The 263,312-nt window shown below is 41.6% G+C and overlaps 1 protein-coding gene, 1 long non-coding RNA gene and 1 pseudogene across 4 annotated transcripts; all 3 read right to left on the minus strand.

Moving 5' to 3' along the window:
- Positions 1-962: 962 nt before the first annotated feature.
- On the minus strand, positions 963-6,568 carry LOC141573097 (uncharacterized). The gene is made up of 3 exons (XR_012498659.2): positions 6,466-6,568; positions 2,923-3,038; positions 963-1,363 (listed from the first exon to the last, which is right to left on the minus strand). It is a non-coding gene; the product is annotated as an uncharacterized LOC141573097 (long non-coding RNA).
- A 13,127-nt stretch (positions 6,569-19,695) lies between these two features.
- Positions 19,696-241,371, minus strand: BMPER (BMP binding endothelial regulator). 3 transcript variants are annotated; one of them, XM_019757327.3, is made up of 15 exons: positions 241,069-241,368; positions 239,901-239,986; positions 210,626-210,725; positions 188,744-188,826; positions 183,831-183,921; positions 179,904-179,986; positions 120,141-120,240; positions 116,148-116,257; positions 112,742-112,882; positions 110,811-110,915; positions 106,987-107,032; positions 91,173-91,502; positions 84,559-84,895; positions 30,095-30,225; positions 19,696-21,094 (listed from the first exon to the last, which is right to left on the minus strand). In XM_019757327.3, the coding sequence occupies exons 1-15, from the start codon at positions 241,199-241,201 to the stop codon at positions 20,913-20,915; spliced, it is 2,058 nt and encodes a 685-aa protein (XP_019612886.1). In that variant the 5' UTR covers positions 241,202-241,368; the 3' UTR covers positions 19,696-20,912. The 3 variants fall into 3 exon arrangements, with proteins under 3 accessions (XP_019612886.1, XP_074197087.1, XP_019612888.1); XM_074340986.2 differs by having other exon boundaries at positions 241,208-241,363; XM_019757329.3 differs by lacking the exon at positions 91,173-91,502 and having other exon boundaries at positions 241,069-241,371.
- Positions 184,968-185,595, minus strand: LOC109461237 (ragulator complex protein LAMTOR3 pseudogene; annotated as a pseudogene).
- Positions 241,372-263,312: the final 21,941 nt, after the last annotated feature.

The following is a 263,312-nucleotide window of genomic DNA, read 5'->3' on the forward strand; positions in this document are numbered from 1 at the left end:
TGGAAGACAATTGAAGCAAAAACACTTTATTTTCTGTGGGTGGCCATAATAGTAATGGTAGGATTTAGCGAGGGCTACAATGGGTGGGAACACATTATATGCCGAGCCAGCTGCCTCCAAATCCTCCTGTTCTCTGGGGGACTTTAATCTCCCAATAAAAAAGCTAAAGCCCTAAGCACCAAGGGGAGTTCAGTGACCCCCTTCATTCCACAACATAAACACAATCAAATCATAAAGATTTCAGAGAATTTCCCAGAGGGTTTTTGTTCACTCAGGGCCTGCTTGCTGTGAATTTGAGCTCTGACTAAACTCTCAACACCTCTTCACCCTCTGGACTCCTGTATCAGCAGTTCTCATTCTGCTAGATTAGTCCCAAGGGCAGCCTTTCCCCTTCAGGTCACCTATGCTTGTGTATTCCACAGTTTCATGAAGGCTTGAAGACCGTACAAAGGCTGCCACAAAGTTTTTCTCCCTGTTCACGTCCCACCTGAGGCACTGGCTTCTCGTCGTATCTTTGTGATTCCTCTTTTTAGGACTCATTTGATTCCCTTGAACTTCCAAGGCAAAACTCACAAGTTTCTGTATTTTTTATGTGGAATAAATTATATCTCTTTTCCCCCCTAATTTCTCTCCCATTTAAACCGAACCAAGGGTTTATCGTTTCACACTCAAAGTCCTTTAAGGGGTTTTCCTGAATAAAAAAGACCATCCTAGAGTACGAAAGACAACCATTTTTTTCCCTTTGTTATTACCCAGATTTCCTCTCCATTAGGTATGCAATCTAGTTATGCAATCTTGTATGATTCTTTTAGTTGTTACCCCAGAAACTGCAACATGTATTTTTAAGAAAGCCTAACAGAAATTTTTTTTTTTGGGGGGGGGGATTTAACAGTTTATTATGAGTTGTAAGTGTCTTAAAAACATCGGCCCATTAAACCATGTAGAAATAAGTATGCCAAAAGTCTGCAAAACAAAACAAACTTTAAACATGTTTAGGTAGACAGATTATCTGAAATTCCAGATTTTCCAGTCACTTCATTATTATGCGATGGCAGCCAAGTAATCCTTACCTTCAGTTGCAGTTAGCCTCCTAAACCCAGCTTCATTGCAGATTCCAACTTCTATGTTACCTTCTGTTATTTGCCCTTTTAAGCTTTCCTTCAGGGTTAATATGGCTGTATGAATGGCATCTTCAAGTTCTAGATCTTCGTTGTATGTTTTCTCAAGGAAAGTTTTCCCATTTACATAGTTCTTTCCCATTGCTGTGGCTTTCCAAATTTTTATGTTTTAAAGTTCCCTGAAATCCTTTAACTCCGTTTGCCTCTCCTCCCATGTTTTCTGTATTGCTGCTATGCATTTTTCTCTGTGTGTTTGTAAAATAAGATATTGTTATTATTGTTTCATATAGTCAGCATTTACTTACCCACCATTTTATTTACCCTTTCTATTGCTTTTCAATTCCTGACCGCATTTTCATGCTTCTCTCTAGGATCATTTTCCTCTGTCTGAAAACTCCCTTTCGTGTATGTTTTCTGGCAATAAACTCTCTCAGATTTTGTTTTTCTGAAAACATATTTTCAGAAACATATTTTGGTTTTACGTCTAAGGATGTTTTTTGCTGCGTGTAGATTTCTAGATTGGCACTTATTTTCTCTGAGTGCTTCAAAGCACTACAGTACTAAATGTACTAAAGTACTAAAACCCATTGTCTTCTGGATTTCTTTGTTTCCGTGGAGAAGTCAGGTTTTTTTTTCAAAGTAATGTGTTTTCTTTTCTTTGCCTTTGATTTTTAGAAATCTAATAATGAAGTGCCTAGGTATGTTCGCTGTTCAAAAAAAAAAAAAATCCTGTTAAGAGTTTACAATGATTCATAGATCTCTAAGTAATGTCTTTTACCGGTTTTAGAAACTCTCAACCCTTGTCTCTTCAAATATTGTTTCTACCTCATTGTCTCTTTACTCTCCTCAGGTGTACCAAGTCCATGCCCAAACCATGCCACTGAACTTGAAAACAGATTTTTCCCTGGTTGGGCTTCACTGAAGCCCCAAGACTGAGGCTTTGATTGCAGCTCCCGTGAGATGGTAAAAGCTGTTGTTTTAAGTCATTCAGTTTTGTAGTAAATTGGTACACAGCAGTAGATAACTAATTCACTCCCAGAAGATCACCTTTGCCTCTGAATGAATGGTTCAGGTGAAGGCTCTCTCCGTCTGTGCTGGACGACTCCGAGGACCCTGGACACGCAGCTGAGTGGCTGTGGCTACTGTGAGAGCGATCTTTTCGTCCAGCCATGGATGAATCCCATGCCACGGGCCCTCCTACCTGAGTCCTAGCCTCTTCCGTAGACCCAACTCCACGTCTCACAGCTCATGCACTTCTGCCTTTCTCCACTCAAATGCTAGCTGGATTGTTGTCTCACTGTTACATTTTCTTTGAAAATTATTTCCACAACTTCCACGAGTTGTGAGACATCACCTTACGCTCCCCACTTGCAAATTCCTCCTGCTTCAGCACATAGGGCAACAAAGATTAACACGTTCAGAAACACCTCAGTTTTGTTTTGCTTTTTGTTTTTTTTTCATTTAACCTATTCTTCAGATTCAATCATCTGCTTTGGAAAGGTGATTCTAAAAGGAGGGGTGAGTAGGGTCTTCACTTGGCAAAAAAAAAGGGGGGTGGGGCAGTGTTTTTCTTCTCCTTTGAACCACAACCATTTAAGGCAAACGTAATGCTTTGTAACAAAGAGAAAATTTTACTGTTCTCTGAGGTACTATTTAAAATGTCACTTTGCTTATAGTTCCGTGGTTTAAGTTGTCTATGCTTGCTCTTTCTTTCCTCCCGTGGGAAGAAAGTTCGAATGTAAAAAAAAAAAAAAAGTCATCGTAACAAATATATTACATTACAAATAAGATATTGAAGATATACCTCACTGAAGCATGTCCGCGTTCTTAGTGATAGCGATGAAGTAACAGTGCTTTGTTTATCTAATTTTGGCAGGTTGTAAACAACTCATAATCCTATGAGGAACATTTTTCTGGCTCCTGAACACATAAGGAAAGAAATATCGAGTATAAATCAGTAAACTTAAATTATGATCCAAACTCAGTTCCTGTCTAGCATGTGACCGTCAGCAAGGTAACTCATTTTCTTGTTGGTAAAATAAGAATATTATTGCACAGAGTTGTTGAGAGAACTAAATGAGATACTACACATAAAGCACTGGACACAGAGCCTAGGATACACATTAAAAAAAGGTATTTTTTAACATAAAGAAGCTGTTTGAATGAAAATTATGTTAGACCTTAGGGACAGTGAAAATGCATTGTATAGTCTTAGACTCAGTTTCCTCACTTACACAAATAAGGGTCAGTCTTCAAACAAATGTACAAAACTCAGTGTATTATAACTAACAGGCAATGGGATTTTTTATGGTTCTTCATAAGTTCACTTGACATTTGTCAAAATAGTGGTTCAGCAAATCTGTAAACTAGAATGGATTCCGTGTGGATTAAACATTAGAAAATTGAACTGTGAAAGTACTAGAAGAGCTGAACATCATATGTAAGACAAACAAGAAAGCTCAAAAATATGGAGTGAACAGTAGACTGGCAGGGTCTTTGCGGCCCAAGGCATGACACAGTGGTGAGTCCCCTGAGCTTTCTTTTTTGCCTAACACATCCTAAATTAGGAGCTGGAGAAAGCAGCAACCCAGAAACGCCAACCAGAACAGACAAAAGAGCATTAAGAAATGCTTGCTTTCTCTAGCCTGGATCAAAAAAGAGGCAGCTCCACAAGACAGAAAATGTTTAAGCACCAACTACGCTATTCTAGCAAAAGAACATGAAAAAAAACATGGCTGCACTTGCACCCCCATCAACACAGGCCAGCTGGGAAGCACAGCCCTCCACACTCACTAGGCTGTAAGGACTTTCCTGGCTCCCCTGCTGGGATGGTGACAGAAAACACTGAGTAGGGAACTAGGACTTTCCCATGTACCAGGTGATAATAAAGAGGTCCTCTTATTACAGAAGCCATGTGGGGACCAACAACAGGGGCCTTCCTCCCTCAGCCAGGATGGTGTCAGCAGAGGTCAGGTGGAAAGCCTTAATTTCCACTCCTGCCAGCGCTAGTTTGCATGTCCTGTTGGTCCAGGACTTCTTACTTGTACTTCAGCACACTGTAAGGGGATGGGTCACCCACCTGTCTTCAGGCACCAGGGCAATGACTGCTGATGGCTTCATCCTCTTCACCTGCCTCCTCCCTCAGGTAATAAGCAGGAGGCTTGAACTCAGCAGAATTCCCACTTCCTGTGGGTCATACTGTTCGGGCTTCAAGGTGGCTGGAGAAATGATGTGAATCAAATGGACTTTTGAATCCCTGGCTTTGTCATTTACTAGCTGCTTATAATTGAGCAAGTCAATTCACCTCTCTAACCCTCTGTAAAGCACCTCACGTGGTCCCAAGAATGCTAATATCCTATCAGAGATTTCCAGATTACAGTCCTAGCTTCACAGCTGAAAATGTTCCCTGGCAAACAAAAAAGGATTCATTCCTGTATCTGGAATTTTCAGTTGACTCTGATAGGGACTTCTGGCTTCTCTGTGATCCTCCTTCCAGAGAAAACACAATGGAGAGAAAGCCCAGGACATCTGTGGATTCCTGGCTAGCTGCTCCCTAATTGAATCGTCTTTCATCTGACTCCATGTGAGGCTCTTGTCCTTCTATGCTCTACGTCTGCACTGAAATACATTTCTGTTTTCAACATCCTCAGACCTGTGGGAGATTGTTCTAAAAGAAGTAAGGGATAAGCTCCCCCATATCATATATATATGTAAATTTACATATATATATATGTAAATCAGACAACAAGCCTGCCAGGATTCATCTCTTGGAAATAACAATAGGCTGCCCCAGACTTTAAAACATCTAATTTGTAAGTGATCTATTTTTATAAACACTGGGGGTGGGGGGGGGGAATGTACAATCTCATTAAAATTCTCATGACAATTTAATGAGAATGGATTGTATGCATTTTATAGTTGATGAAACAGGGGTTCAGAAAGATTAAGCACCTTTTTTAAGGTCACACTACCTGTTAATAGGGAACGTAAAGCTAGCTTTCTCTAGCAGTAAATCCCATGTTCTCGCTGCTGGCTTAGGAGCCCCACTGATATCCCTGGCCGGGAATAGGGAAGGGTACTTTGAGTATGAGAAACAACAACAACACCAAAAAAGCAAAAAACAAAAAAACACGAAGACTCTTTCAAATTTTAGATATAGAAAAGCATGGACATAGCTAAACAGCAACAAAAACATCATAAGAGACCAGACCCTGAGGACAGTCTTACAAGGAAGGCACTTGGGCTTCAGATGGTCGGTCCCTCCCACCTCGACCCCACTCCAATTTCAGTTTCCCCCCTGTTACATGTATGATTTGGAATCATTTGAAACTCTCCTCTTTTAAGCATGAAAAATATTCTAATGGGCGACTCTAAGCTCTCCCTCCATTTCCCAAGTCAGGGCGACTCTAAGCTCTCCTTCCATTTCCCAAGTCAGGGAAGGCCATTGCTTCTTTCCAGTGCCTGAGGGGAAGCTGGGGGCACACAGTAGACGTCCAGTCTGGGACTTAGCTTCGATGATCACTGGGAGAAGATTTTGGGTTTCAGGATTTTCCTAGTCCTTACTTCATTTGATTGTCACTATAACCTTGTGTAACTGACAGAGCCCAGACTATTCTCGCACAGTGTTTTAACTTATTTTTCTGTTGTTTAACCAATTTGTATTGAATACCTTCTGCAGGCTAGGAACTTTTAAATGAACTTACATTTATGTAAATTAAGGCAAATTACACCGTATAAAAGATTACAAAGCTGAGGGTCACTGAGGGTAGACCAGTTGCTCACATAAATGCTAAGTTACAGAGCAGTGACCAGGATCCTTATTAATCAGGTTCCAGCCTATGGCTCTTCCCAGTAGGTCAGAGGTTGGCAAAATTCTTCTGTAAATGTTCAGATAGTAAACATTTTAGTCTTTGTGGGACATGCAGTCTATGTCACACATACTCTATTCTGTCTTTGTAACATGAAAGCAGTTCTAGATAATTTGTAAGGAATAAACATAGCTGTGTTCTAATAAAACATTATTTACAAAAAATGGCAGTGGACCAGATTTGGCCCATGGCTTGATTTTGGCCCATGGACCATATTTGCTCCCCCGCCATAGGCCACCACCTTGGTTCATGCAGTATCAGCATCTTTCACCAGGTCCTTACATTTGTTGCGGGAGGGGAAGACAAAAGCAGAATAAATCTATAATGTTTAGGTAAGGAGAAAAATGAGGGAAAGGAAATGGATAGTGGGAGGAAAAGTTACTATTTTAGATAAGATGATTAGGAAGAAAACTTTGTGATGAGGTGATATTTTGTGCAGAGACTTGACTGAATGAGGCGAGGAAGTGAAACACACATACCTGAAGGAATCGCGTTCAGTAGCAAGTGCAAAAGCCGTGACGTGGGACCATGCCTGGCAATTTGGAGACAGCAAAGAGGCCAGTGGAGACCAGAGGTGTCCGGAACAGAGTGAGAGAGAGGGAGAGAATTGTAAGATGAGGTCAGAAAGGGAGTAAAAGACCAAAACATACAGACATTTGTAGATCTTAGAAAGAATTTGGGACTTATTCCAGCTGAGGTGAGCAGTCATGGGGTTTTGAAAGGGGGCAGGATATCTTATGATAATGGTTTTTTAAAGGTTTACTCTAGCTGCTGCCTGCTGTGTGTGGCTTGTGTGGTGTGTGGTGGGGGAGGATGAAGGGAAGCAAGAGTGAGAGCTCCGTCAGGAAACTATTACAATAGTTTAGGTCAGAGATGTTGATAGTTTTGACCAGGGTGATGGCTGTAGGGACGGTGAGAGATCATCAGATTTGGGATATATTTTTAAAGTAGAGTCTACAGAAATTACTGATGAATGTAAAATGAGATGGAGACAAAGTGTGGAGTCAAGGATGACTCCCAGATATTGTGTCCTCTCATAATCTCTACACCCACCTTTCTGTTCCAGCAGTTGTTATAGCAACGAGCTGCCTCAGGTGTAGCCTGGCAGCACCTTGGCCTCCCTGCCTGCACTTTGCATCCCTTGCCTTCTGCCCCAGGGCATTTCGATACCTGCGGAAGTCTGGAAGATCCAGAAAGATCACAGCGCATGGGTAACTTTTGACCCTGGTGGATGGTATGCACATCTCTTTAGAGAGTCCCGCTGGAGCCCTCAGCAGTAACCAGCTCAATCCAACTGCCTTGGATGGGATTTCCCTCTTTGCATTTTACCCTTCCCAGTCCCTCACTGTTATTCCCTGGGTTTCCTTCTCAAAATAAACTTTCTCCAGGCAAGCCCTTGCCGGAGGCTCTGCAACTAGAATCTTACTCCATTTACTGAAATGAGGAGAACTGAAGGAAGGGAGAATTTAGTGGAGAGGGCGGATATAAAGAGTTTAGCTCCTGGAGGACAGATGAACGTTGGAGTTTCCTGTTGACCTCCGAGAGGAAATGGCAAGGAGACAGTTGGATGACTTGAGTCTGGAATTCAGACCACAGAGTTCAGAAGAGACTAGGCTGTGTTGGGATGTGACAGGCGCCCCGACCTTCACAGACTCCACCAATACAATGAGTCTCCTTATCCCATCGTCTCCTTGGTGGATGACTCCTTTCCTGGACCCAAAGACTAGGATGCAATGACCAGTGGAAGGAATAAACAGAGCCATGTCCTATATTGTAATGACAGCTCTTCCATGCTCTCCTCATTTCATTCTAGCTCCAGCAGATACTGTGTCCTCACAGTCACATTCGAATGAAAGCTTCTCAGAGAAAGTCAGCATGGCCACCTCTGCAGAGGGACATTGTCTGGTGGGAGCCTTTTCCCTCCATGAAGATGCCCCATGATGTTTCAGGATAGGAGAAAAGTGCAATGAGAGGCAGTTAGGAGATGCAGAGACGATGAGCAGCTGGCTCCCCAGGGACTCCTCTGATAACCCCCACCCCTAACCTGAAGCTCCCTTACCAAGACCCTACAAACACAAGACATGGCTTTGTTTTCATTTCCTTTTAAGTTTGCCAAATGAACACTGCAATTACTGAACAGTTATGTATCTCCATGTGCTTCAGAGATACTGTTTTTTGGCACTTTTGCTATCCTCATTTGGAAAATTCACCCATAAAATCATCAGACTCACCTGCATTATATGTGGACATCAGCAGTGTCATCCTTTGTGCAAAGTATAAAAATTCACCTCGGGGTACCAACGTCAATAAGGTTTAATTAGACCAATTTATAGTGAGCTGAGGTTTCCACTGTGCAATTTATGTTTGAGAATTTCTGTTTCTCAAAGAAAAGGTCAAATGAAACATAAAATTCTATCCAAAAGACACCTAAAGAGTGAATTTCTGTTGTCCTTTGTGTGTGCCTATGTGTGTGCCTATGTGTGTGCATGGGTGTTGTGTCTTTTTAGAATGTCCTTATTGATGATAAAAAGGTGATGTTGGGTAGCCAGCTCATCCATCCCATCAGTAAGCACAGGAGGGCAGGTAACACTGGTCTCCTCTTGTGAAGACCTTGATAGTAGCTCATGGCCCTCTTCCCTACAGAATCAGAGAAAGACTTCACATAAACCAACACAGAACACGAACCATAACTAAAATTCACTTGGAGTTGGCTTGAGAGATAAGCCATCTTGCTTAGGGGTGGCAAATACATTTTATATATTATCATTGGATCAGAAAATTGTTTGAACTATATTACCTTTAAGATACGATTATGTAATGAAGTTGATTTTACTGAGTTGCACTTTGATGCCAGAGTTCTGGAAATTCATCCAGGACCCTCTGAAGGAAAAGCCTTGCAACATTCACTCACATTGTTCTACGGATGTAGTTGATTCCATGCTTCATGAGGAGGAGAATATGGGTCAGGACACAAGAGAGGAGAAAATTGAACAACACCTTTTTCTTCAATGACTTTTTGACCTTGGAAATTAGAGACATTCTACCCAAAGATGGAAAAAATGTTCTACAATCAAAAAAACATTTCAAAAATGATTTCAAAGGGCGTGTGACAGAACCAGTCGCGTATGTAGTCAGTGTTTACATTGCTGGGGACAACAGAACGCCCACCTTCCCTCTAAACAGTTTCCCTTCTGAACAGATACAGGGCCTTAAATGCCCACATTAGAACTAGATTACTGGTTAAAAATATTAAATGCCAGAAGACTCAAGATTAGAAAATGAAAATATGGTACCTAAAGCTGATAATGCATAGACCTCAGAGCAGCTCAAATATATTTTTGATAAATTGATTCTTGAGGGAGTAGGAACCAGGTCAGCTACATTTTTATGAAGTGCCAGGAAAAGAGCTGGAACATAAGATGCTATCAGGAGGGCAGGCCTGTTGGGAACGGAAATCAGGAAGATGGTAGAGAGAAACAGGGGGCATCTCCATTTAGAGAGAAGAGGAGAGAAATAAAAGAAAGGGACAAAACTGACCGGTGAAGGAAGGGAGCACACATAGAAGGGAGGGTGGCACAAATTAATAGCTGACCTTACAATTTGTTTTAATTCCTGGTGCAAAAGCTCGAGAAGCTACACTGGGATCTGTTCCTTCTAGCGGAAGAACTGTCGTTGGCCGTGCATGCACTAACTGAATGGCTGGGATCTTGGGCCAGAACTGCTGAGAATCTATGATCTGTGAGGGAAGCCTTTCCCTGCTCTCCCAGAGAAGGAGCATGAGCAGAAAGAGTGAGGCCACGCCTACAGGCTCACCAGACATCTGGCAGGAACGCCTCCACAGGCATGTACACACCCATGCCCATGACGTGTGCTGGCCTGTCTGAAACACCTACTCACACCCAGGATCTAAGCACCAAGTCAGACCAGGCCATACAATCCCCAGCATCCAGCCAGCTCATGCCACGAGAAGGCCAGTCCATCTGGACGTTGGCCTTTGTCCCCAACAGCCTAGACATCGGCATGACAGATCACAGTGTTGATGGAGTTCGGTGGCTGCTTTGAGACACGAGGACCCATTCCTACGATCATAAAAGGCACATTCTTGAAGACAATGTGGGCCAGGCCATGCAGTTCAGAGGATGAGCCTCTCAGAACTGGATTTTATTTCCATCCATTTACTTGAGGGCAGCATAGATAAAGCCACATCTGTATGACTCCTGCAGCCCCTTGTGGGTGGTGCTGAAAGAAGATACACATGGTTGTATCTGTTGCATCTCTGCTCTTTGCCTCACTGCCTCTCCCTGTCTCCTACTGGACCTCATCTTTCATCATAAAAAGGATCCTGTGCTTACCCTTCTCGAAGAGCACAAATGAAGTTGCATGCATTACTGATATAAAGATAATAAATGTTGTTATGTGAGAAAAGTAATATGCATATGCATTATTTAGGCAAACATTTCCATGCACTTGCTGTCACAAAATAGAGAGCCCAAATGGGTTAGCCATGTGAACAATAAATCATGGAACCAATTTCAGGGAAAACAAGTTTTACTTTGAAGATTGCATTCAAAATATACTCGTATGCACGTAAAATCAACTAGATGTGAAAACTTGAGCATTCAGTAAATTAGATAGAACTTGAATTCAATGAAATACAAAATTTGCAAAATTTAAAATCAATTTTTATTTTACCCAAGTTTTTTTAAGATAAAAAATTTAAAGGTAGTTAACACCACACTGTTCCTTGATATTTCCCTCCCAAATAAAGCCAAAGAAAATAAATAACACATTCACAAAGAATTCATATGAAAGAAACCTTCCTTAGCCCTTGGTGGCCTCTCCATTTCCACACAAAAAGAGGCTGGTGGATCCACTCTGACCCAGGTTTGCAAACACCTCCCAGCTCAGTTGGACATTTCAGTTCCTGTGAGATGCTCCTCTGGCCACCATCTTTATTTCCTTTAACCAAAGCAGCCCAATTATTCTGTGGTCTGAGCCAATGACAAAGCAAAGAAAGGGCAAGTCAATCATGCCACGAATTCCGGGTGTGTGTGTGAGGAGGGGTCTCCACAGGCAAACCAAAAGTAGTTAGGATCTAAATTCATCTATGACGAATTTAGGGCCTTTGAGTAGGGTGGTCTAGCCTATTAACAGACCATTGGAAGGATTATCCTCAATGCATGTCAGAGAATCACAGAATTAAGATAGCAGTATGGATCCACCATAGAAATGAAATTGCTCAGGGAGAGCTGCTCTGACTCTGAAAACAGATATTCCCCAAATGTCATCACATAAAACAGAGCGCAGAACGCTCTTCAGTGTGACCAAGCGGTCTGCCCCATGTCCTCCTGGACATTTTAAGAGTGGCAGGACTCGTAGATGCTTTGGGTAAACCTGGCTTTTCATCCTCTCTCTTCTTCCTTGCTTTAATTCTTGATCATAGCCAGTTAGCTGTGAGAACAAGTGAAGTGAGCAAGCACGTTTCCGAAGACCGAGTCCCCCTGGTCCCACTGTCTTCAACAAGGCAATGGGAATCCACACTAAGTGGTCAGGATCCTTTGAATCGCCTTCTGCACGGAAGCCTGCAGGGGACCCAGCAGGCACACAGCAGATCATATGTTCTCAGGCTGCCTGCTCAGTGTGGGACAGGCTCAGCCAGGCTTCCTGCTGTCTCCCTTCCCCTTCATGCCTGTCTAAGCACCCGAGCCAGAAGGAGCTGCTGGGGATCTGATTCTTTAAATTACATGCAGGAACATGGTGAAAATGACAATATAACTAATGGTATTTACATTTTCAGAGCCAGAGTGAAACTTTTTCATCACCACAAACATTTGCTAAAGCCCCAACTTTCAGTGCTGAAAGCACCCCTCAGAGGAATTACTTAGTAAGCCAAGTTCCAGTTGTAGGAAGCAGAGAAGTCGTTTATGTCCATTTTTAAGGCATCAGCTGGGTTATGACACCAAGTGGCTAAAACATGACAGAATTGCTCCAATCAGAAGTTGGGGTGAGCTTTTTTATCTGTAGGTATGACCAGAGCTGCTGACACTAGTAGGTTCAACTGTTTGGACCCAACGCATCCCCCAGCCCTGCCATCAGGCCACAGCCAGGTCAACAAAAGCAGTGATTAAATGTATTTACCTTGGACCAGTTTTGTTAAAGAAACCAATGTTCAGCGGGTCTGAAAGACCCCTCCTCATTATACAGTACCACACTGGAGGCCAGATAGAACAGTCTCGTTAGGAGCTTCTTCCTTCTCCCTTCCCTCCATAGAGTCTCAGAAGACACATCAAGGAATTCAAACTCACCCAAGTGCAAGAAGCAAAGAGAGCTGATAACAAAATGCCAACATTTTCCCAAACCCTGCTTGTGCCTTCCCCGCTAAAAACCAAGGGATGCTTGCAAAGATCTCTCAGGGCATGCGAGGTACATTGCTACAGCTCGGAAGCGTTCTGTGAATTCATTATACTGCAGCAGCACAAAAACCTGTGTTCTCCACACCCCCATACTGTCTGCTTGTCTTTCTCCTTATATGCAGCAGTGACTCGTGTCTTAAACTTCCAGACTACACCATTCCTTCACACACACACACACACACACACACACACACACACACACACACACACACACACTCTTTGCAAAGGTAGAGCCTATTTAGTCTAGTAAGGCTCATTTCGGGAGCCACCTTTTCTGAGAAGCCTCCTTCACATGCCCCCAAATTGGACTTCCTGAGACTCCACAGCCAGCTGTGTGTGCTCCTCTGGTTTACAAATCATTCATCCCAGACTGTAATTGTCTTAAGAAGGACCATGTCTTAACGCGAATGCTCAGGATATCTGTTGAACTGAACCAAATACAGCCTAAAGAAAATACTTTGATTTCCAATAGAAATTTCTGAGAATCTGCTTCCCGGCCAGCATTCCTTATGTGACAGACTGGCGCCACCACCACCCGTCACTCCAGCCAGAAAATTGCCTCACTGCCACCCATACATCACACAAAGTTCTCCCCTTTACCTCCTACCTCCTAGTTTAGGGACTCATCGTCTCTCACCTGGACTCCAGGGGCCTCCTGAAAATCCCATCTGCTCTCCACTCACTGAGATGATGCTCTGGTCACATCACCCCATTGCTTCACACCGACCCATAGTGGCATCTGCCCTGGAGCAGATCTTCTCCTCTAGTGCCACAGCCACTGGGACCTGTGTGGGAATGAGTAGCAGGGATCTTGGCAGCCCTTCTACTCTTGGAGCAATTGGGCAGAAACAAAGATGTCCCCAGATGTGCCAGCTTCAAGCAGCCCTGCCTATTTACCCGAGTCCCCAGACAAATGTTGTTTCTGAATGTACTATTTTACATAAAACACTTTGGGAAGTACTGTCCTAAAACATAAAACCCAGGGTTCTTAGCATGACCATGAGGCCCTCCACGCACCATGTTTTACCCTTCCCCTTCACGCCACATGGCTTATGGTACAGCCACAGGGGCAGAGCCCTTGGCTGCCGTGGTGCTTTCCTCTCCCCAACCTGGAACACCCCACCTGGAACACCCTACCTGGAACACCCTACCCACTCTGTGTAGCCAGGCTCACTGGGAACTATCCCTTGAGGCTCATCTCTATATGCAGATTTCCCATCCTTCTGCCCCACATTAATCTTTTCAAAGCTGGCTTGCTCAGAATGAATCTGAAAGGAAACCACAGTGAAGATGGATTTCATGCAAGTGTTTGTCATCCAGTTGGGTTCATTAAATCTAATACAGCAACATGGCTCTAAAGCCCAAAAGGTCCCCTTAAAGGACTAAATGTCTGGGATCTTAATTTAAGGTCGGCATAATTACCAGCATTGGTTTCTTGTCCCGGTTTATTCATTCTTGGCCATTTAAACAGTGTCATTTTTCAGAATGAAAATCCCGGGATCTGAAAAGGCTTGTACGTCAGAATTTAGAATCGGAGACAATTTGTTCCTGAGGGTTATGTTTGGAGGACATAGTTAATTGAAATATCTTGGCACCTGTCCCCTCAGGCACTCTCCTTCTTCCACATCAAGAGATTTCCAGTGCATGCTGAACTATCTTCTCTATTTTTCTGTGAAGCTATAAGAAATTTAGTATTAAAATTTTTTTAAATTATAAAAAAAAGGGATTTCCAGTGCACATCCCTGATACTTGTCAGATCCCGATGAATGTGACTAAAAGCAGCAAAGAACAGAAATGCAACAAGGAAAAGCTACACACACGGCTGTTGCAACCATGAGACTTGGTTTGATTTTATTTATGCAAGAAAAATATAAGGACTACCTATCTGGTTATTTTTCTTAATTAGGTGGATGTATTCATGGGTGTTTACACAATTCTCTATCCCTTTTTGTATGCCTGAAATATTTCAAAATAAGAAAGACTTTTTTCCCAGTCAGCATAGTTTATCCATGTTCAACAAAAGGTGAGGAAAGAGGCCTTCTGGGTCCTTCTCATTTCATCGAGAGGTGCCCTGTCACAGGCTGATGGTCAGATGCTCAGGAAACACTCAATAATTTAATAGGGGGAGAACTATCACCTGAAGAGTTAGCGAGACATGGGCTACCCTTTTAACAAGTAATTGTTGCTGTCAATGTCAAAGGTTTATTTTTCTTTCTAGTTCAGAACTTTTAGTTCAGAACCTTCAAACATTCCTATCTTCACATGGAGGGAAGAACTTACTTTTCCTGAGCATCATGTGCAATGAGAATCATAATAGTGCTTGTTCATCAACGATGTTTGTCCCTTATCAGATTCAATCTTCATAGTTAAAAGCATAATCAAAGTAGGGATTTTATACATGTAGATAGAGCAATATTAACCCATTTTTAATGTATACATATATATCAGAACCAACACAAGTTGCTAAACCATGTTATGTACATTAATGAGAGAAATGGGACATTTTCATTTCAAGTCATCTAAGTCTGCAGGAGTTTGGCTTTGAGAACCCATTGAAAATATCCCATGTGAATAAAGTGAGGTCACTATCATTGAAACACTTGATTAATCTCCATTATGATCAAATATTAGACAAAAAATCATTGCTCAACTATAGCCCATGGCCAAAAACAGAAAATGCAATCCAACTGTTCAGCTGATTTCCCCACTCTCTCTCTCATTCCTGTTTGGATTAGTAGGCCTGAGTAACCCTCTGACCACTCTGCCTTCTATTGCTTCTAGGGTTAGGAATGAAACAAAAATGTACAAAGAAAGATTAAACTAAACCCTGGAGAAGGTACATCACACAAACTATAACCAAGCCACCCAAATTCATGGAATTGGTTCATGAAGAAGAGCCTTCATCATTCACCCTCCATGGTTATCCATGATTAAAAATGTTCAGAAAGAGTCTGGTTAGCCTTATTGGGTGCAGCCATGACAAGTAAATAACCACTCACAATTTCCCCTTTTGCATCGTTTCCCTTCTGCATCCATCCCTCTTTCATAAAAGTGAACTGAAAAGGAATTTAAAGATAATCTAAAGGAATCAAAAAGAAATGAACCAGGGAGCTTTTGGTCAAGAGGGTAGAGTATCAAAACACTTCTCTCAAAACCCCATCAAAATTAGAACTAAACTACAAAACAACTGCCATTGAGAATCACCTGAAGTCTTGCTAAAATGAAGCCCTCCTACTAAAGACATACAGAAGAAGCCACTTTGAGACTGGTAGGAGGGGCAGAGATGTGGAACAGGCTGGTCCCATACCTGTGTGTAAACATTAAATTAGGGAGGCATCTCGGCTGTGGAGGTCTCCCCTGTAGAAGCAAGGGGTCTCAGTGCCACACCAGGCTCTCATCCTAGAGTTCCAGTGCCAGGGAGGGAAGGCCCCATAATTTCTTGCTGTGAAAACCAGCAGAGATTGTGGCTGAGTGAGACGGAGGGCAGCTCCTCTTTGTGGGACGGCACACAGACTTACCGATGGAATCACTGGCTCTGAGCTCTAGCGCTGGAGCAGCAGCAACTCAAAAGGAAAAAGGAACATTCGGGGAGGAACTGAGTTGTCTGGCTGCAGGGTGAGTGCTGGAAGGGCAGTTTTCTCCCAGATGGAGAAGCTGGCAGAAGCCATTATTCCTTTATTGAGCCCTCCCCTTTCCCAGCATGCAGACGCAGGTGGGAGCCATATATGAATCTCCATCAACCTGGTTAACGCCATTCATTTGCCCTGACCTGGTGATTCTGAGACCCCACCTGACCCAACTTTCAGGCACATACAAGCCTCTTCCAGTGGCTTTTTCTATAAACCGCCTGCATTGTCTCATGCTGCAGACTTTCCTAAAGTCTACCAAAGGTTCACAAAACCCAGACAAGCAGCATCTGGCTTCAGTATGTCCTGTACCTCTGGGTGAGCAGCCCTAATCCCGGCACTAGTGGCAGCTGGCCTTGGTTCGTGGCTTGGCCTCTCAAGGCACCTCCAAGCACAGTGTGGGTGGCAGCCACCTCCAGATTGCTTTGTGGCTCATGCCAGCTGTCTCCAGTTAGGACACAGGCTCTGGTTGAAATTGTCCTGCAGCGAGTCCCCTCCCAGGTGGCCCTGGGGCTGGCACACCCAGTGGCCAGCTTTGAACTGAGCTGGAGCATCACCTAGCCACCTCCAAGGATGACACACACAAAGGCCAGACTGGGCAAGCACCAGAGCCCTGCTAAAGTGAATCCTTTAGCTCCACAGGGTCAGCCTATCCACAATAGCCTCATCACTATAGTAATGGCCAGTCCTCACAACCAAGGAGCCCAACAGTCAATCCCTCTGATTGATGTGCAAACAGAAACCAAGGCTTAACTATAACATGAGGGCACACACAATCCACACAAGAGACACATCTGGAGTATGCAGCTCAGGTGACCAGGGGATTGTTTCACTGGGACCGACAGGACACCTACTACATAAGGCCACTCTACTAAGACAGAGAGCCATAGCAGCCCTACCTAATGCATAGAAACAAACACAGAGAGGCAGCCAAAATGATGAGACAAAGAAACATATCCCCCCAAAAGAGAATAGAACAAAGCTCCAGAAAAAGAACTAAACATTATGGACGCAAGCAATCTACCAGATGCAGAGTTCAAAACACTGATTGTAAGGATACTCAATGATCTCAGGGAGAATTCAACAAAGAGAATAGGAAACATAAAAATGGAGATAGAAAACATAAAAGAGAACCAGTCAGAAATAAAAAATAAAATAACTGAAATAAATAATACATTAGAGGGAATCAACAGATTAGATGAAGCCGAGGACAGAATCAGCAATTCAGAAGATAAAGTAGCAGCAAACACCCAAACGGAATAGCAAAAAGAATAAAGAATCCAATAACATGAGGGCAGTTTAAACTGGGACAACATCAAGCATACCAACATTTGCATCATAGGGGTACCAGAAGGAGAAGAGAAAGAGCAAGGAATTGAAAACCTATCTGAAGCAATAACGACAGAAAACTTCCCTAACCTGGTGAAGGAAATGGACATACAAGCCCAGGAAGCACTGAGAGTCCCGAACAAGATAAACCCAAAGAGGCCCACACCAAGACACATCATAATTAAAATGTCAAAGGTTAAATACAAAGAGGGACTCTTAAAAGCAGCAAGAGAAACGCAGTTAGTTACCCATAAGACTACCAGCTGATTTTGCAACAAAAACTTTGAAGCCCAGAAGGGATTGTCAGGAAATATTCAAAATGATGACAAGCAGGACCTACAACCAAGATTAATCTACCAGTAAAGCTACGATTTAGAATTGAAGGACAGATAAAGAGCTTCCCAGACAACAGAAAGCTAAAGGAGTTCATCACCACCAAACCAGTATTACAAGGAATCTTAGAGGAACTTAAGACCAAAAAAATAAATAAATAAAAAATATGAATAAGAAAATGGCAATAACTACATATGTATCAACAATTACATTAAATGTAAATGGATTAAATGCTCCAATTCAAAGAGATAGGGTGGCTGAATGGATAAGAAAACAATACCCTTACATATGCTGCCTGCAAATGAATCACTTCAGATCAAAAGACACAACACAGACTAAAAGCAAAGGAATGGAAAAAATTTTTTCATGGAAATGTGAAAAAAGAAAAAAAAAAAAGAAAGAAAGAAAAGAGCGGGGGCAGCGATACTTATATCAGACAAAACAGAGTTTAAAACAAAGGCTATAACAAGAGACAAAGAAGGTCCCAGTAATCCCACTTCTGGGTATTTATCTGAAGAAATCCAAACACTACTTCAAGGAGATGTGTGCATCTGTACCGTCATTGCAGTATTATTTACATTAGCCAAGATATGAAGGCAACCTGAGTGTCCCCGAATGGATGAATGGATAAAGAAGAGGTGCTACATGTGAGTATATACAACAGAATATTACTCAGCCATTAAAAAGAATAAAACTTTGCCATCTGTGACAACATGGATGGACCTAGAGGGTGTTGTGCTGAGTAGTAAGTCAGACAGTGAAAAATAAATGTCATATGATTTCACTTACAAGTTAAATCTGAAGAACAAAATAAACAAACAAAACAGAAACAGACTCATAGATACAGAGAACATTTTGATGGTTGCCAGATGGGAGTGGGGATGGGGTGAGGGTGAAAGAGGGGAAGGGATTAAGAAGTACAAATTGGTTGTTACACACTAGTCATGGGGGTGTAGGGTAGAGCATAAGGAATATAGTCAATAAAATAGTAATAACTACGTATGGTGTCAGATGGACATTAGATCTATCAGAGTGATAGATGGGAGAGGGATTGCGGGCAGGGTGAAAAAGTGAAGGGATTAAAAAATACAAATTGGAAGTTACAAAATGGTCAATGGGATATAAAGTAAAGCATAGGGAATATAGTCAATAATATGGTAACAACCATGTACAATGCCAGGTGGGTATTAGACTAGTCAGGGGGATCACTTCTTAAATTACATAAATGTCTGACTACGATGCTGTACACCTGAAATTAATATAAAATAATATTAAATGTCAAAAAAGAAAAAAAGAAGAAACCAATCAGGAAATGTCAACTGATTTGCCCTATTCCTCCTTTCAGTACAGTGTGGGGAATAAATGGGATTGCAAGTGTGAAAGTGTTTGCAAACTATGTCTCAGTATACTGTGCAAGTAATCTCACTAGCAGCAAGGTGTCTAGTCCTCTGATTCTTAATCCTGTCCATACACTACCCCTTTGTGTTATGGATAAGTAAAAGTGTGGCCCCAAATGCTTAAACAGTGTGGACAAGGTCACCAACTCCACCTGGAACCGTCTCCTAAATTAAAGCTTTCTTTCCAAGGGCAGCACTGAGGCTTCGGACTGGCTGCCTTGGGTCCCAGATACTCAGGTGTTTAAGACCTGAGCGCAGCAATAACCACCACACTCCCTGCTTCCCCAGCCAGTCACTATTACACTGTGCACTTATACAGTTCACTTACACAGCTAGAGATGTCCCAGTAAAAAATGAAAATTCATCTTTTAGCTGTCATGAGTATATGTTAAAGGAACACAAATGCCTTAAAAAGCAATGGCAATATGCTGACGGTCAACAATTTGGGAGTTTGCTATTGACTATTATTAATAATAAAACTCTTCATCAAAATAAAGTATTATAGGGTATATAAAATATATCTAAATAGAGCTGTCAAAACTTGATGAGCCTGAAGTTGGCATAGCTTATTTATAAAGTACAATACAGCGCATCTTGAAATAGAAAATGCATTGTTTTAAATCGTAAGCTTTTTATTTACTACAATGCAGAACATTTTATTTTTAGACATCAGTGGGTTTTGTTTTGTTGACATTTTCACTTGTTCAGCTGAAAATAAAAGTCAAGAGAATCACATGGTGACTAATAGTAACCTATCAGGATATTAGAGCAAGTATATAGACCATTTGGACTGATGTTAAATCGACTGGTCAGTAAAGGCTTTCTTTCTAATAATTATGACATAGTAACAGTCAAATAGCGTTGCACTAGGAATCCTCTAGAAATAATTAAAGGCTTTCATTTTATACATGGAATAGTCACAGAATGTAAATGGCTCACATCATCTCATCAGATTTGCCCAGCCTAAATTGCTCTGAGCTTCAGAGAAATGGATATTTTTATATGTTGTGCAACAGTTTCTCCAAACATCTCCTCACGCTCAATAAAACTAACATGTCACTCAGCCACTCCTTAATCTCAGTGTGTGATGTGTAAGCAGACACATCCATCATAAACACATATATAATTGGGAAATTCAAGGAATATGCAAAGATGGCAAGAAATCATTTGATTCTTTGGTTATGCTCTAGGAACAAATATATATTTCTTGGCAACTAGCCAATCAGTTTTGGAAATAATATCAGACCCTGACCCAATAAAGTCCAACAACCTATGCCTTGCTTTACATGCACCATTAGGGTCTGTCACCAATCAGCAACCATCTCTCTCACGCATACATTCTTTTCTTTGGAATCATGAAACACCCCTAGATAAATTTGCCCTTCTCCAGAGAAACACATTTCTCACTGAACTGCAAATCCCAATTCAACGCTAAAATTAACGCAGGCAGGCAATTTAGGTTCTTTAGAAAACTTCCTTAAAAATGACAAATGTATGTGATGGTAAAGCCATCCGCTATGTCTGCATGCTGCCTTATTAAATTAAAAACACTTGGTTTATTTATACAATCTATCCAATGGCTTACAGATTAGGATTCTACAAACAATACATGTCTTATAGCAAAAAATATACATATAATAATCCACCTATAGTTTATATAAATGATGAAATGTTTCTGAATATATCTATATATCTATATATGTACACATATATACTCTGTGTGTGTGAGTTTGCCGAATCAGCACACAAATACTGCAGTCCTTCACTGGCTCTTCCACTGCAGTGTCAGGGACACCCGGTTTCAAAGTCTTAAGCTGCTCAACAAAGGTCACCGCTGAGGACAAAGGACTGGCTTGATGCACCTTCCCTTGTGGAGGACCAAGTTTGCTGGACAATGACAACCTGCGACACAGGGCTTATTGCATGGACCAATCTCGTTCCAGTTGTCACAGGTCTTGGCACATCCTGGACCACAGGTATCATATACAGCACCATGCTTACACTGGGTGGCTGGAAAAAAAAAAAAAGGAGGCACAGGTGAGATGGAAAGAAATGGCCTCAGTAATTCGCCCTCAGCCTGATGCCATTCCACAGCCTCTGGTCACTCTGGTCACTCTGCATAGGCTTTTCCACAGCACTGGTTCACTTTCGCATTTTCACAAAGGAACCCCAAACACCCACCATTCCTCAAACATGCTGAGAATCACCTACACCTTAAAAAAAGAACATCAAAGATCCATCTGCTGGGTCAATGAACTTCAAAAGAAAAGAAAATGAGAAGCTTTTTATTCCCAGATAAGACAAACTGTAAATTAGTAAAGCTACAAGAAAATCTATCAGGTTATTTAGTTGTTTATAATAGTATGCAAAATTAACGCCAAAGAGTCCTTCAAGCAACTGCGCTGTGACGAATAGGAATATTTTGTGCAACCAATATTCAAATAGACAGAATTACACGTCCAGAAAAAAAATACCTACCAAAGATATTGGAAACGTGTTACATATTTTAATGGCAGGGTTTCTGTGTTGAATTAATCAAATTGAGGCAAGTTAGGGCAAGAGTAAAGCCAAACAGAGAAAATCGGATGTGTGACTGGGGAGAGGAAAATAGGTGGCGGGCTGGGCCAGAGAACTTAAAAATGCTGATGTAGACAAATCAATTTGCTATCTTTGTTAACTTAGAGCTAAAATAAGTTTGTCAATATTCTGAGAGTTCCTGAAAATGCATGAATAAATTTGTCTAAACAAATACAGTGAATATTCTGGACATTTTATGACACACAGACTTTCCCATCTGAGTTCTTTCCAGTGATAGTCAAACGGACCAACCCTCATTTTCATGAGCAAGAATGTTGTTGACACTAGGAATTTAGAGGAGGGACTCTGAGAGAACACCGGTGACAATCCAACCTTCACCTGAAGTGCTGCAAACAAAATGAACGACAGTGGAAGATTATCAATTTAAATGCCTCTATTGTTGGTTATGCCATATGCAGAATAATACCTGGGGAAGAATCATGTAATTGTAAAATGGAAAAACAGAACTGGTTTTCAAGCAAGTGAGCCTTATTTTGAGAATTTCAAATTACATATTTACAATTACCACAGAGCATGTATGTTTGACCATGTCCAACGAACAGTAAGAACCATAAAAGTAAATTCTATGAAGGCTCCTCAAATACCCACTACATTAGTTTAAAAACAACTGAGAAAAGAGGTGCCCTCTCCAGAGAGCAGTCAATGATCTCTCACAAGTTCTTACATATTATTAGAAAACTGAGCCATATGAACCATAGAGTTTTGAGAAATGTCTGAGTGGAACCAAGTTCATAATAGCTGGCTCTCTGATGATCGTTTTTCTGTATGGATTCAGTTCATTTCCAGGGCACTGGACTTTTCCTGGTTATTTCCCTACACTCTATTTATCCCTTTTAAACTATGACACATACCTCAATTAGTGAATTTGAGTATGCCATTTGTTTCATGCCTTGATCCTGACTGACAGAGTAAATAAGTCAAAAGGTTACTTACTACCCTTTAAGGTTGCAGGCCCTAACACTACCTCCACGATGGGACTTTATGAAGTTGCTTCAGCTTTTCATCAGTTAATTCTACTCCTGAGGCTACTAGGGACCTCGTGTAGCTGAGCCAATCCGGAAGGCCTGTCCTCTGCCTTCATCTAGGGCCATTGTCTAGCTTGGTGAATGTCACCAGAATTCACCCCATCTTCCTCTTTTCTAGACTCAGTTTCCAGTCTTTCCCCCCACCCCACCCCCTCTTGTCTGGAAAAGAGGCCCCTGGGCTGTGTACTCAGAGCTCCCACTGCTCACTTCTAGTCTTACATTTACAACATGAAATTATAACCATCGGTTATTTGCCCTCTCTCTCCCCACCCCACGAAGTCTAGGCTACTAGAAAAAGAGAGTTTTGCTTCTTTCTTTTCATCAGTAGTGTGGCATATAACGTGCACTAGCTGCTCAGAGGGTGAATGAATGTCTGGATATAGGAACGAGGCAGTGGGTGGATGAACACAACTCTCCCTTTAAATCTCTCGATTTAAACTTTTCTGATAATCTTTTGACTTTTCACTGATCCCTTCAAAGTTCTCTTTTTCTTTTTCAGGGACTAACAGAATGCCCTATACGTTGTGCATGCCGACAGTCTGGAAGCATCCTAGCTGAATATCATAGTGACACACAGCAATTGTATCCATGTGTTGTTAAGTTTCTATGGACCAATGGTGTTCACAGCTGGAAATTAGGATCACCGGGGAGCATCCGGATGCCTGGACCCCACCCCAGACCAACCAATTTAGAACTTTTAAAGGTGGAACCAGGTTATCAGTGGTTAAAAAAAAATGCCCTGTCAGCACAGGTAATTTTAACGTGCAGTTAAAGACTCGTCCTAACAACAGCCCTGATAGTCACGCTTCAGTCACTGCAGAAACTTAGGCCGTCGTAGCAAATGAGAAGGAAACTAATATTTCCAGGGTGAAAGCAGGTGCACACTGGGAGCTCCTCTGTCTCCCATCATCTTCCACCAAAACCTACTGGAGCTCTTCCCTAGTCCCAGAGCACTCGTCCTCACTCATTGATGGATTCAGGTCGTTTGGAAGAGAACCCTTCACTCATCTTTCATTGCCTCTGCTCATTTGCACGCATCCTTGATTTTCCATTCCTCTTTTCTGACCCACCTCCTCCAGGAACTCGCTTTATTATTTGTCTTCATTGCATATTAATCTTCTCCCCCTCTGTTGGCTCAATCCTCTAGATATGAGAAACATTTTCAGACCAACACTAAACTTTAACAAAAACTAGTCCTTAGTCTACCAGACTTAGTCTCTTCTTCCTTTTATCTCCAAACTTCATAGGAGAGAAAACTGTCATTTGATCCAATTCTTCTGCAAGTAATTGACACTGGGGACCTGTCCTCAGTTACCACTTTACTGGAGCAGTTCCCACCAAAATTTTCAATAATGACTATATCTGCTGACATACTAGCAATCCCCATTATTCTATGTCCTCTCCACAAAATATTACCTCTTTTTGTCCGTTTTATCTTATGACACTGAATTCTCCAGGTGCTTCCGCTAACACCTTGAGAACACCTCTCTTGAGCTTCTTTACCTACTCGCTGGCACTAAGTGTTCAAATTACCTCCAAGACTCTTCTCTCTTCCCTCTACATTGCTCTCTCTCTCTCTCTCTCTCTCTCATACACACACACACACACACACACACACACACACACACACACACACACACAGCAGTTACTACAGTTTAATCTCTAATTTCCAGAGAGCTCCGAAATATATTATCGTCAGTTCTGATTCTCTTCCCAGTCTCATCATTTTCCAAGTCTCAATTCAAACCGACCTCCTTCAAGCAGCTTCCTGGAGCTCCCCTAGGATACCTTCCCTCATCTGCATTCCACAGCACTTTTCATATTATAGTTATCTGTTTATGTTTTAATCCCACAATTCGAGTGCAGCTGTAGTTCTTAATCAGAGATGCTGATGAGCATCTCCGAGTATCTTTTTAAAAAGATATGTATTCCTAATCCTCATTCCCTAAAGACTTTTGCTCTGAGTCTGTAGAGGGGCCCAGGTAGCTGTAGATTTTAAAAACTCCAGGTGTCACTATGCAACCACTGCTGGTTGAAGCCAGTGAGCCACCGAGACCTGGGCTCTTGGGGGCAAAATCCTTGTTTCTATGACCCAAGGTTCTGGCACAGGGCCAAGCACAGAGGAGCAGCTTCATAAATGTCTGTGCCTGTTGGATGATGATTTAATCTTAATGACATTCAATCCATCATCCCAGTTCCCAGTGTGGATTACATTTGGCTGGCCTTGAGTTCATTTTCCACTCTGCTGCTTCCAGAACATCTCTTTCAACTCGCTTTACCCTCCAGATATCTACTTTGCTCCCCTTCCAATTTGCAAAGATCCCTTTAGTATGAAAACCGTGCAGCATTTCCTCCTTCCCACCAGTGTTCTTTCCTTTCCCCTCATTTTCTTATAGATAAGAACTCCCTGGTGTCTTTTCCTCTCTCTGACCTCTCAATTCTTTTCTTCTCTCTCTACCACTTAACTTACTAATGCTCTTCTGTGACATCTTACCTTTGACTATCAAACACTGATACTTCCCTCAATCTGTAGGTAGAAAGTAGAATGTAGAAAATTAAGAAGTGCTAGGGGAAGAAAAGATCTTACATCATATAATTACCATCTCCATTTCAATTCAAATTAAATCAATAAACGTCTACTAAGTATCTGCAATGTAGATGACATCCTCTTAGGCCAAGGAATCAAATGTGAATCAGATGTCATTTCTGACCTCCAGTTACAGGAGCCTGGGCTTGCAACCAGACAGGCGAAGACGACACATAAACAGATTCTTCATAAGATGTAAGATGCATCATATAAGACAAAGAAAGCAAAGTACCATGGAAGAGTAAGAGAGTAACATCAACTCAACTTTTTTGGGGGAGGGATCAAGGAAGGAAGACTTCAGAGAATTGATCCCACTTAAGTCTTAAACGGTGAGTCAAAATTGTCAGGCAGACAATGGCAGGAAGAGAGAACCAGCAGAGAGAACAGCAAGAGCAAAGGCAGGCGAGGCAACAACAAGCAGCTGGTGTTCCACCAGGGAAGGGCGGGTCCTTGGCTTGATGGAAGGAAGCCCGACATTTGAGGAGGGAGAGTAGGAGACAAAGGCAGAGAAGTAGAAACAGGTTGCAAGCCTTGGCAAAGGGGAGTTTTGGAAGGCTCTGACCTGGGGGATGACATGATTGAGTTCGCCTTCAAATTGGCACTTTTAGACAAACCTAGAAAGCTAACATTGGCTTGGACACTGTTTTACCTTTCTGTGAATCCAAATTTTTTCCAAACTTATAAAAGGCAAATGATAATTTTTTTAAAGCATAAATGTGATTCGATCTGCATACATGCATTTAAAAAGAATTCATTTGGTTTAAGATTTTTTTACAAAACCAGGATATTACCAAAGTGGTTCGAGTTGGTATGTATTTATTCTCAAAGGAGGCACACAAGCGGCTACTGCTAATGCACAAATAGCTTTATGTGTTACTTTATGTAGCAACACGTGTTGGCTTTATCAAGAAGTTCAGTAAACAAGTGCCCTCTGGAATCAGCTGTCTCCATGTCCCCTCACTGGGGGCTGAAGGTCACAGTTTGAACTTTAGCTCCTATACTTTTACAGGAGGCAGCAAGTCAGCCAAGAAAAAGCTCAGGGTGTTTGAGTAAGGCAGAGATGCCGCAGCAAAGGGGTTAGATATCACCTGGAGTTTGCAGAATAAAACAAGCTGAAACTGCTCCCAGAACCCAGCAGACATCTGAGGTGCTGCAGAAAGACACACACCATTCTGAGTATCCCAACACCTTTTCCACTTACACAATGTATCAGTGAAACTGCAGGGACAATTAGTGTCAGTTATAGGCAAGTGGCAGAAAGTCTCCTAAGAGCAGGATCATAACACAGTTACAAGGTCAGAAGGTACCAAGTAACAACTATCGATCATAAGGAACGAGTGAATAGAAATTGGAAATATCTAACAAATGTTTGAATAAACCAGTTGATGCTTGTGTAAGTATACAAATAAATACATATTCATATTTAAATATATTTTCCCACCGTGCTCTTGCTTGTCTGTGTTGTCATAAGCATTAAGAACAGAGGCTACAAAGCAAATTGACCTGGCTTCAATTCCCAACTTTCGCCTTTTTGAGCTCTGTGACTTTTAGCAAATTTCTTAAATAGTCTAAGCCTCAATGTCCTTATCAGTAAAACATGGATAAGAGAATGTTACCACATAGCTTACAATGTGAATTTAGCAAAATACAATGTAATAAAAATGCTAGTGGAGTCCTTGGGGCAAGGAGGTGCCTAGAAAATAGTAGCTATTAATGTATACCACCATTCTTAAACTTTTATAGATCTTGCATATTGTATTATATGCAGTAATTCACAGCCAGGCTGGAGGTCCAGCCTGTGGGCATGTACATTGTATCCGTCATCATGATACGGTTAAAATCCAGCCTAGACTTGGAAAGTCACTTGTTCATTCAGACTTTCAAGCCTGACTGGCCTCCTATTCATTCAACTTCCCAGCTTTCTACACTGGAAAATTTTTCTTCTCTGTATAAAGTGGCCTTAAGTTGTCATAAGACAAAAGATCTGGGAGCTAAAAATCAAGTAACAGGTATTTTCACGGTCTTCAGTATTCCAGATGAATCAGAAATGAATCTGAGAGATCCCGCACGTCTCTGCAAATTCCTCCTGTACCAGCTGTCAATCTGTGGAAGTTCACGGTGTGTGTGTGTGTGTGTGTGTGTGTGTGTGTGTGTGTGTAAAAGGCTCTCCTGCAACCACATATTGACAGAGTTGTACCTCACTCAGAGGCCCCACTAACCGTAAGTGGGAAACGGAACCTTTCAGGAGACATATTCCTTCTCCATTAGAAAAGTAATTTGAGCTCCTGAGTGCAGTCTCTGAAATCAGGATGCTGAGGTGAAACGTGTCATCTACAAATGCAATGTATGTGCTGAAATGCTGCTAAATATAGCTCTGGGCCGGGAAGAGAGAGCTCATATATTCTGTATCGAATACGATCCTTACCACAGCCCCACCGCAGATAATAAAATTAATGACGTTCTACTGAGCATTACATTACACCAGGATGGATGGACGGGGCTTGGCTTCATATAGCTTATTCATTTTCTGGTAGATTCGAGGGAAGGAGGACTCAGAATAGAGAATAGTCAAGATTTGCTGAAAGGACCCCGTCCCTCAAAAATATTGCCCGTACTGTGCTACACCACACTGATGCATTAGGTAAGAGAGAACCCATTTAGTCTCACCTTTCAGGAGCCTCAAGCAGACCTTAATGTGAGTTATTTTTATCAAATCAATATTCCTCTGAGCTTTGGTCAGCACTGACAGAGAGGTACTCTTGCTGCCGAAGGTGAACTCAGATGTAAAAATTGGACTTGGGTTTGCGGAGGAGAGAGCAAATCCAAACGGGAAGACAGAGGAGACAAAAAGGCTCTGGCGCTTTTCAAGGACACAGACTAGTTAGTGACTGTGCCAAGGGGCAGCTTGCGGAGGCTTGAGGAACCCCCAAATACCTGTCATCCTACTCCCCCAAAGCCCCCCAAATAAGCATTCAAATTACCTCAGTGGTTTCAGGTCAGGCTGCAGGTCAGAGTCACCTGAGAGGTTTTACAAGATACACAAGGCCAATTAAAGCAGGATATCTGGGCCCAGGCCCAGGCATAGGTTTCTGGTTTTGTTTTGTTTTTTTAGCTCCCAAACTGACTCCATTGCTCAGCTGGATTGAGACCCACTGGTCTAAGTAAATGAGATGTCCATGCACTGAAAACACAGCATCAGGACAATCCTTTGTGACCCTTCTTCCAACCAACCTGTGCGCTACCAACAGAGACATTCTCGAGTTAGCAAAGCCAGGAACTGCCTTCTTTTCTAATATCAGAGCTAAGGTTGTGAGCAGTCGTGTAATGTTGTAACCCCGAGTCTCTTCGTTGCGGGCAAATCTGGACCTTTACAGAAAACTGTTCACTGACCCTTGAAGAAAATGACGAACATTCAGTCACCTCGTCTTCCAATCTAAATAGCAGCAGCTATTATTGATTGAGCATCTCCTATGAGGGGACACTCTTCAGAGGTTTCACACGTGTATCACTAATGCCTTTAACTCTACATAGCCAATATTATTGTAAAATTCCCAAAGATCTCTAGACCCTCTTCTCTCCTCATGCACTGCCTCCATCTGAATCCAACCCATCTTTTTTAAACTTTTTTTCCACCACAACTACTGCAATAGCCTCCTGCCCGGTCATCTGCTTTCAATCGTGCCCCATCCAGTCTATTCTCTATACAGGGTGATCTTTGAAAAGCATAAAGGGGCTTGCCTAGAGCCCATTGGAGGCTTCCACTCCTGAAATAAAAGCCAGAATCCTTCCGAAGGCCCTCAAAGTCCTCCCTGATCCAGCTCCTGCTTCGGCTCCACCCTCATTGTGTGCCCCTCATTCCCATGCTCACCATGGTCAACCCCCTCTGCCTCCCATCCCGTTTGGGAGCATGCTGTTTTGTTGCTACGTATGGCCGCCCCGCCTTCTGCATGGAATGCCACCCCTGACCCGTGGCAGTCCTGCAGGCATACCACTTGCACAGAGAAAAGCTTTCCCTCTTCACCCCGTGAGCACTCGGTCACCCAATCCCTCTCCATTTGCGTTCTGCTGCTCTGCCCTGTGTGTTTCCTTCATCACACTTACCATACTTAGTATGTACTATAGAGTCACTATGTTTTGTCTGGTTCTCCCACTGGATTGGCAGCACCTCAGTGACAGGGGACCTCATCTCTCACAGTCACCAGTGTACCCACCATGCTTACCACAATGCCCAGTACGTAGCCAGTTTGTGAGAAATACTCCGGGATGGACACCGAAGTCCATTTCATAGTATTAAATAGGCTAATTAACTTGCCTGCGATCAAAGAGCTCTAACAACCATTACAGAAAGCAGAGGGAAAAGAACTCTCTGCTAGGGTTTGTATCACAATCTCTCTCTCTCAAAAAAAAAGAAAATAATAATAATAATCACACTTTTCCCAAAGACCTTAAATGACTGAATTGTCCCAAATCTCCTTTGCTCCACGTAACATACACTACAGCTGTGATGTTCCTGGGGCTAAGTACATCCAGCTGGTAGCTTGAGGTTGGTAGGATTTTGTAACAGTGGAAATCCATAAATTGTTCAAATATACTTGTCACCAAGTATTTCTCTGAAGTGCCTTCTACCCTGCCCAGTGGGAAGCGCCAGTGTTTTACCAAGTTGCATTCCAGTTGGGTCACTGATGTGATTTCCTTTTGGCCAAGGGGGGAATATGGCCACTCAAGTCAGCAGTCTCTGCCATTGCTGCCCTGGGCTTTGCGGTGAAACTTTGGTGGCTGGATCTGCCAGGAGTGTCTCACCTGCACAGTTCTGCTGAGGCTCCCAGTGGACGCTGATGCCCTCTCTCTGGCAGGCCCGGGTATATGCCAGGAATGACTCGCAGTAACAATTTTTATGGACTGGACATTCACACATGTCTGTCACGCAGGACCTGTGGGAACCAAGAGAAAGAAATGCACGTTTACACATATCAAACTATCAAACATCCCAACTGTGACTTGCAGAAAGTGGGTGGGAGGGTGAATGGGGAGCAATGACTGGCCATTAAAGGTTGCAGTATTGAGTGAGAAACCTACAAACGGTATAAAAACTTTGCACGGAACCTATGCTGGATACTGTTGAACAATGTCCAATAGCACTTTCTGCAATAATGGAAATGTTCAATAATCTCCACTATCCAAAGCAGTAGCCAGTACCTAAATCTGATTATTGAGCATTTGAAATGTATCTAGTGCGACTGAGGAACCAAGCTTTTTACTTGATTTAATTTTAATTAACTTAGATATAAACAGTCACCTGTGCCTTGTGGTTATTATGTTAGAAATACAGCTTTTAGAACACAGCCACCATCCAAGATTCTGTCCTTTTGTGAACAGCTGTGATACAGGAATAAAGGTTCTACTACAATATAATCAGTGACCACCAGAATGAAAGCATAAGACCCTATGGCAACATCTTGAATCTTCATCTTTTAAGGATCATTGGACCCCATTTTTTTAGAATATGGTGCGACAAATTCCAAATAAAGCAGAACTTTTAGGCCCCTGATTAGACTGAAAGATAAAGAGGATGACACCAGGGTCTTCTTAGCTTAACTTTAAATATGAAAATGATAGGCCAGGACATAAAGAGAACAGAAATGTGTTTAAATACAAACAAACAAATTGTGAAACATGTTGACCTCAAAGACATAATAATGACCTTACATTGGCATGTAATATTCTAATTTACAAAGCACTTGCACATGCAACCTGTCACTGAGTAGTAAACAGGACATCAGACAGTCTCTGAGAAATGAAGAAGTCACTTTCCAAGTAAATAGATGTTCCCAAAGTCACACTAATAAGTGGCAAAAGACTGAATGAAATTACGTCTCCTAACTCTTCCACTAGCGCCCTTTTTCTCATACCATACCCCTGGCCTCATCTTCAGCTTCTAGCAAATTCACTGCCCACCAATTTTGACTTAACATTTATGCAAGAGGCCCCCAAGATTAATAAAATTAAACTATCCTTTTTTTCCTTTTTTTTCCAGCAAAACCTCTTCTTTACAGAACCTAATTCAAGGCTGAAGGCAGAAAAAATAATATTCAGATTTGCAAATAGCACAGATGATCTGGAAAAGTGATCAAGACACGGTCCACCGTTTTCTCTTGGTGGGACATGTATGCACATTGGGTTAGAGAGAGTGAGCAGCTAGTGCTGTGTAGAAGCTGGCACACCACCTGCTTTAAACGAGAATGAACAGCAGAAACCATATTACAGGATCAACAGACCCACCATGTACCCCCAAAGTTGTTACAGCCCAACACTCAAGGGCAGAGCCTTGGGAACTAGAACTAACAGGGACAAAAGAGGAATACGCCTGAAACCCACAGAACCACTTTCATGTCATAAAGGGAGAGATTATCTGTGGACTAATACTTAAGACACATTGACCAGGACAGACAAACTGATCCTTCTCCTCTCCGTAATAATCAAGGCCGTTTTTCTTAATAGCTTCTCCCATTTGCATGACAGAAATCCTGTGAAGTCATGTTCACGAGCAAACCCTTTCAGGTAGGAGACACACGGTATCTGCCTTTAAATTTGTGTGCCGCCCCCAGGCCTCCAGGAAAGGGAAAGTAAAGCCTGTCCTGAAAACGGCCTCTAAACGCCTGAGTATGAACCCTCCTCAATTTTCATTTCAGACTAACCCCTCCCATCACATTCAGGCTAAGACTTCACAGCGACGTCTGCAGCTGCCCAGGTTCTACTCTCCACTTCCATTTCTATTTCACTCCCCCAGGAGACTTCCATCACCCACCCTCCTTCTGGCCCACGAGGTGTGGATCTCTTTTCTTTATACACAGCTCCCACTGAGGTGACATCAATGGCATGGCACCTACTGGGCCTGGGAAAATGACAGTATTTTATGGAAAAGAATTGGTCTTGATATGAGGAACTGCATTGTCTAATTTGAAAGAACCTCTAATGTAATTCTGTAAAATTGTGTGAACTGTAAACAAATAAAATTTAATTTGGATGAAAGGACTGTTGGTGAATGTTTTCCTTTCTTTTCTCTTTATTTCTAATGGTTGTCTGATGAAGCTATTTATACAATTTAAAATAAATTATGGACAGCTAAATCCAATTCATAGAGACTGTTGAGAGAAAAATGGTTTAAGCACACATTTAATAATTGCTATGTACAGGTACTCTGCCCCACCCACAGACCACCTGTGCCCTCAGACACAATCAGTAATATATCTACCCTCTAAAGCTAAAGAAGATTTCAGCTGATTCTATTACTTGACACTCATGAGGAAAAACATTTGAGACAAAAATGTTTGTCAAAGCCAGCCCTTCGCTTGAAATATTTCACATATTTTTGAAGGCTTGAAAGATGTGTTTTGTCACAGAAGTTAAAACTACAAGACATCCTTTTTTCACTTGTCACCTTGATGATTTTTACCACGAAGTTGTGCCCAGGGTTTGTAAGAGAAGGGAGTATACGGTCCATACTCCACTGGCAGAAGTGTATAATCGTTAGCTCGCATGTCAAGCATTTTGCTATATTTAGCTTTTACATGGGTTATCTCATTTGTCCCACGTGGCAAAGGATATGAGGGAGGTGTTACTACTAGCCCACTTCACAGATAGGAAAACTGAAGCTTGGAGATGCTAACGACTTGCCCAAGGTCACGTGGCTGATGACAAGTCCAGAACTGTTATACCAGGACTGCAACTGTGGTCTTTCTGATCTCAACACCCATTTTCATAACTACATTAGAACACCTTTGTACAGAGCAACTAGCAATACTTACAAAATAGCCCTAAGAAAGGTTCTTATCATTTGATAGGGAAATTCCACACCTAAGGAAATCGTAATGCATGTGGACAAAGACTTTATACACAGGGGTTTTCATCACAGTGCTGTTTAAAATGAAAAGAAAAATATAATTTGCCTACAATAGGGGACTAGTTAAAACAATTTAGGTGACCTCTACAATGAAATAGTCTATAGACATTACAACGATGTTTTGGAAACATATTTTAAAGTATGAGGAAATGTTCAGGAAGGAGTCATTGAAAAAGCAAAGCTGTGTTTCAATATGGTGTGGCCACCCACAGAAAACAAAAATCATGGAACGTAGACAGGCCCAAATGTCCACAACAGTGAACTCTGAGTGATAGAACTGTGGGTCTTTTATATTCTTCTTATCTGTGTTTTCTATAAGTAAGATCACAGTGTATTTTTAAAACAATGCTAAGAAGAACATGGAACATATGAATATTTAAGTCAGAATTCAGGAACTAGAGTGAGAAAATAAGAAATAAAGGATGGAAGAAAATTCGGGTATTTATTTGGAGGTCTTAATAAATATTTCTTGAGCTAAAATCTTCCCATCTGTGTATTGGAGGCTTCCTGACATAGGCTAGAATTCTCTTCACTGTATATTGTCCTCACACTTTACCTCCTTGGTCCACTGATGATGTGAATTTAGCATCCAGATGGATGGAACGGATAATGGCACAATTATGTCTGCATCTGCTGGTTACAGAGAAATTTATTAGGAGAAAAATAAAAACATCCTCAAAGACACTTTAAATTTCAGGGAGAAGAAAAACTGTTATTATTCAAATGTTCAATTTGTGTTTATCACACTTAATAATTCATTATGAGGAAAATCTAATTTATGGCACAGTAGAGTTGAATTTGTTATGTTAATGGAAGATTGCCCTTTCCTCAGTGTGTACCAACACTGTACATTTATATTCATTTTATAGAATAAGTAGCAGAATTGTATCACTTTTCGTAGTTACTGAGATTTATGGCTTTGGTTTCTCTCTGCTTTCATGGCATTATCCTGTCACGTTATGTTCTGTTTGATGGTGAATTCTTGGTCAGGAAACACAGCTGTTCATTGCTCCAACGGGAAAACACAGGTTGCATTGCAATTGGGTTTTTCCAGGAAAGCTCTACAGGTAAAGAACGCCTGCCTGTGCAATGCCTTTACAGCACACTTTCCATCACAGATCTAGAGTGATTTTCTGATTTATCCACCCTGCTCCTGGCATCTTTGCCAACAGCAGAGAAGTGCAGGCAGGACCCGTGTTCCGTGGGGTTCACACAGCTGCTCAGTGCAGTGATATGGAAAGAGGAGGGTGCCAGGAGCTATTGCAGGGCCCCAGCAAGCGGATGCCATGCTGGGCAGCAGTTTGTCACACACTGACTGCCTCCCTTCTCTAATTATTCTATGCATGTGTGTCATGTTTCAGTAAGACTCTTTGAAGGCCTGCCGTCATAGTACCCGGCCCAGCACTGGTATCAGAACCGACCTGTGGCCAGTTCCCTCCCTGAAATCCGACTTACCACAGTCTGTCTGCAGGGGAACCCTAATCATCCATTCCCCACCCCTCATCAAGTTATAACCATTGCCTCCTGTCAAGCTCTAAGACAGTAGCCACCAGCCACCCAGAGCTATTTAAATGGAAACTAAGTTAATTTCAACTAAATAAAATTTCAAACTCAGCCCCTTGGTTACACTTCGCCACATTTTACATATTCAGTAGCCACACCATTGGATAGTGCTGATTTACGCCAGGTCCATCACTGCAGAAAATTCGGCTGGATCTTGGTACACAGCGTGCAGCTCCATCTGTGCTGGGGAACCATCTCTGTCCTTCCCAGAGGAATTTACAGGTGTCGTGAGATTAAGGTCATGCTCACTCCTGCTTTCTTACTGGGCACCTACAGAAAAAGTTCCCATTTCCTGGCGACAGAGTCAAGGTCCCTCGCCATCTGGATTCCTCTTGCTTCCCCCCTCAGTCTACCACCCAGTCGTAGGACAAGCCTCATTCATTACCCCGCAGGCTTCCTTCCTGCCTTGTCGTTTCCACTGGAAAAACCTGAGGCCCATCCTTTAAGACTCAGCTTGAATTCCTCCACGGGGCTCCCTGACTGGCCCAAGGAAAGGTGGCCCCTTCTTTATGGGGTCATGTCCCCTCCAGACCTTCATTCTTGCACACACCCTGTGAATCCTAATGACCACTTTCCTTGTTTGTAGGGCCAGACTGTAGCTTGCTCGTCCAGCCAAGTACCTTGAACACACAGCTCAGGAAATATTCAGTGAATCAAAAGCGTGGATGAGAATGGCCTAATGACCTTTGCTCAGCTTTCTGGGTTGGAAGGTTGGACGCTGATGTATGAAGAGCATGAATCCCATCCTTGCCCCGACTCCTGACCATTGCTTAACATGACCATGGCCATGGGGGCTGCTGGCTATAGCAACCACTGAACTAAGCTACTTCTACAAGAACCTTTCCGCTGTCATTTTCATTGCGAACTCCTTGCACTCCTGTCCCGGATCCAAGGGGATATATATATTTATATAATTTAATGAATGGTAGAAAAAAGGATTTGGTGAGAGAATTCTGCTTTAATGACACATTTCCAGAAAAGCACATGCAATATTGTAAGAATAACCCATAGATCTTCCTGTTATTAAAAAGGCAAGCCTCCAATACTGCTCAAATCAAAAACAAAAAAAACAGAAAAAAAAACATCAAACATATCCTGGCTTCCTAGCAACGGCATACCAAACGGTTTTCCCTCTGCTTTTTCTGGCAGGAGGGTGACCTTGTCAGACAGAGGCAAATACTTATTCCTTTGCTGCCCAGACACAGTTTTAACCGCTGGGAACTCTCCACATTCCGTTCTTCTGGGAGAACAACCAGGCACGCCACGAGTGACAGCACCCAGCCCCATCTGGGAGGCAGAGTCGGAGCTGCCACTAGGAAGAGTCTTTGGCTGGACTACGTTGTTCAGTCTGGAGGTCAGCTTTCCTGAGAGCAATGACAGACCTGGGGCTGGGAGGTGACTAGGAAACCACATTAGGGTTATATGGCTTTCCTTGCTGCATGTATCTGGGAAGATCATAGAAGCCAGTGAAAGAGCCTCAGATCAGGCTTGTTGGTGCCTGGGTATCAATGGGAAAGGGGGAAGGGAGAGGATATGGAGACAGAGTCTTGTCTGGGTGGATACAAGTGTGCTTAACTGCCAACAGACTATTAAAAAATTCATTTATACTTTAATCCTTGAAATGTTGCTGGCCTCCGTAATCTGCATTTCATGGAAGAAACTAGAGGTAGTAGCCACAGTAAGAAGGCATATCCATGTCACATTCTACCTAAGAAAATAATTTTATCCGTAAATGCCCTTCTCCTCAATACTATGTGGGCATCCCCACACATTCCCCCAAACAGTGCTCTAACATTAAAAACAGGGCCAAAGAATTCAATCATGGGAAACAGGAGGTTGCTTTATTGAGCTGTGGATGAAGCGGGGAGAGGCAAACTCTAAGAGCCAGCCAGGAGGCAGTCCCTGCTGCTCACTCCAGGTCCTCCTGCGCCAGCCGCAGTCTGGCACCTCTGTGACTTAAATATTGGTGAGAATATCCAATATCAAATATTGGCTTAAATATTGGCTCTGCAGCTGTGGCTGCCTGGGGTTGCCCGGACAGACAGCGAGGCCAAGCGTCTTTGGACAAGGTTGTCGCTTTCACACACTCAATCTGAGGAGATGGGGCAGGAGCATGTGTGAGTCCAGCTGTTCCTCGGGATGAATACTGACCTTATCTGCAGCCCCGCCTCACCGAATGCCCCACACCGACACACACACACACACACACACACACACACACACACACACACACACACACACGGGAGTCCTTTAGCCCACTCCTAAGGGCGAGGAGCACACTCACTGAGCCCTGTTTGTTCCAGGCACTAAGGGAGGCTCCGAGATGCACAGAGATGGGCCCACCTAGAAGGGGAGATTGTGCAGATACTAAAAGCCAAAGTCCAAATGACGTGAGGGCTGTTATGGCCAGGAAGGAAGCGCACTGGGATACCAAGCGCTAATTCCAGGCAGGCGTGCGAGCGTGTCCAGAGGAATCACAGCGTAGGAGACACATGGGAGCTGGGTCTTGAAGGATCTGTGGAATTCTGCGTGGTTAGCGAATGAGGAAAAGGAAATTCCAGGCAGAGGAAGGAACCTGAGAATAAAAGAACAGAGCTTCCCCATCACCACATCTTAGATTTGATGGTCTTAGGGTCCAACCCCTAATATTACAAAACAAAACAAAAATGTCCCCGACAGAGCCTATTCCTGAAGCCCTCATTTCTCCCACAGAGCAGCGTGGTAGGTCTATGCTTAGGACATTTCTTTCTTCTAGGGATCAAAACCCTCATAATTTCCAACCTTCGCTCTTAGGTGTGACCCCTGGAGACATACAGAGCAGTCCACCCGCTCATGCCAGTGATGACGCTTCAGGTGTCTTCCTGAGCTGCCCACTCAGCCTCCTGTGCGTTCATCTTCCTACCTTTCATGTCCTTCCCTCTAATGGCTCTTCCTGCCTGAACAAGAATAAAAATCCAACTACCAAAGTAACAGGGAAAAACCCAGCAAACCATTCCGATAATTTTCACAATGAACCCCTTCTTGGATTGCCTGCACTCTGGTCCTGTCATGTACACACTGCCTACTTATATGTAGTTCCAACTTGAAGTCTAGGTGCTCCACATTTTTACCTAATTTAGACACGCTCTAGAAACTGAAAAATATCGATTGCTTTAATCCTTAGAACATTCCCCAGGAGGCAAATGCCATTACCTGCACAGCAAAAGCAAGCGTGGCACAGAGTTCCAGAAAGGGTCATTACTCTCAGACACCCTTTTAAAGTGAGAGATTATTATTTCTGTGTGTGGAATATGGAGGCATCTAAGGACGCACAGACCTCCTTTAAAGAGTAGCAATGCTTATGACTTTCCATAAATGCCTATTTTAGAAGAAGTTTCTCGCAATTGCTGTGAGCAGAGTCCTGCTTTGAGCTGAGACCAAACAACCTCATGCATTTTTAGGAACCTAAAGTGGTTTCTCCCTTGAAAAGTCCATCTATCAGAGTATATGTGGAGAATAGGATCTCCATGCCCATAGTTACGTGGGGGGAGGTGTGGGCATCATTCTGCTGTTTCCCTCTTGCCCAGGGACTATGATTTTTAAACGGCCAAATCTGTAGACTCTGTAGCCACTAACACACTGACAAATACTCCTCTTGGGAAAGATGAGATCTCTTTGGTAGAGTAGGAATCACTGGCTCCATGGAGGGAAAAGCTGGCCATAATGAACAGACATTTGCTGAGTTGTTACTGTTTGAGGGATAACTTATTTTTTAGTTTGGGCAAAGATGTCGCACCAGCCAGCAGGGAAGAGAGGAAGCCTGGTTACTACCCCCCTCTAGTGGCCAAGAATGAGAGTGCCGAGTAACCTTCATTCTTGCAGCATTTGCTTCTTACTGTTCACTTTTTTGTGGGGGAGGCTGGCTGATAAAAGAGATCATAAAAATGGCTGCTTGTCAGAAAACCAACCACCTTTTCTCTTAAACACGTTCAGTTAATCACTGTCATACTCACTGAGAAACAATGCAAGGCTGGTTGGCGCACTAAATGCTGGCGTAATGGTAAGAGCCTACCTGAGGCACACCCTCCGGGCAGGCCAGGGGGAGCATCAGTGGGAACAAGCCTAAGCTTTTCTATTTTCTGTAAAATCTCATTCTACTTATGCACTGCATCTAGTTTCACATACTTTTTTTTTTTTTTAAAGAATCTCAAGGACAAAAGAGTACCGGCCCCTTTACCTAACTAAGCAGGAGAGAAATAGTCTCTTCCACATCTGAGGTAGTAACATAATCAGAGGCTGAAGGTGCCCGCAGGTTGCCAGCATTCAGCCTTGTTCCTGTCCCCTAATTAATAAAACGACAAGGTCCCTACCATACTCGTGTTCTGTGACTCTATGTCTAAATGCGGACTGGCCCAGCACTCAGGTAGCCCTGAAACTACATGATATTCACCCTTGGAAAGACCTTCCAGCAATGAGAGGGGGCTCCTTACCCAGAAAAATCTCAATGCCCCTGCTCTGTGATGAGTCTGACTCGCATTTCTACTCCCGGCCTAGATAGATATGCACCACCTTTGAAACTATTCCACTCAACTCGACAAACACTAACGGAGTGTCTGCTGTGTGCAAGGCAATGGGTTGGGTCCTGTGGGGAAGGCAGAGGAAAGAAGAGCCTGCCTTCCACGTGGGGCGGTGTGTGAGGCGGGCAGGGCAAGACCGAGCCAGGCAGCAGGCAACACGCAGCACAATTAAGGGGGCCCAGTCAAGGGTACCTGTGAGTACAGGGGTGCACTGGAGGGGCAGCGCCTCCTGAAATTGTGCTCTGGGGTGCCCTGCCCATCTCTGGACACTAGGAGAGAAGAAAGTGTGCCCACACACATGCCTCCAAGCTTGTGGGAGTCAGCAAGGTGAGGCAAAGAGCATTGGGGAGATGCCACACCCAGTGACCCCCCAGCTGTGTCACTTTGGGTACATTCTTTCCCTTTTCTATGCTGGTCATCCTTGTGCAATCTCTTTTAGGGTTCTCATGAAAAGTAACTGAGAAAACAGACTGGCCCCCACTCCCACCACCACCAATCCCTAAGAAGAGAGAAAAATCCATCCATACGTGGACCTGAAGGCTAGAGGTCGAAGCAAGGGCAGAAACATGGTCTCCCGTCTTTGCCCAGATGGAATTCAGTGAGAGGCTGTCCTCGAGTGGCACTTTGCTTTCTGTTTTCTCTCATCCCCCTCGGTGATATTCTTGGGAACATCTTGCCCCAGCAGTGCCTCTATGAAGTCTGGCCATTGGTGGCCCATCCGTGCCAGCCAGGACGGGTCAGCCTGTCTGAATGGCCGCTGCCTGCTGAGAGGGCAGTGGTTGGGAGCGCACAATCACAGTGGCCGTGAGGAAAAGCCATGAGAGCGAAGGCATTTAGCATCTGGAGGCCACACCCCAGCCACACGCAGCAGCCACCACCAGCCCAGCTGCTTCAAAGGGGCCGATGCTTCCAGAGGCCTTTTTCACATTAGGCCCTGGATGGCTGCCAAGTCCCACAAACCCTCCACTATGTACGTTAATAAAAGGGCGGCAGGGGCAGCCGCGCCTGGAGGATGTGGTGTGGCAGGGAACTTTGTCAGATGCTGGTGCCTTTCATCGGGCGTCTGCCGTGCCTCCTGGCTCCGCAATAAACTGGCGTTCACATCCAATCACAGCACAGGGAAGGGGGTTTGCACTCCATGCTCCGTGCAGCGTGGCTGTGTAGGCAAAACTCAGTCCACTAGACCTAAAAGGAGATTTATCCTTCCCCAGAGACCCACCCCGCCCTGTCCCTGGGGGATGGCACACAGCCATTCTCAAATCACAGAAAAGAGGTTCAGGGAGCAGACATTCCCCAAATCCCAGTGATAATCACCATGGGCCAACCGCCTCCTTGCCAGCCTCCCACCCTCTGCCAGCGTGAGTGCGCCCTCGTGGAAGCCCCAGAGAGACGGGATGTGAGGCTGGTTTCCTAGAAGCCACAGAGGAGAATGTTGCCTTCAAGTCCCCAGCATGTTCACAGCCCAAGAGTGGAAGAGGTGGGTGTGAGCCAACACTTCCCGAGGACCCCACTGCATGCGAGGTACAGGCATAGATGAGCACCTAGAATTTTGATGACGAAATTTCTAACCAAAGACAGAACTAAGATCCAAAGAGGTCAAGAAGTTGTATTTTTTTTTAACATCACACTGTTAGTAAGTGGCAAAACAGAGTCCATGCTCTCTCCCCTCCCACACGCTGCCTTCTATATTCCACGCTATTCTTTCCACTGGAATGTTCTTCCACCCCCTTCTTCTGGTTAAAACCTACTCCCCCTTCAATACGCAGGCCAATAGCTTTCTCAGGGCCGGCTTCTGAGATCCCCAAGCCAGGTGAGGTTGCCATTACCGTAACATTCTCATGGCATCCTTGAATGGCTCAGTTACAGGCTGCAATGGTGTCCTAGTGTGAGCGACCCATCACCACGTCTACCCCACTACATTCCAGGGTGGGCATTTTTTGTTCGGCATATTTCACCAGCTCGGTGCAGTGCCTGGTCGAGTGTAGATCTCAAAACCTATTTTTCTGAATGAGTCATTTAGAGATGTTTGTGTAATCAAGTCCAGATGACGTGATTACTAAGATGACAATGAGAATCAGATGGTTAAAGGGCCTGAGAGAGTTTGAAGGAGGAGTGAGCATACCATGGATTTAAGTACTTCCAACAGCCAAGTGGAATAAAAGCTGAAAACTGGCCACTGGACTGGGCAACTAAGAAGTCAGTGGTGGCCTTAGCAGGAATAGTGTCACTGGAATGGTGGGGATAGAAGTCACCTGGATGTGTATTGAAGGTGAAAATGTGTGAGTTGTTGACTGAAGACCATCTTTCAGAAGGTTGGCAGTGAAGGGGGGGACATGGGGTGATAGTTTGAAGGACAGTGAGGTATGCACGTGTGCGTGTGTGCGCGTGTGCGTGTGTTAGGATCAAGAAGACTTGAAAATGTTTTGTACCAAGAATAAAGACGCCCAAGAGAAGATGTTGATGTTAAAGAGATGAGGGTGGTTAGGTTAATTACCTAACCCCTAGAGTGATGTCATGAAGAAAATAGGTGAGGGGGGTCAAGATTTAGGAGAAAAATTGCCCTTCTCTTCACTTACAGTTGTTAGTAAATTCCTAAAAAAAAGAAGAAAACCATAGAAGTCCCTATGCTTATACAAGGCACAATAAGGGAAGAGGTATAAATAAAGACTGCCTTCTAGATCAGCAGTTGGAAGAAGGAACACCAAACAACCCAATGCAAAAATCTAGCAAAGAAGGGGATAGAATTGAATGAAATGTGCAAAGGGTGTTTCCAGGTGAGGAAGGACTCCAGACAAGGTACAAGATGACCACCTCTGAAGAATGGGAGTTCCACTCTCTCAGTCTATGCCCTCGGGGACCAATGGTAAATGAACTGAAATAAAACTATGCCCGAGTTTTAATCTGGCAGAAATTTAGTACTAGAGAAATCTGCCTTTAGCTCCTGTGGAAAGAAAGATAATATGGCAGGTTTTTTAGACCTTAATTTTATGATCTAAGATTAGTGATGGAACATTTCCCTACAAATCAAAACCCTGAAATTTAGAAACCACTTTTTTGGGGGTTAGGGGGCGGGTATGTGGCCTTTTCAAGATGCTTCCTTCCCAAATGTTTTAATGCTCCCAACTATACAATAAAAGTCTTAATAGCAGTCATTGTGGCAACCCATCTTGGCTTAGGACAGTGAGTGCTCAAAACTCCTACCAATAGGTTGGATGAGTCATAAACAATCACAGAATCATAAAATTAAGAGTCTTAGAAGACCTTGGTGAACATCTTCTCCCGGCAGGAATTCCTTTTATAACGTCCCCGACAGATGGTCACGCATCTGCATCGTGTCTGTAATAAGAGCTCAGGAGCTTTTTAGGAATCTCATTCCTGTGATAGACAATTAAGGCTTCTATCTCTCAGGAAGTTTTCTTGTACATTAAATAAAAATGTGTTCTGAAAGTTTCCACCCATTTGTTCAGATTCTGCCTTCTGTTGTATTGTGCAATTATTCTGTTCTGTTCCAGCTTCCATATGATATCTTCTTCAAATACGTTACCAAAAAAATAGAACAGTTCCACTGAGAAGTTACCCTTGGGGGGACTCCCAGAAATATTCCTATCATATCATTTTTTTAATTCCTGTGCTTTTATTTCCTTTACACCTACCAGCTAAAGGATGTCAACCGAAGTATAAACCTTCTTTTCCTAGTGTTTGTTTTCTCAACAAATCTCTACTGAGCGGGGCCATTGTGTTTGCCTCCAAGTTAGGGGAAAAGATGAAAAAGATGGGGTTCCTTCTCCAAACTACACAACGTGCTAAAATAAATTGAAGTAAAACGAAGAAAATGATGAGTGCTATTTTTTTTTTTAAAAAGTACAGTATTACGAAGGGAGTTCAAGGAGAGAGAGATTATTTTGACATGGGCGATACGGAGTGAGGAGAAGTTAGGAAAGATTTTAAGGAGGAGGCTTCAATTGAGTTATATCTTAAAAGGAAGCGTAAGTTTTACCCAGGAAAAGAGGAAGGAAGGGCTTTCCAGAAAACTCATATTTTAGAAATACTTTTGTTTGAAATGCCATGTGTGTCATTTGGGGATCCAAGAGCATCAAGAAAAGAATAACAGAAGTCATAGGAATCAAATGGAAAGGTAGGTTGTGCTTATGCAATGGACTGCCTCGTATGCCACGCTGTAAAGCATGAATGTGTTTGGCGATCAAAAGGGTCACTGACAGATTTGAACAGAAAAGTGATAAAATCCAAAATGCACCTTAGGAAAGTAAGCTGATAATAGCGTGTTTGAGGGGCTGAAGGAAGTGGAGAGAAAGGATGAAATGCAGGAATTAGGCAGCTGTTACAGATGACCCAACTCAGGGTCATAAGAGAAAAAAAGACACGACCAGGGACTAATCTGAGGGAGAGCCAGTAGAAATTGTGAGATATGAAATGGATGAGATAGCAGAGGCACCATGTGCAGAGTCTGAGAAAGGATCTTACGTTAGGGCAAGAGGGAAAAGTAGGATCACAGACACCTCTGGAGGTTATAGACTGGGTTTAAACTCTGTCAACAAATCAGAGGGATGCAGGAGGAGGAGCAGATAGTGGAAGGAGAGATGATGGGTTTCTACTCAAACATGCTCAGTTTCTGGTGAAACATCCAGACAGGGATGTGGGTAAATGCTTAGCAACTGGTTCTTGAGGGGTTGGGGAGAAGAGAGAGAATACCTGATTTGTAGCCTCTGCCAATTTCTGTGGTTTAAATTTTCCTGCTATCACTGCTTTCAGGCTACCAACATGAGATCACTGATCATGGAACATGGGGCTGGGAAAAGATGCTAACAATTGGCTCTAGCCACTAAAGCCCACCCCAACACACACTGCATCCAGCAAAATGTTTAGGAGACATTGAGAGGGAAGACAGGAGTTGAGCCAAGAGCATTCCTTATTGTCCAGGAATCAAACTGTGATTCTTTGTGAGACAAAGTTAACACCATGGCTACAGACAGACTTGAGCATCCCTACTGATACGTTCCAATGTCAGCCAAAAGCCACAAACAAGTTTTCTCATTCTCTCTTACCGACGTTCATGTAAACATCATAAAAATGAGTGCTGACAGCAACCAATGAGTTTATGCTAGTTTTAATTTTCATAATGTCCTAGGAAGATTCCTCCTTTAAGATTTATTATTGTTTTGCCTACCATGAAATAGTAACTAAGTACATTGCTAAATCAATTTAAAGTTTGCTTTGTTTCATTGCCATCTTTGCAAGCACCTTTGGATTGCCTAATATTTTATAGTGGTTCCCAGTCACACGGCTAGTCAATCATAGAATGCAATTTGGCTTTAAAAAAAAAAAACACACCAAAAAACCTATAAGCTACTCTTTATCTCTTTTCAGGTGTATAACAAGCCAGCAACATGACTGATTAACATTCAATCAGTGATGTCATGAGGTTAGTAATGGGTACTATATGAAACAAGAAACTTAAAAGGTGAGAAAAGTGAATAGTGAATATAAAGATAATGGTTGGAAGTCATGCACTGGGGCAGAAAATAGGAAGAAAGAAGGGGGAAAAAATGATTGGTCGAGAAAGATTTTTCTCAGACTCAACAGTGAAATTTATCATTTCTCACTCATACCTTTCCAGTGACAGCGCAGATATCATCACACGCCTTCTTCCGGACGTGGCAGCCAGTTAAGTATTTTGTGCAACCACTTTTTATAATAATACTTAGGGGAACATAAGCTTTTCATTCCCCACATAGCAGCCAAATGTTCTCTTAAAAGTAGAAAACAAATCGTATCACTCCTCGAGTCAAAAGTTTCCAAAGATGTCTCATTAAATGACAACTACAATTTACCTAAACCCTAACCGTGGCTCACATATTCCTGATGATTTAAGCCCTTTCTGCTTTGCATCTTCATCTCTGTTTACCAGCCTTAGCTCACCACCTTACCAGACTGGACTTCCTGCTTGTCCTTAAATATACCAAACCCATTACTACCTCTGGCTGGAATAATCTTCCAGACTCACTGGAGGAGTGGCTTGCACATTCTCAACTTTCAGGCCAGTATTACCTCCTCAGACATTCCTTCTCTGACCACTAGTATCTAAAATAACTCCCTACCCCCATTCGACCACCCTCTGTAAAATCAAAACTTATTCTATGTGCAGGCTGACTTCAGAGATATTGAGGGTTCAGTCCCAGATCACTGCAATAAAGCAAATAATGCAATAGAACCACAAGAAGTTTTTGGTTCCCCAGTGCACATAAAAGATATGTTCAAACTACATTGTAGTCTATTAAGTGTGCAATGGCATTATGTCTAAAAAATCAACATATCTTCATTGAAAATTATTGCTAAAAAATGTTGCCGTCATCTGAGCTCTCAGCGAGTTGTAATCTTTTTGCTGGTGGAGGGTCTTACCTCCATGTTGATGGCTGCTGACCAATCAGGGTGGTGGTTGCTGAAGGCTGGGTGGCTGTGGCAGTTGCTTAAAATAAGACAACAGTGAAGTTTGCTGCTCTGATTGACTTGTCCTTTCATGAACAATTTCTCTGCAGCATGCGATGCTATTTGATAGCATTGTCCCCACAGTAGAACTTCTTTCAAAATTGGAGTCGATCCTCTCAAACCCCGCCACCGCTTTATCAACTAAATTATGTAACATTCTCCATCCTTTGTTGTCATTTCAACAGTCTTCACAGCTTCCTCACCAGCAGTAGATTTCGTCTCTAGAAACCACTTTCTTTGCTCATCCACGAGCAGCAACTCCTCATCCATTAAAGTTTTATCCTGAGATTGCAGCAAGTCAGTCACGGCTTCAGGCCCCGCTTCTAATTCTAGTTCTCTTGCTATTTCCACCACATCTGCAGTGACTTCCTCCCCTGAAGTCGTGAACCCCTCAAAGTCATCCATGAGGGTTGGGATCAACTTCTTACAAACTCCTGTTAATGTTTATATTTTGACCTCTTCCTATGAATCACAAATGTTCTTAGTGGCATCTAGAACGGTGAATACTTTTCAGAAGTTTTTCAATTTACTTCACCCAGATCAATCAGGGGAATCACTGTCTATGGCAGCTATAGTCTCAATAAATCTATTTCTTCAACAATAAGACTAGAAATTACCCAGAATTACTTCCTGATCCTTGAGCTGCAGAACGGATGTTGTTAGCAGGCATGAAAACAACATTTATCTCATTATCCATCTCCATCAGAGCTCTTGGGTGACCAGGTGTATTGTCAACGAGCAGTAATATTTTGAAAGGAATCCCTTTTTTTCTGAGCAGTAAGTCAATAGTGGGCTTAAAATATTCAGTAAACCATATTGTAAACATATGTGCTGTTGCATTTATAGGTTTAGCATAATTCATAAGGGTCCAAGGATTTTCCGAGTGGTAAATGGGCCTTGGCTTCCAGCTAAAGTCACCAGCTGCATTAGCCCCCAGTAAGAGGAGTCAGCCTGTCCTTTGAAGCTCTGAAGCCAGGCATTGACTTCTCTAGAGCTATGAAATTTCTAGAGGGCAACTTCTTCTAATACCCTGTTTCCCTGAAAATAAGACCTAGCCGGACAATCAACTCTAATGCGTCATTTGGAGCAAAAATTAATATAAGACCCAGTATTATATTATACTATATTATACTATATTATATCATATCATATCATCATATCATATCATATCATATCATATCATATCATATCATATCATATCATATCATATCATACCTGGTGTTATATTATAGTAAAATAAGACTGGGTCTTACATTAATTTTTGCTCCAAAAGATGCATTAGAGCTGATTGTCCAGCTAGGTCTTATTTTCGGGGAAACACGGTAGAAGGCTATGTGGGCTATATTGAAAATCTGTTGTTTAGTGGCGCCACCTGAATTAATTATTTTAACTAAATCTTCTGGATAGCTTGCTCCAGTTTCTCCATCAGCACTTTCTGCTTCGCCTTGCACTTTTATGTTATGGAGACAGCTTTTTTCCTTAAACCTTATGAACTGACATCTGCTGGCTTCCAACTTTTCTTCTGCAGCTTCCTCACCTCTCTCAGCCTTCATAGAATTGAAGAGAGTCAGGGCCTTGCTGTGGATTAAGCTTTGGCTTAAGGGAATATTGTGGCTGGTTTGAGCTTCTACCCAAACCATTAAAACTTTCCATATCAGCAATAACGCTGTTTTCCTTTCTTATCATTCGTGTGTTCACTAGAGTAGCACTTTTAATTTCCTTCAAGACCTTTTCCTTAAATTCACAGCTGGGCTAACTGTTTGGCATAAGAGGCCTATTGGGCCTATCCTGGCTTTGGCATGCCTTCCTCACTAAACTTAATCATTTATAAGTTTTGATTCAAAGTGAGACACATGTGACTCTCCCTTCCCCTTTAATACTGAGAGAACATCGTACGGTTCTTAATTGGCCTAATTTCAATATTGTGTGTCTCAGGGACTAGGGAGAGAAAAGGGGGACCAGCCAGTTAGTGGAGCAGTCAGAATACACACACAACATTTATCGATTATAGATAAGCGGTAAAAACCATGTTACTAAATACCAGCAATAACTTCTTAGGAAACACACCGTACAAAAAGATACAAGTAACACTACCAACCAGTTAATGTAATAGAAATAAGACTTAAAAAGTGCAGAATCTATATGAAGCAAACAACACATACTTGTGTAAATCAACAGAGATTTCCAGGGATAATATAATAGACTTTGTTTTTATATTTAAAAATATTTTAAAATTCTACATTATTTAAGAATTAATAATGTGATAAGAATCAAAATAATAAATTTGAAGAAAATCATTTAAAAAAATCTCTTTGGCTGTGCAGTGGAAGCTGGGGTACAGAGGCAGGGTTAGTGTCCAATGTGGGAGAAGAACCCAGAAGGGGAGGGAGAGACACTGGAAGCACAAAGAGCTCATGACGGCCCGCACCAAGGCAGCAGTGGTGGCTCATGCAACCAAGTCAATGGATTTTAGATGTGTCTAAGCGCTTACATCAACATCGTTCAGAAACTGACTGAATATTGAGCATGAGCGTTCAAGGAGAGAGAGGAATCAATGACGTTTACATTCAACAAATATTTGCTGAGTGCTTTCTATGTGCCAAGCATGAAATTAGGCGTCAGGAACCGTGGATGATTAAATGAAATCATACATGAATTCAGCATCTTCCTAGGAAAGAGAACGGGTGAAAAGACATAGTTTCAACCCACAAAACACCCACACGTATTTCTTTAACTACAAACAAAAATCTAATGTGCCTCATGATTAGCTGGAAACCAGGAAGAAATTATGCCTTCAAATTACAGAACAGCCAGAGGAGAACTGAAGTGTTTCACTCCTGGGGAAGAACACAGAACTGCAAGGAAGGGTGGAGGTAAAACCGATCTGTGCATTTGGCTCAGACTGAGCCAACGCAGAGGAAGCAGAACCATTCCAACGTGAAATTTAGAAATGAAAGAGGACCCAGTCCTCTGGACCATTGGTTCTCAGCCCCGATTACACTTTAGGGTCAGCAGGGAGCTTTGAACAACAGTGAGGCCAGGGGCCACGGCCTGCACAGATTCTGACTTAATAGGGGGTGGCCAGGGTGCCAGAAAACCCTCCGGGGACCCCCTCGTGCAGCCTGATGGAGAACCCCAGAAGTTGATTGTCATCACTAGCAGATATTGGTTCATGGTCCAGATATTTCCTGCAATGAAACACAGCTAAGAAGGCTCTATTCTTAGGGCTCAAAGACTGCCAGAGCCCCCAGTTCTCTACAGGAATCCTCAGAGTCCATAACTCACTTTTTTAGAACAGAGGAACTAAGATACACGTCTTTTGAATTTCTACCAGCTGAATAGCTTTTCCAACCTTAAAAGTGCTGAAAGCACATTATAGTCTGATGACTTTTCTCTACCTCTGCTGTAGAAATAAAATTGGGAGGTTCAAATATAAGCCTGCTCCCCCTACATGTGCATTAAAATAATCTTACATAATTTTAGAAATGCTGGTCAGCATTGAGCTCTTATAATTTTATCCTTCTGTGCAATATTCTATAAAGAAAGAATTGTTTATTAGAGAATGCAATCTAACAACTGATTGGAAGAGTTTCTATGAACTCTAAAAAGATCATAGGTGCCCATTTGCACAAGAATCAGGTAATTGCTGAGGCAAATGTTATTTCATATCTTTGATGAAAATCATCCCTGTGTATATATCATAAACTCGGAGAAAAATGAACAATCTTGGCCATTGTTAGAAACATTCCAAAGAACGAACTCATCTTCTCCCTCAAAGCTCTTTACTCACAATTGTCCGTCCACTAAAAACCATCACTGCAAACCCGAAATTCTCAAAGACAAGAAAGGAGCGAGGGGCAACTGACGTGACCAAAAGTGGTGACTTGCAATAAGGCGTCCTCTCCAATGAAAGCAGCGTGTCTCTCATGGCTTGTGCCGGCAAATTTACTGAGAGGCTGAAAGTCCAGCTGAGCTCTCCGTCCCTGGTCCTTCTACTCAAACCAGCAGCCTTGACCTCACCTAGGGCCTCACCTGGGATGTGTTAGAAATGCGGAACCTTAGCCCTACCCAAAATCTGTCAAATCACATTCTGTGTTTTAACAAGATCTGGAGGGATTTGAATGTGCTTTGAAGTCTGAGAAGCGCTGGTCTAGAATAGAGCCACTGGCACTGTGCTCAGGGAAACAGCAGCTTGAGCATCTCACCTGGGAGCCAGGGAGAAATGCAAATTATTGGGCTTTGTTCCAGACCGACTCTCAGACTCTGCAGGTGGGCCCTGGGACCCAGGAATCGGCTGGGTAGCTTTCTAGGTAATTCCAGTGCACAGCCTGGTTTGGGAAGCAGTCGTCTGAAGCAGGCTTTCCTCCCACTCTACCTCCAGAGCATTCTGATCATTGCTAGTTTGGGCTGAGACTAAAGGATGAGTAGGAGTTAGAGAGGAGAGAAGGGAGCCGTTACAGCTTCAGAACTAGATGGCACCTCCCCATCCTCTATGCCAGAGCCAGAGGTTAGCGTTAGCATCTGAGGATGACTCTTGAGTTCTCACTCTTTAGAAATTTCAGAATAAAATGATAAAACCAGTAGTTTGCAATCTCAGTCTTAATTTTTTACAGAGCATATTTTCCATCTTATTTTTTGTTAAATCGAAAGTTTGGGTCCTGGCCCACTTTCCCACCCCCATCTCCACTAAAGACGTCTGAGAGTATTCAAACCAAATCTTTCACAATGATGGAACTAGATCTCCAAAATCCTCGTGTTATCAGTGCTGTTGGTAACTCTAATTTTTGGCCTGTTTTCATGGTGATTTCATTGTATGGGAAATGCAGTCGAATGTCTCAGTTTACTACGTGCTTCATTTCCTCCCTCAGCAAACATGAATTGAGCACCTGCTACATTTAAGGCCAGGGGACAGGACACTGACTGAGCAAAGCTGATGGAGTCCCAACCCTCATGGAGCTAAGAGCTGGGCAGGGAGCACTGAGGAATCGGGCATTTAGCATGTTAAGGGATATGGGAAGAGCTACCAGGAATGTTGTAGGAAGAACCTCCTCTGAATCCCAGTCCTGAGCGAGAAAGCACTAAGGAGGGCCTAAACTCAGTCTGGGAACTCAGGCACGGAGGTTCTGAGGCTGGCTCTTGGTGGAGAAAGGTTTCCTTTTCTTTCAAAATGCTAATAATCAGGGCTTTGTTAGCTGCTTCCAGTTCTATTATTTCCTGGCTATGGGAAGGCGTTTCGCTTTTTACACACAAGCCAAAGTAGATTTTCCCCTCTTCTGAGTGCAGAAAAAAAATCCTTGCTTTCGATTTCTTTGGTCCTCCACAGTGCTCTAGATTTGACATACTGCATTGGGTGTGTCATAAATGCTCAATAAATTTGACTGTTACTTGATTAAAAAGGAAAAGAAAATTTTTTCTCTTCTGACATCCTGGATGATGTGCATTGAATTGCAATCCAGCTTAACTCAGCATTGATAAAGGCAGATTTGTATTTCATCCTTACACTAAATGATCTCCTAATAAAAACTGACTCAATAATTCTTTCTTGTTTAATATTTATAATCCAAACTCTTGGGGGTCAAGGAGAAAAGTGAGTAAGAATGCAAACAAAGAATAAACTTCAAGAGTGAAAGACTAAAAATCAAGTCACTTTTTAAGTATAAATAAACTCAGGAAAAAAATGGAAGGAATTCAGTTTGAAATTATAAACATTAAGAACTTTTGTACAACGAAAAATAAAGAAATTACAATATTGAAACTGAAATACCAAGTACTAGCTGTATATCCTTGGGCAAGTAACTCAAACCTTTGTTCCCAATGAGGTATTTCAAACAGAAAGGAACAGATAATATATAGCAAGTTGCTATGTATCCAGTACTCAAGATTAACAAATGTTAACATTTGGCTGTATTTGTTTTAGGTTTTTAAAAGAAAGAAAACATTAGAAGTATAGTATAAATTCTCTTTGATCCCTTCTATCCCTAATTTCATTCCCCAAAGGCAATAATTTCATATTTTTCCTATATATAATTGTATCCATGAACAATATGTGGTATTCTTTCATATTTTCAGTTTTACACAAGTGGTATCACACTGTGTGTATCTTTCTTGAACTTGATTTTTTCACGTAATACTATGTGTGCAAAATTTATGTGTGTTGATATTAGTACATTTAGTTCATTCACTTTAACCAACGTATATAATATTCTTTTTTCTTTTTTTGGAAGCCATTCACCTAAGCATGGACAATAAAGTGTTTGCAATTTGGGGTTACTATTAAAAATACTCCCAAATAAACATCTTTGCATATATATTGTTTCTATCTTTTTGAGAATTTTTAAAATGTAATTGTATTGTATGTTATGTCAATCTTTGGAACATGTTGAGACTTTCTGGAGCCTAATGGTCAATTTTCAACAACATTCCATGTATCGATGACTACTCTCTTTCTTGAATGCATTTCTATATCTATTAAATCATACTTAATTCTAATGGTTCAAATTTCCTATATTCTTACCAGTTTTTTAGCTTGACCTATCAATTTCTGAGGGTAGTACCTTAAAATCTTTCTTTATGACTAAGGAGTCACCGAATTCTACTTATAAGTTGGACAATTTTTGTTGTGTATGTGAAGGCAATGTGATTAGAAATCGCGTGTACATGATTGTGACATTTTAGCATATTGTTTCTAGTATCTCATTTTCACCTTTAATGTTATTTTACCTGATATTATTGCTACAACAGCTTTTTTTGGTTAGTATTAGGATATATTTGCTCCATTCCTTTACTTTAAATCTTTATCATTCTGTTAGATACTGCTGTTGCAAACCACATAGAACCATATATAACTACTAGTTTAGAAATGCAATTTGAGAGTCTATAGTTCTTAATAGGCCACTTTAATTCAATTTATTTTTTTTCCAATTATTAATCTGTTTGGATTTTTGTCTCCTATCTTTTTATATTTTCTATTTATAATGTGTGTTTTTTCTTTATTTCTCGACTTTCTATAGTCTATTTCCTTTAGGTCAACAAAATGTTGTTAACTGTCCTATCCAGAAATCCCATTACTGGTTGTTTACCCTACAGAATTAAGACATCAGAAAGTACGTGTACATGAAGATATTCCATGAAGCATGATCTACAATGTTGACCTAGAAATGGATAGCCAACAATAGAGAACATGATGAACTATTTTAGAACCAGTACAACTATTTTGGAAGCCTACGTAGTGTTCATGAGAAAATGTTGAATAATGTTCTAGTATTAGGAGGAAAAGCAGAATCCCAAATTCCATGTATACTATGTAGACCACTATTTCAACCATGTAGAGATATGTTGGCGTTTGGTTGAAAGATGCTGAACCCATATGGTCCCTTCAAGCAGCATTCCTCTTTTCTGCTGTGGGTGCTATGTGGGTACCCGGGCACATGCAATTTGAACCTTTGACTCAGCCTATGTCACACATCCCTTGCTGTTTTCCACTCTCAGCAGTCCTAGTCCATGTTTAGGATAGATAGATAGGCAGACAGATGGATAGATAGACATTGAGAGAGATTTATGATACTTATTTTAAAGAATTGGCTCACAAGATTGTGGAAGCTGGTAAATTCAAAATCTGCAAGGTAAGCTGGAGATGTAGGGAAGAAATGATACTGCGGTTCCCAAAGGCTGTCTGCTGGTAGAATTCCCTCTTCCTTGAGAGAGCTCAATCTTTTCCCATTAAGGCCTCCCGGTGGTAATTAGAGGAGACCCAATCACATTACAGAGGGTAATCTGCTTTAAAAGTCGACTGATTTCAATGTTAATCTCATCTAAAATATACCCTTAGAAGCACCTAGAATGTTTGACCAAATGTCTGGGCACCGTGGTCTAGCCAAACTGACACATAAAATGAACCTTCACACTTTCCTTGTTCATGTTATTCATTCTTCTACCCATCCATCCAGCAAATTTTCATTGAATAGCAAATATGTGCCAGACATTGTTGCCCCATCACTCACTCAAGGTAATACTCCCCCTTCGTGGCAAAAAATCCCAGATTAACTGGCCACCCTCCCACCCAGGGATTCTGGAAATTCTTCTTCCCTTTGAGCAGGGAGGCCCAATATTTAAAAAAGGAAAAAAAGAGTTGATACAAATATAAATAGGATTGTGCAGAGATAGTACAATAATTTCTTTTAAATTATCTTTTGTGACTCTGATTTTTATTATGTTTTGTTTTAATAAAATGGGGTAAATGAATTCAAGGCTTTCTTAAGAAAAGAGAAAGTAGAAAAACCTTAACAAAGAAATGCACTGAAGGTAGAAATTTAGTTCTCAGGAATTTTCAGAGGTTTATGTTTCAATCTCTAACACAAGGAATACAAGTTCTGGAAAATGCTTTTTCATCCCCTTAGGATGGCCTGCATTTATTACATTAGCAGAGTGTCCTTTTAACTGGTCTTGCAGCAACCTTTCTGATGCCAAATTGGCAGAACATCTTCTATCGCAACCTTCTGTTTTGGGGTGAAAAATGATTTTTGAAGCAAGTTTGGCTTGTGCGATGCAGATTTTTCAGAGACCTACAGCTTCCAAGGTATTAAATAACAGCAGAGAAAAATGAAAAACAAAAGGTAATAGTAAACAGGGCAATAATAACAACACGTTCGAACACCTTTCTTCTTGTTATCATAAAGGTCCTGAGGTTAATAGGATAATAATTTTATAGTTTCTCTTTAGAGAAACTGAATATCAAGAGGGATTGTCAGCTTTACAGCTTAGTTGCCTGTTTCCAATTACTTAGGATTTTTTTTGACCCCAAAGAGGCCTGAGAGAAGATATGGTCTCTTGATATTTCCTTTTGAGGAGCTAAGTTCAGTGCTCCTGACTTGAAGGACCCTTGAGAATGTGAATTTAGTATCTTTGACTCTGGTGGTGTTATAAAAATGGCTGTGACAAGCGAAAAGAGCACAGTTTTCCATTCAAAAAGACCTAAATTTCTGAGGTGGCCTCCTGTTGATGAATGAGGCAATTTGACCTGAAGCTCTGACATTTTACTGTATCATAAATCATTTCTAAAAAGCGTATGGGTTTTTAGAATAGATACGATTCTGCTTGGGAAGGTACGGATTTACATTTATTTTAAGAATCTGCCCCTACCGCTTTTAATCAGTGTTATTGTCTATGCACTTCAATAATAATACCCATTAAGGAAAAATAATGACTTAATTCAAATTGGTTTTTGAAAGTTTATTACTGCATGAGCGCTGGACCAGGATAATCTTTTGCTGTTGTTGTTTGATTTTGTTAAGAGTCATGCAAACAGATAAACATTTCAAAGGAGATGACAACAGTTTTTGGGAAAGTAAAAAGAATAAAACATTTAATTAACAAGCTGGACTTCTAAAGATTTCACAAGTCTTTCCTAATTTCCACAATTCTGGAATTCTGAAAAGTGAATAATTCAGAAAGACAAAGAAAATGAGCTACATTCATCTAAAACCTGACACATTTTCTTTCTTTGTACATATAGGAATGAGTCGGCAAACTGAATAAGGCAAGGGAAAAGGCAGATGGAAAAAACTGTATTCTGTCTTAGAAATCTTTAACTTCATCAGAAAGAAGAAGGCATCCATCCATCCATCCATCCATCCATCCATCCATCCATCCATTATTTTGCTATATATTACTGCTTTGCTATATACTACTATTGCCTACTACTATGTGATGGGATTGCACATATGAATACGACAGGAAGGTCTCTATCCTCATGGCGTTTATATTCTAAAAAATCTCATTTTTATCTTCATTCTTTCATCAATGCAAAAATGTATGTTAGTCACTATTTCTTTTTAACATAAGAACTAATGCCATCACATTAAAAGGTGCTGGACACCAATACTCATCAAGGAAATGCAAACCAAAACCATAAGGAGACATATTTCACACCCACTAGACTGGCTATCATCAAAAAGTGAGGTAATGACAAGTGTTGGCAAGGGTGTGGAGAAATCAGAACCTAAATACACTGCTGATGGGAATCAAAAATGGCAGCCACTTTAGAAAACAGTCTGGCAGTTCCTCTAATGATTAAACACAGAGTAACCATACAATTCTGCAATTTCACACTAAAGAACTGAAAACAGGTATTCAAATTAATACAAGTACGTGACTGTTCACAGCAGCACTAGTCGCAATAGCTAAAAGGTGGAGACAACTCAAATGTCCATCGACTAATGGATGGATAAACAAAATGTGGCATAGCCATGCAACAGAATATTATTTGACCATTAAAAGGATTGAAATACTCATGTAAGCTACAGCATGCATGAACCTTGAAACTATGATGCTAAGTGAAAGAAACTATTCCCAAAAGACCACATAATATATGATTCCATTCATTTAAATGTCCAGAACCATCAAATCTATAGAGACAGAAAGTATATTAGTGATTGCCTAGGGGCGGGGGCCTTGTAGGGTAACGGGAGGGGTGATAGCTAAAGCATACACTGTTTCTTTTTCAAGTGACGAAAATGTTCTAAAAATGACACGGCGATGGTTGTGCATTCCTGTGATTATAATAAAAACCATTGAATTGTACATTTTAAATGGGTGAGTTATATGTGTGTGAATTATATCTCAATGAAACTGTGGGGGGAAAAAAGAGTAGAAAAACGAATGTTATGGCTATTTTCTCAAGAGACTAGTCACCTTTCTCATAAGACAATCATCCTATTTCTAAACATTTGTACTTGTTTATTTGTACTGTTCTTACTTGTATTAAAGTTATTTGTGTACGTGGTTATTGTCCCCTGCTAGAATGCAAGCTCCTGGAAGACAGGGCTTAGATTTGTGCCATCTTTGTAACCCCTGAAGCACCTAGTATAAAGCCATTTACGTAGTAACCACTTTTGAGTGACTGAACCACTTACTGGTTCAAAACTAAACATTATTTGATTAATAGTAATTTATAATTGGATAAGTTTTAAAAAACACATAGTGAATGATAACCTTTCCGACTTATCACACTCTCTTGACTCCCTATTACATTGCTGTCTTTAGTATGACAGTATGACGACCCGAATCATTGCTGCGACCTATGCAATCTGGCCTGCACATACTTCTCCAGCCTCATCTCATCGATCCATCCACTGCCTCTTGTCTCCTTTCAGTTCCTGAAATATATCAGGTTGGTGCAAAGGGAATTACAGTTTAAAAGGTTGAAAATATTGCAAAAATCACAATTACTGTTGCACCAACCTAATACTTTGCTCATTTCTACCTCAGGGCCTTTGCACTGGAGTTCTCCTGCTCCACCCTCACCTTGATTCGTGCCCATACCTTTTCAGATGGCAACTGAAGGCTCCCTTCCTCAGGGCAGCTTCCCTAGGTCCTGAGACCACATCAGGTTTACATTATAGCTTCTTACTCCTCTCACTTGATCACACATGGCACTTATCACAGTTTGCAATAACATTCACTTGTGTGGTGACTTCATGTTTTTCTCCTTGCTAGATTGTCAGCTCAGTGAGGACAGAGAACCTGTCTTTTTCATTTGCATGTACATCCCCGAGCCTTTCACAATTCTTGGGACCTACTAGGCACTCTGAAAATACTTTGGAATGAATTCATGAATTGGGGTTTTAATGGTCAATAAAGAAAAAGCACAGAAAAATCTCACTGCTAATATAGCGAGATTTCATAAATTAACAATTCACGCGTGAAATCTGGTTTAAAAAGCAAAAGAACACATGAGAATCTATAAATAGCAAATGCTGGAGACAGGAACAAACAGACAAACAGTGCAGAGCCTGGTCTGGCTGAACCAGCAGCAGCGCAGTCTGAGAGGTAAATCCTGGGGGCTTGGGGCCCATGGGGATGGAGGTGAACTCCCAGAGATCCTGGAAAAACATGTGCAGATGTGGCTGCTTGTGGTGGAGTTTATAGGAGGAAGGGGATGAAACACATGGCCACATGAAGACAGCTGCCTAAAAATGGAAACCCAGGCTTATTATGCAGGAATCATCTCCCCTAGATTAAAAACAGAAAAGCAATAAAAATGCCAATTGTGTCAATAAATGCTGTCAGGAAGAGAGAAGACGCACCAAAACAAGCAGCTGCACTTACAAACCATTAGAAGAATCTAGCAGGAAAAGGAGAGACAGTGACACTGCCCAGACTGCATCCCAGAGGCAGGGGAAATGTGGACCGAAAGAGGGACCCAAGGAGAAACCAGGATTGTGGTTGGGGAATTACGCCCCTCACCCAGCAGTGTCCTGGGCCATTCTGGGAAGAGGACCAGTTACCATGATATCACCTTGATAACTACAGAACACTTCAAACTGAGCTTCTTGTTGGAAGTCCATGAAATAATACATGAAAAGCCTTTAGCATACTACCTGACACACAGCAAGAAATTAATAAATGTTAACTTTTAAAAAGTATAGGATTGATATTTCATTATACAACTTGCTCCAAAACCGTATGGACAACATTTGCTCCTGTGTACTGAAAGCATTCTAGATGGTTTAAAAAAATAAAAAATAAAAAGAAGTATGCTGACCAAAATAAATTCCAGATGGATTAGAGATTTAAAATAAAATAAATGAAACCATAAAAGAACTTGAATAAAATTTATGTATATTTTTATATATTCTAGGGGCAAATAAAACCCATATAAGCATAAATGCAAAGGGATAACACGTAAACCACAAAAAAGATATACTGACTAGCAAAAAAAGTAACACTTGCGTATAATAATAAGAATCACAGTAACAAAAATAATGACTCACATATTACAAAAGGTTAATATCTTTAATATCAAAAGAACTTGCAAAAATCAATAAGATAAAGATGAATGCCATTAAAAATGAGAACTCAATTTTTGCCTATCATTTCAGGAATTCTTTTTCTTTGCTTTTGAGTTTTCTAGATTGTTATTGTTTATTTTAGTGAAAATACTGTTAGCAAGGGTGCTTGTTCACATATTACTAGTTAAAACGTAAAATTGGCTTGGCCTTTCTGGTGGCTGTTTATATCTCCAAAGCCTTAAAATTTGCATGCCACTTGACCTAGACGTCCACTTCTGAAAATGTATCCTAAGGAAATGAGGATAAACACAACTATTGAGGTATATTCATTGCAATGATACTTAAAATCATTATAAAAACATTGGTGGAAGGGTAAAAATGAACTATGTTACCTCTATATTTATATGAAATGAGTTAATATTTGTAAAGTAACTAGAACTTTGGCACATGGTACACTCTATATAGGTATTTAATAAATGAAAAGAAAAATAAAACACTATATAGGCATTTACAATAATAGTATAGAAGAATATTTACTGATATATAAGGATGTGAATAACGTATTGTTAAAAAAAACAGCTTACAATGCTATGTACGATATGATCTGGCTGTTGTAAAATAATTGTATGTGTGTATACATACACATGTATACCTGAAAATAATAAAAGCCAGTTATCTTGGTGGAGTTAGTTTTCCTTTCTTCATTGTCTGTGTTTCCTAATTCATGATACGTGTGTAATACATTTTTGAAACATACTAAGTTTGAATTTTAACTTGCTGAAAGGAAGAATTTAATAAATCTTATAAACTTCTCCAGGAGTTTAAATGTAAAATTTATACTAACATTTCTAAATTCTATTAAAAAAATAGTCATATCCATCCTTTAGCAACCATTTAGATAATACAAGATATTTTTCTTCTAGGTTCATTGCAGAATTAACAGCAATCCCTACAGACCATAATTTTTCCTTAAATTGTTTTCTCTTCATAGGGCTAAAAAGAGTTTTAGCCTGTGAGATTCACACGGATTACCAAGGAAATATTTGTCATCATCCAATATCATCTGAGATCCAAACCAAAGTCTTGAATTCCGATATACCCTACCTTGTTATCCTCAGATGAGATTTATTTTCAGCAGACCACCCAACTGCCTCCAAATGATTGTAACATGCAGGCTTCAGCCAATCAACAAAATCTTTACCACCCAATTGGATCACCAGAGAAATCCATCTGATTGATTGTGCAGATTACCCATATTCATGAAAAGGTAACTGGGGAACAAATTCAATTTGAACACAAAGCATTGATGCCGGGCCATGACTAACTAAGACCTTTGGTATAGCTCACCAGGACAAAACCTCTGCTAATAATCTAGAACCGAAAGATTATGCTACAGAGTCTCTGGTTTCCCATTTGAAATTCTATGAAACAGCAGGAGATTCCATAAAAGCTTAATAAAAATAATAAAAAGCTGTCTCTCCTCAATAATTTTTCCAAGGAGTTGTTAACAGGACCGTGTCACTGAAAACTAATTTAAGCATCAATCTTTCTTATGGAAACCCCAGCATTTACACTCCCTGCCTCATTCTCAAAGCAGGTTCAGCCATTAGCCTCAAAAGAAAACCACTGAACCAGAAGGATTTTTTTTTCCCTTGGAAACATTTTAAGGGCAAAAGCAATTCGTCTTTCTACAGAGGTTCTTGAGTCCATGTTAAGTGTCTCCTGTACTTTAACCCAGAGTTTCGTTTCACGATCATCTCACTCTCCTGAGATTAACATCAGTTGTTCTACTCCTAGGTCTTGACCCTCCTTTCTGATCATTCAATCTGGGGATCTGGATGCATTTCTCACTTCAAATTACAAATTTTTCAATTAAAAAAAATACTCTGATCTGGATTAGAAAGAATAGCTTTAGAGTTTGAAGCCAGCACCTTTGGCTCCCATAGGAAACTCCCTTCCTGCAGCTCTTCCAGGGTCTCCATATGACAAAACTAAGCCTTTCCATCCTAGATCCATTTGTGCAGATTCTTCCAAATTTCACAGGAACACACAGTATATAAAGTCGGAAAGCACATACAACAGTGATGAGGAAAGTGACAAACATACTACTTCTGTGATTCCCAGACCAGCCGGCCAGCTGTGGTTCTCATCATTACATCCTTTTCTGAATCCTCCAGAGGCTTCGCGATCTGGCACTTACTTACCCTCAATGCTACGCTGATTACACTACACAGGAAGCTAATGCTGACCTGTGCATCCACTTTCCTTCTCTGCCTGCTGCCCTATATCCTCACCCCCGACAAATAGACAGTGAGGGGCCTGGGGGAGACAGGACAGGGAAGCTTTTTGAAACACGCTGGCCTGGGATTGGCAATTGGAGGTAAGAAGACCTTGGTGCTTATAAAGCCAGGTGTTCTTTGCCCGTGAAAAGATCAAAGATGATAAAAATGCAAACTACAGAGCAGAGCCAAGGGATAGACAGCCAGCAAAGTCCACTGCACACAAGAGCCAGCGGAAACCTTGATACACGGTTCAAAATCAGGTCACTGCTTCAAAATCTCATCAGGAGTGTGATTTCATTTGAAAGGCTTCTGGAGGAGTGGAGGGTTTTCCTTGGATGGCATTTTCCCTCTCACTGTATAGTGACTGTCATCAAGATTCTACATAACATTAAAACCCAGAAGGATAAAAAGCAACTCCATCATTCTGCAAAGATGGGGAAAAAAAGCTAGAGCAAGTGGAGAGGTTAAACTCAAGAAAGTCAAATTTTGAAAGAAATCTTCTAAGTGCTGACACGCTCCAGATCAATTAGATTAAAGAAAATGAATTTCTAAAACTAGGCTGGCAGCAGACATCTGGTATGGAGAAAGTTTTCATCTTGAGGCGGAAAGCACAACTAGTGCATCTCTGTCCCCCGCAGAGCCCAACCAGTCCCCACATGCAGTGGAATTCAGTAACCGCTCACTGAGCTAAAGCCTCTTGACCATATTATGTGTTATGCCAGTCAAGAAATTTGGATAACAAATTAATGGGATGGCTGCTGGATGATTTGGAGAACTGAATCAAAGTGAAGGTCCATTTTGTGATGCTTAATTTTATGTGTTGACTTGTCTGGGCCACAGGGCACCCATATATTTGGTCAAACATTTTTCTGGGTAGTTCTGTAAGGATGATTTTGGATGAGATTAACAGTTAAATCAATAGACTGAGTAAAGCGATTGCCCTCCCCAATGTGGTCCCATCCAATCGGTTGAAGGGCCAAATAGAACAAAAAGGCTGACTCTCCCTAGAGTAAGAGACAATTCTTCCTGACTGCCTTCCAACTGGGACATTGGTTTTTGGTTTGTTTTTTTCCTGCCGTTAGACTTCCTGGGTCCTGCGAGTCTGCTGGCCTTCAGCCTAGAACTATACCATCGGCTTCCTGAGTCTCCACCTTGCCAACTCACCCTGCAGATCTTAGGACTTGTCAGCCTTCTTCGTCACATGAGCCAATTCCTTATAATAAATCTCTGTATATATCCTATTGATTCTGTTTCCCTGGAGAACCCTGACTAATACACCAATCCATTTGAAAATCATAGTCTCACCTCTCCCAGGACTGCCCACTCTCTTGCAAGAAGTATTTTAGGCTTAATCTAAGACTAAAGCCATCTGGTTGTCCATATTGGGGTAAAAATTAGAACGATAGAATGCTCAAGGAGTAGCTAAGGAACATTAAAAAATCCAGGAGGATTGTCAGGGTCTTTTTCTTGTTCTAGCCCAAGAATTCGGCATCAGGTGGAAATAGCTCTAAACTTCATGTTTCCTGGGTAAATACTTCAAAAAATACAGAGAGAGACAACGTAGTCAGAAAAGTCCTCTTTTTCTCCACTTTCATCCCTACTAAAGGTTACAGAGACGCACTCAAGGGAAACAAGAATGTAGGGTAAGGCCGTCAGTAGCAAACACCCACTCTACGTATCACTCCTCCTAGCATGCTGAAGATCTGTGACTAAGAGAAGACAGTGAAAGAGAATGACGTGGAAACTGGGAGTTCTGGTGTGACCTCCCTGGGCAGGTCGGTGACTCCAGGGACAAGTTGAGGACACGTCCATGCAACTGTTCATGACAGTCTCCTCCACCAGTGCCACATCCTTGGCTTATGCAGGGTAATGATACAAGGCCATTTCCAATAAACCGGGCTCATTTCACAACCCTGGAAAAGCCAAAAATGTATACCCTCCATGTAGGTCTAATATGCCCGGGATCGATATATGGAAATATGAACATTTCTCATTTCCCTGTCAAAATCACCGTTCATCATTAGATTTATAGAATCGGCACAGACTTTTGATTGATATGTTTTAAATCTCTATAAAATCTTACAGATCCGCCATTGAAAAGGCTTTTGTTTGTTTCGTGTTATTCCTTATCACCACTACATTAGCACATGAATATATAGCGTTTTTTAAAATTACAAACATTTGTTGAGCATTTACTATATCGCAGACTTTGTATTAAGTACTTTAAATATATTATTCATATACCAGTCATGAAAATCTTATGAGGTAAATATCATTAGAGAGGAGGAGTTGGAGGCCTAGAAAGTTTGGCATTTTCCTTATGGCACACAGTAACGGTAAATCCGGGATCTGAGCCCAAATGGTCAGACAATAAGTCCTCATTTTTAGCCATTATACCAAAACTCAACATGCAGAAGAACCAAAAGTGTAAAACCTCATGTATTGAGCATCAAACCTCATTTATCACACAGCTTCTACCAGAAAAGGGGGCTGATGTGACATAAAATGAAAAGGAGTCCCATTGGAAAAACAATCCTAAAACATAGAGAGCTGCCTGAGATTCATTTTTGAAGACGAGAACACAGAGAAAAGGAGAAAAACACCTGGGCCTGCGTCGGTGTCATATTTCTATTTTACTTCCGAAAAAAAACCCTCAGTCTAAGTCCAAATTATATAATACTCCAAACAGCTTATTTAGTTAGTTGCCGCTGTTCCAGTTTAGTCTCTGGAGGCTGTCAGCCAGAGCCACGCTCAGAGGTTTGGCAAAAGTTACAAAGTCTGAGAGAATTAGCATTCTAATGTCCGGAATACACAGTGACAAATTAGTTTGAGAATGTGCGCAGTTAATAAGGTGATTCAAATTGGCATGTCCCTATCTGCATTGAGATGCTGTGCATTGAATTGCTACATCGACTGCTAAAAACAAAGAATCCTGTAAAGAAAAGATTTATTCTAATCATGATGAACCTCTCTCTCCTGCATCACATCAACTACCAGGGGCCTCCAATGCAAGGAACGTTATGCTAGGAGACGTGAAATATAAATAGGACATAGTCCTCAACTTGGTGACATTTACACCCTCTAGTTGAGGAGATGGGACGTGAGTGGCAGAAGGAATAAACAGTGAGAGAGGATTTAAATTCCAATTAATGGTCATTCCAAGAAGCTAGGCAGTTTGATTAACGGCCAAATCAATGAAGTGCTCAATTCATGTAAGAGTTCATGAAAAAAGAAAAGCATGCATCTTTGGTGGACAGGAAAGATTTACAAAAGCCATGAAACTTGAGCTGGATGTGGAAAGATGGGTAGGATTTGGAGAGATGGGAAAGCAGGTTCTAGGCAAAGGGCCAGACACAAAACAGGGCATGGCACACTCAGAGCCTGTCGGTCGGGCCGGGCCAGAGGGTTTGGAAAATGAAATGTTTACTTGAAAAGGTATGCAGGATAGAGATTGGAAGAAACCTGGGAGTCCAAGCTAAAGAGTTTAGACTTTGTCCTTCAAGTAGGGGGCTACTTAAGGTTTTTGAGGAGAGGGCCAGAAAGCTCAAAGCAGCACCTGAGTGTGGAAGTCGCCAGGCAGGGAGGTGCAGAGGAGAAAAAAGATTCTAGAGACGGAACAGGTTCAGAGTCTATGGCTGGAGTACAGGTGTGTGGGGATGAGGGCCTCAGACTCTCTCTGTGAGTGAGAAAGGCAGAGAGAGAAAGAGAGAGATGACGGCAAAGCCTATCGACACACAAGCGCTGGCCCAGATGCTTTCCACCCCTTGTCTCATTGGGTTCTAACAACCACCCTGAGCACAGCACTTTCGTCTCATTTCACAGAAAAGGAAAGCGCAGAGCAGTTACCCAATCAGGTGGCCAGTAATGGGAGAGTGCCATGTGCATAATTTCTTAGAAAGGATACATCAGGAGAGTTGGTAACTGGTTGAAGAGGATGTGACAGGCAGGATAGAGTCAATTATGCCTAATTATGACTATAACATTTCAAGCAGAAAAAGCTGACGATCTTTCCTAATAAAACTATGAACCAGGAAGAGCACATAGAAACATAGGGTTCTCTTTCTAGGGTAGCAGTTTTCCCTGTAAGTGTGTGGAGGGTGCCCCCAATAGAGCGACACATTCTGTTCGTTTTCACCCAGGCCTGAAATGAGCCCCCTGCTTGGCAGAAACTCTGTATATGTGGTCTTGTGGTCAGGTCTACATGGGTTACCATACTGATAAGAATCAACAACACCATCTGGAAAGTCGACTTTGGAAGCTGGGACACTGAAGGCCTGAGTAACAATCCAAAGCTGACTTACCTCGTAGACTGGCCTGCCTTGGGAAAACGGGTCTACAATCATCATTCCACACCCTTAATCCATTCAAAGGCAGCTGTGAAAATTATCCCAGCACTCCCTCAGCTCAGGAGCAATGTTTGAAGGAAATAGTGCCCCCAATTCACATAGAAAATAGTTCATCTACTCACTTCAAGGCAAATGGACACTTTGGAAAGGACATGACCACCTTTCTTAAATAAGACTATCAAGTAAATATGCACTTTGTGTATTAAATTATCTCATAGTCCATAAGTCAAAAAACGACTAATTTCATCCTCACTAAGTAATCTACATATCAAAAATTATTTCATCCTCCGCTGGAAATAATTTGACTCATGAGTTAGAAATCAAACTGCTCTCATCACTAGTGAGTCTAGACATCGCTGACTCTATGGCAAACTTGGTTTACAAGCACAGATATGATTGACTTGGACAGGTCCTCAGATGCTTTTAGTTTTCTTCCAATGTCATCTAGAGGGAAGAAGTACAAAACCCAAATTGAACCTGTCTTCTTAGACCTCTCTTAAGAAAGTCCACATGAGGACAAGATGGCATGTACTCTTCCAGGGGGCGCTCACAGTCTGTCGTCAGCCTCTGCAGATGTAGAGGAACGTTGTGTTCAGAATGCACACAACAATGGCCCTGACAGCTCAACTGTGCACAACATTCCTCAAACTGCAACTCGTCTGTGAGATGAGATTCACAGAGGACAAGCAGGTAGTAGCAACAGAACTTTCCTTAACACACTCACGAAGAGCCAAGAACGTACAGACACGAAGGCACATTCCATCACGCGCCTCCCTCGTCCCCTAGAAGACCACGTACCTCCAACCGTCACACAAAGGATGTGGTCCCAGCCAGTCACGTCTACACAGGAGGCAATTCCCAATTAAGATAAATCCAGAAGACAGATCGTTGAACAAAAGAAAGCAAATAAATCTATATGTATGTAGTAAGGGAGATCTCTGCAAATCCCACGGCCTTGGAAATGTGTGTGTCAGCTCTCTCTATTCCCCTCTCTGAGCGGAAATGTGTTTCTGAACACTCTCAACACTGATTTGTCAGGTCAAGAGATCCATGATGGTGACATCTCCTGTCCTTTCTTTTACCCAGGCAACAGGCCAACAGAGAGAAGATGAGTTTTCCACGGGAGGCCCGGGAGCTAAGCAACCTCCATGAGCAGAGTGTGCTGACCTCATCGCTGGCCCTCCCCAACCACACGGCACAGTCGTATTTCAACCCTAGAGGCAGACTGTTTGGTTAGGTCAAATCACAGTTCCCTTTCTCAGAGGTGGTTCTAGAAATTTCTAGAGAAAAAGGGAAAGTGGTGCCGACCTCAGGAAAGTATAATCCAGGTGTCCCAAAAGGAGAGGTTGTATAAAAATACCACCCCTCCCCCCCCAAAAAAAAGGAAATTGCTTGACAAATCCCAGGTGTGGGGTGGGAGATATGAACATGAACGACAAATGGCCTCTCCCATGAAGCGCTGACACCTGTTGCGGGAAGCTGACATATAGAGGAATAATGGTAATATATCCAAAGCCAAATGGAATTAGTGCATAAAACAAAACAACCAAACTGTGAGAGAGAAAGAGAGAGGGGGGTGGGAGCATCAATTTTAGTGGGAGCAAAGTCTTTTGGAAAGAAAAGATCCTTAAACTTCGCCAAAACAGAGAGAAGCAGAGGACAGTCTCAGCAAATGCCATCAACCAAAAGCAAGGGTGCATTCACGGGAAAGTGCCGAGGGCACTCAGGAGTTGCCGGATTGGGTGGAGTCGAATGTAGGTAAAAATGAGCAAATCTCAACACATAAGGTATCGCTTCATGGCATGGAACCTGACGGCCACACTCGGGAGTTGTGAATGGGATCCAATAAATGACAGGGTCACTAAAGCGCTTCTGAGCTCGGGAGGGATGTGCTGGGTGTCACCACTGGCCCCAGCACCAAGGCTCAGGATGGGGTGAGACACCCCCCCCCCACACCCCCCGTGAGCTTGCCCTGCGGGAGACTGTCCGGGGCTCCTTTTTCTTGTTTATTGCTGGAGTCAGGCTCGTGATTCTCTCTCTGGAAAATCCCAAGGGGCCTCCCCATTCCAGCAGCCCTGCAGACCTGGAAATATGTTCCCCTGCGGCTACACCTGTATTTTAATCAGACCTACTTTTTCATTTCTTCCTTTTCATTGAAAAGAAGTTATTTTTGAACAATCAATGTGCTTTCCCAAGCAAGAGTCAATAGCAATCCTTTTTCCTCTCTGCCTGGAGGAGGAATGGGAGAAATGGCTGAGCTTCAAGTTTATGTGGTGTTAGGGGATTTTCTCAGAGTTTAAATGCAGAAGAAAACAATCTTATATTAGAGTTAACTAGAAAGGAACCCAGACGTGGCATCAAGAGGCACAGACCAAAAGACAGACGAGAAGTATATTCCTATTCCTTCCTCTAAAGAATACTGAGTTTCAAAACATATGGTTTGGGAAACATTTAAGTCAGGAGCAAAAGTGCCAGGTCCACTTAAGGCCCAACGCTGGGTTTTCAGTGGTTGGACATTAACCAAATATCAGGGCACAGTACATTCTCCCTACATCCATGTTTATTCTATCATAGCTCGAGTCCCTGTTCCCAGATGTGCTGCTCACGTCTCATGGAAGGGCCTCTTCTTCCTCCCAGTAAAACCCAAGGTCCTTCCCACGGCCTGTAAAGCCCTGTTTCTGTGCTTCCCTCCCTCCCTCTCCCCTTTGCTCCTTCTGCCCCAGATGCACTAACCTTTTCTTTTTTCTCAAACTCTCCAAGTTCTTTGCACTCTGCATGGTAAGCATTTTTCCTACATTTGGGCTTGGCTCACTCCCTCACTCCCTCCACGTTTCACCTTATCCAAGAGGCCTTCCCAGATCCCAGCATCGTTCTCCACCTCCTTTCCTGCTCTGTGTTTCTTTGTAGCACCTGAAACCACCGCAAATACTCGGTATTATCTATGTATTTGCTGATTGTTGTCAGCCGTCCAGGTTATGAGAGTAAAACCTTGGTCTTGACCAAAGCTGTAGTCCCTCAGCTAAGAAAGTACCTGGTGTAGATGGCCCTCACTACACACTGGCAGGAGTTGTGATTAAACAGAGGCATAATGAGGATGCTAGAGAGGGGGAGATGGAAATATCCATCCACCCCTCTTCAGGTAAAAGAGCACCTCGAGTTACACTGGGGAGAACATCTGCCCCCCGCTTTCTATGTGATGAAACCTTGATTGGTCCAAAGCAGTGGTTCTCGAAGTGTGGTCCTCACACCAGCAGCATTGTCACCACCTGGGACCTTGTCAGAAATCCGCAGATGTCACCGGAGACCTGCTAAATTAGAAACTCTGGAAGTGGGGCCAGCAATCCATGTTTTGGCTGGTCCTCCAGATGAGTCAGATGTCTGCTGAAGTTTAAGAACCACTCGTCTAAAGGAATCAACTCATTTTATTTTCCCAACTAAGGGGATTGGTGTAGAGATGGGCACAACACCCGACTAGAGCCAGTGGGTACATGGACTTGCTGGGGTTTTGGAAAGAAAGACTCACCCCTGTCTGCACAATCTGTCTGAGGCTACCCCAGGATGAATTTGGGGAGGGGGGAACTGTGTTCCAATACAGAGGAATTGTGGCAGGAACTGGAGAGAGCACCAATCCCGGGAGCTCATTTAAACCTTGAATCATGCCATGAGTGACATGAAGGTTGCCACGACTTTTCTGTTACATGAGTCAATCAGCACTCATTTCTACCAGTTAAACCTATGACTATTTAAACTAGCTTAACTGGGATTTTCTTTATATGCAACTGAAAAAAATGATCTAATTAACACAAGGTGAACAAAAGCACACGTTGCTGCTAAACTTCATCTAACTGAGGAAATAGAAGATGCCAGCAAAGCACAAAGAAAAGATTGCCACACGAACACATGGGCTCTGTACTGTCCGCGACTTGTCACTCTCTACCACCCGAGGGGGGCCCTGGGACTGAGACTCAAGGGGGGAGGGCCTCTTACCCAATGCTGTGTGTGGATGGTGCTCTAACCAAGGGAAATGACAGAATATGGAACAAAATGAGTGCTTTGATGGCCCAGCAAGGCAGGGACTCAGTCATTGTTATCAAGAACTGAAGGGCAGAGTCTAGAAATCAGAGAACAGGGAGGAATGGGTCCAGGGAGAGTGAAGACACAGCGGGATAGGCCGGTGCCTGAGACCTGGGACTGCCCCTCCCTGGTGTCTTGGGGCCCAGTGTCTGTGAAGTTCCTTTTAAGGACCAAGGATGGCGCAAACACAAACAACCTTACGTATAACTCATCCATGTGAGTTATTTCACTAGTTAGTGGACAACTGCCTGGCCCTATTTCTTCAGAAACAAAACAAGCAAACAAACAAACTCATCTCAAAAAATTCTGTTACAAGACTTTCCATCTGATGTAAATAATGAACAATGCCAGCAATAATCAGGTGACCAACCCACGAACAGGTGAAAATGCCTTTTGCAGAAGAGTGATGGCATGCCTTCAGCCCCTGCAAGTACATACATCTGTTACACACTAGAGTAAATTGCAACTGTCCCACAAAACAGTGACCCGGACTCCTTTCCTTTGTATAGAAAATATATGGCAATGGTGCTACTAACATCTAATCAAAGCTTCAATGTGCTATCAAGCTTTAAGTGGGAGCATTCGGGCAAAATTATCCAACACACAACACAGAGTGGGCCAGAGCGGAAACAGAGAAGACCAAACCAGCACTGCTGAAACCTTACTGTGAACCCAAATCCAGGAGAACCTTAGGCATGTATCTTCAAGAGAAATAGGATTTGAGCCGTAATAGGAATGAATCACTGACAGGTGAGATTCTGTACAAGGGACATTGTTATGTTGAAAGGATAACACAGGAAGGACACAGAGCTCCGTGGCACAGGCACACAGACCGCTCAGAGCTGGCAGCATCCTCGTCTTGGAGGCCCAAGAATACACAACACTGCCAGGCTGGGCCCCTCTCTGCCAGCACCTTAGCCTGGCTCACTGCTATCCATCCTTTTGATCTCAGCTCAAATATCCTTGCGTGGGGAGACAGGGTGTCCTTCTCTGCTCCATCTACCGCCCCTTTTTCCCTACACCTACTTGGTCTGATTCCTATAACATGATCTTTTTATAAACTGTGAAGTTGTCCTTCACGGCACACACATATCATCCCAGGTATATTTGTGTGAGGATATTGGTTTACTCTCTTCCTCATTCACTAGCCTATAAACTCCATGAAGACAGGACCCATATCTAGTGCACTCACTGCTGGAATCCTAACCCACAGCACAGGGCCTGATATCTAACAGGATTCAAAATATACTGATCGAACAGCTGAAGGGAGAGAGGGAAAAAGGAAGAGGCAGGATTGCTTCACCCAGTGTCCACTGATTCCTATGCAGAGAATGTCCTGTTGTCTGCACAGGTATGTGCGCATTTTTCTGGAAAAAAAGGAGACTTAACTTTCATCAGATCTCAAAAAGAGTTGCAGCCTCCCCAAAGTTAAGAAGAACTGAGTTACCAGTATTACATCACTCGAAACATCTTAAGCAAGATGTGAAATAAAAATCGGTCTCTTTATTTAGAAATTGCTCCTAAACAGTCTTTTGAAGCAAAAAGAAGAAAAAGAAGATGAAAAAGGAGGAAATACTTTACAGGCACGCCGCATTAAAATCCGGGATGACTTTAGTCTTTCACAGCAGGGTCAGGCATTAGTGTGTCTTATCTGTAGAATTAATACCATGAACTAGAAAATGAGTAGAAAATGGGCATCATTTTGAAATTCATATATATTTCTCTTTAAAAGATCAGTCGGATGAAACCGGTTTATTTAAAATTCAGCCAACATAAACTACAGCATAATACTTCCAAAGCCTGAACAATTTTGCTTAAAAGAAAGTCTTTTAAAAAGAAAAATATATCCTTCAAAATGAAAATAAATTGTAGTACAGTTGAGCCTTGAATAACATGAAAGTTAGGGGGGGTCCGGCCCCCACACAGTTGAAAATTCACATATAACTTCAGTTGGTTCTTCGCATCTGTGGATCCCCAACCTTGGATCGAAAATACCATTTCAACTGGCGGTTAGTTGAACCATAGAGGTGAAACCCGCGGATACTGAGGGCTGACCGTTTTGAAAAAAAAAAATGTGCATATTAGTGGGCCTGCGCAGTTCAATCCCATGTTGTTCAGGGGTCAACTGCATATGAAACATTTGCAAAATCTGAGTGCTTTAGCTCAGTTTAGAAAACAGAAAATCTGGAATCAGGGATGGGTTACTAAGAGGAACTATTACCAGATTACAGTGGTAATGGTCAAAAGCACAAGCTCTAGGTCAAATAAATTTGGTTTCAAATCCTGGCTCTGCCTCTTTGTTCCCTGGTGACCTTGGGTGATATTCTTAAGTCCTTTAAGACTGGGTTCCTCACCCACACAAATGGAATAATATATGCAGGTAAAGCCCTTAGCTGCCGCCTGGCACGAGTGAGCACCCAAACATGGAAGCTCTTACTCCCCCTCTTATCATAGAATTGCCCATTATTATCAATGCTGTAATATATCACCGGGCTTCCCAGAATTTCAGGCACATAATACATGTCAATCAATGCTAGCCAACGTGGTTGTCATTACATTCTATTACCAAAGCCAATGACTCATTATCTGTAGTCAGACAGCTCTCTGTTTTCAGTCAACTTCTGAATCTGGATCTTTTTTACCCACGCCCAAAATACCAACCTCAGCTTTCCTGCAAACCTATTTGCTATTCAGGTCAATAAATCCTAACGGTGGCCACAAAACTACGGGTCAGTATCTGTTTAATATCTTTCCTCCCTGGCTTTGATCGCAGAGACAAAATGAAGATTCCAATTTCCTGGTTTCCTTTTCATATGGAAAAGCTTTCAGGGGTTCTGAAAGGTCTTCTGGCCCATATTCTTTGAGCAGCTCAACTGCATCCTACCTTCACGCTCACACATGGGCCATTGGCTGGGGATCCAATGAAGAAACCAGCTTGCCCTTTCTCTCTTTTTAAACTCCAAACACTAGGTAAGACAGTAAATAAAGATCATAGAGAACAGCTCTTTCATGTGAAAAGAATTATTAATTCCAGTATCATCACCAGATTTCCCCATTTCCTTGCAAATTTTTCTACTCTCTATGCCCATTGACCAGGCTCTTTAAAAGCCTGAAGTCAGTAGAAAGGAAGCAGGTTTTTATAGATACATCCTGTCAGCTGTTCTGGGCGCATGGTCCTGGCCGCTGGCTTGGGTCCGATTCATCTTGTGCGTATGGAGGAGAGGTGGTTTAGGCAGTCTGCCTGTACACAGGAACCGCCGACTCCGTTTGGGTCCAGCATCAAAGCTGCACTGTATCTTGCTGGGACCCTGGTCATTCATCTCAAAGTGACAAGGGTGGTTCCCTATACCGGACTCTCTGTGAAAAGTATTTCAGTGACCAGGAGAACTCTGATAATACTGTTTCCCTGAAAATAAGACCTAGCCAGACCATCAGCTCTAATGCGTCTTTTGAAGCAAAAATTAATATAAGACCCGGTCTTATTTTACTACAATATAAGACCGGGTCTTGCAATATGATATGATATGATATGATATGATATGATATGATATGATATGATATGATATGATATAATAATGTAATACCAGGTCTTATATTAATTTTTGCTCCAAAAGATGCATTAGAGCTGATGGTTCACCTAGGTCTTATTTGCGGGGAAACACAGTAGATCCTAATTCTGACTCATAAATGACCCAGTCAAATGAGTCCGGCACTTTGGCTGGGACTGGCCTTACGAGGAAGCAGTAAAACCAGTACCACCTTGCTTATAAAAGGACTTACTTTGCTGCTTGTACTTTAAACTACAAGCCAAGAAAATGCCACTAAGCTCCAATTGCCACTTTGGTCGAGGTGGGCATACACTTAGCTCCTAACCCCTTTCTCCAGAGACCCACTCTGTGTTCTCATCTCTAACATTTGGAAGTTGACTGTACAGGACACAAGAAATATCCCTTTTGCAAAGAAAAGGTCTTGGAATAGACAAAGTCTCAGAGACCTGATTCCCTGGGGGATCACAAACACCTGGAAGCAGTTCCTCTTGTAATTCCTTTACCTGGGGCTCTCCAGGTGTGGTCCCTGACCCCAGCACCACCTGGGAAATTGTTAGACATGCACAGTCTCAGGCCCCACCCTAGTTCCACTGAATCAGCTCTCTAAATGATTCTGATTCCTGCTAAAGTTTGAGAACCATGACATACAGAATAGATAATACATATGCAAAAATGGAGAAATATATGAATAAATGAAAAGTCTTCAGCTTTACTGAAGCACTGCCCAGTATGACCAGCTCCCAGTTAGTGGTTGGAACGGTGTCCTTTTCATGTCTGATGGATGCTGGGTCACAGACTGTAATGATCTGGGTGCAGCCTTTGCCTCCTGACTCACTGTCCACACCCCTCGCAGGGAACACCTTTCTGTTAGCTGCCTGCACCAGGCTCTAGCTGCGCTCCACAGCTTTGAGCGTACAGTCTTCTATGGCTGGCATCGTTCCCTTTGCTCTCTCCCCCAGCCCCCTACTCCTCTTTATATAGCTAAACCCTACATCTGCTTTTGGTTTCAGCTTAGCCAGTCACCTCCTCCAGGAGCCCTGGCAGTTCCCACAGCGCCTGGTACATCCTCTATCACAAGTGCATCCCTCCCTATCTACACTCCTGTTTACGTGTCTTTCTCACCCGCTTGCACGGACTGCAAGCTCTGAGTCAGAGAACTTGTTTATCTCATTCACAGCCATGTCTCTAGCACCTGGAAGACAGCACCTGGTTAATTATTTACTCAATCAATTTATCAATTGTGACTATAAAATAATCTATTTTTTATAATAGGTAACAACATAGACCTATTTTAATTTATTATTGATTGATTTCATTGACTCCTAGACATGAATAATTGACCATTAGCCTAGAAACGAGGCCTGTGAATATAAAAAAATAAGTCAGCATTTTTTTCCTTAACAAAACTGCTTCCCCCACGCCACCCCCAAGTCCTTTTTAAACATATACACACTCCTAAATGTTTGGTCTCTAGTTGAACTACTGCTCCCTCTGAAAGGCAGTGTGTGAAAGCCTCCTGCTCCTTTGACTTGCCAGGTAAGAAGAAAAATGAGATTGAACACTAGATTTCAATATGATGTAAATGAAGGACTTGAGAACACAAAAGCCTCATTTGCATAATCTCCATCGATTTTAATTTTTGCCCCCTTGATTGGAAACAGTCAGAGTCCTGAATGGCTGTCAGACCTGTTTAGCCCTCAGCTCCAGACTGAAGTCCTGTCGCTACTCCAAGCAGCACAGCGACCAAAGTGACACCTTTGAGAAGTACACGCCGCCGCCAGGACACCAGCTCATCTCACATGATGCTGTGCCTGTCCCTGGGGTTCCACTGACTCACAGTGCTGTTCGACACATCAATGTTGTGACCAGTATGTCTGTGGCCTGGGTGGAGCCAGACCACACAGGGTCATCTCTCAGCCCACAGTTCGTACCCTGAAGTGCTCTTCTTATGAGAACCTTGGGTGGTCTTTAGAACCTTTAACACTTAGTCTGTATACATTTTTAACTAACATTATTTTCTGTATTTAAAGCAAAAACAAATGAGGAGAAAATAGGGCAAGGGAACGCTTACAGCAAGAAGACATAAGCTACTGAAAAGATGAAAATCACAAACAGAGCTCAGAAGCCCCTCCCCTTTCCAAGGGTCTCCTAGAAATTGATGCTTCTAACTGCAACTGATACTCCAGTAATAACCTCGGATAATCACGTAAAGGTAAATTATGCTCAGACACTATTGAAAAATTCCAAGAATATCGACATGAAAAAAGTTAAAGTTTAGCATAGATTTCTGCTTTTCCTACACTCAGTATTCTTCTAAGAAAGACAAAATAAGACACATGAACGCCTTCTCTTAATCTCTACCCTTACTGGGAATGTCATTTTTCTTTTTAAGTTCAGACTGAAATACTCAAAGAATTAATTATCCCTTCCTCATCCCCCCATCTTGTTCAGTATTATCAATTGAAATTATTTGTGAGGAGCACACTGTGGAAATTTTAATTAATTCCAAAGTAGTGTTTGCTTTTTTTGCTTTGTTTGGCTTTAAGAAAAAGTATCAATTTCTGCACAAGATAGGAAGAAGTTCTTCCAGGTGGGTCTAGAAATGACCATGGTAAATAAAAGAGAAACACTCAGTACTGGCACCAGATGGAACAGGCCATATTGAAGGCAAACTACATACAAAATCGGTGTCTATTTCGGAGCAACAAAACCATGTCAACGATAAAACTTCCATTGACCGAGCATTTGCCATGCGCCAGCCCCTGGAGTCGATACCCTCATGGAGTGTCTCCTGCAAGCCTCACAGCATCCTCATAGCAATGTGAGGGTCCTCTCATCACTCCCTTTGACACATCCGGGGCTTCAATAGGTGAACTGACCTGCCGAAAGGCATACAACTTGGAAGTAGAAGGGCTCAGAGTTAACGCAGGTTTCTAGGTCTGCTTGAAAACTGTGCCACACTCATTTTGTGCCCTCTACCCATCACTTACTTTTTTTTTTTACTTTGTTTATTCATTTTCTCCCTATTTCATCATTTGACATGTATATTTTCAGTATAGAAATTTATATTTACATTTATCTTGCATGTATCGTCTTAGGTGCTGGGCATACAATAATAAAACTTCTGAGCTTCAAGGAGGCTAAATTTTGTGGTGACAAAGATTAAAAAACAGACATTTACAATCATTTTTAATGCCTGTAGTATAAGGGAAGTACAGAGTGCTAAGGGACCTCATAACAGAGACAGGTAACCCAGACTTGGTGGAATTATAGCAAACTATTCAGAATGAGCAAATCAATAATGGCTTAAAAAAAGGAAAGTGATCATATTTTACTTTTTGTCAATATTTAAAGGACAATAAATTCAAAGATAAGCCAAAATTGATTTCTGTGTATAGAAGTTTTCTGCTCATGGTCTCATAAGGCTGCCACCAAGGTGTTCACTGGGGCTGTGGTCTCATCTGAACTTCAACTGGGGAAGGATCTGCTTCAAAGCTCATATGGTTGTTGGCAGAATACCTCTCACTTTCTGAAAGCGTTCGTCATGGCGGCCGCCTTTCTGGTCTTCAAACAGGGCACGCCCTTTCCAGCCTTGGGCGGGGTCTGCCCTTCTGCGGGGCCATGACAGGCTTGCTTACCAGTCCTTCCCATGCACAGTGGGCTCCACTCCAAGGAGAGCTCCTCATGAAGGCTTTTTCTGTCCATCTAATTCAAAGTTGGCCGCACCAGCCCACCCTGCCCCACTACCTTATTTCTTCCATTACTCTTCTCACAATTGGCAATGACCTTGTTTCTTATTTGTAGTTGTCTGCTCACACTGGACTATGAGTTCTCTGAAAGAAGAGCTTTGGTGTCTTGTTCACTTCCAAATCAGCACACCTACAATGGTACCTGGCACATAGCAGGTGCTCAGTTGAAAGTTGTCAAAGGAATGAATTAAATAATGTTTAAACTCCTCCTCTGAAAGCTCATGACAGAAGCAGGATATTTAAAAACCTGAGTGGACAGTGATGGACTCTGAGATCAGCCCTGGCATTCTTGCCAAGTTCTCTGATGGAGACTCAAGACCAGGTGGGCTGTCAGGCTGGCTGCTCAGGTTCCACGCGTGGCCTGGAATGAGTCCTCTCACCTCTCGGTGCCCCAATTAGCTCAACAGTGAAACGTGGGGGAACACTACTCATGTCAACCTCACTCTCATGGGTGGAAAGGGCTTTACACTCATAAATAATGAAAATATAATGAAGCCACACCAGACTGTGTCCTGCTTAATAAGGAGTAATCAAGAAATCCCCTAAGCAGCCAAGAAACACGCTATAAAATAATTAGTGTTTTACCTGCTACAATGACACTCGTTCAAATCTATGTTCAAAAGCCTCATCTAATTGCATCCCAAGATGTAATTTTCTGAGGAGAAACACTGCAGGATTCTAGAAAGTTCATGCTGAAAATAAATTCAAAGCTAAAATTAAAATCCATCTTAAATGACATCTAATTCTGAGCCAGGCAGCTTGTGTAATGAAGAATTAATCTTGTCTAAAGAGAGGCTGGCCGTGGCCTTTGGCTCCTGGGGGGTGACCTGCAGCTCCCTGGAATATTCTGCCTGGCAGGAGTATTACTTATTTTTTGCCTGTGGCCTTTGGCCACCAGACACTCTAATAATGTGATTTATGATGGGGGCTTTGATAACAGTCCCAACATCCAGAGGAACTGGAGACTTAAGGCATTAACACTACCTTTAGGAGGGCCTGGAAACTAAAGGTCAGCCACGCCAACAATAGGCAATCAAGTTCCAATAAAACTCTGGGCACCAAAAGCTCAGGTGAACTTCCCTGATTTGAAATGCCCCACGAAAAGTATCACACGTTGTGACTGAGAGAAATGAACACCACTCCATGACTCCACAGGAGAATACAGCAGAAGCTCCGTGGTTGTATTTCTCCTGAATGACGTCCTATGCTTTACCCGTAGTAAAGCCTAACAATGAGTGTAACAGATTTCGGTGAGTTCTGTAAGTCCTTCTAGAAAAACCATTGCCCTGAGGGTGATTTTGGGAATGCCTCTAACTGGTGGCATCAGAAGTGAGGGCAGCTTGTGTGACTGTCCCCCCTCTAACTTTGTAGTTGGCTAACTACAGTTGACCTAAACTCTTCTCCAAGGTAAACCTACCTGTTAAGATAGGTACAGTTTTCTGTTTCTTCTTCTACAGTTTTCTGTTTCTTCTTTAAAAGATAGGGTTTGTCTCTTTTTGATATGAAAAAACTAAATATGAAAGGATTTTGGACTTGGATGAAGTGATATCCCAAGCATCCTCAGACCTTTCTAAATGTAATCATGTCTTTTTTTCTGCTTTGGCCCCAAGAAAATTAGAGTGACTAAGAGGGGCCCTTCTGAGCTGAGATCCAGGAAGCTGGAAGGCAATTTAAGGCTTTTCTCTTTTGTTGCTTTGATGAATCAAACAGAGAAGAATCTACCTTCTGAGGTAGCTGAGGTGGCTGAGGTGAAAGAAAATGAATGAAAGGTAGAGTGGAAACCACCATAAAGCTGTGTTTCCAACCTGGCAGAAGGCTCAGGGACAGTGACAAAGCAAGAGGTAGGTGACTCCATGGTGCCAAAGGACCAGTTAGCTTTGGCAAGATCACCTCGTCAGAGGTCAGTTGTGCTTCATGGGAGGAGGCTAATTTGAGGTGCTGAAATCAACTGCGAGAAGCCAGTGCAGAAACATCTATGGATCTGAATGCTGCATAAGAAGATGGCAAGGTCAAATAGAAAAGGAGCAAGGACGGCCAAGTGGCTTACAAGTGAATTGTGAGTAGGCAGAGGAAGATGCTGAGATTCAGAGCCTGACACTGGCAATCACAGCAGCAGCCTCATGCAGTGAGAATTGCTGATAGTTCTTGGAGCATCAAAGGTGGACCAGAGGCTCTGCTTGCTCTAACTAGTCTATTCTCTGAAAGGACAGAGATGGGTGCACATTCTGACTGTAAGTGTATAACTGAGTATGGGAATAAAGACCTAAGATGGACTTGGAATTGGGGGTAGCAAAAGTCACAAGTAGATCACAGACCATGAAGATGAGACAGAGGCTAGGAAGGGAGCTAGAAACATTTCCTGAGAGCCAACTTTTTAGGGGCATGCTGGGTGAAACACAAAAAGGTAGAAAAGACATTCGCCATTCCCCAGTGAACCTAAAATCCAATGCTGGAGAGAGACGATGGCAGTGCAAAATAGTATGCGTGTTAAATAACGATAAACACAATTAGCATTTCTAAGAAACTAAAGGAAGAACTTTTACGGAGGCCTGGGATGAAACTTGAGCTGTACCTTCAGCTTAAATCAATGTATAAAACCTGGGTACTTCAGGCAGGGGAATGACATGGACCCAGAGACAAAACTGTGCATCATATACTTAGATATAGTCAAAGGAGTAGCCTAGGGCAGAAGTTTAAAAAAAGGAGAGAGCTAATGTGTAAGAAGGGAAAACATTTTGAACTTTAAAGTTGGAATTGTAAGGGCTAGTCTGGTAAGTGGTACAACTGAGGTGTCTACTGCCACCTGGTGTCAGCATACCTTAATTACAAATTCAGAGTGACTACTCATCCTAAAAGCCCAATTTGCCAAAGGAAAAATAAAAAGGAAGGCCTATAAGGTCACACTTTAAAATAAATCTCACTTGATTTAGGACCCCAGCTTTAATGGCAATTTGAGGCAAGCATGAAAAGATGTAAACAGAAATGTTCCAAACGTGTTATTCTTTGAAGCAAGGAAAGACTGACTTGATTTTAATTACAGAATAGCAGTTATTGTTCTCTACTTGTCTCATACACAAACGCACACATAGGAAGTGTGGACTTGTTGCCGGCTCTCTCCTCTTGCTTTATAATCAATGGCTAGTTTCCTTTATAGGAAAACACAAAGTGGGTCATCCACAAAGTCTGTGATCTTTCCCTGGAAGGAAGCCACTGGGAGTCCCAGGGCGCCCGTCTATCCAACACCATTGAGCTGTCAGAGTTCCAATGTGCTCCTGCCTCCCACCTCCTACCTCCCAGTACCTCCGCGGAAAGGACACATCTGAATCCTCTGGCATCCCTTCAATTCCTTACAGCTGTAAAAACCACTGCATGGAAAGAAAAGAACATTTCCTAGACCGGGAATCCCCAGACACTTTCCAGAACTGAACAAGTGACTAGCATTTTCGCTCTGGTGAATTATGCTCCATTACAGAGAGTGGGGAGAGGAAAACAGCTCTGAGATGACTGTAGTCTGTCAACGTCGGGGCTGCACTGCAGTTCACTTCATTTTCCGGACTTCTCTGAAATCTGGGCCTGCCCTGACTTAAGTGTCCTGCTTTGCTGGCAGGTTCCACCGACGCACAACTATTTCATCTACAATTTGGGTCTGAGTTAGGGCAAAAGCCCATTGCCGGTGTTTCACAGACCAGCCCAAACCACATGAGGTCTTTTCTTTCTTCCAGTGTGTTCCACATAGCTCAGACCATCTCCTGCCTCTGTCCCCAAGCTGCCCAAAGCTGGTCTGCTCAGTGTGGCCCGAGTCAGCAGTGGGGAGTGGATTAGACATTGGCTGCTGAAATCTGGAGGGAGCCTGTGTGGTGGGGGTCTGCCTCTTCCTCCTGCATTTCTCAGTTGACATGACAGACACAAATGGAGAAAGCTATATGAGGCTAGGAGAGGGGCGTGAAAATGAGAAATGAGAAAAGAGACATGAACACACAGCACTTTCCCCTCAGGAGAACCTATATTTGAATCCAAATGCAATTCAAATGATTTCACATTAATTTTTCCAAAATATACTAGTACTCTATCTACCGGAAATGTCTCCATAACACATCAGCAAAGGAAAATGCAAAAATTATTAAAGAGGTCTAACTTAAGGACAAGTCAATTAGCAACTCCGGGACTTAACACCAGTTATCAATGCAGCCAGTTAAAATTTTCATTCATAATGAGATTATTTTGTACTCAAACATATTCAATTAGTTAATTAAACCAAATTATGCTGATCACAAAGACTTTAAATATTACATTTTTATGCCAAAAGAGGCCATGATAGGTGAAACTGATTTATGAAGAAAAAATTAGCAAAGCTTAGAAAGTTTCCCCAAAAAGAAAAAAAATAGCATTGGCTAACATATAGTCATTTCTTATTCATTTACAGTTTTTCCAGCTGTTAGACAACGGACAGTTTACTATTAAAAATGTTGAACTGTGTAAAAGATCAAAACAAAATAAGCATTGTAAGACCTAGACATCTCAAAAGGAAACTTTAATTCAGAGAAATCAGAATTATTATTTTGACCTTATAAGACGCGCTATCTCATATTTAGAATAGAATTTGCCCTGTGGATTTGTCAGATGATTAAGGAAGCCCAAAAGAGGTGACGTTTCCTCAGGGAATACCTTCTTTTCTCTCTCCCTTCTCTACGTTATAGACACAGCGGTGCTTAGAAAGTTGAATTTGCATGTTATGAGACTTTATTCTTTGTCCTTAAAGCAAAATGTAGATATGTCTTTGGAGGATGAGGGGAAACTGAAAGAATCAAATTCAGATACAATGTATGTCTATGACCATCCATGATATCAAGGCAAATCTGTTTAGGCCTGTAAGGACTCATACAAGGGTCACAGCCACGATCACAACTATGCTTTCAGGTTCATTTAGAATGAACCAGTGACATAAAATATACAGGCAAAAATTTACATGTGTGGAATGTCATGTGATTGCTATTTTCTTCTTTATTTTTTTGCATGTTACTTAAATGTTATACAATGAACATACATTATTCTTATAGAACAAAAACAACAAAAATTGTTAAAAGGATAGCAAAGTGGTCTTCCCTTATGCTTTCTCAGTGTCACAAAAGGGAAACGGTTCAGTTTTTAAATTGTTCCATGTATTTATCGGTGAGAATCTATCTAATCAGTTCTCCAAGATGGGAGCAGGAGAAAAGATCAACAACTGGAGAGATAAGTGGCTGAGCCAGGGGCCAGATTCTCCACAGGAAGGAAGGGACATAGGACAACAAAACACGGTGCCGGTACTGACCATCTATGATGTGCCAACATGGCACTGCCCATTGCCCTCAATCCTTGGAGGAGCAATCTCACCTACCAGGTAGTTCCTGTCATACCTATTCCATAGGTAAAGAATCTGAAACTCAGCTCGCTACCAGGACCCCACAGCTACAATGTGGCAGAGTTGAGAATAGGTCTAGCTTGGCATCACCCCACATGTTCTCTGCCCATTGTTTCCTAAAGACCCCCTAAGGTTTGGTCCTCACTGGAGAGCCACTGAGAACAGAATTACCTTTCCATGTTGGCCTGGTTTATTGTCTTTCTTTTGCCACATGTGTGCTTGAAAGAAAAGAAGAAATTCAGGGTTTACCCAACATTGGTCACCCTCACTTGGAAACGCATGAAGATGCACCTCTTCATTGGGGAGTGAGGTCATCAGCAAGGCACCTGACAGGCAGGATTGTCCAGCTCAACCCTCCTGAGAATTGTTTTCAGCACATTCCTGCCTTTTCCAGGAAGGAGTGGCTGACGGTGGAAGGGTACTCTGCCATTACACCATGCACGGCGGAACGTGAGCTCACTTCCCACCACGTCCCTTCCTCCAACCTCAGTGCATGAATAACCCAAGAGCATTTTCAGAAGCTCCCAAACTTGATGCACCAAGCCCCTTACACAAACAAGCGACCCTATTGTGCAGCTGTAGCTGCTGTTGCAACTTTCAAAGTCAGAAGGCCTGCATCTGCCTGGTCACCTAGCAATTCCAATTCTCTCTGTTTGTGTCAAAATTGTTTCTCACGATGTCTGCCAAGGTGCTCATCATATTCCTGCTTACAGTCCAGGGATCATGATACAAAATAAATCACCAAAGGGAAAAGAGAAAGAAATATGTAAAAAAAAAAAAGAAAGAAAGAAACAAGACTGATCTCTGCAGGCCTGTTCTCCAATTTTTGTTTTCAACACATTCCTTTGAAATGGGATAAAAACCAAAAGTGCAGAGTGCTGGGGTCCTGGGAGAAGCATAGCCTTTCCATGCTATTTTAGACAGAGAAGGGCCCAGTCAAAATCTGCAACTGGGGTAAGGGAGCTTCCAAAAGAGGCCTTAACACTTGTTAATCATTTACAGCAGAAGAAATGACAGCAGCCAACTACTATTGATCACTAAGTGTGGGCACTGGGTTGAGTCTATGCATATACATTCATAATCTCACTGAATGACAACTTTTCAAGGTAGCACATTTTATGATCCCCATTTTACAGATAAGAAAACCAAGGCTTAAGACTTCAACGATTGTTCGAGACTATAGAGTTAGGCTGGACTTTTTGTCCCGGAGACCACAAAGTTCTTACATGCTGTGCTCTATTGCTTCCCATCAGACCTTCAAGTGATGGGCATTTAGATTCCAAATGAAACCTGGTTTCCCTGCCCAAGCACTTACCCTCGTCTAAAGTCTTACATTAAGATCTTTCAATTCCCATAGACAAGGGGTGTGGTCGATTTAGGGGGTGGCACAGGGAGGAGAGAGAAGGGAACCCAGAGGTTTCAAATTATAACAGGAAAATGGATTGAAAGAGCTAAACGTATGTGTTTGAGCCAAATGGTTTGGCAGATACAGCCACGTTCAGGGATTTGTGATGACAGGGACAGTCCTTTTTCCACCCCACTTTGAGCTGCCTTTATATAACTTTATCTTTTATGTCCAAAGATCAAATAAAGAAAGATCACATTTAATGAGAACTAGGGGAAATATATTGGTGGCAGTTAAAGAGTAAAAATAACTTCTCTGTGGCTTCAGACCACAGGCGTTTACTCATTTTAAGAGGCACAGGCAAATCACTTACGGCCTTTTGGGCTGTGTTCGTCTCACGTTTCCTCCCACACCCATGGTGGTTAAAGTTATAGAGAATCATAGCTCTTTAACCCGTGGAATTGTGTAGTAAGTGGAAGTACAACCAGGCCAAACTCATCAACTCCCAAATGCAACCTCCTCTGTATGTCAAATCCAAGTCTCCTTTGTAACGAGTTGCTTTGTGTGCAAGGGGGTTAATCAGAATTAGAAGAGGTTACAGAATCTCTACTCTTAATAAGAGACCTCTTTCCTCCATCCTCAAGCTGTAATTCCACTCCCCTCTGACTCTGGACACAAAGTCTCATAGGTGGCCAAGATCCAAGGAATCCTCACATCACTGCCTTGTTTCCCACATGCAGACCTGTTGTGATCTAGACGTTGAGGGAGACCTGAACTCTTCCTCAGACCTGGAATAACCAATCTCACTCAAACACCAATGGGCAGCCAGAGTGATTTGAGATTCCCATGTCTACCCTGTACTACTGTGGCTTCAGCCAGAATTTGGGAAGTACTCATCGATCTCAGAGTCAAGCTCACACCTGGTAAAAACCTGGGTATCACCGGATTCCCAATGAATCTGCAGATACTCAAAAACAGACTCATTTATAGGATATCACTCTGAAATACCCCCTGAAATTTCTTAATTTGAGATTTAATGTGGGACTGACTTGAGGTCAGCTGCTGAACAGAAAGACATAGGAGTGTTTACACTAAGGTACTTCGGGAGCCCTTGTTTTGTATATCAAGCAATTTGATACACTGGGTTTCAAGGTTAAGTGTATCCTTGGTCTGTCACCCAATCCCATCCCCCAGAATACTGTACTTACCGGTAGAAAGTAGCGTAGTCCACAGTTGAGTGACAGGTCTGAAACTCCCAGGATTTGAGCTTCTGGCATTCTCGATGGGCTCGGAGCTTTACCTTCACTGTCCCTTGACACAGCTCAGGCACCGGTTTTCTCTGGGGTCTGTTGCAGAACTCATTGGACTCCACCCTCCAGGACTCAGCAAAGTCATCCACATCAAACTTGAAGTTTCCATCTCCACCAATTAAGTCATCACGCTTATGTCCGTTATAGTTGCCACAGAGACCACACAGTTTGCCCTTGAGATGGGGGGCAGCCATGACTTCAACAAAACTGTCTCCATCCCAGGATATTTCTAAACCTAGAGGGAAAAGAGAGGAAAAGGGGATCAACCACTCTTGAATCCACCCATAATTCACCAGTGCACACATCCTTACATAGCACATATGACAATCCTCTGACAAGGAACACTAAGAGCCTGTCCAAATTCTTGGTTACCTTTTGTTCTTGTCATATTGAATGTTGTGTGAAAATACATGAATCACTTTCTTTTGGGGACTTAGGATTTTTAAACTACACGGAATATGACCTTATAATGATATCTTATGAATCCTGGTTTGACTTATAAATAACTACTCATTGCCCATGTTACTCTAGTGTACATATTTGTGCCCTTTTCTAGAGTAATTGTGTTGGTCCAAGTCATGTTTTCATTTATTCAATGATTACTCTAATGAGGAAACGGAATGATGACAAAGATGATAGTTCTTAATGTAACTTTTTTCCTTTATCCAAACATTTCCCCATATGACGATACCAAACACCAAATGAAAATTTCCAAATTATTTTCTATAGTGAGTGTATTAAAGCAATAACTATATACCTGCTGAATATATCACCTTCAAAGAACAACACTCGTATAAATAAAGATGTCTGCTCCCTCATTATTTTACAGTCATCCCTGAGACATGGATGGCTGTTTAATCAATGTTTCCTAAGGTTGAGTTATTGTGAAACCCTTTCAACCTCCAGAGCTTCCATCCCTGGGCTGATCATAAGCTTCAGGGTTGGAGGCTAACAGGCCACGTGCAAAAATTCGTCCTGTGCTAAATAGAATCAGCAGGACAGAAGAGCCTTATTCACCAAGGAAACGATCTTCACTCAAGAAGTTAGAGAATATAGGCTTCTCTTGGTTTGCTGAATTGACCATCTAAAACACTGGTGTATTTTTCTGAGAACATTCATATTTCTCCAGAAATGCTGGCCCAAGACTTCCAAGAGGCACTTTAGTCAATTCCCTGGAATGGTAGAGTATCTGTGTCACATAGAACATCCAGATTATGCTGTCACAGCCAGGTTATCCTGTCACACACATAGATTAGTCTGACTAGATGGTCAAGAAAAGATGCTCTCATAACCCATCTTGATATTGTGTGTGAAGACAATGTCCACAAAAGAAAGGAAAGGCTTTAATGAAAAGCCTCTTGAGGTTCAATCCAAAGCAAATGACAAGTTCTTCTAGGTAGAGTTCTTCTTTGTCTCAATTACATGTTAGCAGTTTTTTCTTGCTTTTCTACTAGTAATACCCTGGAATTGTCTGAGCCCCCCAGTGAGTGGGTGAACTAGGAACCAGTGATTGCAAAACACCCACCTGGGACATGAACACCAAGGGACCATCTGCAAAGTCGTGTGCATGTCTGCCCTAGAATTTCTCCTTATTCTCTGTCACTGTATCCTAAGAGTGACGACACACAGGAAAAGGTTCTTTCTTAACAGAAAAAGAGAAAGTCTCCCCACATATGTTTTTTAATCTTACCCTCGGGTTTTTGACAAAAACTAGTCTTGTTTAGCCAGCTCTGAGTCACTGGAAAGAGCAACATGACTCTCCTGGAAGACTTTGAGTTTGTTCTTGAAGTATCAAGATTATCCTGATGAGCAAATGTTCAGAAGATGCTCAGAAGTTTGGGGGATAAGGCGGTGATAGGAAAGGATGGTGGGGGAAGAGGGAATGGATCTTGCTTGGATATAAAATCGACATAAGGCAAGATAAGAGTGAAGTAAGAAACACCCAGAAGTAAGAGTCTAAAGCCAGGATTCCCTAAGTTTGGACAGGGTCCAAGAGTAGAGAAGGTTGGCCACACAACTACCACAAGAAAGAGTTACAGATCGACTGTAAGGACAGTTATTGGTAGAATAAACCTGTGGTCTGAAACTGGATTTCTCAAGAAGTAAACAAAAAGGCCCATCTGAAAACCATGGTAAATGAAAGGAATGGAATCATTCTTTGTCCAAGGCAAATGGTAGAGAAGCTTTCTTGGTTGAGATAAGAAGCTGGGTTCAGAAAACAATTAAATGGAGTTAGATAAAGAAGCAAGAAGGAGGTCATACGAAAGTCTCTCTTGGGAGTAATTTGATAAAGAAAAATAGTGATGGGACTAGATTATTAGAAAAAGGACACAGAATATCCACATGCTGGGCTGACCTCCCATGTGGATCTCTGTGAGAAGAGGGTGTCACCTCAGATAACCACAACTATCATATACAATGATTTCTATTTCTTCATACCCCATCATTCACCACATTATCTGGCACATAGTACATACTTACTAAATGAATGAATTACCCTGCAAATTGATACATCGAATCTGTAAAGCCAAGGAAATTGAGAATTTCATGCTAGGTAAGACACTGAAATAACAATTTTGAAAAAAGGCAAGCAAACTATAATAAGATTTGTAATACACTCTCTATGATATAGAAGAAACTTGACCTCACAAGCTTGTATCCAGGCAGCTGCCCAGCAAGAGAAATGAAGGGAGAAAAATCAATTTCATCCAACACACTCACTTTTAGAGTATAATTCCAAAGATTATTTCCAAGTGGCAAAATTTTCCAAACTACAAGTCTCTTTCCTAGACAGCAGGCAAATACTATTCTTCCAAGTGCCACAAAGGTTGAGAATTTATATCCAAGAAAGCTCCAACATCATTACAGACAATGATAATGATAAATTTGAGACTTTAGGCAACTGAGTTTGTGGGAATTCAGCTCACAGTGAAGGAGCCAATCATTGTGTTCTTCCTTTGCAATGGACTGATGGTCCACGCATGCTTGGGAAGATACAGGCCCATGGTGTTCCTGGTAAAGTCTTCTTAAAACTCTGGACATCTCATTCATAAAAAAATGTTCCCCCGAAGTCAGAGAATCGTTTGTAATTCACTCCCTTCCCCCCCCCTTTTGTTATTATTACATTAAGAGGATTTTCATGGGCCGATGCTGGGCTTCATATTCTGGAGGGAAAAAGTATTCGACTCCAGATGAGTTTGTCTATTGCTGTATCATACACCTATGTGTTTTCATGGTTATTTTTACCCTTTACAAGAGTAAAATCCATGAAAAGCAGATTGTGCCAGTGACAGGCAAAAAAACTAATCAGTTATAACTGAAGAAATTGCTCTTCCAAAAGATATTTTAAATAGACATCTTATGAGATGGAAACATCATGGAAGTGTGGGCTGAGGTTAGCCCTTTCTGCAGCTGGGATGAGTTTCCCAATTCTCCACATGGGAAATTGGGTAGAAATAACTGGCAGAATCAGAAAGCTCAAGCTGGAGCACATGTCACATCTGGGGGTGTGAGCAGCAGCCACATTCCTTGTACTGTAGGAAGGACCTTCCAATTTTCCCTTCTCACCAGTGAATGTTTTACTGACTTGTTCTTCACCCTTCAAATGTGTGACCTAGCTCTAGACCACTAGTTTGGGGATTTTTCTTGGCGTGGGGAGAGGGAAGTTGTTATTCTTTTATTTTGTGTTCCTTGTTTGCTTGTTTTGTTTTTTGGTTGTTACTGTTGCTTTGGCTGTTGTCCACGTCTAGGGGAGAGGGGGTGCAAAATCAGTAGACATACCATAGTGATACATAAAAAAGGATGGTTTTCCTGTTCAGATTTTACACCAAAGGAAAAAAGAAGAAAATATATACTCTCCTGGTTCATCAAGTGTAGAACTCTACTGAAAGTAAAATAAAAGGCCATACTCCCAAGTGTTAACGCCTTCAGGTGGATCTGATGGGACTCTTTCAGGAGGAGCTGATGAAGTAAACAGATGGCAGAAAGGAAATATTTTTAAATTATTCGCTAAGTGCCGAGAGTTGGGTGGGGAGTGTGATGGGGGTGGGGGTGCTTTCTCAAATTACTAAGCTTTGCTCTGCGCCCTCTGTGCTACCCCAGTTGTTATTAGGTATGCAGCTACCACCTAATTCCCCCGCCAGGCGACATGGCCACCTGTGCTCTTCTGCCAGATGACCCCATGGTGAAGTGCCGAGTCAATAAACCACAGGGCAAAGTCACGCTTCCCCACTTCCCATCCTCCAGCCACAGGCTTGATTTAAGCTGTTATTTTGAAGAAAGTACTCTTTGATCATTTGAGTTTATGAAATTAAAAAAAAAAAAAAAAAACTATGGAAAAAGAACACTCGAAGGACATACTGTGGTATTTTAAATAGACAATCAATAGGTGATAAAAAGGAAATGTCCCTGAGGGGTAGTACGGAATGAGATTGGTAAACCAGAGAGGAAAAGATTAGTGGAAATGGGATTCTTCCATTCAAAGGATAATCTCAAAGCACGTTTGGTGCCCAGGGAACTACAATTCTTCCCTAGGGAGCAGGATGCTTGCGTACTTCAGGTGCTCCAGGAACTTATTCAGCTGACTATTAAGGGCACCATATAAATTACATGCGTCACAGTAAGAGAGAGAGAAAAATAAACGGAATCGCAAAACTAAGGTCAAGGCCTAGAAGGATTAAATTCACTAATTATGATACGGATGGTGTGTTATTCTTTTCTTCACAGCCTCATTCTTTTGTTCATTTTTACCATGTGGAATCCTAACAAGTATGGTATTGCCAGCTGTTCGAGGAACAGTATTAAACCTTTAGACTGTTGTTATAATCTTCGAGTATCGTGGATCCTGTTGAGAATTGGGCTGTGTGTGAGTAACAACTTCCGTATCAGTAGAACCCACTGTGTTCAGCTGGCTTGCAAACAGAGAGGCAAGGTGCTTCTAATTAGTGCTGTTTAATAATCTGTCATTCTTGCGCACATTATACAGGGAGCCACCCATTGTGGCCTAGAGCTGCGGAGTGGCCTGTCATTTGAATACAACAGGTGTCTGACTTTTCTGAGCAGGACTAATCCCGCCAAAGTTGAATGAACAGAGCTCTTCACATCTGCCACATTCAAAGTCAGGAATGGGACTCTTTCCACCTATATAGAATGTTGCAATGTATTAATATTTAACATTCTCTCACTGAAACCATGTTATACTCTGTAAATGAAAGCTCCCTGGCCTTCTCCTTGGCTTCCTGCCTTGTTTAGCTAAGCTGGCATTCCATAGGCTCAAATCAATTTATCAAATATATACGTGGCTTGAACTGAAACAATAAACAGGGCTCAGAAGGGAGAGCAGTAGAGCGATCTCTGTAGTCCCTCAGAAGTACCTGCTCTATCAAACGTTTCCCTTTTGGATCCATATTATCTAAAGGAACTGGAACCAAATTGATGCTTTTACACTGTTAAATTATCATCAATGCAGAAAGCAAGAAATACGCTGATTTCCTCAAGCATCGTGCTTAAAGAAACTGCCTAGGCCAGGAAATCATGCAGTGCAATGTCCAATTGACAAACAACATGTACTAAGCACGGAAGGAACCATATATGAGATAATAAAATGTGTAAATGAGCTGAATTCATTCTCTGGGAACAATACGGAAGAACTGAGTTCTGCTTCTAAGATGCCCTTCGTAGGTAGCACCTCAGGGACAAAAATTTGCGCCTCACTGAATCTGTAGCAACAACCTAGCAACCATGAAGAGTTTGTGGAACCGTGCAGTGAAAATACAGAGTCCAGTGGACCTCGGGCAACACGGGATGCTGGGGAAGGGCGTTGGGGGTCAGATCCATGCGCCCAAGGCCAGGGGAAGTGCTTTCAGTGCAAGCATCCTAAGTGTCCTCCAGCCGGAGCCAATGGTTCTAGCCATCGACTCAGAGAGCATCCTTCCCCTGGGTCAAGAGTTGACAGGACTGCTGGTCACACAGGCCGGCATCGGCACTCCCATCTGCACACCCACACACGTCTGTGGTTTACTTTTGAGGATTCCCCCCTTCTGGACAGATGGAAACAAGGAAACACGCTCACAGATGTAAAACTGCACATTACTGGCTGAGCTGGGAGAGACACTGATAATTCCAAGCTGGCCATCAGAGGCCTAAATTTAGCAACAAAACATGAGAAAGAGGTTATTTGGAGAGTACAACTGCTATTTTTGGAATAAGTATGGAAAGGCACTGGTTGTCCACAGATTGCAAGGCTGATGGGACTAGCGTCGGATTGCAAGGCTCCAGGATGTGCACATTTCTCCAGCTCTTTTGGGGCATCTTCAAGGTCTCCCTTCAAAGCCCGGGTGAACAGGGATGAGGCAACGCCTGCCTGCGGCTAGAACACTTCTCTGCCTCCGGGGTTTCCCATGCGGAGGAGGAAGAGCCGGGGCTCCAGAGCGCCCAGGTGGTGCTGCTGCGGGGCTTGGTGAGGTAGAGGGAAGAGCCAGACGCACAGACACCCCACGCTTCTGGAAGCCCACCTGCTTTGGTCGTCACTTTCAAGAGATAGCCATCCAGGTCGATGTGAAAGTGCGGCGCCTGGCAGGGCAGCGCGATGCGCGAGCCGTTCCAGCGCACGGTCAGGTGCTGCTGGAGGCTGATGGTGCTGGCGCCCAGCACCAGCTCCACCGACTTGGTCCAGGAGAAGGAGCGAGTCCTGCGCGCGTCGTTCTTCACCAGCACCTGGAAGGGCGAGGCAGGGGAGGAGCAGTCTTTTGTCAAAACGTACTGACACGTCCCCTGAAAGTTAAATGTCCGTCCGTCAAAAGTGTTGTAGTGGGGATCTCCGAATACCGTGCAAACGCCGGGCTCTGCGGATGAGTGAGAGACAAAAGCAGGGTCATACACTGAGCGAATGATACAAACAGAAGCAGGGGTCCCTGCAGTGAACATGGAAGGGACACCTTTCAGGTAAGGGAGGGACTTAGCACAGATGCAATAAACAAAATCAACTTTTCAAAAAACACAAAAAACTTGGTTGGTTGGTTGGTTGTTTTAAAAGTCTGTGCCAGGCTTCATCAGGCATGTAATATTTCTGGTGCTTTTATATTTAAAAGTGATTTATAATATGTCTGAATTTTTAAAGCATCTCTATTTGGGAGCCTTGATATGCTTCTGTGGTCTTGATGGAAGGGATACGAAAAGGGAACTAAGGTAATTTTGTACACAGAACTGGCCTAACTTCGTGTCCCATATTAACAAAAACAAAACATACATAAATAAGAGTCAGCAACAATAATTGACAATACATAATGTTATTTCCATTTTAACTAATTCAAAAAAATAGGAAATATGGTATCTTATACATTACTCACGGTTTTAAACAAAAGTATTACATTTGACACATGTATGTATTAAGGACGGATAAATAAAATTGCCAAACAGATACATGTTTAGGAACCAATAGTCTCTATGTTTTTTAGAAAAAAACAAGGTTCCTATATTTTGATCTGAGTATCAAAATCTAAAGTTGGATAAAAATACATTGTAATACCCATCATTTAGGAAATTTAAGAAATTCCAGTGAGTTTATTTCACAATACCATTAATTCAAACACTTATGAGACTCAAGGAGAGTTTCATACTTTGGGGTATCTCAAAGATTTTTATAGAAAATTAAGTGTTATTTCTTTTTGAAAACAAAATGTGGCATTGATTTGTTCTCCAAGTATTTTATCTGTTTTCAAGGAAGCATGAACAACCAGGAAGTGAGGAACTCAGTTAGAGAAACTAGCCCAGGCAATGAAAGAACTATAATAAAAAGAGCAATTTCCAGTCCGCATCAGAACAGGTCCAGAATAGGAGAATATCATGTAAGTCATTGCTCTGAATATCTAAGGGAAGGAGTAAGAGTCAAGACAAAGTGAAGATGTGCCAACAGATCTGATAGAACCAATGGGGCTCCAAGGCAAACGTTTGCTTTTAAAGTCTAAAGTGCTTGGAGAGTAATATTATTTTATGTTGTGATCTATTATGTCATTTTCACATGTCAATTTCATGTGACTCCATATAACTCATATATATTTGAAATTTAGCAAATTGATCACTTGTCCCAAGTTAGCTTTCCTTATCAATATTTGATAGAGACTCAAAAAAGCGAGCTTTGGCATACAGGATAATTTCAATGCACAAATACTTTGAAGGACATATAAAACGCACTGTTTAAGGGACGAGGACAAAAGAAGTGGGTGGGAAGATAAACTCCGAAAGATCAGTAGCAATGTTTGAATTCACCTTCCATTTCTGTTCCTTTCTTACGTTTTCCTCGGTTGTTTTCTCCATGTGACTCCAATTGCACTCAGTTTGTTGCTACACCATTACCCTACCCTACTTCTCTGATCCTATGTCCCCCAACTAGTGTCCTCCGCTCTCTGATCACCGCACACAGCATTTTTCAGTCGTGTCTCCGCGTGGTTACTTTCGAAATTGTCCTATCCCGTATTTTCCTCACATTCCGACAAACAGAATCTCTTGCTGGCAAAAAAGGGGTGCTTTTTCTTTGACAGGAATCAAGGCAGTTCTTTGGGACCCAACTGGCATCAGGAGAATCAGAGTTCAGAGTTGTGCCACAAAAGGACTAGATGTTAACCTGACCATCAGATGTACCAAATTCAAGAGAAGTTTTATTCAGAGTTCTTCACTCCATATACTCAGCAACAAACCTGGAACCCATCAAGGCTTTTGAGCTTTTGAGCTTGTAACAGATGAACCTCGGCTTGCAGAGGCCAACATACTACTGAAGGATTTGAAAGTATCCTCCATAAGAAATTCTCTCTCAGCTGTGAGCAGGCACAGGGAAAGCCCACGTCTCTGCCCAGAGGCTACAATGACAAGCTCCCTGAAGCAGGGACAACCCATGGCTTCTCCGGGTGTTCTGACAACTGTTGCATCAAAACTATCATTAACAAAAACAGGGATAGCTAACATTTACTGAGAATTCAGTCTATACCCTAGTACTGTTCTCTATGCTTACTGATCATGGCTACATTATAAGAAAATAGATATTTAGAGGGTCTCCTAACATGAAACAAACAACTAAGCACTTGGTAGTAAATGCATAAGATGAATTATTATCTAGTCATTGGAAAAGTTTGGGAGTGATGTTCATGATTGAGAAAATGCTTAGGACATGTTAAGTGAAAAATAGGAAACAAAATACTATCTACAAGATAATCTTCACTGTGTGAAAACAAATACAGAAACACACACACACACAAATTGTAAACTGTGGTTATTTCTTGGTGGCAGAATCATGAGTGATACGTCTTCTTCCTTACGCTTTTCTGCTTTTGTTTTTGGTGTTATTTATTTATTTTTTTTAATAAAGAGTCAAAATGTGATACTTGTAGATAAGGCCAATTATGTGACAAAGCAAATCCTCAAAGAAGCAACAGAAAATATACTGCCTAGAGCTGCCCCGGGGAAGCCTGAGCTTACTCGCAGTTGGGCGGAAAGCGCTGAGGGACAGCGAGGGAGACCGGGTAAGGGAAATCATGTGTGAACAGCGCTGTCAGGAGAGATATTTTTCAAGCGGCCCTAACTTGTGAAAGAGAAGGGTTTGGATATCAGGACGATTTTTCTGTGTAACAGGCATAGAGAAGAGGCCAACAAAATTTCATGACTAGGAAGATGCCTGAGAATTATGTGTTGCATTTGGGGACATTTGTATCACAAGCTAAAATAATTTTGAAACCTTGGCCCTTTTTCCTGGCACCTCAAGTTCCCCTTTGCCAGATCGTTCAGGAGCAGCAAACACATGCACAAAAGAGTGACTAAAAGTGAGAACCCCAGAGTTACAAGAATCTGCCTTGCTGGAAAGGAACAGGGAGAAAGAAACACTTAGGGGACATAAACGAACATTGTATTCTCATATAATTTTTGTCCAGTGGACACAGTGAAGTGAGCTGCAGTCCAAGATGTCCAGATGTCTGGTCACACTCTTCTGGAAAGCTTGGCGTGATAGTTGAAGCTAAAGAAACAGACCATTCTATAACTAACCTTGAATATGTGTAAGTCAAAGGATAGAGAGAAAAAAGGGGCATTTACCCTTGGTGGTACTTTTCTAATAGTCTCTAACTCAAATTATCAGATGTCATTTTTATTTTGGTTTGTTTTCAATATATGTATACAAATGTCTAGGCCTAGAAAAAAAATTAGAAGCACATAATATAAAAGTATTGTGTATGTGTGTGTGTGTGTGTGTGTTCTTTGTTTTTCCTCTTAAGTTATGGAATTATGAATGACATTTATTTTCCTTTCTTGTTTGTGTGCATTTACATTAATTTTTTACATTTACATTCATTATTTATAATAACTATGTATACTTTTGGAATAGACTATTTGCTTTAAAAAATTAAAAACATTGGATTAAAACATATTGTTTTGATGTTATGTACGTTTAATAAGATTGCTGTAAGAATTAAGAGAGTCAGGCAGCTTCTGGAAACATAATTCCAATGCTTTTCTCTTAATCGCATCAAGTGCATTTATTTCTGCCATGGGTATATTTATTCTAATGAAATGCCTTCCTTAGGAGAGCTGCAATTATTCTCAAAACAACCATCAAAGAAAATTAAGGGAACATTACACAACTCCATGTTGTAAAAAAAAAATAAGATAAATTGAATATACTCTAACCCCCTTTAACCCCCTTCTCCGAACACACACACACACACACACACACACACACACACACACACACAAGAAAAGCATAAGGAAAAAAAAGTATCATTCATAGTTCTGCCACCAAGAAATAACCACTGATTAAAATTTGTGTGTGTATGTGTGTACTGTAGCATAGTTAAGATTATCCTGTACATGAAATTATATTTCCTCTTCACTTAACATGTCACATGATTTCCCCACTCATTAAAATCTCTTTGAAAACATAGAAAGTGACTTTCCTCCTCCATCCATTACTTCTGAAAAGAAAGAGTTCTCTCCAACTCATCAGACCACACATCGCACAAATGAGTACCTTTTCAGAGAAAAGGTACTCTAAAAGGTACTCTAACCAGGAGAAAGTAACATGGCTTTTAACTTTTCCCAACACAAATTTCAGGGAAACGGGTTCTGTGGGACTCCAGGGTCACTGGATCACGCAGGGGTTCCAGGGGGAGGGGGCAAAAAGGTGTGATGGTGCCAAATTTGAGTCCAGTACCGGGAAAGGCTGGGGTTGGAAACACTGCCCTTAAGACAAGCCCCTGTGTTATTGATTTAGGCTCCTCCTGAAAGCGATGTCGGCCTCTGCCATAAAAAGACTGTGTGGGACCCAGCTGGAGCTGGGGACACAAGGGCCAACAGATGCTCCACCCAGGAGCACCTGAATTCCTATATGATTTTATATCCTCGGTTTCTTAAATGAAGAACTTAACCTAACTCTACTGTGTGAATGTGGGGAGAAGGGGATAGTGCATCTCTTTTCGCCAATCTGCAATCCACCAGATATACTTACAAATCTACATATAAAAATGGATTTTTTAAAAAGCTGAGCAGGCACCTGACACTAACATTGTTGTTGTTTTTTAAGTTAAGTAGGGATATTGTTAAGAATGCACATTTCTTTTCATGTATTTTCCATAACCCCATATACTCACCAACTTCTAACAGAAGAGCAAAGGAAGCAGTCGCTACCTTCAAAATCTAATCTAAAATAAATCTAAGCCCTAAAACCATGGCTGCCATTCTAGGCCTCCCCAGCTGAGCTCTGTGCTTCCCCACCGCTCACCTTCACTCCTGTAGTGGCCTGTGCTGCCCCACACCTCCCAGTTCACTGCACAGAGATCCTTCAGTTCCCAGGTTCAACACTAGCTCCCACAGTAACTTCCAGGAGGCCTCAGCCGAAGTCACTTTCCTTTCCTCTGAATTCCTAAAGCAAAACTGACCACACAGCTCAGGTTTTTCTGGGACAGCCTTAGTTTCAAATGCCTTACCCTATAGATATACTATGTTTTTCAGTTTGAGGATTAAAAATGTGGGCACCAAACCCATAGCAGGCTTATGATAAATCAATTTATATTCTAGTGCATAGTTATAACGTATCCTTAACTCCTAAACCAGGCCTTAAATTCCTTACACGCAAATTTTGTTTATACTTCTCAGTGCCTGGCACACGCCTTATAGATTGAAGTTTATCTACATATATAATCTATATCTGTCAATATATACCTATAGATATAGATATAGATAGATATATAGATATAGATACACACACGCAAACATTAAGGGTGGGACAATTAAGTTCACAGACTTTCTGTGTTCGTGTGTGTGTGTGTGTATTTTGTGTGTGTGTGTGTGTGTGTGTGTGTGTGTGTGTAGTGCATTTATCTTTGCATTACTCACAATAATGCCTGGTATAACACATATTAGTTATCAATAAATATTTGTTGAGTGAATGGGCTAATTAATTAAAGAAGACATTTTAGTGGAAAACAATAAACTATTCACACTGAACTTACTAAAGTAGTTAAGTGTAATTACTGGCATATGGCAGGTAATCAACAGAATTTTGCTTAATCAATTAATTAGTTGCATAATTAATCAGTGCTCTCAGAAAAGGGAACTAAGGCTGCAATTGGAATTAAGGGTACTCATCAGCTGATCTGGAGACGGAGAGATGATCCTGGATAATCCGAGCAGGACTAATGTTATCACAGGGGTCCTTACAAGTGAAAGAGGAAGGCAGGAGAGTGAGTGTCTCTGTGATGCAGCACGAGAAGGACTCAACTCACCGTTGAAGATGGAAGGAGGCCTCAAATCAAGAAATGTGAGCAGCCTCTAAAAGCATGGTTCTAGACTACAGTCCTGCCAGCACCTTGATTTGGCCCATTCCGATCCATTTCTGACTTCTCACCTCCAGAACTTGTAAGATAATAAATGTGTATCCTTTCAAGCAATGAAATTTGTAGTACTTTGGTACAGCAGCAAGAGGAAACTAATAAACTTAGCAAATGCCAAGGGGACTAGTCTAAAGTCATGAGTTTGTGTCAGGCCCCATGCCAGATGCTTTCTATATTTTCACTATCTCCTTCAGTCCTCACTACTTCTCCACACACTGGATGTTATTAACTTCTTAGCAATGAATTTGGAGAGGTTGCCATGTTGCCCATGGTCTCTCAGCCAATAACAGTAGAGACACAGTCCAGCTCAGTCTCTGCAGCTCTCAGGCCAGCGCCTCCCCCGGTGACCTGATGCTTCCACTTACACCTTGTACCACAGCATCCTGTGTGGTTTGGTTGTTAGCTAGGAGGGAGCACAGAGCTCTTTGGGGATCTGAAGAAATAAATGTGTAGACACTCTTCCCTCCAAATGCATGAGTATATCCACTGAAATGTAGAGGTTCATCCTGTCCCGAGACTGATGACTAACTTCCTAGGAGTCCATGAACTGCAGTTAAAGAACACCTATCTAGAAGTTAACGATACAGTATATTTATGTGGTTTTTTTTATTTACCATGTTCATATTGCATCCCCTTAACTACATCACAAGTTCCTAAACTCAGGATCTGTATGAGCTTTATATCCAGTTCCTCCAGAGCTGGAAACTCACCAAATGTTAATACAAACTTGTTATAGAAGGTGCATTTTTTTTTTTTTTTTGCACTCTTATCATCCAAGCTCAGACTTTAAAATGCCAGCTTTCTTTAAACTAGAAATAGTTATTTATCAATTAAAAGATCTGTGCACCTGAGCTGAAGAGATGAGTTTCACATCTCCAAGTTCACTGAGCTCTGGCTGGAAAACCACCTTAGCGCTCTCAAACATACTGAGTTTTGAAAAGAATCTTGGGTTTGAACCCCAGCATTGCCACTTAATGAATACAAAGCCACTCACTAACTACTACATGACCTCCGTTTTTTCACCTATGACATGGGTCTAAGAACAACTACCTTGAAGCGTGTTTATAAAGATAAAGGGATATTGCAAAAGTGCTGAGAACATAATAGAAGCTCAGAGACTAGTCATTATGGGTTTTATTATTACAAATGCTACACAAATCCAGCAAACAGATAACCACTGCTGACTAAAATAGGGCTTGATAAGACTGTAACATACATGCAAAACGCAGATTTGTTGAAATTTAAGTTTATCCATAAAACATAGATTCGGGACTAGCATGGAATAAGCCTTTGAGGCCAAAAGAAGAATGTCAATAAAGTCGTAGATACAGAAAAGAGCACAGCTTGCACAAGATCAAGAGACCAATCTGACGGGAGGGTAGGATTGCTTCAGGAGATGTGAGAACCCAAGCTGTCTAAACGGCCTGAGATTTATTGCCAGACTGAGAAGTTTAAATGTATTCCAAAGACCCTACATTTCTTAACATGTTTCCTATGAAACATCAATCCTGCTTGCAACTCTGCCAAAGTAAGTAGAAATAAAACAAAACTCTGCAGCTCAAATTAGTTTGAGAGGGTCTCTATATCCCGTCACACTCCTGAAAGTTTACCCTGCACATGGGCATCTAAAGGGCTCTGAGAATCCTGTAGTAAGGAAACCTACTTAAGTTTACTTGACCCGGCATTCCCTGAATGTATTTAATCATAGAACCTTGTTTTGAAGATAATACTCGGTACAACCATTTTATAAAACAAATGTTGGGCACCTTTGCAAGAGACCAGTGAAGGAAGCTGGTATAGGTTCTTGTGAAAGCCAAGCTTAGGTTCTGACAGCAGTATGCAGAAAAGGCGGAAGGGGAAAAGACAGAGGTTAGCTGCAAGCAATAGGATGAGGTCTGACTGCCGTGCAAAGGGGAAGAATATCATTTATTAGAAAAACGACACAAAGAGACAATAATCAGACTTGCTGACTGATCAGCAACATGAGAGAGAAATGCCAAAAGTACGAAAAATAACATTAAGGCTCAAAACCTGTGCAGCTGGGAAAAAGGGGGTGCCAGAATTCAGTCAACAGACAGGGGTTGTAAACAGCCATTAAACCCTCCCTCCAACTCCCAACACAGATAATTTGGGGAAGCAAAGGTAGCAACTGCTAATAAAATTCAAGCGTAGTACTCTGAAAGACGAATGTGGTCTCCAAAAAAATTAGAAGCTGACGTCTGCCATATTAGCATCTTATCAAGAAGTCATATGTTAGGGACCTCAAAGTTCCAACAAATCTAAAACCAGGATGAGAGAAGAACTACAGAAGGGGCACGGTGAAGGCAGAGCTGTGCACTCATAGGATGAAAAGGCGAAATATCAAAGCAGAAGAGATATGTGCACTAAGAAGGGATAAGAAAAGACAGAGCAGAGGAGTGGAGCAGTCGTTGGGAACAGAGAGCATTAACCAAGCAGAGGACCGTGAGAAGGAGAAAGAATGATAATACTGATGAATATGAACTTCACACCCAAGGGAGCTATGGAGCGCAGCTAACAAACCCTCTCTCCTAATGCCCAGGGAAGGTTAGAACCCAAGTATTACAACCCAAGAGTCTGAAGAGGTTAAGTGACCTCATAAACATAGGTAAGGTTTTAAAAGGTGAGCAAATACAGCTGCTTTCAAATAGAAGTCCCCAGTCATGTATAGAGAAATTGGCAAACTTCATATATAGTTGAAGGCAAACCTCCAAAATGAATAAAAAATGGAGTCAATACAGAACATAAAACAGTGCTTAAAAGTTTGGGCTTTAGAGTCTCATGGGCCCGGGTATTAGCTGACCGGGGTATTACCCTACGTAATTTCTCAGACCTTCAGGTCTCTCATGGATAACATGGGGATAACAATAGCTTCTGCTTCATGGATCACTGAGAGAATTAAAGGACAGAATGCATGGAGAGCATTTGTCACAATGCCTGATGTCGACTTACATTCAATAAATCATTGCTGGTAATAGGAGCAATTGTAGTGGCAGCAGAAGTAGCAATGGTTGTTCTTATTTTGCTCACGGGAGATGTGACCTCCAGAGAGGAATAAATCTGCCTCAGCTTGCCACACAGTAACATGTACTGTATTATGCAGTATTTCCCACAAAGTGCACGTTTCAGTTTCAGAGTTTGGGGTTTGTCACCCCTGTCTGTTTTCTCACTTAGCTGTATTTCAGTTGTACTCTTTGTAAAGGGTTGTGGTCACTAGCTCCTTCAGTCAAAACTGTGTTCCTGCATCTTTTTTAACATTCAAGATGACAGCCTTAGATGAAATGCACTAGATGTCTAATAATGAATTTATATATCTCTTTATATACAAAGCATATTTTCCAAAATTAGGCAAGAAAGTCATTTTTAATTGAATGATTCAAAAACGGAACATCTATATTAAAAATAATTTTCCCAAGCTAAGACCCAAGGTAGCCATATGATATTATAGAATAAATACTAGAGTAGGAGGTTGAAAAATAATAATAATAAATTTTTAGAAAGCAGGTTCTCATCTCAGTATTTCCAGTTACTGCTACTGAGAGCTCCACTTCCTCACCTAAGAATTGGAAGGTTTGACCTCACAGTTGAGGTCCATTCATTTAGGAAATTCCATGATGCTAAAATAGTGAAGAGCTTGACTGACAGAGTAACTTTACTTTTTCTTACTCCTTGTGGAAATTATACACAAGTAATTTAATTTTAAAAGGATACATATTTTAATATTGTAAGTAAGAAAATTTGGGGAGATCATCACTTACCATTGGAAATACCTCAACCCTGAGTTGCCGGGAGGAAAAAAAAAAAAACCTGGAAAAATGAGTAGACATGGAAAACCAAGAGAGTTTGAATTGTAGGTGAGTGCTGAGCATACCAGCTACCCCTGCTGTGTCTGAACAGCAAGGTGGAGGTGTCACCAGGTAGAGGGAAGCCTGGGCATTTCAGTCTACATTTCTTCCCGGGTGGAGTGGGGTGGAGGGAAATGCTATTAAATTGCAAGCTCTTCCTAACATCCTTCTCCAATCTCCAATCCCCACCAGTTGTAAAAGCCCCCCAGACCTTCTCTTCCCTTCCTAACTGCACTGGTTATCAAAGTGTACAAAGTGACAAAGAAGCCAGTGGGAGAAATTGCAGCCGGGGCAATGGGTCCAGACTTCCTTGAAGGACTCCAGGCTCCACTACTTACCTGAGGCATCCTCTTAACTGCTAAGAATGCTGTGAGGATCAAGTAAAAACGAAAGAGATACTTTCCCACCCACCCACCCCCAATGTCAGTGTTTAGACACATAGCAGGTGCCAAGTAAATATTAGCTGCTGCTGCTTCGGCTGTTGTTATTATTGCCATTATTGTTATTTGATGCTGATGATAATGATTGTTAACTAAAATAAACAGTCAGAACTTACAGAGTACTATCACCCTGTAAGAACCGACAATCAGGGGTGGATAAAAGACAACCCTTAATAACGTCAGTCTCCTCCTTCAACTTCATACCACTCCACAGCCAGAAAAAATTAAAGGAACAATATCCCTTAGGACAGACCAGCAAATAAAACAGAAAACAAACTGCTTTCCTCCTGCCTATGTGGGATTTTCCTAACCATCACGTGGGGGACACTTGGGTTGGATTTGCCACCCCTGTCTGCTGGTTGGGCCTCAGGAGAAGTGACGACCCCAACGCCAGATGCTGATGCAGAAAGTTCAGTGGCCACTCAGCTTAACACCTCCTTAGCAGGGCTAAAGTCAACACCACCAATTCTTATTCTGCAAGCATCTTCAGCACCGGTTTCAAATTTCCTTGCTTTCCTGAGTTAAGGACAGACTCTTGGTGTTAAGGGGCCTGGAGCTGCTCACAGTCTCGGAGGCCAGAAACCTTGCTCAAACACAGAATTACTCATTTGCAGAACCTCTGTCAGTGGAGAGCTCTCATACAATGGGCCCCAAGGTCACTGTTTTATGAAATTGTTGTTCTATTTCCCCCTCCCACAGCTACTCTTTCATTGGAGATAACCTGTAGGCACACCCAGAGACTAAACCACCCAGGGCAATTCCATAGTGCCTGGGGTGGGTACATGCGGTGGGCAGGGGCCTTCATGGAGAGCAGGCACAGCAGCGCCTCGCACAGCTGGAAACTCACCCTTGGGGGGTTAAAGAGGTCACCTGGCAACTGTGAGCCTCCTTGCACCCAGACCTGCCGGAATCTGATATTTCCTGTTACTTGTGGGACGTGTAGTTGAGGTTATTCCAATTAAATGCACATCTGTGCTCAGTATAGTCTACCCGCCTCTGTGTTATGTAATCGTGAACTTTCGTTTTGGGTTTGGATTCTGATGGTTAGGACTAATACAGCTACAGGCACAGCTTAATGAATCTGAGACCCGGGGTTGGGCATTCACAGCTGGGCTGCCTCTGGCTGGCTGTGGTCATGGAGATGGTTAAGAGATTAGATTCTTAGATTCTCTCTCATGGTGTCTCTCTCTCTCTCTCTCTGTCTCCCTCCCTCCCTCCCTATCTCTCTCTCTCTCTCTGTGTCTCTTTCTCTCACTCTCTCTCTACACACACACACACACACACACACACACACACACACACCCCTCTTATCCGTGAAAAGTTTGCCTCTAAGTATTATTTCCATGTCTGAAAACAGACATTCTTCCAGCAAAGAATTTATCTGATTCTAGTCTCTGTTGGGTGGTCAGGTCAAGATTCCACATCCTATTTGCCAGCACTCAGTAAAATAAGATTTCACATAAACCAAGTACTGCATACACGACAGATGGTGGCTTTCTTGGCACCTAACTTGTGGTCCCCTGACGCTCAGCCCAGGCACAGCAGGACTTACTCTAGGCTAGAGCTCACACTTTGGCAAGAAATAGCACCTGCACAAAAGCTTTATAAAGTTTGTTTAACTCACTTGCAACTTTTATTTTAAACAATTCACCCAAACCACATTTAATTCCTTTCAGTTGGAAAAGGAGAGAGAACATCCCATGTTATTGGAACCTAGCAATGCTTTTCATGCTTCCTTCAGATCGAATAATAAAAGGATTCTTTTTTTTTTCAATTTTGATAGAATCATCATTGCCTGTTCAGACCAACCCTATAAAGACGACCTTACTCCGGGGAAGACAATTTGATAGTGCCTCAATGACTGCTTCTTACCTACAGAATTATACATTAACCACTGTCCCTGACTATTACAAAGAGAGGCCTGTAAAATGGTCTACACATTGAATTTGTCTCCTCTTTACTCTTCCTTTTGAAGTCTGAGACAACCCCAAACACTACCAGGACAGACTAACCCAGTCAATAAGGCAGGGATGTTGTGGGATTTTAGAAACAGACGATGCAGTGTCACCACTGCTGACATAAGGTGACACTCATTTAACTACTACAGATAATCAAAGTAAGGTTTAGGGTATTACAGCTATGCAGTCAATCCATTTTACTTATGTATGCATGTATATATGGATTTAAGTATTTATTCCTGCCCTTTTCCATAAAAGGATCAGACGCAGGGCAAGGCAATGAAGGTACAGAACCACATTCAGTTGAATCCAGAGGCTTCTGGTCTGTCATTTTTATACCAGCAGAAGGGCAACCTTGCCTTACTCCCGTATTTCATCTCACCACTGTGTGTTGAGAGTAAGTTACTGCTACTAGTACCACAGGTGTTTATTTCTGTATTCACCTACGTCGTTAGGCCTGATTGGAGTACCAGAGGTTCTCAACCAGGAGTGATTTGGCTCCCTAGAGGACATTTGGCAATGTCTGGAGACATTGGTGATTGTCACAACCTTGGGGAGAGGAGTGCTACTGGCATCTAGTTGGTAGAGAGCAGAGATGCTGCTAAACGTCACACAGTGCACAGGACAGCCCCCATGACAGAGAATTATCTGGCCAAACGATCAGTAATACTGAGTTTGAAAACTCTGAAGTAATTAATAGGGTATGTATGTAGGTTTGTAATTTTTTTTTCCCAAAGATAGAAATCAGTCATTTTTCTGGTTTTAGAAACACTAGCTTTAGTTTGTACTTCAGCCTCCATTTGTCTGATCTAGAAACCCATATATCAGAAGAGCTTCCATAATTGATGGAGGAAGGAAAAATGAGCCTAAAGGTTTGTTCTGGATCCTGGTTATAATGACAAAGGAATTTCAAACGAGGAGGTCGTCTGGCCATAGCTAAAGGACACCAGAATAAGTCTACCTGAATGTGTTATGAAAATCTGGTCATGGCTTAAAAAAACTGGAAATCATCTCATCTCTGAACTCAATCGGAACAAATAAATTTCACCGAATAGAATGTGTTTTACAGCACTGATGGAAGAACCGCTGGAAAGAAAGAGAGAGTAAACAGATGGAAAGAACACCAAAGGAAATGGAGAAATAGCCATCTGATGATGTCATTGAGAATTGGACTGAGACCCACATGCCTGGGCTCTTCCCACACTGACCTGCTGGTCGCAGGTGCACTGAGTTCACGGCTCCCGGCTGCCCCTCCAGCTGGGTGGCTTTCTCCCTTGCCAATTGCTCTCTCGGTGACAGAAGTCATGGGCTCATCCATGTGCTTCACACAATAGAGTATTTCATATGACTAGTTAAAACCTTGGTTTAATTTTGTCATGCCTATCCTTCTAGTCTTTTCTTCGTTTTTTTTCCTGATAAGCCATGAGTATTCTAGATATGGAAAGGCTAGCCCATAATGGATGAAGGAATAATGAGAGGCAGCTTTCCTCTCAACTATCTCAATAATCACTATCTTGATTCTGATAATATAAAGTCAGGTAATTCAAGATTCAGGCTGTTTCCGTACAAGACTAGCCACACGTTTCTGTTCAGCTGATAAGCCGCGATCCTTCCCGACAGTGGTGTGATGGGCACACATAACCTATCTGTGCTCATGCGAATTGGAAGAATTAGCCAGAAAATCCGAGGGGTTCCTTTGAAGTCTGCCTCTGTTTCAACTAGAAGATACTTTCTAAGGAAATGCAAACAAATCCACTGCCATGGATACAAAAGAAAACCATCAATTTAGACTCGAGTCTGCTCATCCAGAAAGGACTTAAGCTGGAGGCGGCCTCCACACCATCTGTAAACAAAGTGTCCTCAGAGGGTCCCCGGGAGGATGATTAAATGTAATAGCTTACACACATGTTTTGAAATAAACTGATGTGTTAATCATAGCTAATTCTTCTTCCTGCATTAATTCCTGGGCTCTACTAAGTCATACTTTGTTGGCCCCCTGCAGTTATTTTAGGTACTGTATTATCTTTAAAGTTATTTTATTAAATCTATAACTTAATTTTCATTAATTCAATCAGTGCTTTTATCCAGTGTATAATGTATAATTGTTTCACAGCTTTCTATTTCAAAAATTAGTGAGACATACATATACATGTTACATAAAATAAGGGCATGTGTATATATACATATATCTATATATATCTATCTATCTACATATATGTGCGTGTGAGTATATATATAGTATATATATATATATATATATATATATATATAAAACCTTTGTATCTTTTGTCCAAAATATTTTAGACAAGTAGATTAAACAAACCTATTCCCATGTGAAAGCTGCTTTCAACCATCAGCAAAACCCACTTTTCTAAGCATGACTTGCTCATCAAATACTTTCTAATAGATTTCGTGTCTTTGTTAATCCGACTTATCACACATCGAAACTAATTTGGCAATGACATTACTAATACTCTCTTTCACTAAAACACTTCAGAAAGCTATCTCAACACCATACGAGTTGGGGAAGACACTCAGTTTGCTAATAGATCCAGGCATCTGTCTACACATTGGGAGGCCATTAAACCTTTTGCTGTGTTTTGTCTGTGTGATTAGCAGTACAATCTCAGGCACAGAATAGGCCATGTGAGAACCTTCAAGAACTCAGTTAAAAATAACAGGACGGCCAAACCATGGCGAGTCCAACGACCTCTTGTTTTATCTTTGCCAACAGCAAACATTGGATGTGCCCAGGTGAGATGGTGAAGAGGCGGAAGTGGGGGTGGGGGTGAGGGAGGAGGAAGTCAGTGCAGCTGTCTGGCTTTATAAGATGGAAGGAAAAAAATCCCTCCTCGATTATGCATAATGTTTGGCTTTACTGGCTATCATTACCTTAGCCACTATGACTGCAAATGCTATTAGAGTTAAAACGCACACTAGGTTATCTGGTCCTTCTTAAAAACTCATCAGACCATTTATCTTCCAAATTTCTCAGAGCAACAAGTTCCGATGGAAGCATCTACAATTGTGCTTCTGTGAGAGGAATATAATTGACTCAAAGTGTCTGTAGGGAAGTGGGATGATCCCACGCTATACCTACAGAAACACGTACAGAAAACTTACACCACTATTTTTCTTGTCACACTATATAATCAAAATAAGTATTAATAGCACATTTTCAAAGGAATACACTTACTTTCAGTGCAAATAGGACAGCATCCCTTTCTGTTGAGAATTTTACCCTAATCAAGAGAAAGAAAAACATAGGAGTTAATGTTAAGAAACAGGATCTGCTGAGGACAAAACTCTTTGTATTAAATCCAATACCAGATAAACCAATGAAATCAGCCCAAGCTGTACTGGAACTCAAGGCCCAGATGGTGATGATGATGGTGAAAGTGAAGTTTCAAGTATCAAGTTCAAAGCCCAGGCAAAGTCATTCAGAGAGCTTTCCTGTTTTCATCCTTTGAGAAATATAATATCTAGAGGACACATTGGTGTGATTTTTCTCCCATGGAGGGACGATGGAAACCTCTTCCCTGGATTGAGCCTTTTCACTGATATCCAAATCTAGCCCTCTAAAGACCAAGTACATACACACAAACATGGGAATTGTTTATTCGCTTATCAATTCACGTAAGCTCTTCGTTCTGTCTCTGCTTGTCGGAGGGACCCAAACAATAAATTGTAATCCAAGTTTGGGCCGATGGATATGGACAATATCTGTGTTACAGATCAAATTCAGTCAGATTTCTCCTTTCAGAAACTGTTATGCAATCACAGCCAATGAAGCTGAGAGTTTCAAAATGCTGAGTAATTTTCCATTACCTTTCTGCAAATACAGTTTAATCTCCTATTATGCATTTCTTCCCATTTTTTTAGTGCATGACATTTAAAGGAGGAAGCGTATTCTCAGGGCCCATAGCAGAGAATGGCATTGTCTTATCTCTGACTCAATGGGACTCACAGAGAAAAAGAAATGTGGAAAAAGATGAACATTTATGAAGAATTTGCTATGTAAAAAGCATCCTACTAGATATTTTGCTTACGTTACTGAACACCGGGTTAGTTGTAAGGATTTAATAAGTTAATACTTAGACTATATCAGGATTTAATTAATATTATGTGTTATTATAATAATTTTTATTAGGATTCACAAGAGCCTTATGAGCTTAGTATTTCTCTTTTTATAGGTGAAGAAATTGATGTCATTCAATACAAGGTGGTAGAACCCAAGTTTGTGTAACCTAAAGGCCATGTTCTTTCCACTCCAGATTGTTGTTCTCCTTCATCTTCCTCTCTAAGAGAATTTAACATTTACTGGGTATCTGCTATACACTAGAAAGAATGCTGTGCATTCTTCATACTTTATCTCATTTACACTTCACAACACCCTCCAAATGCATGTGTTCCTATCCCTATTTATAGGAAACTAGGAAACAGAGACACAGAGAGGTGGTCCAAGACAGATGTCCAGGCCACACAGTTAATATAATGTCCACTCACTCATTCACTATTGGTGAGTGGCGTCAAGAATAGATTTAGGTGCTCAAAAAAATCATACTGACTCAAAAAATGCTGGTTAATAATTGAAGAACTAGAACTATGTCTGATTCATTTTTATGTCAGCTAGACCTAAATGGCTATGACATGACAGGCTATGACAACTTTGAATAAGATAGAAAAGTCAGTCCCATTCAGCAGTCCCATGGTTTGGGGTATCACGACATATTTTCATTGTTTAGAACTCTCTTCTCAATTTCTATTTAGCTATAAGTCTCCTTTGGCTTCTTGGACTGAAAGCAGTTGAGGCCAAAACCAAACGAGCTTGGCTTAGACAAATGGAATGATAGCCCCAGGGGTTTGGGGTGAGGTGCTCTATCTGAAAGGAGAAGAGCTGTCTACAGCCAAGGCCCCAACAAAACACGACCACGTGACCCCCTGCCTCAGCACATTGGCAGGAACTACCATCAACTTCTTCAGAAAATGAAAGTGGGGCTGGTAATATTACTAAATTAGGTGGGGAATAAGTCCAGCATTGTCTCTGAAGTCAGGGTTCCTGGGTTACACATAACTAGCTGTGGAACTCTGGACATGTGGCCTTATGGTTAAGAAGGGTCTAGTAACAACACCCACCTCAGAGGTGTGGTCTCAGCATTAAATGGGGTTAGTCTTGTGACTATAGAGAAAGGCTCGGTACATGTCAGCATCCATAAGATGACAGTGTCATGACAACCCTGTCCCCAGTGGTGCCCTCATAGCCCTTCCCACAAAAGGCACTCCTTTGTCTCTGGGGGAGTTGCCAGGGCAGGTAGATAAGGAATCCAACCATAAGATCCTTCTTCAACAAAGCACAGACTTCTGGAAAGAGATGTGCAGTACCTGGGAAGAGAACATGCAGGGGTGTGCATCCTTGCTGGTGGGAAAAGAACAGAGCAGGGGATACAGGATGCTGCTTCAATTTTTTTTTTTTTTTTTTTTTCAAATTTCCCCAGGCAATGCAGGGGAGGGGAAGGAAGTGTTTAACAGGATTTCCATGGTAGAAATAAGCTATCTTCCAAAGTCTTGTGCTGGCCAAGGAGGAGGGAAATTGTGAACTGGAGGAATGGTTGGAAAGATGCCTAGAAACAGAAAGGTGGCCCCCAAGGAAGGAGCTTTGACACGACGAGGAGGGGGTTGGGCCAGGGGAAAGACCTGTGCCTGGAAGCATGGATGCTCCTGTCCCAGATGCGGTCTGCAAAGAAGAGATGCTAATGAGACATTGATGACATAAAGAGCACTGACCTCCTCACATCAAGACGACGATGAAAACCACCAACCCCGCCACAAGTGGCAGGACTCACGTAAAGCTGGACTCTCCACTGTGGCCTGCCAAGCTAGTTACTCAAGCCACCAGGTTGGCACAGTGTCCTGTTTTGTCTTGTAGAATAAGGAAGCCCATTATTACTAACATGTGCTGTGAGAGGTCATTAGCAGTGAGGGTTCCCCCAGGACTGGCAGAAATGATGTGATCCTATTTACCCCATTTTCCCAATGAATATTTATTAGCAGACCATGTTCGAGTCTACGTACTGTATCGCCTTTTTTTTTTTCTTTTCCTTTTTTATGGGAGGTTTTCAGTTTTATGTCTGAGGCTTTTTAAAGCAAGACTAATTAGCGCTTTTTTTTTTCTTCATTTTTTTCTCCCCCCTTTATTTAGTTGTGCAATAGCAACAGCTGTTGTTTTTTTGTGCCTCATTTGGCAGTCAAGCAAATACAGCAATGTTTTGTTTATAATAATAACAGATGTGAATAAAATTAAAGGCTGTGTATAACAGAGAAGGGAGGACATGTCCTGAATATAGGGATATATTTTTTCATTCACTGGAAGGTATTGAATAGGTTTGACATTTTCCCAAAACGCATAAAACTTTGAGAGGTTTCAAGTTGCTAAGGTGAATTCACTGAAGCTCATGCTCTAGAAGATAATGGCTGCTTTATTTGGTGCAATGGAACTGTGGGTTTCTGAAAAGAGATATTTCCATGAGGACACAAGTTCTATTTGGGGCTACAATGGAGGCCAGGGTTAGAGAGGGAAAACTTCAGAGAAGGGGTCAGGGGAGCTGCTAGGCAGGAGAAACCCCTTGGGAAATTTATTAATAAACAGCCACATATTACTTCGAATGGCTACAGGAAGAAAACTCTGATATGAGAGAGAGTGAGAGGAGGAAAATGCAAAGGATGCTTGTAATGTTCACCAGAAAACCCAGCAAAAGGTACAAGGGAGCAGACTGAACAGGAGTTAGCGACATTAAAACAAAGAACTGGGCAGAATCACTAAGAAATAGGAGAGTGGGGACAAGAAAAAGGCAGGAGCCATGTTCACACACGACTGGCATCTGGGTGGAGACTGCAGAGAAGAAGGAGCGAGCTTTGCAAAGGGCCTGTGGGTATTTGCAACTTGGATGTCTCCGGGGATCCAGATTCTGTGACCACGTGACCCAAGAGGCTGAGGTAAGTTAACCTCCATCCCACACGTACCTGAGGACAGCTGCTGATGGGAACGCACTGCTTCTTGCGACACTCTGTCTTGCCTTTCACACAAGCACAGATGGTGCAATTGACTGAGGACCACATCTCTCCATCCTAGTGAAGAAAGCACAGGGTTCTGCTATCAGCTGGAGGCTGATGCGAGCTCATCCAACAGGCTGGGATGTCTCTGTCACGGAAGGTATTTCTTATCCTGAGTAAGGGATGCCATCATGTGACGAAATTACTCTGAGGTATCCATCTACACCTATCCAGCAAGCCATGTGAAATATGGGGCCCAGACAGAAAACTCCAAGAACTAGTCACACCATGTCCCTGCCTGTCAGATTCTCGCCCCCACCAAAAGCTGGGCGGCACTATGGGACACATTTTCTACCCCAGAAAGGGCTGTCTGAAGAACTTCTTTGGCTCACTGGATTTATAATCTACAGCTGCCAAATGCTCAGCCACAAGAAGCCCCGTAGCTCTGGAGAACATGCAGGGATGTGCATTGCTGGTGGGAAAGGAGACTACAGGCAACAGAGTTGGGCCTGGGAACAAAACAACAATTTCTCCCTTGTGGATCTAAGCAGCAAATCGTGTAAAAAATCAGGAAACTAGCTCAGATCTTTGATGATGCCTCCTCCTCTTCCTCTTCCTTCTCACTTGTTGAAGCTGTTTTAAGGCCTACCTACTCTCCCGTGCCTGTTATTTCTCAGGAGAGGAAGACTTAACTGAATCTGTCTACAAGGGCACCTGACCATTCCAGATTCTCTGAGGGCACATGTCTAGGACTCAGTGTTTGAAGGATGACCCTCTGTAAACTGTCTCAGGCCTCATTCGTGTCAGGGAGCTTTTTAATGAGGAACCTGGGAGACGCGTCGCACACACCACCATCATGAGGGTGAGTCTATTGCATCTGAGTGTTCAGGAGGGGATGACATTATACAAAGAGGGCACAAGTGGCTCTGAGAGCCTGGTATAAGTACAACACACATGCAATCCCCTTCCCTTGGGCATGACACATCATGGCTTCCTACCGATTCCTTAAGAACTAAGAAAGACTCTCCCTCCAATTCAATAGCATAATAGGAAGCCTCGCTACATGCAGCCTGTCTGAGGAGCTTCCATATCTGACTTGCTTCTGAGGGTCTCCGTTCTCAGGGGTATCATGAGATGACACCTTCGGGTACAGAGAGACTCCCTCCACATCTGGGGAAAACAGACTAGATGGGAAGCACTTTGGACAAAGCCAACAATCTTCATCCTGACATGTAAATGGTCGCTGCACGGGCTCCCACTTGGCTCATCAGAAAACAATGTAAAACACACCTGAGATGGGTAGCAGGTGGCCAGCAGACAACTCTGCTGGCTCAGCTGGGGCAGGGCCCTCTCGCCTTTGCTCTGTCCGGGCCATGTACACCATAAACATCCTCACCTGAACGTGTCCCAAATGAGAAAATCTCTGGTTGAAAAAAGCAGCTTGGGGAAAAGTTCTCACACTATCAAGCTGTAGAACCATCAGGCTCTTGACAAGGAGCCCCGAGCATCTCCGACTGAATGAGACACTGCCTGACACTTGGGCACCGATATCTGTACCATCCGGGGGGCTGCTTCAGCCCAATCCCAATCACTGGCCAGCCACCTTCGGGACAGGCAATGATGTTTTACAAGTTTCAAATATGTTAAAAAGAAAAAATAAAGCACTTTGCAAAAGAAAAACTTCTCAAAGAAACACATTTTCAAACCATTGCCTCTTGGTCCCTGTGTCTACTTGATTCTAAATGTACATGCATATAGAATATTATAATATAAATAAGTACATTTATACACACATGTATTTGTATATACAAAACACGGAAGATTCCACTCTGCATTTTGTCTGGAGCTTTCTACAATTCCGTATAGCACAATAGTTCCCACGAGCTTGGCTCATGACATACCCGGAAGATCTTACTGCCAAACTTGCACACTTTGATGTCTTCTGGGGGCACTCGTAGGAGGCATTCCTCACAACACGTCCCCTCGCCTTTCCCACAGCCGCCAGGGCGGGAGCATTTCTTCTTACATACTACAGTAGAGTCCTGGGGGCCCAAAGGCAAACAAGAAATGAAAAATGATGTCCATCTCTACCAAATATCCTCCCTGGCCTTCCTTTGACAACCCACAACTAACTGCATTAAACCAGATTCCGAAGATACCACATTTTCATTTAGTGCAATAAATCTTTCATTCACTTTAAATTGTTATTTGTTGATTAAATATCTGGACTATGAAAGGTGTGACATATGCTCCCCGCCTTCCAAGGGTTTATAATTTAATGCTCTAGAGATTAATGATTCTGCTTCAGCCAGCATGTGGCAAGAAAGCCCAGCTCACGATGGGTCGACCAGTTTTTCTTCTGTGCTTTCCTTCTTTCACATCTTTCATTAACAGTGCTCTCTTGGGTCTCTTCCATGGCTTTATGCCATCTCCTAGGAGTTTAGTACAAAGTCAGGCTATCTTTGATCAAAGAGTAGAGATTAAGAGCTAATGTTCCACCCAAAGATGAAATTTCTTAGTGTATTCTATGTTCCCAAAGGAATGGAATGAGAAATTCCAAAACTGGACCTGGGTTCTAGGGCTCTTCCGGAAACTGTGTAACCCTAACCAGGCCACTTAACCTCCGAGTGTGACAAGTTGATATCTCATTCAAAGGGTATGACTTCATTTCTAAAGAAGCATATTCCATGAACAGAATAGCCAAGTTAATTGGCCTACTGATTCATTCAACAACACATTGAAGAAAAGTTCAGAGCAGCTTAAAAAAAAGTAAATTTTTCTAGTTCCCCAGCCAGCAAGATGCAATTTCACCTGGAGTAGATTATCGCTGGAAGGACTGTAAGAGCAAAACGTGTATGAAATTTAGCGGAAGACAGGGATGGAGAAAAGAAGTGTCCCAGGGTAGAAAAGCAGTCCCGTCAAAGTGTCCAGTTAGTGTGACAACAATGGCACAGAACTGAGACCAAATCCCTCTCCAAGAAATAGACCCTGTTAGTAAGCTTTGTGAGTGGACTAATTTCTGAGCATTACATACAAATAAGTTGTGTAAGTCACCTACTGTGTTCCCACTACTATACTCTTGATACCACCTACTATACTCCCACTGACTTATCCATGTAAGATTAATATGACAATGAGACAGTCCTTCCAAAATATGTCATTCGTTATCCTTTATATTTACAGTTCTACCCACATCGTACAGTGGATAGGATTTCGAGTTGAACAAGATCAGGGTAGAACGCCAGTTCATTTATTAGGTGTGCTACCTTGTACAAATCCATCTCCCTGAGTCTCCGAGTCCTTATCTTCAAAATGGAGATGATAATACTTACATCTCAGGTTTCTTGTGCAGTTTAATGAAGCATTGTACCCAGCACAGAGCCTGGGTCATAGAAATTACTATAAGTCAACTCATAAATTTTAAAAAAAAAATCATTTTTTTGAATTGCATGTCTTGATTTGTACTCACTAGCTTTCAAATAATGCATACTTTACAGCAGATTTCCCCACTTTCATTAAACACACACACACACACACACACACACACACACACACACACACACACACGAGTATCCATTAGATCATATGCCTGGCACTGGGTTAAGTAATGAGAATACAGAGATGGATGGAGGAACTTCTGTCTTCAAGGAGCTCAGAGAGTCAGAGGAGAGAAGTATGTGAACAAATAAATGGCAATATAATGGGGTAAACAGAACTAGTCAAACTGTAGAGGTAGCAGAGAAGAGTGAATAATTACCTATCTAGATAGGTCGGGAAAGCCTCACTAGAGGGGGTGACATCTGAGATGAGTTGCTATAGATGAAGAGGATTTTGCTAATCAAATTTAAAGAAGATAAGGACACTACAGGTAGAGAAATCATCAAATTTGAAGGCACGGAGACCTGAAAACATGTTATGTTCAGAGAACTACTAACAGTTTGCTCAGCTACCATGGCATTGAATGAGGATGCTGGAGAGAAAAGCTCTAAGCAAAGCAAAAACAATACTGATCATCCAGAATGACTGCAGCCTAATTTCCCAAAAATGACTGACTGCGAACACATACTCTGAAAAAATAACCTCTTGAAGGAACAGTATTAATTATACTTCTTTTGAGTACTAGGACATTTCCTAATCACCTCTCAAGGAATCCACGAGACCCAAGGCACTACAAGCACAACTAATTACGATTCATGGGTTGCCAGGTTTTCCTGCAATCAAGAGAATTGGGAATGTGATGGGTTCCATCAAAGGCTCAGCATCCCCAAGAGGAAGCTGTAATCTGTGAAATTCCTAGAAAGGCAGAGAAGTCCTGAGGACGGAGGCCAAGACCAACAGAAGGAGTGAGTGGCTATATGTTTAGCATAGGATAATACAAACCACAAAGAGAGGAAGGAACATCAGGAAAGTATTCTAGGGCTTAGGAGTGACTCAGTGTTCAGTGCCAGGGAACAACCAGGTCAACTCTTACTCAGCCACCTCCCTGAAGTAGTGCATGCTCCCTAACGAAGCATGCCTCAAGTAATCAGGAACTTCTGGTCCCTAATCCCGGCTACTGACTCATAGCTGACATTGAGCAAACCGCCTCTCTTTCCCTCTCTAGCCCTTTAGCCATTAAAAACAAAATAACAGCCATCACCACCAATGTGTATTATGCTACACTTGTGTCACACAGATGTTCATTCACTAATGAATGGATGATTCTAAAGTCCCCCATATCAATGACCCTCTTCTCGGTTTCAAAAACAAATCATGATATAAGCACAGTGTGGGAATGTGTAATGTGTGTCCCTTTAAAATCCGGGAGGGCTGGAATTCTTTACCAGTCATTAGACTTCTGGTGGCCTTTTGAGTAAAGTGAGCAATGCCCCAAGTGAACAAAACATAAATAGTCTCTTCCCAAACTACCAGGTTTCTCTTGTGATGAACTGTAAATCCATGCCTTTCTTTTCTCTTGAATGTGATTAAAACCATTTTTATTGCCAGGTGTGTTAGAGAATTCATCGTGGATAATTAGATCCAGAGAACATTGCCATGTGCATTTGTCTGATTTTAGAAAGTGCCTCTGACAGCCACTCAGAGTTGTCACCACCAGAAGTTAACTTGTTATTCCTGGGAAGATAACAGTGAGTTGTAATTTGGGTCCTATGTTTGAATTTCTGTGCAGTCTTGAGCGTGATTTCTCTCCTAAAATGGCATCAATAATGCCTCTTTCTGATAAAGAGCGCACCATGTTTGGCTTTAATGTTCACAGTAACCCCCCAAATGCTCTCATTGTTGTCCCACAGCCTCTCAGAACTGCCTTACCCTGCAGGTGCATACAGTGCAGTTGTCGTACAGAAATGAGGATCCATTGTCATAAACGTCACTGCGAAAGAGGCAGCTTCCAAACGGGAGGTCAAACACCTTCCTCTGACCTAAAGAGAAACAACAGCATAGTGTAAGCAAGATAGCAGCCAAGCACGTCCCACTTTGTCATCAGCAATTACATCACAGGGCAGTTAAACATTCTCAGAAGACAAGGTCACGGTCATGCACAAAAATAGAGTTTTGGGTCAGATGTTCCCAGTGGATCCTCGGAAGTCATTCATTTAGAGAGGTTTTGTTAAAAAGAGTTTGATTCCACACTGTAAGTTCAATAAATCTTTATATGTCCATGGGAGTGAACCAAGATGTCTAAGACATAGACCTGTCTTCATGGAGCTCACAGTCTGGTGGGGAAACAAACCCATAAAACATGATTTCAACACAACAATGCGGTGAGTTCTGGAAAGAAGCCAATCTGGGAACCATGGGGACAGGGACGACAGAGAACCTTCTTGGAGGATGTGAGGTCTGACCTACATCTTGAAGAATTAGTAAAATTATCCAGGAAGTGGGTATGGAAGGCGGGAGAAGTCAAGAAATCCCATGAAGGAAAAGAATGAGCAAAAAGAAGAACTGATTACATAGCATCTTAGTTGAAGAAATCACAAGTCCATTGGCATCAGGGGTGAAGCTAACGCAAAGAGCACATAGAATCCAACTCCACATGCCAAATGTCTAGCTTTTCATAGGCATCACATCTCTGTCAAATTAGGTTGTTTGGCCTTTTTCTTGTCAATTATCTACACGTCTTTCATGTATTTTGGAAGTGGACTTAAATCCTTTTGGGCAAAAGGCAGGATATAAATAAATATATAGATATAGTCAAGCTTTCTTCTCCAATCAAAATATATCTTCTAAGGAGGCCTGTCCCCTCTTAGAATGAATAGCCCCTTCCTGTTGCTTTCACAACAATCATAGTACTCAATATTGTTGCATAGATGGATGGATGGATCTACTGATTGATAGCTGTAGATATCAGTAGACATCAGTAGACGTTCAGTGGAACAAAATGACTTTTCAATGAGCTTACCACCCACCCCCACCCCCGAATAAACGTGACCAGTGGCTTAAGATATCCCCAATAAAATGTAAATTTTACCGAAAAATATCTTAGCACAGAGCCTTGTACTCATTAAATACTCCCAATAAGTGTGTGATAATAAGTACTATTAGTAGTAGTGGTATAATTCAAATATGATCCTGGACTGTATCTCTCTGAAAGGTGCATTGGGTGCTCTACGTATACAAACCTCTGACCAGGCTCTTCATTGAACATGAGAAAAGAGAGGAAGTGAACGTTGTAATGTAAAAGCAGAGGTAAGTCACGTGAATGAATACCGGTGAAGGGAGAATTGAACAGCAATTTATGTCCAACCAGGCAAAAGTCTAATTAGTCTCAAATATCAAACATCCAGAAAGTGCCCTAGTGTTTCCTTTTTCATTTTCTGTCTTTTGCTGTATGGGTATGTTTCTTTTTACCCCCAAAGAACATAAAATCTTACCTCATCCCCAAGTTATCAAGGCCCAAAACAAGATAAAACATTCAAAAAAGTGGTTCAGAGACTCTCTGTACAGCCTGAGTCGAGCCATTTCCACATTGTTCTGCTGGGGTTTAGCCCAACCAAAATAGGTCTCATTTGGGAGAATTACGATTTTCAAGTTTCCTAAGACTTTCTGTTCCTTTCGTAGTCTGTCTTATGACCACAAATGGACAGAAAAATCTGCATTCAATACAACAGCTATTACTCATATGATAAACTTCTGAGCTGACTCAGCGTATCTAGGGTACCGGCTTCAAAGCATTAATCATGCCTACTTATCTTCAAGGCGAGGCCCCAGACACCACCTCCTCTGTGATGAGTTTCCTGTACAGATGGAACGCTGCTTCCACCATGACCCACAGCATGATTTTTGACCACAGTAACTGGCTAATTCTATTCCAGGGGCACAAGCATGCATTGGCAACCCAAGAGGCACACATATCAGTGGCAATAGCTTTAGTCAGGCATGTCTAAACAATTATCCTTTGTTCCTATAATTATTTCATATTTACTTTAAGAGTGAGTGTGTGTGTGTGTGTGTGTGTGTGTGTGTGTGTGTGTGTGTGTACAAGAAGGCAAACATTGTTAGATGAAGAATTGGTAGTAGAATCCCTAAAAGGGGAGAAAACTGCCCGCGTTTAACAAGATACCTTTACTTGCCAATTCGGTTGTAGAAAGATAGACTTCAGGGTAGGGCTGTGATAAGCTGAGGATGAGAAAAATGAATCAACAGGACGTTTGGAATGGAGAAAAGCAAACTATGAAAGAAAGGAGAGAGGATTCAAGAAAAGGGTGTGGACAGTAACTGATAGGAGGCTGGAGCCCAAATAATACAAACAGCAAAATTTTCCTAAAGGCAAAATGGCTCAGACCTTTAAGAACAAAGGAAGCCTAATATTCCATTTTATGTTGTTCACTGTGCTTCTCTGTAAAGTAATCACCCTCGTGGACTGTAAACCTTCAGTAAAATCTGCTACACAAGCCATCACTCAATAGCACCATAAGATGTGAAAAGACTGGATGGGAGTATCTCTGAAAGGACAAAATGAAGGAGGAGGAGGAGGAGGAAGTAGAGGAGAAGGAGGAGGTGAAAACGAAGATGCAAAAGAAGGAGAAGAAGTAGGAGGAGGAGGGGGAGGGGGAAAGAAGGGAAGAAAGAAAGAAACAGCAAGAGCAGAAACCTGATGAAGCCAGCGATGACGAGGGAAAACATTGGCCCCCTCAAGGATTCCTGGAGATTCTGGTGAGGTTGCTGGATGTTCTATTGTGTCATATGATGGGTCAAGCTACTTTTACTTGAATTTTAAATAGTCTGACCTCAACTACCTCAAGAGCCTAAGGATCATATGGAAGAAGCTGACATGTGGTCTGTAAACCAACGCCAAAGAACCTCATGCTATAGAGACTCACCATCATGGATTATTTACTGCCCGCTGGCAACATGCATGCTGCCCTCCACGGCACCAGGAGAGTTAGGCTGCTATAGGTTACAGCACGGGCTTAGGAATCACAGAGACTTGTGGAGTGCAAACCTGGGTATCAACCCATCACTCACTCGCTGTGCCGCCTTCTAGAAATCTACTTTCCTCTCAGTACAATAAAACTATTATAATAATTGCACCTATATCACACATTGGATTATATAATATGTTTAGTACCTATATGCATATATCACAGCTTCTTAAGATTAAATGAGATGCATATAAAAACATTTCACCTGGTGCTTAGTACATACCGTGTTTCCCCAAAAATAAGACCTAGCCGGACAATCCGCTCTAATGCATCTTTTGGAGCAAAACTTCAGACCCGGTCTTATTTTACTATAATATAAGACTTGGTCTTATATTAAGTTTTGTTCCAAAAGACGCATTAGAGCGGATTGTCGGGCTAGGTCTTATTTTCAGGGAAACAGGGTAGTAAATGTGCAGTAAGAAATAGCTAGTACTCCCCTTTTCAGCTATTATTTATTTCCCTTCCAAACCTCTTACTTTTGGCATGTTATCTTCCTGCCTGCTTTTGCCTGTAAAAGTACCACTAGTCTATATTCCTCTGTGTGTGTACTTCACATGCCTTTGAAATCCATTCCAACTTATTGTCATGGGGCCAATTTAAGGTAATGTCTTCAATACTGTTCTCCCCACAAGAGGGTATAATCATGGGCTGTCTGGGGTCCCAGCTTTACAGACACAAGGGAAAACAAGCGAGAAGAAATCTCTATGGAGGCTTCAGAAGAGACCAACCCGATGCCCACCTTATGCTCATTTAATTAGAAACGGTTGCCCTGAAACAGGACAAGTTGAGAAACCCGAAGAAAACAATGTGGATAAACAGTCTCTGCAAAAAATGCCAAGAATAAGTTACACTTTTCTTTGACCTGAAAACAGTCACTCACCCAAACATTTGGGGCAGCACTGTCCTGGGGGAATATGGCGAAGGTGCTGAGGACAGGAGAGGATGGGACAGACTTCTCGCACACACTGTGTCCTGCCTCCCTGAAGAAGAGAGAGAGAGAGAAAGAAAAGCACATTTAGAAAAGTAAGTGCACGAATATTGGATAATCAAGATATCTGGACAAAACCAGGGCCTTCCCTGGTATTCTGTCCCTGGGGTGACTGCTTAGATCCGTGAAATTTCTCCCAAGTATCCTTTTATCTTCCCTGTAAGCTATACAAATTGTACCAGCAAAAAGACTACCCCTCAAGAGAGGATTCCAGCATCACCTCTCTCACCAGCCACCACCTTTGTTTACCATTTTCCTTCTCAAGACTAATCAGCTGCCTCAGTGGGCCTGAGGTTTGAGGCTTTCAAGACTAAAACCAGGAAGGTCTTGGGTATACCATGACAAGTTGGCCTGTGTGTCTAACTCCCAAGCAAGCTAAGGAACCCTTTGGGTTTTACAGAGACTTTCCCTCCTCTTTCAAACCTCCATCTCTCTGTAGGTTCCACATCAGGCTTCTCTTTCTGCCACAGCTTTTAGGTGTGGCTGGGATGGCTCGATGAGGTTGGGATTAGAGGAAGTAGCTGATCTGAAAATGGATACCCTGAAAGTCAATGTTCAGAAGAACAACTTCTCCAAGTTTACTAGCTAACTTCATCTGTTGTCACTAACTAAAGAGAAAGTATATGATGCTTGATAGAGGAAGAACTGGCAGAGCCCCAGTGTGCCATGGAAAAAAGTTCTAGAACCTTCAAATACTTTCCCTTGAGAAAGGCTCATTCTCAACCCTTTCTGTCCTCCAATGCCCACGACTTCTGACACCCATTCTTTCCTCCTTTATCTCAGCGTTGTCCCCTTTCTCTGCCCATCACTCTCTCCCCTCTCTAGAATGCAAAGATACAGAATGCCATCTACCCCTCCTCTATCCCTCAGCAGAGGCGGCTGTCTTTCTAGCCTCAGCAACTTGTGATTGAATCTTTAGAAAGCTGGAGCAGAGAAAAAACAAAAACGGCTTTCCAGTCAATTTACATCCAACAACTTTGCAAGGCTCACGTGAAAATTATCCTGTGCAAAATGAATTGCTATCAAATTTGTGAGTAATTAAGTTTTTTATGTCTTTTTTTTTTCCAGTAAATAAGTTAATTTGGTAAGCAAATGACTAGGCAAATGGAATTTCAATGGATTGACTTCTCTAGGATTTGAACTAGAAACCAAATTAAGAAACCCCCAGGTATCCGTTGTCTCAGGCCGATAATTCATAGCTCAAGAAGCCTCAGGAAATTAGGAACTCGCCTCCAAGACCCCTGGGCCTCGCATGGGAAAGACGCGCTCCTGGCATTTCCTCACACCTTCCCCACCACTTTCTGCACAAAAACCAGACATTAGCCGTCTGGATCCCATTCATCCCCATCCTACGTACTGCTGTCTCCTGTTATTTCTGCTTCCCCCACTTGCTCTTGCCATTCTTATTATTATGGTTTATTTTTTGGGAGGGATGGATGAAAGGGGTAGGGCACATTATGTCTTTTTAAATATTTATGATTTTTAAACCACTTTAAGGTTGGATTCTTCCCCAGACCAATAGAGAACATGTGAAAATACCACAAAAAGCTCTTCTGTTGTTTTTACATTATTTTCAGATCAGCAAGAATCACTAAGGAGCTCCTAAGAATCCCTAGTTGTTCTCTGTGAGTTTCCTCATTCAACTCCACATAATCCTAAATCCAGCCTTTCACCAGAATGAAGAGACGCATAACCTGAGTTTGGGTCGGACTCAGGTCTGCCCAGCTTATGCATCTATCACAAAAGTCAAACCTACAGGGAGGACGTGCTGTCCTGTGCTTTTAATTTCAAAGAAGTTTATCTGCAAACAACTTCCTAAAATCGAGAATTAGACCAGACGGGGTTGCCTGTGTGTTGACTTCTCTTAGGTGAACAGAGCACATACTCTTTTTATTGATATTCTCTGTTCTTGTTGGATCAGCATCTATTTTTCAGGCATATTTTAAACTTAAATTTTTTTTTTTAAATTGCATAATTGCATAGAAGTTAACTTGTCCAACACTTTGGAAAGCTGGCAAAAGATTATGTGTACTCCAGTAATTTTTCTTACAATAAGGTCAAAGAGCAAATTTTGCATACATAATACAACTGCAGTTTGTGTTTCCCCAGAGTCCATTAAAGTAACTTGAACTCCAAAGGGGGTTTGCTGGTTTGGTCAAGTTTTATTTTGTTTGGGTTGCAGTATTGTGTCACAGCTCTAGTCCCCAGGCTGTATTCCAACGAATGACTCCAAAGAAAGCCCCTGGCCTTTCAGCTCACAACCTGCTTCTATGATTTCAACTCAGCAGGGACTCTGGTTAAACCATAAGCTGAGGCTACGCTGTAAACTAACAAAGTTAAAATAGCAGAAGTAAACATTTCTCTTTCTAAAAATGTACTCTTCCTACTGCAACTGCACTAATTCGGGTTCTATCAAATTATCACAATCGCTTCCTCCTGGGCTTGCCTGACTCAACTCTCTCACTAATTCCTCCTGGAAGGGTCCATATATCCAGGACTCCTTTCCTGCATCCATCCATCATTTCATTATTTGATCAAATATTTGTCGAAGGCCTATCATATGCTGGGGACACAGCAGTGAATATAACATACAAAAATCACTCTCTTTATCGAGCTTATGTCACCACTGCACGCACTCCCAGGCTAAGGTGGAGGGTGACTTACCAATGCATTCGGGATAAAGTTCAAACCCCTCCAGCTAAAAGTCCATGTGGAGGCAATTGTGCTCACTCACATCTGTTTCTTTTTCTCCTAACCCAGAGCACTTCATTTCTCAGACTCTGTTGCAGTTAGGTGTCACCATGTGACTCAGTTCTGACCAATGGAAGGTGGAAATAATATAACACAGTTCTAGGCCTGACCCATAAAAATATCTCATGCACAATACTCTACTCTCTCACTTTCTCTCTCAAGTGGATGCATACACAGCTGAATGGAGGGGACACCAAGAACTTTGCAAAAGATGGAAAGAGCCTGCTTCCCTGAGTCACCATATAGAAATCTACCCACCAATCTACCCTCAATGAACCATTAAATGAGCAAGAAAAAATTATGTTGCATTAAAACACACAGACACATTAGTTCTTTGTTACCACAGTTAGCCTACTTTGTCAAGATACCCATAATCTTCTTCCCAACCTTCTTTCCTCCCAACTCCCACGTAGACGGGTCCAGTGTATCTTATTTCTTTATTGCCCTTAAGCACATCTTATGCGTTGAATATTTTTTATACATACCTCTTTCCCTCTCACCCCCCCATCATTGACCCTTATGGAAACCTGCTTCATTTAAGGTCCATCTCAAGCCTCTTCCTATCTGTGAAGGTTTCTAGACCTGTTCACTTCCCAGTAACTTCCTCCATCTTCCCATATCTCTTCTTTTCTCATCTGTTCTCCTGTATTTTTGACACATACATAAATTTTAACCCCACAAGACAGCACTGGTTTTGTCTTCAAGGTACACAATTGCCAGGGCAGGAAACAGTCCTTTGAGTCTAACATCCTTCAGGAGAGTGATGGGTTCAAGGAAACATCTCAGTAAAAATTTGTTGAGTGAAAGGAAGCACCACCACACAGGATGAGCTCTAGAAGCCAGCTGAATTCTGCAAATGTCTTTAACTATGGGATGCTGATGAGATGGCGTAGTTCAGGGCTGTCTATGTCTGCTTACCTTTGTATCTCCTTGGGTTTTGCACATTTTAGATAATAATTAAGTGTTTGTTGGTGCTGATACTTCAAAAAGCAACATTCAACCTCAACTTATAAAGCTAGTAGGATTCGTAGGATTCCATCTATTTTGTTAAATGTTTGAACATTTCTAAATGGTTAAAATATATAGGGACTAATGTCTACAGTTGACCCTTGAACCACATAGAGGTTAGGGGTACCAACTTTCCACAAAGTCCAAAATCCTCATGTAACTATTATGTTCTCATTTGGTCAACAAAGAAAGGAATGCTACTGGTACTGGTGAGTTAGGATTTTCACCATTTGTGTTTTATTGGAAAGGCAAGTTTGTTCTTTAAAGGTGGTCATTTGTTCTAATTGCATATCTGAGTGCTTCTCAAAAAGCAGCTATTTTTACAAGAAAGACTTGAAAATTGTCCTAGGCCTCTTTTTTTGCCCCCTTATTTTTTGTTTTAGCTTATTCTGTCAAGAACACAATGCTTTGTGTCAAAGTTTACCCTAGAATAGCAGTTTTGTTGCACAATAAAAATCTCTCTTCCTGAAAACAGTGATGAGTGCAAGATGATAAAACCACAGCCATGTGCCTGCAGGGTGCTTCTCCCACCCCTGAGGACTGCTGAGAAATGGGGGCTGGAAAGCATCCTGTAGCATGTGTCATGGCACTCATCCCTTGACCAGAATGCAGAGCCTGGCTATCTAACTGGAGGCAGGAAGCAGAGCGGTGCATTTCTAACCAGTTACAACCAATCAGCTATACTCAAGCACATTCTGGAGTGACAGTATTTCCCCAATGTTCTATTCTTTTAAGAGAATAGAGTTCTCCGTTGGTTTTATATGAACATGGAAACAAGGGTGGGGGGGGGACTGGAGGGGCTAGTGTAGGGGAGAAATACATCTTGAGTGCAAGACTTTATGTGTGACCCAGAATTCTTACTTCAAAACAGACGGTGGTGGAAAGCTGATTTGTCAGCAGAGCACCCACACTGAATTATAAACTGGGTCACAAAAAGAAATAGATGTCCTTATCCATGCCTCTCTTTGACGTGTTTATTTATTTTGGTAAAGTTTTGGAGCATTACAGTTACTTCCAGGGGTAAAGGTCTTGATACTTGGCTTCCTCTGTTCTTGGCCAGAGCAGAGAAGGAAATCAAAGCAGAGAAGGGGAACAGGTGAGATGTGGGGTTGAGGGTGCAGAAGCAGAGGGAACAAGGAGAGAGAGTACACCCCAAATTATAGTGGTTAATGAGCCCACTTAGAATGAGAGAGAGAGAGAGAGAGAGAGAGAGAGAGAGAGAGAGAGAGAGAGAGAGACTGAGACCACATTGTATATATATATACTCGTATGTATACACCACCATGGTATAAAAATTTGTGTGTGTGTTTATGAGACTTACCCACTAGACCAGGGTTTTATTAACTTTGGCACTATTTTAATTTTGGGTCAGGTAAGTCTTTGTATTAGTGGGCTTCTCGCGCTTTGCAGGATGTTTAGCAGCATCCCTGGCCTCCGTCCACTAGATGCCAGTATCAGCCTTCACCCCCAGGTTGTAACAAACAGAAAAGTCTCCAGACATTGCCAAATGTTTCTGGGGGACAAAAATCACACCCAGTTGAGAACCACTGCACTAGACCAAAGTTTTCTCAAGCCATAGTCCCAGAATCTGCATTTTTAATAACTTTCTCAGATGATTTGGAGTCTGCTATCCCAAGCACTGGATTTTGCAAAATGTCTCACTAACGTAAGCTTTCAGCAAGCGGGGATTAGTGCTTATTTACCTTGTTAGCTCCTCTAGCAGTTAGCACACACATCATAGTTTTAACATGTACTCAGGATATGTGTTTTGAATGATGGAGGATGTTTTCAGGTGGAGGAGTTCTCTCTGAGAGAAGAGCCAGGCCCCATTTGCCTTCTCTGGTGGCTAAAGGCCACTTTTATTCCAGCCTCTGAAGGAAGAGGTAGGAGGAGCAGGGGTGGGGATGGAGTTGTGATTGAGCTCGATGGGGTTGAACTGTACTTCACCAAGGCGTCTGTGCTGAGACCAGTGTAGGCTTTTTCATCACAGTCTGTGAGGGTCCGGGGAAATTTCTAACCCAAGAATCTGAACAGTATGCTATACATGGGTTTTTGTTTCCAAGTGATAAAAATAAAACTCAACTTTGGTTTTACAGAGAGTCAAGGACATGTCCTTAACGCTTGACCAAGATACTTATTTTGTCCCATAAAAATGTTAAGTAAAGAATACCTGTGAGAAGTACCTACTGGGCTGACAAAAGCAAAAACCCTTTTGTCCTTCTCTACCTAGTCAGAGAATCGCGACCTGATGCTCTGTCTTGGGAATCAAGCCTTATTTTTCCCATCAATTAACGTTTCCAAGTCCAATTGTATTGTTGTTCATAATATTGTTTTGGTTTCCTATTCCTGCTGCAACAAATTACCACATAGATTTAGTGGCTCTAAACCACACACATTTATTATCTTACAGTTGGGGAGGTCAGAAGTCTGAAATCAATCACCGGGCTAAAATCAAAATGTCAGCAGGGCTGCATTCCTTCGGGAGGCCCTAGGGGAGAATCCATTTCCTTGTCTTTTCCAGCTTCTAGAGGCTGCCTGCATTCTTTGGCTCATGGCCTCCTTTCTCTATCATCAAACCCATCAGTGTAGCATCTTTAAGTCTCTCTCCGCTCTGGCTCTGGAACTCAGCTTCTGTCATCAGATTTGCAGTGACTGTGACCCTCCTGCCTCCCTTTTATAAGGACTCTTGTAAAAGTCCAAATAATCCAGGATAATCTCCCATCTCAAAATCCTTAACTTAATCACATCTGTAAAGTCTCTTTTACCATGTAAAGTAACAGTCACAAGTTTGGGGGATTGGGACAAGGACATCTCAGGGGTCCAGGGGTACATTATTCTGCCTACCACAATTATTATTCCAGTAATGACATTTCATTTCACTGTGCAGTCTCCGATGTAATATTTCAGGCCTAAACTCACTATAATGCCCTATGATGACCTGTTCCATCAGCCTTTCCCTCACTGAAAAAGCTCGTTTTCCCTGTTTTTCAAAACGAGATAGTCAAGAATCTCAATTTCAACCCTGGCTGTACGGTGGCTGAACTGAACAAGCTATTTGTTCTTCCTCCCATGCTCATCTCCAGTTATGCCATTCTACCTTTTAGGAGGTGACATTCAAACCAGACCATCTGAGTTTCTATCTTATTCACTCTCTCCTTATTGTAATAGGCAAAACCATAGGCGACGATGGACAGCTTCAGGAGCAACGTTTTGGGTGTAAATGAGACACTGTTTGCCAACAGGCCTCTTCAGGGCACTGGGCCAGCCCTGTTGACGAGCAGTAACCCCCAAGCTAAAGCTCCCACCAAGCAGTACGATTGGCCAGTCACCCTCTGGCCCATGCTGAGTCCTGTAGGGACTTCAGTGTTCTCTGATGGCCAGACAGATGAGTCCCAAAGAGTTTGGCTGTGTTCATCATCATCAAAGATACTTGCAGAAGATTGTAGAAAAATGCCTGTCCTGGACTCAGTAAAGGGGTTGCAAGGCATCACACTGAGACTTTACCCTCTGACAGCACAGGTTGCCACTAGTTTTCAGCAGCTATGTAAGTAAGCAGGCCCAGCCTGGCTACGCAGAGACTTCAAGAGCACACAGAGGCAGAGCCTAAACAAAGGTCACAATTTTTGTGAAATAAATATTAGATTCATAGATAAATCAGTGATATACAAATGTTTACTACTGTTTCATTAGTACCATTTTAAAAGAGGGGTTCAGCATTGTATTTGCTTAAGCCTCATATTTAAAGGTAAAATCCATCTGTCTTCTTGGATCCTTGCTCTTTGTTCTTTCTTGCAACTTAGTTGAGTGGAAGGTTTTTGTGTTTGTTAGTTTGTTTGTTTGTTAATTTTTTTGCTTTGAAAAAGAAAATGTAGAAATTCTTCTTCCCCAAACACAGCTTTCCATACAGGCAGATACAAAAATCACTGATAAGATTGGGATACTGTTTAAGGCAAATTCCAGCTGGTTCTGGGTTTCCACAAATACTTTACCCCTTTCTTCCTCAACTTTAGAAGCAGGAACATAAGACCATCCTATGGGACCAAGCTCAGATGAGATCTCTGAACAAATGCCCTGGGAATGAAGAGACGAGGAAAGCCCTGGGAACGAGAACAGATTTGCCAGCCCTGGTTTGTTTGGTGTCTGAGCGACAGCTGAAACCCCAGTGATCTGACCTGATGAACAGGACATCTCTTTCCAGGGCTCAGTGAGCCGAGAGGTAGGGCTTGCTGAGAATCAGGCCCCACCATGCCAGTGAGCATGGGTGTTCCCGCTCTGAAACAATCGATAAACAAACAAATACATTCACAAGAGAACACCCTCCTAATATTTCAGATTCCCAGAGACCACCCGGTAGGATGTTTCTCAACTGCCATCCGAAAGAAAGAGCTAAAGAACGAAAACGAGCCCTTTTCCTTCTCTTGCCATTTTTATCAAAGTTCAACCTTTCATCATCATGTAAGAAGTCAAAGCTGTTACAAACCTACTGCTGACACATCAAACGCTTTATCTACAGTCTGGCCCACAGCCAGGGGGATGAAAGGCACAATCATTCAGAACTCACACCTTCTCTGAGTTATGAGCCATTCCTGAAAGGAAGGAAATAACACCATTGTGCAGGAGAAAGGGCATTTTTCACGTTCCCCAGGCTGTCTACACCACAGCAAAGCTGGATATGCCCTAAGGAGGAAGCCACATGAAGGCCTCTGATGGGGGCAAGAGACTCTGGAAATACTGAGCCGCAAACACAGAAACACAAGCATCTCTGATGAACTATTTCTCTAAAACCTTTCTGTTGACCATTATGTTTTGGCTACCAAAACCAGTCTAGGTATACCACACACTTTATATACTGCTTTATTTTGTTTCCATAATGTTCCATTTGGATTTATCATTTGCCCCAAAGTAGGCTGAGAGTTCACGGAGGGCAGAAGCCATGTTTATATAGTTTCTGTCTTCCACACGTGTCTCTGCCTTCCCAGCTCCACAGCCAAACTGTGGTAACATCAGAAGTGTTTAGTTTTCAGATGAACACCTACTTGTTGGGTTGTCAATTAAATCTGAAAATAACTCAAAAATGTTTGTCCTCCAGTGAGGTTTCCTGAAGTACAAAAATACCTGTTGTCTTCAAATGAATTAGTCTTAATTAAGATATGTCTGGATCCCCTCCCTATATTGACAAAATTATACTTTGAAGTTTTTGAGATATTTCCTAAAATAGTATGCCCGAACACACTCTTGAAAAATGAGATTACGTTTAAAGTGTATTTTAATTTCTGAATAGCAGTTGACTGGTGATAGCATTTTGGCTTTTGTTTGCCTATTCAGCAACTATGTGAGCTTCTATATGTTAGACACTGTGGTCTTTAAATAAAAATTTTCCAAATCTCCATTCAGTACATGTTACTATGTGCAGTTCTATTTTGTGTCAGATGCCAATTCTAAAAAAAAAAAAATCTAAAATATTGTAAGTAAAGCATCACAGAGTCCTATAAACACTCTGGCCTCCGTCAAGGGACAGTGTCCAGGTTGACTAGAAGTTTCTGGCACTATTCATTCAAACTGGTGATACCCCTGGGTATTGGTCTTGTCAACCAATTCTAAGTTTATGTTCTGAGATAATCAGGCTGCAATGCAACCTTGGCAAGCTCTTGGGGTGATTGTAATCTGGGCCAAACATGATCAAAGATAAGAAGTGTACAGGCTGTTGGAAACAGCTGGGGTGGGGGGTCCCAGTTTGAGCCAAAGCTAGCATTCTGACATGTCTGGGCAAGTCCAGTTCACCCATTTGGCTTCTCATGAGAAAAAAAGAAAAAGAAAAAAAATCCTTCCTGGGGTAAGAAGAGATGCAGCACAACAGAATCACCAGTTACTACTTATAGAAGGAAGGCATTATCTGAATATAACTTGGCATCTGTTACTCAAGTCACCTCAAGGCCAGTGCCATGGACGCCCGTGTTGGTCCAAGTGGAGGAAGATGCTGAAAGCAAAGCCTAAAAGGACTGTGTTACGAAAACCTCTGTGAAATATTCAAGTACGGGCCCCACTAATTTGGGATTCCTACAATGGAGTAAAACATACACAAAGGAAAGTAATACGGGTGCTCTCCACTTCCCCTCCACACTGCTTTGTCATGGGACGCCTCCAAGATATGAGTGCAATGCACAATCAAAGAGGGTGGAAGTAATAGTCATGCCAGGCTGAGAACCAAAGTGCCTGGAGAAAATGGTGGCAGTGCCAAACAGAGGAAACATAGCAGACTGACACGGCAGAAGAGGGAATCTTATCTTATCCAGCCCAGGAAAGTGATATTTCCTCTGTCACAAACTGTGACTTGTAAGAAGACTAGCCACCAGTGTCCAGCATTGGGCAGCATAAAATAGCAACTATAGACAAGGCATAGGTGTATTCTCTGACAAACACATTCATATATTGGCCAGACAGAAAGAGAAAGTGGTTGGTCTCTTGTAAAAACAATAAGTTATATTAAATTGAGCTTCTCCTAGAACAATATTAGGTGAGGTTCAGAAGCTTTGTCTTGCGATCATGGCTAGAACATGCTGCGAAAAGGCCAAAAGGGAGTAGGTACCTCAGTGAGGTAGCAGCTGAGTAGAAAGCTTGCCTGGACGTGTACAAGGCCTGAGAGGACAACAGCTCCGTAATGGTGACAACATGTTTAGCAACCCCACAGATTTTTTTCAAAAAATGTGGAGAACCATAGGCTTGAACAGGTTAACTTTATTAAAAGGAATGAACAAAAAGTTCTACCTGAGCAACACAATTAGTACCTATTTCAGAAAAATTATACAGAAAGGGCAGCAGTGCAGGACTGGTTTCCTTTTTTAGGCCATAGCTAGGACAGAAGTTCAAGTGCTTAACAGAATGAGTCTCAATGCTTCAATAAAAGCCAAGGACAGTCCCCAAGGACAGTCCCCCAAGAAGAACAAAAGACCACCTTTGGTTGGGAAATCAGGGGAAAGCCAATGTACTTAGAACAGCTATCCGGATTTCAGTGGACCGGAGACAAGCCACTCAGAAGATGCCCAGAGGCTCTCTTTAAAGACCACTGCTGAAGGGGAGTAGTTTGGGGGCAAATATCCAGGAGTCAGGAAGGCCACGGTCCAAAATCATCCACCATGTTATCATACCAGGCCAGCTGGAGGATGATGGCAATATCTTGAAAACAGACAGGTAAGTGAAAGTTTACTTACTGAAGATGGAACATCCAGCCCCCTTTTTTGAGCAAGAAATCCAGAAAAAATAAAAAAATCACTTTTTAAATTGATCTGTGTTATTTATAAAGAGCCTCATCAACCAGGAGTGCAGCTTGGTTGCCAAGCTCAGAGAACTGATATAAACAAGTGACTCAAAGTCCATAACCAGCTCACGGTCAGAACATTGCAAGTTCTGACTGGTTGAATATATTTGTGATATATACAACTGAAGACTGTCTGGCATATTCACAAATGTGTAGATTGTGGACATTGCCTTTGCAGTGAAGTAGTTCTCTTCATTTTCAGATGTGACATAAAATATTCCTTTGTTCTAAGTAGCTATCTGACAAGGTCTATTCAGAGACTCCGTGGACGAGATTCCAAAACAAAATGCCTCCATCTGTTCTCAAAAAAAAACTGCTAAGGTGGAAAACACACTTACATTTACGTTATAGATTTCACTTAAAATGCATTGAGTGGACATTCCTGTGCAATCACTGTTTTGTGTTTTTGTTCTAAGAAGGTATTTCCAGTGGTCTCTGACAAAGAGTATGATCTACTGAGCCCTTTAACAGTTCTCGCCTGAGAGAGCCTTTAGGCTCAATTCTTGCTCTCTCTTTTGCAAATTCTCCCAGGCAGACTAACTTTGTATTCCCCAGTGCCCCATTCTCTTGGATCAATCCGCCTGGAAAATGGTTGCTCTCCTTACAACAGTAATAAAACATGCCGTGGTAAGGAAACCTAAGTAACCTCAAGAGGATAAGGATTCAAAACCCACAGTTCTCAGAGGGTCTAATGGGTTTGACTTTAAAAAGCAGTAGAGTTCTTAAAACTTGGAAATGAAAGGAGCGGTACTAGGACCAAAATTGTTCACAGCAAAAATTTTAATGACCCTGTTCTCAAACATTCCCAGTTCCAAAGGGGACACAGGAAGGAACGGGGAGAAGCCCAGTTACACGTGGATCCAAATGACACGGGCAAAAAGCTGCACAACTTTATAAAGCGGCCATTCCCTTCAGCTCATACTTAGCTGTGAGGTATTTGCATTGACATCTTCTCAAAACTCCAAATTGGATCTATTACAGTTGTAGAAAGAGCAATAGCCATGAATGTGGACATGATACCAAAGTCCAGATCATGGATGATGAAGCAAAAATGTGAGTGAAAATAATGACTTTTTTAAATGTTTATGAACTCTTAGCCCATGACGTGAGCAGATCTGTGCCTTAAAGCTCAGTACAAACCAGGAAAGGTTCCAGATTCTAAATCAAGAAGGTAAACTGGAAACCCCCATGATGCAAAGGAACAAACTCCTGAGGTTAAGGGCTCCTTCCGACCCTAGTTTTATCCCTTACTAAGCTGCATCACAGTTACTTCACTTCTCTAAGCTTCAATTCCTTCAGCAATCAATTAAAGAAAACAACAGTGCCCAGTCTCACGGAGTTCATAGAAAGAGTAAGATGATGAAGGCAAAGCTTTTTGCTCATGCCTGGTGCCTAGTAAGTGCTCATTAAATGCTAGCTCTTACAAATATTTAGGGTCAAATTAATTTTGAAGCCTGGCTAGTTCCATAAACTAATAAATGAGTGACTTTGGGCAAATGATTTCATCTGAGGCGTGGTTATTTTATTACTAAACAATGCCATTTTCCTCACAAAGCTGTTGTGAAAATTTTATGAGCGAATGTTCTGAAAGTACTCAGCACAGTACTTGACCTATAAAAATTACCGATAAAATTGAACCTTCAGCACCCTCACTCCACCCTGCTCTCTTTAGGATCAGCCTTTCAAAGTATGTTTTGCTAGCCAAGAGAAAGGGCTGTGAATGGTACAGGGCTATGGTGACTTTCCCTCTGAATTAGCAGGAGAACGTTTGTGTTTTTCTTGGCACCAGGAACACAAGAAGTACTCTTTGGGGTGTACAGTAGTGTATACATTGCCCATGTATTTGCATAAAGTTTCAAAGCACTTTCTTGATAGATGTAGTATGACAGCCGCTGTCACAATATATTTATATAAGTTCTACGCAGATTTTATAAAACAAACTTGCAAATGTTTGTTTTCCTAAGGAGGGGTGTATTTGGGGGGTAGTGGGGATAATCATTTCATCTCACTATAGAAAGTAGCACATGCTGGCATGCTCCCTAGCTCCATGGCCACAAATAGGCTGGTGTTCCCCGTGAATACGTGAGGCAATCCCACAGATATAGTAGGTCACTGTATAACCATTTAAAAAAAAATCATTTCCTATAAGAAACAGCATTGATGGGAGCCGTAACCACAATCCATCTGAGGTCTAGAGGGAAGGATGAAATAGAGGGCTGTGATCTGTAGCACACAGAATCCCTCAGGCAAATTGTCACTGCCCTGGCTGACTGTCCCTCTTGCCACGTGAAGGAGTTTGCCAGATATGAAAGATAATGACAATTCCTTACCAGCATATGCCAACATTTACCTGTCTTTTTTCAGAGGCACTTGAAAAGTTATCTTCATTGGCCAAATCTTTCCATCAAAACTATCATGGTAATTTACATTCAATTATCTCCTATAGCATTTCCTAAACTAGTACTTTGTGGAATCCTAAGAGGTTAATAGGGGTTCCATGACACAAGAATCCTACAAAGAAATGAGTAAGATTGTGTTAAACAAAATTACACAGGTTTCTTTACCATAGGATTTTTCCTATCTATTAATACATATGGATAGTCCATGGGGAGAATATAGGATATGAGGCTTCTCAAACTTATTTGACCATAGAACCCTTTTGTCATGGCATATGAACATATTCTGGTACAATATAATAAGAAGCAAAATTTGAAAAATGCTACTTAACTTCAATATACTACTACTGCATGTCTCTCCTAAGTATCTACAACTATAGCGTCTTTTGTCATTGACACAAATTTCTTGGTGATAATTTCTAGTTAAACAAGTCCTTATATTGAGTAATCAATATTCTTGAAATGAACAATCAATTCTATCCCCCAAAGTCCCTCCTCCCCCTGTAAATGCTATATTAAATAAAATACTCTTCAAATTCAATTAAAGATTATATCTTTATACGTTTCAAAAGCCACTCTCACAGTGGTTTATTTGTTTGTTTGAAGAATATTGTCAATACAAGCGATCTCAGGATTCCCATTCACTTGACTTTCTTTCAGGATTATCTTGATTTTTTTCAGAACTTTTACTATAGAAAAAAAAAAAGAATTTTAAGCCCTTTTCCAATTCCATAAACCAGGTCACCCTAGCAATGTCTGGCATTTCTGGAATATTTCTAAATACCATAGTATGAAAACTCTACCTCCCACACCCTCTGAAAACATAGCTGGCTACAAATTCCCCAGGCTGACTATGTGGGCTATGTGGTTTCCATGTCTTTAAAAGGGGTATTTGTAGGCTATGCTGAGGAGCATTTCAGCCATGTCTTTCTCTTGTCCCTTTTTTGCCTAGCAAACTTGCCCCTTGATCTCTGCCTCTGGGTGGCCTTAAAAAAGTGGCACATTTTAAACAAATAGAACCCATATAGAATCCTCAGAAGGTGGTACCCTGTTTCCCCGAAAATAGGACTGAGCCGGATTATCAGCTCTAATGCGTCTTTTGGAGCAAAAATTAATATAAGACCCGGTATTACATTATATTATATTATACCCGGTCTAATATAATATAAATGGGCAATAAAGTGATGCTGTGACAGCCCTGGGCTAGGTTAGGTCAAGGAGCTGCATAAACAGTAAAACAGGCAAGAGCTTTGGGGATCATCCAGGACACCAGGCTGGGAGCAGCCAGAAGGAGCAATGCCCTTCCCAGGGCCCAGTGTCTTAAAGAGGCAGGGGTAAAAATAGCATAAGTTTCATATCCATCTCTAGGCTTTCATTTCTCTGACATTGAAAAAATATATTAATATAAAAAAAAGTGTTCCTTTTAAAAAGTGTGCGAGGTTTGAAGCAGCTTCCCCATTAATCTGTTTTCATTTTTACTCATGACCTTCAAATTTATCTCAGTGTGCATACATAATTTTATATCTGCAGTCAAGGCGTGTGTCTTTTGTTTACCAGTGTATCATGAGTGCCTAGCACATGTCGCTTTCCAGTAAATAATTACAGCTTTTGTTGAAAGACTGCAATACCATTGGGTAATCTACCTGCTTGAAATCCTAGCAAGCAGTTCTCATGGTTTTCCATAATTAACATTGTATTGCCTATTTAATATTCCATTATGCTGAGGACATTCTTTCTGATGAATTCATAAACATTCCTCCACATTCCAATCCTGCCCTTAGATAAGAAAGGCTTTACACAGAATTACTCAGGCTGGTCATCGTATCCCCAGCTAGCTGTCCACCTTTCCATACGAAGGAGTTAGCAGACATGAAAGACAACGACAGTGTGTCCATTACTGCACATGGGCTCCTCCCCTCCTTCAGGTGGGTGGAGCCCACAGTCGGGGCTTCCTCCCAGGTGGACGATGTGCATAGCCTTCAGCCTTTATCCAGCAAAGATGTCTTATGTGCCTTTCTGGATAAACACAGAGGAACCAAAGGATAATGGCAAAGCTAAGGAAACTAGGGAAAAAGTGAAAAATAATTTGCTTTATATTTAAATGAGATATGGCTTCCTAATCTGGGCCATATGTGGAAAACGGAGTTTCGACTAGTGGTTTTCAAACTTTTTGATCTCAGAGTCCCTTTTCACTCTTAAAAATTATCAAACCTACCAAAGAAGTTTTGTTTACATGGGCTATATCTATCTATCAATATTTATTGTATTAGAAATTAAAACTCAGAAATTTTTTAAATGTGTTCATTTTAAAATAAAAATCAATCGCATTAATATAAGTAGTACATTTTTTTGATAACTCTACTTTCCAAAACAAACAAAAAATTAGTGAGAAAGTGGCACTGTTCTACCTTTTTGCAGATCTCTTTGATGTCTGGCTTAACAGAAGATATGGGGTTTTCCTATTTGCGTCTTTCAATTTATTACAATGTATTGTTTTGGGTGTAGTACAGAAAGAAAATCCAGCTTTACACAGGTATGTACTTGGAAAATAGAGGCAGATTTAAGAGCCATTTCATATAATTATGGATGCTCTTCTATGATACTACACCAAAATTCAACAATCTTAAAGGTTGATTGGAACATGCAATTCAAAACCGTATCTTGCAGTTTGGGTGGACATTTTTCCCATGCAGGATCCTTGCAACAATATTCATTGGTCATTTAGAAAATATTGATTTATGCAGATCTTTCGAACGTTGATATATTTCATTATCAAATATCAAAAAAATGCATTTATTAATATCTCTTACCTCATCATAAAAACCTTTAATTATCAGCAATCTGTCAAGCTCACAGTGGCATATAAAAGTTTTTCAAAATTCTAATTTTCACATGAAAGCTCAAATTTTACCACTGGTGACTGAAACTGCCATTTATTTTCTTTAAAGTGACATGTTCACTTTTTATTTTTTTGAAAAGATGTCTACCAAATGCCCAAGTCTAAATAATTTGTCTGTCAGTCATTTCTTTCAAGTAAAACTGGAATTCCATTGAAAAGTGGTTGGTTCAGCTCACAACTCAAACAGACTCATAAATTATTTTCCTTTAGATATTCACTGTATTTCAATATTCAGCAGACTATTTTTTGCATTCTTCCTATGCTAAAACAATGTGTGTTCAAGGGTAAGGTTTAATAAGAACAAATACTTTTTAGTTTCATCAGGACACTTTCAAGTAACATGACTTTTTTTTTAACTGCGAGTACATGGTGATGACCAATACAGTGACCCCTTTGCAGCTATTGTCTTGACCATGCTCAGGCTCCAGCAATTTTACTCACTACCAGTGCGAATGTGAACATAGCAGAAAAGGCTAATAAGGTATTTGCATTATGATAAAAGTAGTTTTGAACTCGTGAATTCTCTAGAACAGTCTTGGGGACTCCCAGGGGTTTGTGGACTACACTTTGAGAACTGCTGACTCAGACACGTTGACTTTTTCATTCTTGAGGTCTACCGCCATGACGTAATTCTTATAACCACGAAAAACAAACTAAAGTATAGCAGCACATTTGGGTCACAGAAATGAACTCTATGGTCCCAGGGAAATGCTGTACATCATCACTTAAATTGGCAAGTTCACTTAGTGGACTGCAATGGCATATGGACTTTGGGGAGAAAAAGCATAATCAACACCGCCCACAGAGCCCGCCAGATATGGACAATCAAAGCTTGACAACACCAGTTTTGTTCCAGTGAAACTGTCAAGAATCCATATTAGTCATTTACACCCATATTTTCAGGTATTCAGTAGAAAAAAGACAGCCCTTTGTGTGGGTAAAAAATTAAGTATAAACCTAGAAGGCAAGACTGAGAAAGAGCAGATCCTTACGTCTCCAGGGTTTGTACTTCTTTCTCTGAAAACATATCTGTCATCAACTTCAACTTAGAGGGCCAACAAAGGACTTTTATAAATAAACACAGTGGCCATTTTTATTTTAGGGACGTTGTGTTCTTGGTAATCCATCTGATGGCCATGAAATGCCAACTAACCCTTCTCCGATACGCTTCAGGCAGGGTGTCCTCACAAGATAGTCATTGTCTTGCATAAAACAGGACCTACAAGAATCAGGCCTGGTGTGCTGAGGTCAACAACACGACATTTGTAGCTCTTGCTTAGAATTTTCATCTAAAGGAAGCAGAAGGAGAAGTTTGCATAGTCTCTGCATTTCAAAATCCAAGAAATCCTTGCATGAAGTTGACCCACAAAGAAGTAAAATCCAGTGGAGAGCCTGGGATTCATAACAATGATGGTAACGGAAATGTCTGATTACCTAATAGAGTCATCCTTTAACTATGCCTGGTCTTGTTCCCTCACCACTGCTCCACGTCTATCTGTCTACAGCTACGGCCCCATCCCCGTTCCCAGACCAATCAGGGCAAAAGAAAGTTAGGGATCAACTAGTCTCAAGCCCTCTACCTTCCCAATCCCACAAAGGTACTTGATACTGGATCACTTTCTTACTAGGCTGGGCCAGGAGGTCATATTCTTATGCTGAACCCAAAGTAGGGGATCTGGAATGGTTTCTGAAACTCCAGGAGTTCTTAAACCTTTATCCTGACACCTCCTGCTTATGGCATCCCCTGCCCTCCCAAACTCTCCAGAGCTAGACAAGCTAACTGATAAACACTGTTTCAGCTTCCAAACAAATGTAAAAGCCTAATAGATAGGTCAGAAGTATCTCCAGAGCTTTTCCCTTTAGGCACGAGCAGCACATGGACACACTCTAGGCTCCCCTGCTCTACCCCAAACCTGATTCACAAACATGCCTGGGACCAGAAATGGGTATGAGTCTTCCCATCTGCTCTCACTCAAACTGACTCATGCTTTCATGTTGGGCCTCTGCCTCAGCCCCCTTTCAAACCACTGAACACTGACTCTGCTTAGCATCCAGGACCTAGAATCACTTCTCTCTCTGCCGCTGAACCTCAGGCTGAGGGGTGGAAACCTCCTTCTTGTAGTAGAACTTCCTAAAGAGGATGTGACATTTGCCTCCCTGGATTTATGAGCACTGTGTCCTCCTGACTCCCGGAAGTTGCCGCTGTCCTCCTGGGATCCCTCTAGCTCATCTCAGGCCCCAGGCACTAACCACTTGCCGGAAGCGGGGCTGTGGAGGTTTCACTACTCTGTGCCAGCCCCTCTGCCTGGTTGCACCTTGACTTTGAGCATACCCTCTGCCTCCTCCCCCCAGCTGTCATGTTTGGGAGCCGCTGTGCCTCCTAGATAAATACAAACACATATTTAGAAATCAAATACAACAAATCAGCACATCATTTTAAAGTTTTAAGCTAAAGTTTATGTTTTCATTGCCAAACCATTTTGAGGGGTACATGTTTTATGTTTAGAGGCAACAAACCATTTTCAACCTTATTTATGAGCAGCAATTAGATAATTATATACAATTTGCATGAAACATACAGATTCATTTTATCTAGTCATTAAAGCAGAACCCCTGAGCTATTGCTTACAAATTACTATGCCTTTATATCCTCCACACTTCTGGAAATTCTGTATCACCCGACACCTAGAGATGAATCGAGATTCAACCCCTAGACCGGAATTTCTCCAAATATCTTCTTTGGATCCCAGCATCAGAATTTACCTGAGTCACTTGCTAAAAAAAATGCTTAATACGTAAAAATGACGCCACCTTGCACCTACTGTATCAGAATCTGAGTGCAGAGCCTGGGATTTTTATAAATGCTTTCACATTCAGGATTCATATTATTAGTAGTATTACTAGTAGTATGTCATATCTTGGGATAATAGGTCAGTAAAGAGAGGAACATGCAAAAAGAACTAAAATAATCCTTACAGCCACTACAGGAATTCTTTAGGTAATATCTTAAATTGATGAATCAAGAATAAGCAGTACATGTGTATTATTGAGTAATATGGGGAAAGACATCAGAGGAAATACTGAAAGTAGTAGAATTTGTCAGTTATGGAAAACAGAATACAGGGTGGGAGTGGAGAGGGTGGGGTACTATTGGATTTGTTATTAATCTTTAGTACTATTTGATTTTTTTCCATGCCCATCTATTAACTTAAATAAAAATAAAAATACATTAAAAATAAAAACATAAAATACTCTATTATTCAGATTTTTAATTTATTCAGATTAGTGTTTCCATTCCATTTCCTTTCATCTATGGTAGTAAAATGGCACTTCTTGAAAAAAAAAAATATGAATCAAGGATGCCTGGTTTTTCAATTTTGGTTTACTTTGACAAAAAACAAAATATATCAACATATTATTTTAACCCTTAGCGTGGCTGTCTACTTTATTAAATGAAGAAATTCACAGAACTGTTCCTCTCAACAAAATGTGCAAAAACACTACTAAATGCCAACAAGTGATCAAAAAACGGATTCTAACCGTAATAATTTGGACCACTTCAAATTTTCTGTGTGCTAGCTACATACTTCCTACTATAATGTAACAACATATGGCATAATTCAATGTTCTCTAGAAGGACCTGTAATTTTTCTCTACCCAATCTTTATGTCAAATTTGTATAATAGGAGTTAGAGTTCTTATGTTTAGGTCCTCAGGAGATTTGAGATTATTTAGAAGTTTGGCAAATGATGTTGGAAGTTGGGAAGGATGTGCTCAGGACAAAGACAGAAATATGAAAAGAGTCAGAGCATACAAGAAACACTGGAGGAGGACACCTAGCTAAAAGGAAGGCAGGTTCTAACACGAGTATCCTTCCCAGACACTGTAGCAGAGGTCCCCTCTACAAGAAAAAAAAAAAAAAAAACAGGAAGGTACACAACCCATTGATATCACATTTGTTTCCTACACTGAGTAAGCTAAGCTTTTTTCAGTGTGGGTGCATCACACTTCATCATTGCCCAGTCAGGGATTACAGTGAGAAGATGTCTTAACTGAAGAGTGGGTTCCCAAAGATGCATGACGACTAACCATAGGTGACAAACTGTGACAGCTATGGGTATTGGTACAAACAGGATAATTGATTTACCCATCACTAAGCTATAATTTCTTCTGTGTCACTTGTGAAAAATCTAAAGACCTGCAACATGGAGGGGATTAACTGGAACCTTCCAAAGTGAAGCCACTGTCTTGAGAAGACCTTCTTATATAAAGTGCCACCCAAGTTTCTTCAAGCTATACCTTTCCGTGGTGGTCCTCTCAAACAGTCTGAATGCACTTTACTGTTAGCTTCCAAGAGCATTCCAAGTTGGCTCAAAGCCCCTCAGATCACATACCAACCTCTATGACAAGAACTATATTGCCGTTCCCATTTGACTTCCAAAGGAAAGCCCAGAATGGTTATCAATCACGTTATCACCATAGACAGCATGAGACAACTACTGTATCAGAGACAAACTGTTGACCATTGCAGAGAAAAAGCAAGGGATGTTTGAGCATTTTGCCAAAATGATATAGCAACTTTCCACCTCTTCGCTTGCCATTTTTTTTTTTACTTTTGGCAAACGTTAAAGGGATTGGTCCACCCAGTCATAATCTTGTTAAGTGAAGCCAAATCTAAATTACCCTTGCAGGCTGAGCAGAACTCAGAAAGTTGGCTATAACAAGGGTCCATTATACGTCTTGCAAGAGCTTTAAAAAAGATTTGAATTAAATACGGAGCTGGAGTTTCCTGATTGAGAAAACTTTCATAAAGGAGTTCAGATTCTTCCTTCAGTGTTTTGAAGTCTCCATTGCCTTATGGAATTTAATAGTTTGTCTCCCCCAAGAGTCCGTGGAACTGGAGAAAGAGGTTGCCTGAGTAGTGCCCTTCACTGTGAACTCCCCAAAATCTAGCATAAGACAAAGAAAAGCAAAGTATGGAAAATTGTCCCCAGAACTTGCGCCTCTCTGAGCATGCGTAGAAAAACAAGACAAGAAGAGCGAGTCCTACTGAATGGGAAAATTTTCATTTGCAAGTCTTTAATATTTCCAAAATTAAAGCAGCTTCCTGAATCCTGTCATTTGGACATAATCCCTAAAAGGCCCATCATTTGATGACAGGGAGTTTCCATATAAGTTAGACAGCTGTCATGAATGCCAAGATGACTCTAGAAGCCATGACTGATAAGCACCATAGAGCAGAACAATCATTAATTTTTTTGAATTTGTTGTCCTACGTGTTGCACACTAGTGTCCCTTCACCGTCATCACATTTCAAGAGCAGCAGCATTCCACGAGAAAGTAAGTTCCCTGGTGTCCAGGACTCATCACTGCATTCACGTGTTTTAAACTTCTGCACAGTGTCTGGAACTCAATAAATATTCAATGAAGGAAGGAAGGAAGGAGTGCCCCAAACACAAAGGATGAATGCAGCTTAGATAACTTGGCATTTTCTTAGGATAATCATGTCTGCAAGAACCAAGTATTGATAAGAGAGCTGATAAATATCTTTTACTTTTTTACTCCATCGATACAAGCCCGTGGGTAAAGAACGCTAATCTGGTGCCTGTGGTGAAGCACTAGAAAACGAATGTTGGAATCACAATTCTCCAACAAATTCTTTGAAGATTTGCTTTGCAGCCAGACGGTGGTTCTAGTTCTAGCTGAGTCATCTAATTGTTAGTGAGCGTAGGTATGAGTGCATTATCTGGACGTGGCAATTCTGACCTCCAATGATTGCTGTGAAAACTGAGCAAAATATCTCACATAAACCTTTATTCACATTCCCTGGCATATATAAAACACCTTAGCGTCATGCCTGCATAAAATAAATATATATATATATATATATATATATATATATATATATATATATATATATTCATTTTGATTAGATTTCAGTTCATTGAGTCAGATTAAAATCTTTTAACTGAGGGAATATCTAGATTTTTTTTTTTAAGCATGCTATTCCAAAGTCACATAGGGCCGTTAGTCTCACTTCATTAGATAAAAGAAACCTTTATTATAATGGATCATTCAGTGATGTCCAAAAATTCAGAGATAATAAACATTAGTGGCTGGAACTCATGCTAAATGGCTAGTTATCCTAAAATATTTGTCCAAAAGTTTGAAACATTTTAAAAATTTTCTTCCCTTATTTCCACTAGCTTTGTCCGAATCAAGAGCCATTTCTCCCACAAGTTTGTGATTCTGGTGCTTCAAGGTTTGTGAAGCATCTCCCTCTACGGCTAACGTGAGTATTTATGAAGCAATTCACAAACTGGGACGGAAAGCTAGTTGAATTAACTCCTTATTTATCTTAAACCTCTCTCTTTACACATAGACACCTGTAACGTGTGTGTGTGTGTGTGTGTGTGTGTGTGTGTGTGTGCGCGTGTGTTGTTTTAAAACAAATGTGCTTCTCAGAGTGGAGGGGTGATTTGATTTTTGATTTTCCTGTTTGGGAAAATGCATTTATAAAAGGGAAAAATCCCACTGAAAGATCCATGTTGCTCGCAAAGAGCATTGACAATCGCTTTCTCTGTCCTCACTTTGCCCAGGACTGACTAGCAGTCTTTTCTGCTGGGACTCAGCAGACACTTCCCTAAGGGAAAAATTCTGGGTAACTCAGTCCAGTCATCCTGTCCCTCAAGTTCTCTCCGAGGACTTCTCGCTTTGCCCCCATGGTTTATTTTCTCCAAGTACGGCCCACAGACCACACGCATCAGAATAAGACAGAGAGTTTGGGTAAAATGCAGATTCCCATGGAGTGCCCAGATCTTCACAATCAAAAATCTCTGGGAAGGGGCTCAGGAACCTTCATTTTAACAAGTGCCCCGTGTGATTTTTAGACTACAGTTTGAGCATAGCTGACCTGCACATGCTTCCCAAGGTGACTGTCATGTAATCCCATGGCCCTGACCATGAGACAAGTTGGAGATCTCCCCAAACCTGTAAGCCCAGGCAAGACCCTGCTCCCATGCCCTAAAGCTAACTGCCAATTGATTTCTCTACCTGGATGTCCAGTAAACAAGAGAACCTGAACAACTTGCCTACGTGCCACTCCCAAGTCCATTGTGTACACTCCAGGGGGAAGTCTGATCAGGTTTTTTCACTGCGTAAATCTCTTAGAGGTCCCTCTGTGCTCTCAGGGTGTGAGTCGGCGAAGAAATCTCTAACACCTCATTCTCTCCACCTCATTCTCACTGCCCACTCCACTCACCTGAAGCCATTTTTAGGACGCTGCATGTTTTCTCTGGTCCCTGAGCCTGGCATGCTACTCTTTCTGCCTCCCTTCCAAATTCTTCTTTCTTCTGGCACAGCCACATTCATTTTCTAGATTTCAGGCTGGCTATTTATTACGTCTTCTGGAAAAAAACTTAAAGAATAGCTTCTCCCCTTTTCCCTGAACTAAGGTCGGTCGCCCTCCTGTGTAATCTCCCTGGCAACTTCTACAGTCTCTGAGCACCAATTACGCACGTGCAGAGCTTCTACGTACTTCATACCATCTTACAGTCCCCGTTATACTGGTCTGCAGTTGCTAGTTTATTGACTTTCGTTCTTCATCACAGCTCCACAAAGGAGGAAGCACGTGTGTCCGATGCACAACGGTGGCCCCAGGGTGAAGCACGAGGCCCAGCACAGAGTGGAGCTACACGTGTACTTCGAAATGCATCAATGAACAGATGAGTGTCCTTGCTGTCTCAATGCTCTCAAATATGAGAAAGGTGCTTTTGTACCTGTGACATCACTCCAAGGAGGAGACTAAACGCAAACATCAGGCAGCTTTCCAGGAAGGCTGTGTGAGCTCATCCTGCAAGGACTTTATTGAGATTGAGAGAAGACGTGATGCAGATCAGAGAGAGGAGAAACGTTTTTAATGCTTCTTGGCTCCCAAAAGTAAAATCTGAGTGGGAGATGCTGAGACAAGCATCACCCTTGGGTAACAGAGTCCTTGATCTTAGTTCTCTGATCAGAGAATGGCTCCTGGTCTGCTAACACATGCAATTTCTTCCTAACCCCAGCTGTCCACACCACGTGACTTAGGAAAGAATCCAAACCCAAGTCTCCACTGTAGACAAGCTCTTTGGAAGTTGAATGGGGGGGAGAGTGATGGTCTTTTTCAGTGATGCTCTTTTTCTCCAAAGTTATATTCTAGACACAATGATGCAATCCAGCAAGCAGCTCATTTCCAAAACAAGACTCATTCCCAGAAGATTGACATCATGTGGGGAGTAATTAAATCAGTTGTTGAACAGATCGCCCATCTGTGGGGTCATTGCTTCTCCGCCCTGTGGAAACTTGCCGTTTTCTCTTCTCATCCTGAACACTGACGAGGATTTTACAAGTGGCTCAGGCACTGGGGCCTTTCCCGCTGCAAACTCCTATTTTCACCCTCAGACCCGTTTCTGAGTCAGGAACAGCAGCATATTTCAATTCCAAGGTGAGGCAAGGCACGTGAAGCATGAAACCACACAATTTTTTTTAATTTTTTTTTTTTTTTCAGTTTTGTTTTGTGATTTTTACCTCCTGGGAATTGGTCTTTCATCTTCCAGATTTACAGGGGGTGGGGGGAAAGCAAGACAAGTTCCAAGAGAAAATTCCATGGCAACATGGTTTCTCTCCAGCACAGAACATCTCAGGAAGTATTTGTGATAAAGGCAAGGCAGACCTGCACCAGAAGGGTCAGAAACTTGAAGCATTCAACAAGTGTAAGCCACATTTAGTTTGCAAATGAAACAAGCAACTCGATTCGGTGTCTGGTTTCATCTCAAAGCTTTTGCAAGGCATGCAGCATTTTGCCAGGGCCTTCCCAAGGTGACGGTTAAGATTTGTACACAGGCTTTTTAAATGAGGATCTGAGGCTTATAAAACCGAGCCCACCTCTAATACGAAATCTCTGCTTGCTCATGCTAACGTTAAATGATTAGAACCATCTAAAACTTCTCCATCTGTGCTGAAGGTGAGACTTCCCTTTATGTTTTAGGGCAGCGGGGGTGGGGAGGGACGGAAGGAGCAGATTTCCATTTGGTTGCTAAGAGAGGAAATGTTCCCTTATATTCCCAGGTCTCTTCTTTGAAGTCGACCTATTTTTCTACAGCCCATAACGAGAGCCTTCAAACCAATATGTTCTTTGTTTTCTCCTAGCAAGGAAGGTTGAATGGCAAACTGCATGTCTGCTGATGACTTCAATCCCAGTAAATGCAGCTCAGATTATAGACTGGGGCTCTGGGTACCAGCATTGACAAGGTAAGTAGTGGATTTTAAGCCAAACTGAAATAAATGTACCCTTCGCCCAACACTCATTCATAAAACTCAACTACTGGCTTTTGTTGACAAGCGTTAAGTGTCTTTGGTAGAGGCACCCAGCAGAAGAGCCTGGATCTCCCAGGAGAGAGCAACGCAGGTGACAGTGAGGTCAAAATGTCAAAAATAACAAGAAAACAGTGAGACCCGCAGGCTTCCATGCCAATCAACAGTTGGTAGCCCTTTTGCGCAGTGGCTCACAGGGCCTACTCAGCAGCCTCAGCATCACCTGGGAATGCAATGAAATGCACATTCTCAGGCCCGCCCCAGACCTGCCGAATCTAAGCCTCTGAGGGTGAGGCGCAGCTCTCTGTGCCTTAACCAGCACTTCAGGGGGTTCAAGTGTGAAAATCCCTGCTTCACTTGATGGTTTCCAAGTCTGGCTAATCATCAGCATCACAAGGCAGCATTTAAAAACTTTCTGATTCTAACAGCTGAGCCAGAGTTTCCCCAAGTTCAAATGATCAGCCTTCAAGGAGAGATGACTAACTCACAGGACTCAACCAGCACAGTGAACAAAACCCTCCCTGGAGTGCCTGCCTGGTCCCCCAGGGATGCTGACAATTTTCCAATTCCTGTGTCACCTAGTCTCAGTCAAGTCTCTCGAATCCCTTCTGGGTTTACTATCAAGTCGATCTCTGCTTTAAAATTAAGTTGATCTCTGTCGTTGCTAAAAAAAAAACAAAAAACAAAAAACAAAAAAAAAAAACACTGATATTAACTAACACCAACATTTTATGTGAAAAATCTAAATTTGCAAGAAATAAATACTAAGTAATAAACTGCCTATTGCTCCCTCCCCACCCCTCCCTCTGAAATAAGGGCTTTTCCTTTGTCCTGAAAGCGTGCATTTAGCAGGAGACTTGAACAAAGGTTTCTTATGAGGAGAAAGTTACGCGGACAATACTAGAAAACTGGGATCTCAACATCCACTATAGGTGAGGTGATAAAGACAATCCAAATTCTTTAAAGAAATTCAAGTCTCAGTTCAGATCTCCATTAATTATACCCCCAGGAACTGAAAGAAAATGCGAAGATGAGCTTAAAATGCAGTGAGTAATCAGAGAAATTATGGAGTGCTGAAAAAATGCCAGAGATGGGACAAGAGCAAATAGGGCCCCATTTGAAAGAAAAGGGAAAGGGGACTTTTGCAAATTTCAGACCAAGGAGTTTTAACAATTCACTTTAGAGATTTTTTAGGCATTGCATTAAACAGGTAGGTTTGAACATTCAAGAAAGAAAGTAAAGTGATTATGGTCACGTGCCGTGATTATTCAAGAACCAAGCACAGCGAAAAACCCTTTCAGATCTGTTTTATATACGTAGTCACTGAGGATCAAAGGATATTTGAGCCATGCTGTCTCTTTTTTTCGGTAAGGTAATTGGCAAACATCCCATTATTTTCCTGGGGCGAGGATAAAAAAAAATGTGTGAGATGAATGATAAATGTCACCCCAAACAAAAGTTTTCATCAGGGCAATAAACATGATTAGGGAATAGATTATGGTCCTGATTGAGTTTTCTTTAAAAGCCTTAAAATTTTACAGTGTTCTCATTTTCCTTTTTTTCTTTCTTTCTTTTTCTTTTTCTTTGGAGGGGAGGGGCGGCTACTTTTCTTATGTCATATCTGAAACTCCCAAGCCGTTATTCCCAAGATGCTACTGTGCTCATAAAAACATGCATTATTTTCAAGGAGCACTGTTCCCGAGATGGGATATACCCTCAGATCTCCCTGCTTCTGTGTCATTGCTCGGAGCAGGGCCTAAGGGATCTAGAGTCAGAAAAAAAAATCTGTTGTTCAGCCCCACAGGTTTAGAACACTCCATCTTCAGCAGAAGCCCTTTCTGGTCAGAATTAGCAGACAATACGAAACAAAAAACAAAAAACGACATTATTCCAATTGATCAAATTTTTCATGTGCTCAACTGTGAAGGGAATGTGTATTTCCCCTTTTATGATGAGAGGAATTTTTTTGTGATTCTGCTCTTTGCATCTCACTCAAGGCAAGTTGGAAGAGCTGTCACAGCAACAACTGTTGAGGAGCTTGTATCTACAAGTACCTACAGGCTATTAAGTACTTCGAGCATTCTGCCCACCCCTCACATTCCCCACATGTAAATTTCTCATAGGTATGGATCGTTAAGAACAACATCACTCGTAATAGGATTCACTTTCATACCTCTTAATATGTACTAGGCACTCTTCTAAGCACTTTTAACAAGTCATTTCATCTTTGCCCAATGCTGCAAAGTATTATTGTTGTCCTGTTTTACAGATGAGGACAGGAAGGCACATAGCAGTTCAGGAACTTGTCTAAGGTCACACAGCGAACTGCTGGTGAAATCTGAATTCAAACCCAGGTATTCTGACTCCAGCGTCCAGTTTCTCTGTGCTGTATGCCCTTTACCTTTACTTCTGTATATGTGTCCCTGAGCCCGAGAGAATTGCAGTGCATATTTAGATGGACCTTCAGAGTCCACCCACTCATGACATACAGTGTGAAATGAAAGGCTCTTCAGTGTGAAATCACAGGGCACTCAACGTCACAGAGGATAGAAACACAACTTCTTAATATGCTTATTACTGGTAAAAAGCAAAACAAATTTGGAAGCATCCTTTAAAAATGAGGGAAATACTGAACATACGGCAATAAGCTAAAATTACTGATAAGTGAAAATCATTTGACACTTATTCTTGCTAATGTGAGATGTGTAAAAAAGCAGATATTCTCTCTATTGTGCTGACTTGACTGTGTTAGTAGTAACCACAGAAACGATTTATAAAGGCTATGGAGGTTTACTTACAACCTTAATTCCCCAATACCGTTTTCCTACAAGACTTTAAGTTGCCCAACCACAAATTCTTATACTAGGTGCTTTCAGGGCCTGAGTCTCCCCAGATGGGAGGAAATTCCATACTCCACGCTACTGGCCTGGCACAGTGCTGTACAGTACGGTGGGGAGACTCCACAGAGACACAAGATGAATGGGCTGCTTTGACTGGCCCGAATGCATCGCATCACAATGACGCCTTCAAGGGCCATTGAAATGGGACACAGGGCTGCCTCACACACATTCACAGAGCACTGCATGTCTTGTTTCAGGGATACCCCTCCTCACTCTGCCCCCTCAACATGAATGTCATCCTGGGCATTCTAGGGAGCTGCCCATCTGCGGCCTCGTCTCTGTAAACAGTGAGCGAAGCTTCACATCTCTGACCACACTGTCACCACCGTCAGAATCACTGGGACGCTTCCAAAACTGTCTCCTCTTGGCTTTGCTCTCTCTTGTTTCTTTAATCTCTACTTGCCGTTCCCATTTCTCCACATTATGGAGAGAGAGAAAAGAAAAAAAACCCACACAACGTGCCTTTCTTATAGATACTGTAATCCTCCTTTGGTTTAACTCATTAGTTTATTCATTCATTTCATCCATTCAATAAGTGTTCAATGAGCACTAGTATTTGTCAGACACTAGGAGTCCTTCAATGACAAGGGACAACAGACACGGTCTGTATCCTCATGGGGCTTGTAAAGTAACCAGACAACAGACAATGACATAATCCCAGCAGACTATAATTAGATTCAGTGGTATGCGCAATGAGGGAATGGAGACGAGCTATGGGAAACCTTTAAGGGATTTAGGCAGAAGAAAGAAATGATCAGATTTTCATGTTTCGAAGTTCATTGTGTAAAACAAAGTTCATGGCGGCTGCAGTTTGGCTGTAGGCAATGATTATCAACGGCTGCTATAAATCTCAGAGGAAAGGTTGATGAGAAACTTTAACATGGATGGATCAGACTAACAACCCACAGATTAAACCACAAATCAAACTTCCCTCACAAAAATAGGTACGACCAGACCATAGGTGCCCCCTGATGGAAGTTTATGACATCGACTGTGACGTGTTTTTTCTAGAAAATCAAACCTCTGTCTTATCAACCCTATAAATATAACTACCAGTTTCCAGAGGACAGAGGAACATGTTAAATGATACTGTCAGAAAACCTAGAACTTGGGAAATTTTAGTATACAAACCATGTGATTTCTTCAACAGTAAATTATAATGACAAAAACAAGATGGAAATTTAGGATTAAGAGAAACTTAAGAAACTAAATCAACTGTAATGATTGAACCTGGTCTGAATTCAAAAAACCAATCATACCAAATAAATAAAATGAGAAATTTAAATGCTGACTGAACATTTAGTGATGTTAGGGAATTATTGGTAGCTTTTTAAAGATGTGATCATGTATTCACGGTTATGTTTCTTTAAAGTGTCTTTATATTTCAAAAATACATACTGAAATATTTACAGATGAAATGCTCTTAAGTCTGGAATGTATTCAGAATAACCCAGGGTACATGAGGAAAGTCGGTGAAGGTATGGATTAAACAAGGTAAGCTGTGTTGATGGTTATTGACGGCACATAGCGGCTTATTATACTATTCTCTCTACTTTTGTGTATGTTAATTTTGCATAATAAAAGTTTTGAAAAAAAGAATATAGGATTTTAGTAAAGGTTGCACAACTCTAAATTTAATAAAAAAATTATAGAATTGTAGACTGAAACAAGTGAATTCTTTGGGATGTAAATTATATTTCTATGGAGTTGTTTTTTAAAAAAGTGCAAAATAAGAGATCTGTTACACTTTAAACCTACTTAAAACCTATTAAAAGTTTAAACCTATTAAAACTTTAAGGGCAAAAGAATAAAAATAATAAAAGATAAGGAGACTATTAGGAAGCCTTTACTAGAGATCAACAAAGAGATGATAATTGCTTAAACCGGGATGGAAGCCATGAAGATGGAGAGAAACAGATTCAAGGAATATTGATGCCACAAGCTCTACAAGACGTAGTGGAAGGTGGGACACAGGCAGAAGAAGGAGGTGTAGAGTTCCTGGGTGTCTGGTTTTCAAGTGGATGAAGAGCTGTGTACTTGCTAAGATGGGGATGGTAGAGAAGCAGGACTGGGGGAGGTGGTCATCAGTTCTGTTATGGTACCTGCAGTACAACCAGCAGAGGCGAGCACGCACAGCTGGGGCCCAGGATAGAGAGTCCAACGCAGTGTTCTGCATGCACTTCTTAGGTCTTGGGTTATTTTTAGGACTGTCTGCCTGCTGTTGAGCCAGGGCTCCTGGGCTGAGACATCTGGGGATTCCAGACATCTGACAACCCCCAAAATGGCAACAGAAGATGCTGCCCTTTCAAAAAGTTGGAGCTAGACATTTTTTTTAAAATGAAGTTTAAAAACAATAGCCTGCTCACTGTTTAATTAAGATCATCTTTATCCTAATTGAGATCATCTTTAAGAGAGAGTGTAACCCAATTAGGTCTATTACGATGATCAAGATTTGTGATTTTCCTTCTAGCAGTCTTTTGTAAGCTTGGTGTTCATGCTTCTTTGATCATTTTATTTAGTGGTGATTGTTGTTATATGAATAGTTTATTGGTATAATTTGGTAGTGGTATATTTTATTAGTATATTATCAGCATTTTTTTTTTATTTTTTTTTCTCCAGGGTTTGAAACGGTGATTCCTTCACATCGCACATGAGAGTACCCTAGAGAACGGATGTAGAAAGAAATGGTGTCTGCTTTCACTATACGTGGTGTGTAGGGTAGTGGAATGGGGAACAAGAATTAGAGAACATCTGCTCTTTTTCTGGCAGACGGTTTAAACAAAGGAAAATTAAATACGTAGCAAACTGAAAATAAGTCAATTTCCTTAACTAAGACCTATTTGCTTTATGATTAATGCCAGTTCCCTCCAGATGCCAGCGTTAGGTTTCTGCCTATCTCAGTTTTCAGAGTTCTTGAGAGCATGTTCTTTGATATTTTGGGGGGTTCTTTTTGTGAGAAATTGTAAGAAGCTGCATTGAGGACTACCATTTAAATGAGATTTTGAAGCTAAAATCTCTCAGAGGAAATCAAACTAAAATGAGAGGCATCCAGTCTCCTCTGAACTTTCAGCTTTTTACAATCTTTTTAGCTTACAGAAGTTTCTTGTTCCCAGTCTTCCTTTGTATAATATCTCAGTACAGAGTTTGTATTGGAAAACTGATTTCCCTCACTTCCCACTTATTTAGTTTCTATGCCCCTTACCAATTTCATCTTAATAATTTGCAGATTTCATTTGGCTTCATTTATTCCCATTGTTGCTATTTCGAGGCCCTCCCAATTGCTGCATGACATTCAACTCTGGATGCATTCTTGGGGGTTTTCCTTTCAATTAAATGCTTCCAGAAACAAAATTTCGGAAAATGGGTTCACCCTGGCTGATTCAGATCTGAAAGCTTTTCCAAAGAAATTTTGCAAGGAAAATATTGCTGGCTTTAAACCTCAAACACTGGGTTCTGGGCTGCAATTTGGATTTGGCTTTCAATTTTTGTATCCCCAAGCAGTGTAAAAATCCCAGTGAAGTAATAGTCTTTTCTAAGAAGGTCCCGGACCTCTGGAATGTGCTTGTTTTCCTTATCCAAAGGAATTTCAAGGTACAGTGTGGACTTGCTTTTTTTGCCCTGACCAACTGAAAGCAGCAAAGCCCTTACTTATAGTCTAGTTCAAAAGGCTTTCCTTTAATGGAAATTTTTACTCCTCTTCCACAGAGAGTGGTATGAGGGTGAGTGAGCTCAGTTGTGTTGTGAAACTTTGCATATGCAAAGCATGCTTTTTATTTCCTTTCAGTGCTTCCTTCAGAGGCAGCCCAACAAGTTTAATAAATTCTTAAAGGTACAGCATCATTTGCTGTCCCTTCTCCTCGAAGTGCAGTCTATGGACCAAAAGCATCAATAGGCCTGGGAGCTTGTTACAAGTGCAGAGTCGTGGGCTTCACCACTGACCTACTGAATCAGAATCTGCGTTCTAACAAGATCCTCAGAGGACTCACATGTATTTGAAAGTCTGAGAAGCACTACAACAAGATCTAGGTGTTGCTACTCTGCTGATCCAAGGACTAGACTCTGAGATGCCAGGATCTAGAGAATAGCAGTCCCGCGGTATTGTGGGAAAGCGCCGGGCACAGTGTGTCTCCAAAGGCAGGACATGAACAAGCAGTCTTGGGCCCCATCAGGTAGAGAATTGGGGGAAAGGTGCTTTGGATATCAGTAGAAGAAAAAGAAGTTCCTGGAGGAAAAGAATAGTAGTGAGGGCCTTTCATACACACGCACACGCACAAGCATCCATGTATGTATGTACGTGTATGTATGTGTATATTATAATTTCTAAAGTTTATAACAATCCTGTAAGGTGTATACTTACAGCATTTTTATACTGGAGAAAACGGAGACTCATTGAGTTTAAGTAGCTTACCTAAAAACCATACAAGAAGTCAATGGTGTGCGTGAATTCAAAGCTAGATTTAGCCAATTCCAAAGCAATCCTCAGAAAAAAGTTGCTCTCATTTAATCATCTTCCCATCATCTAAGACCGACATGTTAACATTGGTTAAATTAATGTCTTTAATTTCTAACAGATAATGTTATTAGAATCAGTACCTGAATAAAAAGAAACATAAAATCATATTCTCAAAGAAAACACTACAGAGTCCCACTAAAAGTTGAAGAGGCTTGCTTTTTTTGTTCTGTTTTGTTTTTACGAAAAATAATACTTCAGAAAAACAAATTCTTCTTAAATTCAAATATTCACAAATCTCTCATATTAAAAAGGCATTTTCTAAATTGCTTTATTCTGAACACCAAGTGACTATTTAAGTAAGATCCATTAGCCCAAACATACAAGGTATGATCAAACAATATAGTGAATGTTTAAATTAAAAAAATTATTACAGTAAGATATATTATAGTAATTGCCATTAATCCCCCTCAAAATACTACCCCTCAATTTAAACACTTTTATCACATCATTCTTGCCACTTTCTGAAGCAGTTCTGGAAATCCTCTTTCGTGAGTGTCTTTAGTTGCACTGTTGTGGCTGCCTTGATGTCCTGAATCATTTTGACTTTGGAGAAGAGCCAGAAGTTGCACAGTGCCAGATCTGGTGAATAAGGTGGATGAATGCACACTGAAATGTTTTTATTTGACAGAAATTGCCATATACCAGAAGCAATGTGTGACATGGAGTGTTGTCATGATGGAGGATGATTTACTTTAAACATACCTTCTCTCAACCATAGCTCACACCTGACTGACGGCACTGAACAAGTTGAAATTTGCCACACACTGTTAGTAAGGTCCCACATGTCGTGTCCCGTATTGAAGATCACTGCCTTTCCATTGGATGGCACTCGGCATTAGCATTCACTGTATTTGTTGACCACAAAAGAAAGGCTCCATGTCACACATCGCTTCTAGTACGGCAATTTCTGTCAAATAAAAACATTACAGTGTGTCCTCATCCACTTTATTCACCAGATCTGGCCCCATGTGACTTCTGGCTCTTCCCCAAAGTCAAAATAACCATAAAAGGTTAACATTTTGAATTGATTCAGGACATCGAGGCAGCCACAACAGCACAACTAAAGACATTCACAAAAGAGGACTTCCAGAACTGCTTCAGAAAGTGGCAAGAACAATGGGGTGTGTTCGAAGTGAGGGGGAGTATTTTGAGGGGATTAATGGCAAATGTGTTTTTTACTGCAATAAATATTTTTTGTTTAAACATTCACTGTTGTTTTTGATCACACCTCATATGCCAATTAATACTAGCTGACAAGGGTCACCTAGTAGAATTGGTATTAACAGAAAGAAAAGAAAAGAAAAAAGAAAAGAAAAGAAAAGAAAAGAAAAGAAAAGAAAAGAAAAGAAAAGAAAAGAATTTAACAAGGATATGAAAATTATTCCTGGAGCAAAAATTCACATTTAATAAGCATACAATATCATCCTAAACAAAACGTTAAAATATCACATTAAAAAGTAGTATAGCGTGTGGTTACATGATGAAAATCAACTCACGAATACAATCCTAGACATGAATAAAACAAAACAATATCCCTAATGCTTTATCAGTGGGTATTTGTGATAACATCATGCATCCATTTAATATGTACTGGGTATCAAACAATTTAAATGGAGATGAATACAGTTTACTCTGGATGATTGATGACTCAAAGAGTAGTCCTAGTGATAGCAACGGTCCATGATTAAGATGCATATAATTAATTTGAATAAAATCGTTTTATGCAAAGTGATAACAGAACAGCTATGTTCCTTAAATAGCATTTCATACAACAAGTGATTTGGATATATGTATAACTAAATTAATTAATTAAACATCAAAAGTAGACTTTTGACCCCATCTAAAGCACCAAAAATATATTTATACAACTTGACCAAAATAATTTTCTGTTGAATTTTCTCAATGCAAAAATGGATGATAGCCTTCCTAATACCATGAAATATATGAGTATTCCTAATACTCAAGAAAAACAGACACAAAATTACACACCTATGTGATAGTTGTTAACAGTGAACTCTGCACAAAATGCATACAGAAGACGAACCAAATAACGGGGGTGATCAGGTACAGACTTCCCAGGAGATGACATCTGAGCTAAATTTCAAAGGTGAGTAAAAGAAGAATCGAAGGAAAAGACAACAAACATAAAACACCACATGTCTTGAGTCACAGAGGTGAGAAACATGGCATGCTTAAAGAAACATGTGGTTTACATATAAGATGTGTGAGGGAGGGTGGATGTGCAAAAATATTTGCAGCTGGAAATAATTGTTTAACCTGCTGACCTGGGGGGAGGAAGAAACATGGTATCTTATCAGAATTACCTGAAAAGTCACCTTCCTTCTAAGATTGCCTTATTTCAACAAAAAAACACTTGTCAGTCATTTTCCGCCTCTCATATAAAAGCAACCAGTCAACACAGAACAGCAGTATAAGCCTAGAGATACAGGCAAAGTAATGTTCTTGAAGAAAAATGTTTTGGAAATTTTGAATTTTCTGGAAACACAGCCTGAAACTAGCTGAACAGGACAAAAGAGGAGACTTGGAAATCTAAGACTTAGTTTAGAGTAACTTTTCCTATCGCATCTCTCTCCTGAATCCTAGGATACCTCCTCTCTCCCTAAAGGACACTCAAAGAAAACTACCTATCTTTCACATTTATAAACTTTGTGTAGCAATGTACACCTTTCAGCCACAGAACACACTCTTACATTATTATATTTATCTTTTAAATTTCACTATATTAAGCACTACATGTTATTATATAGATAGTAATGATATTATTAAACAACCAAGTCTGCTACTCACATTGGGGGCGGACAATAAGGTCAAAACACTTGTGTGCAGTGACTAAGGTGGCACTTACTAAAACAAATGGAGAGTCTTTCCCCAAAGCAAGCCTCCCCTTTCACTCATGGAGCACCCTCATGAAGCACAGTTTGGGTCGTTTTAGAAGAGCTATTTCATCTCCTATTCCAGTCATTAAGAGCTCAGAAAGAACAAAGGCTATTCCTAGAACATTTGATAACATGCACATTCAAGAATTCTGCTGCAATATGTTAAATTTACTCCTAATAAAATTGGGTTGGATGGATATTTCCTTAACATGATGCTGTATCAACCCAAAAAATAGCCCCATGGGCGACAGAAATACTGGGATATTGTCATTCAAGTTAGGACCAAGACAAAGACAACCACTATCACCAGTATCATTTAACATTGTTCCCAAGGTTCCGGTCAGCAATTGTACAAGAGAAGAATTAAAACACATACACACTTTACAGAGGAAGTAAAATTATTATTGTCAGATGATATGTCGATTTATATGGAAAGTCCAAGCAGGACTCCAATAAATGTATCAACTGGAAGTTATTTAGAACTAAACAGATTATTTTAAAAATTGGTATAATAAAAATAAAATTATAGAAAATTATGAAATGATAAGTGACATACTATTAAGGTAAAACAATCAGAATAATAAGAGAAAACCTGGGGAAAATCAATTTTTTTAATCTCAGAGTGGAAAAGGCCTCCTCATAGTTATACAAAATCTGGAAGCTGCCAAAGAAAGCTGGATGAATTTAGCTACATAAAAATAAAAGTATTTTTCATGAAAAAATACTACAGAATCAACAGCGAAAACTTGGAAACTATATTACATGTCAAAGACAGAACCAGTTTCTTTAATTTATAAAAGCTCTTGGAAATCAATACAAAAGACCAATAAGCCACTAGAGAAATAAACAAAAGACAGTTCACAAAAATGGAAATATGTGACTCAAGTATCATATTTCATCAATTCTAAGTTTGTTACATTTTAACATTTCTGAAATCGGGATGGGTCTTATAATTAATGGTTTCTTAAATTTGACGAATTGCAATACATAAAAAGATATTCAATTGCATTCATAGTAAGAGAAATCAAATTAAAACTATAATAATATTTTTCACCAATCATATTGACAAAATAAAACAATAAAAATACTGTATTAACAAGGTACGAACCAACAGGCATTCCCACATAGTGTTAGTGGAGGTGAAAATCACTATTTTCATGGAGAGCAGTTTGGCAGTACCCAAAAACAATTAAAGCACATGGACTCTTTAATCCAATAACTCTAGTTCTAGGAATTTATCCTAAAGAAATATTTTCACATGTGTGAAATAAAATAGGTATAAATATATATTAATTACATCATTGTTTATTAAAGCAAAATATTGGAGGGAATATATACATACCTTCATAAATAAATTACCTATACCCATGAGTAAATTATCGTATATCTATAAATGGAATAACGTGCAGCCATTAAAATAATGAGGCAGCTCTTAAATACATTGATTTGGAAAAAAACATGAGATATATTTTTTTAAGTGAAAAAAAGCAACATAGAATGGAGTATATAAAATACTACCATTCATAAGGATAATAGGCATATGTAAATGAAAATAAATGTGTCTATGTAAATACATAGACATTTGTGAAGAATACATAAAAACCCAGTAACTGTGGTTACCTCCAGAGAAAACTATGCTACTGACTAATACGGGTGGGTGGGAAAATTCATTTTCACCATTTATCATCTTGTAGCTTAGAAATTCTCAGAAAATCATATCAGGAAGGTTCCTTGGCGGAGAAGGGCTGGTCTACTCTGAAATAGGTAGATGAGCTTGTGTGCTCCTCAAACCTTCCTCATTCTGGCCTGTTTTCCATTTTTAGAACAAAGGACCAATCACATTGAAATGTAGATCGGTTGCTTTGTTGTCTGTGCCAATTTGCACTAGAGGGCAAACTATGGCCACCAAAGTCATGTACATCTCTCCAACTGCATCCCAGAGAGAAATTATAACATACATATGTCTAAAAACTGAAACATGGCTATTTCCAAGTAATACACCAACATCAGCAACACATCTCCTGGGGACTCCTGGGGATTTAAGTGACACCTACCTGTCACATCTACCCTACTGCTAGTTAAGCATACATGTCAGTGACCTTCCCAAAAAAATGCCTCATGTTCCCAGCAGCGGTAGCTTCATCCAGAGAGAATATCACAGATGAGTGATTTTGATTTCTGGAGTACTCATCAAATTTAGCTCTGGCTGTTTGCATATGCTCTGCTTTCTGGTTTTATTATTATTTCTCCTCTTTTGCTTGGCAAATAACAGAGTTTAGTTAGGTGTCTCCTTTCCACTGAAACCTAGCCAAAAGTACATGATGATTTTAGGGAATCACTCACACACTGTAAAACCTAATCCTTAATTAAGCAGACATAAACCAAAGTCTCTCTCAGAATTTAAAAACTCATCATATTTACCTGTATTTTTCTAAGGCTTTTAAAGTGAAATTAGCATTGTGTATATATTTTTAAATAGAGTAGAATACACTGATTACTTTAGAAAAATCCTAATTGTTTTTATTTAGAACATATTTTTGGCCATTATCTTAGTTTGTTACAGTAGCTTATCTAAATGAGAAAAAAGTTGGCATTAGAACTCTGTATTTTTTAACTTAATAATAGAAAAATAATATAACAATATGCATAGTTGCTAAGCATGCAGGAAAACACACCTTTATATGTGCTAGTGGCTAAAGTGTGAATTGAGAGAGTCTTTCTGGAATACGAATTGGCAAAGTATAACAAAAAATAGTAAGAACAGTAATATCTTTTGACTCAGCAATCATAATTCTAAAAATTTATTATCTTAGGGAAACACTTAAGGACACAGGAAAGATTTGACCTCAAGGATGTTCCAAGTGCTTAAATAAAATGAGTTGATAAAATGAAATGCAAAAGTAACATACAATGATATGGAGAGCTTACAAATTCCAGAATACCTACTTAGAGTAAGAACTTCTAAAAATCCACTCCTCCATAAAGCATATGGAAATTAAACAGCACACTCCTAAAACCAATAAGTCAAAGAAGAAACAATAAGAAACATTTAGAAAATGCTTTGAGGTCAATGAAAATAAAAACAGAACACACCAGAACTTATGGGATATAAGTAAAGCAGTGTTCGAAGAAAATTTTTTGGCTATAAATACCTGTATCAAAAAAAAGATAAAAAATCTCAAATTAATAATCTAACCCTCAACCTTAAGAAATTAGGGAAAGAACAACAATTAAATCCAAAGCAATTAGGGGGGAAAAAAGAAAATAACAAATACTAGAATGGAAATAAATGAAATAAAGAACAGAAAAATTGAAAAATTCAATAAAGCCAAAAGTAGGATCTTTAAGAAGCGCAACAAAATTGACAAACCATTAGCTAGACTGAACAGGAGAATTACTAAAATCAAGAATGAAAGTGCAGACATTGCTACTGATCTTACATAAAGGAGAAAGATTATAAGAGGATACTCTGAACAATTAACTGCATGCCAACAAACTAGATGACCTGCATGAAATGGAAATTCCTAGACACTCACAAACTACTGAATCTGACTCAAGAAGAAATAAAAAAAAATCTGAATAGACCTATAACAAATAAAGAAATTGAATTAGTAATAAAAAACCTCCCACAGAGAAAAGCCCAGGCCCAGATGGCTTGACTGTTGAATTTTACCAAATGTTTAAAGAAGAATTAACACAAATCCTTCACAAAGTTTTCCAAAAAATAGAAGAGGGAACACTTCCAAACTCAGTCTATGAAGCTACTTTCTCGATTGAAAACCAAAGCCATCATGAAAAAACTACAGACCAATATCTCTTATGAATACAGACACAAAAATCTTTGACAAAATGCTAGCAATTTGAATCCAGCCACATATTTGAAAGAAAACATTATACACCAATGACCAAGTGAGATTTATCCCAGGAATGCAAGATTGATTAATGTGAAAACCAATCAATATACTACTCCAAATTAATACAAAAAAGGACAAAAACTAAATGATCATTTCAGATGCAGAAAATGCATTTGACAAAATCCAATACCTATTCATGTTAAAAGACTCAATGAACTAGAAACGTGGTGCATGCACTAAACTACATTATGCAGTCTAGACAAATCTCTGGGGATTTCTTAGTTTTGAGTTATTTCATTTAGCAGATATGTGATCATCTATTAGTCACAAACACAGTGGAGTTTGGGGTCCAATGCTCCCAAATACACTAGGAGGCAACAGATCGTCTTATTTAAAATCACTGCCCATCCCATCCCAAACACTGTCTCTGCCCCTACTCTGCTTTGTTTTTCTCCTTAGCACTTTTCACTCTCTGACATACATATATTTTACCTGTTTATTTCTTACCTCCCCACTAGAGTGTAAGCTTCATGAGGGTGAGCATTTTCACTGTTGTACTCCCTGAACTTAGAACAAAGCCATGCCCTCGGTTCTAGTGGGTCTGCAGTAAAAATCTGTCAATACATGAATGAATGAATGAATGAATGAATGAATGAATGAATGCTTTTATCTCCCACATTAACATGTGCCAGAGTCACAAGGGTACTTGAGATTTGGGGTATTTGAGTCACACAGCTCCTTTTCCAATTTAACTTGATCAAACTGTCCCTAAACCTCCTTTCCACTTTCTCTCCTCCAAGCTGGGTGCTCAATGTGTGGCTATTAGGGGTTCCATGGGTTTGTTTCATAAAAGGATTACAGATGGGCCATTTAGATGAGAAAAATGAACACAGTTGTTAACCAGTTTTTGACAAACACATAACTCTTGCAGATCTTGACCATGACACTCTGGTGACACCCTCCACTAGCGGGATTATGAAGGTCTCCAATTTACTTCCAACCATGGTTACCTTTGAAGTTCTGAGGAGGTGGGAAAAAAACCAAAGAGGTATTCAGAAGAAGGAAATAGAGGGAAAGTTAAAAAAAAAAAAAAAAAAAAAGACTGGAGGATAAAATGGTTTTCCTCTCCCCATTGTGTCTTTTCATCAATCCCAGGCCCCAGGTTTATGCATAGCTGGACATCAGCCTTTGAAAAGCATTTGGCCTCTTTCAGTGAGGATTGTTGGAAAGTCAGAAACTGAGCAGCCAACAGACAGAACATTTAACTTCTCATCTAGATGATAAGGTCTGAAATGAGGGTCCCAGAAGGAAAGGCTCTTTAAGAGAAAGGGGAAACTGATTTCAAGCAAAAATATCCTTTCTCTGAATGAATTCAGAAGTTCTTGTCAAACTGTATCTTTTGTAAGTGCTCCACTGGTATAAACTGGTAAGTACAGTAAAGCCTTTTTCACATTATTAAAATTTGAAAGTATAAAAATTATTACCTAATAAAAATGAGGTTCAAAAACCAAACTTCCTATATTTGATTCCTTTTATGGGAAGAAGACATACTTTTTTAAAGTTTAGGTTGTTGGTTTTAATCCAAAACTATCTTACCAAACTTTTAAAAAGCCACAGACCTTTTTGACTTAGAATTCTAAGGTCTCATTCACCAGATTGCATGTTCTCAGCACACAAAAACCACCACGTTCCCAGTGCTGTGAAGCAGAGTCAAAATGGAACTCATCGCCTAAAAACTTCCATCTTGAGTTTTGATTCCTAAGCCGCTGACAAAGGCTTGATTTCCTCTCTGGGAACATGTAAGAGAATGGTAAGAGGCTGCTCCACTGCCAGAAAGAAGGACTTAGTGTGAAACATATTTACCTCCATTGCCAATTTTATGTTCAGGGACTGAGAGCAGGCGGGGAGAGAGGAAAGAGATGGCGAGAACTCTTTGCTAACCTCATACTACAAGTCACAAAGTCCAGAGAGAGCCCCTCGGACACAGGAGACTTCCCTCCTGCTGAGGCCGTCGAAACTTTGCCTTTTTGGAGCAAAACAACAAGTAAGACAAAAGAAAGTTGTTTAGCTTCTAAATTAGATTGGCCTTTCCTCTGAAGAGCCAGGCAGCCGCTGCGCCAGACTCTGTAGTCTGCCAGGCCCTCAGCAGCCGGGGGATCACATCACACCATTTGGCTGCACAAGCCCACGGTTAGCGCTGCTCCCCACACGGGTCCGGCCAACAACAACAACAACCCCTCTTACCATTCAGCCTTGACCCTGCGCACATGTTCACAGCGTTCTTAAGGACTCTGCTAAAATGGAACGGGAGAGGTCTGTGTGAAGGGTTTGTGGATTCGTAAAGACAGAGGAGGTAATCCAACCTGCCTCCATTAAATATTCAAGTGGAGAGTTCCTCAATTTGGAGAATTCCTGACAATCTACTTCCAAAGATAGAAAAGTATTCAGGAACTCATGAATATGAATCAGCTCTGACATTCCAACAAGTCACCATTTAACAGCGAGCCGTGCTATGCGTTAGGGCACTGACCAGACTCCCAGTGGGGTCTGGTTGACCTGGACAACATAAGAGACCATTAGTGGGCCTTCCAAACCAGAACAAAGTGAATGCAGATGATTTGAGTGTGTTTTCCAAATGAAGCAAGGTAACTCCATTTATCCTGGGTAGGGTGGTAGCCAGGACTTCCACCAATGTTTATGAATTGCTGGTAAATACGATGATTAGAATTCTGCATTCTTGGAAATATCAAATGTTTATTATTGTTCATTTACTCATCCAGTCAGCATATATTTGTTGAGTGCCTACTATGTGCTAGGCTCCATTTTAGGCAGTGGGAGCACAGCAATGAACAAAACCATGCCTCTACCCTAATCGAGCTCATATTCTACCAGGATGGGGGTGGGTAGAACAATAGAGGGGGAAAAAATATCAAATGGAGATGAAAAGCTATGGGAAAAAATTAACAAAGTCAACTTGATAAGGAGGGTCAGATGGCAGAGGGAATTAGTAGCAAAGTAGGGTCACCATTTTAGATAGTATTGGTTAAGAACAATCTCATTGAGAAGGTGACATTCAAGCCAAGCCTTGAAGGAGATGAAAGAGCCAGACTTGGGCACCTGGGGAAGAATGTTCCAGACAAAGAGTTGGTTCTACAAATACAAAAGACCTGAAGTGAGAGAGTGTGCCTGGCAAGTTGGAGGAATCACAATGAGCCCAGTGTGTCTGGAAAGTTTATGTGAGAGGGGCAGTGTTGGAAGATAAGGTTAGAGAGTAGAGTTTTGGCTCTTACTCTGAAAAAGGAGGAGTCAGAGAAGAGGGAGGCAAACCCTTAGGGATCACTCTGGCTGGTGACTCACTTCCATCCTGATTTCTTGGCACAGTATCAACCTGGCAGACCATAAACATAACAGCAATATGGTGGCAGGTGATGGTTCCAGGCAGGAGGGAAGATCCTATTGAATGTGAATGTGGGACCTGCTCCTTTTTCATCTGTCAACGTTGGTTACACCTGTGCTGTCCTATGTGGTACCTATTAGCCACATACGTTACTGAGTCCTTGAAATGTGGCTCATCTGAAAGAAGGGCTGTATGTGTGAAATACACACCAGAAGTTAAATAACCTCCAAGTCTAAACAAGGAAATAAGAACGTAAAATGTGCTATGTATATTTTTATAATGCTAGATATTGAAATGATAATATTTTGAATACAATTTGGCTTAAATATAGTATATTGTTAAAACCCATTTCACCTGTTTCTTTCTTAGTTCTCTGAATACGGCTACTGGAAAATTAAAAATTGCATATGTAGCTCACATTATATTTGCCCTGGATAGAGTAGAGTTAGTGTTACAAGAATGGTGCTGTGACCTCCCCATCACAAAGAAGCCCTAGATAAAGTGCAACAGCTCCTTAAGGGAGGGAAAGAATGACTCGCACCACGAAATACTATCTCCCTATGTGCAGATAAGAAGGCACCGGCATGTGAAGGGAAAGAGGCAGCTTCTTCCTGTCGCCTCCTTTAAGAAGGGTAGTCGTCAGACACCAAGGAGCTATCTGGAAGGTTTCTCCTCAGAAAACCAATCCAGGAAACTCTGGTTTTAAATATTTAGGTTTGATATAGAAATAAATGTCCTAAATTCAAACAGGTTACCATTGAAAGCACTATAACGAAAAAGTATTCTGCCCTCTACGAAGTGCTGGTTACCTGGGAGGGCACTTTGTGTATATCATCCCATGAAATCATCATAACCATCTGGGACCTCTTTTATTTAAAGAAAAGAAAAGAAAAAAGAAATGTGGGTGGGAGTGTTTTTAGCTCCAAAGCCTCAAGTTTCTCTGAAATCTATTTTGTTTCTATGACAAGAAGCAAGGGATCCTTATCCTTTTTTGTTTTGCATAAGACTCTTCATGTGTGGAATAAATAGCTTTGTAGGTCCTGTTTGCTATAATATAATATTGTGTATATCATAGATAGAGGAAGAAAAAAATAAGGTCCCTGGGGTTTTTTTTGCCAAGAAATAGTTCCCCATTTTATGACCGAAGAAAGTGAGGCTCAGAGATATATTCCTTTGCCCCCACTGACTTCAGGACCAGGCCCTCCCACCAGGGTCCACCAACCAGAGCTCACCTGTTGGCCCCTGACTCTATTAACACTCTGGTCATGGCTCCCCCACCCTGTGGAAAACTTAGGCCTCTCACTACCAACATCTGAACAACACCTGGAATAGGGAAGTAACAAGGGTTAACAGGAAGAAGGAAGCAACAAGGGTTAACAGGAAGAAGGAAGCAACACCTTAACATCCACACAGGCCTCGAGAAAAAAATGTTACCAAAAAGGCCAGGGGACTCTCTCTCTCCTTAGAGAACCTCACAACTCTTCTAGAAAACCATCAGTCTCACACTGTCTGGCTGTATATTAATGTGGAGGCATGTCAAGCTACTGGAATGTCTTCCCATCTCTGAGCTTCGACTCTGTGATTGTATAATAAACATAAACACACTAAACCCTGTCCATTGAGCAACATCCTTGATAGAACCCTACAGCTGGAGTTCTCTTCCTCTCACTATCATCCTAGTTTACTGTCTCCCCCTTGGCTCGGGGGTAGGGGTGGAGAAAAACGTCCTCTACCTCTAATGTTCTGCAAACAAACCCCACAAATTCATTTCCTGAGTGAAGAGCGTCATGCGATCCAAAGTGGATAGAGTCCCATGCTCCTTATTATAGACCTATTAGAAGTACCAGACATGCCTTACTATTTCAAAGAAGCTTTATAATTGAAAAGTCAACAATAGCTTCACTTCTTAGTTTTTTAATATGATAAGTTGTGGTATAGCTACATATATATAAAGATTTTTTTGTGTATCTTTAAATATAATTTGTAATAATATTAGATATTTGAAAAGTACATGACTGTGCATTTGTCAAAACTCATAGATGTGTATGCCAAAAAGAGTGTATTTTACTGTGTATAAATTAAAAACTAATTTTTTAAAAAAGTAAATTTAAAAATGTAGTGATGACTTATTAGAAAAATAATTTCTATTAATTGGTTTTTAGAGTCTGTTGAGTAATTTGCTTCCTGGAAAAGTAAAGGACTTTTCTGAGTTGGGTGATTATACAATTACAGAATTATAGAACTGGAAAGCTCTAAGAGGCCTTTATTTTTCTTGTAAGGAAACTGAATCTCAGAGAGGTTAATGGGAAGGTTCCAGGTCACGTAACTGGCCAGTAACAGAAGCAGGACAGGATCCCAGGTCTCCTCACTCTCAGGCCAGTGACCTTTTGCCCACAAAATGCCTTCTAGGGGATACAAAACACATCTTTATGCCTAAAACCGTTCAGAATAATACAGCAGCAAAGGCAAAACTTTTAGAAATACTAAAAATGTCATTGTAGTTTTCCGAATGCTTGGCCAATTGATTTTACTTAATGATAGAAGTTTCAGGTAAACATCCAGTTTGGTTCTAAATGAAATCTTGCTTCAATACATGAACACTTTTGTGTTGGAAAAAAAAACCTTCTCACAGCCTGATACTCTTCTGGCGTGCGTTCTGTTCTTTCAGTTAGTAGGCTTAGTTATTAAAGACAGCTGTGTCTATTGTTTATGAATATTATGGATGCTGAAAACCTAATAACAAAACCAAAAAGTCTCAAGAGTCCCCTCCTTCTCCTTTTCTTGAACTTGAAACTGAAAAGAAACACATTTGCCACCAACTTCAGGAACAGTCACTCCTGTCATCTACCAATCACATTCGTCAACTCAGATTGGTGAGAGAAAGGATCCCTAAAGACAACAGAGACCTACAATGAAAATGTGAAAGTATACGAGGAGCTTATTTTGTCAAATAAAAGAATGAAAAAATTCAAGATATGTATCAGTGTTAACGGTGTGATGAGAGTCATTTCCAATGCTTATTTAGAAATTAAAAAGTAACTGTTCTATTACTGGATTTTAATTCTTCAAATATGACCAAAGGATATTCCTTTGTAATAGGTAACTGCTTTTATGGATGTTTGAAAATTACATTACAAGTTTATATTTAACCAGACCAGAAATGACACAGGTACCTCCCCCCCGCCCCCTCCACTAAAGCAATGTCTTCTTATTCGTTATGAATATAACAGTTCTTTTCTTTTGTTAACTCCAGCAATCTCCAGAGGTTTAAAAAGTCCTTGCATAGGACATTTGGAGCATAACAGTCTTCATCGGGATCATGTTGTCTGATTCTGTTATGTGTATCACAGGGAACAGAAGGCAGGCACGAGAGCAAAAACTCAGTGCGTAGAATTATGTGATAGATGTGCCTGACACGGGATATAACCCCAGGGTATTTGCACCATCATGGTGCTCCTTACACAGAAGGTACACCCTGATCCTGGAGGCCTGTCCCCTTTGTAAACAGTAAAGGCTGCTCCGTATTTCAAGCTGGCTCTTCTAAACCACAGCTAGAGGACCTATGTGGGTCCAGAGGGAAGGATTCACTGTGATTCACTCAGGGTAGGCTCTGAGGGGGGCTTTAAAAGACCATGTTGGATGTGTACAGGGGAAATAATCTCCTGTGTTTGTGGTTCGGTATCCCCCAATCCTTGGGAGGACCTTGGCTCCCTGGGATCCCAACACACTGCTGCTTACACTACACAAGTGGTACAATTTAAAATTCCACTCAAAGGAAATGGTAGTAATTGAAGCCATTCACAGGACCACAAAAGCACTGCCACCCTCCAAATCAAACATTTGAATGACATTTAAAAGGTGCCAAGATATGTAATCAATTCATTCAAAAGCTATTTCCTGGCTATCTAGTTTGTACAGAACTCTGGGATGGTTATTCGAGGAGAGACCCAGATAGCAATGAAAGTGAATTATGCTACTTTCCTAACAGAGGCTACCGGGCTGAGACATTGATCAGAATGGAAGAGGGGCAGCTTAAAATGGACTGGAAATTACAGGGAAATGAAAATGGAAGCTGGAGGGAAAGGAGAAGGGATGGGGTAAGGGACAACACCATGAAGCAGAAACAAGGAAACAAAGAGAGGAGCAGACTCATTAAGTACCAATGGAAAAAAAAAAAATAAAGTAAGTTCTCAGGATAATAATGGAGGGAAAAAAAATCTGGGAATATTCTAAAGTTCTGTAACACTAATATTTTATTCTATTTTAATGACAAAATGGGATATTTCTTTTTACTTTCATTAATGCACTTTTTTTTCCTCTTCGTCCCACATCACAGAAAGATGCATTCGTATCTTTGTCATCCCATAAGGCCATTAGGAGTCAGAGCTCACCCCAGCCCCCTGCCCAATCCTCTTCACGCAGCTATTCTGAAATTCTCCTTGACAGTATTTTTTTTTAATGCTTTAGATTACATTCTCGTCTTTTACAGATTTATCATAAATCCTTCATGTCACCATGCTCACCAAAAGAAAAAAACTGAATAATTAGCTTATTGCTTTCAAGAGCAAACAAAGACCGAAATAGGAAGATAGAAAGTTCCAGATATCTGTAACTCATTTTTCAAGAACATAGATACTCAAATCAGAAAGTGTAAGACGAGGCGTGGAGTCAAATAGTTTCTGTTTCCTACGTGTAGGACACTGTACTCAAAGGTGTGAGGTACATTATATCTGTTCACTAGAAACTTAAAACCCAAAACACAGAAGGAGCAGAGGTAGGAAGGGATGGGGACAAGAGCTCCTATGGAAGATCAGGCCTGGAAAGCAGCACAGACACTCCTCACTTGGGCCAGGAGACAAAGAGAAGGCTGGGGGAAAGACAGGCAGAGGTGGGAGGCTGCAGAGCCACAGGTAAGGGAAGAGGCATTTCAGAAACTCCAAGAGTAATGCCATTTTAGTATGGGAGCAGGTACAAGGTCATGCCTCAAGATGAAGGAGTCAGAGATGGAAAGAGACGAACGTAAAGAAAGAAAAATCTTGGACTAATTAAACTTGGGAGCCGACAACATTGACTCACTTTTCTCTTGGTTAATATATTTGGATCACGATTTGAGGAGAAAAGCTTGGAAGAAGACCCAGGATTTCAGCAAACTCGGACATGATCCAACATGCAATATATGCACTAAGGTCAAAGTGCACACACAGAATATTTTCAGTGTTTTCAAAAACATACCTTAACATAACTAGCAGAAGATTGCTATCCCTCGTGCATACATAAACTTCAGTAGAACTTTAGCCACTCAATAGAAAAAGAGGAAATAAAAACACATAATTTATAGAAGAAACACAATTAATAAACATATGGAAAATGTTCAGTTTGAAAAGCCGAATGCCAGTGAAAACAAGATTCTCATGTGGAAAAATAGTTTTGGTGCAGAAATGTATACACGTATGTACCACTGATTGCCGTGGAAATTAGGACATCACCTATATGAGGTATATTAGCAACACACACACACACACACACACACACACACACACATTACATGCCTCCCTTAAAATGTGTGTATCCTTCACTCACTAATTATACTTCTATGAGTTTAGCCTAAGGCAATAGAGAAACAAGGAAAGATTAATTTTCAAACATGGTTATCGTATCATCCAAAACAGTGAAAACAGTATTAATTTTTAATACCAGAAAAATGATTAAATAAATTATAGTATACTGATGGAAGAGTAGGTGGCTATGAAAAATTATTTTTCAATGACTTTTTAATGAAATGGATTTGTGTTCACAATGTCATGTTAAATGAAAATCACCAAGATGCAAAATGACTTATAGAATGCGATCTTATTTAGTTATATAATTACATAAAAAATATGAAGAACATAGATTGGAAGGAAATATATCAAATCATATTCACAGTGGTTATCTTTAAGTTGTATAATTATTTCTATTTTTCAACATATCTGGCCCTCTTGTAGTTATCATACGTCTTATAGTTAGCGCATATTTTCACATAATATCATCTTATACCTGGCACTCAAAAAATGTTGCAGGATGATTTGATTTCGGGTTTATTTTTAATAAATAAAGTCAATAGATTGTAATTGTCTGGAGAGAAAAAGTGAAATCCCCTTCATCTTTGAGCACTCAGTGCCTAAAATCGTGTCTAACACAGAGCAGACACTGTTAAATTAATAAGTGACTGGCTGGCTACAGAGACAAGTGATGGATGGAAAGATAGAAGGAGAAACAGATAAATAGTTGGAAAATTCCTCAGCATTTAGTAAAATCGGTATCTTCCCTAGGATTTTCAGGAGATGAAAGGGGCTCATCGTGTGACAGAATAAAGGAAGAGGGTTAAAAATAAAAGGGATGGTCTTCACAAGGATACAATGGGATGAGATTTACTCAATTAAGCTCATTTTTCTATCAGCTCTGGGTATCTATCTCAAAGGTCACTCAAATTTGTAAACTGCTTCTTCGGTGAATAGGAGAAAGCAACTGCTCAAAAGGAGTTACGCAATTGCCCCTTTGTTCTACCATGAGGATGAACTTAATTCACAGAACCACTGAAACTCGTGTCTAGGTGACCCCAGCTCCTGTACATAAGCTCCAAGCAGGGCTATCAAAAATTGGTCAGTGACTATTACAAGGGATAGATGGGCCCCACCAGATAAACATGTATTTCTATCCATCTTTGGAAGCAGAGGCAATGAGAATGGCTCTCTCCCAGCAACTATCACATTCTCTTTGTGTGTTCATAATTTCTTGGCGAGGAGATGCACTATAAAACATAGCGTCTCCATTCTCCAGCTGACGTGAGAGTAACAGATACGTGTTCTCCATCCACTCTGGCATCACGGTGACAGATACTTAGGCTGAACGGCCAAGGCTGAAATCTGGGATGAGTTTAAACTTGCTTAGACTTGTGAACTTTACACAGAGGAAGTGCAATTCACATTTTTATTGTGTTAAGATTTCTTGCACCAAAATTGGGGTTCTTTGTGGATGCTCACATCACCCTCATATCTCCCTCAAGCTGTCTGGTTACCCCTCACTCCACACATTCAAAGGGCATTTCCCACTTTCAAAAGTCTACAACCAATCATATAGAATATCCCCAAATTACACCGGTTGGTGGCGGGTAGGAGGGTGGGGGGGGGGGAGAAATGACATGTGGCTTTTTAATCAGGCAGTTCAGGATTTTAACTCGTATGAGCTCTTTGACCTGAGGCAAGCTATTATACTTCTCATAATCTCAGTTTCTTCATCAAAAAAATGGAGCTGGTGCCTCCTAGATTGCGCGACAATTTTGAAAATTAACGTTAAAGCCCCATATGTATCTGGCACAGAGCATACACTCAGTATAAGTAGCTATTGTTATTTAATAATGCCTCTGTAAATAAATCGCTCTCTGATTTCTTTTCAAACTGCATGTTTTCCTGTAAATGATCATGTCATACAAGAATTTTCCTTTCAAAGTATTTTCCCTATTGGGCTTATTTTTAACATGGTGCTTCCCTGTGTAGAAAAATACTTTACAGGATGCTTCAGCTATAAATTACATAAAGAAATAATAAGCATAGGGAACCTTAGAAACCACAAAAAATAAAGACATATTTGGGGATTAAAATTCTGGATTTGGCCTGAAAACACACGAGGCAGGACTGAAATAAAATTTAAAAATATACAACAGTTATTCGCAATCTTTCTAACAACCCCCCCAAAAAAAAAAATATTCCTCCTTTTGATTTCAGAAACTAATGATAGGACGCAACCAGTAACGCAGAACACTAGGCTCATGATCTCTTTAAAACACGCCTGGAAGCCCTCACCTCATGGTTTCCACCAATTCTAAACTATTATATCACAAAAGTCACCCAATCCAAATTAAGTCCTTACACTGAAAAACCCACCTTAAACCAGTCACCCCAAAAACCTCATTAATATCCCACCTTTGGCCTTTTCCGCCTAAGACATCATTGTAAGGCTCTGTCAAGGTAATGATCCGTGACTACCGTGAGCAATAAACTCAGTGTTGCCTTCTAAACAGGTCATTTGGGTGGTATTTTCAAGAAGCCAGAATCTGACACCCCCGTGACAATAGTTGTACATTTATGGGTTCAATCTAAAGAGAATGGCATTACAATAGACCTTCAAAGAGAAGCCTCAGCGGACAGATCACAACCTTACAGATTCACTGAGCGTGAAATGCCAAGAGCACAGTCACTTTTGTAAGCAAGTTGGAGTCCCCTCCTAGTGGCCAAGTGCTATCCAGCCCTTAAAGAAAAGCTTTTTTTTTTTTTTCTCCTATTGACTATTCCAAACCAAGACCTTTTTGTCCTCAGGGTGATAGTACATCCATCCACGATGCAAAATGGAACAACTGCCACAGTAATAATACCAACATTTCAGCCTAGTTTTGAAAACTGCTTTTGTCCCACACTGCTTAGATAAACTGCCCACGTTGATCTAATCCACTCAATAATTGCTCAATTCTCCAATTTATTGCCCAGATGTAGCCAAATTTCTCCCCGTGGACAGGGAAGATGTAGTGACAGCCTATAACTGAAAATACGCCAAATGGCACTTATTACAAGTAAGGCAGAGGCCATGTGAGAGGGTTCAGGCAGCAAGGGTTCAGGGTCCCAGTCCTCTTATCAGAGGAGCAGCGAGGTGGTTGGGAATATGTAACTTGGATTGCCCTGGCATGCTGTGACCACAGAAAGATGAAAGGTCCCACTCCTTCCGAGTACTGGGAAGTGTAATCTGAAGCCAGACACACTGGGATAGGGAGAGGTCGGGCATGTCTCCCCCTTAGTTCAGGGCAAATTCAACTCTGAGGGTGGAGAACCATGCTCTCTTTTCAAAGCTCTGGCACAGCGAGGGGCCCTGGTTATTGGTGAGAGCTTCCTGCCACTGCATCTTCCTGTTGCCATGAGTAGTGGCCATCTTTTAGGCTTAAAGAACACTTTTCAAACACGACACCCCCAGGGAAGCCATCCACATTCCACACAAAGCAGTTTATAATAAGTGCTGCAGCAGCTGAACATAAATCCATCTTCCTTTCTGAGTTCATCCACTGTGATGTACATCTCTCTATTCCCTGCTGAATGGACAAACACGAAATGTGCGGTGGGAGGGGGCGTGTGGAATAAAGTAGCAGAGGGGAGAGAGAAGCAGTGGGGCAAGAAAGGAAAATAAAAGTCAGCATTCATTTGCTCATACATTCAGCAATTATTACGAATGCCCTTTATGTACCAAGCACTGAAGATACAAAGTCACCGTTTTACCCAAATGAAGTTAAATAAAATGATCACAAACAACAATATTACAAATCACTTTAAATATTTGGAAAGTCAAGTATGGGTTGCTCTAAAGGGTTTAGAAACAGGACCTGATCAGGTCTGGGAGTCAGAACAAGCTTTTCTAAAGAAGGAAGGTTTGGGCTTCCACAGGCGGGAGAGTGGGTGGTAACTAGGTTTAGGGAATGATAGCAAAGAGAGGAAGGAAAGAATAAAAAAGGAGCCCAGGTGTCATGCGGGGTCTCATCTCCCACTCCCCGCACAAGAACGCAGGACATGGTGAGGCCAAAAAGGAACACCCACGGAGCCATAGGTAGGGGAGTCATAACTCTCGCTGGCGGCTGGATTGGAGACACAGGAAGCAGGAGCCACATGATCCGCAATCCACTGTCTGCTTCTCTGCCACACAACCAACCAGCTCAGCCACGGCAGTTCTATCAGTGGCCAATGGCTAACCAGTAACAGCTGATGGCCAAGTAGTCACAGCTGATGGCATCTACTACCCCGAGCCAGCAGCTTTTCACGTGAGGCCAAGGGCCTGGAAACTGCTCTCTGGGACTCCGTCCCCCACACCAGGTAAAGGCCATGAGATATTAGACCAGGGCTCCTCAAACTTTACTGGCAAATGAATCCTCTGGGGAGCTGGTTCAACATCAGATTTCAGTTGAGCAGGTCTGGGGTAGAGCCCAACATTCTGCATTTCTAACAAGCTCTCAGGTGAGGCTGAGGCTGCTGGCCTGGCCCACCTGTGTGCAGTGAGGACCTGCCCAGAGGCCGGAGCACAGAGATCAAGGGAGGGCTGCTGATGAAGCCAAAGAGCTCGGCCGAGGTCGCACCATGCCACTCTGTGCAAGGCGTCTTAAGGTACTGGGTCTAAGACGAATGGGAACCACGAAGATCTCCATTTGCTTTGTTCTCTCCACATAACCTTCTTAGGGGTTCATTCTCCCTGGGAGACAGGACTTTGCAATATCTTAAGTGTAAGTGAGAGCAAAGGTGTTTATGGACTTCAGGCCTTCTAAGAGCCAATAAAGTACAACTCCTTCATCACAGACAGCCCATTAACAACCCATGTTTATTAGTAAAAATCCTCTGAACTTAATACGCCTTTGTCAGCAAAAGTAATTGATCTTGGCCGGCTAATTTGGCTGCTTTTACAGACTGAGGACTTGCCACTCTTTTAAAAGTGTCCGACAGCTCTCTGGGCTTGCCTCCTTTCAGTAAGCAATTTCCAAGAACGCTGAGCCCATCGGCTTCTTAAAATAGTTTGGCAGAAGAGAAGGCAGCCATCTCTTCCTGGCACCATGGTCTTTAGTCTTACAACCCTGAAGACGTCGGGTTTTACAGAAATGTCTGCGCCAACTGCCACCATCCTGTTCCCTGAGAATCTGACGGAACAAAGGCCTGCAGAACTGATTACTGTTCTGTTAGGCAGGTAATAAAAACTCAAGCTTAAACGAAAGAGAAGCAGATGTGTGCTTTAACCAATGTGCAGTATACTTTATAAACTACTCTTTCCTTCTGTCTTAGGAAAGAGTCATCTTTCCATTTTAAAATGAGCATAGGACTTATTCACACTGAACATACGCCATGAGCAACACACTCTAATGTGACTCAGACAACTGTATGGAACAGCTAAAGGAACTCATGTCTTCACCCCCGTGAATAGTACTGGGTCTCTTGGCTCTCTTACGTACAGAGTGATGAGAAAATGGGGATGATACAGTTTAACAAGTAATAGTAAAGCATTGTTTTACATGGGTCATGATGCTATTCACACCTAAAATTGTTAGACGCTCTGCTTCTGGAATGGGTAAGAGTGAAATTGTGAAATCCTCTCCAGATATCTTCAAACATGAGCATGTTCTCAACTGTCTGGAATGTCACATATAGTATCCTGACCTAAATCAAGGATGTAAGATCATGTGTAAGGCATTTGTTTCATTATCTAAGGAATTCATCTCAATGAGATGAAATGTCTTTCTGGTTGTCTGCCTCTGTCACCACATTACAAAAACATGGGTAGACAGAGCTTCTCAAACTTGGAGAGTGTACATATAAAGGGCTTAGACATAAAATACAAGCCACCTGGCAAATACAATATTTACTGGAGAGTGGGGGACACCCCGGCGAGTTGGTGATTCATTCATCAGAGAAGGAAATAGCACTAGGACTGCTGCCCACATGCCCGACTCCATAGGGTGCGCTCCCAGGCAGAGTAATCTAATGAGAGTGGGGCATCTATCTAACAATAGTTACTCTCCTTGGCAAGAAGAAGGGGCTGGCCAGCTTCAAAGGGCACAACTGTCACAGTTTGGAAGACAAGACATTACTGGCTTTTAGTGGACTGTATCACAAGATGGCAACATGAAAGAAGAAGAAGAAAAGCCTTCCAGACAAGGAAGCAGCATGAATAAAGGACTGGAGGCATAATAAAGAGTAACGGCTTTAGGAAAGAGCGAGTGGTCCAGGGTTCCAAAGATGTGTGGATGAGTGTGTGTGTGTGTGTGTGTGTGTGTGTACATACCGAGGTCTGACAATTAAGTTCACAAACTTGCTACAACAATGTAGCTAGCCTCTATGCTATCAGAGGGATTATTCATTATGAATTTGTACCAAACAGTGAGCCAAGTTTACTATTTGGAAATGCTGAAAAGGCTGCATGACGACCTGAACTTTTGCCAATAGTTCATGGCTCTTGCATCACGACAATGCACCAGCTCACACGGCACTGTCTGTGAGGGAGTTTTTAGCCTGTAAACAAATAACTGTATTGGAACACCCTCCCTACTCACCTGATCTGGCCCCCAGTGACTTCTTTCTTTACCTGAAGATAAAGGAAATACTGAAAGGAAGACATTTTGATGACATTCAGGACATCAAGGGTAATACGACGACAGCTCTGATGGCCATTCCCGAAAAAGAGTTCCAAAATTGCTTTGAAGGGTCTAAGTGCTGGCTCGGTGCACAGCTTCCCAAGGGGAGGACTTCAAGGGTGACCGTAGTGATATTCAGCAATGAGGTATGTAGCACTTTCTCTAGGATGACTTCGCAAACTTAATTGTCCAACCTTCGTATATGCTTACATATTCTGAGATACACAAATGTGAATGTGTATGTGTCCATGTGTATATATATGTACACATACACATACACTTGTCACCCTTACACTTGAGGGCACACGCCAGACTTCCCACTGCCAACATCTGGGTGTGTTTCTTCCTCTGGCTGCTAGTGGCCACCTGCCCACCGGAGTGGACCTCTCCAAATGCTACCCAACCAACACCCAGCAGACAGGAGTTGGTGTAAACACATCTCATCTCTCTCACCCCTCAGCTGGGAAATTCTGAGGCACGAATCGTATACTGCCTTCCAGACTTTGCCCGGTGGGAGTAAGCTCTGGTCACACAGTGATACTGTCTTGGTGACATACCCTCAACTGGCTGCCTCCCCATCCTTGCCTCATCTCCACACTCCTCTGTCAGAGTCTTATCCTCGTTCCACATAAACTACTTCTGTGCAAATACTTGTCTCAGGGGGAATCCCAACTTAGATACATACATGTGTGTGTCTGTATTTATATTTATAGGCCTGTTTATATAGATTCACATATATGTGTGTGGATATACACATTCATTGACATAGACATATATGAAGGTCTGACAATTCACGAACTCATCCTAGAAAAAATGCTACATACCTCATTGCTGAATATCACTACGGTCACCTTCGAAGTACTCCCCTTGGGAAGCTATGCACCGATGTTAACACCTAGCCCACCCTTCAAAGCAATTCTGGAACTCTTTTTCTGGAATGGCCATCAGAGCTGTCGTCGTATTACCCTTGATGTCCTGAATGTCATCATAATGTCTTCCTTTCAATAGTTTCTTTATCTTCAGGTAAAGAAAGAAGTCATTGGGGGCCAGATCAGGTGAGTAGGGAGGGTGTTCCAATACAGTTATTTGTTTACTGGCTACAAACTCCCTCACAGATAGTGCTGTGTGAGCTGGTGCATTGTTGTGATGCAAGAACCATGAGTTGTTGGCGGAAAGTTCAGGTTGTCTTAACTTTTTCACGCAGCCTTTTCAGCACTTCCCAATAGTAAACCTGGTTAACTGTTTGTCCAGTTGGTATAAATTCATAATGAATGATCCCTTTGATATCAAAAAAGGTTAGCAACATCGTTGCAACAAGTTCACGAATTAATTGTCAGACCTCGTATACAAGCTGAAAGGCATAAATGTGTTTATAGCGCTCTTTATATGGCAATGCTCTTTTCCTTTTTACCAAAGCACAACAGATTACACATAGTCTTCTTCTTTTTATGGGGAACCTGCGGCTGAGGCTGCTCCCGGAAACTTCCTCAATGGGTTCTGCCTTACCCTCATCCCGTCCGAGGCCCTGGTCCAGCTTTGTCCTCTCGCTCAGCAAGACAGCACCTCACTCCTCCCGCACCTTCCACACCAAAGCTTCCAAAGCTGCTGCCAGGCAGCTCTGTCAAATTCCGGGCCTTGTGGTGCCAGGGCCAGGCCACACGTGTGCAGTATTACCTCTGAAACAAACACCTGCACAGCTACCACTCTCAGGACAAGGCCATTTGCTGCCACGACATTATTATTTTTGTAGTGTGCTACATCGAAAAGTAGCAAAGTGAAAAAAATATTAAGTGAGAAACAGAAACTCATAGACACAGACAATAGTTTAGTGGTTACCAGAGGGTAAGGGGGGTGGGGGGTGGGAGATGAGGGTAAGAGGGATCAAATATATGGTGATGGAAGGAGAACTGACTCTGGGTGGTGAACACACAACATGATATATAGATGATGTAATACAGAATTGTACACCTGAAATCTATGTAATTTTACTAACAATTGTCACCCCAATAAATTTAAAAAATAAATTAAAAAAAAAGAAAACAATATTAAAATCCAGGTTATTTTAGTAACAAGCTGCAAAAAAGAAAGCCTGCACCTCAAATTTACAAAAAGAAAAACTGCTCTGATGGCCCTCGCCAGACCGAAGCTTACTCACAATGTCCTACCCACAAGCATAGGCTCCATTCTCTCTTCTGCTTATCCTATCAGTGTCAAGATTGACATCAGGAACATAAAACCATTAGCTGCCCCTTCGGTGCTAAGGGTGGCAACATGGAGAGCTAGAAAGAATATAGGATTAGGAATAGAAGAATGGAAGAAATTAGATGTGGGGCATAGAAAATGGCATAGAACGTAGATCTGGAGAGATCTCACTAAGCAGGAAAGCTTAGGCAAGTAACAGCATCTTTGGATTTTGATTTCTTCAACCAAAACTGAAAGCAGGATTTCCATAGGCCTGACCTTGGTCCACAAGTGTGTGTCTTGTTCAGCATGCACAGTGTTTAGAAACACATGAAATCTGAATGCCTTGAGTGCATTTGAGTGTGTGACCCCTGCCCATGTAATCTCTAAATTCCTCTCCAGTCCCCAACATTGGATCACCTGGTATGACTGTCACTGGTAAAACTGCAGGACCTTCCATCCTCCTTGCCACTTCTAAATTTCTTCCCCAAGGAGGCTTACCTGCCCAGCTTTGGAACACCTTTATGGAAAAGGCAATTCATTCAGTGCAGGTTTAAAATTTCCTACTTAGGTGTGCCTTGATGTTCCTCAATCTACCCAAAAGAATGAGATTCATAAAAAAAAAAAAAATATATATATATATATATATATATCAGAAAACTTTATAGTTACCAATATAGAAGAAATAAAATTGAGAAATGGGCAGTATTTAATGGGAAATAGAAATTTACATAAAAACACACAGCTATTTAACCATAATTAGCAAGAGAGGAAAAGCATGGAAGTTGAATCTGAATATGCAAATTCATATTCCTCTTCATCAGTAAATTACTTTTGTGTTTTTATATATTATTATGATATAAAGTGTATTATATACCTCATATTACACACCATATATATAAACATATATATACACACACACACATATATACATATTTACTTTAATGTGGACTCTAGGTTATGTGTGCATTTGTGCTGTAGGAAAGGGGAAAATTTGAGAAAACACATGTAGAGAAATGACAAATGCTATGATTTATGGTGATCCACATATGATTCTACTTTGGTGAAATTGGGATGCTAGAGTTCCCCATATTTTTTAATATTCTGAGATGCATACTGGATGTTCTTTATTACAAAAGATTAAAGCTTTAAAAGTATCTGGTTGTACTAACTCCCTCCTGTAAATACCTTGGAGCAGCTGGTTAAGAATAGATTCCCCATCACCACCATTACCACTATCACCACAAATGATCTTACTCCATATTTAAAATACATAAATAAAAAAGATCCCCTCTTAAATTATAACACAAGCCAAGTTCCTTTTTACATTCTTAAGCACTCTGAAGTATCCTTGGTATATGCATTACAACAGTGCTTGCAAAGGCAAGTCTGTGGCTTTGTCTCGCTAATCTCTACTCTGCCCTGAATCCTCAGTTTGGGGGCCACTTCCTCCTGTCCATTCCGCACAACATAATGGATGACCCTCAGATCAGGTTCTCTCACCCCACAGAATACAGAGGCAAGCTGCACTTGTCCCCATCTGCTTCCCATTTGACTTCACAGAAGAACTCAACAATGGTTTCAGTGAGAAGCTTCTCTGCCCCAAAGAGAAGAGAATCCATGTCTTCCCAAAGAAGAAGCCAAGTGGAGGAAAACCAGCATCTTTCCTCACTCTTTAGACCAGTGGTTCTCAACCAGGAGTGACCTTGTTCTCCAGGGGACATGTAGCAATGTCTGCAGACATGTTTAGTTGTCACAACTAAGGGGGTGAGTGCCATTAAACATCCTACGATGCATGGGACAGCCCCCATCACAAAGAACTGCTCATCCCAAAATGTCAGTCGTGCCAAGGCCGAGAAACCTGCCATGGAGAGATGAGCTTTTCCCTTGGTTCCACATCAGGAGAAAGAGGAAGACAGGCTATAAAGAATCGGGGCTGCTCTTGGTGAGTCCCAGCCACAATTAATGGGAAGAAAAGCCCTTGGAACACTCAGGGCAGTACTTACAACACAGGAACACTTGGTACATTTGTTTCCTTCTGGCTGAAAGTCCTCGCCTTCTTGGTACTGCACACCCTCAAACACACAGCCTGGAAAGCAAAGAAGAGTTTAGAATCAGGGCAGCACCTTCGTTCAGTTTTACACGATTCTTCTATTCACTGCTCATTCATCACCCACCTCCACCTCCACCTAGCAGTGTCCTCTGTAACCAGAGGACAGGATTACTTTGTAGGAAAAAAAAAAAAAAAAGTACAAAAGAGTGACATGGGCCCAGAAACCCGAAGACGCTAGAAAACACATGAGAAGTTGGAAGCAGGGTCAGACTGAGGAGGAACAGGCAGTACACAGTGGTGAACCCTGCACAGTCTGAGGAACGTACGTGACCGCCCTGCCCACAGCCCAGGGAACCAAATCCCAGAGGGGCTGGAGGAGGTAAACACAAGAAGGCCCAGTGAGCGAAGTTCATGATGAACTAAAGAGCAAATGACACGAAGGGCTGTCACCTGGGGGATACCCGGGAATTGCCCTGCCTCTGCCAGGCTCTCTGCACCCCTGATCTCACTCCATCTTCACAGTGAATCTATAAAGTAGGGACTCTTGTCACTGTCCCCATAAATGAGGAAGATGTGTCTCAGAGAAAGGAAGTAGCTCATCCAGCTGGCAAGTGGCACAGCTGAAATTCAAACTCAGCTCTGTCCCATTGGCCGCACCGTGCAGAGGGTCAAGCACCAAGGCAGGAAGAGGAAAAGGCAGGTCACAAGGTGCCACACAGGTTTTCAGCCCCACTACGTGCTGTTAAAGGGGCTGTGGCCCCCACCAACTTTGGCTAAAAATAAGACCAAAAGCCCAGGGGGTCTCCTACTCAGAAAGGTGCTTAGGACACTGCTATAATCCTAACAGATGTCCCAAATGACCCAAAGCACAGGCTGGCCAGGAATCTCATGTCACACAGGCTATGGGAAGGTTGTCAGCTAATGGCAAAGCCTCTTATCTCAGGTCCGTCCTCATGAGGTGCTTTGCCAGAATCACTGAGGTCACTTTCCACATAGTAGACAGTGCTGGAAGCAGCACTACCAGTGGCCAAAACTCAGCAAAGGGGGCTCTTGCGAAAGACTGACTCATGCCCCAGGGAACAAGAGTTCAAGGCCTGCCAACTGAAGTCATCCACAGAACCCACCAAACTCTTGAAGCAGCTGGTTCTTGACAAAGAGAAACAAGTATTAACCATAACCACCTGATCTGGCTGCTGGGCCTGTTTATTTTAAAGCTAGTTACAGGGCCCTTTGTTCAACTGGAAGACCTGGAGACAAATGCTACTGAGTCTGAAGCTGAGGGAAAATGTGTTTATAAAGTCTTTGTAATACCCACACCAGTAATCCAAACCTCCTCACTGTTCCCCCTGATGCGGGAAGACCTCCTGAAACATGGGTCCCTCCCAATGGCTATATGTCAGCATAGTTAACGATGGCAGCTGCCTGTCATCTCCTTTCAAAGGACACTGCCAACAAAGGGTCTCCAAAGAGATGTTTGCACCAGGGGTTCTGTCATACAGATTGCCAGATGATAAGCCACAACAATCTACACTGGATAACTTAAATAGGTAATTTTAAATGAAAACTCAATGCAAACTGTTCCCATCACAAGTCACCATCCTTGAGCAAAGAGTGAGAAGAAAGGAAGGAGCAGACAACCAAGAATGCCCTGAAATCTGTCTCAGGGAGAAGCTGACCACAGACTGTATGTGTTTGTCATTCTGTGGGATAGCATCCCATGATCAATGACAGATGCCACTTCTCCTCAATTACCAAGGAGTATACCCCAAGGCTTCCCTTGACTGTCCCTATACAGACTTGGTTGGGTCCTCCCTCCCAAGACAAAAGACAAAGCATTCTGATTTGCATCCCACAGGTTGGCCTTTGAAATTAAGGAGAGGGAGCAAAGTTGATTCTTGACCCCATAACTGAGGGCATATAGCTTGGCCAGGTGTGAGGAGCCTAGTGTGGCACTGGCATACTAACTTTTAAAGATTTGCCTCCCGGGGCATCTGGAACCAAGCAGAACAATTATCATGGTGTACGGGGTGGTGGGACATAGTACAATATGGTGGCCAAGAAGGAGAAGAAGCCACATCGCAACCCCACCTTTGGCCAACACTCCGGGGACTCAGGCAGGTACTTATTCTCACTGGGTCTAGGCCCTTCCTCTGTGAATTGCAGACAGTGCCGCATCCCTCACTGAATGGTCGTGAGCATGTAACACTACAGTATGTGCAATCATGGAGTTCAGCCTTTCCTTCCTGGGAACTCAACCAGAAAACAAAGTGGAAGAAGCAATTGCTCAAATATGATCATTTCAACTGCTGAAATAAATTCACTCTGCTGTTTGTATATCCACAGTTTCAAAGAGAGCCTAAAAAGATGACGATCTCCTGAGTGAGAAGAAACGTTATGCATGCTGAGTTGATTCTGTATCAATAAAGCAACAGTCTACTCAGCACAACTGGATTCATATTTAAGAGCTATGAAAATTTTTAAATCTATGCAGTATAAAAAATTAGCTATGCTATCAATCTCAAGTGTGGCTGTATACAGGAATTATCTGAGAGGCCTGGGTCCCACCCTCAAAGATTCTGACGGAATTGGTCTGTGATATATGCAACCTCGGCATCAAGATTTATTTTTGAAAGCTTCCCGGTGATTTTAATGTGCAGCCTAGAGAACTACTGTTCTAACTTAATAAAGATCTTTTAGGCATTTAGGAGTACGGTTACGTGATACAAAGCATATTTAATGCATTCAGAAGAAAAAAGTACTCAAGTAACCTCTGTTCGATAGGGACAAAATAATTGGATTATGGAAAGAATTATTTTACTTTCCACCAGTTTGGGGCTCATCCAATCATAGTTCACAGAAATCCCACAGTGAAAGGCTCAATAACGACTGTCCAGGGAACTCAGGCAGATCGGAAGTGGAAAGGGACTGTCCTTCAAAAATGAGAAAAGACCCAGGGGGACTCAGGTTGAGGCGCATTTCAGACAGGAGGGGAATGGCAGGCACCTGCAAAGGGAGCAGGGGCTCAGATTTGCAGTGTCCCACCATGTTGCCTTAGCCATGTCCCAGGAAGGTTTGCAGAACAGAAGTCCCTTTAGAGATTAACCTCAAAAGCAAAGAGTAGTTGTGAGTTTCCCCTCCAGTGAGGAAAAAAGTACTCAGAATAAAACCCAAAACGCAGAACATCTGTCTAAGAGTACAGACCAGGGGCTTAAGAGATCAGAAAAAATCTCTCACCTCCAAATCCCTGGGCTCATACCAAAGGGCAAGAAAAGATGCAGGAGGCCTTCATAATCCTGTTCAGAAAAGGACGAGACAACATTCCAGCACTGGAAAACCAAGAGCCCTTTGCCGTCAGTGAGGCAGTAGTGGGGCCCTCTAAAAAGACAGTGGGTCCAACTCGTTGCACCACACTGAAGATTGAGACCAACAAAACCCTAGGCTAAATTCACTTAGGGACACAGCTCTCTGCTTTCAGAAAACATCTGGTCGCCTCATCACCAAGGCAAGCTCTGGCCAAGATATTGCAATTTGAAGCAGTAAAAAGACATTTCTGGTAGCAAAGGAAAGCCACAGGCTTCCCTTCCAAAATAAGCATTACCTGTAGCCCTGTGGAGTGGAAAGCAGGCCTCCTGAGCCTGGGGCATCCAAATGCGAAGACCTACAGCACATTGCATTCATCCTGGGCTCACCAGAGAGTCCAACCGGACATTTCTATGTAAAGAAATTTGCTCTCTAAACCCATTAGGTACACAGACGTAAAGTGAGAAAAATTCCAGTCAGGAAAGGGGGAAATCACGCATTCTTGAGAGAACTCAGAGGTTTCCACAGTATTGTGCTGTTCCAAGGAGCCTTGAAGCCTTCCCCTTCCTGAGAATGTTACCTGGACATGTGGGACAGCACGTTCCCAGGTGCTTGGAAGGATTTTTACAATGAACAACACATCGCACCTCAGACTCTGTGACAACACCTTCCTGAAAAACAGAACACCACAAACAAAGTCAGTCCAGAATTCCCACTGAGGAGTTATTGACTTTTGGAAAGGAACCAAGGTAATAGGAGAAGAGTTCGGACACAAAACGTGCAAAGTGCGGGTAAGTGTCAGGTCCAGAGGTACGTGGCACAGATGAGGTCAGATCTCCTCAGCTTACCCCACTGATGCTTTCGAACTCAGGGTGCAAATCCTATTACCTATTGTTCTTTCCCCTGTCCTTCGTCTTTCTCTTTGACCCTAATTTATTTATTTATGTGTTTGTTTTACTCTGAACAATACTATTTTATTTATACTCATGTGTGAAAACCATGGCTGTACTATGTTTACATATTTACCAATATTGGAAGCAGAATTCGATGATGAATCACATCAAAATTTTATAAAGAACATACAAACATGAAAACACTGATTGGTTACAGAAAGCAGAGTGGGGAAGAAAACCATTAGCCATTATTTTCATTTTCATTAAAGAGCAGCACCCTCTGAGAAGAATCAAATCAATTAGTGATATCCATCTGTACTGCAAATCATATACATAGAAAAGGGAGTGATTGTGCTGATTTTATTAGTTTTACTAAGCCATTTTATCTTCCTCACACTCGATGCAAGAAATAAAACAATATGAAAAAGAATATGTCCTCATTATTAGTCACAATAAAAAGGGTCCGCTTTGTTCTGAGCATATGGTGCAATAGGGACACGCCATGGCTCCCGTGGTTCAAAATACCATTTTGATTCTGACCCACCGAATAGAATCTCACGCAGATTTGGTGACTGGACTAACTCCATGGGAGCTGTGAACCATTTCTGTGGTATCCCCATATCTCAGTAAATAAGAAAAGACCCTGTACAAGAAAAGATAACAATAAATCGATCCATAAATTATATCTATAGGCTGTTTAGTGGAAGGGGGAAGGGGCCCTTCATTGAATACAAGCATGCAAGAATTTTTGTGGTCTAAAGATTGCTGAATTGATATTGTGCCTGTTACAATGAAGAGTAGGTAGACATCAAACCACTGTCAGATTAAGAAACTTCCACAACTTGTCTCAATTCTTCAAGTAATGGAGCCAGTTCCTTTTCTAGGCTGACAATGAGCCCTACATTGGCACTGCTGCTGGCTACGAAACTCACCACCAAAGGTAAATAATTGAATTGAACCACCTGATGATCCTTCTATTTTTTGAAAGTCTAAGTTTGCTTCACTGGTCTGTTGCAGGAGCAAAAGCAAGTAAGAAACCAGGTTTCAAAGCATGCTCTGGAGCATTGTCATTGGTCACTTTAATAATAGGCCTTTCATCTCTATCTGACACGACAATAGCATAGAGCCCTTCAACACTTGGTAAATTTTTATACAGGAATCGCTTTAGGTCATCCGCCATGATGAGCGCCTTTCTCCCACGGATTCAATACCTATGCCCAGATTCTGGGCTGCCTGGTTCTCTGGACAGCAGGGCTCTGGGCTACCTCCTGTTACTTCAGGGACAGCTTCAAAGACAGGTTCCTCTGAAAGCTGCCATCACATGATTTGTGACCTCCTCTGTGCTCCAGGAAGCACTTCCTATGCCTCCAAAGCCTCGTGACACAGGATTTTCTCATTCTTTCTTTTAAATCTAGTATTTAAAACCTTGCTGTCAGTCAGTAGCTGACAGAGTCTCACAGTTCATTCACAATTGTTTTAAGTTATCAACATTTACTGCATTTTCTATAATTGCTATTAAACTTTAATCCATTTCTTATGAGGCTAAGAGTACAAGCGTAATATCCCAGACTGGCACCTGGAGACCTAAATCCTTAGCACCCTTCTAGAAATATCTACACCAGCTCTGAAATCTTAGAAATTTCACTCCACCTTACGTAGAACCTGGCTCTTCAGCATCAACTGAAGAGATTAGATGGAACTATCATAAAGTTCATATTATATACTCATGTATCAAAATAGAGACTTTAGGTCTTAATGAAATCAAATGACTCATTTGCAAAGTGATCTTGGAATTCTAATATTGTAATGTTAATCGAACCATTTTGAAATTAATTTTCAGAGCTGACTTTTGAAGAATTTTCACCATATTCTCTACTCATTTTATAAATGGATTTGTGTATCTGTTTATTTGTTTGTTTAGTCTTGTTTTTTTGGGGGGATAGCACAGGCTAAAGAAAAAGTAACATTTGACAACTAGGTAATTTTCTTCATCGAATCTGCTACCGTATTATCTCAATCCAACAAAGAAGGTTATATCCTAAATGGCTTTTATCTGTCAGGCCTGAGACGTCCACTACCAGTGGAATTCATTGTGGTCTATATCACAGTGGGAAAGAAAAAACAACTGCCAAAATATTATAATATACAACATCAGAAAAGGATCTGTGCTTTAGTTAGCTTTAGTTACATAACTGAAGCAATGCAAAAAACTATGGCTCAAGATCAATTTCCCTTTATTATCTGCAATCCAGATGGAGGATTCAGGTTAGTTCCCAGCATGAGTTTCCTGTCTGTAATCTTCAGATGGTTCTTTTCCAATAAACAACTAAAAGTGGAAAATAAAGGTAAATTTTTCATCATCAGAACTCCTTTGGTAGGAGGATATAAGAAATGAGCTAAAATTCAACTCAACTGGAAATAAGCCAGATCATTAGACTAGATGTTACGTCTGGTACCTAGGTGGACCCAGTACATGCAGGCTCTCTCAGAAGTGTTTTTAATGAGAGCCTCCTCTTGCTTACAACCACCCTCTGAGATACTGTGTTCATTTTATGGGGGGTGAAAATGAGGTCCAGAAAGGTTAAATAACAAGTTCTATGAGCAGTAGAGCCCATATTTTACTTACACTGTACTCTCTCCTCTATTACTGAATCTGCGCCCTGTGAAGTCAAGAGCTTGGAGAGAGAGGTGGTAACTGTGTCATTCTGCACAGGACCCTCTTAAATGAAGACTTCCCTGACAGGTGCCAGTAAATGGTCATTTTCTGCATTCACAGATGAGGTCTCCTTCCTTAAAGAAGGAAGAAAGTAAGCAGGAGTGGGAAGGTGCCAGCTGAGTAGAGGATACGATTTTTATAACTACCTTAACAGAGATAGTTACCTTTGCTTTTATGGTTATTGAGTGAAATGATATTTTAAAATTAGCTAGCAGAGCTTAGGCAAAGTTTTTTTAGAAGGAGGAAAATTAAAAGGCCAAGTTGATCTTGAGTAGGTCACATCACCTTTCTGTGCTCCATTCTGCTGTTCAACACTTCCTGACTCCCAAGGCTGTTGGTCTTTAAGATCTCTTCCAACAATAATTTGATATTCCTGCATCATTCTCTCTGGGCCCTGCTGAGTAGCTAATGACTCACGTGATACGCAGTAGGAATTTAAGTGTCAACAATTGATAACGCCTTAATGTATTACTCAGTCAACAAAATATTCCCTTCTAGGTAATAGTTTTCATTTAATTTAAACAAAGTCTTCATCCAAAGGTAGGAAAATTCACCACTGGTCCATGCAACTTGAGGATTTTCAAGACCTCTGACTGTTGTATAAACATGTAATGATATGCTCTAAAGGGCAGGCAGTTGCCTTCTCTAAAAGACAGTGTAACCATGGCTTTCAGAGGGCCCCTGTCAAAGAGTGGAAATTTCATTGGTCAAGAAGCAGGGTAGAGGTGGGTGCTGCAAATCTTAGGAGGAATGTGGGCTTTTGATCTTGTTAAAACTCATCGCTCTCATCTCTTTGTTCCATGAAGCTGATTGAATCTACACGCTAGAGTAAAAATTCAACACATATGTATTGATTCAATTAATCTATTGTTTATATCTGTTCTATCTACTATTTATTTTCACGAGACTTACTACATAAATAAGCTGAACATTTAATTGAATAAATAACTGAAGATCTTCTGAGTGAACATGCTTACAGTGGGCATATAATAACATGAATACATAAAACTCAGATTTCAATAAACAAAATATCAATACACTTGACATAAGAGCAGAGAGAAATATACATTAGTACGCTAACCATTCTTTCTCCTTTAAATGAAAAAGCATAGCCTCGGACAGTAAAACAGGGCTAGGGGCACAATAATTTAACAGCATCTTCTCTATAGAGAAGAATTTTTTAATGATGTCAACATTAGATGAGCATTTCTTTAGAGATCAAAAAAGGAGTTTGAAAATTTAGATTCATTTCCCCTTTAGTTTATCTTGCTGTGTTTAAGACCTGTAACGATTAGAGACACATGGCATCAGCGCTCTGTTCAGAGTTCGGCAAACACCAGCTGCAGTGGGCTCCGTCGGAGGGGAATTGGCAGCTCTGAAATTTGTCAGGTTGCAGTCACTGAGGTTACACTGTACTAATTGCTTTGACTGAATATAGTGCGCAGACTGGCTCCAATTCAAAATGTTCCTAAATCAAAGAAGGAAAACATATATCTTCTAACAATAATACCTCTTTCTGCTAACAGGAATTTGTGTTCTGCTTAAAGTTGACTCACAGGAAGACATGAATTTTCCCCAAGGACGTATGCATCTTCTAGAAGTTTTTCTGGGCACGATTTAACAATAGTGAACATTTCCACTGTGTGTTTCTGGAAGCAAGTCCTATACAATATCCATCCTGTACCTGTCTTATTACAGTGAATGTCACGATGAATATGTACAAAAATACAGGTGGTTTTTCATTTGTTTTCTTTTTATTTCTTGTATTTCTTTTTATTTTCCTTCCTTTTTTTTTTTTGTATTGTTCTGTGTTGTCTGAAAGAAACTTGTAAGGAGGACTTTACAGAATCCTTTTCACTGGAGAGTGAAAGAGTTGAACTTTACCTGGCACTGGCGCAGGACGCAGGGTTCTGTAGGACTCTGCCATTTGAAGGAGCTGTTATAGGTATTTCCTTCATAGGTACAACCTAGACAGGAAACACAGAAGGAGGAAGACAGGCCAAGAATGAACGTGGGTTTCCGTTATCTTTGTTGCAAAAGAAGTTATATCTTCTAAATCAGGACTAGTGACCACAGGAACTCCTTGGCTATTTTCCCCAAAACACAACTAAGCTTTTAAAATATCCACTTGGCTTTCACTTACATCAATTGATTGACTACTGAGAAGATTAACCACATTGACTATATTTTCAAATGAAAAACCATGTATCGATATGCTCTCTTGCCCTTGTGACTTTATTTATGCCTAGTAAAGTATAAGGAGGACCGGGGCTAAAAACACCACAGTGAAAGGGGATTTTACATAAGACTAAATGATCTCAAAATTGCTGAAGGTCAAGAGGGAAGTTTAAAACTGGCAGGAACTAAAAGCAGAAAATAAAAAAAACAGGAAATGATTCCAAAATCCTACGCCCATCTAAGTATCTTGACAAGCCACTGTCTTCACCAGATGAAACCTTCTAGATCTTTCCTTGCTGCACTGGGAGCTATGATTTTATATTTCACTTTGATTTTACTTTTGGGTTGTGAAGTAGATTAAGGAAATCTGAAACTATCAATATATGGATTATCACACGTTAATTCACTCACTAGCCAAAACAGAAGTCACAATCATTCATTTGTGAAACCAGAAGTCAAAGGCCAGAGATTCTCAAAAGAGGCAGCAAGCCAGTTAGCTTAAGACCTTCTAGAAAGAGCCAAAAGAAAAACGGCACAAAGATCACATCCTAGATCTTGATTTAGTTTGTCCAAATAACACCCTCCATCTTGTGTGTTACACTTTTGGGGAAGACGTACCTGGTTATGCCTCTTGTCCCTAATATTAGATTATTAGGAGCCTACCAGGCAAGCGGATTTAAAAATAATAGTCCGATTGCTTAGCCTAAAGAGTACAGATGCAGGAACACACTCACGGGACAATGTAGAAATAAAAGGGTCTGCCTCTCTGGACCAATGACTGACTACTTCTGGCAAGCCAATCAACCTCAATTCACATCGGGTTTTTTTTTGTTGTTTTTTTTGCCTCTGTCCAAGACACACAGAGGAGACTCATCTGCTTCCCTGAATTATTTTACATACTGCTGTGGTAATAACCAAAAAAAAAAAAAAAAAAAAAGGAAAATAAAAACCTCTTAATACATACAAACAAAATAATAGAATAACAAAGGACTTAAGAAAATTTCAATGGACATTTTCATGAACTTGGAACCGTGATCTGAATTCCCAGAGAATTATGAATGATTGAAAAGAGTTCAGTAATACTCTCCTCTCTAGTTCCTACAAATCAAATTACTAAAGTACACAGTTGATTGGAAACATATTAGGGAAATGCTTTCACTATATATTTTTTAATTTCCTTTGCATGAAGTGTTACAGCGATAAAATGTTCAACCACAGGAACCCCTAGCACACTACAGATACTTACGCCAAACCAAGAATGAATACAGTAAATTTTCAACAATGAAAACCAATATAAAACAATTTGGGCTAACATAAATCTTACCGAACAAACGCACTTACAATAGATGTGCCATGTGCATGTCTGATCCACTAACACAGACTCACTCGGATAATAAATTACTTGTTCCGAGAGATGGAGGCGGGGAAATCAGAGGGCCAAATCCAATTCATGTTAAGTCCAAGTAAATATGAAACGCCTGCCAAGTCTGCCAGTGGAGTTTCCAAATATGTTATATATTTTCATCCTCTGGATTAAAAAAAAAAAAAAAAAAAAAAAAAACCTAAAAGAAAGGGTGATTTTACGCTGCTGAAACAGGGCAGGCAAAGCTCTTGCCTTTCACTGTGGAGGAAGAAGTGCACTGCAAACCCGTATAGTAGCCGAAGAAGGAACTGCCGGCCAAGAGACTGCTCCTAACAATGCCAGACCATGTGCACGGGCCTCCCAGGGGTACGACAGTCCTCTCTGAATCATTCAGCTCAATATGGGATAAAAGGTACTCCAGCAAGTGCTCCTCAGGGCAGGGAACCCAGCAATGTTTTCTGCGTCAAATAACTGTGAGTTGGAAGTCTGGCTCCTCCACCCTATTGCAATATATAAAGACCAAGGTCAAATGGTAAAGTGCCTCATTGTTTAACTGCCCTTGTTTACATGTCGGTCTATCACTCCTAAATCCATATAACAGATTTTCCCAAATGTTGGATGAGTTTGAATGACAGAACAGACTCAGAAACATCTATAATAATCTCTTCAGTGAGTGTAATCCACACCATTCCCTTCTTCGCCTACCCTCACCAGCATCGGCTAGTAATGGAGATTCCGGTATACCAAGCGTAATACTAGTAGGTTTCATATGTAAAGGGATTCTAGCGAACAAAATAATCAAGGAAAGGACATGTGCACTGCTCTTTGGGTTCATGTTCTAAGATAAACATATCATCTCAATGCAAGACACTACCATGAGTTATGTGAAGACACACAGACATACAATCAAAAATAACCTCATATTTAGTCCATAATCACTTCTTATTTTCTGCAAGGCAAATTTCTTCGTAATAAATTCTATTGGCCACCAACTTTATGCTGCTCATATGGCAGACAGGCAATATCTTGCCCGTCTTTTCATTTAAACCTCAGAGGAGGAAAATACTACATATCTCTTACCGGCCAGGGTAGGGAGAGAGGTAAAGAAATTTTTCCATTATACATCGAGACAGTGCTTCTCAAACTACATTTGGTGAAAGATCAGTTTGTTTTACTTTTTTCTTCCAATCTGACATGGACTGATACTTTCATAGAATATAATAATAGTGAATTACTAGAAAAATTAAATTTCAAAGACTAGGACAAAATATAAGCCCAACGTTCTTTATTATATGTAACAGGCACAGAATTACTCAGTTGAATTATAAGAAACATTTGTCATTGTTCACTCTCCATTTCTGTCCTTATTTCACTGTAGACCAGCATCGTAGTCTGTGGCTCACTGGTGACCGGCAAAGCACATTTTAGGTCACCCCTTAGAGGATGCGTCGTGAAATCAGGACCAACCCAAAGAAATAATCAAAATATTTCAATCTTAGACGTTTAGAACTTGAAGCAAACATACAGATAATATAGATCATCTCCTTCATTGTACAGAGGAGAAAACGTGCACAGAAAGATTAAAGTGGCTTGCTCAAAGTCAGAAAGCATCAGGTGTGAACTAACACTAGAATCCAGGCCCTGCACGAAATCCACATTTTCACATCCAGATCTAAACTGGCAGTATCATTTGGGCTCTTTATAATTCTAATATCCTTTGCATTGAGGACATAAAGGCCCAGGAGAAAAGTCAATACTATCCCTGTAAAAGTGAATGAGAGCAGATCCAGGAACTAAGAGAAAGAGTGGGTAAGTGGGGTAAGCCAAGGAATGGTTACGCAACCAGTAAAGCAGTTTTTTCTTTTTCTTTAAATATTTTGAAATGAACTTTCAACAAGGGGATTTATACACATTCATTAGTTTTCTTCAGGCGATAAAAAGCTTTTCAGATTCCATAAGGCTTCAGTAAAACCATCCATACTATAGTAGGAGGAAGTGGTTATTTTCTGATAATCACTACCCTCTATTTAAACCAATAGTTCTCAATAGGCAATTTTGCCACCCCCCATCCCCCACCCTGGGGACTTCAAGGGATGTTAGGGTATAGTTTCAGTTGTCACAACTGGAGGATAAAGGTGCTACAAACATCTAGTGGGTAGAGGCCAGAGATACTGCTAGACACTCTACAAGGCCCAGCAAGGAATCAACCAATTCAAAATGGCAATTGTGCCAAGCTTGACAAACCCTAATTTAAGCACAAAATAGTCCTTCTTTACAAAACTAAAATAATACAAAAACAAGCCTAAACTAGCTACACTTTTCTTTTCTATGTATTTTGGCTTTTTATGTTATTTTCAAGGAAGAATTTCAGAGCCTTTTAAAACACACACACACACACTCTTATAGAGAAACTTGGCCTAGTCAACTAGTCAACTCAGAAAACACATGGCCATGGAAATAGGAAAAACACAAATAAATTGAATCCACAATTAAGCAATAGAACTCATTTTTCCTATTATTTGTGACCTTTTTTCAGCGGCCACATTGCCCCAAGGGAAAGAGAATACCACACATTTCCATCATTCTGTTGTTAAAATAGCTGTTAAATATCATCAGGACTATAAAAAATGGCATTGACCTTTTAATGAGCCTTAGCTCCACCTAGTTTTGCCCTTTAATCTTAATCCGTTCATTTCTCAAATTAACATCAGCTGAGAGCAGAGAACTAGATCTCACCACTACCAATAACTCAACCCCTGGCACCCAAGGGCCTCACAGCATGGCCCCAACCTACCCTTCCAGCACTTTCCCTTCCTTCCAAGAACTCCATCTAGGTCCCTGGGATTATATACCTTTCCCTGACCATAATGAACTTGAATGCTTCTTAAAACAAGTTCAAGTTCTCAATCAAAGCTATCTAGCTTCCACCTCCACCATTCCACTGAAATGTCACTCTCTAGGGCTGCAGCAGCCTACTAAGTGCCCAATCCAAGGACACTCAGTCTTTCCTTTATGGGACATCTCTGTGGCAGTCTGACCACACATTTCTTCTTCCACCCCACCCCCACACGCCTTCTAGATGCTCTCTTATAATTATCTTCTCACTCCCTCCACACCTACCTCAACCAAGCTGCTGGTTATTTCTCACCTGGACTGTGAGGACAGGCTCACTGACTGTTTCTCCTGGGGAGGATAGGGGCCTTTTTCACACATCCGCCTGCACAGCTACCAGTGTGTGCTCTTTGAAATCTACGTCTCGTTATCTCGTTTGCACACTTAGCTCTATCAATAACTGATGGTTCTCAGCCTGGCTGAGGTGTAGGCTGGCACCTATCCCAACCTTCCTTCCGCAGACCAACTGGATTAGAGGCTCTTGAAGTACGAAGTGAAAGAGGAATCTAAGGTGCAGCCAGGATTGAAAACCACTGCCCTCTACTACAAAATTCACACTTAGCGTACAGCTCTCAGGGCTGGCCTTCACTCACTTCTTCATTCTCTTACCTGCTGCTCCAAACTCCCCAAATACGCAGACATGTAGAATTCCCTGCCAATCTGGCCCGAAGATCTCATCCTATGGTTTTGCAAATGCTGCTCCCTTCCTGAAAAACCCAGATCTTATGCATTCCCTCCATCTCCATCGACCCCACAGCGACACATGCGTCACTCGGGCTCTCCTTTGCCTAGCAAACTCTTCCTTCAGGATTCAACTCAAGGTCCCAGCCTCTGGGACGCCTTCTGTACCATGCACAACTGGCCTTTCAAATGTCCATTTCCAGGTCCCTTACATTACTTTGTGTGCAGGTACTTAATAAATGGTTAATTTCACTGATAATAAATAGTAAGTCCCAAAATACACCTATTCCTGGAAACCACAGAGAAAGACTGTAAAAAGGTTGACATTCCCTGGACCTCCTCTCTTTTCTTCTTGGCAGATGGACCAGTTCAGTTCACTATCCCACTTCCAGAAACATCAACGCTTTCCTGGACCAACTCAGACGTCAAAGTCTGTCTCTTCTAACACTGACCACTTTCCTCCACGGACCAGGCAGGCTACGGTTGAATACATGAAGGAAAGTCTTTGACCATCCTACCATCTACCAAACCTCAGAAATGAGAAGCATATCAACACTTTCTCAGTCTCTCTTCCTTAAAATTATCTAAGGAGGGGGCCTATTCTTTCCAAAGTCCACTTCAGTCTCCCAAAATTATTTTATTCTTGTCTTTGGGGGGCAAGGTTAGCATGCAAACTGTCATCTTTACTTAAATTAAACCAAACTTGGGGCCTTTGAAGTCAGCTCATGCCTCATGGAACAGGGAAACAGAGCAGACAGGTCTGCCATTCTTTGCTGCTTCCGGGCCACCTGATAAGCCACCCTGTTCCCTGGATTTGGCCAATAAGCCCCAAATGACCCCAGCCCAGTACAATTTTTTTTAATGACCCACTTTCAGACACTGTTCTCAGAAACATATGGAAGTATAATCAAAGGGATAAACATAAAATCTGACTAGCTATTCTAGGGCTTAAATTGTGTCCTTAGGAGTTCATTTAAAACAAGCTTTTATTACTCTTCAAGGCTCTACCTACCATGAATCCTGCAGGCAATTTTGCTTATTTTTGGCTAATGGGAATTTTATAGCCAAACCATTTCCTCAATCCCCAGAGAAAGACTCAGACCCATGAACTGAGTTCTTTAAGAGTGGCTTGTGCCCCCTCGCCACAACATTTTTTTTTCCATAGCTTTCTTATTTTGTTTCCCAATTAGTAATTACATATATGATTGAAATGAAATAATCAACAATATAAAAATCAATGTTAGAAAGCTATTTTACTTAATTTTTATGGCTTTATGAATAAATCCCCAAATACACAGAAATATCAGATGAGCACAGATGACTTGCAAATTTAACTCCCTTCGCCAATATAAAGGCACACAAAATCTCCACATGACTTACTTGGATTTCAAACTATGTGTTTATTGAAGACTGTAAAGTGATGAAATTGTGGCTTACAGAACCAGTCTCATAACTTCATAGGATTAGCATACACACAATATCTGGCATTGGTATTAAGGTAATAAAACAGATTCTATGAGCCATAAATTATTTAGGATTTGATTCAATAAAATATGCTTTCAAACTTTTAATATAATTAATACAATAAGAGAAATATGCAATGCATTAAGTGAGAAAAATACTTGCAACAACTTTCTTATATGGGCCACATCGCCCATCCCTGCATTTGATCTGTTCTGACCATAAACACTTCTCAATGTGGGAGTGTTCGTACCTCTGGGCTGAATCAGCATTGCAGCAGCCATTCTACTCTCAGCACCCCATTGCCAAATAGCCAACACCCATGGCTTCTGAGCAAGCAACAGAGTTGAGCGTGTACTGAGCAAAAACGGAAAACGAAGAAAAAATGGGAGAGACTGTCCTGTGAAGTCATAAGACTGGTTTTCTGTTGCAGGCAGACTCCCCTATGACTAACTTCCCATTAGCTGAAATGAAATCTCTGGGGCAGAGAGGATGCTACCTCTCCACGGTACTTCACCAGCATGTTTCAGTCACTCCTGAAAACCCACATGATAAAGTAAAATGCAGGTTCTGCGGCCAAAGAGGCAAGACCTGGTTTTGTGAATTTATGTTTAAACTGTTTTAAATGCCTATACCTCTGGCTAGGCCTTAGGCCTTCTGAGAGTATAAAGCAACAAATAATAAGAGATCAATAGATCAAGTTCGAACATCTAAGGTTGCGTGCACGCATTTTTCAAAACAGAAACGTGTTTCACAGTTTGGGGGACACGGGGGCAACCTAAGAAAATAAAATTTATTTGAAGACAGCAAACCAACCAACAACCTCATAGAACAAACTGTGGTGGCTACAGACAAAAAATCATGACTGGAACCCTCAGTTTCCCCAAAGTGATTTCGAAGACACGAGCGCAAATCTCTCTGTCAAGCACAGAGAAGAAATGAGCTATGTACCACACACATATGAAATGCTATTTTGTGTGATTAATACATCGCCTGGCACAATTTTTATATTTTGGGAAGCATATTACATGATGAAATCCTTATAGGTTGATTACGTAGGATGTTTAGGGCTCGTTGCAAAAAAGTAAGTCAGAAATATCTTACCACCTCCCATTTTCTTTTACTTTTTATTTTGAAATTATTATAGATTCACAGGAAGGTACAACAAATATACAGGGAGATTCCATACACCCTTCACCCGGCCTCCCCCAGTGTTAACTTCCTGCATTACTATAGTACAATGTCAAAAATCAAGAAGTTGCCATTGGTGCAGTCCACTGAGCTTACTCAGATTTTACTGGTTTTACATGCACACACGTGTGTGTGTGTGTGTGTGTGTGTGTGTGTGTGTGTGTGTGCAGTTCGATGCAGATTTTTTTCACATGTGTAGATTTGTGCAATCAATCAACATACAGAACTATATTATCACCACAAGGCCCTCTCAGACTGTTCACTTATAACTATACTCACTCTGCTTGCAGCCTCCATCCCTAAGCCCTGACCACCACTAATCAGCTCTCCATCTCTATAATTCTGTTATCCAAAAGTGTCATATAAATGGAATCAATCTTTTGAGATTGACTCTTTCCTCTCAGAATAATTCTTTTGAGACACATCCAAGTGGCTACATGAATCGACAGCTTGTCCCTTTTGGTTGCTAAGTAATATTCCACAGTATGGATATGCCACAGTGTATTTAACAAGTCACCCATTGAAGGACGCCTGCACTGATTCCACGTTTTTTGCCTATTATGGTTAAAGCTGCTATGAACATTTGTGTACAGGATTTGGAGTGAACACAGGTTTTCATTTTGCTGAGAAAAATGCCCAAGAGAGCAAATGCTGGGTTATATGGTAAGTGTATAATTAGCTCTATAAGAAACTGCCATACTGGTTTTCAGAAGGGCTAAACCATTGGATGCTTTCACCAGCAATAAATGAGAGATTTTCCGCATCTTCAACAGCATTTGGTATTATCACACTAATAATAAACGGTGTTATCCATTTTGAGTAGTGATATCTCATTGTGGTTTTGATTTGCATTTTGCTAACAGCTAAGAAGGTTAAATATCTTTTCATGTGCTTTATTGCCATCTGCATTTACTAGTTGGTGAATATCTCTTTATAGCTTTATCCCATTTTCTAATTAGATTTTTTGTTTTCTTCACAAGTTCTTCCATAAAGCAATTTATTTTTTTTGATGCAGTCTAATTTATCAGTTTTTCCTTTCTATGGACAATGCTTTTGGTGTCAAATCTAAAAATTATTTGCCCAACCCTGGGTCTCAGAGTTTTACTCCTACATTCTTTTTACACACGTTTTACAGTTTTATGTTTTACGTTTAACTCTATTATCAATTTTCAGTTAATTTTTGTTTTATATATGAGGTTTAGATGACATTTATTTTTTGCCTATGAATATCTAATTCTTCCAGCACCGTATGCTAAAAAGGTTAGTCTTCTTCCACTGAGTTGCCTTGGCACCTGTCTCAAATATCAGGTGGCATATTTGTATGAGTCTATTTCTGGGTTCTCCATTCTATTTCATTGATCTCTGTGTTATGGCTCTGCCAGTACCACACTGTCTTTACTCCTGTAACTATAAGTCTTGACATTGGGTAGACTGACTCTTCCCACTTTGATTCCGGTTTTACAGAATTGTTTTCTAGGTCCTTTGCCTGTTAATACAAATATTAGAATGAGCTGGTCTATATCTACAAAATATCCCTGCTGAGCATACACCCCTTTTCTATACCATTTTAAATATTATGTCTATGGGAAAATGACGCACACAGCATCCAGGACGCTTTCCCACTGCAGGATGAAGCCTGCCTGCATTTGCCAAGTCCACTTGTAGGAAGCATTTTGTCTAAGAGCCATGCAAGGACTAAGGGCATCCCCTAGGGCGTCTGTAAAAATGTAGATTCCTGAAGTCTATCTTTTTCCTCTAATCTGCTACCTCCTTTAGGTGGTTTTAGAACTGTGGCCAGCAGAAAGGATGTCTGATTAAACAGCCCAACATATCTGCAGAGTCTTCTGGGAGGCTGTGTGTGGCCCCCTCTGATCTCATGCCATGAGATCAGAGGGAGGTCTTTGTTGCATTTGAAATATGGGTAGATAAGGGCATTAAGGAGAAAACTTCACCGTCTCTGAAAACAGGACAAAATTGAAAAAGACCTTAACCTATGGGCAGAAGCTATAGAAGAGACTGCCAACTATCTGACAAGGAGAGCAGTCACTAATGGGTGTGATCATAGTTGGAAAGAAATGAGGCACAATCTCACCAACAGATGAGTCCCTGCTCATCCAACGTGGAGTTGAAGGAGACAGAGGTGCTTCACGGGAGCTCGGCCCTATTAACCTCCCGAACATCCTCAATCAGAGGAGCCACGGGTTTCTGGAATTTAGTTGGTTGACACAGGCTTATCTTTCAAAATTGTCTATCTTTAGCTGGTGATATTTGTTAAAAAGAAGAAAAATACCGAACACCTGGCACATGACCAGAGGTGTGCTGCTGACGTTTCACAACCAGCTCCACAAGAGGGAAAAGCCCTGATGTTGTAGTGTTTTCCAATTGCCAAGGTGTAAATACTCCCGCTGTGGTCAATTTCTAGCTACCATCGTATCACTAAACACAGAGTTGGGAAGTTCTCCAGCACACCACTGTATACAGAACTACATATTTTTACATTAGATGCTATTGGCTCTGTGAAATCTTTTCCCTTCCTAACAACAGCCCATGAACATTTGGCTAGAGTTTAGGGTATTTTATTGGCATCAGGGGTCATGTTGTTTATTTTATATACCTAAATAAGATATGTAAGAAGACCAGTGGTCACATCTTTTCAGTTACGACATCTGGCCCTCTTCCTCCTAAACCTAGTGTACACAAACTCATAATTTAACCAGGAGAAAATTCATTCCAGGAGGCTCCCAAGCCTGTTGAGCGTCAGAACCACCTGGGGGTTAATTAACACTATAGATGCCCAGTGGAAACAACCCAAAGGTCCACTGAGGGATGAATGGGTAAACAAAACATGGTATAGGCATACAGTGAAAAATTAGTCGGCCTTAAAAAGGAATGAACAACGATGCATGCTACAACATGAATGAACCTTGACGGCATTATGCTAAGTGAAATAAGCCAGACACAAAAAAGCAAATATTGTGATTCCTCTTACACTTGGCGAAGGTCAAGGCACTACAAGTGGCAGAGTAGGGAATTGATTCCACATCTAATGCCAAGTGCAGTCTCCTTTCACTTCATTCTTCAATGACTGGAGGCTGTTAGGACTACCCTCCAATACACAGGCCCCCAGGCACAGAAGTGCCCTGTCTAGATGCCTGAAAATATCACTCTGGCTTTTGTATTTAGCACCTCCATGTGGCCTTGCTTCTAGAGGTCTGAAGTGGTTACGTTTGCATTCACAGCCTCATCGAGGTGGCCGTACCACACAGTCCCCTGAACCCCAAATATCAAAATTTCAAAGTACATTTTCAAATCCGATCCCTCTGCCTGTCCCAGGTATGGCTCAGAGAATGCCCAGACATTCTCCAGGAGTCAGAAGCCTGCCTCATGTGTTAAATATCAGCTGGTCGATGCCCAAGCATGTCTGCAGATAAACATCTTGAGCCCTTTCACCACCAAGCTACTGGAAACATAATTAACTGGCTCTGGGGTAAATAAACTTATCTTAGTGAAGGAGGCACTCAAGTTCATGGGCATACCAATGTACTTTGTTCACTTCATTATCACATCAGTCCTGTTAAATGTAAGCCTCGCTAGCAGACAGAATCTTAAGGCAAGTGTACATTAGCTCTCATGATGAGATTCCTCTCAAAAAGAGAACCCAGAACATTGGATCTTAAAAAAAAAAAGCGCCAACTTCTGAAGAGACTGAGATTATTCTCTGATCAAAGCCCAATAAGAAGAGTTATAATTGCAGCACGATGATCATTTTCAAAATAACAAATAGGTGCATGTACATTCATGCATCTTCAGAAATAGACACAAGTCACACACATAGACACACTTGCAATTTCTCAGTTGCCAAACTTAACCAGCAAATAAGGGAGAATCTGGACAGATGTCGGGGGCTACTGTGTCAAGTCACTTCTTTCCTGTAGTTTCTGATGATGCACCCCAACTTTGCACTTGGATACCTAGCTTTATTTTTCTCAGTTTGATAGACTCCATGAAACAATGCCAATAGAAGCCTCAGAGGAGATAAGAATGTTTGGATTCCAAGACATTTTGAGATGATAAGCACCACTCTGATTTCATTCCCATGGTAAAATATAAGACGGGGGATGGGGGGGAATCATCTTAAAAATCATCTTCAAGTGCAGAGCGGTTTATCCTGCATGGCGGGAAGTTACAGGCCGTCACAGAGCAGTTTTAAGAGCAGCTGCAGAAAACTCAGAGCCAAATTAAAGGTGTTTTATATGATGTTATAAAAGGAAGAAGATAATCATATCAAAATGATGGTAACTAGAAAATCTGAAGTCATAATTGCATAATATTATTTGGTACCTTTGCATAATATACTGAAGGATCTACTAAAAGTTGCATTTACGTTATTGCTGTGTCTATTAGTACTGAAATATACTACATCCACTGCCATGTGAAAATATACTTGGGTTGTAGTGATTTTAAGCGTTTTTTTTTTCTTTTTTTTTACCTGTATGGAATTTCAGGGAAGAAATAGTAAAGTGTCAAGAGCTGGGGTCTGCTTTATAGACATTCAGTCATTTTTCATTCCTATTTATCCACTCTTATTCTCTCCCCACAATTCTTGCTCAACACTTTTTAAGTCCTGCAGAATTCCCAAAAGGACTTAAGATGTGTTAAGATGTACATGTCTCAATAGTAATGCACTAAATATACAGCTTATAGCAGGAGACGTACACTGAAGTAGGAAGACTAGAATGTGGTCCCAATTTTCCTCTTTTTCCTCCCTATCTTTTCCCCCTTTTTCCACTAGTACATATTTCCAGTAGTATATTTGACTACTGTGTGCCAAGCACAATGACCACGGCTCAGAATACTATAGTCCCTGCTCTCACAGAACCTCTAGTTTGTGGGAGTTACAGAATATCAAAATGTTAACTCACAATTGTGCCAAGTGCTAAGGAGAGAGCCTTAATTCCATGGCAAGTAGCCATGGAGGCCCAGGAAGTTATGACTAAAGTGAGAAGTGAAGAAAGGGTAAAAGTTAACTAAATGACATAGGGTGGAAAAGCAGTCCAGAAAGAGGGAAGAGTATATGTGAAGCCCCATTGCAGGAAGCAAGCACAGAATGCTGGGAGACACAAAATAAAGCCTCCTACCTGGAGGAATCCAGAATTAGAGAAGGCTAGAGAGATAAGCATGAGTCACCCCTTGCAGGGCTCGGTAGCCACCTAACCAGGAGAGAAGGAATGGCAAGAGTGTGCACTGTGTGCAGTGATCCATAAGTTACCTTCTAGCTCTCAGCGCCATTCTCCATAGATGCTTCTACCTGCCATACATCTCAGAGTTGCTCTGAGTATGGTTGGTACAATTCTAATATGGTCCCCAAGATTTCCACTCCCTGATATACCCACCTTGTGGGATCCCCTGCCCTTGAGCATGAGCAAGACTTGTGAATGTGATAAATGTCACTCCCACAATTAGGTTATGCCACATGGCAAAGATGAAGAGATCTTTCCGGTGTAATTAAGATTCGCCATCAATTTGACTTTGAGTTATTAAAGAGGAAAATCATCTTGAATGGGCCTGACCTAATAGGTGAGCCCTAAAAACAGGTTTGTAGGTCAGACATTCTCCTGCTGGACTTATAGAAGCAAACCATTCTACAGGTACAAGGAACTAAATTCCACTAACAACAATGTAAGCTTAGAAGATGACCTTGAGCCTCAGATCAGACCCAGCCCTGACTGACCTTGTCTGCAGCCTTGTGAGACCTAGCTAAGCCATACCTAGAATCCTAATCCATAGACACTGTATGATAATAAATGAGTGTTATTTTAGGCCACTAAGTATGTCATAACTTACTATGCATCAATAGATAATTAATAGACTGGGCAGCAGTAGCTGAATGCAGCTCTGTTAGGCCGGTGGCCACTGGAGAGGGCACCCATGTGCTGATACGGCTGCCAGGCCCATGCCCAATTGCAGCACTGTGCATACGATACAACAAGGCGTCCAGGGCAACTGGCCTCCTCTGTCACAATGAGGAAGAGGATCAACTTGCCCACTTTAGAAAAGTGAAAACTGATGGACCCCGAGTCAGCAGCAAGCCTTGGACATCTAATCTTCTAACTTAAAGGCAACCACAGGGACAGCCGGGTGGCTCAGTTGGTTAGAGCATGAGCTCTGAACAATAGGGTTGCCAGTTCGATTCCCACATGGGCCAGTGAGCTCTGCCCTCCACAACTAGATTGAAGGACAATGACTTGGAGCTGATGGGTCCTGGAAAAACACACTGTCTCCCAATAAAATTTAAAAAATAAAATAAAATAAAGGCAACCACAAACTCTCCACTTAAACTACCTTCCAAAGTCCTACAGAATCTCAAAAACAGAAGCCCTGAATAAATGGATTGGGACAAATTTGACAGGGAAAGCTGATCTCTGTTTTAAGTTTCCTTACTAGTTTTAACAACAAAACCAGATTTTTGTAAAGTATGATTTAATATTCATAAAACATTTCACACAAATAGGGTCATTTTTATTTAAATGCCAAAATGCCCTGGTTCACATTATGGGAAACCCATCTATGAAATACAATGTTTTATACATCTTTCTTTGGTTAGAGAGAAAGGAGGGCAAAAAAGAAACCCCTCTAAGAGTTTTGTTTTGTTTTCTTTCTTGTCGTTAAAAACATATTAACAACCCCCATTCAAATTTCTGAGGCTGGGTAGATAAAATTTGTCATAATGTTAACTGTTATCGTAGTTATCAGTTATATACATATATGCAGGAATTCCATAATTTAACAATATTCATCAAGAAACACATTACAAATTCATCATGGTAAATATACAGTGGCACTGGAAATGAGTAGCTCAGAGGTAGGAATGTTTTTCAGGGCAATGTACTTTCCCAAGATGTTTTCAGTGATCGGTCAGTCTCAACATTAAAACAGCTAGAGGTATAACAAGTAGAGACTTCTATGTGGTTGGAAATGGAGCACCACACACACCATAGGCAAAGGCTGGCCAGCTCTGGAAGGCTCTCCAAGAATCTAATAAATGTTTGTCTCCAGGAAAGGGTGCAAGATAGCTAGGCTCAAGAGTAGACGGAAGCCTTACTTTTACTGCAGATGCTTCTCTATGCTTTTAAATGTCTGGACGCATTAAAAATATTTTATGAAACCAGGCACACACATACTCATACAAGAGTAAAGCTCATCTAAATTATCTCACTGGGGTACTGCTGCATTATAAACCGTCATAGATACTGAAGAAGGAACAAAAGTTAAGTTAGGGGGTTCCCCCCAAAATGTCAACTAGGAAGAAAAGCCACCAACCACCTACTAAGCCACACGTTGTCTTTAGTCACCCCTGCAAAGCTTCGTGGCCCACGTATTTCCTTTGAAATTGCTGGTCCAGACAAGCTATAGAAGAGACTCATGCAAGCAAAACTGATTCCAGCGCCTCTCTCACTCCTTTATCTCCAGAGCCCTCCTACGTCTGCAGGTCTCTCTCCCTTCTTCTTACCTCACAGGTAGTGTGATACCAGAAGGAAGAATGAGCCTTTGGGACGTGAGTCCTGCAACTTCATACCACTCTGTGATCTTGAAAAAGATCACTTCACCTTCTGAAGCATCTATGTTTCCCCATTTGTTAAATCAGAATAATAACTACCACCACCTCAGGACTGAACGCCACAATATCTATGAATACCTGAAGATTGGGGTTTGTCTATTTCCAAATATTCTCTCAATCTAGTTCACAGTATAGTCAAGGTGACTGAGAGAACATTCACCTTAAGGCAGGTCATTCCTTATTGGGGATGTGAAACCTGGGGCAACCTGCATTCAGAACGATCATATACAATAACTACCAAAAAATTTGATTGTGACTGAAAGAAAGGAAAACAGAAGTGGAGGAAAGAGCCACCTTTTGTGTGGGCAACAGACACTGTATGGTTACAACTGCCAAGAAAACGTTTGGCTAAAAACAAACGGATTGACACATGCAAGGCTAACTCAGTCTTTCCATCGTAAAATGTTTAAAAGATAAGACAATTTACTCTGTCAACAAAGTGAGTGTGATTATCGTTCTAAGGTTTTTTTGTTGTTTGTTTTTTAATGCTCATTCATGTATATGGTAAATGGCTGACTCCCTTATAAACAGCCGTATAGCAATATTCAGAAAAGCCTAGTAATCTTCCAGGTCATTCTCAAGGCAACACTGAGAAGAGGCCGCTTAGTCATGACCTTGAACTCTATGAAAGGCAGACTATAATAAATAATGCTCAATCTTTTACCATTATTCATAGTTCCCTTTTACTTTGGTCAGTACTTGGTCTATATAAATGAGCCTAATCCCTTTATAATTTTCCACGCATGTTTTGCTCTCTAATTCTTATTTATCAGAAAGTAGGATGGCTGTCCTGATTTGGGCAACCAGTGTAGAAATATTTATATTTGGCTTCCTTCCTTTCATTTTCTGAGATATCATCGGATATTTTTAAAATCAAATATATAAGTTAAACTATATAAAATGCTACCCAAGGAATCACAACCCATTGAAAAACAAGACATAGCACAGAGAAATCAAAGATAAGAGAAGACTGTGGAAAACAAACCCTACTTGACAAACGAAAGACTGTTGTCTTATATCTTTCATCAAGGTATTGTGGACAATTAATATTTTATGTTCTATGTGAAGAAAGAGGATGGAATTTGACCTATAAATGTTTGAAACACACCTTATTTGTTCATGATCCACTAATAACAAACATATATTCAGATAACAAATACATTATTGTTCATGAAAGAACCCCAAATTAAAGGGTGAGTCTCAGTCCAAGTAAATATAGAAAAGCTGCCAAAACCGTCTATTTGACTCTCAATGATCTCATTTGTTTTCATCAAACGATATTGATTCTTTAAATTATATTAATCTTTTGCACAGTTGTTAGGTAGCTGGATAAAAATTTATAACCAGTATTAGCATAAAATAATCTGAAAAGTACACTGAAACGCTTGCTTGAAAAGAATTAGTTATAATTTACTCACTTTTTTAAAAAGACTATTCTGACTTCATAAAAGTTAAGAACAATTAGTAAGCAGTGCCATCCCCTAAATACCTGGCATGTGGATTAGCAAAAACTTGTTGAATGGATGAATGAATAAATCATATGAGCAATCTGATTGAAGGAAACAGAAACACAAATGCACACACACACACACCCCCTTAAGAATCCTTTTGGAAATAGCAGTTTTCATATTTCTGTCCTCGAGCAGATATATTCTACTGCTTCTTTTTCAATACCAACATCTCTTTCAAAGGAAAGTAAGTAGAAGTCATGACAGGATTCCGTTACCTTTTTGTCTGACTTCTCTCCCCACTCTCAAACAATCAACAACTTACAAATAAAAACTTATTCCAGGTTGGTTTTAATTCAATAGATCTGAAGGGAAGCCCCAGAACTGGTATTTTAACAAGTTCCCTAGGTAATTATGAATGGCAGGTGGTGCCTAAGAACTATTTTGTGCCTTTGTGTACCAACATTTTTACCTGGGAGCTTTCCCCGGAACAGCACTTTTGGATGTGATTAACTCCTTCATGTTCATGAAAATGAGTTGCCTCTACTGGGAAGCCTTCTGCAGCACACTACCCAACCCCTTCCCAGGAGCTGGCCTCCTCCCCGTTCCCTCTGCCCTCTGGCTTACCTTCCCTGGAGAACCTCCCCCACTGGATGGTATTTCTTCGTTCCCCACCAGAGGAGCAATCTCCTTGAGGGCACAGACACCCTTTCGGTTAATTTTTCGGTCACTAACACATTGCCAAATGAATGATTTAACTACTTTGGGCCCTCAGTTTCCTCAGATGAAAAATGAAAAAGATAGAAATTACCTCACTGTTGTGAAGACTCAGTTATGAGCATAAACCAACTAACCCAGGATCCAGCATCGTGGGAAAACAAGTCCCTTTGGGGCCACCATGATAATAGGTCAGGGTAAAGGAGTCAACCAGATAATTCACACCTCACAACTCACAACCTAGGATGGTGGTCCTGATTTTTATATTTTGCCTCCTTTTTATCATTATCTGAGATATCAGAGCTTCAACAACAGTAAATGGAAAGGCAAATGCCCACAGCTTTCGCAAGGAACAATGTCATCAGTGAGGAGCTGTGTTCCTGACCAGCCACCTGGCCTCCAGCAAAGAATGGAAATGACCCGGAAAAAAACCATAAAGAATGGCCATGGTCATAAAGACCAAGATGTCATAAATATAAACTTCTGTAGTGATTTCAAGGAATGAAATGAGGCTCCACATTATTGCAAATAAACTATGAATTCGAGTTACAGAAGTGTCCCCACCATATGGTAGTAGACATAGAATAAAATAGAAACATAAACATAGCATAATATGGGGGAATTTTAAACGGCTCAAATTTTTTAGTAGACTGTCCAGGAAAGAATGAGTTAATACTATGCCTTCTTCTCTCTATGCTTCCCCCATAGGAAGTAGCAAAGTAAACAAACAAAAGTAATAACCTCAGAGAGGCTTCAACGGCTCCAAATGTGGAGTATGTTAGAAAATGAAGATGATGCAGATGATGATAAAATTTTTCATTGACAAGTCAGTCTTAGAAATAAGAGGCAAGTAAAACATTTCCCCTTTCTTCATGCAGCCTCTACTCTAAATGTCATTGATTCTATAACTGCAGTTCTTCAGCATTGGGCCAAATTTTGCTAAAATACTATCATTCAAGTCTTGTTGACGACTGTCAGTGTTTTCGATGTTTTATTGAAAGACATGAAAGCAGTTGATGGTCCTCAGCTAGGTTTCTTTAAAAGGCACTCGATATCCCACAGAAAGGGGAGGAAAGTATCCCCTGTGATATGAGGAACATCCAGACCAGGAAAGAATTGCAATAGGAGTGCTCCTGTGGTGGTCAAAACGAGGAATGGGTTATATGGGCCGTGTACGGGTAATATAGCTGTTTGGGCCAGTTTTTAAGGCGAAAGCAACTGATTTGCCTAAATGTTGCCACGTGTAATATTAGCTTTCCTCCCTCTAGTCTATCATGGGAAGAAAGAGCTTAAAAACTCTCAAAGAAGAAGAAAGGTGACTAGCCCTGCCATTTTGGGAGGCCACTGAATAATGTCCATGACAATTTAACATATGCTCGCCTCTTCCCACAGCACTTTGATGTCCAGGTTTCTGTCCTTGAGGAACATACACCCAGGTACACAACAGGAATGACAAGTTGGTTCCCTGCAACTTGGCAAAAACCTGAAAATCTAAACGTCTACGGGAGAAATTATATAAATTATTGTAGAGCTACGCTATGAAATCCGCACAGCAGCTCAAACTGGCATGGAAAAATTTCCAAGTCATATTATCGTTGAGATTTTCTTAACTGTGAAAGAATATGTACTGTTTAATTCCATTTGTGTAAAAATAAAACCACACATACAAAATCACATATACATGTATATGTATGTATATGTAATAAACTGAAAATGGTCTGGGAAACACAATAAAGTGATGACAGTTGTTATTTCTGAGAAGAGTGGGGTTTTGTAGCTCAAAACAAGACTTTCTTCCCCTTTATTGTTTAAAATTTTTAGTATGATAATGTATTAATGTAATAATTATCTAAGTAAAGTTAAAATTAAAAGGAAGTATGCTAAGAGGGAAGGAGGAGGAAAGAAGTTAGAAGGGAGGAGAAAAGTCTCAGCAAATGATGGGAAGTGGTTAACCAGTTCTTGGGGTTCAAGTCCCCCATTCCCATTTATTTACACAATTGACTGACTGGATAAGAGTTTTGATAAGCACTAACCAGCACTTTGACAGTTTAGTTATATTTCTTGGCCATTATCTATTTTACTCTATTTCTTATACCATCATTCTAATAACATTTTTAAAAATCAAAATAGGAGGAGAGCAAAGGGTCAGAGAAAAACCCCGCTCAAAGGATTCATAACATGTGTTTTGATAGTCAAGTCTGTTGAGTGCTTCAAGAGGACCTACTATACGTATATTAGGTGAGAAATAGTTATTTGCCAGGCACTGCACTAAACACTTTGAATGTATCTTCCCATTTCATTCCTTCCGACACAATTATTATGCTCATTTTACAGGTGAGGGAACTGGGGCAGAGAGAGGTTCCACGTCTTTGTCTGCCCATGTGGAAATGATGGGGTACTCATATCCTGGGGCTGCTGTGACAAATTACCACAACCTTCGTGGCTTAAGACAACAGAAACGGATTCTCTCACACTCCTGTTGACTAGAAGTCCAAAATCAAGGTGTCTGCAGGCCCATGCTCCATCTGAAGGTTCCAGAGAAAAATCCCTCCTTGCCTTTTCCTAATTCCTGGTACTTCCAGGTGCTTCCTGGCTTGTGGTAGCTCCAATCTCTGCCTCTCTCGTTTTTTTCATTTGTTTGCTTGTTTCTTTCTTTCTTTCTTTCTTTCTTTCTTTCTTTCTTTCTTTCTTTCTTTCTTTCTTTCTTTCTTTCTTTCTTGGTTTTTTTAGTCTTTAACACAAAAATAATTATACTTGATAATAATAACTATAGTTATTAAGAAACAACTTGGCATTAATATTTGACATGTGGATTTTGTATAATAGTGTGTTTTGAAAAGTTCACAACATCTTCATTGAATATAGACTCATGAGTTGTCACTAACAATGGTTTCTCATTTACCTGCTGTCTATAGAGCTCTTCCTGATGGTTCTTTTAGGTCTCTCGCCTCCTACTCCCCCCAAAATGTATATTCTTCTGTGGGGATAGAAATCACCTGGTACTAGGTCAAGAACTCTTTCAGAGTTTCCCCATCCCGGCTACACATTAAATCTCCTGGGAGCTTTTGAAAAAGACAGATGCCTCGTCCCCTCCCCCAGAACAACTGACTCTGAATCTCAAGGAACAGAGCCCAGGTGTTTATATCGCCTCTCTTGTTACATGGTGACCTTCTCATGCATCTCTCTCTGTCTTCTTCTCTTTATATAAAGACACCAGTCATATGGGATTTGGGGCCATCCTAATCTAGTAGGATGTTATCTTAACGAAGGATATCTCCAAAGATCTATTTCCAAATAAGGTGACACTCTGATTGGTGGTGGACATGAACTTTTGGGGAACACTCTACGACCCAGGATTGCTGGATTTGGACTTGGCAGTGTGACTGCAGAACCCACATCCTGCCCCCTGGGGACCCGGCTCAATGAAGCACTGTTTGCACATACACTACCTAGCACCAAGCGGTGTCAGAACATGGCCTGGCCTGTGTCCTCACAGAGCAAATGTTCTGCTGGTAACAAATGAGAAAAGGCACACCACTGAAGTATCTGATTGAAAGTCCCTCTGTCACAGAAACTTAGAGGGGAAAACGAGTGAGGGCTGAGAACCCGGCACACCGGCAGCAGACCTGAGCTAAGGCAGAGGCAAGACAAGCAACAGCGTGTTCAAGAGAGACACGTGCAGGGCAGGCCATGGGAAACGATGCTGGAGTAAGGGTATTGTAGAAACACTTCGAGGACAAAGGGGAGAATTTAGATTTAATTTGGAAGAAAAGAAAAAAATCGAATAGGGACCAAAATGATCACATTTGGGCGTCAGGGCTCCTCTGGCAGAGGTGGGCAGGGCCAGGGAAGAGCCTGGAGAAACAGTGTTGAAACTTCTGTACATAAGATGCTTGTGTGCGTGCGTGCCAACATGCAGAGGTATCATGTTGGCATCTCCTCTGTGACATTTTAACAACTCGCCTTAGCAAATAATCTAAATAGACTGATGCTCGCTATTCTTTCCTCCCTCCACTAGGAGAATCCCCCTTGCTACTAACCCCTGAACACACACACACACACACACACACACACACACACACACACACACACCAGCTTCCCTCCCAACACCCATCTGCACCCCAGCCAGGGGCTGAGTGAAGAGAAAGGTGAGAGAAAGAGAAATAAAAATGTCTGAAGCAACAGCCAAAAAAGAAGGCAGCCAAGACATAAATCACCTTTGCACCGCTCACAACAGGCTCCCCTCTGCTTGATGGCCAGGGCACAGTCTCTCGACAGCACTGGGCATTTCTCTCTCTTACAGGTCACTTCCTTGTTCTAGGCAAAAAGAGACAAGAGACATTTGAAACAGACTTCAAACAGAATCCCCAGAATACTATCCCATGGCTGAGGTTTCCCTAGCCTCCCTCTCCCTATCTTGCCCTCATCTTGGCAAGAAAACTCTGATAGCAAATAGGGTTTCACTCTCTTTAGAACAGAAATATCAATCCAGGAACACAGGACTTTTTCAGATCAGGGGCAGATGAGAGGGGATAAAAAGTCCCTTCTTTACAAGCCAACTTAACCTAGATAACCAAATGCGGAGAGAGAGGCGTTCTCCCACTCTGTTCTAAGGTTTCCATTTAGTATACACTATAGAAACGATAATATTTGTGTAAATCATATTTTGCCCATTGGGCTACCTGGGCCAGGACTGCATCGTGAGAACAAAAATATTTGCACACGGCCGTCCAACAATCCTTAATAGTGGAGGGCATTAAAATGCAGCAATCTAAAGTTCCAACTCAAATAATGACAAAGTTGAGTATTGAATCGGCTCAGTAAGAGAAAAAAAAAAATATTCTCCATGCCAAGCAGAGACACAGTCCTTAGTGTTTTATGGCCGTGCGACAGCTGCATTATATTAGCACGTATGCTAATGAAAGTATGGTGAGTATTTGCATCTTTGGTTATATCCTGAAAGCTTAGCTGTTAAAATGACTAAGAGAAGACCCACAGAGGATGTACATGCCTGTTTGTAAACTGGGTGCGCATGAACCAAAAATGTCATGTCACAAAACGTCAACGAGCTTTGAGCTTTGTTAACAAGTGTCTACTCAATGCTAGCTGCTGTGGCTTTCATTCTTACTAACATCCTGCGAGACGAGTATTACCATGATGCCCTGTTTACAAACAAGAGCACTGCTGCTCAGAGAAGGTATGTGACTTTTTCACGATTACACTGCGTGGTAGTGATAGAAGTGGATTTCAAGTTGAACTCCCACCCAGGTCGTGACCTGAGTTAAGGCAAGTGCTATCACATTCATTGTCTGATTCGGGGCAGATCGGAGAGGAGGGACACCTCAAGCTCTCTCTCACCTTGAGATGAACCTAGAACCCTCTTGGAATACATGCAGCAGAAATTCTACCTCAGCTCTGACAATGACCTTTGGAGATTCACAAGTGTACCCTGTATGTTTCAAGGTCATGAGAGTAAGGAAGATCTCACCATTTCTGGTCCAAAACCAAGGAGAAGGGGTGTGTGTGTGTGTGTGTGTGTGTGTGTGTGTGTGTGTGTGTGTGTTGGGAGCTGGGGTCCAAGCCAAGCCCATACGCCAGCCCTGAAGCAGTTCTAAGATAAAACACGTCAGCTTATGTGCTGCCCTCAAAGTCCCTAGGAGTCCCAGAGCCCCCCAAGATGCTCCCAGGGGCTAATTCTAAAATGAATCCAGATTGTCATCTCCTCCCCTTTCAAATGAACAGAACCGCCAAGAGTTCTACAAGCCCACTCCCTCTCACTCACCAATTACCACTTCTCCAGAATGAGGTATATGGAGCCTTGGGAGGTTGGGCCTCATCCCAACAGCTCTGTTTCTACAGAATCTTCTTATTTCACCACCCGCATGGCTTTGCGAGGCTATCGAAGTATGGGAATCATGAGGCCATCATGGGAATCATGAGGCCATCATGGGAATCATGAGGCCATCATGGGAACGACGCTGCTCAAAGTTTCCCACTGGGTACCACACATAGAAAATGACCATCATTTCAGGTAAGGAACCCTGAGGCCAATAAAGTGATACACTGGCCAGGACCTGCCTCGCCACCCAGACAGAGGGCGTCACTGCTCAGCTACCTGTACCCACTCCCATAGGGCTGGTGTTGCAGACCTTTCAGCTTTTCATCTGTTGGTGTCGGTGTATGATTTTGGGTGGTTGGCCCGAATACTCCAGTTTCCTTTTTCCCCACTTTTGGGTGTCCGTTCTGTGGTAAGGGCCCTTGGGGGACTAACCTCATTTACTCCTTACAATCCTGTGAGGCAGTGGTCCTCACCCTTAGCTGCAAATCAGAACCTTTGGGCAATTCTTAGCTAAGACTGGCACTGTCTCCAGCGCCTGAAGCTCAGATGTGATTTATCTAAGGACCAGGCCTGGATGTTGTTTTCAAGCCCCCCAGGCCATTCCAATGTGCAGCAGGGCTGACTACCTCTGCTGTGCGGAGATTATTCTTGTGGCCTTGAGGCCCAGATGGGTTCAGGAGCTGTCCACAGTCCTTAGCGAACGGCTGACCTACAGTCTGAACCCAGGTATCCTGGCTCCAAGCCGTCCAAAGCTTCTCCTCTCCTCCTCTCTTCTTCATAAGGACGGTGGCACCAACAAGTCTCCCTGTGAGTCACGGCCCTTTGATTTACGTTCCTAATTTTTCTCATATTCTAAATGCAGTATGTAGTTGTGGTCACAGTGCAAATTAAAGAAGCATATTTAAAAAATTAATAGTGCCCTTCTGCTACCACCAAAGCAATCAAGAACGATGGTCAGGTAGCTATGCGGCTTTGCAAAGCACACTCTGCAGCCATAGTTGGACACCGATTCCCTGCATCCCAAGGTGGCTGCGAGGTGAACACCGTCCCCCAGCAGAGCAGGTGTTACCCCAGCCTTACGCAAACCTGGCTGCAGCCTGAGCGAAGGACCACCCCCCGAGTTCATCTCTTCTGAAAGGAAGGTGCTCAGATACAGGGAATTCAAAGCTCCAAGGGCAGTCGGGGTGGGTGTGGAGTCACAATGCAGGGTCTGAGAAACAGAAGACGTACACTCTCTTACACATAGGAACTCTTTGCTAAATTAGAAACCTAGGAGCCAGTCTGGATCCATCACAGGATCCCAAGATTCATAGTTAATAGCTTGTAATTACCGTCCAGCACAAAACTTACCCCAACCACATGGTTTATAGATTCAAATCTGGAAGTTTTTTTTTTGTACACACACACAGGGATCAAAGCTAAACCTTAGCCACAGGTAGTGGGGTTTTTTTTGTTGTTGTTTGTTTGTTTGTTTGTTTGTTGTCCCTTCTAATAACACTTGGAGGTTTTTTTTCATATTCTACCAAAGGTCACATTGGTACAGAGTGACCATATCCGATCCTCTCCCTGGGGTCTGGCCGGCATGTCTATGAAACCCACGCTTAGAATCCCAGGCCCTCGAAGAAAGAAAGAAGAACTACAGGGAATCGCTGGTGAGAGACTGATTCTTCCATCCCCTGAACTGGGTCCAGCAGCTACAGAGTAAATTCAAGCACAGGTTAACTAAGATTACTCAGTCCACTTTGCCTGATGTTGCTCAGAGACATAAACCCTGGTCTTCAAGCTAGAGGCTCTGGTGAGAAGTGGCACACACAGAGCCATGCCTTCGGGAGCCCATCTCCACTGGACTCCTCGTTCCCCAGGTGCACCAAGCGTCCTCTGCTCTGACTCAAGGTCACAGTTCATTGGGTTCACTTTTTCATTCCAGAAACATTGTCTGATACTGATTCACACATACAGGACACTTCGTATGTAGCAGGCTCTGTGCTGAGAATTTTATATGCGTTATTTCACACACAAAAAATTCCATCATCCCCACTTTACAGATGAGGAACCAAGGTTAAGAAACTTGCCCAAGGTCACACAGAGGCAGACTTGGAATACAAGCCCAGGTCTGTCTGACTCCAAAGGCACACATTTAAAAGTGCTTTGTTATTTCCCAGGCATTCCTAATACAGACCAGAGCAAAACAATGTCAGGCCCTGAGGCCCCAGAGGAGATTGGTGGCTACACAAGTGTGACAGTAGCCCTCTAGCAAGAGCAGAATAACTCGCAGGAGCTGTGTCATCAGCAAACACTGGAAGCTCTATGAACACCGGCTGTTTTCTGATAAGGAGGGAAATTGTGCCATTTTGGATACTACAGGTATCTGTGCCAATCACACCTCTGAAAGACAGACTGGCATCCTCAAACAAATATTCCCCAAGATTCCAGCTTGGGTTTGAGTCTCCCCAAATCTCAGGAACAGAAATGGTGACAAATATGCACTAGAGGAAAAATGTCAGAACACTCTACAATACTGACCTAGCCAGTGCATATGAGTAATAAACCTCATTATATTTTTCATTCTCAGTCTGTCTCCCCATGTTTATCACTTTCTAGGGTCACCCAGCCTGTGATTTACCCATTGTCAACGGCATCTGTTGGCATTATTGTCTCCTTTCCAAAAGAGCAAATATACCAAAACCCAAAATGTGGCCTCTGGAGACGCATGAAATGAAGTGCCAACATACAAAAATGAAAGGGGGGCATACAGAGTGAAAAAGAAAAAAAGTCTACATGGCTGGCAACAAAGCTCTATAAGGATGCAAGCCAAACCACAGCTCTGGCCACAGCCAAGTTCGAGCAGGATTCTAGCAAGCAGCTTGCTGTGTTGAAGACGTGCCACTAGATGGCAGCACAGAGTTCCCTGGCTCCCGGGCCTTAGGAATTGTGGCCCTAGGACCCGCAAGTGCCTCCTGAGCGCTTCTCAGTGTCTGGGCCAGAGGGAAATGATCTCTCACTGATGGTGGGGGAGGGGAAGGGGCTGGAGACAGAAGATAACAAAGCACCACTGTGAGATTTTCCTGTTTGCCTTCCTCAGAGAAACCAGTAAAAAAAATGTTTTTGAGATGCTTTTGTTCTGTGCTAAGTCAATGTCTTAAAGATATTTTTTTCTAAGATTCTTCCAGGACCAATCCTATTATAGAATATGGAAAGTACCACCTGACCTTCCATTTATATTTAAATGATAATAATAAAATAGAAATCTGGACAGGAAAACACAGTAGCTAATACAATGAGAGTGATGGGGAGAAAAGTCAGCTCGCAGATACTGTATGTTTACACTGCAACAGCATCAGAAATCTCTTGAAATAAGAATACAAATGAAAACACCTAATGCCCTGCCTGCTGACCCTCCATAGCCATATTAGGAAGGTAGCAGACCACACAAGTCTCTTCTAGAAGATGGCATAGTTTTCCTTCAATCCTTGTCTCTTAGGAAAACAAAGTCTGCCTGGGAATCATTTGGCAAACTCACAAATCCTAAGTGCCAGATCCTTTTTCAGAAAATTGAGAAGGATGTGAAGCTGTAATATTTTTCCTGCCCAAATGAACAACACGCAGTATGTCCATGAAGCACACGGGCCAGGTAGTATTAGTATCATTAGAGGGGATAAAGAGGTTGAAGTGACTCTCCGTCCTAAATTAGAAACCTTCCAGACTACCCCCCCCAAATATACACACGGGCCCCTCTGTCATTTCATCACTGTCATCTCATTTAGGAAGGGGCCCCATAAATTTTGCTGCCTTCCAGAATTGCCCTACCCAAATGCAAATACCCATGGTGGTGGTGGTGGCGGGGGGGACCCTTATTAATCCTCAATAAGCTATTCCCTTGGTCATCAGCTGCTGTCAGGGGATGGATGCCCAGCTCTGAGACTGTGAGAAGTAAAGGAGCTTAGCAGTGGGAGTTCTAAAACAGCCGAACCAAAGACTGGTACTCAGGGCTAGGAGCGAGCAAGAAATCACACTATCCATGCTGCAGAAACTTCAAGCTCTTGGAAGAACCCGGACGTCGGACGTTTGTTGACTGCACACACACCGTGTGTGGTCACTTCTGGCACCCAGTGAGAATTACAGAAGAGAATTTCGCCTTGACTCAAAAGCCATCGTAGTCAGTGAATACAAATAGGACACTCTGACCCTTAATTAAATTGTTTTTATTACAGAATGTATTCGGAGCAGACACACAATAGTGAGTGTTTCACTATTTGAGAGACTCGAAACTGCTCACAAGGGAATTTGCATTTCGGACTAGGACGTCTTGTGTGAAGTTTCCCAAGGAGGAAGGTGATCCAACATCCAGCATACGTTCTCCTTGGAATTTCTAGTCTCCCTATGCGTAAAGTCACAGAGGTCAACTTTTCCTTGCAGTGCCCGCATGGTAACCCAATTCCAGCCCCAACAGAGCCAAAGGGGACTTGGTGGTACTTCTGAACACAGTTTTTCCTAGGCAATATTATAAAACTCCAGAAGACTAATACTTGATGTTTACACAGCACTTTTCTTCTGAAGAGCTCTGCAGACATTATTTTACTCATCCTTACAGATTTCTTAAGATTTGCAGACGAGGAACGACCGGTAGGTGTCTCAGGTCCGTCAAATAGCTGGCTAGCAGTGGACTTCGGAACAGAAGCTGGTTCCCAAGCCTGGATTCAGGGGCCAGCCAGGCAGGCTAGTTGCTAAGGCACAGCATTACAATTTATGAGTGTACCATATTAATAGTAGCTCAGCTCCTACGTGACTGTTGAGATTTTAGGAATCAATTAGTATGTAGTTGAGCTGGTCCCGAAATTTTCTGGAAAGACAGGCTACCTGGGTCACACATGGAAGGCTCTGTTCTAAGGTAACATATGAAAGGTGCCATACAAGGGATGAGCCAAAACTTGGGTGAACAGACCTCCCTTCACAGCGTGAAAGGTCTAGAACGCAGAGATGTAGCCAAAAGCTGAAAGAAAAGACCCAAAGGAGGCAGGTTCCAGTGTTTGTCACCGTTTTTGATCATTCAAAATGTAAAATAAAGTGATTCCCTCTCTGGAATATACAGTCAGGGGAAATCCTTTGCAAGCCAGCATGACCACTGGGAGAGGAGACAACACAAGCTCGTACCTGCTCCAGCCTGCCTCCATTGGACAAAATCTGTTCTTCATCTCCTGGAAAAGAATCACTGAGGCTGGGGGGACTGAGACAGCTCAGTGGTTGCCAATGGCAGTATTAAATTTGACTGATAATTTATTATTTTAATTAAGCTTTGACTTGCTTGTTCTTTGTTACTGATAGTACAATTGACTTCCCCATAACTCTTGCCCAGAAAGAGCTGGAAGGAAAAAAAAAAAAAGAAAAAAAGGCAGTTTCGTCCACTACAAAGCCTCCGTGTACAAGTACAAGGCTCTGGGCCATGATTCTCAGCTCAATGAAAGTTGAAAAAAATGGAGAGAGTAAAAAAAATAATAATCATATGATAACAATAATGAATAAAACTAACAAAACCATTTCTACGGTGAGGAGGAAAATAAGTTTGATAAGGAAAAGGGCCCAAACTTCCCAGCCAGAACGGTTTCCCAAGGATCTCTTCTCCTCCCCAATTGAGTGAAGTTAGCAACAGGGGTGGGAGGTGTCAATGGCACTTGCTTTTAACGTAAATTGGCATTTTCAGATCTTTCTGAACCCCCAACCTCCACTGCTTTTGCAAATCCCTTCAACAGCCAAAGCCACAGAGCTGAACCACCTCTAACCAAACACTGCAGTGGCATATAATTTTCCCAGGCAGGTTACAGAACTTTTGAGAATAACAGTCCCTGACATTTATAGAAAATCTATGATTTGTCAGACTGTGCTGAACACGTATTACCTTCTATGTCACCCTCGCGACAAGTCTGAAGAAAACACTGATTTACCCCTATTTTATGGGTAAGAAAACTGAGGAGCAGACAGGTTAAATGGCTTGCTCAGGTTTACACAGCTAGCCAGGGCAGAGAGTCAAACCCAGGACTGATGTCAGAGTCAGGGATTTAATCACTTGCTACACAGCTTGGTTCAGAGGCTAAGATGAGCCATCTCTTCTTACAGCTAAGAATTTAAATGTTTGCCTTTGGTAAGCACTCCCCATTTTCAGACCATTATAAACCTTAGTGGTTTATGGTTTCATTGTGAGCACAGGAGCAAAAACAGTGCCTCATAGGGAAGACAGATGAAGTCTCTGACTTACAAACTCAAAGAAAGTTTCCCTTATTGAATGCCCAGTCATTTGCAAGACAGACCCAAAGCCTCCAAATCCTCTCATTTCTTCCTTGATCTGAGTGGAGGGGGTGCCTCTCCTGAGAGGCTGGCAGCATCCAATGGCCATACGTTTGGAATCTTAATATTGAGGCATCTTGCAAGAACATCATACAACTCATTGCACTACATCTGAGAGTGTTATTCTTTCTTCCTCCTGTCTAGGCTCAGCGAGCCTTCACCCCAGAGACCTGGACCCTGGCAAACCCAACCTCCTCCGCCCCAGCTAACAGTGCAAACTCCGAACAAAGCTGCCCTTGAAGCCCAGCCATTTAAAAGACTTTATGAAGCCCACTGGGGCCCCCCGATTATTTTGCAACAAGTCATATCCCATGAAGAAATTCACTTCTCTGCAACACAAAACAGAGGGAGATTAAAGAAAAGGGCAGGGGGTGGAGCAAAGAAGTAAGACCCCCCTGCTGTTCTGTCTGGCCAGAATCGTGTCTTTTAGTACCCATATCCTCTACAAAGACGATGTTCTGATGATATATGGCCCTAATATATCACTAAATGACAGTGTTCTCCTGATATTGTACCTTGAAAATATGACACGTGCCAACAGAAGCAACGGGGGATTAATAAGAAGGCCCCTTTTATATTTAACTTACCTAACATTTCAATTCTTTTTTAATGGGCTTTAGTTTGTTGGAGGGATTGTTTTGGATCCTATGCTGTTTAAGGATTTAGGTCTGGCTTTCTTTTTTTTTTTTTCCTTTGGCCTTTTCAAGGAACTCTCAGAACAAAGAAACACAGGCCATTAGAATGTCCCGGCTACTCAAGTACCACTCTGATTTAAAACATGGCACTGCCAAACAGCTCCTCATTCTGCTTAATCATATTTTGAAATAGAACCAAAACATTAGAGATGGCAGAACACAAAAGAAATAACCACCAAATAAAAATAGTAGCCCAAAGAAAGTTGCACTGTCTGGTTTTTATTATAGCGTACATCGTATACGCGAGGGGTCTGCTGGCAGCCCCATATTCGTGTAATAGACTGGACACAAAGCCCCTCGTGACTTAGCGCAGAGACCGTGTCACACAGGTAGCTCTGCCACCCCATACTTGGGCTTCCAGAAGCATCCTGGAAAACCAGAAGGTGAACGGTGTCCCCATCTGCCAGGGGACAGGAGTCAGGTATGTGAACTGAGAGAAGTAAATATCAGTATCTTTCCTTTATTTTGGTAAAATTCGTAAGTCTACCCAACCGAAAAGGACTCAGAGAGCTAGGATGTGGTTTGGAGTCAGTGCCACAGAGAAACGGCCCCAGACCCCTGACAGGAAGAAGGTGTAAAGAAGGGGTGAGGGGGAACAGAGTCCTGCCAAGTAAGGTGGCCTCCTGCACAAGCGGTCCAGCGGCCTCTCCCAACATCTTTGATTATTTTACACTGCAGGGTACCCTTCGGCATATAAGGAATAGTGAATCAGCTTCTTCTTCTGCCCAAAAAGAAAACACAAAAGAAAGAGGAGATGAAATTCTGTGAACATTTTCGTGCCTTTCTGGCAAATTCTTTTGAAATCCTGGGAAGAAGATGGGGGTCCAAGTCCAACCACTGACAGGATCTATGGCTCAGGGGGCATTAGCCAGTCTTCCCAGTCTCGGGGGTAGGGGGCAGCCCAGGCTGGCAGGGGAATTGGAGGGAGTGAGGGTTAAAGAGTTAAAAATAACAATAAAATTAGAGCAACGTCCCTGGAAAAGGTTGAGATGTGGGGTTAAGAAATGACAGCTGGAGGTATTATTTTGGCCGTCCTGTTTCTGAATTGCCACATATAAGATGGGCTCCCTGGCTCTATAAAGAAACTGAGAACTCAGTGGACCCTTTTAATTGTACCCATAAATGATTCTCCGCCAAAGAAGAGCGAACACGTCTAATACATGGAAACCGGATGTCTCAGATCCCATTTCTGTCTCACCACGACTTCTCATGGTCAGCCCTGGAGGGTTGTCACCCTCTTGTCAGCACATGTCTCCTTCCTGCATCACCCACGCACAAGGGGTAGGACTCACCAGGTCCTCAAATGCCTCTCACTCCTGTGGGACAACAGCAAGCCACCGAGCTGATTGTTCACAGAAAAGAACAGAAGATTTTTCACAGGTTGCCTGGGAAAGCCCACGCACTGCTGGGAGCTACAAAAATACCTGATCTTGACAAGTAAATGGAGCTGACATCACAGGGAACAGGCGAAGGAGCTGCTCACAGCCCATCTGTCATCTTGACAAAGTAACTTTCTGGTCACTAGTGAGACACTTTTAAAGACATCTGCACAATTGACCCCAACCACCAGCAATCACAGAGGCTTTCAAAGGGACCCCTGGGACAACAGGTTTTAGAGCTGGTTCCTGCTGTCCTGCCACCGGATAATGGTAAGAGCAGTGTGATGCGTCAGGTACTGCAAAGGTCCCTGCTCCGGGGCTGTATTCACACTGCTGCTGATGGCAGAGGGTGTCTAGTTAGCCGTAGGCACGTCAGGCAGGGGAGAAAGAGGCCAGAAGCCCTCTGGCTGGCTAGACGTTCACAGAGCTGAAAAACCCAGCCTCGGACAGTATCTCCCAAATGCAGGCTATTCTATGAGCTAGCCTTGGTCTGACTCAGGGCCATTAGCAGCATGTTCTCTTCACCAAGGCTATCCCAAGGGCCACATGCAGATGTCAGAAAGAGCTGAGAAGCCACAGATTTATTTCATAGCTTTAGAATGTAATTTTAATCGCTAGCTTCCATTTTCAAACTCATTAAACAATCAAATGAATGCCAATTTTGCTTATGATGCATTTCTGATGGAAGTGTTATAAAGGAATGAAAGTGGCTGTTTACCCACAAAACGTTAACATCAATTTGTTGCTAAAGAGATTCATAACATGTGCCCCATTTTAAAAAAGAAACAGTCATCATGCTTATTACCCTTAAAAATTGGCTTTTAAAAGGGTTTCACCATAAAACAGCTTGTCAGAAGCTTTAACACCTAAAATAAGACAAAAGTGTCAAAAGAAGACAAATGACCTTCAGAAAATGTGACATCTTGGCTATAAATGTGGATTTTTCTGCAGGTTAAAACTTTGCAGAATTAAACTCTATCTGACTAAAACTCCATGAATCTGTTTAACAAATACCTTTTGAGCCCCTGCTGTGGACCAGGCACTGAGCCAGGGTTTGCTGGGAAGAGGAAATATGAATCAGATATATCTTCTGCCCTAGAAGAGCTTACAGTCCAAGAGGGAGAGGAGCCAGAGCATAAACACAGCAAAAGCACCTCACATGTTGCAACATGAGTGACAGTAGAGCTGTCCATGAGTTCAGAGGAGGGAAAGGTCAGTTTCAACCAAATTTCACGGCCACAAACTCCCTGAGATCATCCAAATTATCTTGGTTTTTTGGACACTATGTGAACCACTGAGTAAGCCTAAAATAAAGTTTTGTTACACAATTATTTCACTGAGACAGAAGTTGACCCACATACGAGGTCAGACAATTAATTTTGCAAATTCATCCTAAAAAACACACTATATACCTCATTGCTGAATATCACTACGGTTACCTTCAAAATACTCCCCTTGGGAAGCTGTGCACCGATGCCAGCACCTAGTCTACACTTCAAGGCAATTTTGGAACTCTTTTTCCTGAAATGGCCATCAGAGCCATCGTCGTATTACTCTTGATATCCTGAATGTCATCAAAATGTCTTCCTTTCAATATTTCCTTTATTTTAGGGTAAAGAAAGAAGTCATCGGGGACCAGATCAGGTGAGTAGGGAGGGTGTTCCAATACAGTTATTTGTTTACAGGCTAAAACCTCCCTCACAGACAATGCCTGTGAGCTGGTGCATTGTCGTGATGCAAGAGCCATGAATGGTTGGCATAAAGTTCAGGTCGTCTAAGTTTTTCACACAGCCTTTTCAGCACTTCCAAATAGTAAACTTGGTTAACTGTCCAGCTGGTACAAATCCATAATGAATAATCCCTTCGATATCAAAAACAGTTAGCAACATCATTGCAACAAATTTGCGAACTTAATTGTCTGACCTCGTATGTCAGCACCTTGGGATGTGAAAACCCCCAAATGGAACCTCCTTCCCTGATGACATTCCAGGGCACTCCCAACTCAGGTGCAGCAATGTGGCTTGGCATTGAGAACAGAACAGTTTGTTTTATCTCTATCATGGGAAAATATTTTGTTCCACTTTTTTCTTGCTCTATGAAATTGTAATAATTAACACACTTTGCTAGTCTTTCTTCTGGATACTATGTTTTAGGTCAAGTATAAAATACCAACATACTGAATTTTAACTTACATTCCAAAACTAATAATTATCATACTACCAAGTATGAACAGTCATATCTATTTTTCAAAATACTTATCTATAGAAAAAAATTTTATTTTATAATTATAACTGCTCATTAGATATTACATTATTATACTATTGTTTCCTAGAGACAGCTTTTCATCTTTCAGTCAGTGCATTTGTATAATTTTCCCACCATCAGATTTGACATGCAAAGTAATATGAGCTACGAAAAAGGCAAGTCATCATTACAGAAAAAGCAGAGTTTAAAGTAGAAAGGAAAATCCATAATTTATTTTAGAGGAGAATAATTAGTTAGATCTTCAAATTATTGAATCAAAAAATTAAACGCAAATGGCACATATGCATCCACAGATACACACTAAATGGGTTCAGCACTGTCCCAGCTCTGGGGCTACCACATGAACCTGAGAGAATCCACATCCACACAGAGCTGACATCTTAGTAGGGAGACCTAAAGGAAACAAATATATATATTTATATACAGTATAATGGGGGTTTTGGAGAAAATGAAGCAGGACAAGGGAACAGAATGATAAGGTGTGGTATTATTGAGGGGGGGGAAGACCCTTAAAAAGAAAACATTTGCTCAGCGACCAGAATGAAGGAAGGAGAATATATAAACACAGTGAACAAGTGTGCTACAAGTACCAGAAAGAGCAAACACAAATGCCCTTGTTGAGATGGTGTTGGGTATCATGCATGCTGAGTATGAAGCAGGAGCTGAGGGGTGTGGTTGGAGCAGAGAGAGGGAGGATACACCGGGAGGTGAGGCCAGAGTCGACATCCGGAGCCAGCCATGGAGGGCCCTGGTAGACCAGTTATACTTCAGACTGTACTCTGACAGAGAGGAGACGCCACTGGAGGGCTTTTTCATAAGTGAAGTCATTGGGTATATACTTTTAAATGACCACTGGTTGATAATATGTTGTCCAGAGGCAAAAGTGATAATGGAGGTAGTTAGAAATTAGATATATTTTCAAAGTATTGATGTCAAGATTTGCGAAGAGATTGAACACAGGATGTATAAGAAAAGGAGGAATCAAGGGCCGCACGGCTGACGGCCTGAGAAAATGCAGCTGAGACGGTCGGCTGGAGGAGACTAGGCTTGGGCAAGGAGTGGAAAACAAGATCTCTGTTTGGACCACTTTAAGTTTGAGATGCTTCCTAGACATCCATGTGGAGACGCCAAGTAGACACTTGGATATACGAGTCTGCACTTGAGGGGTGACGGAGCTGGGAACATAAACGTGGTAGCATGGAGCATAAGCCATGGGTCTATATAAAATCACCTAGGGAAGGAGTATAAAGGGAGCAAACATTTCTTATAAATCCATCATGCAAACACTGAGAGAACTCTACACGTGAAAGTCCACACACACACACACACACACACACACACACCCCAGTACATGATCAATCATTGGTTGAGATTACTACATTAATCCAGTGACTACCAGAGGTCACCTTTTCTCAGCTCCTGCTACTCAGTGTGCCAGATACCTAGAGACCAACATACCTCAGGCCTGTCAGTGTCTACATTTGACGCTCACAAGAGAAGCTGTCTTGGCCACTGCTGGCCATCCTTTACCCTTAGCGCTAATAACCGCCATGCTTGCCAAGCTACATCTCTGACAGAATAGACTCAAGCTTAGGAGAATTCTGCCTGACTAGAAGAGCTGAGAATGCCAGGGAAAAGTTCTAGGACCAGGTCTCCCACCAACATGTCTGGGACCCACCAGAACCTAGTGACCAAACACTAGGTGAGTGTTAAAGGTGGGTGTGGGGAATGAGAGAACTTTAAACCCTTAGGAGAGACAGAAAAGGACAGAAGGGGGAAACCCCTCATTTTAAGTATTCCTTCTCGGTTATACTGTGATCTGAAGGCAAAACCCTGGGATAAACAGAGTCCACAGTCAGACCCTGCTTTCAATTTCTAATCCCAACAAATGTGGCTGAAAGTGAGAAGCGTGAGATCATCTATGGTGGGGCAACTAGGATATGGGGATGTAGGGAAGAGGCCCTGGCCAAGAAGCAGGGAAGCCAAGACCCCACAACCACCTTGGGGCCCACTCTGGAAGTGTGCGAGAGGCAGAGGCCAGCAGAGAAGCGGGGCTAAAGATATGTTGCAACTTTGGGATTTCTACTCCTCTCTGTCCTTTCAACAGAATATTTCCTTCCCAGATATTGGAAGGCTGTTCAAGTTCCCCTGGGCATTCTCTCCACCAGGCTAAATTATATCGGCACATCATCATTAGTGAAAAATATTTACTAAACCCGCTCCTAGGCACTTGACACTGCTCTAAGCTAGCTAGCCCTTTAGCTCTTCCCAGCCATCCTTTTCTCGACCCCTTAGTCATGATCACAAATGGCCCTCCTCTGGCCTTCCACCAGCTCTTCTAACTGTGCCTATGACAGACAGCTCCCCACTGGACACTCCATCTCTCAAATGTCTGGCCAACATGGTATGTGTAGGAAGAACAACCACCCCACTGTAATTCTGTTTGTACATTTCATTATCAGGCTGAAACCAAGAATTAAAAACTGAAACTGAGAAAAACAAGCCACAAAACTTGGGGAGTGGTGACATCATGGAAATGCTGGGTTAATAACAGAGAAAGAAAATAACATGGTAAAAAAAAAAAAAAAAAAAAAAAAAAGAAGAAGAAGAAAGATGAAGATGATAAAGGTGAAAGCCAGGAACAACAGAATGCCAGGCGAATTTAAAACAAAACAAAATTTTTTTTAAAGCATCCTCATTAAAAGTATAGAAAACTGTTTAGCAACGTGACCAGAATTATGTGGAAGCAACATGAATCAGAACCAGAACCAGGGCAGCTTGACTTTACACTCTCCATGATAAGGTACAGGAAGGTGTCGGCAGAAATCAGAAGGCCTACAGAGGAGAAAAGAACTAACATTACCCAGAATAGTTCTGTCCTGGACGAGGAAGGTACCTACTGGACAGACACGGCCAGAAGGAAACAGTTTCGATTACAGAGGTTTGGGAATGGAAGGGGTGGGGTGGGGGCACCTCTAAATCCTACCTCTCTGTTATTGCTTGCCTCTGGTTCCTCCAGATGCTGCTGGGTCTCAGCAAGTCAGTCATAAAACCCTGGCTGTTCTGTCAAATTGCTACATCTAGTTGGCTGAGGCTGAAGAAGCAACAAACACACATCACATCAGCTTCCTCTTGCAGCTGCTGCCCATCACGGAAAGACCACAGGAAACAGAGTGGATCCCTGTGGGAATCCATCACATGAAAAGACTGGCAGCCACCCAGCGGGTCAGCCTGTCCCACCCAAAGGCGCCAGTCAGGACTCTACCTAACTGAACCACAAGGACTATTAAAAACAGCATCCCCAGGGAAGTGATGTGCTGGGTCTCTCTCCCTCACCCCCTCAGGGTGCTTTCTCAACCCTTGTGGTCAGGAAGCATTCTCGAAAAGATAACTCCATGAGGTCTACCCCCAGGGATGGTCGGGATACCCAAACTTGAATTATAGTCCAAGTGCAACGTGAGCTTGTCTTCCTTTGTTTCCAGGCCTTAATGATCTCAGCTGTGAAATAGGTTTCTTGAGAAAGCCTCCCCTACCTCACAGCCCCGCTTGGGGAAAATGAAGTTCGGGCTGCCCTCAATCTACGAACGCAGCATTCATTCATAAAGTAGTTGAGACAGTGTGCAAGGTGCGGTTGTAGATGTTTTGAGTGACAGTGAGAAGAATCTGACACTATCCCTGCCCTGAAGAAGCTTGAAGTCCAGTCGGAGAGAGAGCCATGTACGCAATTCATAAAACTGCAGGGTAGGAAGGCGTAAGGGTTATAATACAACTAACCAACATAAGGCATCAAAGAATAAGTCATTACTTCTGATCAGGTGACCAGGGGAAGCTTGATGGTGGAGAGGGCATGAAGAGAAAAAGTAGCACCTCAATAGAGATGGCTGATGGCAAGGTAACTGTGATAGCCTTACAATAATAACATTATGTGTTGACCTGTTTCTAAGTTTTGTACCAATCACAGAATTCCAGAGGCACCTCACCACTAGTTCACAGGTTGCTTCAGGAGGAAATTTACCTATATTTGTATTCATATTTATATATTCTTCCCTTTCCACTAACCTCGGTTGGGAAGTTTTTCAAAAATTGGTCCCTGCATAGAATCCCTGGAAGGGTTTATTCAAAATGAACACTTCCTGGTCTCTGCCAGACCTACGGAGTCAGAGCCTCTGTAGAAGGGCCCCAGAATCTGTATTTTTAACAAGCTCCCTGGTGGTTTTTCTGCACATGAAAAACTGAAAGCAGCCAGGGCCCTGGCAGAAAAACAGAGGAATCTGAAGACAAAATTCCTACCACTGACTTGTTAAGGCTACAACTGTGTAAGAGAAGACGTGTAATCAGATAAGTGTGTGGGTGAGGAGGGAGGATGAGGCGAGGCTGCCAGTGCTTTGTCTCCCGTGCTCAGAGGGCCACTCTCAGCACCCCCACCCTCAGGAACATGTACACAACCCCTGCGTCAATCACATGTTCACAATGTGACTTTAGACTCTCTTATGATCGAAGGTAGGTTGCAAACTCAATCCGTTATCCCAACTTTATATTAAATACATACACACATAAAATCTAGCACAATCAAGGAATAAGAAAAATACTTTGTCCTTATTCATCAAATATTCCAACCAAGGGTTAATATGCATGGCTTGCATGAGTTCATCCGTTTTCAAAGAACTCTAAAGCAATAAAAGAGATCTAACTTCAAAACTATCTGGAACATAATTTAATCTCTCTTTGTTCACATAAAAAAAAGGCATTTTTTTCCAATCTCACAGTGCCTTGGGCCATTCTTAACATAAATGCTCAATAAATATGTGCTGAGTTTAATGACCATCAATCATTTCCCTACTTCAGTCCTGCAATTCAGTTGCCGTGTTATCCCTCTCATTGGTATAAGGTGAAATGCTTCCCGCCCCTCCCCCACCACCATCGGAGGGGTCCTGAGGATGTACGAAGAGCCCATTCAGAGCTGGGGTTCAGAGATCGAGGGGTGCTAGCGTTTTATTCTATCACCACATTTTGTTTCTAGTTTATGAACCCACTGTAACTTCACTCTAAATTTAAAGTTTCCCTCGCTGAGATAACGCTGCAATAAGCAGGCAGGTTGACTATCTCCAGTGTAAAAGAGGTGTTCAAAGTACATATGAGGTTGAACCACGACAAACGGCAGTTTCTCTAGGTCAACACCAAATATAAAAATTTGAATGTGCTTCACTCTAACACCAAAATCTGGGGGCTCTACATATCTGTAACTTGGCCAACTAGTGTACAAAGTACTTTAAGCAAACTTCTCTTTACCCTTGTCCAGTGTATGGTACGATTTACATGAAACAGAAAACCAAAAAAAAATCAGATTGTTAAACAAGTTCCAACTACTCCCCTACACACACGCAAGCACTTCCAAGGACAAGGAAGCCAGTGCTACGGGTACCTGCAGCCCCAGCACAGCACAGCCCAGCAGGGAGGAAGTACAGCCAGTTCCTCTTGGGTGAGGAGACTCCCAAAAAGGACAGGCTCCTGCCCCCTTCCCTTCTCCAAATTCTAACTGGAGTCACCTCTTAGGGGAAAGGAATTTCCATCTGGGTGCTCACCTACATGCTAATGGGACTCAGAGTTGACCTCTGATGGGTCCCCCTGGGCACAGGAACCATTGTTCCACAAGTACTCGAAAACAGGAAATCACCACATCTCAATTCTCAATTCCAGTAGGTCTGGTTCCCCCCCAAGGAGCATGAACACAGGTACTTGGTGGGGTAGCTCTCCAGTGGGAGAATATCTGATGAATCTTTCATGTCCTCTCAATCATGACGTTAGTGTCCCCCAGAGACCAAGAAACACTGCTCTGTGAACGTCTCCAGGCCACTGCTTTTACACTCTAAATCCACAAAGCAGGAGAGACCCAGCAGCCATGGGAGCCTCTAGAATTCGTGAATTTCTAAGAGGTAAAGGAACAGAAGGAGCCAGTCAAATACAGTAAATATGACACAGCAAGGCTTTACTGAAGCAGAAGCTTCTAGCACCGTTGACCACTGACATAGAACGGGCGCCACTGAGCCGAGAGGGAGCAATTGTCCTATCTTGGCTCCAACAGTTCTGTTCAATTAGAAAATGAAATGGAATAGGCATCTCTAGTCCTTTTTAAATAATAAGCTCTAAGAATAAATACGGAAAAGCATGAAAACGCCCTTTCTTTGCTCATTGAAAAGAAAGGAGGGAGAGAGGTTAAAAGACCCTTGACGCTATTGCAGTCATCCACAGATTTGCCTCAAAGAGGAATCTAGGAAGGTAGATTAAAGAAAAAGTGTTTACAGAAAAAGAGGAAAAGAAATGAAGATAAAGCTGCTAAAAAGGCCTCTCACTGAGGCCTGAAGAAATATCAGAACAGCATTGGGCTGCTCTGGTTTCCTGCCTCCTTTCTGAAGGCCAGGCCCATGCCCTTCTGGAAATAGTCTTCCTGGGGTCGCCCACAACTAAAATGGCGAGTAGCACAACCAGAGAGGCCACCGCACATGCTCTAAAAATAAGATGCTCAGCCTACGCCTAAAGCCTTAGCAGCCATGAAAACACATCTGGCCAAAATCTATTTATTCAACTATGAATACGAGGGTTATTTTGGAAATGCGTGTTTTTATAAGTTAAAACGTGACATTGTTATCTCTGTTATTTTTATTATCACTGTCATTCTCTTTGAAGTGTCTCTGGGGTACCATCACTCATGTTGCAAGTCCTCTCCCAGTCGTTTTATGGTTATTCCATCAAAGCAAGGCGTTTGGGGGACACGCTGTGGTCAGTGAAGATGCCACTATCCCACCTTCTCATTTTCTCTTGCTGAATTACCTGAGTGAAACCTTAAATGGCCATTCGGGTGATAGACCTGTGAATTTCTCATTTGGCAGATCTGGGTTAGTATTACCCATTACCTAACATTTAAAAAAAAAACAAAAAAAAAAACACAACTCATTATTCTACACAACATGCACATACAATAAGGCCTTTGTCCTTAAAAGAAAAACATAATTTTCAACAGCGTTAGCTACCAGAAGCCAAGGGAGCCAACATCCAAAACCTAATATAAACATCAAGGCTTGTGTCAAGGTTTCGGCCGTAGCCTCACTGAAAGGGGGAGGAAATGACTGGAGAACACAGCTACAGCGACAGGAGGCACGCTTTCATTGTGACTTTTGAAAGCAGATGTGAGATAATCCCAGGTCCCCCTGCATTGTCACCTACTTTGCTGCTTTTGACAGCAGGTTATTTCTATGAGAGAGAAGGTTCTTTTTGTCACCAATAAAAGCAGGTCTCTGTATCTATATGTTTCTAAATTTTCAGATGTGAGTTACATTCCTTTCAAAGGGGAAAAAAAGTGTTTTTGTAATGATTACTTCGGATGTCTTTTATAGAGGAGGTTGACCTTCTGTGACAAACTCTCTGGGAGAATTATGTTTTGGAACTTGGAGTTCCATTCTGGGGGGAGCTATCCCAAGTGTTAACAACCCAAACTATAAACAGGAAACTCCAGCCTGACTCCCACTCAAGTCCCAAGGTTGAGGACCTCTCGCTGAAGCTATGGGGCTTACAGAGATAACCGGATAACGTTCTTATACTTGAGGACCTCCTCTCTGAAGATACAAATTCACGCAACTAACTACACTACAATCCAGGACATGCTATGGAAGAGAAGAAGACGCAGACTCTTAAGGAGTTGACAGGACCGCTGGTCGCAAACAAACAAAGCTGGTGTGTGGATTTGTAGGGTCCACATGTCCAAATGCAGTCACACCAGTTAATTATACTGTATAGGGTGAGTCCCCCAAACCACAGGTATGCACGAGCAACTGGTTGGTCAGATAGCAGGACTCTGCACACTCTAAAATGGGGAGGACCCAGAAATGTCAGGCTCAATGGGTCCACTCAGTAATTGGCTTTCCATCTTTGCCACTAACCTGCCACTTCCTGATTCAATGGCAAGTGTCACCAAAGGACAGCTGGGCCTCACTGCACAAGCAATATTGTGATTCAGCTGTCTGTAAATGAACACCGATCAAGAAAGTAAACCATTTTTTAGGTAAAAATTGAGGAGCACCCCATCTTGCTAAGCCCAAATACTACTAGAGTTTTCCATCTTTTAGCAGAAAGGCTAGCTGTCACTTCTACTGAAGTTGCACTGTCTACACTGACAGAAATTCAGAGTAAACACATTTCATAGACGTTAACAATAAATTGTAGTAAGAACAGTCCATTTCATCACTCCTTAGAAGTATCATGTAGGCAGTAATTGCGAAGCATTTAGACAGTGGCCATAGCTATGATTTCTGAAGTGCTTACCATGTTCCAGACCCTGTTTTAAGAATTTTATGTTTTAACTCAAAATTCTGACAAAATCCCTATGATGAAGATAAAGATGTGAGAAACAGAAATATTAGGCAACTTACCCAAAGCCATATACCTATTAAGGAGTCAACAGAGAAACCACTATACTATCGTTCCTAAAAAATACATTCATTAAATGATGTGCTAAACACTGGTCTGTGGCCTACAATTCACTTTCTTCTATTCAAGCGCTTGCCCTTAATAAGAATTCCATTTACACTATTTACAAAGGCCTTTCACAAACATCAGTAGATTCAGCCCATACACAGCTCCTCAGTTAATAGCGACTGCCGACAGTTGAGGTCTGCAGGATTACTCTTCCTTAGAAATGAAGCTGAAGGGCACATACACACCATTGTGACAACTAAGGCTCGGAGAGAGCAAGGTGCCTGCTCAGTGGTGCACAGCTACCAGGTGACCCAGGTGACACTTGATCCCCTAATTTCAGATACCAAGGCCACCACTCCACAGCTGTGCTTCAATGACAACACGGGCATTAAAAATTTAGTGAAAAAAAGAAAGCATTTTTCCTGAAGATCTAGCTAAGGGATTAAATTATATCATAATATTTTTAAAGCATCATTAACAGTTTAATAGGGCAAACATGAAATTTATAGCGGTAAGATTTTATATTAGACAGGCTCTTTTATATTGTTGCTCTTATTCATCATAAAAAAATGCTTCAATGTGGTCTTGTCCATTTTGCACTTAACTATAGAAACATTCCAAAGGCATGTGCAAAAGTATGTTACTTTTATCCATGAAATTAGTTTTGTTTTGGTACCTTTTAAATTTTCATGTGGTATTTATTCCTTTTTTTCTAAGATCTTTTCAAATCCAAGTTTGGAAAATTTATGATTTTTGCACTAAATTTTCAAAATCCCTACAGCAGTCTTAGTTTTGGATTTCTGTCAAATGGGGTTCCACCCAAATTCCATCTACCATCAATTCACTTCATGTGCAAACGTGCAGCAGGAGGAGGGGGGTAGGCACCTTTGTTGATTGTTCCAAATAGTCCAAGCAGATGAGGAGAAAGTCCTTCTTTGCTGTTCTTGTAGAATCTTCAGACTAACTCTGCAACATTTAATACCACTGGTTTCTCCCTTCTTCAAACATCTCCTGCCTTGGTCTGTGCTTTCCTGGTTCTCCTTATTCTCCTATAATTACTTCTTGGTCCCTTTCATGGGTTTCCCCTTTACCATCCTTCTTAAATATGGCCCTTCTTCCAGTTACTATTTTAGGCCCATTTCTTGAAATCTCAATTTAGAACTCTTCCCAAGACAAATAATTTATTCCTAAAGTTTTGAACTTTATTTCGATGCTGACAGTTAAATTGGTGTCCTCTTGTCCTGAATTCTCCACTGAGTTCACGACACCTATTTTGAAGAGCCTACTCGGCTTTTCTATTCGGAAGGTCTATCAAATTGGGTGGGTCTTATCATCACCCACCCAAGCCCCTGGGCTCTTCTCTTCCTACATTGTTTATAACGTTGGCTAGAAGTCTCAAAATTCCTTCCAATCGCCCCATCTCACACGTCTCCTACCTACCATATTGCCAAGTGCTATCAACTTGGGCTCCAACCCTCCCTTGCAAGTGGAGAGGTCCCAGCACATTACTACCCTTTTATTTTTTTAAGTGAGCCACTCAATTTTGATTATTGTGTAAAATTTGTGCTAACACTGAGAATACATACTATCATGGCAATATCTACCAGAGTACGTAAGCTGCCAAATGGGTCGTGCAACAGTGTAGAGCAACCTGTCACTGTAAAAGGAGAGAGCTGGCTCCCCAAACAGAATCTTGAGCATGAGCTCTGGGAAGTAAACTATTTAACTGAATTAGCATGCACCCTTCTCTAGAGACACCAAGGGATTAGCAAAGTGACTGCTACTGAGACACCCCAGCGCATCGCCCCACTGTACTGATGACTGAGTTTTATTACTCTGTCTTGCTGAGCATGGCTTAGAATCTTTTAATCTAAATATTGTAGAACTGGAAGGCACTTTAAGAAATTCAAAAGGATGAGCCGTATTGGTTTATCCCGATGCCTTCTTTTCATTCCCACTGCCCGTCCCTGCCCCACCTGACCACAACACATCCCAGGAGTCTATTGTCCAAACTCCAGCCTCTCCACATTCTAAACATCCCCCACAGAAACTCCTTGAGGCATTTATACAAAACACATCATATTGTGTCATGTGGCTGAACAAAAATATTAAAGGGCTGCCCCTGATTAATGAGTGGAACTGATGTCCTTATCACATTCTGGGTTCTCTCTTAGCTAACTCCCACCAAGCTCTTTAACCCCTGCTCCCGTCAGAGCTTGGGACGCACTGGACTCGGCCATCTCCACACATCCTAAACCTACACTCCTCTGTGCCTTTCCTCCAACACAGGCTTATCAGGACTATCCTTCCTTTACTCCTCAAGGTACCAGATAATCCAGTCAGAATTCGTCTGCAGTTCCCTCAGTACCTGGGTGTGAGTCTATTAGAATGCTTTTCTGTCACTCCTGTAAAACTTATTTATGCGTCTGTCTCCCTCATTAGGCTGTGATTAAGAATCTATCCTATTGGTCTTTGTCTCCCCAAGGCGCCCAACCAGCACAATGCTTCAAACACAGAAAAGGCTAAAAATAATAAAATAAAATGTAAGGGGAGAATGAAGTGTGGAGAGAAGGAAGAAAGAATAATATTATTGAATTTATAACCTGCTATCCCCAGTGCCTTGAGTGGTGTTTTATAGAATTAGAACTGGGAATCAAGAGGTCTTAAAATATACACCTCGCTCATTTGCTGATCTTAACTAAGTTCAACAAGCGCACTTGACCCCCCAGTGGCATGAAAGGTGGTGTTATTTGTATTCTTTTAGAGCACAAAGGAGTCAATATATCATTAGTTGGACAGAAGTACCATAAAAGAGGGTGTGAAAAACTGATATCCTTTATTTATTCAACCAATTTTTATTAATTGGCTTTATTCGCCATCGTTGTATCTACTACATCCTATTTTCCTGCCCTCACCCTATGTGTATCCCAATCTGGGGAAGGGCTCTCCTTCCTTGGCATTATTTCCTACACTCAAAACACCCTTTACTGCTGATATGCACTAGAAAGACCAGTGTCACGGAAGAAAATGAAAGCGCATTTAAAATGGGATGCGGATGGGGCAGGCAAGCACAGGAGTTAGTAGGCAGCAAAACCCACTCAGGTCTGGATCAGAGCTGAGAGACTTCCACGAGGCGGGCCAGGAAAATCCCCTTGATGCCAGACCACTAGGCAGTTTTTCCAGAATTACAACGCTCCCGAGTCCCAGCCCTATCCCTCTGCCAATAAAAGTACAAGTGAAGGTGACCCCACAGGCATAGAGATGTAAATATTCCACAGAAAAATGAGGCCCCTCTTCCATGGAAAGTTTTCTTAGTGTTTAATGGAGAACAAGGGGAAAACTTATACCAGGGCCCACAGACCACTGGACCAATAAGGAAGCAGCACAGATTGGCCAAGTCCAAGTCTGGAGGGACAGAAAACCCCACTAAATGTTACTGACTTCGCCCTGTTCATTCATAACGATGGGTGGGCTTGGCATCATTATCCCTATGTCTCTTCTTTATCAGCTTCCTTTGTTTTCCTTTTCTGATGAGCCTTTGCAACGTAGTCCATGTGAGGAAATAACAACTTAAACAAGAACGTGCTCATCAAGAACAATAACAAATCATTGCAGAGAACTTACTATATGCCAAGCCCTGCGCCAAGCCTTATATGCTATATCTTATTTAATTCTCACAGCAACTCTGTGAGTTCAGTATTGACATTCATCCCATTCTGCAGATGAGGAAACTAAGGCTTAGAAAGGTGAGATGACTTTCCTGAGTTTACCACCAGTCAGGAATAGAGCCAAAATTTGAACCCAGGCTTGTCTGATGTCACAGCCAAAGCCCTTTGCCAAAATGATATGATGCCCGCAAACAGCTGCCTGAGCTGTGACTTCCTTTGAAAGAGCCCTCCAAATTGCAGACTTGGTTTGTGCAACAAGACCAAAATCACTCTAACTGCCCCCGAAGAGAGTCTGTGTCAGCTTTGTGGAAGTGGAAATAACCCTCTGAAGCCCTCAGAGGTAATCGTAGACATTTTAAAGTAGCAAACTAGCAGAAGCAAACTGAGTTAGCGGAGAAGGCACTGGCTTCATATCCCAGTCTGTCTCTTAGTAACTGTGTAACCTCAAGACATTTGCTCTGCTACTCTGAGCCTCAATAAAGCATGAGTAAAAATAACTGTCTAGGAGCTGGTATTGGTGAATTGGCCAATACAATGCCATAAATGTGTTACCTTTCCCCTAAAACTGTTCTATGAAAAGGCAATTGGTCACAACACTTAAACAGAATGAATGAATGACTGGAAGAATGAATCCTGATCACTTCCTTAGTGAGAGTCCAAAGTCTGAAAATTATATAAAGCAATTTTCAAAAAATTATGGCAAGCTATGTATATGTGCCTGTACTAAGTGTAGTTATCTCTCTGAACACATCTGGATCTCTCTCTCTCTCTCTCTCTCTCTCTCTCTCTCATACACACACACTCACACACACACACACACACACACACACACACACACGAATTGAATCCTGATGCAACTTATCCCCTCATTCCCAAACATATGCCTAACACTTGTTCAGATAATAGATCTCTATTCTCTAGCCAGTTAATTTGAACAGTAAAAAACATGAGGATTTTATAGAGATAAGGCACCCCAGAGAATCGAAGACGCTGGTAGCTACTTGTTTAGTGATGGAGGATTTTTGTGATTAAAAAGTAGAAGACAGCAGACAAAGTCTCCTCTGTTTTCACTACTTGCTTGGCTCCAAGACAGGTGGAGCCCCGCTTCTTGTAACACCAAATTTCACGTTGCTTTTTATGAGCAGAGGGTCCATTTCTACATTGCACCTCTGGATTTAAAAGAGGAAATTTAAACCTCGGAATAATGTTTTTTGCTGAACAAAATGTCTGCCAAACTAAGCTCTGACTGACTTCTGGTTTTCTAAGTCCCGGCCTCCAAAGCTCTCTCAGGTTTCCAGTACTAGGCCGAACTCACTGGCTTCTGCCATCTCCTTCTCTTCTCCTGTTAGGTGGAATGGGATAAGAAGGAAGAGTCCCACTTCTCAGGTCCATCTGGTGGCTTTGGGGATGCCCAAAGGACACAGAGAATTGCTTTAGGCTCATTATCTGGGTGTGGCTGGCCCCTATTAGCTGCATCTCCAGAATGGCACCAGCATGTTTTCCTAGGCATTATGGGAAAAGTAATTCTAGCAAGAAGAGGGGGAAAGTCACACAAAACAGCAGTAAGTCTGGGCCTTCCTTCCTTCGCCCCTTAAACGACCATTTTGTAAGGCGGTAAAAAGTCATGCTTTGCTTTCTAACTAAACAATAGAGCACTTGCCTTTTTAACTTAAACTGCCTATCCTGGTTCCCCAGATTTCAGGCCAGTGATTCAGCTTCTCGCCTTCCCCTTTGAACAGACGAACCGAAGCTTTTTGTCCCACACACTTTAAAACCATATCCATCACCAGCTAACAAACAGGTTATTCTTGGACCATGGCTGGTTCTGGCAAGATGCTCAGGTCTATGCAGGCGACGATAAATGAGAATAAAATTATTCAGTTCTGCTTGCCGTGGCCACCGAACCCACTGTCATCCTCAAAATTCCCACAGAAATGAGCTCATTCCATCTCTGAAACATTTCGGAGCTTAAAAGTTTAAATCAGGCCACACTGATTTTGTGGGGTTTTCAAGCTTTTACACTGTAATTATAAGCAGGACTTTGTGCCACCTATTTCCTCCCAACTGTAATATTTTACGTCTTTTTTAAGCATACGTTGAGGTTAGCTTTTTTTTTAATACATGTTATGAAATACGATATGCGCTTATGCTCAGCCTTAGGTACCTTTCTGCCAAAAGGCTGGACCAACATAAACTAAATATGACTATTTTCTTTATCCAAAGTACAGTTTTGACTATTACATACCCTCTTAATGTACATACACAAAACTAGCTCCCTGCAGGTCAACTGAAATCATAACGAGATTTTCCTTTCATATAATGTGATTAACAAATGTTAGCTAACCGAACTCCTAAGAGACTCAAAAGAAAAAAACTAAATCACTCAAAGCAATGCCAACAGTAAAATAACTCGATCTTTCTATTTTCTGCTTGCTTGTTCACATGTTAACTAAGCAAATAGCCTGTTTCGTTTGATTCTAGGCATGTGTTCTAGAGGCAGATGAAACCGAGAGAGTTCAAGCTCTGATATTTACTAAAATAATGACCTTCACAAGCTACTTAACTCCTCTAGCCTCATTTTCCTCATCTGTAAATTGGGGATAAAAGCTCTCAAAGGATTTTTCTGAGGATTAAATAAAGTAATGCAGGTTTAGATAAGTGCCAGCAAATAAAATGTTTATAAATATTAGTTAATATTGCTAATATTACCTCTCTGTTAAATAGGTCTCTCCTTCAAACTAACTGTAAAAATGCTAAGCAGCCTCATGACAGTCTGGGGTGCTTTGAAATAGACTGAAGTGAGTCCCAGGGAAACTTACAAGAGCATACATAAACAGAGAATCAGTCATCCGATTCTCACTCAATTTTTTATCAAGTCATTACAAAGGTTTAGGAAGCAATAATGACAACTTGGGCCCCTTAATCCTAAACCCCTGCACAAGTCACCATAATGCATCATTGAGCCTTTCAACTAGTGAAAGGGCTCTGAGGCATCTTCTTAACACCAATGGAGTTGTACTGCCAGAGTCCCAACGTCACATGTTTAGGAAGGATTTCTGACAGCTCTCACTCGAGGCAGATATCTCCAAATGTTACTTAAAGACATAAATGAACCCACTACCCTTCTGAACTTAATCAGTACATTTCTGGAATAAATATTATTTTCACTTGAAGTCCAACTGATACATCTTTTCTCTTTGGAGTCACTCTTTACCTTTACAGCAGGATTTTAACATCTATCTTATCAGTAAGGCTGCATTTTCAGAGAAAGGCACTGTTTTCCACTAGGGTGGAGTACTAAAAAGGGGAAATTCTGTGTGGAGAATTTTTCATAATGTTATTTGGGAACAGTTTGCAAAACCCAAGCTGTATATTTAAACTTTATAGATAGTAATATTGCCGAGGAGAAAAACAATATTTTCAGGGCTTGAACCTCCAAGTACATTTAAATGTTACTCAGTCAGGGTAATGTCCTCTGAAATCTTAAGAGATTACAATAAAATAATTCACTCACCTTATAAAGAGAAATTCAAAAGATAGATTATCTCCCCCCCAAAAAAACACACACATATACACTGCATTTGTAAATACATAATTGAGTCAAAATTTAAACACAAAGCTTCTTTTCAACAGGTCCTTTAGTGAAAGCTCATTAATTACATGGCAATTCATAAACACAAAATCTGAAAAGCCCTTCTCACTCCCTCTTCTTAAGACAGCAATATTTATCTTCTCAGCAAATGTAATGCATTTTCACTTCTGATTCTGTTTATTTCCTTAGTCTTCAGAACCTGATAATCATTTGATACAGGCATTCACCTTCACCCATTTATCATTTTGAACACTGACCTCATCTCTCATCATGAAAAAGTTTGGGTAGTTTAAACCCAGATGGCTTGGCTTTCACCTAAACCGAAGAATCCCTTCCCTAGTTCCATACAGCGTGTTGATCTGATAACAAACAGTCATCTATCACTTTTGAGCTTTGCATTTGACGGCCTTAACGAATTTCCTAGAGGGTTTTGTGGTGTGTAGTTTTTAATCAAGGTTTGCCAAAAGTTGTCATGCAAAACTCTCTTAAGCAAAAATGTTGCTCTTTGTCAGTCTCTATTTCATTTCAGAAATTCTTATTCCTATAACTTAATCTTCCCCGTGTGGTTACTTATTAGATCTTATCATTAACTATTAAGCTAAAATCAATTGAAGCAAATTATTTTTTGGAATCTACTAGCCACTGCCAGTGTTAACCAAGCAGCTGACAGCCAAGTGTCATTCTTGATTAAAGACTGAATGTCCTTCCTGACTCAAGATTCTAAATCAGAAATATAAAGACTGTTTTAGAGAGTTAAGGCCATAACAGGCAAAGAAATCCAAGATTACATCTTGTCCTCATGTTTGTCCTTTGTGACTGTCACCTATCTTTCCCCTTGTCACATATCTTATCCCTGGTAAGATACCTAAATGTTATCTCACCATTTCCACACTGAGCTCTGATGACAGACTCAAGGCAGAAAGTTTGATGGCGCCCATGATTTGGTGGCAACAGCCATTCCCATGACCAGAAAGTGCAAAAGGTTATTATCACTGAGACCATGCCACACAAAGTTCTTCTTAAAGGTACTTCTGTAAGGATGGTGTCAAAGAATTCCCAGCCTGATAAAATAAAAACTGCCAAAGCCCATAAAGCTCAGAAATCCAACTGAATTCAATTCACCAGCTATATGCAATTTTGTAATGACTAAAAACAATTTTTAAGATCTGGTTATATCATTACATTTAATGGAGTCACCTTGTCAGAGGCAGCAATTGACTTCCCATTACCTGCTCTCCATACTTACCAAGCAGACACACATTATACAAGGGTTGTCTGTGATAAATGGAATCTGGAGGACTTCACCTTCATTTTCACATTTTGCAACAGAACCTAGGGTGAAGGAAAAAAATGTAATTTAAACTTAGCTTAGTGGCATTATTATAAAAATTCAAATTTTTACACTAATCCTTTTCCAAACAACTACCCAAATTTCAGAAATTCCTAATGAGTTTTAAATTATCAAACTCACCAAAAACAAATTCCACCCCCTGGGGAAAAAAATCTATTTTAAATAGTTTTATTTGCACAGATTTTTTTTAAAGACTGTGATATATAGACTTTCTGCTCTCAGATGGTTTAAGCACAATACCAAGTATTCCACTGGATCTTTAATAATACTCCTCCTTTAGGAAACCATTTCAACTAAACACACATCCCTACATGCAAAAAAAAAAGAAAAAGAAAAGAAAATTCAAATTGACCATTAGGGCAGATTTTAAATTTGAACAAAATTCAGGACTGTGTCAACGAATGGGCCTTTATATGAATGTGCCTCTTATTGTCTTGAGTTGAGATCACTTTTTGAAACACAATCTTCTTTCCTCTTCTCTTAGAAATTGACTCAATATTTTCTTTTCTGCACCAGGTGTCAGTAAAGTATGTCCTTCAAAATAGCAGCTGAGGTCTTCACCTGCCTGAAAACATATAATTACTATATCCTACTATTATTACCCTTTTAAAATATGATAGTTTCTTTAAATTCAAGGTCTGGAGAGTGGGTGCTTTAAAAAGCACTCCTAGCACAGGAGATGCATTGGAACCCTATAGAGTCAGAAGGGAGGATGTGTGGAAAACGGTGCAATTTTTTGCCTTAATTGTATAGGGGAAGAAGAGATCAAAATAAGGGTTGAGGAAAATATTAAAAATAAGTAATTTCTCAAATTCAAAAAGAAGAATTTCTAGCACTATATGGACGTCCACATCCTCTCAGCCTTCCACCCCTCAACCTACTCACTGCCTTCCTACTCCTTCACCCCAAGGGCTTCACTTCATCCCCACCGGCCAGAGAGGGGCAGGCGCCAGCCAAGGTGCTGGCTCCGCACCCTCCCATCCCCGGGGCAGGCCAGCGCCTCCTCTCCCAGGTACCAAGCTAGAGTCCCGAAGGGCCGGTACCCTCCCTCACCCTCCCCTACCTGTCAAGAAGGAGGAAGCCAGAGACATGGGGACCCCCGAGCAATTGAGCAGCAGCAAGACGCAGCAGGTAATCCCAGGCGAGCGCCGGCAGGGACGCTCAGCCAGAGCCCTGACGCCGGAGAACCAGAGCATCGTCACCTGGAGGGAATCCCGGGCGACTGCAGGTCCCGCGCCGCCGCCTCTGCTCCGCTACCGCGGCTCGCAATCAAAAAGGGCTCTCAGCGGGCGAGTCGGGAGACAGTCCGCGAAGGAGGGAGGCGGGCGCCCGGGAGCCGGGGCGGGGGGGTGGGGGGAGAGGCGGGAGAGGGAGGCGAGGGGTGGGGGGCGCCCAGGGAGGAGGGGTCCTGCGGCCAGGCTCCTCCAATGTGGCTTTTCTTTTTTTAGGGAGTTGCTCGCAGCAGCTTAGTCGTCCGCCCCTCCACGCCAGAGAGGGGGGCCGGGAGGAGGGGGTGTCGGAACGGCCGGAGATAGGCAGACAGGACTGGCCGCGCCGTTGGCTACGCAGCGCAGCTCTGCCGCGGCTGCAGCCTGGGCTGCAGCAACTGCCCGGGGCGCCGCCGCGCCGCGGCGTCCTTCACTCCAGCACTCCCCACCTCCTGCCGGCCCCGCCGGCTCTCCGCCCGGCCGGCGTGCGCGCTCGCTCCCGCGCGGAAGACAGGGGCTCACCGGGCGCCTCCGGGAACCCGCTGGGGGCGCCCCGGCGCAGGAGCCCCTCTCCCGGGGCACGTCTTAACCAGGCGTCCAGCCCGTTCCCCAGCCCCTTGAGGGAAGCCACCGACCCCGGGGCGCGGATCGGAGCGGGGCAGGCGTGTCTCCACCGCCCGGCGCGCTTGGTGCCTCCTCCCTTTCCCGGGGAAACCCTCCCCTAACGAGGGATGCCGCACCACCCCTGCTCATTCCCGGGGGCCCCCACGCTATAAGGGAGCAGAAAATGGGGCGCAGGGGCGCCTCGCCACCCTTGCTCGCTCCCAGGCGCCCCAGCTTTGGGAAGGAGCGACAAACGGGGCGCAGGAGGGCCCCCGCAACTTTTCACTCTTCTGCTTTGCTTCCCTCTGGCGGGGGCACGACAGTGGTCTCACGGGCTGAGCAGATAGGGGTAGATATCAGTGCCCTGTGTTTATTACGTGTCTGCGCGACCTGACACTAGGGAGGACAGACGTTGGAACGACAAGCAAGGTCGATTAATACACGCACAGAGACGAACGCTTTTTGCCCTGGAAAAAGAGGAACGGTCGCTCCAAAACTCCTCCCTTCCAAACTCGGGCGGACCGGGGCGGGGAGATGCTGTTTGACTAATCATTCATTCACCCGCGAAAGGGGGAGGGACTCCACCGCGGCCTCGGCAGCTGCGAGCTGTGTTGCAGCCGCTGCCGGAGCTGCGCCCTTTCCCTGCAGTCTTGAGTGCAGGGGAGTCAGACCCCGCGGATACCCTCGTCCGAATCTCGGCCTCCCGCCCAAGCCATGGTACCCTCTGCTCAAAGGTGGGGAGGGAGGACAGTGCAGTAGAGAAGAATTTTTGTAACCAAATTATCAAGACGCGGGGTAGGAATTAGGGGTGCTTGGGAAGTGTTGGGACCTGATGATCAGTTGTCCTCAGAGCTCACCGTGAGTCGTCAGCTTCCAATCCCCAAGAGTGGAACCTGGGTCCCCGCATGTCCGTCCTCCCTGAGGGTTGGCCTGGGTGGATCCAAAGGGCTGCCATTGACTAGCCAAGCATTTTTCTCAGCGGGACGCACCTAACAGTCTCCCGGCAGAGTATGTGTAGTCGCCAAACTATACCTTTGAAAATAAATTAGTCTGTTTGCTGACACATGTAGTCTAGTTTCATCTTAACCCCTACCCGCATTGGGGGTGGGGGTGGGAGTGTTTATTTGTTTTCATTTTTTCGAGTGGATTGGAGGTTTCACTTAATTAATGCAACATTGCCAACATCCTGGCAGGCCAAGGAGCTGATAGGAGCGCATTGCTCTGACACGGGAAAAATAAGAGAAGGGAAAGCTGTCATTAGCTTGGCACGCTCCATTTCCCTCTCAAAACAGATTTTTAGTGTAAAACTTAAATTAAAAGAGAAGAAAGATGATGTGTGGTTGGGTTTTCCCCCCCAAATAACCACCATGGCCAGGCCTAGCTTCTTGAAAATCAGAGTGTGTTTTATGTCTTTATTAACCATAAAGAAAGAACGTACAAAAACTAAAACTAAACCAGCTTTACCGCCCAATCTGTAGTGACTGATTAAAAACTTTTTATAAGTAGAGTCAGTTGAAACCACTATCTCTGCTTAACTCTAAAAAGATTCTGCATGGGGAGTTTAGATAAAGATGTTAATAGTGACTTAATTAAGGAAAATAGAATAATGGGGAGCCTGGGAGACCTTTTATTGTCCTAGATTTCAGCAGTAGATTGGGATAAACACACATCAGGGAATGGTAGGACACTTGAAGAGTGCACGTGATTTATTCTGATATGTCTTCCCTGGCACCAGCCATACATCCTCAAAGGTTGTCAGGACAAAATGCTTTATGATGGACTCTAGGTGTGTGTGGTATTTCTCTACCCAGGGACGTGGTGCTTTGGGGTGCATGGGAACTCTCCCTGCAGCTACAAATCCCAAAACCACCTGGAAAACATTTTCACCTGCCTGGAAGTTTACAAATGGGGAAGATGTGCGGAAGCCTTTGTACAGAAGCTTTTGGCAAAACTGTCTGCCTTCCTGTTTGTTCTAATCAGCTGCTGTCAGTGATTTCCCTTGCTGCCTTCTGGGTAAATGCGCCTTACTTCTGAAAAGGCATCCTACTCCCCAAAGGGCTTATCAGAGCTTCTCTGCATGCCCACTGCTGCTGCCACCACCCTTTCAAGTGACTGGTCTACAGCAGCCAGTTGGTCTCTATCTACACAAAACAGAGATATTCTGCTGTCAAAAAGGAGGCCTATACTGAAAGACACATCTACTTTCACATTTAAAATACGTGGTGGTGCTATCCAAATCCAAAATGCTCTTGATTGAAATCAAAGGGTGAACAAAATGCATGTTGGGCTCTGTTTATGACACTTTTCGAGGAGAAGGAGGTAATGGGGCCCAAAGACAATTATTTAACTCAGGGTCCATCCCAGTCTCAGTTAGACAAAGTGCTGTCTCATCTTCTTTAGAGTGAAATATATAACCTAATCAGACTAAAAGGGAACCAGGCCTGTGGCGGGAAGAATTCTCTTCATCTCCTTGCAAAGCCATGATGCTGAATTCGCACTGAAAAATCCAACTAAATATAGAATTTAGTAATGTGGATTCAAAGTTACTTCAAGAGAAATTACATCAACTCGTTTCCTAAAAACAGAAATAAATAGGCCCTCCCCAAAGGTACACTGGTAATGGAATTGTGATACCAACCTATAGAGAGAGCCAAAAGTACTCCATAAATACATGAGGGTTTTACTTTATAAAAGACTCCAGTCTAGGCATTTTAGACTTGATAAAGATAAGGGAAGGTGCTAGCAAAGAGCTTACAGTCTAGTAGGGGAGATAAAGCATGTTTGTAAATGAATGCAGTGCAAGGTAAGAAGTGAATGTAAGAGGTAGAGATAACATGCCTTGCCATGGAAGTGTAAAGAAGGAAAATACTGAGCTTCCTGGAGGAGGTGGCACAGGACCCGAGCCTTGCAAAAGGGAGAGGCCTTAGTAGGTGAAACGGCAATCTGGAAACAGCAGAAACAGCAGGGGAACCCACAGTTTATAAAGAGAATGGGGAGCAGTCATTCAGTTGGCTCTCTGTTGGCTGAGCAAAAGCTGTGAGAAGGCCTGGAGGTAATGAGGAATGTATAGGGAACCCTTAAAGGACCCTCCCCAGATGGGTAACAGGAAGTTTACCATGGAGTAAGTGCCCAGTTCTTTGAAACAACCAGACAACATTTCTTTAGAATGGAAATTATTTCTGTAGGTATGTTCAGCAATCTGAAAATTTACTCTTTTCTAATCATTATTGGAGAACACCATTTCCACCTACCTCCGTTGGAAAGAAAATGGGTAATGGTGCGGATAACACACATGAATCACTGTCTCTCAAATTCTTTAGCAATGGCTATGATTCTTCTTGAGACGAAAGTAGAAATGCTGCTTTTCACTGTTTTTTAAAGCACTGGAGATCTTAGAGATCACCTATACTAACCCTCTGCTCTTTGACTTTAGAAACGAGAATTCTAAGGACTAAGTGGTAAATGACTCTCCCAGAGTCACACAGCTAGTTAATGGCATAGCCCATTTAAACAGAGCTCCTCTGGCTCTCCGATCACAGTGCTTTCCAGTACAAATGTTCTGCCTTCTTGAGTCATTAGAATTATGAGAAAGGACCACAGGAGGTTTTAGATATGATGCAAATTAAAGTTAAAAAGTTGGCACAGCAGTTACTCAAATATCTATTAAACTCAACTGGCACCCACAGCATGAGTTGTAAGACCATAAAAAGCAGACAGACCACAATGTTGCTCACCAGTTGAACAGTGAATTTTCTCTTGGGTCACTAGGCTAAACCATTGAAGAACTACACTCTCTTCTGGGCTTTGCTACTTGTTTGCTTTGTTTCTGGTCCTTCAGAGAGGGGTGGGTACCATTGAAGCTGATGAGAAGTCCTCTAGATTCTGCTAGAGGGCTCTCATGTCATTCCAAAACAATCCGAGGCTCTGAAATTACTTTTTTGTGAGGTCGGGAGAGTGGTGACAATGACAAAAGAATCATTTCACTGATGTTGGTCTATTTTACTTAAATGACCATTATTAAAATAATTGTTAATTTATTAACCTGATCTTTTCTCATTAATCATTTTCTCCATGGTTTGTAACCTTCAGGTTCTTTCAATATGACTGTGCTCACTAAAGAGTTTATCCATTTCTAAAGCAGGGAATTTTGATAAAGACGATAGGACCAAGGCATTTTAATACATAGTTCTATTAAAATAACAGTCACTGGGTTGTTGTTTTTTCTTAATTAATATTGTAATAAATAAATGCCGCTTTACTCCCCTGGCCCTCACTAACCCTTGATCCCACCCCAATCCCTGCCTCAAGGATGATGATACATCATGAATAATGGGGTAGGATTCCCCTGTTTCACATAGCACTTTTTCATTTAAGTGTCCAACACAACCAGATTGGAGTGTCATAGATTCTTCAGTTCTACAACCAAACCATTAACAACTATTATTCAAAGATTTTTAAAAACTTCCATCAACATCTAAACTATTTAATAAATAAGTCATTTTAATATTGGAAGCTATAAAAATCAGATGTAAATTTGACTCCATTACTAGATAGCCACCAATGTTGGTCATCTAAAGAAAATGATCTTTGAGAAAGGGTCCTCTTCTCCACATTCCATCTGGGAAGTCACACCCCAAACCAGATTTATTTAATCACCAGCTTCATTGGCACCAAAGCTGCAGCCTTATTTGTCTATCTGAAGTGGGGGACAGTTGAGGGAACTTCAGCAGGAACCCAAGGCACGAGAATACTGAGCCAATGTCTTGCTTCTGTTGTAGGATTTTATGAGCTCTCCTATAATACTTTAAATTGGTCTCACTTGGCGTAAGTGTCAACAGAGCAGAGGTCACATTGTCTCAGAACTATTATTTGAATTTATTTATACATAGACGCAGAGAGAAACAGTTCAATATTATTAGCAACCTAAGCATGTATATTTCCAGGATGCTAGTTAACATGTATGGAGACTCTGGCAGAGACTCATGGATGTCCCCCAATATCCATTCTTCCTCAATATAGAACCTCTAATTTGTGCAGTGCATATAGCTTATCAGCAAGAAACACCACTTTCCTCTGACTCTCGTACAAATAGGAGTGATCCCATGACTAACTTCTGGCCCATGAGATAGAAGTGGAAGTTTCCTTAAATGAGGGATGTACTTTCTTCCTCCTTTATGGTGGCTGGAATACAAGCATAAATAATGCTGCTAGAGCTCCAGCAATCACCTTGACTTATATAAAAAAAAAGTTGGAAAGAAAGCTTTAGGGATATAGCAGAGCAAGAAAAGAGAAGATTAGACTCTGATACCATGAAGTGCAATATGAGCCCTGGGTTAACTACCTCTGACTTCACTGAATAGGAGAGGAAAAGTAGCGTCTGTCTTGTTGCGGCCCTTTGTTAGTGTTTTTTCTTCTGTTGTTATTTCCAACTAAATGTAAAATCTTCTGAAATATATCACACCAAAGACAAAAAATAAGTGGCCTAGTAAAAAACTATATATATTAACTAATTAATTAATCTATTAATTAAAGACGCACTTTCTGAGCCAAAGAACAGATGTAAGATTTCAATCACCTGTGGTCCCTGTTTACATGTATCTTACGAGTTTTAGGAAATTTATAATACTCTCTCTTTAAAAAAAAACCACTTTGAAATATTTGTACACATGCTTGTAGCAGTATTATTCACTAGCCAAAAGGTAGAAGCATCCCAAGAGTTCATCAGCGGATGAATGGATAAACAAAATGTGGTATATACATACAATTGAATATTATTCAGTCTTGAAAGGGAAGGAAATTTTGGCACATGCTACAACATGGATGAACTCTGAGGACATTATGCTAAGTGAAATAAGCCAGTCAGAGAAGTACAAATACTATATAGATCCACTTATATGAGGCACCTACAGGAGTCAAATTTAGAGACAGAAAGTAGAATGGTGGTTGCCAGCAGCTGGGGGGAAATGGAGAGTTGTTAGTGGGCATAGAGTTTTAGTTTTGCAGGATGAAAAGAGTTCTGGAGGTTGGTTGCACGACAGTGTGTGATGAACTTAACACTACTGAACTGTACACTCAAAAATGGTCAAGACAGTAAATTTTATGTGTGTTTTACCACAACTAAAATTTTTTAAATAATTTTTTAAAAACTTTCTATTTTCTTCCTCATTAACAAGTTAACATAATTTTGGCCCCCAAAGTGGGAAATACAGATTAACAAAGAAAAAACATGTTGTACTGTTTTATAACTTTATTATATAGTGACTGTCTTTGAGCTAAGCAGTTTACACAGATTGCTTCATTGAATTCACCAACAAGCTTATGGGGCAGGTCCTATCATTAGCCCCATTTTACATCTGAGTAAAATTAAGCCCAAAGACATAATAAATTGTTCAAGGTCACACAATGGGGGATTGGTTGAACTAGAATCAGACTTCTGGTAGGCTGACTATGGAGCTCAGGCTCTTATTGGTTAAATTATTGTGAATGTTTTTATCACAAATCATTCTTCGGCAACATCATTTTTAATAATTATATAATATTACATTTTATGAAGCTACCGTAATCCCCTTAAATAATCTCCCATCTAAGTAGTTTCTAGTTTTTTATTACTGTAAGAGATGCTTCAGTGAAGGTCCTTTTACTATTTGTATTTACTTCCTTGAGGATAAATGTATTAATTGGCAGACCAAGGCATGTTCATTAAGGCTTTTGAATCATATATTTATACATTTTTAATCAAAGATTATTTTTCCCTTTGGTTTTAAAATTTTTATATGTCAGACTGATATACTTACTCAAAAAGAGAGCAAGTACTGAGGAGCTCTAAGCTATTTCTCAGAGTTATCTTAATAGACGCTTGTAGATGCAGAGGATATGCAATTAATTTAAGGCTTGTTAAAACTAAAACACATCCCATTGACTTTCTAGAATTCATTGATTATGTGGTGTAAATATTTATTTAGGGAAATCTTAAAACAAACAGTAGTGACTTATTTGACCACGATCAGCTTCAGGGTATAATATCAAGTGTCTGTGAGCTGGAAGATAATAGTCAGTTCCTCCCAGTTTTTTCCTCAATCTCTTCCTAAAAGCAGCCTTTTTCAACTTGAACTCTCAGTAGCTTTTCCTTCTCTAAACCACACTTTCCAGTATCTCTCATCAGAAAGATAGTAATCATATTAATGAACAATCTCAGCATCTCTCAGAAGGCAGCAAAATAAAAAATTCAAGTGCCCAAGATTTAATTCATCAAAAGTATGCCATCAACTCTAGCTTAATTTATAGTAGCTTGCTATCAATGAGATTAGTGGTCATCACAGAATGAACAAAACTAATTTCACTAATGTGGGAAGCATTCAAAGGGAATTCTTTGAAACTAATCCAATGACTTCATATCTAGTCCTGGTTCTGCCCCTTGACATTCTAATGAGTTGAGGCAAATTAATTAACTTTGTGAGGCTCAGTTTCCCCCACCTAACAAAAGGGTGAAATAGCATCACCTCTGCCTACTTATCAGGGTTGAAACTCAAATCATCTTAGAAAGTGCTATATTAAAAAAAAAAAAAAAAAAAAAGGTAACTGAAAGCTAGAGGGTTTAGATATGAAGGAGCCCTCAGAAAGCATCTAATCCTAGTTGTTCATTACACAAATTCTTTAACTGAGGTTCAAATAAATTTAAGTAATTTGCCCAAAGTTATAGTGGGCATGATTTTTTTTCCAGAAGAGCAAGGACCTTCTCTGAGGAATATTTCTCAAAATTTGTGGCTTTACTAAGGTCTGCCAATCATTATTCAGTAGTCAGCCTTAGCCCCGGGGAATATGTTCCAAGACCCCCAGTGGATGCCTGAAATGGAAGATAGTACCAAACCCTCTGCATACTATGTTTGTTCCTATACACACATACCTATGATAAAGTTTTAATTGATAAATTCAGTGCAGTAAGAGATTAACAACTAACTAATAATAAAATAGAACAATTATAACAATATAGTATAATAAAAGTTATGTGGTCTCTCTCTCAAAATATCTTATTGTACTGTACTCACCCTTCTTCTTGTGATGAGGTGAGATGATAAAATACTTGCATGATGAGATGAAATGTGGCAAATGATGCCGGCATTGTGACGGAGCATTAGACTACTGCAGACTCTCTAACCATACGGAACAAGCGCTTTACAGCTTCTCTGCGGCATATCTGAATTGTGAGCCTCACTACTCTTGCACTTGGGGGCCATTATTAAGTAAAATAAGGGTTATGTGAACACAAGCACTGTGATACCACCACAGTCGATCTGATAATCCAGAAGCGACTAAGAAACTGCCAGGCAGGGAAGGAACAAACACAGCATGGTGACGCTGGGCAACAGGATGATTTGTTCCTGAGTGAGATGGAATCGGAGGGAGAGAGACTGCACTAGATTTCATAGCACTGCTCAGAACATCATGCAATTTAAAACTTATAAATTGTTTATTTCTGGAATTTTCCGTTTAATATTTTCAAACTACCGTTGAGCGTGGTAACTGAAACTGCAGAAAGCTAAACCGAGAACAAAGGGGGACTACTGTACCCACATCACCACACACACTTCTGGCTGACAAGGAGATCACATGGCCCAAGCAAGGCCAATTATAATCTCTCATCCCTCTGACCACACTCATTGGTCCAAACAAAACTCCAGCTCTTCTGGATTTTTCAAATTTGAACTGAAGGGAAAGTACCTTTCCTCTCTGGTTGCAGTCTGTCACATGGTTGGCCCTGAATAAATGTTGGCCAATATAGATCTTATTGACAATAATAATATACCAAGTTAATAGACCAGAATCTCGGTACTACAGCACCTGTGATCAGCAATGCCTCAGCCTGAAGGACTAAAGCTAAAGGTAGAAAATTTTAGGCATCAGAGTAGGAACTACAAAGGAGGAAAGAGAGACTGGCTTTGTAGGACCCCTCGGATCACAGGACACAGTTATCAGCAGCCTGTTTCCCCATGCTGGAGCCTACCCTTATCTTCACAAATGCATGTCAGTCTTTGCTATGCAAACCTAGCAATCAATCTTAAGGCCATTCAAGACAGTAAATCCACCTTTATTGAAAAACTACTGTGAGCGTAACAGGTACTTTGTTCCCACTGAAGTTACCAGACTTGCTCTCATTTTCTTCTCATTGAAGTTGCCGTAATTTCCACTACTCCAATTGGAGACATTATATTCTCTAAGATATATAAGGTCATTTACATTTACCATTTAAATGTATATTTTATTTGTGTAACTATGAAGGGATGAGGGAGAACTCAATACTTCTGTGGAATGTTTTAACTGATGTGGGGGAAAAATCAATTCCAAACAGAAGAGCTAGTTCCGTTGCACTTCTCATGCCCAGTGAGGTTTATGATGGAAGTAATTGTTGGGCATTAGCTGTTGTAGTACTAACAGATGCCATTAAATGGACCCCAGACAAAACAAACAAGTAAATGGCAGTCTATTTATGGGTCACCTTAGTCTTTACTGCTATAAATAGCTGTATTTTGGGCATCATAATAGGTGTTTGCTCTGTATCACACATGAATGTTACTTTTTGCCCTTCAACATCTGGAGACTCTAATAAGTGGAAGCATAAGTGAACCTCCAAATCTGAAGTGCTAAGAGAAGCTGCTTGGTTTTAAAGTGGGTCACTGGATCTACTTTTCTGTTCCCTAAATGGCAAAAGAGTCAGTTTGAAAAGCCTGAAAAAGTGAAAAGTTTAATTTTGACATGTTTTTCTGAAGTTGGGACCATCATTACTCTCCCTTAGGAGCTAGAAAATAATTCTCATGGTGCCTAAATTACTGTTTGATTGAAGGCAAAATTCCTTCAAGTCACAGAGTTCCTAAAGGTAAATGTTTTATAATCCAGCCTGAAGGAATGGAATATTCTGGTAAATTTAGTGTTCTAGTTGATAAACTACTTTAGATGGAATATAGAGTGTACCGATTCTCAAAGCATTAGGAAACAATGCATTACCAGGGGTGCCAAAAAAATGTATTTTAATGACTTGTATTCATCATTTGTTATTGGTATATATTGAGTATGACAATTTTAATACAGTTTTTTCCTTTCTTAAAATGTGTACACATTTTTTTTGGCACCCTCGGTATAATTAATATGCAAACAATTAAAATTTCATGTTGATAATTCCAAGGCACTTTGAGATCTTCAAATTCCTTGAAACTCAAAGCATGGTTGCTGGACCAGCAGCATCTCCTTCACCTGGTAGCTTATCAGAAATATAGCCTCTCAGACCCCACCCCAGATCCACTGAATCAGAATCTGCATTTCAACAAGAGACCCAAGTGAACGGTATGTACATTAAAATTTGAGAAGCGTTGTTAGTGCCACAGGACGGTTGACTTAAACATGACTTTGCAGTATAAATGCAGCGTAAGTGTGCCCAAATATTGATTAATTAATAAAGAGCCTTAGTTGGTAAAAGCCAGACAGGGAACTTTGTTTTATAGTTCAGTCTACAACATTAATTCATTCAGGTTGGCTTGAATGAATAGAAATAACTTAATTTATAAATGGACACAGATTTAGGTCCTGGTAATAAAGACCTGACTCACTTATGTAAGTGAAAAATTACTGCAGTAACATTTTCATATGAGGAGTCCAGGTTTTCAAAGCAATAGCTCCAGGTAAGCAGCGTTTCCCATGTGCAAACAGAAGCTCTTTGTCACTGTTGATCCTGTTTGGTCAACTCCGTTGTGTGTGCTTTTATACTTGGGAAAGATGGAAAAACAATTTGGTGAGTAGTATGTTATGACATATACGGACTTTGAAATGTGAGTGGCACAGCCTCTAAACAATTGTGTATTGGATTCCTTAACCTACTTTGAAATGGGAATAATAGTACTGATGCTATCTTTCATGTGGATGAAATCACTAACTCCGGGCCTGGTACATGGTGCTATGTCAATGTGACATTTCTACATTTCTGTGTGTGGAGCTCTGTCTGATTTTATTTTTCATTTCCCCCTTTTAGAAATAAATGTTTAGAAACGTGCTTCAGAACTGTTGTGTCTAGGGTCAGAAGCATTTAAAATCCGTGAGAGAGGGGAACGAATTATGGCTGGCGAGGAAGCTATAGATCAGCCCAGGATCCAAGAGGGCTGCGCGTTCTGCCTCGCAGACCCTGTAGATGGCAGCACTGAGGCCGCCAGACGAGCGCAGCCCCGGATGCCACAATTTAAGCTCCCGCCGCCACCCGGACTGCGGTTACGCCCGTGTCATCTGCCGGATCGTGCAAAGAGTTTGCTCCCACGCATGTAGAAACTGTTCTTTCCAGTACCTGTCAATATTTCCTTTTCCCTTCCCTCCCAGCCAACTGCTCTGCATGTGTTTACATTCATATGGTTTCTCTATTACAGTGAGTCTGAACTCAGAAAACGCCATCCATTATCTCTGACCAATTCCTTTTGATACACACCCAAATATTTCAGAGTGGTCTTTTGAGAGTTACTTCTTCCTCTTCCTGGCCACCATGGAACACTCCTGCTCCCATCCCCACCCCGTGTGGGGCAAAAAATAATGCTTGTAAACCATATGTAGTCAATGCCGTGCACGATTTTATGCCTGTTAGGTGCCTTTACTCATTAAATATTAATATTTAAAAACTAGGCCATGAGGTAGGTAGAACTGTCAGTAACTTGCTCAGTCAGACTGCACACCAGAGTTCAAACCCAAGAACTCTGGTTCTCCGATTGGTGTTAACACCACATGGAGCTACCTCTTAAGGGAAGACTTAAAAGAAATTTTCAAAGCATCAGGTAATTGCTTGCAAATTGAAGAGATCTCAGGAAGGAAATAAGTCTCTACCCTTCTGGAGAGTTCCTCAAATGCAGATAATAGTTCGTCTGGCCCACATATAGACCAGATAAAGGGCTCAGCAATGGCCTAATTTGGGCTTTCAGCAAGGCAGTACTGTAGATGAAAGGGCTGGAGTCTGGCAACAAAAGAGGGAGTCCCATTCAGAAGTGCTTGTGGACAGAAGAGTGTCCTGTCTCTGGTCATGAGGAAAGCCATGCCCCAGCCCATTCATATCCAGTCTTGATCTATATGTTTGGCTCTGTGTCCTCCATCTCATTGCACTGCCAGGTGAAACCTACTTCAATTGCTTTCCGCAGGGAGATCTAAAAAAGAGGCATAGTGGAGTTAAATACTTCCTTTTTGGTCTTTGGAATCCCACAAACCCGGGTTCGAATTTTTGTTTCTGTATCTACTTGAGGACGTGTAACTTAACTCATAAGAAACCCTTTTTCCTTGTCTGTAAAATGGATCCCTTGGTAGTATATACCTCAGAGTGACCCAAGGTAATCCAGGCTGAGCTGTTTGCACAGAGCACAGCTCTCAGGGAGAGCTTTGCCTGGGATTTTGCAGTAAGACACCCCTGTGTTTCCATTTCCAGCTTCTATTTGGTCCAAAGGGAGGGGCTCCACTCCCCTACCTCCTGCTAAATTAATCGCTATGAACAAGAGCCACATGCTGTCATTCCTTCGCTCACAAACCTTCACTGGCTTCTATGGCTCAAAAAAGAACATTTAAACTCTACACTGACGATCAGTGTTGGCCACGTGTCCCTCTGGGATTGCTTGTACCACTAGCATCCCTCACAAAGCGTGGGCTCCAACATATGCTGCACCCACCCCACGCCTGGCCCCATGATTTTCTTCTCCCATCACTTCACTTTTGCTGTTTTCACCACCTAGTTCTGTGCTGTCCAATACCGCAGTCCTAGCCACATGTGGCTGTTTAATTAAAAATTAAATGTTTAAATTCTCTCCTCAGTCACACTAGCCACATTTCAAATGCTCAGTAGTCACACATTTCAGACAGTGCACATTGTAGCACTTTCCATCACTGCAGAAAGTTTAATGAGACTATGCTGGCCTAGAGGGTATGTCTAAATCCTAACCATCCTTAGGGACCAGCCCAAATGTCACTGACGCCACAAAGCCACTTCTGTGCCTCCCCAGCTGCAAGTTATCTTTCCCAAAACAGCAGAGACCCTGCTAGCCATGACTCACCAGGCTGACTGGTTACCACTGAGACACCCAACGTCCCAGGCCACATGTCACTTCAAGCAAAGCAGCTCTTTGGTTTCTGAGCCACATGTGGTAGATGGGTAGGCATGGAGGCTGGAAGCTCCAGGGGACAGGAAATTGAAGCTTGTTGGTTTTACATAAGTTTGAAGCACCTATGTACCATGCACAGTTTTAGGCAGTTTATACACATTATCATATTTGGCCCCCTTCAACTCTATAACGTAGATATTACTATCCCTATCTTACAGATGGGAAAACTGGAAAACACTGTGGTTAGGTAACTTGTCCAAAATATGGTATGCTTGGTATGCTCACATACCAAGAAACAAACCAAATGCAGAATCCAGATCTCTGTGACTCAAAGTTGGGGCTTATTCCACACACATGTAGCCTGCCCCCAAGCCTGTTGCATGAGGTTGTCTTCATTGCTTTTAATCTAATAAAATGATTTCAGGCAGAGCTGGGGTGGGGTGGGGGGAACAGAGGGGTGATGCCACTGAACAAAGGACAAGAGCATTATGAGCAGACCACCCGAGGCTTTTATTCACATAAATGTGTTACCTCATTGTCATCTGGCTTTCTCAACTCTCTAAGGTCCCAGAAGAGGAAGATTAAGTAATAGTGTGTGCTTGTGTGCGTGTGTGTGTTCTTAGTATAGGTATGTGGGGTACAGGAAAAGAAGTTAGGGGACGTGAAACATAGTGAAAGACAAAGCAAAAAGCTTTCAATATCTTTTTATTGATGTCTGCAGACATTTTACAGCATTAAGAAGTAGAATCATAGAAAATTGCCATACTTAAAAGTAAAAATGTTTGAATATTAGCAGTTTCCTATGATTCAACCTAATAATTTTTATCAGTTATTTTATCAATTTTGCTACCCATTATTTTATCAATTTTTATCAATTAGAAACAATGGATAGTTAAGCATCTATCCCTGAATTTATGCACAATTCAAGTACAAGTATCTTAAAATCCCTGTCAGACATATCTGGGGCACAGAAGTGGTACCCTCTGCCTGCAACCCTCACTTGAACTTGGAACCAGAAAAACCAAGCTACTTTCTGAGCCTTCAATTCTCTGGGAGCCACAAATGACCTTAGAGGTATGGAATACCCTCAAGGAGACTGGGAGGCTGCTGCAGATAGCTCGGTGGACAGAGCTTTCATATACCTAAGGAAAGAATATGAAGATCAGAGAAGGGGACGAGGGGGCTTAGAGAAGGAGAATCTCAGCCTGAACCAGGACTGTGCAGACAGAAGCTCGTCCTGCCTCACTGCCTTGCAGAGGTATCTGCCTCATGGAGATAGATGAACAGGCTGACTGCCATTAAGATAACCCAGCTTCCCTTCCTTACAACAGTCCTGTGGATTTTTCTGCAGGAGAAGGAATTCCTTGTGCTCTGCTAGGCATCCCTAAAAATACAGCAGTTTTGTTAAGGTTGCACAGAAACAAGGCGATTCAGGCTAGTCTCCCATCTCTGGAGCAGGTTGTCTCATTCCCTAGACAATATCTGAATCAGAATGGTCAAAATGAAAGTTGGTCCTACTTGAGTTAGAACCTGGTGGAGAACCAGAGAGAAAGTGAATTCCCAGAATATTTATGTAAAGGGGAAGAAACCTATGATTCCAAACGTGTTTGGCTAAATTCTTATGTCTACCCCAGAGTCTAGTACTTGGTGATGTTTCACTTGCTGTTAAATTGATGCCCACAGTTTAATGGACATATTTAAGCAATTACTACAAGAAATGATAGCCCCTATGGAAGACAAAAATAGAAGCAAAGAAAAGTTTAGCTTTGTAAATATGAATGGTCATGTGTCCTCCTGTGCCAACTGGTTACTTCTGACCCACAAAAAATAACTCACTTTGAGATTTAAGTGTACATAGAATTTTTAAAATAGCATATGATATTTATTTTAGTTATCTTTATGAAAAGACTTTGAAATCTTGTAAGAAAGTTCTCCATCGCTTTAAATCAGTTTGTTTAGTGATAAATTGTCCTTGAAATGTTGAACTAATATTTCTACTCATTTCATTGAATGTTTTTAAAATCTTTGTGGCCAAATCATCTCATCTTTGGAACTTTCTAGAAATCTAGAGATAACTAACATTTAAATAAGACATTCTGTTTCATTGTTCTTAACTGTGATGTTTGTAATTTGGTTTTTTAAACACATTCATGGGAGGGCCTGGAAGCAGGCTCTATCACCCAAACCATGTTCATTGCCAAAGAACAAATCATTTTTAAAATGTAAGATGTCAAGGTGGACATGTAATAAAAATGTAATGAAAAGAGATACCTGCTGGCATCCAGACACTTGCTGGCATCTGGAGTCCTGGGGCCCTGCCTCTACCCGGGACCATATCTCAGTCCCATTCTCACTCTCTTTGGGCCGTCCCTCAGGCTAGTCCATATTTGCAAACCATTAACCCAGAGATTGCTGCTGCTGACCAGACCATGAAAAACAGCGAAGATGGATCAGAAATGACCTGATCTCTTTCAGAAGCAGTAATCCTTGTTTACCTCGTCCCGGGCCGCTGCCAGCCTCAGCATTTAGCATGGCCTCCGGAGTAAGACTGTCACCTTGTCTTGGGGGAAGGGCAATAATTTGGGTATCTTATACTCTTCCTGCTCTAAAACTGAGGTTGTCATGTAATCCAGTACAGTCGTCCCCCTTATCCACAAGAGATACATTCCAAGACCCTGTGGATGCCTGAAACCATGGAGAGTACCGAACTCTGTACACACTATGTTTTCCCCTATATGTACATAAAGTACGTACATACCTATGATAAAGTTTAATTTATAAACTAGCCACAGTAAGATATTAACAACAAGAACTAATAATAAACTAGAACAATGATAATAATATACTATAATAAAAGTTGTGTGAATATGGTCTCTTTCAAAATATCTTGTACTGTACTCTCCCTTCTTCTTGTGATGAGGTGAGATGATAAAATGCCCACGTGATGAGATAAGTGAGGTGAATGAGACATTATTAAATAAAATTAGGGTTACACGAACATGAGCATGACGATACCAAGACAGTTTATCTGAAAACCAAGAACGGCTACTAAGTGACTAACAGGCAGGTAACGTATATGGGCAGATGCTGGACAAAGGGATGGTTCACCTGCCAGGCAGGACAGAGCAGGATGTCGCGAGATTTCATCACGCTACTCAGAATGGTGGCACGCAATTTAAAACTTATGAATTGTTTATTTCTGGAATTTTCCATGTGATATTTTCAGACTATGGTTGACACAGGTAACGGAAACCACAGAAAGCGAAACCAAGGATAAGGGAGACTACTGTACAAAACAAAAGTGGGTTATTTTAAAGCCAGAATACCAGTGAATCTCAGGCACAGTGGGTACCCTTTCCAGCCTCATGGCAATTTAAAGAGATATTAGTAAGGATAAAGTTCACTAAGTAAACAAACCCCCTAAGGATTTTTCCATTGGATGCAAAAATACCATACAGTTGTAGAAAATGGGCAGGGCCAGCATCGTGCTTGTGAAGCCATGTGAGGGCCTGAGCTCAGGAGGGCCCCACGCTTGTTTTGATGCTCTGCTGTCGTGGTCTTGAAATTCTTCATAATGTGGAACAAAGGGCCACTCCACATTTTCATTTTGCACGAGGTACAAATTGAAATAGCTGGTCCTGACAATGTGAGTCCACATTCAATTCTTGGGGGCCTTCTGAGTCAGTAATTGGAAGGCCTACGTGTTATTATTCTTACATCCTTTGGCTTCAAATGGATTTTACTCAAGGCTTTAACCGTTATCTCAAATGAGAAAAGGGAAGCACAGTGGCGATGTTTCTAAACAAAACTATGATGCAGTAAATGCATGCAGTCATCTTCACTAATGTAAAATATTAGCAAGCAGTCAACTAAGTGGTTTCTGTGATCGACGGTCAATTCAGCCTAGTCTTTGAGGGTCTACCATGTGTCGGGCACTGTTTCAGGCACTAGAGATGGCAATGAACAAGAGATAACCATCTCTGCTTTCAGCAGGCTTATATTTTCGGTTGGGGGAAATAGACAGTAAATGTAAACAAGTAAGTCGATGATGTGCTAGAAGGTGATTGTAGGAAAATAAAGCAGAAACGAGACAGTTGTGGGGAGAACTCAACGAGAAGATGGCATTTGAGCCAAGCTTTGAAAGAAAGAAAAGCACAAATCCATGCATTCTCTGGCTAAGAAACAGAAAGTGCAAAGGCTCAGGAGCAGCTGTGTGTTGAGGAATAGCAGGAAGGGAGAGAAAGGAAGAAAGAGGAGGAAAGATAAGTCGTAGAGGCCTCACATAGACTCATAGACCCCTGGAAAAACCTTACTCTCAGTAAGAAGGGAAGCAATTGAAGATTTTGGAGCCTGGGAGTGACATGACAAGAATTAACAGGATTGTTCTGGCTGCTGTGAGCAGGAGGAGCAAAAAGCTTCTGGGATGAGATCAGGAGACCAGACAAGAGAGTATTGCAATCATGCAAATAGAGGTGGGCGTAGCTTGGACCAGGTGATTGACAGCAGAGATGATGAGAAGTGGCTAGATTTTGGATTTAATTGGGAGGCAGACCCGATAGGATTTGCTGAAGGGTAACCACAAACAAGAACAAAAATAAGAACTAGATCTTAGACCATATCCTCCAACTAGCCTACGTTCTGGCTGACTTGGCTACCAACATTATCTCAGTCCGTTTTCACAGTCACCCTGGGCAGGAATGATTATCTTCATCTTGCTGACGAGGAAAGTGGGACTTAGGGGGTTTATATAATTTGCTAAAGGCACTAACTAGTAAGGAGACATTGATGTATGTAAAGCCAAAACCTTACCGGTACACCATGCTGGTGGATGTTAGATTTCATAGTCAACTCAGAAAGTAAGTAAGTAAATAAATAAATAAATAAATAAATGAATCTTATTTGGATTCTGAACTGTATTCTCTGTTTACCGGCTGAAAGGGTTGCTAATAGTGAGTTAGCACGGGGATACCATAATGAACTTTGTGCTGGGAACATGAGAGATCTCCTACCAGGCACTAATTTAAGAGAAATGAGTTCATCTAGTTCTTTGAAGAATTTTAACAGCCATGGCATTTGGCCAGTAGGGTAGAACCTGAACCACACAGACACCCACTGAGGCGGCTTCATACCGGCCCCTTTCATAGAAAGCCTGTAGCTGTTTCCAGGGTGGTGGTAAATGGCCCTAGAGTTGAAGGGAAGCTTTCGCCCTGGGGCTGATTGGACTGAAAGGTCTCCCCATCCCAATGGGGATGCCCAAGGGAGGGGGTAAGGAGCTGTCAGCTACGAGTGAAGGATGGATGAGGGCTGGAGCCCGATTAGGAGAGGCCGTTGTAAAGCAGCTGGCTCATCGTTACCCGTCGAAAGGTGCCCTCCTCAAAGAATGAGATCAGCCCATGCAGTCTGCTGAGAACTGCCCCCACGTGTCGCCACACAGTTTATTGAAAAGTAAGAGCTTAGGATGGGGAGCAAGGAAGGGGCCATGGGATTCCCCGAAAAATAAATGAAGTGAGATGATGTTCTGGTTACTATTGCTGCCTCACAATCCACCCCAAAACCTGGTGACATAAAACAACTACTTTATTGTACTCATGGATTCTATGTGTTAGGATTCTGGAGGGGCACAGTGGGCATTGCTTGTCTTGGCTCCATGGTATCTGGGGCCTGGACTGGGACATACAAAGATTGACTGGGGACTGACTTGAAATCTGTGGAATGGAAAAGTCTTTACCAAATGTCTAGCGGTGGATGACAGCTGTTGGTTGGGACCTCACTTGAGGTTGTTGGCCAGAACGCATGACCTGGGCTTCCTCCCAGCATGGCAGTCCCACAGCAGTCAGATTTCCTGCATGGAAGCTCAGAGCTCCAAAGGGGAGCATCCCAACAAAAAAAAGTAGCAGCTGTATTGCCTTCTCTGGCCCTGCCTTGAAAATCTTGCAGTCACTTTTGCTGCATTTTATTGGTTATAAGCCAATCACAAACCTACCTAGACTCAAGGGGACAAATGTCACGTTGGGACAAATGTCAAAGAATTTGTGTCCAAGTTTGATAATACCAAAGAGGAGCTTAAAATACTTTGGCATTTGGGGAGTCTGCACTTATGAGGAGAGTGGGAACGTGCTGTGACCTGTAGGGGGCGTCAACCTCCAGCAGGAAGTGCTTTTACCTGTTTTCTGCTCCTTTTCCTCTCACCCTTACTTATCCTCTGAAATCAAATGGGCTCTGCCCTACCCAACTTGGTGTCTTTGGGAAGCTGATGGTTGATCAGAGTCTACAAGTTTATTCTTATTTTCTCTTGCTCCTTTTTGTACAAGAGTATGCCTCCCTGCCTTACCACAACGATTAGAATTCCGTATGACTTGAATTCGAATCCTGACTCCATGATTTCTTAGTCATCTGACTTTGGAAAGTGGTATGGGTCTCAGGTCCCTCGTCTGCAAATGGAAGTTTTACAAGGATTGAAAGGAATGATACCTGGCAGAGAAAAGCTACTCAGGAAATGTAAGCTGACCTGATTTCGAACTGTTCAGCACAACTGTCTTTTATTTTTTTAATGACTTTCCTACGCTTCCTATTTTGTGCATGGTCTGGACCCAGATAGACCATATTCACATCCTGACCCCCAGATCTCCTACCTGTGTGCACTCAGGCACTCCCTTTATCCCTCTTAGAGTCAATTTTCTCACATGTGTACAATGGTTAGTAATATAGGTCTCAAGGGTATTCGGATTTATTAAATGAAATTATACACATAAAGCAGCACTGCCAAACCAGGCTCTTATGAAGATTAATTCCTTTCCCTGTCCTATTTCACCCCCCACCCTACCTCCATCGTTTCTTCTTTGGAACCACTGAAGTAAGCAAAGTTCACTCTACTTAAAGTTTTAGAACTTTCTCTCCAACTCCATCTCATGAGCCTCTCCCATCAATAACCATCCCCAATTTCCCAGTCTCCCACTATGAAAATTCAAATACCTGACCCTTTTGTGAGGAGAGGTTGCTTAGAGATAGCATGATCTACTGGATCCTTGAGAAGGAAGTCAGCAGGACAGCCCAGGTTAGGCTGGGGGCAGCCCCAGATCACAGTGGGCGGTCTTGCCTGGAGGCCTGGATAAATATATTAACCAGACCTGACTCCAGCCCCCTGGTGGGGAGGCTGACACCCGCAGGCTACAGGGAAAATCCCTCTTATTGTAGGCTGTTACTCAATTTCCAACCTTTGTACTGAAGGAGCACAAGGGACAATATTGCCAAAGCCCATGGTTTTCTCACTTAGAACTAACCGAGCTTAGAGTGACAGCATCTGCCAGAGTGTGACTTCCTTCCAAGGAGAGAAAAGCCTTAAAAAATTCTCCCCCCAAATGGGGTAGGCCTTAAGTGATCCCAGTCCTTGCAGTGTCCCTGCCCAAATACCGGTCATGGCCACAAACATCTTCCCTGGCAGCCCAGAAGAATCATCCCTCTAAGTAACTGTCAGGTCCCCCTCCCCTTTTTTTGAATGGAAGGTGAAGTTATTTATCCGTGAAAAGAATCTGTTTATATTCCTTAAACGAGGAGAGGAGACACAGTTCCTAGGAAAAGGCTGGCCAGAAAGTTGGATGGGCTTCTTCCAGCTTCTTTTAGGGAATACCATGGGGTTGAAAGTGTCATTTTTTTCTTTTTTCTCACATTACCCCATGTCTGCAACCACTAGAATGACTTATGCCTTCAACAGCATTTAACAAGCATCTATGAATTCTGTCCTTGGTTATGTGACCCGTCCTGGAACATAAAGATGAATTAAACAGGATCCAGCCTTAGTGATGCTCCAAGTGTGTTTTGGTGGGATGCTGGGATGGCCAGATACATGAGAACACAAATGTCATCTGGTGTTTAAGTGCTGTGGTTGGGCCCAACAGTGCAGCCCCATGGGAGGACCCACAGCTTCTGGTGATGAACAAGCATAGGATGAGTGGGTGTTTGCTGTGTGGGAAAGGAGCAGGAGAATGTTTCAGCAAGAAGGGGCAGCATGTGCAAAGGCATGATGCAACATGACCCTCTGAAGAACCAGAGGTCGTTGGGTGCAAGAAGGACTCAGCCGGAAATGCAGCTGAACTCGCCAGCTAAGCTGGAACTTGCTATGCTACAGACTCTGGGCTTTTCTCCAGCCCTCAAAAGAGCTGCTCTTCCAAATCACAGCAGCTGGCAGGCAGCTAGCTCTCTGACAGCCACACCTGGGAACCTGGACCTGGTGCTTCCTCAGTTTCCCCCATCTGCAAAACATAAAATGATTGATTCTCCATGTCCTTGAATGGCCTGGATGAGCTACACAGAAAGCATTATGTGGCTTCCAACTTTCATCTGCTTTATTGGTTCACAAGTGAAAACGTTCGTTTATTTTTATGGGACACATG

The sequence above is a fragment of the Rhinolophus sinicus genome, chromosome 4, assembly GCF_057876585.1.
Source record: "Rhinolophus sinicus isolate RSI-liver-muscle chromosome 4, RSI-T2T, whole genome shotgun sequence".
In the NCBI taxonomy this organism is placed as follows: domain Eukaryota; kingdom Metazoa; phylum Chordata; class Mammalia; order Chiroptera; family Rhinolophidae; genus Rhinolophus; species Rhinolophus sinicus.

What these genes read in the sequence shown, in the direction of transcription:
- BMPER (XM_019757327.3), bottom strand. Translation starts at nt 241,201, where the DNA reads ATGCTCTGGTTCTCCGGCGTCAGGGCTCTGGCTGAGCGTCCCTGCCGG. An exon ending in GTGCTGTCCCACATGTCCAG is followed by an intron (nt 179,987 to 183,830) that starts GTAACATTCTCA and finishes TTTGCTTTCCAG; the next exon opens with GCTGTGTGTTTGAGGGTGTG. An exon ending in GACTACGCTACTTTCTACCG is followed by an intron (nt 30,226 to 84,558) that starts GTAAGTACAGTA and finishes TGGTTCCCACAG; the next exon opens with GTCCTGCGTGACAGACATGT.